At 45.0% G+C, this 288,358-nt stretch overlaps 2 protein-coding genes and 2 long non-coding RNA genes across 4 annotated transcripts; all 4 read left to right on the forward strand.

The window, feature by feature from the left end:
• Positions 1-7,012: 7,012 nt before the first annotated feature.
• On the forward strand, positions 7,013-12,209 carry LOC138643896 (uncharacterized). The gene is made up of 2 exons (XR_011314410.1): positions 7,013-7,100; positions 10,590-12,209. It is a non-coding gene; the product is annotated as an uncharacterized lncRNA (long non-coding RNA).
• Positions 7,112-9,360, forward strand: ZNF770 (zinc finger protein 770). Its single transcript, XM_069732512.1, has one exon. The coding sequence runs from the start codon at positions 7,252-7,254 to the stop codon at positions 9,223-9,225; it is 1,974 nt and encodes a 657-aa protein (XP_069588613.1). The 5' UTR covers positions 7,112-7,251; the 3' UTR covers positions 9,226-9,360.
• Positions 12,210-36,300: 24,091 nt separating the features above from the next.
• Positions 36,301-188,206, forward strand: AQR (aquarius intron-binding spliceosomal factor). The gene is made up of 35 exons (XM_069732514.1): positions 36,301-36,483; positions 43,035-43,091; positions 46,696-46,736; positions 48,495-48,530; positions 51,875-51,995; positions 53,411-53,554; positions 54,506-54,574; positions 54,681-54,781; positions 61,513-61,589; positions 61,932-61,996; positions 63,052-63,168; positions 63,254-63,367; positions 64,854-64,957; positions 70,621-70,723; positions 97,326-97,446; positions 98,005-98,146; positions 118,250-118,428; positions 131,135-131,302; positions 131,484-131,653; positions 154,046-154,287; positions 154,386-154,532; positions 154,736-154,805; positions 160,546-160,656; positions 164,103-164,212; positions 165,224-165,359; positions 165,805-166,014; positions 166,394-166,531; positions 167,995-168,066; positions 169,420-169,607; positions 169,695-169,866; positions 170,176-170,346; positions 172,990-173,075; positions 179,794-179,968; positions 183,370-183,489; positions 187,338-188,206. The coding sequence occupies exons 1-35, from the start codon at positions 36,394-36,396 to the stop codon at positions 187,779-187,781; spliced, it is 4,611 nt and encodes a 1,536-aa protein (XP_069588615.1). The 5' UTR covers positions 36,301-36,393; the 3' UTR covers positions 187,782-188,206.
• A 61,675-nt stretch (positions 188,207-249,881) lies between these two features.
• On the forward strand, positions 249,882-279,747 carry LOC138643923 (uncharacterized). The gene is made up of 2 exons (XR_011314436.1): positions 249,882-250,252; positions 279,268-279,747. It is a non-coding gene; the product is annotated as an uncharacterized lncRNA (long non-coding RNA).
• The last annotated feature ends 8,611 nt before the right edge of the window (positions 279,748-288,358 follow it).

Consider the following 288,358-nt stretch of genomic DNA (forward strand, 5'->3'; position numbering starts at 1 on the left):
ATCATGGCATGTCTGGGATCACAGCGGGGCTAGGATCACAGAGGGGCCAAAATTACGGTATGTCTGGGATCACAACAGGGCTAGGATCACAGAGGAGCCAAGATTAAGGCATGTCTGGGATCACAGCGGTGCCAAGATTACGGCTCGTCTGGGATCACAGCGGGCCTAGGATCACAGAGGGGCCAAGATCAAGGCATGTCTGGGATCACAGCGGGGCTAGGATCACAGAGGGGCCAAGATTACGGCATATCTCGTATCACAGTGGGGCTATGATCACAAAGGGGCCAAGATTACGGCATATCTCGTATCACAGTGGGGCTAGGATCACAAAGGGGTCAAGATGACGGCATGTCTGGGATCACAGCGGGGCTAGGATCACAGAGGGGCCAAGATTACGGCATATCTCGTATCACAGTGGGGCTAGGATCACAAAGGGGCCAAGATTACGGCATATCTCGTATCACAGTGGGGCTAGGATCACAAAGGGGTCAAGATGACGGCATGTCTGGGATCACAGCGGGGCTAGGATCACAGAGGGGCCAAGATTACGGCATATCTCGTATCACAGTGGGGCTAGGATCACAGAGGGGTCAAAATGACAGCATGTCTGGGATCACAGCGGAGTTGAGATCACAGTGAGGCTGGACTCGAGGAATAAATGTGGTATCGCTCCCGCCCTACATGGGCAGGTGTAGTTGTCAGAGGGAATATTTTTCTTGTTCTCTGTCTTCCGGATTCAGGGCTCTATTCACTGACAGCAAGCAAAGAAATGCTGACCCTGGCAATACAGCGACTATGTAAACAATGTACAGTAATGCAATAAACTTTATTAGACACAAATTGTTAGCACTAAAGGGGCAGTATATATTTATATAAGGTAAACATATCTTAAAAGAAACACTTATGAAGACCCCAGTGGAAACAAAGAAGAGAAGTGGAAACCACTTGACAGCAGTAAAGCACCAACCACCAGAGCTAGGGAACGATGCTGAAGTTGGTTTCTTATTCGTTCAGTTTCTTATTCGGGCTGAAGTTGGTTTCTTATTCAGCAGTTTCTTATTCGGCTATTTTTTATTTTCTGTTTTTTTTCAGGTTTTGGTATAAAAATAAACCATTCTGAGTATATAATAATATGCGGTCATGTGTCCTTTTGTGAATACACTTAAAAACAGATACAAAATTTAGAAGGCTGGCACAAAAATGGGCATCAAAGTGGGCACTGAGGTATGGTATTGAAGGGGTTAAATGCCTTTGTGCCACTGATTTAACACCTGATTTACATATTTACTGATGCCCCACATGAAATCCATGTCACTCCAGCCTGGCACAAATGGGTTCTGAGCATCAAAACTGGCATCAAAGTGGGCAGAGAACCAATTTTCACACATGCGAATAAGTAACAGCTATTTTTAAGGGGTTAAATGCCTTTGTGCCACTAATCTAACACCTGATTTACATACCTACTGATGCCCCACATGAAATCCATGTCACTCCAGCCTGGCACAAATGGGTTCTGGGCATCAAAACTGGCATCAAAGTACTCAAATCACCAATTTTCATAGATTTGAATAAGTAACAGCTATTTTTGAGGGGTTAAATGCCTTTGTGCCACTGATATAACACCTGATTTACATACCTACTGATGCTCCACATGAAATCCATGTCACTGCAGCCTGGCACAAATGGGTTCTGGGCATCAAAACTGGCATCAAAGGGGGCAAATCGCCCATTTTCACAGATTTGAATAAGTAACAGCTATTTTTAAGGGGTTAAATAGCTTTGTGCCACTGATCTAACACCTGATTTACATACCTACTGATGCCCCACATGAAATCCATGTCACTCCAGCCTGGCACAAATGGGTTCTGGGCATCAGAACTGGCATCAAAGTGGGCAAATCACCCATTTTCACAGATTTGAATAAGTAACAGCTATTTTTAAGGGGTTAAATAGCTTTGTGCCACTGATCTAACACCTGATTTACATACCTACTGATGCCCCACATCAAACCCAGGTCCCTTCAGCCTGGCCCAAATGGGTTCTGGGCACCAGAACTGGCATCAAAGTGGGCAAACAGCCCATTGTCACAGATTTGAATAAGTAACTGATGTTTTTATGGGGTTAAATGCCTTTGGGCCACTGATATGACACTTACAATACACAGAAAGTGATGCCCTGCATCAAACCCAGATCCCTTTAGCCTGGCCCAAATGGGTTCTGGGCACCAGAACTGGCATCAAAGTGGGCAAACAGCCAATTTTCACAGATTTGAATAAGTAACTGATGTTTTTAAGGGGTTAAATGCCTTTGGGCCACTGATACGACACTTAAAATACACAGATAGTGATGCCCTGCATCAAACCCAGGTCCTTTCAGCCTGGCCCAAATGAGTTCTGGGCACCAGGACTGTCATCAAAGTGGGCAAACAGCCCATTTTCACAGATTTGAATAAGTAACTGATATTTTTAAGGGGGTTAAATGCCTTTGAGCCACTGATACCACAGTGCATATGTCAGGAAACAGGAAGAAGTCCTGATTACTTCAATTACACATACAGCGCTCTGAGCTGCAATTTCCTCTGCCTGCCCACACAAGGCTGGAATTCTAAGCCACTCTTTCTCCCTCCCCCCGCTATACAGCCGTAATGTACGACGAGCCTGCCAGCGTCATTGAAGAATTTATATGGCCCTGTGCTGCTGTCACGATGATGCCAAAAAATGTCTTATTGTGAGTGTAGTTTCAGAAGGACATGGCTAACTACACACACACACTCACAATGCAGCTGCGACCCCTTTCTCTTCCCCCCACCCCTCAGCTTCACTCCTACCCGAAACAAAGCCTATGATAGAGACTGGGCAACCTGATACTAATGGTGGGCAGGGTGTGGCTTTAAACTGCAGGTGACCAATCCGGCAAAGCCACCCGTTGTACCTCCCCTCTCACCCCTTTGCAGGGGATAAAAATTCGTCTTATACACCGGAAAATACGGTACATTACAGATTACAAAATAAAAAAGGATTAACGTTGAAAAGAGAACTTACAGGTTATGTCATGGTATCATCTTGGCTGGCCTGTGGCTTAGGCTACTTTCACATTAGCGTCGGGCTCGGCCCGTCGCAGAGCGTCGGGCCCAGGTACCGACACATGCTGTGGAAGCGCCGCACAACGGGGGCGATCCGCCACAACACGGCACAACCGTCGCACGACGGTTGCGACGTGTGGCAATACGTCGGTAATGTTAGTTTATGGGGAAAAAACGCATCCTGCAGACAACTTTGCAGAATGCGTTTTTTCTCCAAAACGACGCTAGTGTGAAAGGAGCCTTAGGAGGATAAATACATCCAGATGCATGGAACAGCTTTGCCAAGCTGTGTTAGATCGCTTCCCGACCAAGACTGAAGGCTGGTCTAAGAGTATAGTGACTTATACTTCTGAGCTTGTGACATCACTAAAGGGCTGGTTAATGATATGCACTGATCGGATAGTTCTTTACCTTATTCCAAGGTCTCAGACAAAGGCATTCCTGAGTGAGAGGGGAGGGACAACGGGTGGCTTTGCCGGATTGGTCACCTGCAGTTTAAAGCCACACCCTGCCCACCATTAGTATCAGGTTGCCCAGTCTCTATCATAGGCTTTGTTTCGGGTAGGAGTGAAGCTGAGGGGTGGGGGGAAGAGAAAGGGGTCGCAGCTGCATTGTGAGTGTGTGTGTGTAGTTAGCCATGTCCTTCTGAAACTACACTCACAATAAGACATTTTTTGGCATCATCGTGACAGCAGCACAGGGCCATATAAATTCTTCAATGACGCTGGCAGGCTCGTCGTACATTACGGCTGTATAGCGGGGGAGGGAGAAAGAGTGGCTTAGAATTCCAGCCTTGTGTGGGCAGGCAGAAGAAATTGCAGCTCAGAGCGCTGTATGTGTAATTGAAGTAATCAGGACTTCTTCCTGTTTCCTGACATATGCACTGTGGTATCAGTGGCTCAAAGGCATTTAACCCCCTTAAAAATATCAGTTACGTATTCAAATCTGTGAAAATGGGCTGTTTGCCCACTTTGATGCCAGTTCTGGTGCCCAGAACCCATTTGGGCCAGGCTGAAGGGACCTGGGTTTGATGCAGGGCATCACTGTCTATGTATTTTAAGTGTCGTATCAGTGGCCCAAAGGCATTTAACCCCTTAAAAACATCAGTTACTTATTCAAATCTGTGAAAATGGGCTGTTTGCCCACTTTGATGCCAGTTCTGGTGCCCAGAACCCATTTCTGCCAGGCTGGAGTGACATGGATTTCATGTGGGGCATCAGTAGGTATGTAAATCAGGTGTTAGATCAGTGGCACAAAGCTATTTAACCGCTTAAAAATAGCTGTTACTTATTCAAATCTGTGAAAATGGGCGATTTGCCCCCTTTGATGCCAGTTTTGATGCCCAGAACCCATTTGTGCCAGGCTGCAGTGACATGGATTTCATGTGGGGAATCAGTAGGTATGTAAATCAGGTGTTATATCAGTGGCACAAAGGCATTTAACCCCTCAAAAATAGCTGTTACTTATTCAAATCTATGAAAATTGGTGATTTGAGTACTTTGATGCCAGTTTTGATGCCCAGAACCCATTTGTGCCAGGCTGAAGTGATTTGACTTTGATGTGGGGCATCACTAGGTATGTAAATCAGGTGTTAGATTAGTGGCACAAAGGCATTTAACCCCTTAAAAATTGCTGTTACTTATTCAAATCTGTGAAAATGTACGATTTGCCCACTTTGATGCCAGTTCTGATGCCCAGAACCCATTTGTGCCAGGCTGGAGTGACATGGATTTCATGTGGGGCATCAGTAGGTATGTAAATCAGGTGTTAGATCAGTGGCACAAAGGCATTTAACCCCTTAAAAATAGCTGTTACTTATTCAAATCTGTGAAAATGTACGATTTGCCCACTTTGATGCCAGTTCTGATGCCCAGAACCCATTTGTGCCAGGCTGCAGTGACATGGATTTCATGTGGGGCATCAGTAGGTATGTAAATCAGGTGTTAGATCAGTGGCACAAAGGCATTTAACCCCTCAAAAATAGCTGTTACTTATTCAAATCTGTGAAAATGGGTGATTTGCCCACTTTGATGCCAGTTCTGATGCCCAGAAACCATTTGTGCCAGGCTGGAGTGACATGGATTTCATGTGGGGCATCAGTAGGTATGTAAATCAGGTGTTAGATCAGTGGCACAAAGGCATTTAACCCCTTAAAAATAGCTGTTACTTATTCAAATCTGTGAAAATGTACGATTTGCCCACTTTGATGCCAGTTCTGATGCCCAGAACCCATTTGTGCCAGGCTGCAGTGACATGGATTTCATGTGGGGCATCAGTAGGTATGTAAATCAGGTGTTAGATCAGTGGCACAAAGGCATTTAACCCCTCAAAAATAGCTGTTACTTATTCAAATCTGTGAAAATGGGCGATTTGACCATTTTGATGCCAGTTCTGATGCCCAGAACCCATTTGTGCCAGGCTGGAGTGACATGGATTTCATGTGGGGCATCAGTAGGTATGTAAATCAGGTGTTAGATCAGTGGCACAAAGCTATTTAACCCCTTAAAAATAGCTGTTACTTATTCAAATCTGTGAAAATGGGTGATTTGCCCACTTTGATGCCAGTTCTGATGCCCAGAAACCATTTGTGCCAGGCTGGAGTGACATGGATTTCATGTGGGGCATCAGTAGGTATGTAAATCAGGTGTTAGATTAGTGGCACAAAGGCATTTAACCCCTTAAAAATAGCTGTTACTTATTCGCATGTGTGAAAATTGTTTCTCTGACCACTTTGATGCCAGTTTTGATGCCCAGAACCCATTTGTGCCAGGCTGGAGTGACATGCATTTCATGTGGGGCATCAGTAAATATGTAAATCAGGTGTTAAATCAGTGGCACAAAGGCATTTAACCCCTTCAATACCATACCTCAGTGCCCACTTTGATGCCCATTTTGTAAATTTTGTATCTGTTTTTAAGTGTATTCACAAAAGGACACATGACCGCATATTATATACTCAGAATGGTTTATTTTTATACCAAAACCTGAAAAAAACAGAAAATAAAAAATAGCCGAATAAGAAACTGAACGAATAAGAGACCAACTTCAGCATCGTAGCTAGGGACCCAATTCCAAAATAAGAGACGTGGCAAGGGTATATATATAATAACAATATTTCTTTATTAAGTAATGGTAATAATATATATATATATATATATATATATATATATATATATATATATATATATATATATATGCACATATGGAAGGATATAAAAATACAATCACAACAATAAAATCACAAAAATATGGATAAAAATATATAGGTAGATATAAGGTATGCCAAAAAAAGGGGGAAGTTAGTATAAGGACTCTCGTAAAAAGCGGATAAAAATATATAAAAAAAATGTGTACCACTAGTGCTAAAAAAAGATAAAGATAAATAAATACAAATATCACACATAAGTGTCTATGGGGTTTATAAAAAATTAATAACCCATAATGTAATATACTCTGGCCACAAGGCCAAACCACAAAAAAAGGTGCAATAGTGCAACTAAACAGTGTGGAGAGTAACCAGGAAGCACCACTGTGCAAAGATCGCAATATGTAAACAAAAAGGGTGATAAGGGAAAATAATTTAGGAGAGTGCCTGTACCTTTAAATGGCAACACAAGATCCAACCAAAGCGCACCCCTTTATTAGTAAAGATGCAATTCCAAATTAACAGTTTCTTAAAGGGGAGCAGTAGGATCCCACTGATCTGGTCTTACATCCTTTCCGATGGCAGTGACGTGCTATCACCAGAGAGTCTGGGAGTTGTAGTTCCGGAGCAGCTGACGTTGTTGCACAGATGTTGATACTCCCTGGCGACCTCCATTCTCCGTGGTGCCAGTCCAGCCAAACAGAAGCAGCAGAGAAGTCTAAGTACAGGCGGCTGCCACATCCAATATGGCCGCGCGGGATGCGGACGCCCTCTGATGACGTCATGTATAGAAGACGTTCTGACACGATCTGCAGGGACAGGACTTCCGGATGGAGAAGCTGATGGCTGCTGCTGTCCTCAGGTTACCCCCAGGTGAGGATCTACACGGATGATGCCGCCCACCACCTGCTGTCTGTAGAGATCCGGCATAGTGGTCCTGCAGGCGGTGTGTGGAGGTGGCAGGACCCCCTCATAGGGACACATAGGCAGGCATGTAAGTGCAGCTAGGTTCCTGCTTGCAAACATGCATTCTGTACCTGCAAAGATGCTTAGCAGCCGTCAGTCCAGGAATCTTAAGGAGACCCCAAGACCGCGGCCGTACTTCTGCGATGCCTGCACCAAGCAGTTCGAAACGCCTTCCAAGCTGGCTAGACATTACCTGAGCCACACCGGCCTGAAGCCCTTCCCGTGCCCGGACTGCAGCCAGACGTTCCGCCAGCTGGCGCACCTGGAGAGGCACATGATGACGCACATGCTCCCACTCCGGTGCGATACCTGTCACCGCCACTTTAAGACATTTAAGACGTTTTCCAAACACCAGCAGCTGCCTTGTGCGGGCCCCGTAGAGGAGGTGAGGGCCCCCAAGGGATCTCCAGCCCTTGCTCCTAGGAGTGTCCGCTCTACGCCTCAATACTGTTTCGGTTGCCAGAGGACATTCGCCAGTGAGGAGAAGCGTTTACTTCATCAGTGTGAGTTCTTGAACCTGGCCGCCATCCATAAAGTCCAAACGCGGTGCTGTGAGTTCTGCGACAAAGTGTTTCCTACCCGCTCGAAGCTGGAGAGGCACCTAATGATCCACACGGGCCAGAAACCCTTCTCCTGTTCACTTTGTGACCGAACGTTCAGGCAGAAGACGCACCTGAAGATCCACGAGCTGACTCACTCTGAGGAGAAGCCCTTCCAGTGCCTCCAATGTCCCAAGGCCTTCAAGATGGCAGCAAAGCTTCTCAGACACCAAGCCGTGCACAAAATCTCCTCTACTATACCCAGGAGGGAGAGGTCTCCCAGCGGTGAACCTGTGGAGGTGAAGCAGGAGGCCGAGGAAGCCTTCTCCAGCTTTGTCATTCCTTTCCAGTGTTCTTCATGTGGACAATGTTTCGAGAAGCAGGAAAATCTGGACAACCATGAATGTATAACAGAAGCAGATGTCTCTCAAGCTGCCACCTCCTCCAGGGGAACATATAAAGGAGGATCTAAAATACCGGAATATCTCCTGGATAATGAGATCCTCCCAGATGGGAGAGTGATGAAAGCAGAGACATTGGAGGAACCCAATCATATGCATGTCGGCAGAGTGGAAACACAACATCACAGTGTCCCCAAGAATTTTCTTCATATCAGGAAACCGCAGGAGAGAAATATTCAGCAGCCTGGGACAGACTTGGAAAGATATTTTCAACCACAAGAACTTGAGATGAATTTTCATGGACTGTTGGAAAACGGTAGAGGTGAAACCATTTGCAGCACCTTCCATGCCTATGATCAAGACCAGCATGGCCAGCAGAGTCATTCTCTTCACCAGTTTCTTCAAGGAGCACAAGGCGTTTTGGTGCGGAAGCACAGAGTGGTAAAATGTGACCAGTGCAGCAAAACGTTCCCGTCAATGTCCAAGTTACGTAGACATTACCTCATCCACACTGGGCAGAAGCCTTTCATGTGCACTGAATGCGGGAATACATTTCGACAAACTGCACATCTAAAACGCCACCTATTAATTCATGACCTAAAGGCTCCTGTGCTGGGGTCAGAGGGTACGCTGGGAGATTATTATTCTACACTCTGCCAACAGACCATAAGTTTTTCCCAATCCCAACATTATGACCCCACGGTAAACACTGATGAGCTCGATCAAGTAAAAACTATTGACGTTCCCGACATGAAAGTAGAAAGTGAATCAATGGACTTGTCTTCTGGGAGCCAAAAACCAGGGCCATGTAAGAAGGCAAGGACGAGTGTCTGTAAGGAACGCAGTGCAAAATCAAATCCAGAGCAGAAAGTGAGGACTCGAGCTGTAAACAAAAGTTACAAGTGCAGTGTGTGCTCAAAAAACTTCCATTCCCCCTCCAAACTCGAGCGCCACTATCTCATGCACGCCGGGCAGAAGCCCTTCCATTGTACAGAGTGTGGGCAATCTTTTCGTCAGGATCCTCACTTGAAGCGACACATGGTGACACACTTTCGAATGAAGAAGAAAATTGAGGATGTCGGTGTCTCTTAAAAGGCCATGACTTTGTCTCGAATTTTTATGGGATGATCACAAAACCTTTATTAAAGGGAAGCTATCATCAGAAAATGATCTATTATATTAGGGATTGTCCACTACTTGAATAACCCCTTGTAAAATAACACTTGTACTCACCTCCTGCGCCTTTCCAGTGGTGTCAACACTGGCTCTCCCAGGGATCGCATCACATTATGTCACACGATCCCTGTGGCCAAACGGTCCTGGGTTCACTCTCCCCTCCTTCAAACAAATCACATACAGCCAGAGGAAGTGAGGGAGCAACCGCAGCTCTGACAACACTGGCCACAGGGATCACTGGGAGAGCCATTGCTGTTACCGCTGGAATGGCGTCTGCATGGGAGGTGAGTATAGATCATTGTTTCCCAAACTCCAATCCTCACGGACCCCACGGTCGTGTTTTCAGGATTTCCATAATCTTGCACAGGTGAGACAATTCCTGATGCCTTGATGATACTTCCACTACTTGAGTAATACTAAGGAAATCCTGAAAACAAGACCTGTGGGGTCCGTGAGGACTGGTGTTTGGGAAACACTGGTATAGATGCTATTATTTTACAAGGAGAAAACATAAGGATTCATGACGGATAGTAGTGGACAACCCCTTAGTCAGGTTTTTGAGTTAAATGTATTTTTTTTTACATTTGAGCAATAGTTTTTTTTTATAAAAGAATCTGTATTAAAACAATAGAAATCTTTCACACTTATCACTGAGGTTTTTTAGACTAACTTCCTTTTGTTTCAGGAAACAACACGTGTACATAGCCATAATGGTCAGATCCTGACCATGTCTTTTGTACTAAAGCATCTAATGATCCTATGATTGTGAAGTGAGGGGAATTGGGGGTCAGATGTGACATAGCATTGTGATTGATTGAATCCTGTCTATAGAGGTGTTACCTGTCATTGTCACCCTCCCTCTGCTGATAAGGAAAACTCCTGTAAACTCTTCCTATAAAGACAGGAATTTGAGTCTAAAAAGATTGTGTGATAAATTGCAAGATTATTAAAATACATATGACCCTATTCCCCTTTTCTTAGTATTGACATGCTCATTAGGTCCTTCAGTACAAAATACAGGGTCAGGGTCTGACTATTGTGGCTCTGTACATGTGTTGTTTCCTGAAACATATATTAGAAAAAAAGAATGTAAACATTCCCCCAAAATGTTTAAAAATACATGTATCACAAAAACCTGATGTAAACAAAAGATCATTTTCAGAGCGCTTCTCTTGATTGTGTCCTCCATGGCAATCTATTCTTTATTCTCTCAATGCATTTATAATAAGCACTTTTACCATACGTATTAATTAGTAATTCATCACGTTTTGTCTCTACAGCTTCTATGCAGACCGTGCATCTCCAAAGTAACAGACTACGAATAAGTTCTGTGTAGTTGGGCCCTGCAGTTCTTTCTTTCCTTTCAATTGGTTTTCTACTTGGGACTTGCCTACCACATTTATGTTACAAGCAGTGAGACCACAGGGCGGCAGAAGAATTACACTGCACAGAACTTTTGTTTACTGTCGGTTGCCATGGATACACATCATCTGCATGGGGGCTGGAGAAACAAAATAAAAGGAGTTTATACCATGTTCCTTTTTTTTTACGTATATTGGGTCAATAGCAAAAAAAAAATTGGTTGCAAACGTTAACATAGCATTTTATTTGTAAAATATTAATTTTACAGGCGGATTTCCAAAAGTTGTGCAACAAAACGACCTGGCCTCATGCTAAGCAGCCGATCACAGCTTAACCTTTGTATTTCGAGAAGAGTTTAAGAAATGAATTGTGGTTGGTTGTTAAATGTCCATTAGCAACATTTCAACCAGATGACTTGCTGAAAGACAGAAAGCCGTGCGCTGTCCTTGTCTATGCTCGGTGGTCCCGTCGACAGTGAATGGATGCGCAGCTATAGCTCCATTCCAACCGGGCATTTTATAGCCCCTTTATTGGGGGGGTCCCAGTGCTCGGACCCTCACTATCCCTTATTTAGCAGATTGGTAAGAACTTGCAAAGTTGGAAATGTCAAGGCTGGATTGTGTGTCAGACAGCTTCACATTGTGTTTGTAGGTTTACTCGGCTGGTTATATAGCAATAACATAAAAATTAAAGGGGTTTTCCACTTTCAGAAAATCTTGGTCCCTAGGTGTAGTTTGTTTAAAAAAAAAACAACAAACTGCACTGTACTCACTGTCTGCAGGTCCAGTGCGGAGCCTCCGGTGTCAACTGCGGCGCTAACCTTGGCCGACAGCCAATCAGTGGCTCTAAGTGGGGTGCTCTGTCTTTGCCTGCCGCGCTCTTGTTGTGACATTAATGCCGCAGCCAATATTGGAAACGGGAAGCAGCAGCGGGGATTTGTTCCTGGACCTGGGGACGGGGAGTACAGCTGTAGTGATAGTATAACAAACTGCCCGAAGACCAAGATTTTATAAAAGTGGATAACCCCTTTAAGCAACTGAAAATGCAAAAATATCTAGATGACTAAAATAACTATTTATTTCTTTGGTGTGTTACGTTGTGTATTAGATTCTTTTGATGTTTAATTCACCTGGTCTTTATCGTGGACGTATTTTTCACATGATTCTTGAAGAATGAGAAAATGTTGACATGTCTGCATGTTCTTATATATATTGCCAAAATATGGAGCAGATCCCATGATCGGAAATCCTTTAGTTTGGGGAAGGTGGGCTCTGTTCATAGCACGGATATGATGGCACAAATAGGGCTTCTTGTCTTGTACAATGCCAGAATCCCTATAGTGTGAACAGCCCCTTAGTTGACGTCATCTGCTCATGATTTTGGCATGTAATAAATGGACTTACCGCCATACAATTTTTTTTTTTGTATCAAATGGCTCTATTTTGTTAATATAACTTCTGGACAAAATTTGAATATTTATATGTAACCTCTGCCATTCTTCTATAAAATATCTTCTAAAGTTCTAAAAAAAAAAGAAATCCGAGTGCCTCATTTGTGAGATTGACCTTGAGCATGGATCATTGGCAATGCGCATATCACACAGAGAATGTACTCAGTACTATGTACGTAGTGCCTTCACACACCCCTGTTCAAATGGCACGTTTTTGTCATTAAAAAAAAATACCAAGAAGAATAATTTTCTGAACTTTTTCCACCTTTTAATGTTCCCCATAATCAATACAAGTCCATTGTGAAACTAACTGAAATCTTTTCGGGTGGAAAATGAAAAAGAACTAAAATAATATGGTTGCATAAATATGCACACCCTTAACGAACTTTGTGGAAGTAGTTTGACATCATTCATTCTTTTTGTATCGGACTCTACCAGTATGGCACATCTAGAATTGGCAATCTTCCTTGCAGCAGCTCCAAATCTGTCAGATTGCAAAGCAATCTCCTGTATACAGCGCCCTCTTCAGGTCACCCACAGATTTTCATTTGGATTCAGGTTCGGGCACTGGCTGGGCTATTCCAATTTTTGATCCTTTTCTCATGAAACCATTTTTTTTAAACTTTTTTAGGTATGCTTAGGGTCACTGATGTGCTGAAAGGTGATTTTTTTTTTAAGCAGAGAAATGAAGGTTTTGTTGAAAAATGTATTTATATTTGGAAGTATTGATAATTTCACCCAACTTGACTAAGGGTATGTTTCCATGGTCAGTATTGGCAGGGCTTTGGACGCAGCTTCGTCCAAAGCGCTGCCGGCTTTTGTACACGCGGTGATTCCGCATGTGTTCACTGAACCATGCAGAATCACTGCATCCTATACATTGGACTGCATATTTATCTTGTGGAGACTGAGCGTCTCCGCAAGATAAATTGACATGCTGCGGTCTAGAAAGATGCGTTGCATGTGCGTATGCGCAGGGTTGCCGGGGGCGTTCCTGCATGTATAGTGGAGATGGGATTTCATAAAATCCCCTCCACTATGCTGTAACATCTGGCCGCTGCGGATTGGTTGCTGAGGCTGTACACAGCGTCCAATCCACAGCGTTTCCTGTACGTGGAAACATACCCTAAAGCTCTAGTTCCAGCTTCTGAATTAACGCTCCAAAGCATCGTGCTGCCTCCAACATCTCCGGTCACTGGCGTCAGCTAATGGGACTACTACTCCCGTCAGCCAACGCCTGTTGCCGCTAATCGGGAGAGCAGGCGCCAGCTAATGGGAGTATTCATCAGCCTGCACTGTAAATAAATAAATTTAAAAAAAGCGTTGGTTCCCCTGTAAACCTTCAGCTGTCAGCTTCAGCAAGACTGGTTATCCAGAGTAGAGGTGTCCCCATTCTGTTTTTTTTAATTATTTAAATAAAGGTATATTTAAAAAAAACCTTGTGGAGTGCCCCCCCTCCGTTTTTGACAACCAGCCTTGTTAAAGCATACAGCTGGGGACTGGTATTCTCAAATTTGTAAGGGGCCATGGGTATTGCCTCGCTGCCTAAAAATAGCAGCACACAGCCACCCAGAAAACTCACATCTATTAGATGCGCCAATTCTGATGCTTTACGCTGCTCTTCCCACTTGCCCTGTAGCGGTGGCAAGTGGGGTTCATATTTGTGGGGTTGATGTCCCCTTTGTATTGTCTAGTGACATCAAGCCCACAAATTAGTAATGGAAAGACGTCTATAAGACACCTATCCATTACTAATCCTATAGTTATATTCTAAATAAAAACACCACCAGAATAAAGTCCTTTATTTGAAATAAAAAACAAAACACATTTTTCCTTTTTTATTTAAAAATAACAAACGCAGTTTTTATCACTTAATGCCCAATCCACTGAATCCCCTTGTCTCCTGTAATAAAACAAAAATAAAAAACATTATCCCTCACCTGTCCGATGTTCTGTCACACAATGTAATACATGTCTGGGGATTAATAGTTTTCAACCTGGACGGTGCCAAGATGCGACCGTCCAGGCTGAGAACCACTGGTGAATAAGTTGCTGCAAGTGCAGCCTCAGTGACTAGCGGTGACGTCATCAAGGTTACTGCCGGTCAGTGAGGTTACGTTCTCAGCCGGGCAAATGAGCTACGGTGACCTCAGACTTTTTCTCACGGTGCAGAGGTAACCGCAGTTCATTGGCGTGGCTGGGAGCACGACCTCAATGACAGGTGGTAACCTCAATGATATCACCCCTAGTCACTGATGCTGCGCTCGCAGCAGCTCATTCATCAGTGGTTCTCAGCCTGGACCCCATCTTGGCACCGTCCAGGCTGAAAACTATTAATCCCCACCCATGGATTACAACATGGAACAAAACATCGGAAAGGTGAGGGATATTGTTGTTGTTTATTTTAGTTTTATTACAGGAGGCAAGGGATTCAGTGGAATGTGCGTTAGGTGAGTTAGTATAACTGTGTTTGTTATTTTTAAATAAAAAAATAAAAAATGTGTTTTGTTTTATTTCAAATACTTTATTCTGGCTGTGTGTTTATTTGCCATCCAATTATAGGATTAGTAATGGATGGGCGTCTTATAGACGCCTCTCTATTACTAAGCAGGGGGCTTGATGTCACCAGACAATACAAAGGTGACATCTTCCCCACAAATATTACCCCAGTTTGCCACCGCTACAGGGCAAGTGGGAAGAGTCGGGCAAAGCGCCAGAATTGGCTCATCTAATAGATGTGTCTTTTCTGAGTGGCTGTGAGCTGCTATTGGTCAATTTTTTATTTTTTTTATTTAAATAGTTAAAAAAACAGCATGGGGACCCTTCTATTCTTGATCACAATGCCTTGCTAACGCTGATAGCTGAGGGTTACAGCCCCCAGCTGTCAGTTTTGCCTGGCTGGTTATCTAAAATACAAGGAAACCCATCCAGTTTTTTTATTTATTTATAGTGCAGGCTCCGGCTGATAAATACTCCCATCAGCTGTTGCCTGCTCTCGCTGTTATTAGAGGCAGCAGGCGTCGGCTGCCGTCCCATCAGCCGACGCCAGAAGTAAACTTTTTGACATTTTTTCATTGACAGCATGGGAACTGCAGCTGTCTGACCAAAAGCAGTGTTGGCTTTGTTGTCATTCACATGACAGCGTTGCAAACACTGAATGTTTGGGCCCCCACGGTCCGGATACTGTTCTGGTACCAAAACTATTTTTTAAACTGTTTGGCCGAACTTGAACATCCAGGGGTCTGCTCAACTCTACAAAGGATACTCTGGTGGGAGAAGAGAAACAACCTACGCATACACAAAGATGTGTCATGGCGCACTGCAGGATTAATGTCTGTCTAGCTCTTAAAGGGTTTCGCTAAGTGTCCGGCACTGAAGAATGAAGGTAGGCAAGTGCAGCACAAGTCTCGTGCTACAGCAATTGCTGCTGATCCTGACCGTTCGTTCCTGCCTGTAACCCTGTGCACTCTGCAATCTGACTGATGAAGGTCATTGTAGGACCAAAACATCATCTTTATTTTTGGATTGCCTGCACACAATAAAATTATTTGCTTCCATTTACCAGTGTGCCAAGTTTTCTACAAGATTTACATGGGATACGATCCTTCTTGGGCATCATCCACAGGAGTGCTGTAATTACCCATTTTGACTGATTTTAACAATCGCCTTGGTTTCAGCTGTGACAAGCAGACCAATCTAACAATTTCCTCAACCTCAAGGAAGCCTGGAGGAAAGAGAGTGGAATATATGTGAAGAATGAAGAAGAGCCATCCTCTATAAGTCACGATTGTATATTATGTTTATCAGATAAATGTAGGCAGGAGAGTCAGGGAATGTCCCCATGGGGCCTTTCTGCTGTGGATCTCTTGGACTGAAAGTGTTGCAGTGGAAAATACTGTAGATAGCATTGTTAAAATGGTCCACACACTTGTACAGAGTGAAATCCAAGGTAACATTGGCAGCAGAAATGGACGCTGTTAATATTTGCCAAATTGTGTGCGTGAGATCCCTAAAATTTGCACAATGCTACTGTTGTAAGATCCACTTGGAAATCTTTACGCCTCGTGGGAACGTTCACTTGACAGTCATCATTTGATGACGTTTTAGGATGACTTGTGATATTTTCCTTTTAATGCGGCAACAATTTGCAAATTGTATGGCTCCTATAGTCATTCATCTCCCAGGCAGTGTGAAAATTTTGGTAGCACATTTCTTGGTTACTCAAAGGGGTGTGCTGCCACCAAAGGCGATTTAAGGCCACACAAGTGACTATCTTATTTGTCGGCTGATTGTTGGCATGTCTACATGGGAATGATATGGAACGAGTATTTCTAAGAATGTTCAATCAAAGGGGCTTGAGGCTGAGGTCACACACAATGCACGTCACTCTTGTAGCACACATTCGAGGTGCGTCTTCTGAGAAGCAGCTTTTGGATAAATCTTTACAGGAGATTTTTTTAATGGCTTGCTTACTGTCATGACCATTACTGCTGATGTCTGGTCAGTCAGATGTTGAGGTCAGAAAATGGCGGTGCCGGGAAGAGCTGAAGACTGGCTGGTAAGTATAAGATTAGGAGCAGGGAACTTGGTTTAATAGCACCACTCCAACATTGAAATAAAAAAAAAGGCTGGAGGCTTGCTTTAAAATACAAGCGAGAAAAATGGAAAGTCTGCAGTCACACAAACACATTTTATTAGTCATATCCCACAAAAATCTGTGATGAACATTAATGAACAAGAATCTCGAGAAAGGGTCATTGTGGAGTGGAAGTGTCGCACACGTGGTAAATAAATCCTTGTGCTCTTACTCATCTCATCTACGACTGTTGTATTCGATACCTTGCATGTAGCGGGCACGAGGCTCCCCTGTAATGTGCGGCTAGCGTATCTGGAACCATATGCAGGCTGTAGTTTGGATGATTGACGCTCTCATGACATCATCCTTAGAATTAATATGTTCCTAAATCATAAAACTTGACTCCTCAGTGGTTTATACCTTTTTAATGGCTAACTAAAAAGATGGTAACAAATTGTAAGCTTTTGAGGCTACTCAGGTCTCTTCATCAGGCATAGACTGAGTAGACTCGAAACCTTGCAATTTATCATTTTAGTTAGCCATTAAGATGTATCGGCCACTGAGGACTCTCAAATCTTAATATTTTTCAATATACTAGGTAACACAGTACAAAGATACTGTATATATTTTTCCTGTATGTTCCTAAAGTGAAAATTTAATCTCACTTTTATATGATGATGTTTAGGCCTTTGTAATGCTTACTACACATCATACTACTACTTCATACATTATAATCCAGACTTGGGCAGATGGCAGCTAAGGAGTTGGGCTACTACTTTTAAGAAGCTTTTTTGGGGGTAGCGCAATATATAATCTAAATATGAACTTAAAAGAGTAATACGTTCACAAATGGGTGAAGTTACAAGGTGCTTGTAAATCAGCTGTGCTATTTACCCATTATTAAAAATCAATTATGGTCTCTAGAGCAAAAGGATTTTTTGTTTTATAGTGTACAGTTAGGTGCCTAGACTACAGCCACCCTGCAGTTCCAGCTTGGCTGATTACCTTGACAAGCTGCCCATGGCACGAGTAGGCTCTATGCTGTACAGCCAGGTAGCATCACTCTGATGCTGGCAGGATCTGACCAATCTCAGTTTCTCTGCACTTATCCCTAAGGCTAGGTTCACATTTGCATTGTGCAGACCGTCTAGCGCATACGCTTACGGACTGCGTTAACGCAATGTCTAAAAAGGCATCGCGTTTAGCGATCGCGCTAGCGCAGATGCCCAATCTGCGCTAGCGAGAACGGACCCAAAAACGCTGCAGACAGCGTTCGAGGTCCATCAGAAAATAACGGAACATCGCTAACGCATGCCAAAAATAGCATGCGTTAGGGATGCGTTACATACATTGCGGTCAATGGGTGCACTAACGGATCCGTTACATTGCGTTAGTGGTGCTATGTAACGGATTCCGTCAGCTGACACCCACTAAAGCAATGTGAACCTAGCCTAACAACCTGGGACACAATTCAGCTCATGCCAGCTACATGACCATGCCACCCGTCTGGGCTGTCATTCTTCTGAAGATACTTGTTGAAAAAACTTTAAGCCCTCTTTGTGTTTTTATTTTTTTTAACAGGTAAGGCTCTGATCACATCTTGTTTTTGGCTATACTGGAGGAATACATGTAGAGTATTCCCTGATTGACATATTATACCTCTACTGTATCTTTCATACACTTCATGTTTGCCAAAAAGTGTTCCTTTGGGACTCTCTGGGCCGCTATGCATGGGCATATCATTTTGTTCACTGCAGAATAGATTGATACAATTATATATTACTGTTTTTGTTTTGTCTATGGGAGTTCTTGGCTGCCATATGCCCCTACAGTGTTATGTCATGGCACGCTCCCAATGTTTACCTTTGATATAGCCAAAAAAATGAGTTGTGAACAATCAAGTTACACCACAGGGAGAAGCTAAAGAGAAAGTGGTCAACCCCTGGTTTCAAGTATGCAGATCACGCATGAGCAGTCACGTGACAAGTGACAAGACTACACAAAGAGCAGAATCCTAATGGTGAATATATTATAGCATTAGCATGTTAAACACACGCTGTAGTTCTAATCATGGCCAAGACAATCCCTTTAAGGTGCTCTTAAAGGGACACTGTCACCTGAATTTGGAGGGAACAATCTTCAGCCAAGGAGGCAGGGTTTTTGGGTGTTTGATTCACCCTTTCCTTACCCGCTGGCTGCATGCTGGCTGCAATATTGGATTGAAGTTCATTCTCTGTCCTCCATAGTACATGCCTGCGCAAGGCAAGATTGCACCTTGTGCAAGCATGTACTACGGAGGACAGAGAATGAACTTCAATCCAATATTGCAGCCAGCATGCAGACAGCGGGTAAGGAAAGGGTGAATCAAACACCCAAAAACCCCGCCTCCATGGCTGAAGATTGTTCCCTCCAAATTCAGGTGACAGTGTCCCTTTAAAGAAACTCTGTCCGCAAGGAATGAAAGTTCAAACCAAGAAGAGGCGCTCGGTGCATCATAGTGGGGCAATTCATTTAAATACACCTAACCTGCTTCTTTTCCCTCTATCTCCTTCGATTCTATGATTCTGTCAATCAAAGAAGACAGTCTGGAGCCAAAGGTCATTGATGAATATTGGGGTTTGCATCAATCTAGTATTTATGGGAGATATATTTTCAGCATTGTGGCAAAGTTACGAACATAATGTATTCACTCACATTGTCATAAGGTCGGCCTAACATCTCCAACTTAAAGGGAACCTGTCACCTGAATTTGGCGGGACTGGTTTTGGGTCATATGGGCGGAGTTTTCGGGTGTTTGATTCACCCTTTCCTTACCCGCTGTCTGCATGCTGGCTGCAATATTGGATTGAAGTTCATTCTCTGTCCTCCGTAGTACATGTCTGCACAAGGCAAGATTGCTTTGCGCAGGCGTGTACTATGGAGGACAGAGAATGAACTTCAATCCAATATTGCAGCCTGCATGCAGCCAGCGGGTAAGGAAAGGGTGAATCAAACACCTGAAAACTCCACCCATATGACCCAAAACCAGTCCCACCAAATTCAGGTGTCCCTTTAATATCTGACGGATGGATGATGCTATCCATGCCATGTTTCATTTCTGTAGAAAAGTAAAATCATAGTAGTAAACATGACAACAATACCTCCAGGGTAGAAACCGAAGAGAAAAAATAGGAGTAGACGTCCGTAATTTAAATATAAAGTTACTTTCCAATTTTTATTACATAAAATAAATATAAAAAAAAAAACCATCACATAACAATACAAGTACTACAAAGTGAGAAAGAGGGAAAAACTAGAACAACACTGAAAAAAACAACACACATCCGGGAGGACGTCCCAAGGAATGTCCGTATAAACAAGTAAAGTGCCACAAGTGCATATCATACAAATGGGCAAGCAAAAGGGTTAGAGGGAGTAAGCATGCTGTACTAAATACTAATACCCGAAACCGGGGTTACCGTTCAAGTGACATACTAAACGCTCACAATCCCTATCAGACTCTTACCCATTTTCCGGACCACCAAGAGAGACCACCGGAGCCCCAACGCACTTTTCGCGTGGGCTTCGTCAGGGGGCAGTGCTGTATTGTGTGTTAGCCCGGTATTTAAGAGATCCAAAACTCCCATCAGGTGCTCCCAATCCTGGCGCATCTATGACGTCAGTGCGTCAGAAATTACAACGCTGCGGCGCACACCATGACACCAAGCCTCGAAATTGGCGCCAAAATGACGTTAATGGAACGCACACGTCGCGACCACGGCGATGTCGCATAGTGAGGATCACATGAAAAGAACGCCCATAGAGGACCACCCAATCCCCGCCCATCAGAGAAGGTGTCACACATAATGGCGCATGTCCAATGTATAGTGCGCCAGGAAACTACAACGCTGCGGCGCACTCATGACGTAAGCTGCACCTAGGCGTCGCAACAACGCCAATGGAGCGCCCACGTTGTCCCGGAATTCGCACCACCAGGGACATGCGCACAGTGAACAACACCCAACCCCACCTAATGACATCACGTCAGAGAGAGAAAATAATAAAGGTATATTGTACCCCACATATCCCACGGCCCACCAAGGCACTATAATACTACAATACATACATAAAACCCATCCATATTACATTGCATAAGTGCGGCATAGACAAAGTATACATCAAAAATGCTAAAGATGAAGCCATAATTTAGAACATACCCCCAAAACGGGGAAATAACATACAAAGTTATAGGTCACAGAGAAAAAATAAAAAAACAAAACACAGACAAAAGTGGAATCCTCCATTGCATTAACATGGATAAATACAGTGATATAAAGGTGAACATAATTAAAAAAGAAGAATAATAAAGTCCATATATATCTATCCAATATGGAAATACAGGGTGCACGGTGCACATGTGAAAACTTCTGATGATCATCTTTAGGGGATCAGACGGAGCCATTGATAGTGAAGTCATTCAACAGCAGCAACCACGATGAGGATAATGGTCTCTCATTAACCGGGATAATAACATTCAACATATGAACAAGGAAATCATCTTACAAAACACTAAAAAATTAATAAAAAAAAAAAAAAATTAGTAAACACTGTTGTGAATTCTGTGGCTGAGTTCACTTCTGTGGTCACAAGTGGTATTGCAGTCTCTGGGCTTCCTCCCTCAGGTGTTTTGGTGAGCTCGTTGGCTGCCTTGCTATTTAGCTCCACCTGAGTCTGTCTTCCTTGCTCCTTGTCAATGTTCCAGTGTTGGATCTGAGCTACTGCATCTTTCCTTGGGCCTGCTGCTCTGCTAGATAAGTGCTTCTAGTTTGTTTTCTGTTTTTTTCTGTCCAGCTTGCTATTAACTTTTGCTGGAAGCTCTGAGAAGCAAAGGGGTGCACCGCCGTGCTGTTAGTTCGGCACGGTGGGTCTTTTTGCCCCTTTGCGTGGTTTTCGTTTTAGGGTTTTTGTAGACTGCATAGTTCTCTTTGCTATCCTCGCTCTGTCTAGAATATCGGGCCTCACTTTGCTGAATCTATTTCATTCCTACGTTTGTCTTTTCATCTTGCTAACAGTCATTATATGTGGGGGGCTGCCTATTCCTTTGGGGTATTTCTCTGAGGTAAGTCAGGCTTGTATTTCTATCTTCAGGCTAGTCAGCTCCTCAGGCAGTGCCGAGTTGCATAGGTAGTGATAGGCGCAATCCACTGCTGCTTATAGTTGTGTGAGGATAGATCAGGTACTGCAGTCTACAGAGATTCCACGTCTCAGAGCTCGTCCTATTGTTTTTGGTTATTGCCAGATCTCTGTATGTGCGCTGATTACTGCACGCTGTGTTGCCTGATTGCCGGCCATAACAGTACAAGGAGCCCACCAATGATTCCCAATAGAGGGAAAAAAGAAATCCTGACATCATTTTTTTTTCTTAGCTCTGTCTTCAGTCTTTTTTTTTCCCCTAGACATTAGAGTGCTTCAGGACACAGCTGTGGACATGGATATTCAGGCTCTGTGCTCCTCAATGGATAATCTCGTTGTAAATGTACAAAAGATTCAAGATACTATTGATCAGAAATCGATGCTAGAACCAAGAATTCCGATTCCTGATTTGTTTTTTGGTGACAGAACTAAGTTCCTGAGCTTCAGAAATAATTGTAAGCTATTTTTGGCCTTGAAACCTCATTCTTCTGGTAATCCTATTCAACAGGTTTTGATTATTATTTCTTTTTTGCGCGGCGACCCACAGGACTGGGCGTTTTCTCTTGCACCAGGAGATTCTGCATTGAGTAATGTTGATGCATTTTTCCAGGCGCTGGGATTGCTTTACGATGAGCCTAATTCAGTGGATCAGGCTGAGAAAAATCTGCTGGCTTTATGCCAGGGTCAGGATGATGTAGAAGTATATTGTCAGAAATTTAGGAAGTGGTCAGTACTCAATCTGTGGAATGAATCTGCACTAGCGGCTTTGTTCAGAAAGGGTCTCTCTGAAGCTCTTAAGGATGTTATGGTGGGATTTCCTATGCCTGCTGGTTTGAATGAGTCTATGTCCTTGGCCATTCAGATCGGTCGTCGCTTGCGCGAGCGTAAATCTGTGCACCATCTGGCGGTATTGTCTGAGAGTAAACCTGAGCCTATGCAGTGCGACAGGACTATGACTAAAGTAGAACGGCAAGAACACAGACGTCTGAACAGGCTGTGTTTCTATTGTGGTGATTCTACTCATGCTATTTCTAATTGTCCTAAACGCACTAGGCGGTTCGATAGCTCTGCCGTTATTGGTACTGTACAGTCCAAATTCCTTTTGTCCATTACCTTAATGTGCTCTTTGTCATCGTATTCTCTCATGGCGTTTGTGGATTCAGGCGCTGCCCTGAATCTGATGGATTTGGATTATGCTAAACGTTGTGGATTTTTCTTGGAGCCTTTGCGGTGTCCTATTCCGTTGAGAGGAATTGATGCTACACCTTTGGCCAAGAATAAGCCTCAGTACTGGGCCCAGCTGACCATGTGCATGGCTCCTGCACATCAGGAAGTTATTCGTTTTCTGGTACTGCATAATTTGCATGATGTGGTCGTGTTGGGGTTGCCATGGCTACAAACCCATAATCCAGTATTGGATTGGAACTCTATGTCGGTAACCAGCTGGGGTTGTCAGGGAGTACATGGTGATGTTCCATTTTTGTCTATTTCGTCATCCATTCCTTCTGACATCCCAGAGTTCTTGTCGGACTTTCAGGATGTATTTGAAGAGTCCAAGTCTGATGCCCTACCTCCGCATAGGAATTGTGATTGTGCTATCGATTTGATTCCTGGTAGTAAATTCCCTAAGGGTCGTTTATTTAATTTGTCCGTACCTGAACACACCGCTATGCGCAGTTATGTGAAGGAGTCCCTGGAGAAGGGACATATTCGCCCATCGTCGTCACCATTGGGAGCAGGGTTCTTTTTTGTAGCCAAGAAGGATGGTTCGCTAAGACCGTGTATTGATTACCGCCTTCTTAATAAGATCACTGTTAAGTTTCAGTATCCCTTGCCATTGATTTCTGACTTGTTTGCTCGGATTAAGGGGGCTAGTTGGTTTACTAAGATTGATCTTCGTGGTGCGTATAATCTGGTGAGAATCAGGCAGGGAGATGAATGGAAAACGGCATTTAATACGCCCGAGGGTCATTTTGAGTATCTGGTGATGCCGTTCGGACTTGCCAATGCTCCATCTGTTTTTCAGTCTTTTATGCATGACATTTTCCGTGAGTATCTGGATAAATTTTTGATTGTTTACTTGGATGACATTTTGATCTTCTCAGATGATTGGGAGTCTCATGTGAAGCAAGTCAGAATGGTTTTCCAGGTACTGCGTGCTAATTCCTTGTTCGTGAAGGGATCAAAGTGTCTCTTCGGTGTGCAGAAAGTTTCATTTTTGGGGTTCATCTTTTCCCCTTCTACTATCGAGATGGATCCGGTTAAGGTTCAGGCCATCCAGGATTGGACTCAGCCGACATCTCTAAAAAGTCTGCAGAAATTCCTGGGCTTTGCTAATTTTTATCTTCGCTTCATATGTAATTTTTCTAGCATTGCCAGACCATTGACCGATTTAACCAAGAAGGGTGCTGATTTGGTTAATTGGTCTTCTGCTGCCGTGGAAGCTTTTCAGGAGTTGAAGCGTCGTTTTTGCTGTGCCCCTGTGTTGTGTCAACCTGATGTTTCTCTTCCGTTCCAGGTCGAGGTTGATGCTTCTGAGATTGGTGCAGGGGCGGTTTTGTCACAGAGAGGTTCTGGTTGCTCAGTGTTCAAACCATGTGCTTTCTTTTCCAGGAAATTTTCTGCTGCTGAGCGTAATTATGATGTGGGCAACCGAGAGTTGCTGGCCATGAAGTGGGCATTCGAGGAGTGGCGTCATTGGCTTGAGGGTGCTAAGCATCGCGTGGTGGTATTGACTGATCATAAGAACCTTACTTATCTTGAGTCTGCCAAGCGCTTGAATCCTAGACAGGCCCGTTGGTCGTTATTTTTTGCTCGTTTTGATTTTGTGATTTCATACCTTCCGGGCTCTAAAAATGTGAAGGCGGATGCTCTGTCTAGGAGTTTTGTGCCCGACTCTCCGGGGTTATCTGAGCCGGCGAGTATCCTCAAGGAAGGAGTCATTGTGTCTGCCATCTCCCCTGATTTGCGGAGAGTGTTGCAGAAATTTCAGGCTAATAAACCTGATCGTTGTCCGGCCGAGAAACTGTTCGTCCCTGATAGGTGGACTAGTAAAGTTATCTCTGAACTTCATTGTTCGGTGCTGGCCGGTCATCCAGGAATCTTTGGTACCAGGGAGTTGGTTGCTAGATCCTTCTGGTGGCCATCTCTGTCACGGGATGTGCGTGCTTTTGTGCAGTCCTGTGGAATTTGTGCTAGGGCTAAGCCCTGCTGTTCACGTGCCAGTGGGTTGCTTTTGCCCTTGCCGGTCCCGAAGAGGCCTTGGACACATATTTCGATGGATTTCTCTTCTGACCTTCCCGTTTCTCAAAAAATGTCGGTCATTTGGGTGGTCTGTGATCGCTTTTCTAAAATGGTCCATCTGGTGCCCTTGGTTAAATTGCCTTCCTCCTCTGATTTGGTGCCTTTGTTCTTCCAGCATGTGGTTCGTTTACATGGCATTCCTGAGAATATTGTTTCTGACAGAGGTTCCCAGTTTGTCTCGAGGTTCTGGCGAGCCTTTTGTGGTAGGATGGGCATTGACCTATCTTTCTCCTCGGCCTTCCATCCTCAGACTAATGGCCAGACCGAACGAACCAATCAGACCTTGGAAACATATCTGAGATGTTTTGTTTCCGCTGACCAGGATGATTGGGTGTCATTTTTGCCGTTGGCTGAGTTCGCCCTTAATAATCGGGCCTGCTCGGCTACCTTGGTCTCTCCATTTTTCTGCAATTCTGGGTTCCATCCTCGTTTCTCTTCAGGACAGGTTGAGTCTTCGGACTGTCCTGGTGTGGATTCTGTGGTGGACAGGTTGCAGCAGATCTGGACTCAGGTAGTGGACAATTTGACCTTGTCCCAGGAGAAGGCTCAGCTTTTCGCTAATCGCAGACGCCGTGTGGGACCCCGACTTCGTCTTGGGGATCTGGTTTGGTTATCTTCTCGTCATATTCCTATGAAGGTTTCCTCTCCTAAATTTAAACCTCGTTTTATTGGTCCGTATAGGATTTCTGAGATTCTCAATCCGGTGTCTTTTCGTCTGACCCTCCCAGACTCCTTTTCCATACATAATGTATTCCATAGGTCGTTGTTGAGGAGATACGTGGCACCTATGGTTCCATCTGTGGAGCCTCCTGCCCCTGTTTTGGTGGAGGGGGAATTGGAGTATATTGTGGAGAAGATTTTGGATTCTCGTGTCTCTAGACGGAAACTCCAGTATCTGGTCAAATGGAAGGGTTATGCTCAGGAAGATAATTCCTGGGTTTTTGCCTCTGATGTCCATGCCCCAGATCTTGTTCGTGCCTTTCATGTGGCTCATCCTGGTCGGCCTGGGGGTTCTGGTGAGGGTTCGGTGACCCCTCCTCAAGGGGGGGGGGGTACTGTTGTGAATTCTGTGGCTGAGTTCACTTCTGTGGTCACAAGTGGTATTGCAGTCTCTGGGCTTCCTCCCTCAGGTGTTTTGGTGAGCTCGTTGGCTGCCTTGCTATTTAGCTCCACCTGAGTCTGTCTTCCTTGCTCCTTGTCAATGTTCCAGTGTTGGATCTGAGCTACTGCATCTTTCCTTGGGCCTGCTGCTCTGCTAGATAAGTGCTTCTAGTTTGTTTTCTGTTTTTTTCTGTCCAGCTTGCTATTAACTTTTGCTGGAAGCTCTGAGAAGCAAAGGGGTGCACCGCCGTGCTGTTAGTTCGGCATGGTGGGTCTTTTTGCCCCTTTGCGTGGTTTTCGTTTTAGGGTTTTTGTAGACTGCATAGTTCTCTTTGCTATCCTCGCTCTGTCTAGAATATCGGGCCTCACTTTGCTGAATCTATTTCATTCCTACGTTTGTCTTTTCATCTTGCTAACAGTCATTATATGTGGGGGGCTGCCTATTCCTTTGGGGTATTTCTCTGAGGTAAGTCAGGCTTGTATTTCTATCTTCAGGCTAGTCAGCTCCTCAGGCAGTGCCGAGTTGCATAGGTAGTGATAGGCGCAATCCACTGCTGCTTATAGTTGTGTGAGGATAGATCAGGTACTGCAGTCTACAGAGATTCCACGTCTCAGAGCTCGTCCTATTGTTTTTGGTTATTGCCAGATCTCTGTATGTGCGCTGATTACTGCACGCTGTGTTGCCTGATTGCCGGCCATAACAAAACACACAACAACAGACACAAATAAAATAACAATAAAATGAAGAACCAGAACTGCCACACTATAAAAAGGAACTAAAGCTCAATTGTTCATTAAGCCCGTGTGGGGACATGGTATTCAACAGGGTTATCTACCTACATTCACATTGTGCCAACTTTCGTTTCAGGTCGCCACCCCTGATGCCTGCACGGACCTTATCAATACCCCAGATTTTCAAAAATTTGGGATTACATTGGTGATGCTGGCAGAAATGTTTTGGTATTGGTTTCAGGTTATCCACATCCTCCACATCCCGGGCTGCCATAATGTCCCTTACGTGCTCACGCACGCGCACACGTAGTTCCCGTGACGTGAGTCCAATATAAATCAGTTTACACGTGCATATAGCATAATATACTACGAATGTTGTACTGCACGTGATATATTCTCTAATTTGGAACTGTTTCTTGTCACCCGAGGATGTAAAGGATGTGGCCCTCAACAGGTTTTTGCACGCCAAGCAACCACCACATGGAAAGAAACCTTTTTTTTGTTGTTGACCCGCGCCAAAGAAATCAGGGGTTTTAGCCACATAGTGGCTATGTACCAACATATCAGATATGTTGCTACTCCGCCGTGCAGTCATCAGGGGTTGGTCAGGCAGATGTTTACCCAGAATCGGGTCTGTCTGTAGTACTGACCAATGACATCTGATGATGTTTCTCATCATATCCCACCTATGATTGTAGGTGGATATAAACCTTGGTTGACCATCCCAAGTATTTTTCTTTCTGTCCTTTTTAGTTGCCACCAGAAGATCATCTCTCTTAGTTTTTTTAGCTCTAACATATCCTTTTTTGATTACACGACCACTGTACCCGCGTTGTTTAAACCTCTCCCCAAGGTCCCTGGCCTGCTCCTCAAATAAGGCATCAGAGGTACAGATCCTTCGAGCCCGAAGAAACTGTCCAATGGGGATGGCTCTTATCGTGGAGGGCGGATGCGAGGATATGGAGTGCAGGAGGGCATTCACTGAGGTATCCTTACGATACATGTCCGTATACATGAGACCATCATCGTTCACTCTCAGTGTGATATCGAGAAAAGAAATCTCTTTGTGGTGGTAGGAGTACGTGAGCCTGATGTTGGAGTCGTTTCTGTTGAGGTCGACCATAAACTGCTGTAACTCCAGGACAGGGCCATGCCAAATAAACAGGATGTCATCGATGTATCGATACCATCCAAGAATCTGTGGGGATGCCTGTGCTCCGCCGTAGAAGATCTCGCGCTCCCAAAATCCCAAAAACAAATTAGCATACGACGGAGCACAGGCCGCCCCCATGGCAGTGCCCTGCCTCTGGAGAAAAAAACGGTCCTTGAAAACAAAAAAGTTATGTGTTAAAATAAAATCCAACAGCTCCAACACCAGTTCACGCACATCCGCCTCCACATTACCAGACTCCACTACTCCAATACTACTTGTATTGTTATGTGATGTTTTTTTTTTTATATATTTATTTTATGTAATAAAAATTGGAAAGTAACTTTATATTTAAATTACGGACGTCTACTCCTATTTTTTCTCTTCGGTTTCTATGATTGTCTCTTGGAGTGTCCTTAGCATTAGCATATATGCAGTCTCTTTTTTCATAGTATGAACACATGGCTACATGCATGTGTATGAGATCGCATATTTTTTGGTCCACTGTGGGCTGTATTTATTATAATACCTCCAGGGTAGAAGATATTGTGAAAGTTTGGGATCTCATAATCTTCTAAAGAACTAGCACATCCCACGACCAGCCCCCCATATGAGCTCACCAAGGGAAGGTATCTGGCTGTAATTTGTCAGTTCTGGCAGACACAGAACTCTGTGATTCTGTCTGTTGCTCTAAGGCAGTGTTCCCCAACTCCGGTCCTCAAGAGCTACCAACAGGTCATGTTTTCAGGATTTCCTTAGTATTACACAGGTGATGGAATTATTGCCTGTGCAGGTGATGCAATTATCACCTGTGCAATACTAAGGAAATCCTGAAAACATAACCTGTCGGTGGCACTTGAGGACCGGAGTTGGGGAACACTGCTCTAAGGAGTGTTTCCCTCTGCTACATTCTGAGCCATTTCCATCACACAGTAGTACTTTCCTTTTGTTATCCCTTTTATGCCATGTGATTGTATATACCATATTGTTTTTTTCTATATTTGTAACATCTTTGCATATTTTTTTTTATAAATACTGCATACTTTTCCGGATTAAATGTATAAAGTGAGAAAGTGTAATAGCTCTGTTTCTCTTGCTCTGTAAACTCTGAAGCAATAGCTTTCTCAATGGGTGTCCAATCGGCCTAGTGGAGGCAGCTAGTTGTTTTTATTATTGAGGAGTGTGCAGTGATCGTATCGGTGTGTATATACCAGGGAAGACGCAGCTAGCCAACAGTCAGGAGGACACAGGAAGTCATCCCCCAGTCTGCAACAACCCAGTTCTGTGTGGACTACAGGAGGCTAAATGCCGTCACAGACACTGATGCGTACCCAAGGTAACGCTGCTGGATCGCTTAGCCACTGCCTGGTATTTGACAATCATGAACTTGAGTCAGGGTTACAAGCAGATTCCTATGTCCAAGGAGGCACAGAGAAATCTGCTGGTAACCCTGACTCAAATCCATGAATGTCGTATGATTGCCATAGTGTGGGCCCTGTGGATGCTGCAGCCCTACCTATATGGGTGCAACTTCACCATAGTGACCAACCACAACCCTCTCATGTCCAAACAGGCACAGGAGAGGTCAGCCTTCATTACACCAGACTGTATGAATTCCCCATCATGCCCTTTGGCATAGGAAATGCTACTGCCACTTTTCACCGATTGGTCAAACGGCTGCCGAGGGACTAGATGGGTTTGAGGTCACTTACCTGGACCACGATCTCACTTCAGTTCCACCTAGACCAGGTGCTCAGGCAGATCCTGGGCACTGATTTGACTGTAAAGCTGGGAAAATGTCAAATAGGCATGACGGAGGTGCAGTACCTTGGTCACCGAGTGGGTGGCAGAACTGTGAAACTAGAGCCTGGGAAGGTTGGTGCTATCCCCAAGACCAAGATGCAGGTGATGTCCATCTTGGATACTTCAGGGTACTATAGGAAGTTTGTCCCTAACTATAGTGCCTTTTCTACGCCTCTGACGGGCCTCACCAAAAGAAGATACTGCAAACAGCCAACCGGCCGATGTCTGTGAGTGGTCCTTCACAGCGCTGAAAGCGGTCCTCGGCAGTTCCCCAGTCCTACAAGCCCCAGATTTCACCTGGTGGTCTGTAGTTCAAATAGATGCCAGTGTGTTTGGCCTTGTCGCTGTGCTCAGCAAGGTAAACTGGGGCAGATGGTGATTTTCCTCAGCCGCATGCTCTTATCCCTGGAAGTAGCACCTATACGCGGACAACTTCAATATAATGACCTAACGGAACCCTCTCAGCCGGCTGCATCAGTAAGCAACTGCAGTGGAGCATGGCTCTCCACCAGTACGATTTTACAATTTAGCACAAGAAGGGTAGCGAACATGGCAACGGTGACAGGCTGTTCCTCCGGGAGAGTTCCGGAGAGATGGACTTGGGAAATGATGTGTAAATCAGTCTCTAATGCCACTTCTAAAAGAGGGAGGTGTGTTGAAGTAAATCCATAAAGCCATCTCCAGAGAGGAGATATAATTACAACTGGGGAAGTGAGAAAAAGCTGACAATTAAACTTCCATTGCAGGTCTTATCTACTGCCATGAACAGTTAAGGTACCTTCACACTGAACAATATCGCTAGCAGCGTCCTGGCTAGCGATATCGTTGAGTTTGACACGCAACAGCGATCTGGCGCAGGGCCGCACTTAGTAACCCGATGTTTACCCTGGTTAGCAGTGTAAATGTTAAAAAAAACAAAACCCTACTTACATTCCGGTGTCTGTCCCCCGACGCTGTGCTTTCCTGCACTGACTGTGAGCGCCAGCTGGCCGTAAAGCAGATTACAGCGGTGACGTCACCGCTGTGCTTTCAGGCTGGCCGACGCTCACAGTCAGTGCAGGAAAGCACAGCGTCGGGGGACAGACACCGGAATGTAAGTATGTAGTGTTTTTTTTTTTTTACATTAGCATTGGTAACCAGGGTAAATATCGGGTTACTAAGCGTGGCGCTGCGCTTAGTAACCCGATGTTTACCCTGGTTACCCGGGGACCGGCATCGTTGGTTGCTGGAGAGCGATCTGTGTGACAGCTCTCCAGCGACCAAACAGCGACGCTGCAGCGATTGACATCGTTGTCAGTATCGCTGCAGCGTCACTAAATGTGACGGTACCTTTAGTTACAACAGGGGATCTGAGAAGTCAGTCACCAAATCTAGGATTTGTATACTCAGAGGCGTAGAAGTACAATTCCCGAGGTAGGGGTTTCCTCTCTTGTAAGGAATTGTCTTAGACACTCAGGATCCAGTTGTGAGTTATGAATAGTGGGGTTTACATCAATCCAATGTTTTTGGGAAATATGTTTGTCACTTCACCAAAACACCGAAAATATAATGCATTCACTTACATCACCATTAGGCCAGCCTAACATCGCCAACTTACTATCAGATGATGCTATCCATGCCATGTTTCATCTATATAGAAAGGTGCAATCGTGGTACGAAACATGACAACAATATCTCCCACCTGAGACCTCCAGGAGTGAAGATATTCTGAAATTTGGGGATCTCAATCTTCTAAAGACCTATCACATCCTACAATTGGACCCCTTTTCTGGCAGGTATGTGGGTGTAACCTTGATCTAATAAAAATTAGAGTTTTTCTTTTTGTAATTTGTCAGTTCTGGAAAACACAGTACTCGTGGTGCTGTTGCTCCTCTCCACTAAGCGCTGAGCCATTTCTGTGACGCAAGTTTAGTACTTTTCTTGTTTTATCCCTTTTATTCAATGTGATTATAAAGTGACTGCAGACTTGTCATTTTACAATGGACAGCCCTTTTAACCCCTTAACGACTGCCGATACGCCTTTTAACGGCGGCAGTTAAGGGTACTTAAACCACAGCGCCGTTAATTAACGGCGCTGTGGAAAAAGTGAATAGCGCCCCCCCAGAGTCGGATTTTCTCTGGGGTCTCAGTTGTCGGGGGTAGCCGAGACCCCAGAGAATATGATTCAGGGTTTTTTTTTACGAACCCCCGGGTTGCGATCGCCGGTAATTAACCGTTTACCGGCGGTCGCAAAAAAAACGCGATTTCCCATTTAATTTCTCTGTCCTCCGATGTGATCGCAGATCAGAGGACAGAGAAATGGGGTCCCCGATACTCTCCCGTCTCCCCCGGTGCTCCTCGTGGCTCCCGATGGGCGCCACCATCTTTTTCCAGCAAAAAAATGGTGGGCGCATGCGCAGTGCGCCTGCCGGACGGCACCCTTGGGGTCTCGGCTGCCAGGGGTAGCCGAGACCCCAAAGAACATGATCGGGGTCTGTTTTTACTGACCCCTGTTTTGCGATCGCCGGTAATTAACTGTTTACCGGCGGTCGCAAAAAAAAAAAAAGCGATCTGTCATTCTCTTTCCTCTGATGTGATCGCACATCAGAGGACAGAGAAATAGGGGGATTCGGGGACTCTGTTATACTTACCGGTCTCCCTGGAACTTCCTGCGTCCCCTCCTGCCTGCCGGCTTCTTCATCGGGAAAGAAAATGGCCGGCCGGCAGCTGGAGGAGTTTGGGCTAAAATTAGGGTTAGGGTTAAATTTAGGGTTTGGGTTGGGGCTAAATTTAAGGTTAGGCTTCTTTCACACTTGCGTCGGTATGGGGCTGTCGCAATGCGTCAGCCCGACGTACCGACGCATGTTGTGAAAATTGTGCACAACGTGGGCAGCGGATGCAGTTTTTCAATGCATTTGCTGCCCAGTCTATGTCCTGGGGAGGAGGGGGCAGAGTTACGGCCACGCATGCGCGGTCGGAAATGGTGGACGCGACGTACAAAAAAAAAAGGTTACATTGAACGTTTTTTTTGTGACGATGGTCCGCCAAAACACAACGGATCCAGTGCACGACGGACGTGACGTGTGGCCATCCGTTGGCAATACAAGTCTATGGGCAAAAAAGGCATCCTGCGGGCACATTTGCAGGATCCGTTTTTTGACCAAAATGACGGATTGCGATGGATGCCACACAACGCAAGTGTGAAAGTAGCCTTAGGCATCCAATCTCAATTCCAGCCAATTCTACATTGAAAAAGTAAAACGGCGCTCCTTCACTTCTAAGTTCTGCGGTGCGCCCAAACAGTGGTTTACCCCCACATATGGGGTATCGGCGTATTCAGGAGAAATTGCACAACAAAACTTATGGTTAAAATTCTGTTTTTACACTTGTGAAAATAAAAAAAAGGTTCTGAATTAAAATGTTTGCAAAAAAAAAGTTAAATGAGAATAACTGTTTAACTCCATATCAGCATGGGTTTATGAGAAATCGCTCCTGTCAAACCAATCTAATCAGTTTTTATGAAGAGGTAAGCTATAGACTGGACCACGGTGAGTCATTGGACGTGGTATATCTCGATTTTTCCAAAGCGTTTGATACCGTGCCGCACAAGAGGTTGGTACACAAAATGAGAATGCTTGGTCTGGGGGAAAATGTGTGTAAATGGGTTAGTAACTGGCTTAGTGATAGAAAGCAGAGGGTGGTTATAAATGGTATAGTCTCTAACTGGGTCGCTGTGACCAGTGGGGTACCGCAGGGGTCAGTATTGGGACCTGTTCTCTTCAACATATTCATTAATGATCTGGTAGAAGGTTTACACAGTAAAATATCGATATTTGCAGATGATACAAAACTATGTAAAGCAGTTAATACAAGAGAAGATAGTATTCTGCTACAGATGGATCTGGATAAGTTGGAAACTTGGGCTGAAAGGTGGCAGATGAGGTTTAACAATGATAAATGTAAGGTTATACACATGGGAAGAGGGAATCAATATCACCATTACACACTGAACAGGAAACCACTGGGTAAATCTGACAGGGAGAAGGACTTGGGGATCCTAGTTAATGATAAACTTACCTGGAGCAGCCAGTGCCAGGCAGCAGCTGCCAAGGCAAACAGGATCATGGGGTGCATTAAAAGAGGTCTGGATACACATGATGAGAGCATTATACTGCCTCTGTACAAATCCCTAGTTAGACCGCACATGGAGTACTGTGTCCAGTTTTGGGCACCGGTGCTCAGGAAGGATATAATGGAACTAGAGAGAGTACAAAGGAGGGCAACAAAATTAATAAAGGGGATGGGAGAACTACAATACCCAGATAGATTAGCAAAATTAGGATTATTTAGTCTAGAAAAAAGACGACTGAGGGGCGATCTAATAACCATGTATAAGTATATAAGGGGACAATACAAATATCTCGCTGAGGATCTGTTTATACCAAGGAAGGTGACGGGCACAAGGGGGCATTCTTTGCGTCTGGAGGAGAGAAGGTTTTTCCACCAACATAGAAGAGGATTCTTTACTGTTAGGGCAGTGAGAATCTGGAATTGCTTGCCTGAGGAGGTGGTGATGGCGAACTCAGTCGAGGGCTTCAAGAGAGGCCTGGATGTCTTCCTGGAGCAGAACAATATTGTATCATACAATTATTAGGTTCTGTAGAAGGACGTAGATCTGGGGATTTATTATGATGGAATATAGGCTGAACTGGATGGACAAATGTCTTTTTTCGGCCTTACTAACTATGTTACTATGTAAATGTTCATTTTTTCCTTCCACATTGTTTCAGTTCCTGTGAAGCACGTAAAGGGTTAATAAACTTTTTGAATGTGGTTTTGAGCACCTTGAGGGGTGTAGTTTTTAGAATGGTGTCACACTTGGGTATTTTTTATCATATAGAACCCTGAGGCTATGTGCACACGTCAGGTTTTTTTCCTGACAAAATCCGGAGAAATCTGCTAGAAAATCGCGTTTTTTTCCGCGCGTTTTTCTCGCGTTTTTCTCGCGTTTGTCTCGCGTTTTTTGCGCGGATTTTTTGCGGATTTTTTGCGTTTTTTTTTTTTTTTTTCCTGAATGCATGAAATCCGCAGAAAATCCGCAAAAAGAATGAGCATGGCCATTCTTTTTGCGGATTGCGTTTTTTTTGCGGAAAAAAACGCATACATCTGCACAAAAAATGCGGAATGCATTCTAAATGATAGGATGCATAATTTGAGCGTTTTTTATGCGGATTTATAGCGTTTTTATCGGGAAAATCCGCAAAAAAACCGCGAAAAATCCGGACGTGTGCACATACCCTCAAAATGACTTCAAATGTGATGTGGTCCCTAAATAAAAATGGTGTTGTAAAAATGAGAAATCGCTGGTCAACTTTTAACCCTTATAACTCCCTAAAAAAATTTTTTTGCCAAAATTGTGCTGATGTAAAGTAGAGATGTGGGAAATGTTATTTATTAACTATTTTTTTGTGACATATCTTTGTGATTTAAGGGCATAAAAATACAAAGTTTGAAAATTGCAAAATTTTAAAAATGTTTGCCATATTTGTTTTTTTCATAAATAATCGCAAGTAATATCGAAGAAATGTTACCACTAACATGAAGTACAATATGTCACGAAAAAACAATCTCAGAATCAGCGGGATCCGTTGAAGTGTTCCAGAGTTATAACCTCATAAAGGGACAGTGGTCAGAATTGTAAAAATTGGCGAAGAGTTAGATGCAAAGGTTCCGCGTCACTTTGTGAGAGCATTCGGGGGCTGACCAGGAGGCATTCTAGGACATGATTTATGCTGCTTATAGATGAGCAGTATGGGGACCAGAAGGTCATATTAGTGCTCTGTCCCCGTCATCGGGCTCAGTCTGTGTATATAGGCCGGTGAACCAGCGCTGAGCGACGGCTGTAGCCAATCGGTGCTTGTCAGAATGCTCTGAAATGTGAAACCCGCCTGCACTACATTTCCCAGTAGTTTCCCCAACCCCTGAAGAAGCCAGTGAAGCAGCGAAACGTGGCAGGATGATTCTATTGGAGCACTGTGATTTGTATCTGTCTGGCAGCTGGATAATAAAAGAAGGGGTTCAGTATCCGGAGATTAAAGCCCCTGACACAATCCATAGGTCCCACAGGGCGGTATACAGGTGCACCCACAATGTCAGGTCACCTGACTGCTGAGTATCTGCAGCTTATACACATGTAACACTCGGAAACAGCGATATCGGCGGAGACTCCCGGTATGATACGTGTCTGCAGAGGATGTGATAAACCCAAATCATGAGGACATCCAGTGGTCTCCAACAACATGGCCGCCAGTGGAGACCGGACGTCTTCTGCAGTCACATGACGGCACTTACACATGACGTCACATCCGGGCAGCCGCACACCTGCAACTTCCGGTGTGAGGGACGTGGGAACGTTCAATTCTGTACCCATGAGGTTCAGTTTTCTACGGTGTTACCATGGAAACCCGGGTGACAGCGACACAGCCCCCTGCCAGAAAAATGGTGACCCCTACAGTGACACAGATGAACGCGGAGTTTGTCTCCCAGGTGAGCGCTCTGCGGCTGGTTACCGGCACCGTGGCTTGCTGTGTGGTCCAGGGCTGCCATCACCTGTGTGGAGCCTCAGGTTTGGACATTCATGTTTGCCAGGATCCTGTTGGTGAATATCTTCCCTTAAGTTTACCATTCAGGCACCTGGTAAAGCTGGGTGACAACTCTGTAGGACTTCTAATTGCATCCATGTTGGTTGTAATCTGAACGGCGCACCTTCTGCTGTTTAGTGAGGTTGTCCAGTGTTGGGGCAATAGTCTGCAGCCACATAAGACTGGCGGATTGTGAGAGCGCGCGGTGCCCAAACCATCACCCTGTATGTCCAGTGTGTCCTAGAGGGACTGCGCCCCCCCATCATCCTGTATGTCCAGGGTGTCCTAGAGGGACTGCGCCCCCCCATCATCCTGTATGTCCAGGGTGTCCTAGAGGGACTGCGCCCCCCATCATCCTGTATGTCCAGGGTGTCCTAGAGGGACTGCGCCCCCCATCATCCTGTATGTCCAGGGTGTCCTAGAGGGACTGCGCCCCCCCATCATCCTGTATGTCCAGGGTGTCCTAGAGGGACTGCGCCCCCCATCATCCTGTATGTCCAGGGTGTCCTAGAGGGACTGCGCCCCCCATCATCCTGTGTGTCCAGGGTGTCCTAGAGGGACTGCGCCCCCCATCATCCTGTATGTCCAGGGTGTCCTAGAGGGACTGCGCCCCCCATCATCCTGTATGTCCAGGGTGTCCTAGAGGGACTGCGCCCCCCCATCATCCTGTATGTCCAGGGTGTCCTAGAGGGACTGCGCCCCCCATCATCCTGTATGTCCAGGGTGTCCTAGAGGGACTGCGCCCCCCATCATCCTGTGTGTCCAGGGTGTCCTAGAGGGACTGCGCCCCCCATCATCCTGTATGTCCAGGGTGTCCTAGAGGGACTGCGCACCCCATCATCCTGTATGTCCAGGGTGTCCTAGAGGGACTGCGCCCCCCATCATCCTGTATGTCCAGTGTGTCCTAGAGGGACTGCGCCCCCCCATCATCCTGTATGTCCAGGGTGTCCTAGAGGGACTGCGCCCCCCATCATCCTGTATGCCTAGTGTGTCCTAGAGGGACTGCGCACCCCATCACCCTGTATGTCCAGTGTGTCCTAGAGGGACTGCGCACCCCATCACCCTGTATGTCCAGGGTGTCCTAGAAGGACTGCACCCCCCATCATCCTGTATGTCCAGGGTGTCCTAGAGGGACTGCGCCCCCCATCATCCTGTATGTCCAGGGTGTCCTAGAGGGACTGCGCCCCCCATCATCCTGTATGTCCAGGGTGTCCTAGAGGGACTGCGCCCCCCATCATCCTGTATGTCCAGGGTGTCCTAGAGGGACTGCGCCCCCCCATCATCCTGTATGTCCAGGGTGTCCTAGAGGGACTGCGCCCCCCCATCATCCTGTATGTCCAGGGTGTCCTAGAGGGACTGCGCCCCCCATCATCCTGTATGTCCAGTGTGTCCTAGAGGGACTGCGCACCCCATCACCCTGTATGTCCAGGGTGTCCTAGAAGGACTGCACCCCCCATCATCCTGTATGTCCAGGGTGTCCTAGAGGGACTGCGCCCCCCATCATCCTGTATGTCCAGGGTGTCCTAGAAGGACTGCACCCCCCATCATCCTGTATGTCCAGGGTGTCCTAGAGGGACTGCGCCCCCCATCATCCTGTATGTCCAGGGTGTCCTAGAGGGACTGCGCCCCCCCATCATCCTGTATGTCCAGGGTGTCCTAGAGGGACTGCGCCCCCCCATCATCCTGTATGTCCAGGGTGTCCTAGAGGGACTGCGCCCCCCATCATCCTGTATGTCCAGTGTGTCCTAGAGGGACTGCGCACCCCATCACCCTGTATGTCCAGGGTGTCCTAGAAGGACTGCACCCCCCATCATCCTGTATGTCCAGGGTGTCCTAGAGGGACTGCGCCCCCCATCATCCTGTATGTCCAGGGTGTCCTAGAAGGACTGCACCCCCCATCATCCTGTATGTCCAGGGTGTCCTAGAGGGACTGCGCCCCCCATCATCCTGTATGTCCAGGGTGTCCTAGAGGGACTGCACCCCCCATCATCCTGTATGTCCAGGGTGTCCTAGAGGGACTGCGCCCCCCATCATCCTGTATGTCCAGTGTGTCCTAGAGGGACTGCGCACCCCATCATCCTGTATGTCCAGGGTGTCCTAGAAGGACTGCACCCCCCATCATCCTGTATGTCCAGGGTGTCCTAGAGGGACTGCGCCCCCCATCATCCTGTATGTCCAGTGTGTCCTAGAGGGACTGCGCACCCCATCACCCTGTATGTCCAGGGTGTCCTAGAAGGACTGCGCACCCCATCACCCTGTATGTCCAGGGTGTCCTAGAAGGACTGCACCCCCCATCATCCTGTATGTCCAGGGTGTCCTAGAGGGACTGCACCCCCCATCATCCTGTATGTCCAGGGTGTCCTAGAAGGACTGCGCCCCCCATCATCCTGTATGTCCAGGGTGTCCTAGAGGGACTGCGCACCCCATCATCCTGTATGTCCAGTGTGTCCTAGAGGGACTGCGCCCCCCATCATCCTGTATGTCCAGGGTGTCCTAGAGGGACTGCGCCCCCCATCATCCTGTATGTCCAGTGTGTCCTAGAGGGACTGCGCCCCCCATCATCCTGTATGTCCAGGGTGTCCTAGAGGGACTGCGCCCCCCATCATCCTGTATGTCCAGTGTGTCCTAGAGGGACTGCGCACCCCATCATCCTGTATGTCCAGGGTGTCCTAGAGGGACTGCGCACCCCATCATCCTGTATGTCCAGGGTGTCCTAGAAGGACTGCACACCCCATCACCCTGTATGTCCAGGGTGTCCTAGAAGGACTGCACACCCCATCATCCTGTATGTCCAGTGTGTCCTAGAGGGACTGCGCCCCCCATCATCCTGTATGTCCAGTGTGTCCTAGAGGGACTGCGCACCCCATCACCCTGTATGTCCAGGGTGTCCTAGAAGGACTGCGCCCCCCATCACCCTGTATGTCCAGGGTGTCCTAGAAGGACTGCGCCCCCCATCACCCTGTATGTCCAGGGTGTCCTAGAAGGACTGCACCCCCCATCATCCTGTATGCCTAGTGTGTCCTAGAGGGACTGCGCACCCCATCACCCTGTATGTCCAGGGTGTCCTAGAAGGACTGCACCCCCCATCATCCTGTATGTCCAGGGTGTCCTAGAAGGACTGCACCCCCCATCATCCTGTATGCCTAGTGTGTCCTAGAGGGACTGCGCACCCCATCACCCTGTATGTCCAGGGTGTCCTAGAAGGACTGCGCCCCCCATCATCCTGTATGTCCAGGGTGTCCTAGAAGGACTGCACCCCCCATCATCCTGTATGCCTAGTGTGTCCTAGAGGGACTGCGCACCCCATCACCCTGTATGTCCAGGGTGTCCTAGAAGGACTGCGCCCCCCATCATCCTGTATGTCCAGGGTGTCCTAGAAGGACTGCACCCCCCATCATCCTGTATGCCTAGTGTGTCCTAGAGGGACTGCGCACCCCATCATCCTGTATGTCCAGGGTGTCCTAGAAGGACTGCACACCCCCTGCACAGGTCCCTGCTCGCAAGCTTACAATCTACATGGAAGCATTCAGTCGTTTTGGGTCGGAGTCTATAAGTATGGCACATCTAAAATTGTCAATCTTTGCCCGCTTGTCCATGCAGTAGCTCCAAATCTGTCAGATTGTGAGGGTATTTCCTGTGTATAGTGTGTATAGCACCCTCTTCAGATAACGCACAGATGCTCAATGAAACTCTGATCCGGGCCACTTTAATCTTCTTCTGGTGAAGCCATTCTCCTGCTGATTTAGAGGAATGCTTAATGTTGTCTAGCTGAAATGTGAAATTCTTTTTCTCCTTTTTAGCAGAGGCCTGAAGATTTTTTTTGAAAAGGCGCATGTCCTTTAGTGAATCTCACGCATTTGAAAAGTGGCAAGCGCCTAGCCAGAAGTCTCACTCCGGTTGGGCATTGGAGTAAGATTTGTGGCGTAAGTAATGCCGCTGCTGATTGTGAATTTGATGAGCGGAGGTGGCCCACTCTCTATCCCACGCCTACCTCTGCCCACTTTATCGGAGCTGGGTGAAAATGGTGTGAGACTGACAAAAGCCGCAAAGTTTTGTGACTTTTTAAATATTTTTTTCTCCAGATTTATGGCCTAAAAGCTTTCATGAAATTGCAACTAAAAAAAATGTTATGAAAATCCTACTAGAACAGCTAAACTTTGGGGGGTTAATCAGAACTCCTGGTTTTCGCTTATAAATACTGGTGTAAAATACTGACCAAATATTGAATGTGTGAATTTTGCCTTATAGTACAGAAGAAACCCCACAATCTGGTGTTATCGCAGTGGAATCTGTAAATCAGTAGCCAAGTTTTCTTCAGTTTTTAAACCTGCAGCGTGGCCTTTCTAGCATTGTGCTGTTGGGCGTGTTATTCATGTAATACGGGAGGTTTTTATTCTAGAGCTGTGGGCCACTACTTTTACATTGATGGCCTATACTTGGGATAGGTCATCAATGTCTGATCAGTTGGCTGCCGATCAGCTGTTATCAGTGTTGGCAGCCATCGTCCAAAAGTACTTCATAGAATTTTAGTTGGAAGAGACCTCAAGGGTCATCGGATCCAACCCCCCGCTCAATGCATTAGTCACTAAACCATCTTAGACAGATGTCTGTCCAGCCTCTGAAGACTTCCATTGAAGGAGAACTCGCCACCTCTCGTGGCAGCCTGTTCCACTTATTGATCACCCTCACTGTCAAAAAGGTTTTTTCTAATATTTAATCTGTATCTTCTCCCTTTCAGTTTCGGTCCATTTCTTCTCGTGTTTCCATGTGCAAATGAGAATAATGATGAACCTTCTACACTGTGACAGCCCTTTTATTTGTAGACAGCTGTTAAGTCTCCCCTTAGTCTTTGTTTTTGAAATCTAAACATTCCCAGATCCTTTAATCGCTACTCATAGGACTTGTAGCTCTTCTCTGACGTTGCTCCACTTTTTCAATGTCTGTTTTAAAAATTGGTGCCAAGAGCTGGACACAGTATTCCAGATGAGGCCTGACCAAGGAGGAGTAGAGGGGGATAATTACTTCATGTAATGAAGACTCTATGGTTCTCTTAATACATCCTAGAACTGTGTTTGCCCTTTTTGCTGCTGCATCACACTGTTGACTCATGTGCAGTATACCCAGGTCTTTTTCACGCGAGCTGCTGCTTAGTTCTATTCCTCCCATTCTGTAAATGTAATTTTTGTTTTTCTTGGCCTGATATAGATACTTGTACTTCTCTTTGGGCAATGACTAATAGAATGGTATTTATCATTGTTCAAGCTTATCTAGATCATTCTGAATCCTTTTTCTCTCTTTAGTGTAAAGGTACCGTCACACTCAGCGATGCTGCAGCGATATAGACAACGAGCCGATCGCTGGAGCGTCGCTGTTTAGGTCGCTAGGAGACGTCAAACACAGCAACTCCAGAACGATGCAGGAGCGATCCAGTGACGTAACGGTGACTCACTTATCGTTCTCGCTGGTTGTTAGCTCCATGTAAAACATTGCTGGCATCGTTGCTTTTGCTGTCAAACATGACGATACACGCCGACCTGACGACCAAATAAAGTTCTGGACTTCTAGCTCCGACCAGCGATGGCACAGCGGGATCCAGATCGCTGCTGCGTGTCAAACACAATGAGATCGCTATCCAGGACGCTGCAACGTCACAGATCGTTGTCGTTCTCGTTGTAAAGTTGCTGAGTGTGACGGTACCTTTAGCTATTCCTCCTAGCTTTGCATTGTCTGCAAATTTAATTAGTTTACATTCCGTTCCTTTATCTAGATCATTTATAAAAATGTTGAACAACTCTTTCTTGCAGAAGTGATTGTAGTGCCCTGTGGTAGGCAGCTACTACAGGCGGATGGCCAGCTCCGCAAGTAAGTACTTCTGGCCACCAACACTGACAACAGCTGATCATCAGGGCTGCTGGGTATTGGACCCCAACCTATCTGGCATTGATGACCTATCCTAAGGGTAGGCAATGGACTTGTGACATTCTCAATAAGTTTGATGTTTCACATGACCCTCTTACCATTGGAAAAAATAAAGTTGGTTCCAAAATGGCCAACTTCAAAATGGCCGCCATATTCACCATCCATCTTGAAAAGTTTCCCCCTCCCATATACTAATGTGCCACAAACAGGAAGTTGATAACATCAACCACTCCCATTTTATTTAGGTGTATCCATATACATGGCCCACCCTGTAGTGTGTGTATAATGTATAAATTATATCTAGGGCAGCATGGCAGCTCTGTGGTTAGCACTGTTGCAGCGCTGGGGTCCTTACTTAGTGCCCAACCAAAGACAACATCTGCAAGGAGTTTGTATGTTCTCTCTTGTTTCCGTGGATTTACTCCTGGTTTTCCATTTTTCTCCCACATTCCAAAGGCATACTGGTAAGGATGAGGTCTGTAAAGCGCTGTGGGACATACATGAGTAAAATAATTGCATATTTCATGTTCATTTCAGCTGGCTAAATCCTATTGGGCCCCTCATTCGAAGAAGAAACTTCCTTTTGACTGTAAGGTAAGAAATCAGCGTAATATCTTTTCGTACCGTTTGATAGACTGAGGACATCTGCTCGGATGTGATGTGTTGGGAAGTAGGTCTCATGCTTAGCATACATACTTAATTCGGAAGTTGCGTCTTATTGAGAACCACTTAAAATGGTTATTCACAATATTTAATGTCATCACCGCTTCACAGTTTAGGGGTCTGAATGCTGGGAATTCCGCTAATCCAGAGAGCGTGGCTTTGAAGTGCCCAGACGGAATTGAGCAGTGACCATGTACAAGCACCACCTCTCCATTCATTCTCTGTGGGGTGCTGGAGATAGTGGAGAATTGACCACGTACAAGCACCATCACTCTATTCATTCTCTGTGGTGTACTAAAGATAGTGGAACAGTGACCACGTACAAGCACCACCACTATTCATTCTCTTTGGTGTACTAAAGATAGTGGAACAGTGACCACGTACAAGCACCACTCCATTCATTCTCTGGGGTGTACTAAAGATAGTGGAACAGTGACCACGTACAAGCACCACCACTCTATTCATTCTTTGTGGTGTACTAAAGATAGTTGAACAGTGACCACGTACAAGCACCACTCCATTCATTCTCTGGGGTGTACTAAAGATAGTGGAACAGTGACCACGTACAAGCACCACTCCATTCATTCTCTGTGGTGTAGTAAAGATAGTGGAACAGTGACCACGTACAAGCACCACTCCATTCATTCTCTGTGGTGTACTAAAGAGAGTGGAACAGTGGCCACATACAAGCACCACTCCATTCATTCTCTGTGGTGTAGTAAAGATAGTGGAACAGTGACCACGTACAAGCACCACCACTCCATTCATTCTCTGTGGTGTACTAAAGATAGTGGAACAGTGACCACGTACAAGCACCACTCCATTCATTCTCTGTGGTGTACTAAAGATAGTGGAACAGTGACCACGTACAAGCACCATTCCATTCATTCTCTGTGGTGTACTAAAGATAGTGGAACAGTGACCACGTACAAGCACCACCACTCCATTCATTCTCTGTGGTGTACTAAAGATAGTGGAACAGTGGCCATGTACAAGCACCACCACTCTCTTCATTCTCTGTGGTGTACTAAAGATAGTGGAACAGTGGCCACGTACAGGCACCACCACTCTATTCATTCTCTGTGGTGTACTAAACATAGTGGAACAGTGGCCACGTACAGGCACCACCACTCTATTCATTCTCTGTGGTGTACTAAACATAGTGGAACAGTGACCACGTACGGGCACCACCACTCTATTCATTCTCTGTGGTGTACTATAGATAGTGGAACAGTGGCCACGTACAGGCACCACCACTATTCATTCTCTGTGGTGTACTAAAGTAGTAGAACAGTGGCCACGTACAGGCACCACCACTATTCATTCTCTGTGGTGTACTAAAGATAGTGGAACAGTGGCCACGTACAAGCACCACCACTATTCATTCTCTGTGGTGTACTAAAGTAGTGGAACAGTGGCCACGTACAGTCACCACGACTATTCATTCTCTGTGGTGTACTAAAGATAGTGGAACAGTGGCCACATACAAGCACCACCACTATTCATTCTCTGTGGTGTACTAAAGTAGTGGAACAGTGGCCACGTACAGGCACCACGACTATTCATTCTCTGTGGTGTACTAAAGATAGTGGAACAGTGGCCACGTACAAGCACCACTCCATTCATTCTCTGTGGTGTACTAAACATAGTGGAACAGTGACCACGTACAGGCACCACCACTCTATTCATTCTCTGTGGTGTACTATAGATAGTGGAACAGTGGCCACGTACAGGCACCACCACTATTCATTCTCTGTGGTGTACTAAAGTAGTAGAACAGTGGCCACGTACAGGCACCACGACTATTCATTCTCTGTGGTGTACTAAAGATAGTGGAACAGTGGCCACGTACAAGCACCACCACTATTCATTCTCTGTGGTGTACTAAAGTAGTGGAACAGTGGCCACGTACAGTCACCACGACTATTCATTCTCTGTGGTGTACTAAAGATAGTGGAACAGTGGCCACGTACAAGCACCACCACTATTCATTCTCTGTGGTGTACTAAAGTAGTGGAACAGTGGCCACGTACAGGCACCACGACTATTCATTCTCTGTGGTGTACTAAAGATAGTGGAACAGTGGCCACGTACAAGCACCACCACTCTATTCATTCTCTGTGGTGTACTAAAGATAGTGGAACAGTGACCACGTACAGGCACCACCACTATTCATTCTCTGTGGTGTACTAAAGATAGTGGAACAGTGGCCACGTACAGGCACCACGACTATTCATTCTCTGTGGTGTACTAAAGTAGTGGAACAGTGGCCACGTACAGGCACCACCACTATTCATTCTCTGTGGTGTACTAAAGTAGTAGAACAGTGGCCACGTACAGGCACCACGACTATTCATTCTCTGTGGTGTACTAAAGATAGTGGAACAGTGGCCACGTACAAGCACCACCACTCTATTCATTCTCTGTGGTGTACTAAAGATAGTGGAACAGTGACCACGTACAGGCACCACCACTATTCATTCTCTGTGGGGTACTAAAGATAGTGGAACAGTGGCCACGTACAGGCACCACCACTATTCATTCTCTGTGGTGTACTAAAGATAGTGGAACAGTGGCCACGTACAGGCACCACCACTATTCATTCTCTGTGGTGTACTAAAGATAGTGGAACAGTGGCCACGTACAGGCACCACCACTATTCATTCTCTGTGGTGTACTAAAGATAGTGGAACAGTGGCCACGTACAGGCACCACTCCATTCATTCTCTGTGGTGTACTAAAGATAGTGGAACAGTGGCCACGTACAGGCACCACCACTATTCATTCTCTGTGGTGTACTAAAGATAGTGGAACAGTGGCCACGTACAGGCACCACCACTATTCATTCTCTGTGGTGTACTAAAGATAGTGGAACAGTGGCCACGTACAGGCACCACCACTATTCATTCTCTGTGGTGTACTAAAGATAGTGGAACAGTGGCCACGTACAGGCACCACCACTATTCATTCTCTGTGGGGTACTGGAGACTTTCTTTGGCATTTTACAGCCCAGTTTTCAGCATTGATGCGGGACCCAGCAGTGAAACCCCCTAATCGATAAATGTAATTTCTTACCATGCCGCAGCTCCAGAAGACTTCGTGGAAGTAATGTATAGAAATTATCTTCAGATTCTGACTGTCAGAGATGAAGTTACTGACTAAGTTCCTCCAGCTCCTGTCTTTTAGAAACAACCCTTCATGTCTTGTGAATCCGAAGCATCTGTCACGTCATTGCACTAGAAGATATGATGGTGGCAGATGTTTGTGCGGTCAAGCATTGGGAGTGGACGGGATGCATGGTTCAGCTCAGCTTTGTTAGGAAGCTGCACTAATACCAGTGTATAGCATGTAACATCCTCCATGGTTATTTACCCCAATCCCTCCCAATATGAGATGAGGATTCACACAAAAGGAAATGACTTCTCTCCTGACATCAAAAACAATCAATGAAAGTTCAGTGATGTCCACTACTAATGATAAGCACATGGCCGTGAGTCCTCCCGTCATCTCTCTGCATTTATGTGTTTTGTTTTAGGTTATAGAAGACATATACGTCAAAGAAATTGTCAAGTCTCGGTATGGATTAATATTTTTTTTATTTTTTCCTCATAAGTCTAAGTCTTTGAATTTGCCTCTTTGGTCAGTTTGTTTACAGTATAAAGCTTTCATTTAGTATCAGCCATTATTATACATTGCTGCCTAATGATGAAATGGGAACTGCATCAAATAGTATTGTTTGGCTGTGGAAAAGGTGTACAATTTTCCAAACTTTCTTGAAAATTTATTTTCATCTTTTTTTAAGATTTCTTCTTGCAGTCGATTTAAAAGGAATTTTCATTGATTCTTTACAAGTGATGAAACTCTTGTCTGCTCATGTGGGCACAATAGCATCCCCGTCACGGCTTTTGATTAGCTGGGGCTGGCATCTGTGTGTCACATCGCACAAGTAACGTTGCTCCAGCCCTGACAAATCAAATGCCACCCCAGTGATGCAGGAAGGTAGGAGATTCGCTAGCCTCCTATCCAGCTGCCTGGTACCACTGACCTGAACTCTGGGCCGGAATCCGACGAATAGATCAGCTCATCTCTGCTCTTTGCTAATCCTGAGCTTTTGTCCATCACCGTAGCAGCACAGATTTTGCTCTCCTACTGGGTGAAGATTCATTTAGACAAGCTGATATCAATTATTATCAAACTATTGGACAATCCCTTTAATAGAGAACTTGGTGCAAGGTGCTGATCCCAATTGCGCCCCATCTGATGCTGCCAGCATCCTCGACAGCATCGCAGGGGCACAATTGCTGTCCGGATCATGCTGTGTGTACAAGCTGTATAGCAAACAGCCTTCAAGCGTGTGCTCCTTTCCTAGGAAACCGGCCACTGTCATAGACCGTATAGTGGCTGATAACCCGGGCAATGAGCAGTTAACTATAGAATGAAGAATCTTTCAGTTTTTGAGAACACAGAAGATTCTTAATAGGAGGTAAATTGCAAATTTGCTTGTTTTTAACTGGCTCTTCGAAGTCTTAGCCATTTATGAACATGAGAGAATCTCTTTTAAAGGAGTTGTCCATTATAGAAAAAATATAAAAAGGCAAGGTGTATGATAAAACAATGTCTGCCCATTCAGGATTTGGTAGCTACAGTTTCTTTTAACTGTTGGACAGTGATGGTTACTCCCTGACATGGATGGGCTGGGCCCACATTGATGGGCTGGGCCCACGTTGATGGGCTGGGCCTGCCTGATTGGGCTGGGTCCGCCTGGATGGGGCTGGGTCCGCCTGGATGGGGCTGGGTCCGCCTGGATGGGGCTGGGTCCGCCTGGATGGGGCTGGGTCCGCCTGGATGGGGCTGGGTCCGCCTGGATGGGGCTGGGTCCGCCTGGATGGGGCTGGGTCCGCCTGGATGGGGCTGGGTCCGCCTGGATGGGGCTGGGTCCGCCTGGATGGGGCTGGGTCCGCCTGGATGGGGCTGGGTCCGCCTGGATGGGGCTGGGTCCGCCTGGATGGGGCTGGGTCCGCCTGGATGGGGCAGGACCTTTCAGTGAGGGGCGGGGCCCCTCAGAGACAGGCAGGGCCTGCAGCGGTGTTTTTGTTGCCCTGCCTATAGGAAATGATTGAAGTACTACACAATCCCTTTACAGCCAGAATGCTCTGGGGTTTATTAGGCTGGGCCTGTAGGTGTTGATTTGTAGGCATGCGGTATGCCCATACAGCTCATCTACCCCACAGATACTGTCCACCTCCGGATATCTGGGGGAGTGAAGCAAAGCCTTGTTTTGTGGTCTCGTTGGTGCGTGAGTTACTTATTTCTCTTCTATACTTTCTGTTACAGATTTGCTATAAGGAAGATAATGCTTCTGGAATTCAGGTGAGGAGGAAATCTTATGTCGTGTGTTGTTTGCCGTTAAGATTTTAACCTTCCCGTCATGGCAATTTTTTTTTTTTTCTCATTCATTTTTTTCCTTCCCTTCATCCAAAAGCCACAAACATGTATGGAGATTGTGGCAGTCACTAGCCCCTTTTTCCTTTTCCACTCTTGACCCCTCACTTGCCAGGGGGAATTCATGGCATGTTCTGAGAAAGAGACTTCTCTGTGTAACAAGACACTCCAAAGTTTCTTATCACCAATTGTGTGTCTTTTTAGTTGCAAGAAAATCAGTGGGGTCTGCACTCTGAGAGTACCACCGATGGCTCAAATCCTGAGATGTGTGCAGCTCCAGACAGGAGCTCACACAGAGCGGAGCATGGATGCAGTAGAAAGCCTCTGCTCAGTATTATATATACATTCTGCTCCGTGTGAACTGTGTACTACTGTCTCCTGAGTAGCACACATCTTATTTTTTTTTTTGAGTGATCGATGGGGGTCTCGGGCCTCAGATCCCCACCGATCTGCTTGCAATTAAAAAAAAAAGTAGAAATGGTTTACTTTTTAAATGACCTGAAAAAAACAGTCTGGAGCAGTTTTTATTAGACTCTGCTTTGTTCTGTCCTTTTTAGTTATTTTTTCTGGAAACGTTTTTAATAAATTGAGACTTTTGTGTTACGATTTTTCTTGATTATTTCCAACCCGCACTTTTTGAGATTTGTATTCCACCTTCTACATATTGGTTAAAATCATTAAAACCCATCAGCGACACTCCATGCTGTGGTCGATGTCGACTGTATCTATCCTGGTAGCACTCGTGGCTGTTGCAGCATACTTGCGGTACTTGTTTTATTTGTTGCCATCTTATAATGCCACGTAAAGTCTCTGCCCTCCTCCGTACACTGTGTGCTCACGTATTAGGCAATTTGTGATGATAAACCTTAATATTGAAGAAGGCTAAAGTGAGTGAGGTTTTGTCTTTCTTAGAATATCTGTACAGAATTATTGGGCCATGCGAATGCGAACATATAACTCTTAAAATATACATATATTGACCCTAAAATCACACCAAAAGAAACCTTAGTGCACAAATAGTTGTATACATACAGATAATTTCAAACTATATTTCATAAATGACTGTGTCAATGAGTCAAGTAGAGTACAGTCACAAGTGCTCCAACAGAGTGCCACTATCCTTGTCTCCCCTTGCGGAATTATTGGGCGACCTAAAGAAAATCGTAAAGTTTTCCATCTCAGTTGTTTATTTTCATCTGTTACAGTGATAACTAAATAACTCAATGTACAAAAATACATTTCTGACATTTCACAAAAAAGCTTCATCCATGGAGTATGTCAGTTTCTTAATCAACTTTTTGGGCTGCACCAACCACATCCTCCAGACACTGATCAAAGAGGTGACTGTTTTACTTCACCATAAATTTCCCATTTAAGAAGGGCTCATAAGTTCTCAATGGGGTTTAGGTCAGGTGAGGATGGGACCGGGTCATATTCTTTCATCTTTAAAGGGAACCTGTCAGGAGGTTTGGCTGATATAACATGTGGCCACTAAGCCCCCGATCCAACCTGAAAGATAAGAAAAATATTTTTTATTATACTCACCCGGGGGGCGGTCCGGTGCAGGGCGGTCGGGTCCGATAGGTGTCGCAGGTCCGCGTCTGGCGCGTCCCTTCTTCTTGTGATGCCGCCCTCCTGTTGCTTCATCGCTCCCCGGCATTGCGCTCCTGCGCAGGCGTACTTAATCTGCCCTGTTGAGGGCAGACCAAAGTACTGCAGTGCGCAGGCGCTGGGAAAGGTCCGAGATGCCCAGCACTTGCGCACTGCAGTACTTTATTCTGCCCTTAACAGGGTAGATAAGTATGCCTGCACAGGAGCTCGGTGTCGGGGAGAGATGAAGCAACAGGAGGGCAGCAATCATAAGAAGATTAAAGGTGCCGGATCCGGACCTGCGACACCCAATGGACCAGACTGCCGCAAACCTCCCCTCCGGGTGAGTATAATAAAACTTATTTTTCTTATCTTTCAGGTTGGATCGGGGGCTTATCTACAGCATTATAGAATGCTGTAGATAAGCCCTGAAAGGCAGTGGCAGCATCTTATATTGGCTAAAACTGCTGACAGGTTCCCTTTAGGGCCATTACCGTCAGCCGAGCTGTAGAGACTTCGATGCTGCGATGGACCATTGTCCTGCATAAAAATCATGGTTTTGTTGAAAGATGCAGACTTTTTCGTTATAACTGCTTGACGAAAGATTCTTTTAAAACTGGCAGTAGGTTTGGGAGTTGATTTTGAGTACATGTTCAACCCAAAAAGGTTCAACTATCTCATCTTTAATATTCCCAGCCCATAACAGTGCCCACCTCCACCCTACTTGCGTCTGTGTAGAAGTGGAGGTGTGTGTCCTTTGCTGGTCCAGCCTTGACCCATCTTGGGTGTCAAGAGTGACTCGCATCTTATCAGTCCATAAAGCCTTTGAACAATCTATCTTCAAATATTTTTTGGCCAAATTTTGACATTTCCCCTTCTGTGTCTTGCTCAGTGGTGGTCGGATTCAGCCTTCCTCACCTCGGCCATGTCTCTGAGCACTGATCACCTTGTTCTTCTGTGTCTTGCTCATTGGTGGTCGGTATCAGCCTTCCTTACCTCGGCCATGTCTCTGAGCACTGAACACCTTGTTCTTCTGTGTCTTGCTCATTGGTGGTCGGTATCAACCTTCCTTACCTCGTCAATGTCTCTGAGCACTGAACACCTTGTACCTCTGTGTCTTGCTCAGTGGTGGTCATGTTCAGCCTTCCTTAACTCCGCCATGTCTCTGAGCACTGATCACCTTGTTCTTCTGTGTCTTGCTCATTGGTGGTCGGTATCAACCTTCCTTACCTCGTCAATGTCTCTGATCACTGAACACCTTGTACTTCTGTATGTTGCTCAGTGGTGGTCGTGTTCAGCCTTCCTTACCTTAGCCATGTCTCTGAGCACTGAACACCTTGTACTTCTGGGCCTCCAGGGAGGTTGCAGTTCTGGAATTTGATAGCCCTTGAGGATAATAGCTTCCTGATCGGTTCTTCTCACATCTTCGGCAGTTAATGAGCGTCTTTTTTTATGAACACATGTTTTGTAACCCTGGTGACTATTTGTAACTAAACTTTTGATGTTTCTGTTAGCATGGCCCAATATCATAGCAATTTCAGGAGTGCTGCATCACTCTGTAAGACTTGTAACAAGGAGGGTCATTAGGAAATGTATGGTGGCCACTTCATTCATCTTGCCCATTTTAATACTTCGCTTAGTTTGTCTGAAGTCCTAAACAATGTAATTTGCATTTACAACAGTCAATACTTGGAAAACTACCTGTGGTTGAATTACTCACCTGACGTATCCAGTAAAGCGTACCTTATGTCCATCTGCTGTATGGTAAATGAGAAATTTCGGGAGAATGTCCCTGCCTGGGAGGTAAGAGCTGTGAAGTCTTGACACTTCCTTTATTTAAAAAGAATTTAACACATGTTTATGTTTTGCCTTGGTAGTAGGGCTTGTAATTATTTTTCATCATGTTAACTAGTGTTTTATTTAAAAAAAACAAAACAGATAAGTGATATATAAATGCCTAAACGACAGCTTATTATATGTGCGACACATGCTATTCTCTGCTACGTGTCATTCAATGTTCGTGACTTTATTTGTACGTGAAAAATGAAAAGCGGATTAGATTTTCATCAGCGTTTGAGCCGTTTCAGTTTTTATCACCGGTGATTTTCTTTTTTTAATCAAATTGTATGTCTTCTCATTTACACTATAGTGCTAGAATTGGACCTCGCGCGAATGACATCCCCGCACTGTCTGTACTTTTCACAGACGCAGACTTGTACTGGTGATTTTGCTCTTGGAGTCAAATAAAAAATGGATGTTTCTCCATGATTCTTTTTCAGGATATGGTGCCCCCCCCCCCCAAAACAAAGAAATGAACAGCTGTGTACTTTGTACTGGGTCATGTTCTATCTGTGAAAATCACAGAAGGAACTTGTACATGTTTCATGGACAGATGAATGAGGCCTTAGGATCTTCTGAGTCTGTGAGGTTGTGCAGTCTGCAGGTTATAGATCAGAAAGAGCTGAGCAGAGTCCTATGTAGTTTTGTTAGAAAAAGTTTTATTATACCCTGTCACTTATTCATTAAAATCCCTGTTCATTCTGAGCTCATCAGTCCAGTGGGCGGTGCTCATCAGTCCTGTGGGCGGTGCTAATCAGTGATCGATAGCCTACCCTGTGGGGGCGTGCCTGGCATAACTGATGAGCATAGGCTTAAAAAAGATTTCAGTACGCACACCTACATGGACTGCTTCAGTTTGTACCTAAACCTCATTTTATGTTAAGAGATTAAAGGGCTTGTCCATTGTAAACTAGTTATGATAGGAGTCAACTTGTTGATTAGTTGGAGTCCAACAGCTGGGATCTGCCGTTATCCCCTTAAAACTGGAGTGGCAGTGCGCTTGTTTGACCGCTGATCCATTCGTTGCCTATAGGCGCTGCGCTCTAGTTTTCCTGGCAGCTCCAAAATGACTAGATTAGCAGTTGGTCATCAGACCTAATAATTTTTTCCTGTAATGGGGATAAATAGTCCCCATTCTTCCAATCTGTCCGAATCCCAGCTGTCAGATCCCCCCCGATCAGTAAGTTATAGCTGTACTGCGTACAGATGACAGCATGTTTTCACCAGGCGACCCCTTTAAAATATAGCACAGATGATATGTTGTATAATGTGTGGTTTACATTTGTACTACTGCATCACTTGGAGTATTACAAAATATCATCTTGTGTTCATAAATGTACTTTGCTTTCTCTGAAAAATGTATTATCTGTAATTTTCAGACTTTCAAAAAGAAACCAGAGTATTTCCCCTCATTCTTCAAGTGTATTCTAGAGGCGTCTGTGGCTGAAGAGTCCGAGAACGACTTCTCATTACACGAGCGCACAATTTTACTTCTGTTCTTAGATCACTGCTTCAACAGTCTGGTAAGTGTCTGAATTTATGTTGGGATGTGCATCTCCTCTCTCTCTTCTGTCTGGTCTGGCATGGTTGGGATGTGCAGCCCCTCTCACTTCTGTCTGGTCTGGCATGGTTGGGATGTGCAGCTCCTCTCTGGTCTGGCATGGTTGGGATGTGCAGCTCCTCTCTCTTCTCTCTGGTCTGGCATGGTTGGGATGTGCAGCTCCTCTCTGGTCTGGCATGGTTGGGATGTGCAGCTCCTCTCTCTTCTCTCTGGTCTGGCATGGTTGGGATGTGCAGCTCCTCTCTCTTCTCTCTGGTCTGGCATGGTTGGGATGTGCAGCTCCTCTCTGGTCTGGCATGGTTGGGATGTGCAGCTCCTCTCTCTTCTCTCTGGTCTGGCATGGTTGGGATGTGCAGCTCCTCTCTCTTCTCTCTGGTCTGGCATGGTTGGGATGTGCATCTCCTCTCTCTCTCTTCTGTCTGGTCTGGCATGGTAGGGATGTGCATCTCCTCTCTCTTCTCTCTGGTCTTGCATGGTTGGGATGTGCAGCTCCTCTCTCTTTTGTCTGTTCTGGCATTGTTGGGATGTGCAGCCCCTCTCTCTTCAGTCTGGTCTGGCATCGTTTGGATGTGCAGCCCCTCTCTCTTCTGTCTTGTCTGGCATCGTTGGGATGTGCAGCTCCTCTCCTCTCTGGTCTGGCATCGTGGGATGTGCAGCTCCCGGACATGATGGCCATATGAATCTTGTGCCATGACTGTCATGTTCCCTAATATGAAGTGAATGTTCATCGCCCCATACTTTACGGTTCACTTGACACTCCTCGCCCGTGGCAGGGTGTGTACAGATTACCATCTGTAGTGAATTATGGTAACTATAGCAGAAGATGCAGTGCCCCCTCCATTTTTGGCAAATCCTATCTGTCGTTGTTGGACACTATATTTTCTGATAACCTGCTCTTTTTTTCTTTTTTCAGGAAGTTGATTTAATCCGTGGCCAGATCCAGCAGCTGATTTCCCTGCCTATGTGGATCTGCCTGCAGCCTGTAAGTATAGGCAGGCTGATTTATACACCATTGTTACATGGGCTCTATGTGTAATGATGCAGTGGTTAATTTCCTAATGTGCACTGATACCTTCTTACATTTATAGGCTCGGCTGGAGCAAGAATTGAAGAAAAGTCCAAAGTTGAAAAAGTTTTGGAACCTTATTAAGAAAACTGATGCTAAAATGGACGATAAGGCTCGTGAAGTGTATGTAAATATATCAGTAGGTCATGGAGACCAGTAATTCACAATGTACTAGTTCAGGCTGGGGATCTTCTTTTTCGTGTGTCAGCGTTTTGGATTAAAATGTAACCTTTATTTTATATCTCTAAAAGTTAAAATACTTAAAACAACAAAGGGAAAAAAAAGGAAAATAGGGGTGCAAGGTGCATACTTCAAACAATACTCAAAAGCTGTGGAGTGCATATAGACATATGGAGTTATACATGTATAAACTCCTATTAGAATATATTGGTCTGTGCCTTATAAGTATTACTGCATTACAGGCAGTCCCCGCAAGTTCCTCTGTGCATGGGTTATATATACAGACTAGACTCACTGGATAAGACCCAATGGGCAATCCTAATAATGCAGTAATACTTATAAGGCACAGACCAATATATTCTAATAGGAGTTTATACACTTATAACTCCATAAATCTATATGCACTCCACAGCTTTTGAGTATTGTTTGACTTGTGCACCTTGCACTTTGAGAAAGTGGGTTTCTCCATCACATTGGGGGACACAGCCCATGGGTGTTTGCTGCTGCCACTAGGAGGCTGACACTAAGTGATACAAAGAAAGTTCGCTCCTCCTCTGCAGTATACACTCTCCTGCTGGCTCTCAGCTAACCAGTTCTTGCTTAGTGTCTGTAGGAGGCACACTGCATCTGTTTTTTTCAGACATTCTTATTTTATATTTATTTTTTTATTCTTTTTTTGCCTTTTGCGCAAAAGGATTATTGGGGCGACGGCCCCTTTTAAGGGGGCCGATCTCCCGCAAAACCTCAACAGGCGAGTTTCAGCTCCCCGTATCCTCTCCTGTGATGTGGGATTCATGGCCGAGATAGCCCTGTGAAATCCTAGGAGAGCGAACCCTTCAGATACACAGAGGCCACCTTTTGATAGTCCGGCCGCCCTCTGCGCCACAACTGAATAACAGCGGTGCTGCATGGAGCTCCTTAGTCCCTCTCCACCTCCTCATCAAGAGGGCGACGGATCGAGGGTTACTGCACCTCCCCTCATACCTCGCCTGAAAAGGACCTCAGCGGTGAGTCTTGAGGGGGGTGGAGGGCTCCCGAGCACACCGCGGGCCTGGCCGCTAATTTAGTCCCCGACTTTGGCCCCAGCTAGGCCACAACTACGTCCACCGCGCGTCACACCTGAGGCCCCACCCACTGGTTTAGCGCTTCTCGCACACTGCGTGAAGCGCTCCACAAACTCTCGGCGGCCATCTTTGGAGCAAATGAGCCTCTGGACGCCGGCTACTGACTGCAGCATAAGGCACAGCGCTGCGACTGGACACCAGGACCTGGGTAGGTGCTCTGCACACTGACACAGGCCCTCCTCCTCCTGCATTTACAAACTGAGTGCCCTGCTATTGTAGCTGCACATAAAGTGCCCCTCAACAGTCCTGCAGTCTCTTTTGGAGGTAGCAGGTACAACATGTCTCTGCCTAAACCCTCCAAAAAATCTGTAAAAACGCATACGATATTTTTCACTTCTTGCACCTCCTGTCAGGCTGCGCTACCAAGCTGGCATACTGCTCCGCTCTGTCATGCTTGTGACCCTAAATGCGCTCAGGAGCCCCCGCCGCGATCGAGCCTGCGGTGACCAGCCCCCCTGAGTGGGCTTTGTCACTTTCGCAATCTATGGCTTCCTTGACTAAAGCAATCGAGTCCCTCCAGGATCCATCCAGGAGCAGGACCACTAATCCGCCTGCTCAGGAAACTTTCCCTACAGCAGGGGAATGTTCGTCCTGCAGGGGCCGCTCTCATTCCAGACACAAGTGGGCATCTAGGATGTGCGTTCGTAGCTCGTCCCCCAGGCCTTCTGATGCCTTGGCGTCCGTTAGCTCTGCTTCCCGCTCTCGCTCCCCAGGCACCTGTGCTGACCAGGACTCTGAAGCTGAGTCTGATGGGCCTCTTGATCTAGAGTTGCCAGGCTATCAGAGCACTATAGATAGTCTCATTGAGGCCGTCAACCAGTCACTTCAGGTTGATGAGGAGCCTGCGACCTCTAATACAGATAATTCGGTGTCCTTCAAAAGGACCAAGCGTCCTCACAGGGTGTTTGCCAATCACCCGGAATTCCAGGGCATAGTTCAGCGACATAGGGAGCGTCCGGACAAACGCTTTGCAGGTCAGAGGTCTCTGCAGTCCAAATATCCTTTTTCTCCTGACCTCCGCAAACAATGGACAGAATCCCCTCCTGTGGATCCTCCTGTTTCACGTTTGTCCTCCAAAACTCGTCTATCCCTGCCAGACGGATCTTCCAACAAAGATCCCACGGATCGCCTAGTTGACAGCCTCGCCCGCTCAGTGTTTGAAGCATCAGGCTCGGCACTCTTTCCCTCTTTCGTTGCTACCTGGGTAGCCAAAGCCGTGACTCTTTGGGCAGACTCTCTGTATAAGGCCTTACAGAACAGTGATCTCCCCTCTGACATAACGGAGCTAGCTAATCAAATTTCCTTGGCTGGCGATTACTTAGTAAACGCTTCCCTGGACGCAGCTAATTGCTCTGCACTTACAGCTTCAAGCGCTGTGGCGATTAAAAGAGCACTATGCCTGAGAAACTGGCTGCATCTAAAGTCCTTAACGACCCTTCCATATCTCAGTGGCCGCTTATTTGGTGAAAAGCTGGACCAACTGATTTCAGACGCTACAGGAGGGAAAAGTACTTCCCTTCCCCAGCAGAGATTCAGACAACCGTTCCGCCAACAGCCAAAGGCTCGCTTTCGGTCCTTTCGTGGCAATTACGCATGGTCCTCATCGGCCAGTTCCCCTGGTTCGGGGCTCCGTACCGTCAGAGACAAAAGCTCACAGGCCTCGCACAGGCCCAACCACTCCTGGAGGGGCCGCTCCACGCAGCCTAGATCTAGGGGATCCAGACCCCAAAGATCTTCTACTAAATGACTCGCAATCTCATCCGGACGACACCAGCAGAGTAGGCAGATGCCTTCTTTTTTTTCGCCATACCTGGCTTGCTGTCGTTCACGACGGGCGGGTCAGGGATATGGTGTCCTCCGGATACAAGATCGAATTTTCCTCTCCCCCTCCAACCCGGTTCTTTGCATCCTGGCCTCCCGAAGCGGGAACTCACGCTCTGGCTTTTTCCCAGGCCATCGAGTCACTCCGTCGAGACGGGGTCATTGTCCCTGTCCCAGAAGACGAAAGGTTCCACAGTTTTTATTTAAATCTGTTCATGGTCCCCAAAAAGGATGGAACAGTCAGGCCCATCCTGGACCTAAAGCTTTTAAACAGATTTGTCAAGGTCCGACATTTCAGGATGGAGTCTCTCCGTTCCATCATTGCCTCGATGGTGCAGGGCCAGTTCTTAGCCTCTATCGACATTCAGGATGCGTATCTTCACATCCCAATCTTCCCGCCTCACCAAAGGCTCCTTCACTTTGCTGTCCGCGAGGAACATTTTCAGTTCACAGCCTTACCTTTCGGCCTTGCCACCGCCCCCAGAGTTTTCACAAACTCATGGTGGCTGTCATGGCCATTCTACTCGGGGTTTAGTCGTGCTCCCCTATCTAGACGACCTGCTAGTCAAAGTTCCATCCTTCCCAGCCTGCGAGGAGTGCGTCCTCATTTCCTTGGATACTCTTTCTCGGCTGGACTGGTTGATCAACTTAAAAAAGTCGTCTCCTGTTCCACCTCAGTGGATCTCCCTCCTGGGCATGACTTTGGACACTTCCCGCGGGTTTTTGCTTCTCCTTCGGAACAAGGTCCTATCTCTTCAACAAGGGGTCCGGAGGCTCCGTCAACCATCCCCCTGTTTCATCTGTTTCGGCATGAGGATTCTCAGGAAGATGGCCGCAATGGAGGCAATTCCGTTTGCGCAACTGCACCTTCGTCCCCTTCAGCACGCACTGCTGGACGCATGGGATGGGAGTCCTTTCTCCCTCGACTGACCGTGTCCTCTAACCCCTCAGGTCAAGCAGACACTCCAATGGTGGTTGCTCCGAACCTCTCTTCTCCAAGGGAGGTCCTTCCTCCCAGTCCATTGGCTGGTAGTCACTACCGATGCCAGCCTACTCAGCTGGGGAGCGGTTTTTCGCATCACACTGCACAAGGGACCTGGACTTATCACAAGTCTCGCCTTCCAATCAATATCCTGGAGATCCGTGCGATTTGGCTGTCCCTGAGGCGGTTCCATCATCTCCTAGCAGGCCACCCTGTCAGTATCCAGTCGGACAATGCCACAGCTCTGGCTTATATAAATCATCAGGGGGGCACCTGCATCAGAACTGCAATGCGCGAGGTTTAGTACATACTTCGCTGTGCCAAAAACAACCACTCGTGCATATCGGCCGTTCACATTCCAGAAGTGGAAAATTGGGCCGCGGACTTTCTCAGCCGTCAAGGTCTTGCCTAAGGAGAGTAGTCTCTCCATCAAGACATTTTCCAACAGATCTGCCTTCGTAGGAGTACTCCGGACGTGGACTTGATGGCTTCCTAGTTCAATGCCAAGGTACCTCAGTTTATAGTCCGGTCTCAGGACCCGAGAGCAATCGGAGTGGATACGCTGGTCCTTCCTTGGAGTCAGTTTCTCCTTCCTTATCTATTTCCGCCCCTGCCCTTGCTTCCGAGAGTAATCAGGGCGGAGGGGGTGCCGATGATTCTCATCGCTCCAGATTGGCCTCGCTGGGCCAGCTCGTCGCAGATGTTCCATGGCGACTTCCAGATCGTCCGGATCTGCTTTCTCAGGGTCCGATCTACAACAGAACTCAGGGGCCCTGTATTTGACGGCTTGACTGTTGAATCCTGGGTTCTGAGTCGAGCAGGTTTTTCTCGCGAAGTAGTTTCCACCTTGATCAATGCCCGAAAGCCGGTGTCATTGCGCTTCTATCATCGGACCTGGAAGACTTTCTTTGAATGGTGCAGAAGTAGAGGTCGCCCTCTGTTGTTTTTCAACGTCCTCTTCCAGCGAAAAAATTGCTTCAAAGCCTCAGGTGAGAACGTTTTTTCAGGGAGTCTCCCACGTGGTGCCTCTCTATAGAGCACCTCTAGAGGCTTCGGACCTTAATCTGATCCTAGGTGTCCTGCAGGAATCTCCCTTTGAGCCGTTGCAGGACATCTCTCTATCTCTCCTTTCATGGAAGGTGGTTTTTCTTGTCGCTATTATGTCAATCAGACGAGTCTCGGATTGGCTGCCCTTTCCTGCCGGACGCCTTTCCTTACATTCCACCGAGACAAGGTGGTCCTCAGACCATCCCCTACCTTTCTTCCCAAGGTGGTGTCTTCCTTCCACCTTAACGAGGATATCGTACTTCCGTCATTTTGTCCTGCTCCGACGCACCGCGTGGTGAAGGCTCCTCACTCCCTAGATCTTGTAAGAGCTCTCAGGAAGTACTTGTCTAGGACGGCACCCTTTCGACAGACGGAAGCTCTGTCCATGCTCGGCGGGACACCGGAAGGGACTGGCCGCTTCTAAGTCGACAATCGCCAGATGGATTCATTCGACTATTCAAGAGGCTTATCGCGTCAGAGGCAAGCCTATCACAGCGGGTATCAGGGCACACGCCACTCGGTCGGTGGGTGCTTCCTGGGCCCTTCGGAATCAAGCGTCTGCAGAGCAAGTTTGCAAAGCTGCGACCTGGTCTAGCCTGCACACTTTCTCAAAGCTTTATAATGTCCATACTCAGGCTTCTGCAGATGCGAGCCTGGGTAGGCGTATTCTGCAGGCAGCGGTAGCGCACCTGTAGACAGCAGGTGCCATGAGTTTTCACTGTTATGTTGTTGTTTCCCACCTAGGGACTCCTTTGGGACGTCCCACGGTCCTGTGTCCCCCAATGTGGTGATGGAGAAATAGGGATTTTTGTGTACTCACCGTATAATCCTTTTCTCAGAGCCACTCATTGGGGACACAGCACCTACCCCTTATAGCCTGTTGCCTATGATGAGCGTTCCTAGTCTTCTGGCATGTTGTACCTACGGTTAATTTTTTGTTAATCTCCTACTGCTTTGTTACCGAACTGGTAATATCCGGAGACAGTGGGCGGTGTATACTGCAGAGGAGGAGCTAACTTTGTTTGTATTTACTTAGTGGCAGCAGCATACACCCACGGTCCTGTGTTCCCCCATGAGTGGCTCGGAGAAAAGGATTTTACGGTGAGTACACAAAATCCCTATTTCCCCCCTATTTTCCTTTTTTTTTTTTCTTTTGTTGTTTTGAGTATTTTACCTTTTAGAGATATAAAATAAAGGTTACATTTTAATCCAAAACGCTGACACATTATATTAGTTGGATTTACCACTGGCTAATTTCATGTTCTTTTTCATGTTGACTGGTGAAGAGCGAGCTTGCTGGGATAAGGCGTTATCATGCTCAGGTGCTAACAGGGGGTCTTCGGCGTGCTCGTAAAATATGTTTAAGTCCCCGTGGCTTCATGTCGACCACCGCTACACATATAGTGATTGCCTAACAAAAAGGCAATCCCTGCATGTGTTGCTACAGCGACATGCAGCCGCAGGGACTTGAACATAGTATTCGAGCACGCCGAAGACCCCCTGTTAGCACCTGAGCATGATAATGCCTTATCCCAGCACGTTCGCTCATCACTACTGTTGACGTCTCTCATGATCTTTGTAGATGGAGTGCCGCTGAGGTCTGTGTGTATAATGGCGGTGCTGCTCATGTACAACGCTATGCATGTATAAACTCACTGCATGTTTTTCTCACAATGTTCCTTTTGCCATCACCCTTATAGAGCCACCCAGGAGAGAAAATTTCTAAGGCACCTCATACAGAAGTTCTTGTCTGTTCTTCAGTCAATCCCAGAGACAGGTACGTCAGCAGCTGTTCTGTGTAGCCCCCATATCTCTCAGAAGACCTGCGGATGTAGCTCACAGAGCATTTCCTAGCCTCTAGCAGGTGTACTCACTTCTCAGCTGAGAGCAGGATTACAACTATAGGTTTGAAGCCTCCTGAATGTTAAAAAGTTTTTTCATCCATGGGTGGCAATAAAACACTCGCAATACAGCTTCTGCTCTTTTTTTCATAAAATAAAGACCCATCTAAGATGCCAATCAGTAAGGATTTATTTCTAGTATTGTATAGAGATTGCAGCAGCTCCTTCAAGGTTTATTCATATGCTACTGCCTGAGACAAGATCTTCTCATTCTTTAGGTCCCGTCTCTGTGGAGAAAATACATTACTGCGAACGTTTCATAGAACTGATCATTGACCTGGAGGTAACGTGGAAAGAGATTGATGAACTATAGTATGTTACGTATGTGTGTCTGTGGTCTTACAACTCCGCGCTATCTCATAGAAGACCTTAGTGAGAAAAGTGCTTCATGATGGTATGGTTAGGATGCCGAACTGATTAAAGGGAACCTGTCATCCAAATAATAGTATTTGCTGGTAGTCCTAGTGCCAATTCCCATCGTTAGCACATGTGGCCAACTAACTGGAAGTTCGGCTGCTGGGAGAAAATGAAGTGATATTTTCCCTATAGCCGATTGCGTTCAGACAAGTGTGTGGCGGCGGAGCTCTGATGTGTGTCGTTGCTGTGTCGTGTGGTCGCGGAGCTATGACGTGTATATAGCCCACTTTAATCCCCCACCCTGCTCCTTGAGTAGCATTTTGCTCAGCACACAGTGTACATATGGAGCAGGATGTCCATGATGGAGCAGACTGGGGGATTGCTCACAGCTCTGCTGACACACACTTGTCTATAACTTCATTTTTTCCCTGCAGCTGCAGCCAAATATCCAGATAGACGGCAACACGTGTTTTTAAGATGTTTATTGGCTATTTAGAAAGTTTCAGTGTTTGGCCCTCCTTCTACAGTATCGCATAAAGACAAGCAGGCGACTGATTTGGTCACTGTATGTTCCTCACCCTTGAGCACTGTCTTCCAGGTCCCATTCCTCCACGCGTTGAGGAGTCTTTACACTACCACATCGGCTATGATAAGATGCTCACTCCCACTGTCTACTGTCCAAGGCTGTCCCTACTTCTTTGTGTCCTTGGTGTTGGACCACTATCTGGCGCTGAATTCCCGCTCTCTATAGACCAGGTTCAGCGCCATCGGTTTGTTTAGTTACTTATTTAGACTTATTTGGAGACTTCTAGAGAGGCCTAGACATATCTCAGGTGCTGTATGAGCTGGTCTGACTGTCATGGCTGCAGCTTTTCCCACCTTCACTGTTCAATTTCATAAAGGAAAGCTGGACTGTACTCACTAGAAGTAGAGAATAGGTATTAAGTGTCAGCCTTAAACTAGTAATTCTATTCCCCCCAGGCTTTACTTCCCACCCGTCGCTGGTTTAATACAGTGCTGGATGACTCCCACCTTGTGGTCCACTGCTACTTATCCAGCCTCTCCAAGAGAGAACAAGAAGGACATTTATTTTCTCAGGTATTTTCTGCTTTAAAAGAAACCCACATGTATGTTTTCATTTTTAAACTTGCTTTAATATTTGTTTTAATACTCGCCTGAACAGCTCCTGGACATGTTGAAGTTTTACACTGGCTTCGAAATCAATGACCAGACAGGAAACGCTCTCACAGAAAACGAGATGACAACAATTCATTATGACCGTATCACCTCACTACAGGTAAGGGTAAATTGTGTAGGTGTTAACTTTCTACCTCGTCTGAGAGCAGCATAATATGGAGCAAGAGAGCCCGATTCCAGTGATGTGTCACTTACTGGGCTGTGTGCTGTAGTGCTGTAGTTTCAATATAATCAGTGTTTTAGCAGCAGGAGATTATCATGGAGTAGAATAATCTCTACAAGTCTATAGGTCTGTTACAATCACAAATAGCACACAGAGGCCATCCATGTGCTAACTGCTGTACATTTTTAACATTGCAAAGGCTAGGAAAAGCTTTGTCATTTTATTTATATTTCACATCATTGATGAAAAACTGCTTGTAAAATCTGACACGACACTGACTAATCATTGCTGAAAATCTGCTCCATACCACTGTTGAAAATTATTCCTTTGTTCCCTACAAACTGTACGTGAAAAAAATGTTTAGAATCTTAAAGGGGAGCTGCCTTCAGAAAACGACCTATTGTTTAAATCAGGTTTTTGTATTACGTGGTTTTTTTTTTTTAAAGAATTTTGGCTCCTTTGAACAGCCTTATTAGACACGTCATTGCAAACAGTAGTATTTGGGAGCTTACCATTGTGACTATGTACATATGTTGTTTCCTGAAACAATATAAAGTTAAGTCTAAAAAAAAAAAAAAAAAAAAAAAAACAGTGGCCGGTGTGAAAATGGCAAGATTTCTATTTTTTTTATATTTAATACAGAGTGTAACATTTAACTTTTATATATATATATACACATATGCATATATATATATATATATATATATATATATATATATATACTAAAGAATACCGTACATTTTAAAGGGGTTGTCCAGTCTTCTAATAAGTCTGCAGTCACTTCTTAATCCTTACAATGTGTGGTACACACTCTTTGAGGATAAATCGTTATTGCTGGTGATGGTGAGCGATTTGTATGCATGCAATAACATGCCAACTAGATGTGTTCGTCCTCTCTCAGTTCACTTGTATTGAGAGAAGCCAGGCACGACTAGTAGGAATGTGACGACACGTACGCATACTTGCTGTCACATGACCCCCCGGTCTCATTGACAATACTGGTGAATCTCGACAGTGTGCATACCACACAGTGTCAGGATTCTGCAGGCGTGCTTCAGTCACAGAGTTGTGGTGGCACACCTTTATTCACCGCTTAGTGCACATTGTAGGCATGTCATGGCACATTGACAGCTCAGTTCTGAGCCGGCTGTGGACATGCTTACAGCCTTTGCTCACCATGTACTGAGCGGTGACTAAAGTTGCTGTGCCAGCACAATGCACTGTATACGGACATGCTGTGTTACCTCTGTACACTGGTCCATGCTGCCACTGTTGGAGATGATGACAGCTGATCACTGGGGCTGCCGGCTGTCCCACTGGTCATCATTATATGAGCACTGGAAAGCTTGTGTACCTTCAGCTGTAATGTGCAGGGATTGTGTGTCTTTCCACGTCACTCATTCTCACACATTTGTCCACACAGAGAGCCGCTTTCGCCCACTTCCCAGAGCTCTACAGTTTTGCTCTCCGCAATGTGGCAGCTGTGGACACTCGGGAATCCCTTGTGAAGTGCTTTGGAGCACTCAGGTACGTGAACACAAGCTGCACATTGGGCTTTTCCTTTTTATCTATCAGCCACTGATTTGACTTTGTGCACCATCTCTTTTTTTTTAACTTCTCTATTACAGTGTGTAATATACAGCTCTGTGTCCCTGCTGCTGCAGCACATCATATTACCCAACTCAGATGCCACAGATCTTACTAAAAAAGCAGGAATATTTTAAGGATTGTTAGGTCATATGTTGTTATGCTATTAATGACCTTCATTAACCCCTTCACCCCAAAGCCTGTTTTCACCTAAGTGACAGGGCCAATTTTTACAATTCTGACCACTGTCACTTTATGAGGTCATAACTCTGAAACGCTTCAACGGATCCTGGTGATTCTGACATTGTTTTCTCGTGACATATTGTACTTCATGATAGTGGTAAAACTTCTTCGATACGACTTGCATTTATTTGTGAAAAAAACAAAAATTTGTCGGAAATTATGAAAATTTAGCAATTTTCAAACTCTTTAGTTTTTATGCCCTTAAATTAGAGAGTTATATCACATAATATAGTTAATAAACAACATTTCCCACATGTCTGCTTTACATCAGCACAATTTTGGAAACATAATTTTTTTTTGTTAGGACGTTATAAGGGTTAAAAGTTGACCAGCGATTTCTCATTTTTGCAACAAAATTTACAAAACCATTTTTTTACGGACCACCTCACACTTGAAGTGACTTTGAGGGGTCTATATGACAGAAAATGCCCAAAAGTGACACCATTCTAAAAACTGCACCCCTCAAGGTACTCAAAACCACATTCAAAAAGTTTATTAACCCTTCAGGTGCTTCACAGGAATTTTTTGAATGTTTAAAAAAATTGAACATTTAACTTTTTTTTCACAAAATTTTTACTTCAGGTCCAATTTGTTTCATTTTACCAAGGGTAACAGGAGAAATTGGACCACAAAAGACGTTGTACAATTTGTCCTGAGTACGCTGATACCCCATATGTGGGGGTAAACCACTGTTTGGGCACATGGCAGAGCTCGGAAGGGAAGGAGCGCCATTTGACTTTTCAATGCGAGATTTGCTGGAATTGAGATCGGAGCCCATGTCACGATGGAGAGCCCCTGATGTGCCTAAACAGTGGAAACCCCCACAAGTGACACCATTTTGGAAAGTAGACCCCCTAAGGAACTAATCTAGATGTGTGGTGAGCACTTTGAACCTCCAAGTGCTTCACAGAAGTTTATAATGTAGAGCCGTAAAAAAAAAATTATATTTAATTTTCACAAAAAATGATCTTTTTGCCCCAAATTTTTTATTTTCCCAAGGGTAAAAGGATAAATTGGACCCCAAAAGTTGTTTTGCAATTTGTCCTGAGTACGTCGATACTTCATATATAGGGATAAACCACTGTTTGAGCGCATGGCAGAGCTCGGAAGGGAAGGAGCGCCATTTGACTTTTCAATGCAAAATTGGCTGGAATTGAGATCGGACGCCATGTCGCATTTGGAGAGCCCCTGACGTGCCTTAACAGTGGAAACCCCCCACAAGTGACCCCATTTTGGAAAGAAGACCCCCTAAGGAACTTATCTAGATGTGTGGTGAGCACTTTTAACCCCCAATTGTTTCACTAAAGTTTAGAATGTAGCATTGTGAAAATTAAAAAATCATTTTTTCTTTCCACAAAATGATGTTTTAGCCCGCAATTTTTTTTTCTCCCAAGGGTAACAGGAGATAGTGGACCACAAATGTTATTGTCCAATTTGTCCTGAGTACGCTGATACCCCACATGTGGGGGGGAACCACCGTTTGAGTGCATGGCAGAGCTCGGAAGGGAAGGAGCACCGTTTGAAATGCAGACTTAGATGGAATGGACTGCAGGTGTCATGTTGCATTTGCAGAGCCCCTGATGTACCTAAACAGTAGAAACTACCCACAAGTGACCCCATATTGGAAACTAGACCCCCCAAGGAACTTATCTAGATGTGTTGTGAGAGCTTTGAACCAACAAGTGTTTCACTACAGTTTATAACGCAGAGCCGTGAAAATAAAAAATATATTTTTTTCCACGAAAATGATATTTTATCCCCTATGCTTTCATTTTCCCAAGGGTAACAGGACAAATTGGACCCCAAAAGCTGTTGTCCAACTTGTCCTGAGAACGCTGATACCCCATATGTTGGGGGGAACCACTGTTTGGGTGCACGGCAGAGCTCGGAAGGGAAGGAGCGCCATTTGAAATGCAGACTTAGATGGATTGGTCTGCAGGCGTCATGTTGCATTTGCAGAGCCCCTGATGTACCTAAACAGTAGAAACCCCCCACAAGTGACCCCATATTGGAAACTAGACCCCCCAAGGAACTTATCTAGATGTGTTGTTAGAGCTTTGAACCAACAAGTGTTTCACTACAGTTTATAACGCAGAGCGGTGAAAATAAAAAAAAAATTTTTTCCACGAAAATGATATTTTATCCCCTATGCTTTTATTTTCCCAAGGGTAACAGGACAAATTGGACCCCAAAAGTTGTTGTCCAACTTGTCCTGAGAACGCTGATACCCCATATGTTGGGGGGAACCACTGTTTGGGCACACAGGAAAACTCGGAAGGGAAGGATCCCTGTTTTACTTTTTCAAAGCAGAATTGGCTGGAATTGAGATCGGACGCCATGTCGCGTTTGGAGAGCCCCTGATGTGCCTAAACAGTGGAAACCCCCAATTATAACTGAAACCCTAACCCCAACCCTAACCCTAACCCTAGCCCTAGCCCTAACCCTAACCCTAGCCCTAACCCTAGCCCTAACCCTAGCCCTAACCCTAATGGGAAAATGGAAATAAATACATTTTTTTACATTTTATTATTTTTCCCTAACTAAGGGGGTGATGAAGGGGGGTTTGATTTACTTTTATAGCGTTTTTTTGGCGGATTTTTATGATTGGCAGCTGTCACACACTAAAAGACGCTTTTTATTGCAAAAAATAGTTTTTGCATCACCACATTTTGAGAGCTATAATTTATCCATATTTTGGCCCACAGAGTCATATGAGGTCTTGTTTTTTGTGGGACGAGTTGATGTTTTTATTGGTAACATTTTCGGGCAGATGACATTTTTTGATCGCTTTTTATTCCGATTTTTGGGAGGCGGAATGAACAAAAACCAGCAATTCCTGAATTTCTTTTAGGGGGGGCGTTTATACCGTTCCACGTGTGGTAAAATGGATAAAGCAGTTTTATTCTTCGGGTCAGTACGATTACAGCGATACCTCATTTATGTAATTTTTTTATGTTTTGGCGCTTTTACACAATAAAAACTATTTTATATAAAAAAATAATTGTTTTTGCATCGCATTATTCTGAGAGCTATAACTTTTTTATTTTTCTGCTGATGATGCTGTATGGCGGCTTTTTTTTTGCGGGACAAGATGACGTTTTCAGCGGTACCATGGTTATTTATATCCGTCGTTTTGATCGCGTGTTATTCTACTTTTTGTTCGCCTGTATGATAATAAAGCGTTGTTTTTTGCCTTGTTTTTTTTTTTTTTTTTTTGCGGTGTTCACTGAAGGGGTTAACTAGTGTGATAGTTTTATAGAGCGGGTCGTTACGGACGCGGCGATACCAAATATGTGTACATTTATTGTTTTTTTTTTTTTTTTACATAAATAAATGTATTTATTGGGAAATGTTTTTTTTTTTTTAATTTGGGGATTTTTTTAAATTTTTTTTTTACACATTCTATTTTTTTTTTTTTACTTTCTAACATTGTCCCAGGGTGGGACATCTCTGTATTAGATCAGATCGTTGATCTGACACTGTGCATAGCACACTGTCAGATCAACGATCTGACAGGCAGCTTAGCTGGCTTTCCAGCGCCTGCTCTTAGCAGGCGCCGGCTAGCCAGGTCACTTCATGACCCGGAAGGAGTCCGGCGGCCATCTTGGATCCGGGGACTCCTTCCGGGTCACCGGAGCAACGCGATCTCATTGCGTTGCTCCGGTGGGAGAGCGCAGGGAGCCCCCGTCCCTGCGCGATCCCCCTCTATGCCGCTGTCACTACTGACAGCGGCATCAGAGGGGTTAAATGCCCGCGATCGGCGATAGCGCCGATCGTGGGCATTGCTGCGGGGTGTCAGCTGTCATATACAGCTGACACCCGCACCCGATCACCGCGGCGCTCAGCGCGAGACCGCGGTGATCGGTGCGCCGTACTAGTACTGCTGCTGGCACTTATGCAGTGCCGGCAGCGCAGTACTAGTACGGCGGCTGGCGCGAAGGGGTTAAAGGCGCAGTCAGACGGCCGTGATAGGAACATATTGCATGGACTGGCCGGCGGTTCTTGTCAGCTGCCACGCTCGGGTCGGGAGAGCCGCCGGCCAGTTGGTACACTGCCAAAGTTATACAGCTGCACCCTTAGGATCGTAAACTTTGAACAGAGCCGCGCTGCACAGACCTGTCACAATCTGATACTGTTGAACAATATCCTATGGCCGGACAATTTCTTTATAATCAATCATTAATGACCTGGAATCTGTCTTGCACTTCAGAAAGCTGTTCTGCAGCATCTAATGTCTGGTGAGATGGAGATTATGATTACACTCGGAGTCCCCTCTGAGTTCCCTAAATTGCATAAATGCCCTCAGCCTGCAGTTTTATGATACAGTAAACCATCAGCACACGTGTGAGTGGGTCCCTCTGCAGATAACTAGGAGCCCCTTATTCCCTGTGCCAGATGCCCATAGACAATTCTAAATGCCACATCCGTTAATGCTGCATTATATGGGCACGAGCTGCAGGACGGATGGTTTGTTACAGCATTTCCCAGTGTAACTCATGCTGCTATAGTGCTGTCGCTTTAACATGGGGTTAATAATTAAAGGGATCTCTGTAGACTCTTCCACGTGCTGCTACTCCATTATATTTTCACATTTTATTGCACCATTTTGTTGCAGAGGACTAAAATAACTAACAGAGCTGTAACTCCACCTCCCCGGGTCTTGCACAGCCTCAGTCTTTATTGATAGGCCATGTAGGTGACGTCATATATACTGCTACAGTCAGTCGCTCAGCTTAGCACCTCTAAGCCAAGTGATGGGCTGCAGTGTTATCACATCTATTGCAATTAGAACCAATGCAGACAATCACTGTGCACAGAGGCTCTGCTGTGGTAGACTTCAGAGCACAGTGACTGTCTGCAGCGGTTACAAGTGCTGAAGATGTGATGTCATCACTGCAGCCTAGAGGCATCACAGGACCTGGGGACGGTAAGTAACAGCTCCGTTTGTTATTTTAGACCTCAGGTACAATAATATTTGAAGAGGGAGTACAGTGAGACTGAATTCAATAGTGTGGCAAGAAAATGTGATAAACACATCAAAAATGGCACTCAGCGAAACATCTGTTCATTGCAATGTTGAAAGGACATTTCAGGTTCACGCTCCATTGTCTGCAAACACAAGCCCTTGTACCAGATTATTGCTATGTCCGGGTCACACAGGTCTGTATGCAAGAGTAGCCCCCGTGCCATCATAGCACTGTCCTGGAAGGAGAAAAGTCAGGTAGAGCTTGTTATTCTTCATACACGCCTTACATATTCTGGGGCGATGTACAAAGGTTTGCTTCCAGTGGGCTGGTAGAGTACAGTGTCTTGTGGATTCTGCCCAGTTTATTTTTTTTATTTATTTTTTTTTCCCCCAGTCCTAACACTCTCCACCAAGTGGCCTCGTACCTGTGTTTATTGCCGGCTTTGGCTGAAGGGGAAGAAACGAAATACAACCGTGAGGTCCTGCTGGAGCTGCTGGTAGGTTCCTATATTTATGGTACATCTTTCTCTTGGTTCCTTACATGGGTTTTATTATTATATTTATTGTGTTTTAGTTTAACTAAAATTTCTACAGTTAACCTTTCCATTAAAATAACACTTGACACTCCATTGGGGCAGCGTGTTGTGGGTGTAGCCTTCTGCGCTGGGTGGGATTTTGTCATTAGTGGATGTACTTGCATTAGATGCATTGCATGTAACTTGATTTTAGAGGTAAAGCATACATTAATTACTAAAGATGTTCTTATAGTGCAAGAAGTAAACAATCACATTGTCTATAGAGAGATAAAGGCATGCAAATTATCTGCCCTCCAGGAGGAAGACCAGTACCTCCCCACTGCCACCAGTTAGTCAAAGTTTGACCCTTTAACTCCTTCACAACAAAAGACGTATATTTATGCCCTATATCATGCCCCCGACTTTGATGCAACTTCGACGCTGAGCCCACATCTTTCCCCATACATAGTAGCTGAGTAAATCAGCCTTTAACAGCGATGGGTGGATCTACCCCTCCCCCTAAGCTGTTAACCAGCTAAATCCCACTGTCACTCTCTGAAAGCGGGACTTAACGCACCAGCCAGAAGCTTGACACAAATCCCGCCCATCGGCGCCCTGTCACGTGATCGGGGGGGCACTGATGGGTTGTCATGACCGCCTGGGGTCTGCAGGAGACCTCCCCACGCCTGTCACTGTGAATTTCACCATCTTGGGGCCAACGTTCATAGGAAATCGTGATTTTTGCTACACATAGCAGTTCTGAAGCCCCCGTTATGTATATCTCTGGCGATTGATTGATCGCAGCTTCAAGTTTCCTAAGGAGACTATTAAATATAGTAAAAAGTGGGGGGAAAATGTTTTTAACAATATGAAAAAAAATAAAAAAAAATTACAAGTTCAAAGCACCCCCCTTTTTGCCCCATTGAAACTACAACAAATAAATACATATATTTGCTATCATTGCATTCAGAAATATCCGATCTATCAAGATATAACGTAAATTAATCAGATCGGCAAACGGCGTAATGAGAAAAAAATCGAAACTCCAGAATTACGTTTTTTATTGTAGTTGCAACATTATAATAAAAAGCAGTAAGAGGCGATTAAAACATCGTATGTAACCCAAAATGGTATCAATAAAAACATTACCTCAGGGTGCAAAAAATAAGCCTTCACCGGCCCCAGAACCTGAAAAATGGAGACACTACAGCTCTTGAAAAATGGAGACACAACTTTTTCATGCAAATTTTGGAATTATTTTTCACCACTTAAATATAAATTAACCCCTTGAAGACACAGCCCTTTTTCTTTTTTGCGTTTTCGTTTCTCGCTCCCCTTCTTCCCAGAGCCATAACTTTTTTATTTTTCCGTCAATATGGCCATGTGAGGGCTTATTTTTTGTGGGACGAGTTGTACTTTTGAACGACACCATTGGTTTTACCATGTCTTGTAATAGGAAATGGGGAAAAAATTCCAAATCTGAAATTTCAAAAAAAAAAAAAAAGGCAATCCCTCACTTGTTTTTTGTTTGGCTTTTTTGATAAGTGACTAAATGCTAAAACTGACCTGTGATTTGTGATTCTCCAGGTCATTACGAGTTCATAGACACCTAACATGTCTAGGTTATTTTTTATCTAAGTGGTGAAAAAAAAATTCAAAACTTTGCAAAAAAAAGAATTGAGCAGTTTTCCGATACCTGTAGCGTCTCCATTTTTTGGGATCTTGTGTCAGATGAGGGCTTATTTTTTGCGTGCCGAGCTGACGTTTTTAATGATACCACGTTTGTGCAGCTACGTCCTTTTGATCGCCTGTTATTGCATTTTAATGAAATGTCGCGGCGACCAAAAAAAGAAATTCTGGCGTTTTGATTTTTTTTCTCGCTACGCTGTTTATCGATCAGGTTAATCCTTTTTTTATTTTATTGATCGGGCGATTCTGAATGCGGCGATACCAAATATGTGTAGGTTTGGTTTTTTTATTATTATTTTGTTTTGAATGGGGCGAAAGGGGGGTGATTTAAACTTTATTTTTTTTTTTCAAAACATTTTTTTTCCTTTTGCCATGTTTCAATAGCCTCCATGGGAGGCTAGAAGCTGGCACAACTCGATCAGCTCAGCTACTTAAGCGCTATGCTCAGATCGATCCTATGTAGCTGAATTCCTGCATTGCTATGAGCGCTGACCACAGGGTGGCGCTCACAGCAATCCGGCATCAACAACCATAGAGGACTCAAGGAGACTTCTGGTTGTCATGCCGACACATTTCTGACCCTCGATCACATGACGGGGGTCAGCGATGCGCGCATTTCCGGTCCGATGGCCGGAAGCAGTAGGAAATGCCGCTGTCAGCGTTTGACAGCGGCATTTAAATAGTTAATAGCGGCGGGTGCATCGCGATTCCACCTGCAGCTATTGCGCGCACATTTCAGCTGTACAAAACAGCTGACATATCCCGGCTTTGATGCGGGCTCAGCACCGGAGCCCACATCAAAGAGGGAGACACGACATGCGCCGTATTGGTAAAGCGCATGTCGTGAAGGGGTTAAACTACACATGTTTGGTATCTGCATACTTGTACTGACCTGAAGAATAATATTTCCTGGTCAGTTTTACCATATATTGAACATGGTAAGTAAAAATTTTAAAAAAACAACAAATAATTGTAGAATTGCACTTTTTTTTGCAATTTCACCGCACTTGGAATTTTTTTCAGTTTTCCAGTACACTATATGGTAAAATCTATGGTGTCATTTAAAAGTACAACTCATGCCACAAAAAGCAAGAGCTCTCTCATATGGCCATATTGACCGGAAAAAAAAAAAGTTGTGGCTCTTGGAAGAAGGAAAGCAAAAAACAAGAACTGAAAATTGAAAATGGCCCGGGGTGAAGGGGTTAATGAGCTATGCCAAAGCAGTCTTCTCAAAAGCAGAAGACCCAGAGGATATTTGTATGCATTCATCAATGAATCCCCACAGTGACTAAAACATTAGATTTGGCAAGAGGAAGGTTGTGGAATTACTCATAGCTTCTAGTCATATTGCTTTTTTTATTTGAGGATTAATGATATTTCGGTATTTAAAAAAAAACAACTTAAATCCATTAAGTGTATGTTTGTTTTTGAGGCTATAAATCATTTTTGCAAATGGGTTTAATTAAGAATGATGCACCCTTCGACTTTTATTTCTCTTCACATTCAACTTCACTGTGATCATAAATCAGCTAAGAGGAGCATCAAGACAGAAAAGAGCTGCAAACTCCCCGTCAGACCAACATAGGGGTTAACTGTACCTTGTTTTCAGGACAGTCATGGCATATTCTAGACCAGAGCTCTCAAACTGCATTCCTCGAGGGCTGCAAACAGGTCATGTTTTCCGGATTTCCTTGTATTGCACAGGTGATAATTTAATCACCTACACAGATGATTCTAGCACCTTGTGCAATGCTAAGGAAATCTTGAAGACACGCACGGTTTGCGGCCCTCCAGGAATACAGTTTGAGACCCCTGTTCTAGACAGTTTTTTTTTTTTTGGCAGGACTTTCTTTTTTCATCATTTACTGTATCTCGGTATTTGTTCTTTACTGTAGCTTTTAAATTGTCCGCTAGCTGTCAATCCATCCTGCATTCACATGTGAGCAGAAGTACAATGCGTTTTGAGAAAGAAGTACTGAGAACTGTGAGTGACTAACAACCACGTCGGAGTAAGAACAGTTAAGGCTACTTTCACATTTCTGTCGGTACGGGCCCCTCGCAATGCGTCGGGCCGACGTACCGACGGACGTTGTGAAATAACTGCAAGATGTGGGCAGCGGATGCAGTCCGGGGAGGAGGGGGCGGAGTTTCGGCCGCACATGCGCGGTCGAAAATGGCGGACACGTCGCACAAAAAAAAGTTACATTGAATATTTTTTGTGCGTTGCGTCCGCCAAAATACGACGGATGCGACGTGTGCCCATCCGTCACGATCCGTCGGTAATACAAGTGTATGGGCAAAAAACGCATCCTGCAAGCACATTTGCAAGATCCGTTTTTTGCCCATAACGACGGATTGTGACGGAGGACAAAAGACAGAAGTGTGAAAGTAGCCTAAGCAAGTTGAACATGAAAAGATCTTTATAAGGCCTAAAGTTAAAGATGACACATTTCCTTGGTATGGTAGGGGAAAAAAAATATAGATAGTCATTTTTTTTAGATATTATCTTTTTTAAAAATTACAAAAAATAAAATAGACCGATGCTAAAGTGTAGGCACCCTTGGAGATTTGTGTGCTCAGATAACTTTGACCTTAATTAGCCTGTGGGGTTATGGCTTGTTCACTATCATCGTTAGGAAAGGACAAGTGATGCAAATTTCCCAGCTTCATAAAAACCCAGCCGCCTCTAACCTTATGCCGAAAAAACAGCAGCAATGGGTTCTACTAAGCAGCTGCCTAGCACTCTGAAAATGAAAATGGTGGAGGCCCACAAAGCAGGAGTAGGCTATAAGAAGAAAGCAAAGTGTTTTCATGTTGCCCTTTCCTCAGTGTAATTAAGAAATGGCAGTTAACAGGAACAGTGGTGCTTCAAGGTAAGGCCTGTAGACCAAGCAAAATTTCTTGGCTGCTTGTTGCATTGCTAGAGAGGCAATTCAGAACCCCCACTTTACTGCAAAAGACATTCAGAAAGATTTAGCAGACTCTGGAGTTGTGATACATTGTTCTACTGTTCAGAGGCACCTGCACAAATATGGCCTTCATGGAAGAGTCATCATAAGAAAACTTCTTCTGCGTCCTCAACATAACATTCAGCATCCGAAGTATGCAAAAGAACATCTAAACAAGCCTGATGCATTTTGGAAACAAGTCCTGTGGACCGATGACGTTAAAATAGAACTCTTTGGCCAGAGTTATCAAAGGTATGTGTGGAGAAAAAAAGGCACAGAATTTCAGGAGAGAGCATCTTGCCCACCATTAGGCCATGTTCACACGTTGCGGTTTTTACCGCGGAACCGCAGCGATTTTGCCGCTGCGGGTCCGCTGCAGTTTCCATTGCGTTTACATTTACATGTAAACCAATGGAAACTGCAAACCGCTGTGCACATGCTGCGGGAAAAACTGAGCAGAAACGCAGCGGTTAAAAACCCGCAGCATGTCACTTCTTTGTGCAGAATCGCAGCGATTCTGCACCCATAGAAATGCATTGATCCGCTTATTTCCCGCATGGGGCTGTGCCCACCATGAGGGAAGTAAGCGGATAATGTGCGGGTTATACCCGGGGTGGAGGAGAGGAGACTCTCCTCCAGGCCCCGGGAACCATATTTGTGGGTAAAAAAAAAGAATTAAAATAAAAAATAATGTTATACTCACCTCTGAAGTCTCAGCGCTGCACGCAGCCGTCCGGTCTGGGTTGCTGTGCGAGCAGGGCCTGCGGTGACGTCGCGGTCACATGACCGTGACGTCACGAAGGTCCTTCTCGCACAGCATCTTTGGAACCGGACCGCCGCCTGCAGCGCCGAGAAGATCGGGACATCAGAGGGTGAGTATATCATGATTTTATTATTTTTAACATTACTATTGATGCTGCATATTGCTGAATATGCAGCATCAATAGTAGGAGTAAAATCCCGCAGCGGAACCCGCAGGACAAAACGTGATAAATCTGCAGGGATAACCGCAGCGGGTTTTCCCTGCAGATTTATTAAATCCGCTGCGGGAAAACCCGCAGGGACAGGACGCAACGTGTGAACATGGCCTTAAGCACGGGGGTGGATCAATCATGCTTTGGGACTGTGTTGCAGCCAGTGGCACGGGAAACATTTCACGGGTAGATGGAAGAATGGATTCAATGAGATTTCAACAAATTCTTGATACAAACATAACACCATCGGTAAAAAAAAATGAGGTTGAAAAAAGGATGGCTTCTACAAATGGATAATGATCCTAAACACAGGTCAAAATCCTCAATAAACAACATAGACAAATTCAAAAAGTGCAAGCTGAAGGTTTTGACAATGGACCTCACAGTACCCTGATCTGAACATCATTGAAAATATGTGGCTAGACCTCAAAATAGCAGAGGATGCAAGACGACCCAGGAGTCACTCAGAACCGGAAGAATTTTCCAAGGAAAAATGGATGAAAATCCCTCAAACAAGAATTGAAAGACTCTTGTCTGTCTACAAAAAAGCGTTTACAAGCTACGGTACTTTCAAAGAGGGGAGATACTAGGTACTAACCATGCAGGGTGCCCAATCTTTTGTATCTGTCCAGTTTTGTAATTTTTAAAATGTATAAGATAGGAGGGAAACGTGGGATTTCTATGTCCTTTATGACATCATCGTCGCTGTGCCCGTTGCTGATTGGTCGAGGCCTAGCGGCCTCGACCAATCAGAGACGCAGGATGTCTACGTCCTTTATGACATCATCGTCGCTGTGCCCGTCGCTGATTGGTCGAGGCCTGGTGGCCTCGACCAATCAGAGACGTGGGATTTCTACGTCGATGCTGTGCCCGTCGCTGATTGGTCGAGGCCTGGCGGCCTCAACCAATCAGAGACGCGAGATTTCCAGGACAGACAGACAGACGGAAAAACCCTTAGGCAATTATAGATATATATATATATATATATATATATATATATATATATATATATATATATATATATATATATATATATATATATATAGATGGTGGCCCGATTCTAACGCATCGGGTATTCTAGAATATGCACGTCCCCGTAGTATATGGACAATGATGATTCCAGAATTCGCGGCAGACTGTGCCCGTCGCTGATTGGTCGAGGCAACCATTTTGACATCTACGTCGATACTGTGCCCATCGCTGAATCAGAAACGTGGGATTTCTACGTCCTTTATGACATCATCATCGCTGTTCCCGTTGCTGATTGGTCGAGGCCTGGCGACCTCGACCAATCAGACGCGGGATGTCTACGTCCTTTATGACATTATCGTCGCTGATTGGTCGAGGCCTGGCGGCCTCGACCAATCAGAGACGCGGGATTTCCAGGACAGACAGACAGACAGACAGACAGACAGACGGAAAAACCCTTAGGCAATTATATATATAGATATACATATGTGACGCCCAAGAGACCGGGGTACCCAGCACCGGACCAATGGGGTCTGTCTCTTGAGGGGGGTGTCACGGGTGGCTTGACCCGGTGCTGTGGCCTCAGGCAATGCACAGTGTAAAGGGTATCGTGAGGGAACAGGCACTTACTTGATCAGCAGCAGGTTCTCCCAGCGGTGATGATCCCAATCCTGGATAGATGGCTATTGTCCAAATGAAAGACTGAGGCACTGAAACGTTTAACCAGTTTACTTTAACAAAAAAGGATTTACAACCAGTCCTGTCACCGGAGTCTGTATGGGAACTCTGAGTTACTTTGACCCTGCCGGGGTCTTCGCCTCTTATTGTACGCAATATCTGTGTGGCCCTGCTGCTGTATGTGAACTGGCTGCCGGCCCAATCTGTCCCCTCCGGGTCCTGGTTCGACGGGCAACCCGAGTCCTTTTATCGGCTAACCCCCTCCAGGAGTACCGCTGAACTCTGTGTCTGTTGCTGCGTCCGACCCTAGTGAAGCTGATATCACCTCACGTTTTTCCGGTTGCTGTATTATATGTAATGAATACAGCCACGGATCCGGTATCCGTCTTTGCGCCTGTTCTGGGTAGTGATTAATGCTACCCGGTTCTCACAATGTCCTTTTTCTCTATCCCTCTTCTCCTCAGGCCGGTGATTTAGGCCTGGTAACAGTCACAGGGCTGTTAGAGATTCAACTGTATGACCTCTCACTTTCAGCTCCTTAGCCCAACTGCCAGTTCTTCTCTCAGACCAGAATGGATCAAGGGGAGTCTCTGGAGCTCCCCCTTCTGGCCGGAGGTGGTAGTGCAGTCTTGCTATTTTAGTATTTGCATTTACTGTCAGTAACTATTTTTGTGGCAAATACCCCTAGGGGTGCCACATTCCCCCTTAGTTAAGAACAGTACTCCGGGACTGTGGGACAATAACATTTTGAAATAACAATTAATATGTACAGAGTCTTAAAAATGAAAAGTTACAAAAACCACTCAAGGAAACAAAAATATAGTTCTGTAAAAAGTCACTTCAAATAGCGTCCATTAATACAGTTCTATCCTTGAAGGTATTAGGAAAGGCACTGTACTTAGTGTCCAGAAATTTAGTTCCATTTTTCCAACGGAGTTATCAATATAAAGTCTAAAGAAAGTTCAAAAAGAGCAAAAAGCAAAGTTCAAAAAGCAGTCTTTCGGAAGCTTTGATTTAGTGCCTCCGGGCTGATAAAAAGTTCAAGAATATGCAAGAAGTTCATACAGACAAGTCTCTGTAGGCACTGGGCTTAAACGTTGCAGACTGATAACAATGACTAGACTACATTTTCTGTTTAACTATAGACAGCATAACATATATACAATTCACATTATGAGCTTTATAGTTGGTAATCTGCATACCTGGCCGGTAATTGACCCTGGGTACTACGCTGTGATCTACGTAATAGCGGTGTCTCTTCATGTGGTGTACTACAGTCTACTGCGGAGGTAGTATCTGCCCGCTCTGCTAAAGATAATTCCACGACTATGGAGTTGGCAAGTCCACCGTGAATGGGATTACTCTGACCAGGAATCTGTTCTTCCTGACCTGGAACCTCCTGTAGTACGGGGTCAGCCTCTTCCTGTCTTGGGACTTCTGGTATTGGGTTCGGTGTTGGGTAAAAGGCCACCATGGGAACCACTACTGCACCATGGTATGTTAGTAGGGTTTTGGGAAAGTCTCCTATACAGGTGTGATACACTTCCTCTTCTTTTTCCTTTACTGGTTGAACCTGTATGGGTTGAATAACTTCTGGTTCTGGCTGGACAATGTCTGGCTCTTTCAATGCTTCCGGACATAATTTAAGATTGTCTCTTGACACTAGTACAGATGTTAAGCCTCCGTTTTTGCTAATGAGACACATTTTAGGATTATCCACTCTTGTTGGTAAAACTGTGTAGGGTACGGCTTCCCACTGATTGTCCAGTTTATTGGTTCGACGATTTCTCTTGAGCACTTGGTCACCCGGTCTTAATGGGGTCGCTAGAGCATTCTGGTTGAAAGTTCGCTCTTGTCTTTCTCTAGTTTGCTGAAGGCTTCTTTCCACACTCTCTTGCACTTGGCGATACTGCTTTTGCCGTATGATATCCCAATTGGAGTCTTGGACTTCTGCGTCTGGTTTCAGAATTCCCATTTCTAGATCGATTGGTAATTGGCCGGGTCTTGCACGCATAAGGTAAGCTGGGGTGCAATTGGTGGAACTCACCGGGACATGATTATACAGATCCACCAAGTCAGGCAATTTCTCTGGCCATTGATTCCTTTCTGCCTCAGGTAAAGTCTTTAGTAGTTCTATTACAATATGGTTCATCTTCTCGCATAAGCCGTTTGTTTGTGGATGATAGGCCGTCGTACGGATCTTTTTGCAACCATACATATTGCAGAATTCTCTGAAGATCTCTGATTCAAAGGCTGTACCTTGGTCGGTGAGAACCTGTTCCGGATATCCATGGGGTCTACAAAAGTACGTTTGGAATGCTTTGGCTGCTGTTTTTGCTGTCAGATCTTTTACGGGTACTACTACCAAGAAGCGTGAATAATGGTCCACGATGGTCAAGGCATAGACATAGCCAGACCGGCTTGGTGTCAACTTCACGTGGTCCATGGCTACAAATTCAAGTGGTTGTTTGGTGATTATGGGCTGCAGTGGGGCTCTTTGGTTCTTTTGATCGTTTCTTCTGAGGTTGCACGGGCCACAATTTCTGCACCACTGTTCGATTGATTTTCTCATCCCGACCCAATAAAATCTTTCTCTTAGAAGTACTTCTAACTTTTTCCAACCGAAGTGACCAGCACCATTATGGTAAGCTTCGAGGACCATCTTGACATCTTGTTTAGGCACGATAATCTGCCAAACCAATTCATGTGTTTTCGGATTGGTGTACCTTCTACAGAGCTTCCCTTGATACAGGAACATTTTGCCTCTCTCTTTCCAGAGTTGATGCGTCTCTTCTGGGGCATCCTCATCGGGATATGCACTTTGCTCAGTTAACAGTTCCTTCACCAACTTCACAGCCGGATTGCTGTCTTGGGTGTCAGCCCATCTATGGTGTGCTAACGGATTTAAATTCACCTCTTGTTGTTTCTGATAGGTACTTGACTGATGATGTTTTGCCTTGGGATGATGGAAGGCTGGTAGTTCAATTTCTTCAAGCTCCCCCGTTTCTTCTTCTACATCTCTCAAGTGTGGCATCCGGGATAGGGCATCGGCATTTCCATTCTTGCGACCTGCTCGATACTTGATCTTGAAGTTGTAATTAGATAACCGGGCTATCCATCGCTGTTCTAACGCACCTAATTTGGCTGTGTCCAGGTGGGTCAACGGATTGTTGTCAGTATAGACAATAAATTCTGCAGCGGCCAGATAGTGTTTGAAACGTTCAGTCACAGCCCAAACTACTGCCAGTAGTTCCAATTTGAAGGAGCTGTAATTTTCTGAATTTCTTTCAGTAGGCCGGAGCTTTCTACTTGCAAAGGCGATGACTTTCTCCCGACCTTCTTGCTTTTGTGACAGCACCGCTCCTAGTCCCACATTACTGGCATCGGTGTAGAGGATGAAAGGTTGATGGTAATCTGGGTATGCCAGAACCTCTTCTCCGGTTAGTGCCTTCTTTAGTTGTTCAAAGGAATCTTCCCTTTCGTCGTTCCACTGAAAAGGAGGGTTTCAATTTGAAGGTTTCTTCGTCTGCCCTACCAAGGTGTCTTGCAAGGGTGCTGCCAACTTGGTAAATCCTTTTATAAATCTGCGATAGTAACCCACCAATCCCAGGAATTGTCTCACTTCTTTTGCGCTGGTAGGTCTTGGCCAATCCCTTATGGCGCTTATTTTCTCGGGATCTGGTGCTACTCCCTCCGAACTCACGATGTGTCCCAGGTACTGTACCTTTGGCTTGAGAAGGTGACATTTGGATGGCTTGACTTTCATGCCATACCTGGATAAGGCTTCGAACACTTCTGCCAGGTCTATTAAGTGTTGTTCGTAAGTCTTTGAGTCTTTGATCACATCATCTAGGTACAGGAGGACGGTCTCGAAGTTCTTGTGTCCGAGGCAGCATTCCATCAGCCGCTGGAAGGTACCGGATGCGTTGCAGAGTCCGAACGGCATGCGATTAAATTCACATAGACCCATTGGTGTGGTGAATGCCGTCTTTTCCTTATCTCGCTCAGCCACAGGGACTTGCCAATACCCGCTTGTTAAGTCTAAGGTGGAAAAATAATTAGCAGATTTCAAAGCAGTTAAGGACTCTTCTATCCTAGGCAAGGGGTAGGCGTCTTTATTGGTGATGTTATTAATCTTCCGGTAGTCTACGCACATTCTCATGGTTCCGTCCTTTTTTTTGACAATCACTAGAGGGGCCGCCCAGGGGCTACAGCTGTCTATTACCCCGGCCTGTTTCATCTCCCTCAGCATATCTTTTGCACATTGATAGTGAGCGGGCGGTATGGGTCTATATCTTTCTTTTATTGGGGGATGGTCACTGGTGGGGATTGTGTGTTCTACCCCTTCTATCCGTCCGAAGTCCAATGGGTGTTTACTGAAGACTTGTTCATATTCCGTCACTAGCCTATACACCCCTTGTTTTTGATGGGTAGGTGTTGAATTTATGCCCACGTGTAGCTGTTGGCACCAATCCTCCATTTCTCCATCTGAGCCATTGCCTTCCACCTGACAGGTTGGTTCTAAGGGCTCAATGGTTGTGATGGCATTGTTGTCAACAGTATATAGCTTTGCCATTGTAGCATACCTTGGCAAAGTGACCTCTTCCTCTCCACAGTTCAAAAGTCGTACCGGCACTCGTCCCCGGTGTACCTCGACTATCCCTCGTGCTGTGAGTATAGTGGGCCTGCTGTCGGTGTACACTGGTTCTATTAAGGCTTGATAATCTCGTCCCTTAGTACCAATGGCTGCTCTACACCATACCAGCATTTCTGTTTTTGGTGGGATTACAATAGACGTTGAATCGCTTACCCTCACACTGCCGATTTCTCCACCTGCAACTTCTACCTGTTGCCTTAACATCAATACTTTTATTTCCCTCTGGAGAACTCTCTGCTGGCAGGATTGGGCAGTTTCAGCAATTTGCTGTAAGACAGAAATGACTTCGGAAAAGCAGTTCTCTAACACATTCATTCCTATCAATACAGTTGGTTCACAGTTCCGCCGGTCAACATCAACAACAATTATACCCTGTTTCTTCAATTCTACTTTACCAATCTTTATGGTCATCTCCCTGAATCCTAGTTTCGGTACCAACTTACCATTACTGGCCCATATATCTAGTTCAACATCAGAGGGCCCTTTATCAATATCTGCATCAGCCCAGTACCTCTTATAAAGGATATACGGTATAGATGAAATCTGGGAACCTGTGTCCAGCAAAGCGTTGAGGGGCATTCCGTCCAGCACGATAGGGATAATGGGTCGTCCTCCGATGTACCTGTCGTGCCAGGGTGTTGGGCCTTGAAAGTTCATTCCTGCGAAGCGGCCCGCATTCCCAGGGGATTCCCGTTTAAATCACAATCTCGTGCAAAGTGGCCTGGCTGCTGGCAACGGCGGCAAATGGGCTGTCCATCCGGTTGGTAGCGGTCGCGGGGTCGTCCTCTCCATGTCGGGTATCTCCGGGGTCTCATCCATGGAACACCTTCTCTACGGTTTGACAACTCCATCTTGGGTCCTCTCATCTCCTGCATGGTTTTAGCCATTGAAGCAACAACATCAGTTAAAGAGTCAAGCTTTAGTTGAAGAGCCTCATTAGTACTGGGCCCCAGGGGCTTAGCAATGGCCCCGGACATAGCTGATGTCACTGGTACTCCATGTTGTTGAGGAGCCTCTGCCATGAGTTGCGCAGGATCCTGATCCCGAGGTGCCTCTGCCAGCTGGAGACGTATAACGCTCTCCTTTAATTGGGCAAATGTCAATTCAGGGTTCTTAAAAACAAGCATGCTCACATGCCCCCGGTGAGAAGGGGTGTAGAGTCCCTCAATAAATTGATCTCTTAGCAGTTTATCCGCTCCGGTGTTAAAAATGGGTTCAGCCAGTGTAAGTGATTTAAGGGCTTCCTGCAGGTTTAAGGCAAAGTCTCTCACGCCCTCATTAACTTTTTGTTTGCAATTAAAGAATCGTACTTTAGCTTTGCTGCTGGCAGTGGTTTTCAAATGTAGCTTTTAATCCAGCAAATATGCGTTCAACAGTGCCTTTTAGATCAGCTGCCCATGCTGTGACTTCTCGCTTAGCATGGCCACTTAACTGCATCATCAGGAGACTAACACGCTGAACTTCACCCACAGGGAACATGTCAAAATGGGCCAGCATCTTTTCTCTGAAATCGTCAAGGGTATTAGGCTCACCTTCATACATTGGAAGCCATGGGCCACCCGGGGTCAGCACCGGCATGATGGGCGCCACTCCTTGCACCGCTGCGCTACCGGACTCTCTATTGACACTCTGTCTTTCAGCTGCATTAGCGTCGCCGGGTGCTGCGGCGTCTCCGTGATGCGGCGTCTCCGTGCTGCGACATACTGTGCCCCCTTAGTTAATCCGGACCCTTCCGGTCCTCCGCTTCCGTCGGGATAGTGTAGATTCGTTCCGCTGTGCAGCAGGATTGGTTTTCCCCTTGCTCTGACGTCAGAGCGCTCAGCTTGGTGCCGCCCACAATGACACGCCCCCTGCTGCTCCCACCCACCGCGCTCTGTAATGGTGGATTCTGAAGTTTTTCAGTTAGACTGGGGCTCAGGTGATGGCGTAGCTCAATTAACAGTCTCGTGCCTAACGGTTATGAAGTGATTACCTCAGGGGATGGCGGCCATCTTTACTCCATTATAACCAATGGGGAAAAGTCACTTTTAATAGTTTTCAATGGGGAATGGATTTTTCTTTAATAAAGTCAATTTTCAAGATTTTTCATCCAAGTTTTCACAGTTTTGGGCTCCAATCACGGCACACAATACCCGGTATATGGGCTGGCTCTATCCTGTTCGTGACGCCAATTGTGACGCCCGAGAGACCGGGGTACCCAGCACCGGACCAATGGGGTCTGTCTATTGAGGGGGGTGTCACGGGTGGCTTGACCCGGTGCTGTGGCCTCAGGCAATGCACAGTGTAAAGGGTATCGTGAGGGAACAGGCACTTACTTGATCAGCAGCAGGTTCTCCCAGCGGTGATGATCCCAATCCTGGATAGATGGCTATTGTCCAAATGAAAGACTGAGGCACTGAAACGTTTAACCAGTTTACTTTAACAAAAAAGGATTTACAACCAGTCCTGTCACCGGAGTCTGTATGGGAACTCTGAGTTACTTTGACCCTGCCGGGGTCTTCGCCTCTTATTGTACGCAATATCTGTGTGGCCCTGCTGCTGTATGTGAACTGGCTGCCGGCCCAATCTGTCCCCTCCGGGTCCTGGTTCGACGGGCAACCCGAGTCCTTTTATCGGCTAACCCCCTCCAGGAGTACCGCTGAACTCTGTGTCTGTTGCTGCGTCCGACCCTAGTGAAGCTGATATCACCTCACGTTTTTCCGGTTGCTGTATTATATGTAATGAATACAGCCACGGATCCGGTATCCGTCTTTGCGCCTGTTCTGGGTAGTGATTAATGCTACCCGGTTCTCACAATGTCCTTTTTCTCTATCCCTCTTCTCCTCAGGCCGGTGATTTAGGCCTGGTAACAGTCACAGGGCTGTTAGAGATCAACTGTATGACCTCTCACTTTCAGCTCCTTAGCCCAACTGCCAGTTCTTCTCTCAGACCAGAATGGATCAAGGGGAGTCTCTGGAGCTCCCCCTTCTGGCCGGAGGTGGTAGTGCAGTCTTGCTATTTTAGTATTTGCATTTACTGTCAGTAACTATTTTTGTGGCAAATACCCCTAGGGGTGCCACACATACATACATACATACTAGATGGTGGCCCGATTTTAACGCATTGGGTATTCTAGAATATGCATGTACACGTAGTATATTGCACAGCCCACGTAGTATATTGCCCAGTCACGTAGTATATTGCCCAGTCACGTAGTATATTGCCCAGTCACGTAGTATATTGCCCAGTCACGTAGTATATTGCCCAGTCACGTAGTATATTGCCCAGCCACGTAGTATACGGCACAGAGCCATGTAGTATACAGCACAGACACGTAGTATATTGCCCAGTCACGTAGTATATTGCCCAGACACGTATATAACAGATTAAAAAAGACTTAATAAAAAATAAACATATACTCACCTTCTGAGGGGCCCCTTGTAGTCCTGGCGGCTGTGTGCGGTGCACGCGGCAGCTTCCGGTCACAGGGTTGGAATGAGCGCAGGACCTGTGATGACGTCGCGGTCACATGACCATGACGTCATGGAAGGTCCTTCTCGCATAGCATACTTGGCACCGGAGCCTGCCGCTTGCACTGCCGAGGACACCGCCCACGTCGGAGGGTGAGAATAACGTTTTTTTATTATTATTATTATTATTTGTAACATTAGATCTTTTTACTATTGATGCTGCATACGCATCATCAATAGTAAAAAGTTGGTCACACGGGGTTAATAGCTGCGTTAATGGAGTGCGTTACACCGCGGCATAACGCGGTCCATTAACGTTGCCATTAACCCTGTGTGAGGGCTGACTGGAGTGCAGTATGGAGCGGGCACTGACTGCGGGGGGGGGGAAGAGCGGCCATGTTGCCGGCGGACTGTGCCCGTCGCTGATTGGTCGTGGCAATGGTCGTGGGCGTTTTGCCACGACCAATCAGCGACTTGGATTTCCATGACAGACAGAGGCCGCGACCAATGAACATCCGTGACAGACAGAAAGACAGACAGACGGAAGTGACCCTTTGACAATTATATAGTAGACATATATATACAGTACAGACCAAAAGTTTGAACACACCTTCTCATTTAAAGATTTTTCTGTATGTTCATGACTATGAAAATTGTACATTCACGCTGAAGGCATCAAAATTATGAATTAACACATGTGGAATTATATAATTTAACAAAAAAGTGTGAAACAACTGAAATTATGTCTTATATTCTAGGTTCTTCAAAGTAGTCGCCTTTTGCTTAAATGACTGCTTGCACTCTCTTGGCATTCTCTTGATAAGCTTCAAGAGGTTGTCACCAGGAATGGTTTTCACGTAACAGGTGTGCCCTGTCAGGTTTAATACGTGGGATTTCTTGCCTTATAAATGGGGTTGGGACCATCAGTTGTGTTTTGCAGAAGTCTGGTGGATACACAGCTGATAGTCCTACTGAATAGACTGTTAGTTGCTTTTTTTCTTGCCATAGTACAAATTCTAAGTAAAGAATAACAAGTGGCCATCATTACTTTGAGAAATGAAAGTCAGTCAGTCTGAAAAATTGGGAAAATTTTGAAAGTGTCCCTAAGTGCAGTGGCAAAAACCATCAAGCGCTACAAAGAAACTGGCTCACATGAGGACCACCCCAGGAAAGGAAGACGAAGAGTCACCTCTGCTTCTGAGGATAGGTTTGTCCAAATCACCAGCCTCAGAAATCGCAGGTTAACAGCAGCTCAGATTAAAGACCAGGTCAATGCCACACAGAGTTCTAGCAGCAGGCACATCTCTACAACAACTGTTAAGAGGAGACTTTGTGCAGCAGGCCTTCATGGTAAAATAGCTGTGTTCAGCGGTCACGTGTTACCGCTCATTAAAGTAATGAATATGCGCTCCACGCCTATGGGAGTGGAGTCGCGTCCATATTCACTATTTTAATGCGCGGTACCACGTGACCGCTGAACACAGGAAGAGCTGCGGGCACCGGAGACCATCGGAGAAGCAGGGAAGTGCAGAGGCCATGCCGGGAGCAGGTGAGTACGATGTGACAGCCACCACTCCTGCTGCTCCCCCTTTCCGCCAACCCTCTGGGACAATGACTCGAGTATAAGCCGAGAGGCTAACTTTTAGCCTAGAAAAAGGGCTGAAAATCTCGGCTTATACACGGTGTGTGTGTGTGTGTGTGTGTGTGTGTTTGGGGTCATTGTCCTGTTGAAAAATAAATGATGGTCCAACTAAACGCAAATCGGAAGGAATAGCATGCCGCTGCAAGATGCTGTGGTAGCCATGCTGGTTCAGTATGCCTTCAATTTTAAATAAATCCCCAACAGTGTCACCAGCAAAGCACCCCCACACCTCCTCCTCCATGCTTCACGGAGGGAACCATGCATGTAGAGTCCATCCATTCACCTTTTCTGCGTCGCACACAGACACGGTGGTTGGAACCAAAGATCTCAAATTTGGACTCATCAGACCAAAGCACAGATTTCCACTGGTCTAATGTCCATTCCTTGTGTTCTTTAGCCCAAACAAGTTTCTTCTGCTTGTTAGCAGTGGTTTCCTAGCAGCTATTTTACCATGAAGGCCTGCTGCACAAAGTCTCCTCTTAAGGCTGGAGTCACACTACAGCGAGATACGGCCGAGTCTCGCAGGTTAAAAACAAGCTCTGGCACCGGCACTCTGGAGCGGAGCGTGCAGCTCCATATATTGGTGTGCGGCCGCACGCTCCGCTCTGGAGTGCCGGTGCCAGAGCTTGTTTTTAACCTGCAAGACTCGGCCGTATCTCGCTGTGTGTGATCCCAGCCTAACAGTTGTTGTAGAAATCTGTCTGCTCCTAGAACTCTGTGTGGCATTGACCTGGTCTCTAATCTGAGCTGCTGTTAACCTGCGATTTCTGATGCTGGTGACTCAGATAAACTTATCCGAAGAGAGTTGCAGTACTGCCACCTGATGAAGACGGAGCTGTTCCGTCGAAACGCGTTGTGGATTTCAATAAACAAAGAAACTTTTAATCCTTTCATCTGTGTCTTGTGCGCTTCCATGTGACTGGAGTATTTTGCAACTCACTGTTTATTCCTCTCCTGAGGCACCCGGCAGGAGCTGCATTGGACCTTTCTCAATCAACATCTCCCCTGACCGCCAGCTTGGCGCTCCGTTAGCCTGTCCTTTCTGTATCTATTTAAACTTATCCGAAGAAGCAGAGGTGACTCTTGGTCTTCCTTTCCTGGGGCGGTCCTCATGTGAGCCAGTTTCTTTGTAGCCCAGAAAAATACAAAAAAATAAAAATGCACACACAGACCTGTTTCAAACCCGACCAAATATAAAAGTTTATATCACTCCATTTACAAAATAAAAATGTTATCAGTGAACAGAATAGGTTTTCTTTCTCGCTTCATTGGGGGATACGGGTAACCATGGGTGTATGCTGCTGTCGCTAGGAGGCTGACAGGACTTTGTTTCATGTCTCCCTGGGGTGTTCATGTTGACTTTCGTTGGCCAGTCCTTGCCTTTTTCCCCCCCTCATCCCTCTCATCGGAGTGGGCTGAGAGGAAGACGGTGGTCGCCTGCGGTGACCTCCCCCCTTTTAAGGGGTTGACGCCATTTTCTGCGCCAGTTGATATAGCGCGGGAAGGAGGACCACATTTCCCAGGACTCTTTCTGCCATCAAGGGATCCTGATGCGTTCCTCATCTTCAGGTAGATCTTCAAGCAACAGCAGCCCCTATCCCCGCATTGTCGCAATCTCCATGCAGGGGCAATTAACCTTATTATCCAACAGCACTCGCTGCTGCACGGACGTTCCGTCACCGGGTTAGGGGGTTCGGGGGCCATCGGGCGCTCTTTTATTTAAATCTCGCGCTTATTTCCTCACGCGCTTTTTCCACCATATTCCTTTCCGGCAAGTCTCTGCCCCGGGAGGCCGCTCCCCTTCTTCGTCCTCGTCCCCAGCTCTGGACAACCTCGCTTGCAGCCCATCACTGGTATTGACCGCGCTCCGGCGGGCCACACCCCCTTTTCCCTGCTGGCCAATCGGGCGATTGGTTTCTCTTCAGCGGCCACGCCCCACTGTTTGGCGCGTTCTCTGCACGGGCAGACGCTCGCAGCCTGCGCTTTCCCGGCCAGCTGCCTCCTGTGCATCGCGACAGTTCCTCCATCATGTCCGTCTCTCAGGATGCCCCTAATGCTCGGGATGAGTGCACTCCCCCGGAGTGAGATGTTGCAATGTCTCAGTCGGTCTCCGACCTGACTAAAGTGTCTCAGTCCCTGCTTCAGGTACTAGAACGTATTCCACTGCTAACTACTGCCACCAGTGCCACGAACGCTTCTCACAGCGATTCGTTCGCACATGTCCAAGACCCTCACAATGGCAGACTTGAGAAAAGAACCAGAAAGCGTTTTCTATCTAGTTCTTCACCCACTTCTCCGGATCCAACTGCGTCAGCCGGAAAACCGTTCTCTACCCGTTCCCCCTCTTCGCAGGCGGACGTCTGGTCAGATGTATCCTCTCAGTCGGATTCGGACTCAGATGCAGATCAGGCTTCCGCAACGCAGGATATGGTTGACAGCCTTATCTCAACCATTATTCAAACGCTTGAGCTTAAGGAGGAGGAGGCAGCGTCTCAGGACATCTCCGTTTCTTTCAAACGGATGAAGCGTCCTTCTAGAGTTTTTCCCAATCATAAGGAATTTGATAACACTACGTCTAGACACTGCGAACACCCTGGTAAACGTTTTCCAGGGAGGAAACGTTTACACATTTTATACCCGTTTGCTGCTGACCTTGTTAGCATATGGTCCGAATCTCCTAAGGTAGATCCACCTGTGTCTAGATTATCCTCCCAGACAGCACTGTCCATTCCTGACGCGGTGTCTCTAAAGGACCCCACGGACAGACAAATTGTGGCTCTAACTAAATCAGCTTTTGAAGCTTCTGGTGTCACGATTCACACCGTGACCGTCACCCCTACGTCACGGATCAGGGTGATTTTAGGCCAACAGACGGCTATCACATGTGCAGTGGGGCTTATCTTCGTTATCCCTCCACTGCTACAATGTGATGAAAACACACACAAGGCTATTGACCTCTTAGTTTACAGCAGGGGCTTATTTTAGTTATCCCACTGCTCTTCAATATACCACGAACTGCTGGGATTTATGTATATCCCGATTTACAGTTCCGCTTGAATTTGCAGCTCTCTGGCGCCCCCTTACCCTCAGGTCAGATTAGGTACTGCACGTAGGGTAATTGGTCGCCAGAAAGGCTCCCTGCTATGTACTGGCTATTGGGCACGCTGCAGCGAGGCGATATAACTACTCCCACTCAGGCAGGAACAATAATTATCAACGCAGCCGTCGCTACAACGACTCCCAAAGGCACAGAACAAGGTATACTGCCACAGCTTCGATTATACGGGTCCGAAGCTAACCCAAAACAGTAGCGTAATTCCCTTCAGAATACTTAGGGTACGTTTTAGAGCAGGAAGAACGAAACTAGTAATTTAGATATTTTACTCCGAAAGATAAGGCAGTGTTTATAAAAAATATTACAAGGATGTTACAAAAGAGACAATTGAAAATATGTACAAGGTAATTATAAAAATAACGGGTTAAATGAGAAATTAACACTTACATGTGTTCAGGACATTGCAGGCAACCTGGCTAGTCGGCGGAGTTCCCAAATATCCCAGTTCATCAGGGCTAGCAGTAAGGGCTCCTCAGGTAAGACTGCCCGCTGGGTGCCTTGCATAAAACTTATAGCTCAGCCTGGTGACATCACTAAAAGGGTTGGTTTCCTCAGACCCTCCCCTCTCCTCAAACTTACCAAATTTAACACAAAGTTTTATAATGCTTGTATCTCCGCTCCAGAACGTGTCAGAATCACAGCACACCCCTCATTCATCTAATTCGGGCTAGTTGGGACACTCAGTTCAGGAGAAATCCATACTCTGTACCTGTTGGAATCAGAGGCTCGCGCTTACAGTGGCTGACAGATCCGCCGATGGAGATTCGCAACATGGACTTATTATTTTCCTAGCCTAAACCGGTGACCCAATATCTTACAATATTAGAACAAAGAACTTCCTGTCTTTAGAGAAATTGTATACCAGTTCTAGCTGGAGGGAGATTTGAGCCTGCATCAGCACAATTGCCCGGACCCTGGAATTTACAGCTAGAGCAATAAAACCTCTTCTACACACACATTCCAGAAAGCAAAACACAGAGGGAAGGGGGGTCAACGCCCGCCCTATATGTGCTGGCAAGAGAAACTAAAACTTATATTATACATTATCCTCACATCTGGTACTTCTCTCTGCCCCAATTTCACCTCTACCTGGGTGGCGAAAGCGGTATCAGCCTGGGCCAAAACCCCACGCAGAAGCATTGTAGCTTCGGCTCCCGCACAGGAGCTAGCGGATTTAGCAGATCAGATTTCACTGGCTGGAAAGTACCTTCTGAATGCTTCTCTGGATGCGGCTGCTTGCTCTGCAAGGGCAAGCAGCATTATTGTCTACATTCGCCATGTCCTCTGGCTGAAGGCATGGAACGCAGATCCGCTTCCAAAAAATCCCTCACAGGTTTGCCTTTCCAAGGATCCAGGCTCTTTGGAGCGCAGCTAGACCAAATGATCTCGGACGCCACGGGCGGTAAGAGCACTTTCCTTCCGCAATCTAGGCCTAGGCGTCCCTTCAATAGAAGGGACCCCATTCCTTTCATCCCTTTCACTCCTTCGCCTCCTCAGGTGGTGCCTCAGCATGACCGGTCTTCCACTCAAAGCGACCGAAGGAAGCTTTCTTTCAGGCCTACCCCTCACTGGAGAGCTAAAGGCCGCTCCTCCAACTCTTCCTGTTCTCGCAACCACAGATTTTCTTCCAAATGACAGGTCACCCCCACCTGGAAATCTTTCCAGGGTGAGAGGCAGGCTTCTGGTCGACGACACCTGGGTTAGGGAGATTATCACATCAGGTTAGAAAATAGAATTTTCGGCGCCCCCAGGAAGACGTTTTTTCCTCTCCCGCCCACCCAAACAGCCCTCCCAGGTCCCAGGGCTTTTTCAGGCGGTCGATTCCCTTCTGGCCTTAGGGGTAATCGTCCCAGTACCTTCCAACCAGCGGTTTTCCGGTTTTTACTCTACTACTATTTGTAGTTCCGAAAAAAGACGGCTCTCTTCGCCCAATTTTGGACCTCAAAGGGTTGAACTGCCAACTCCGGATTCGGCACTTCAAGATGGAGTCCTTGCTCTCGGTGATCGCCTCCATGGAACCGGGAGAATTTCTGTGCTCTGTACACATTCGGGCTGCGTATCTGCACATTCCAATTTGTGTTCAGCATCAGAGGTTCCTTCATGTCGCGATCCAGGACCAACATTTCTAATTCACGGCTCTTCCTTTCAGCTTGGCGTCCGCCCTCAGAGTCTTTCCGAAGGTAATGGCGGCGGTCATGGCCATCCTTCGGTCGAAGGGGATTACAAGAATCTCCTATCTCGATGATATCCCTGTAAAGGGTCCGTCTCGCCGCGACTGCGGTCACAGTCTCCAGATCACTCTGGACACGTTAACCCGCCTCGGTTGGATAATCATCGAACAAGGGTCCACCTTGATTCCGACCCAGTGTCTAGCATTACTGGCCAATGGAGTTCGACACTATTCAAGCTCAGGTCTTCCTCCCAAAGAAGAAATACCTCTCTCTTCGGAGGGGCATCAAAGCCCTAAGGCGTCCTACCCCTCTACCTCTATGGCTCGGCATGAGGGTTGTGGGCAAGATGGTCGCTTCCATGGAAGCGGTCCCTTATGCTCTGTTCCATTCTTGCCCTCTCCAGCTGGCCCTTCTGTCAGTTTGGCACAGGAATCCACTCTCCTTAGACCGCCCAGTTCGCCTCCCTCTCGATGTGAGACAGTCTCTCACTTGGTGGACTTCCATTCTGCGTGGGACATTATTTCTCCCCCTCCACTGGCAGGTCATCTCCATCGATGCCAGTCTCCAGGGGTGGGGTGCGGTCTTTCTCCACCTCTCAGCCCACGGGCGCTGGACTGCTCAGGATGCTCGCCTCCCAATCAATCTCTTGGAAATCAGGGCTATTTTTCTAGCCCTCCTCCACTGGCAGCCCTCTCAGGAAAACCAGTCCGCATTCAGTCGGACAACGCCACAGCTGTGGCTTACATAAACCATCAGGGAGGGACTCGCAACAAGCAGGTCATACAGAGGTGACAAAAAATTCTGCGGTGGGCAGAGAACCACATTCCCTTCATATCATCTGTCCACATCCCTGGGTGGACAATCGGGAAGCCGATTTTCTCTGCCGTCAGGGGCTCATGTCAGTTGTGTGCTCTTCTCTGCGCTGTCATCAACCACATTCGCCAAAGGTGGGGCGTGCCGGACGTCGACCTAATGGCCTCCCGAGCAAACCACAAGGTTCCCCAGTACTTACCCAGATCCCGGGATCCGAGGGCCGTCGGCTGCGACGCTCTCGTGATCTCGTGGGCCCAGTTTCAGATGCCTTACCTGTTCCCGCCTCTCCCCTTACTTTCAAGGGTCGTAAAGAAGATAAAATCAGAGGGGGTTCCTGTTCTCTTAGTAGCTCCAGATTGGCCCCTGGTACACGGAGCTAGTGATCATGTGATCGAACGTACTTTGGAGGCTCCTAGACCATCCGGATCTTCTATCGCAGGGTCCCCTCTTCCACCCGAAGATCTCGGTCTCTGAATTTAATTGTATGGCCATTGAGGCCGCGATCCTGAAGGACGCAGGTTTTTCTCAACGTGTCATACAAACCACATGATAAGAGCACGTTAAAAGGTCAGGTTTCTGCCTTGTCGATTCTCTTTCAAAGAGACATTGCTTCTCTCCCCCAGGTGAGAACCTTCCTTCAGGGGGTTGCTCATGTTGCACCTCCTTCCCACCATCCGGTAGCTCCTTGGGACCTCAACCTTGTGCTCGGCACCCTCCAGTGTATGCCTTTTGAACCGATTCGAGACATCTTTTTCGCTTCTTTCCTGGAAAGTAGCTTTTTTGGTCGCCATCACCTCGATCAAGAGACTTTCTGAGTTAGCGGAGTTGTCCTGTCGTTCTCTCTTTCTGGTCCTTCATCAGGACAAAGTTGTCCTTCGGCCTTTCCCACCTTTTTTGCCAAAGGTGGTTTCGGCTTTTCACATCAATGAAGACCTCGTCCTTCCTTGTTTGTGCCCTTCCCCAGTTCATCCTTTGGAGAAGCCTCTCCACAATTTGGATGTGGTCAGGGCTATCCGAGTCTACCTTGTCAGAACTGCTCCTTTTCGTCTGTCCGACCCTCTGTTTGTCTCGGAAGGTCGTCAGAAGGGGCTCCCCGCCTCCAAGTCCACAATTGCTCGGTGGATCCGTTTGGCGGTCCTAGAGGCATAATGTGTTCAAGACAAACAGCCCTGGGGGTGAGGGCTCACTCTACCCAGGCTGTGGGAGCTTCTTGGGCAGTTCGTCACCAAGCTACGGCCTCGCAGGTTTGCAAGGCCGCAACTTGGTCGTCCATCCACACCTTTGTGAAATTCTACAAGGTACACTCTCAGGCTTCTGCGGATGCAGGCCTGGGTAGGAAGATCAACAAGGTGCACACTCAGACTTCTGCGGATGCAGGCCTGGGTAGGAAGATCCTGCAGGCGGCGGTTTCGCACTGGCTGACCTAGTTCTCTATTCTTATTATCCCGCCCTGGGGACTGCTTTTGGACGTCCCATGGTTACCTGTGTCCCCCAATGAAGCGAGAAAGAAAGAGGGATTTTTGATTCTTACCGTAAAATCTTTTTCTTGGAGCCTTCAGTGGGGGACACAGCACCCTCCCTTTAAGTTGTACCGTATTGGCCAATGTGCCGTTGTTGTGGGTTGGTACATAGGTTGAGTTGTTTATACTTGTTCCTATTACTGCTTTTGCACCAACTGAGTTGCCTGGTGCCTGTCGGAGGGTGTATACTGCCAGGGAGGAGTTACTTTTCTTTATTTGTATAGTGTCAGCCTCCTAGCAACAGCAGCATACACCCATGATTACCTGTGTCCCCAAATGAAGGCTCCAAGAAAGAGATTTTACGGTAAGAACCAAAAATCTCTCTTTGTCACTTCGATATGCAACTAGTAAAATATCATATAACTAGATGGTGGCCCGATTCTAACGCATCGGGTAGTCTAGAATATGCATATCTACGTAGTATATTGCCCAGCCACGTAGTATATTGCCCAGCCACGTAGTATATTGCCCAGTGACGTATTGCCCAGCCACATAGTATATAGCACAGCCCACGTAGTACGGTATATTGCCCAGTCACGTAGTATATAGCAGAGCCACGTATTATATTGCCCAGCTACATAGTATATTGCCCAGCCACGTAGTATATTGTCCAGCCACATAGTATATTGGCCAGTCACACAGTATATAGCAGAGCCAAGTAGTATATTGCCCACCACGTAGTATATTGCCCAGTCACGTAGTATATTGGCCAGCACAGAGCCACGTAGTATAGAGACTTAAGAAAAAAAATAAACATATACTCACCTTCCGAAGGCCCGTTGGAAGTCCTGCTATACTTACCATCCGCTGCCTTTCTCGCTCCTCGCCACGCTCCCGGGACCGCGCCATTGCAAGCGGCAGCTTGCAGTCCCAGGGCTGGTGTGCGCAGGACCTATGATGATGTCGCGGACACATGACCGTGACGTCACGACAGGTCCTTGTCGCACACCAGCGCTGGGACGGGAGCGGAAGCTGCCGCTTGCAATGGAGCGGTCCGGGGAGCGTGGCAAGGAGCGGGAAAGGCGGCAGATGGTGAGTATAGCAGTTTTTTTTTATATATATATCATTATTTTTTACATAACATATTTTTACTATTGATGCTGCATAGGCAGTATCAATAGTAAATAGTTGGGGACACACAGGGTTAATAGCAGCGGTAACGGAGCGCGTTACACCGCGGGCCGTTACCGCTGCCATTAACCCTGTGTGAGCAGTGAGTGGAGGGGATTATGGAGCGTGCGCCGGGCAGTGAGTGCAGGGGAGTAGGGGAGGGACTAATCGGATTGTGGCCGTCGCTAATTGGTCACGGCAGCCATGACAGGCAGCTGCCGAGACCAATCAGCGAACGAATAACCGTGACAGAAGGACAGACAGACGGAAGTGACCCTTAGACAATTATGTATATAGATGTATCCTCCACTGTGAAGACCTTGAAGACAATCTGTCAGCAGTTTTTTCCTCTGTAATCTGAGAGGAGCTTGATGTAGTGGCAGAGACCCTGATACCAGTGATGCCACTTAGTGGGCTGCTTGCTGTAGCTTTGATAAAAATCACTTTTATATCAGCAGGAGATTCACCAGAGTCTCTGGTTAATGCAGCTTTCACACAAGGTAGCAAAAAATCTGGTGACAGACTTCCTTTAAAAATATATATTTTTAAATCATAGCATTTCTCAATTTTTTTTCCACTTGCAAGGCGGTGATGAAAGACGAATATGAAAGTGGCTGATGTGCTGAAAGGTTGTTTCCCCATACCAGTCAACACACAGGACAACTTCACTAAATTTTATTTGAAAAAAGACCCTTAGGACCCAGTGAAAGTAAAAGATAGCCAGTAAGAAAGATTTTGACCATACAACTTCAATCCATAGGTCTTTAAGAATGGTGAATGGTGCTGTCCTGCAGACAATACCATGTACCGAGCTCTGGCATAACCCTGTTCTGTCTTCCCATTGTCCAGGTATCCCGTCACGAGCGACGGATCTCCCAAATCCAGCAGCTGAACCAGATGCCCTTGTATCCCACAGAGAAGATCATATGGGATGAGAACATTGTGCCCACGGAGTACTATTCTGGGGAAGGTGAGGCCGTAAACTGATATTCAAGCCTCATTTTCGTTGCTGTAATAAGCTCTAATAGCACAAAATCCACCAATATATCTCCAGCTTTGAAATGTAATCTGTGTGTTAGCCATGCTGCTCGGAGCAGCTTACACGGATGTGACTTCTAGCACTTCCAGCACTTAACACTTTAACACTTCAGCTACCAAGTTCATGCATTACATACAACCGCTTACTGCAGCTGATATTGGTTAGGACAATTGCCGTGTTACATTTTTTCTAAGCAACAGACGAGAGAGTGAAGAACTCCCTAAATCCACCTTGTCGCTGCAGCTCTCCCAGTGCCACCACCAAAGTCGGTGCACTCTCTACGATTTCCAGATGGACTCCCATGTGTACCAAGCGTGAGCTCAATAACTAGAAGAGAACTGCTCACAATGTAATTCCCAAATAGAAATAGTACATAAAAGGGGCTCTAAATTTGGAGCTGTACTTTAAACCTTTAACGTTGTCCTCCCACTGAGATGGTCACAATTTTTGTCTCCTGTATGCAATGTTAAACTATGCTTTTCTCTTTAGGTTGTTTGGCATTGCCGAAGTTGAATCTGCAGTTTCTTACTCTACATGACTACCTTCTTCGAAATTTCAACCTTTTCCGCTTGGAGTCTACTTATGAGATTCGTCAGGATATTGAAGATATTGTTTGCCGGCTGAAGCCCTGGTAAGCAATAGTTGTGCCATCTTTTGTTGTACCTTACTAAAGGTGGCCATACACTTTAGATACAGCAGCAGTGTGCCAAATGCTCATTTGGCTGGCATCTATTTTTCCTGACCCCTTCATACACCTACACACTCATCTCGAAAGAGTATGCATGCATTCTTTTTTTTTTTTTTGTTCAAATAAATTTTTCTTAAGAATAACAAGACAATTAACATGTTACATTCACATTTTCAATACAGAGTATTTCCCCCCCCCCCATGCATGCATTCTTATTTGGGACTGGGTACAAGCCTCTTCCAGCAGAGTAAAAGGGTCAGACATGTTGAAATCCTACGTGTCTGGCTGTTTTTCTCCTACTCCTCATTGGGGGACACAGGACCATGGATGTTATGCTGCTGCCACTAGGAGGACACTCAGTAATACAGGAAGAATAGCTCCTCCCCTGCAGTATACACCCTTCTGCTGGCTCCAAGTGAACTAGTTCTTGCTTAGTGTCTGTAAGAGGCACTTTGGTCTGCTTCCAGACCCCACCGTTTTTGTTTTTATTCTATTTTTCCCTTAACGAGCGAATGGGGGCGACAGACCCTTTTGTACGTTCCGATCTCCCCCGAACCATCAACAAGCAAGAACGTGGAGCGTCCCTCCCCGTACTCTTCCCTGCACCGTTGGATGCCAGCCCTGAGCTCACTTTACGGGCGACAGTTCCTTCGCGTTCCGATCTCCTCCCCCCCTCTCCATAGCAGGCGACCACATGGAGTAGCCCTCCATTTACCTCTCCTGGAGCCAGGTGCATAGCCAGACATGTTTATGGCATCCATGCAGCCCCCCGCTGCGTCACCACTGTTATAGCGGATAATGGAAGGCGGCAGAAGCTCTCCGCCCCCTCCCTGACTATGGCGACGGTGGATTGAGCACCGGCCCATCGCATCTGCCGTGTGTACACCTGCGTGGCCGAGGCGCTGGGGGTTCTGGTCCCTGGGATAAGGGAGGTCCGCAGATACCTTAAAGCCCGGGTCCGTGGGTCATATCGCACAAATAGCGGTAGCGGCGCTACAGGCCGCAACCGCAGGCTTAAAATTTAGCCCCCAGCTTTTCCCTCTTCCAGGCCGGAATGTTGACTCCGCCCACCGGCAGTTACCGCCGCCCACTCTCTTTGGCGCTTCTCGTTCTTCGAGAAGCGCCTTCTCTTCCTGATCTCAGCGGCGATCTTTGGGATTTCTGTGGACATTGCAGACCTTCCCCGGGGACTCAAGACACAGGACCTGGGTAAGCTGCAGAAACAAAGCTTAACCCTTCCCCTGCTAGTAAGCGATCTCCTCAAGGCTACACTATGTCTCAATCAAAGCCTAACAAAAAGTCTAGGAAAACCCACACTGTGTTTTTTTGCTGCTTGTACCTCTTGTAAGGTATCTCTACCCCGGGGTCACAATACTGCATTATGCTTAGCTTGTGAACCGGTGACTGCTCAGGAACCACCTGTTACTGATACCGAACCCAGTGAGCCTAGTCCCCCCGAGTGGGCTACCTCCCTTACCCGGTCTATGGATTCCCTGGCCAAAGCGTTAGACTCGTTCCAAGACCCTTCCTCTAACCAGGGCACTCTTATGGACAACTTCAATGATCAGAACCCCTAGTATACTAGGTGTTGTACCTTAGCAAGGAGCTCTCGCTCTTCCAGGAAAAGGACTCATGCCTTGTCCCCAGACCATCACCGGGTATCGGGTTCTGAGATTTCCATTTCTCTCTCCTAGTAGAGACCCTGTCTCGGAGGACGATTCTGACACCTTCCTAGAGAATTTCAACACTATCAGGAGACTCTCGACTCTCTTATTGAGTCAGTACACAAGGCCCTGAAGCTAGATGAGGAACCTTTATCTAAAACGGATCATGCTGTGTCCTTTAAGAGGACCAAGCGGGCTCACAGAGTGTTCACCAATCATCCTGAATTTAAGGAAATCGTTGAATCTCATAGGATCCGTCCAGATAAACGCTTCACAGGGCAAAAGCCCATGGAGTCAAAATATCCCTTTGCTCCTGATCTAAGAAAAGATTGGTCACAGTCTCCTCCGATAGATCCTCCAGTATCGCGCCTAGCTACTAAATCTATTTTTTTTTTTGTTTAAATAGTTTTTTTATTGAAAGCAAACATGCACAATACAATTTATGCACTGTCCAGTATTTTACAAAAATTTTAACATTTTCCAAACCCCCAACAATCCCAACCATACCCAAACCTCCCCCTCCCCTGACAGCTCCTTCCCAGTTATACTTTTGTTACCAGTATTGATGGTTCCTTGAGCCATTTGACTCACTTATGTTCGCTTGTTCCTCTAGCACTCTCTTCCTTTCAGAGGCTCTCACTCTCCCATTTCCCATAACTACTCATCCCAGCTCGAGCCACGGAGACCACATTTTGTCAAACGTTTCTATTTTCCCACGTCTTTTATAGACCCCCTTTTCCAGATTGAGACCATGTTTAACATAATTCAGGAATTCACCCCTTGTAGGCGGTTCCTCCTTGATCCAGTTCCTTGCTATTACCTTCCTTGCCATGTATAATAGCCTAGCTATTGCTATCTTCCAGATGTTATCCACTCTAATTTCCTCTACATATCCTAGTATACACACTATCGGATCTCTCGGCACTCTGCATTTATACGCCCCTTCCACACGGCTCATTACCACCAACCAGAAAGCAACCAGTCTTGGACATGTCCACATCATGTGGTATATTCCTGCATTCTCAGTCCCACATCTCGGGCATTCGGAGTCAGCACGCAACCCCGCTCTGCACAACACTTCCGGTGATTTATAGACTCTGTGCAAGATGTACAGCTGCGATAGTCTATACGGCTCGCTCAGCGACACTCGTGGAACCGACTCCAACACCGACTCTCAGGTTTCATCCTCCATTGGGCCTAAATCTCTTTCCCATTTCGCTCTCGCTTTTAAAGGGAAGTCTAACAAATATGCATGTAGAAGGTCCTTATAAAGGGTGGTAATGACTCCCCTTGTGGACCCTTCCCCACACACGTATTCCAGAACTATGTCCTCTTGGATCTCAACACCACCGCCCCTGTTTTGAGCTTTAAAAGCATGTTTCATCTGAGCATATTGATACTCCCCAGTCGGTCTCAGTCCAAACTCCCCTTGCAGCTGCGAAAAGGACTTTAATCCTCGTTGTTGAACTATCTGAGCCACCAAGTGGATTCCTTTGGCCCTCCACTCCGCCAGCACTCCAAGGGCCGCAAACTCAACCAAATTATTATTAAACCATATCGGTGTAAATTTAGTCAGCCCCGTAACCCCCCGAATCTGTCGCAGTCTGGTCCATAATTTATATATCAAAAACATAGTTGGGTATAATTTCCCCAATACTCCCAAGGAACCATCCTCCAGACACTGCGCTACCGGTCGTCGGTCTGTCACCCTCTCCATCAAGTGCTGTACCGCACTGGAGGACACCTCCCGTGCCCAGCCCTTCAAATGTTGGCTCTGGGCTGCAAGAAAATATAACTCAGGATTGGGTAAAGCCAATCCTCCATCTTCCTTGGGTCGCTGAAGCGTCTCCAGGCGAATACGTGGGTACCGCCTCCCCCATATCAGACTTCTAAATAGAGCATTAATCTGCCGGAATTTCCCACGTGGAATCCAAACTGGCGCGTTATGTAGGACGTAGAGTAATTTGGGCATCAGAACCATTTTAATTAGATTAACCCTCCCCACCACCGATAAGTGCAATTTATTCCATGCATCCACTTTTGCTTTAAGGGCGCCCACGAGAGGTGTCAAATTCCTATACAGAAACTCTGTAACTGGCATCGAGATCCATATTCCCAGGTATCTGAAAAGGGATACTACCCTAAGCCGCCCCTCTCCCAATGGCTCACTTCTGCTCTCCTCCACCCCATCCACCTCAAAGAGGACCGATTTATCCCAGTTTATCCTCAATCCCGATAAGTCTCCAAATTTCCCAACGATCTCGATAGCCCCATTCAAGGCTTCATCCGGGTCCGCTAGGAACAGTAGGATGTCGTCTGCATATAACGCAATCTTCTCCTCAACACTCCCATAACTGAACCCAGGGACTTCATCCGACTGTCGGATCTTGGCGGCCAATGGCTCCACAGCTAAGGCAAACAGAAGGGGCGACAGTGGGCAACCCTGCCTCGTACCTCTGGCCAGCTTTATAGGCTGAGAAAGTTCCCCATTCACTCTAATTCTAGCTGTTGGTAGTGAATATAACAGTTGAGTCCACGCCACAAATTGCGGGCCAATACCCATACATTTCAACACCCGCCAGAGATATCCCCACTCCACACTGTCAAACGCCTTATGGGCGTCCAAGGATGCAATAACCTTTCGGCCACAATTGTCAGACTTCAGCTGCAGGTTCATATGCAGCCTCCGCAGATTAACCGCTGTAGATCTGTCAGGCATAAAACCAGACTGATCCGGATGCACAAGGTTAGTAATGACACTAGACAGACGGGTAGCTAACACCTTGGCCAAGAGTTTGACATCAATGGTTAACAGAGAGATTGGCCGATATGACTCAGGCTTCCCCAGATCCTTATCCTCCTTCGGAATAACCACTATAATAGCCTCCCTCATAGATGCTGGGAGATACCCTTTACATCCAGCCTCCTCCAGTACTAACTTTAATCTGGGAATCAGCACTTCCTCCAAACTTTTATAGATTTCGGCTGGTAACCCATCAACCCCAGGTGCCTTCCCATTGGCCATAGACTTCAGCGCCCGACTCAGTTCCTCCTCGGTGATAGGGGCATCGAGGCTCACCCTATCCTCCTCACTCAATTTCGGAAGACCCAGACTCTCAAGGAAAGTCTCCGTATCTCCGGCTGACTCATTGACCCTGGAGGAATATAAGTCCGCGTAAAAGTCCGCAAAGACCTTTATAATATCAGGTGTTTCAGATACCCTGCTCCCCCCATCCGAAACCAACGAGTGTACATATGAGGTACTACGCTGAGCCGCGGCTACCACCGATAGCATGTGTCCCACTGTTTCTCCCTCCTGAAAATAAGCCACCCTCTGAAACTCCCGCTTCCTTTCAGCTTTTCCCAGCAGAATCTTTTCCATACAATTTTGCGCTGTTCTCAACCTTTTCTCTGCCTCGGAGGTCCCCAGTACTACCATCTCGTCCTCCGCGGCTTTCAACTCTTCCAATGCCACTCTCTCCGCTTCCCTTGTCCTCCTCTTACACCTACTAATGTCTCTAAAAAGTAGCCCTCTCAGGTACGCTTTCATTGCATCCCAAACAGTCAGAGCATCAGTACTCCCATCATTTAACGCAAAGAATTCCGTCACCTCCTTCCCTATACCGTCCAAGTCAATACTCTGTAACCAGTTAGGATGGATCTTCCATTCTCTCCCGCTTGTAGTCCGTGTCCCCAACAACCTAACCTCCACCTCAATTGGACTATGATCCGAAAGGGCCCTCGGCAGATAACGCACCTCCCCCACCATTGTGTCCAACAGGCGGTTACCCAGTGCCATATCAATTCTGGATAGCGTAGCATGAGCCGGCGAATAGCACGAGTATCCTCTCTCCCCAACATGTCTGACTCTCCATAGATCAATCATGCCTAATTCACGCACATAGGTTCCAAATGTTGTAGTGTGCCCCTCCGACCTATTCTGGGCGTTCTTATTTTTATCCCAAAAGTCATCGCATATATTGTTCAAATCCCCAATAATTAAGAGTGGCAGTGGTTCCCATCGTTCCACCCTCTCCAATACCTCCCTGATCTTCTTACTTGAATATGGAGGTGGAATATACATTGCCGCAACACACAATCTCACTCCATACAATATACATTGTATCACCACATACTGACCCTCAGCATCCACGCATACTTTCACCTCTTCATACTGCACTCCCACCGGCACCAACACTGACACACCTCTTGAGTACGTCGAGAAGGTAGAGTGATACCCTTTCTGTATCCAACGTCTATTTAGTACGTCCACTTTCTCCTGTATCAAGTGCGTCTCTAGCAAGCATATCATAGAAGCCCGTTGATCCTTCGCATACTGCAAGCTCGCAGCTCTCCTAGACTTATCCGCCAGGCCTCTCACATTCCAGCTCAATATCTTAAAGCGGTCCCCTATTATGTGACTCATCATCCTTAGTTATGTCAATACTCCCGGTTCTGAGCTGTCTAACTTCCCTCCCCACCCTCACCCCTCCCCCCCCCTCCCCCACACCCCCCAATATTATACATTCTGCCTCTTATCAAGAGTGGGGCACCATCACCCGTTGCGAACACTCTTGCTAAACCTTCTCTTTCCGCCTCCCGCTACCGTTTATAACAGAATTCGGCGCAATTCTTAGAAGAACAGTATAATTAAACCTGTATTATATTACAACTGCAAGAAACTAAATAAACTTTTTAGTACGCTGCACACCCTTCCTCCCTCATATTTCACCGCCGCACCAGCTCTCCCAGTGCGTTCCCTGAGTAATACCCAACTCCACCCTTCAACCTTCACATTTCAATTACCAGTGTACTGTCAGTCAATCTCTTTTTTTCCCTTTTTGAAAGAATTAAGATACCTCCCGACCAACCCGCCCCACATTTTCAATCTCCTTTCCCTTTAAGTTTTTTAGCGTTAAGATCTATCCACTGGGTAGCGTCCTCCGGCGTCTGGAAAAAGTGAATCTTATCCATCGCTACCACTCTCAGTCGTGCCGGAAACATCATGGAGTATTGCACTCCCAGTTCTCTCAGCCGTCTCTTGATACCCGTGAACATCATCCGTTGTTTCTGTACCAGGGCGGAATAGTCAGGGTAAATAGCAATTCTTTGACCTCCAATTGTCAGATCCGTCATGTCTCTAGCCTTCCTCAGGATAATGTCTCTGTCTCTGTAGTTTAGGATTTTGGCAAGCATGGTACGGGGACTTGCTCCAGGGACAGGTGGTTTCGGTGGGACCCTGTGGGCTCTCTCTACCGCAAATACTTTTGTCAGTGCTGCATCACCAAAAGTCTCAAGGAGCCAGCTTTCAATATACTCCGTGGGATTCCTCCCCTCAGTTTTTTCAGGGACACCCACTATGCGAATGTTATTTCTTCTGGACCTATTCTCCAGATCCTCATTTTTTGCAGCTAGCTCCGATATTGTTTGAGCAAACTTCCTCTCCGCTTTCTGCAGCTGCACTATATGGTCTTCTGCCGTGCTCACTCTTTCCTCCACAGCCCCCACACGTTTGTCAATCTTCTGCAGGGCTGCATTTATCTGGGCTGTATCCCCTTTAACCTCCTGTATCTGCTGGGTCAGGGATTGTTTGCAGGATGATACCAGTGCAAAGACATCTCTAAGGGTGGGCTCTGCTCCTGACTCCTTATCTTCAGGTCCCCCTACTACCACCGCCATGTCACCATCCCTGCTCCCCTGTTGTACCTCCTGCTCCTCTGCTGGGCTTTCCTCCTCTCCTTCTGTGTCTGTGTCCACTCCGTCGTCCTCCTCTGCTTTTCCTGTGTTCCCTGCGGCTTCCACTCTAGCAAACTGCTGGAGCTTTGCCGCCGCCGACATTCTCTTCTGGCATGCCGCGTTGTCCTTCTCCGCCTTCTCCCTGGCGTCGGCGCCATCTTGGCCGGTCCCTGCCTCGCCTCTTTGTCTCCTCCTGGTCATGTTCACCGACCTCGGGGCCGCCGCTATTCACCGCCGCACTCCCGGGACTCTCCTGCAGCCGGTAAGCGCTGTGAATCGCCGCTCAGCTGCGGCTTATAAGGATAATATTAACTTTGGCAGCGGGAGCGCTCTGTCACGCGTCCGCTCACATGAACGTTCAGGCCACGCCCCCTACTAAATCTATTTTATCCTCTTCAGAGGGTGCCTCGATTAAAAACCCCATCGATCGTCAGATCGACAATATGGCTCGTTCAGCCTTTGAAGCCTCAGCAGCTGCATTCTTTCCATCTTTTGCCGCTACGTGGGTGGCTAAGGCTATGACCCATTGGGCTGAGGTGTTGTCGTCAGCTGTTCTGGATACCAATCTTCCCCCGAGGTAGCAGACCTTGCTACTCAGCCAGAGCTGGGGATTTTCTAGTGACCGCGTCTCTGGATGCTGCTGACTGCGCTTCTCAAGCAGCAGCAAACGCCATCACCATTCGGAGGTCCTTATGGCTCAGGGACTGGCGTGCGGATTCTGCTTCCAAAAAGTCATTGACTTCTTTACCATATCAGAGCGGCCGCCTTTTTGGCGAAAAACGCGATCAATTCATTTCCGACGCCACTGGAGGGAAGAGTAAATTTCTCCCACAACAGAGACCCTTTCGGCCCTTTCGCAACCAGCAACAGCAGGCTCGGTCCCGATTTTTTGTTCCAACTCAAATTGGTCCTCTACTTCCACATCTTCCGGACACTGCCAGGCAGGGATAGAGGTCCTCAGACCTCTTACAAACCTTCCCCTTCATGGAGAGGCAGGCCTATGCAGTCAGGATCCAGGGGGTCCAGACTGGGCAGATCTCCCACACAATGACTCCCTGTGGTATCCGGGGAACACCCTCAAAGTAGGCGGCTGCCTGCTTTCCTTCAGCGACGCGTGGCTCTCGGTCGTTCACGACGAATGGGTCTGCGACCTAGTGTCCTCTGGATACAAGATAGAATTCTCCTCTCTCCCAACAAATCGTTTTTTCCTGTCTTCTCCTCCCAGGGCAAAGGCATCAGAGTTCTTCCAAGCCATAAGCTCTCTAAAAGAAGGCGGGGTTATTATCCCGGTCCCTCAGAGCCAAAGGTTTCAAGGTTTTTGTTCAAACCTGTTCATTGTTCCAAAGAAGGACGGTACAGTACGGCCCATACTGGACCTAAAACTGCTGAACAAGTTCATCAGGGTACGACGGTTCTGAATGGAATAGCTTCGTTCTGTCATCGCCTCCATGGAAAAAGGCGAGTTCCTGGCGTCTATAGACATCCAGGATGCGTACCTCCACATTCCAATTTTCCCCTCTCACCAGAGATTTCTTCGCTTCACAGTTCAGGAACAACACTTCCAATTCGTTGCTTTGCCCTTCGGCCTCCCCACTGCTCCCGGGGCATTCACCAAGGTCATGGCGGCTGCCGTGGCCATCCTTCACACCCGAGGCATGGTGGTGCTACCGTATCTAGAAGATATCCTCATCAAAGGCCCCTCTTTCTGCGCCTGCAAGGAGGCCGTGAACATCACAATGGATTCTCTTTCTCGCCTGGGTTGGAAGATAAACTTCAAAAAATCTTCCCCAGTACCAGCTCAGCGAATTTCCTTTCTAGGAATGATACTGGACTCGTCCCAGGGGTTGGTGCTTCTTCCCCCGAAAAAGATCTCAGCCTTACAGCGGGAAGCTGAGAAGCTCTCTCAACCTCCCACTCACTCTGTGCGCTCTCAGTCTGAGATTCCTCGGCAGGATGGTAGCAGCTATGGAGGCGGTTCCATTTGCCCAATTACACCTCCGTCCCTTACAGCATGCCCTCCTGGCTGTTTGGGACAGGAACCCGTCCTCCCTCGACCGTCAGTTCTTTCTTCCCCAGCGAGTCAGACAGTCTCTCAGGTGGTGGACATTGAAGTTCTCTCTAAATCAAGGGAAGTCTTTTCTTCCAGTACATTGGCTAGTTGTGACAACAGATGCCAGTCTTCTAGGCTGGGGAGCGGTGTTCCTACATCACACTGCTCAGGGCCGCTGGTCACTTCAGGAATCACGCCTTCCGATCAACATCTTAAAAATTCGGGCAATCAGGTTAGCTCTTCTCCAGTTCCATCCCTCCCTGGCGGGTTGTCCCATCAGGATTCAGTCCGACAATGCCACTGCCGTGGCATACATCAACCGACAGGGGAGAACCTGCAGCATGGCAGCCATGAGCGAGGTAGGCTACATTCTCCGTTGGGCCGAGGAAAACCGCTCAATGATTTTGGCGCTTCACATCCCGGGAGTGGACAATTGGGAGGCATATTTCCTCAGTCGTTAAAGCCTCGACTCTGGGGAGTGGTCTCTCCATCCGTGGATGTAATGGCCTCACGGCTAAATTCCAAAGTTCCCGACTTCATAGCTCGGTCCCACGATCCAACAGCCATCGGAGCATATGCACTCGTACTCCCATAGCATCATTTTCGGCTTCGTACATACTTCCCCCGCTCCCCTTACTGCCGAGGGTCATCAAGACGATCAGAGCAGAGGCAGTACCAGTAATCCTGATTGCGCCAGATTGGCCGCGCCGGCGTGGTACGTGGAACTAGATCAACTAGTCGCCGATGTTCCCTGGCGATTACCGAATCGCGCAGACCTGCTATCACAGGGCCCCATTTACCACCAGAACTCCAAGGCCCTGTATTTGACGGCATGGCCGTTGAGTCCTGGGTTCTAACCCAAGCAGGTTTCTCTCCAGAAGTCATCTCTACCATGATCAGAGCTAGAAAGCCTACGTCTATGCGTATTTATCATCACACTTGGAAAGCCTTCTTTTCCTGGAGCAACGACCAGGGACTTTCTCCTCTTGAATTTTCCATTCCTTCCATCCTCGAATATTTACAAACCAGTTTGGACTTAGGTCTCGCCCTTAGTTCTCTCAGGGGCAGATTTCAGCCCTGTCTGTTCTTTTCCAACGCAGGATTGCCAACAGATTACAAGTGAAGACGTTCATTCAGGGAGTCTCCCATAAGGTGCCGCCCTATAAGATGTCGTTGGAACCATGGGACCTTAATCTGGTCCTAGGAGTCTTGCAAGAAGCTCCTTTCGAACCTCTACAGGAGGTTTCCCTGTCCTTTCTTTCATGGAAGGTTTCCTTCCTGGTTGCGGTCACGTCATTAGATGAGTCTCAGAGCTGGCGACTTTGTCTTGTCAAGTTCCGTTCCTGAATTTTCATCAGGATAAGGTGGTTTTGAGAACATCCCCGTCCTTTTTGCCAAATGTTGTCTCATCCTTCCATCTCAATCAGGAGATTGTCTTACCGTCACTCTGTCCGGCACCAGTACATCGCTTCGAGAAGGCCCTCCACACACTGGATTTAGTGAGAGCTATCAAGAGGTACGTCTCGCGAGCGGCGTCCTTCTGCAGGTCAGATGCCCTGTTTGTGCTCCCGAAAAGGGCCAAGGATGGGGTTTCCCGCTTCCAAGGTGACAATAGCCAAATGGATTCGTTCAGCTATTCAGGAGTCCTACCGAGTCAGACGTCATCCTGTCCCAGCAGGGATTAAGGCTCATTCCACTCGGTCACTGGGTGCGTCTTGGGCCATCCGGCACTAAGCTTCGGCAGCACAAGTTTGCAGAGCTGCGACCTGGTCAAGTCTGCATACGTTTACAAAACATAACCATATTCATTCTCAGGCCTCGGCAGATGTGACCGTCGGCAGATGAATTTTGCAGGCGGCTGTGCCGCATCTGTAACCTGTGGGTTCAAGGAGCAATTACAGTTCATTGTTCCCCACCCAGGGACTGCTTTAGGACGTCCCATGGTCCTGTGTCACCCAATGAGGCGTAGGAGAAACAGGGATTTTTGTGTACTCACCATAAAATCCTTTTCTCCAAGCCAACCATAGGGGGACACAGCACCCACCCTGTTGGCCTAATGGCTTTGGTTTTCTGTGTTGGCTTGGTTTTGACATAGTTCATCCTGGTTAAATGTTAGGCTCCTACTGCTTTGTTACTGAACTAGTTCACTTGGTGCCAGCAGGAGGGTGTATACTGCAGGGGAGGAGCTATTTTTTCTGTATTACTTAGTGTCCTCCTAGTGGCAGCAGCATAACACCCATGGTCCTGTGTCCCCCAATGATTGGCCCGGAGAAAAGGATTCTACGGTGAGTACACAAAAATTCCTGTATTTTCCATCCATGAGCTGTCAGCTTTCAGTCATAGACGCATGGCTACAGTCAGCAATGATAGCACTGCTAAGTATACTGTGAGCTATGGCTGTACGCATATACTGGCACTTTTGATTGGCAGCTCACTCTACACAGATGTGCTGCAGAGTGAGCTGTGTATCGAAGTGCCAGCGCATGTGTTCAGCCGTCGCTCAGTGTGCACTAAGCTGTGTGAAGCTGCTTTGGGCACGCCTCTATAACTGAAAGTTAGCAACTCCCGGGAGGAATAAAGTTAATTTCCTCCCAGTAGCCACACTTTCAGCAAGTCGGCCAGGAAGCAGTGTAACACTATTTACCTGTGGACTTTATTATTCCAGTCAGCTGAGTCCTGCTATTAATAGCTTACACTGATGTGCCAGCACATGGAGGCAGGAGAATGGTGGGGGATCTGGCACAGATTCGGGACCTGGTGTCTATTGTGTTGTTATTTCCAGGAAAAAACTAGATGGCTGTGAGCAGCTCCTCAAGAATCAGGAGAGAGCTGGTCACATACTGAAGTGTGGTATATAGGCAACAGTGCAGAGTGCTGACAAGGAGTAGATTACAAACTGTCAGCATTCTGCAGCCTAGGTACACAAACAGAATAGGAAAAGATCTTGGACAACCCCTTTAAATCTTTGGCCGCAATTTATCATTTGCGGTATATTTGCATTCATGTTTTTCTTTTTTTAAACTGTCACTTGTCTCACTTTTTGTACTGTCAGATTTTTCTCCAAATTCCTAAAAAATGGAGGCACAGGGTTTGATGAACTGGCCGTAAGTTCAGTGATTTTTTTTTTTTCTGTTCGCCTTTTTAGAGTAAAAATGTCACACCTTGGTCCACAACACAGCCAAGTAAAAAAAAAAAATTGGATAGATTGCGTACTCCATTAGGCTATGTACACAAGTTGCAGATTTCCTTCGGATCCGCAGCTTTTTTTTCCGTGCCGAAACGGTGCAGCTCCGCAAGTGATTTACAGTACAATGTAAATCAAAGTAAAAAAAATATGCTGTGCTAATGGTGCGGAAAAATCTGCAGGGAAAGGCAGCGGATTAAAAGAAGGAGCATGTCAATTCTTTGTGCGGATCTGCAGCGTTTCTGCACCCATTCCATTATAGAAATCCGCAGGGGTAAAAGCACATGAAATCCGCACAGAATCCGCAGTAAGTTAGCAACAAAAACGCACAAAATCTACATTAAAAAACGCGCAAATTTTGACCTGCATTTTCTGCCAAGAGATGCAGAATCAGCACAGAAAAGTCCACAGGCAAATCCCGAAACCTGTGTACGTACCTTTAGGGTATGTGCACACGTTGCAGATTTAGTGCAGAACTGCAGCAGATTTTTCTGCAGCAGAAACGCTGCAGAACTGCACTGTGATCACAGTACAATGTAAATCAATGTGAAAAAAAAAAGCTGTGCACATGGTGCAGAAAAATCTGCGCAGAAACGCTGCAGATTTCAAAGAAGTGCATGTCACTTCTTTTGTGCAGTTCTGCAGCGTTTCTGCACCCCTCCATAATAGAAAACTGCAGGTGCGTTTTTGGTGCGTTTTTGATGCGTTTTTGGTGCGTTTTTGATGCGTTTTTTGTGCAGATTTGTGCTCAAAAAACGCATCAAAAACGCACCAAAAACGCACCTGCAGATTCTGCCAGGAGATGCAGATTTAGTGCAGAACTGCAGCAGATTTTTCTGCACCAAATCTGCATCGTGTGCACACAGCCTAAGGGTACTGAAGTACAATTATGCACAGATGTTGCGGCGTGTTGAAAATGATGAATTGGGTTAAAGCACAGCCATGACCATAATGCATCAGATCTACTATATAATTGTCTAAGGGTCACTTCCGTCTGTGTTTCTGTCTGGCTCAGATATTCATTGGTTGCGCCCTCTGTCTGTTGTGGAAATACAAGTCGCTGATTGGTCTCGCCAGCTGCCTGTCATGCTGCCGCGACCAATCAGCGACGGCCACAGTCCGATTAGTCCCTCCCTACTCCCCTGCAGTCAGTGCCCGGCGCCCGTTCCATACTCCCCGCAGTCAGCGCCCGCTCCATACTCCCCTCCAGTCACCGCTCACACAGGGTTAATGCCAGCGGTAACGGACCGTGTTATGCCGTGGGTAACTCACTCAGTTACCGCCGCTATTAACCCTGTGTGACCAAGTTTTTACTATTGATGCTGCTTATGCAGCATCAATAGTAAAAAGATCTAATGTTAAAAATAATAAGAAAAAAAAAAAAAACAACCTGCTATTCCCACCTTCTGTAGTCCGACGATGCGCTCGTGCCTGCCGCCAGCTTCCGGTCCCAGAGATGCATTGCGAAATTACCCAGAAGACTTAGCGGTCTCGCGAGACCTCTTAGTGATCTGGGTAATTTCGCAATGCATCCTGGGAACACAAGATGGCGGCAGCCGCGCTTGCATCGCCAGAGATTTGCTGGATCTACGCTGGATCCCGCCGGCGGGTGAGTATATAACTATTTTTTATTTTAATTATTTTTTTTAACAGGGATATGGTGCCCATACTGCTAAATACTACTTGGGCTGTGTTAGATACCGCGTGGCTGCTATATACTACCTGGCTAGTGTCAGATACTATGTGGGCTGTGTTCTATACTGCGTGGGCTGCGTCGTTATATACTACATGGCTGCTATATACTACGTGAGCAGTGTTATATACTACGTGGCTGTGTTCTATACTGCGTGCTATATACTACGTGGCCACTGTTAGATACTATGTGGGCTGTGCTATATATTATGTGGCCAGTGTTACATACTACATGGGCTGTGCTATATATTACGTGGCCAGTGTTACATACTACGTGGGCTCTGTTATATACTGCGTGGCTGCTATATACTGCTTGGCTGCTATATACTGTGTGGGCTGTGTTATATACTACGTGGGCTGTGTTATTTACTGCGTGGCCTCTATTAACGCATCGGGTATTCTGCAATATGTATGCATGTATACAGCAGCCACATGGTATATACCACAGGCCACGTAGTACTCCTATATACTACGTGGCCTGTGCTATATACTATGTGGCTGCTATATACATACATACATATTCTAGAATACCCGATGCGTTAGAATCGGGCCACCATCTAGTAATGAATAAGATGCTAATAAAACCATTTTTACATAAGAAAAAAGGCACAAAAACAATGACTAATCACTTCTTGTCTCTGCCATCCTTGTCTGTAAAAGGGGAGGTGGGTTTAGCCATTCAAACCTAATTTGTTTAAACCTAATACCCTTGTACAAGAGTAAAGGTACCGTCACACTTAGCGACGCTGCAGCGATACCGACAACGATCCCGATCGCTGCAGCGTCGCTGTTTGGTCGCTGGAGAGCTGTCACACAGACCGCTCTCCAGCGACCAACGATGCCGGTAACCAGGGTAAACATCGGGTAACTAAGCGCAGGGCCGCGCTTAGTAACCCGATGTTTACCCTGGTTACCATCCTAAAAGTAAAAAAAACAAACAGTACATACTTACCTAATGCTGTCTGTCCTCCAGCGCTGTGCTCTGCACTCCTCCTGTACTGTCTGTGTGAGCACAGCGGCCGGAAAGCAGAGCGGTGACGTCACCGCTCTGCTTTCCGGCTGACCGACGCTCACAGTCAGAGCAGGAGGAGTGCAGAGCACAGCGCTGGAGGACAGACGGCTGTAGGTAAGTATGTAGTGTTTGTTTTTTTTACTTTTAGGATGGTAACCAGGGTAAACATCGGGTTACTAAGCACGGCCCTGCGCTTAGTTACCCGATGTTTACCCTGGTTACCAGTGAGGACATCGCTGAATCGGTGTCACACACGCCGATTCAGCGATGTCTGCGGGGAGTCCAGCGACCAAATAAAGTTCTGGACTTTCTTCCCCGACCAGCGACAGCACAGCAGGGGCCTGATCGCTGCTGCCTGTCACACTGGACGATATCGCTAGCGAGGACGCTGCAACGTCACGGATCGCTAGCGATATCGTCTAGTGTGACGGTACCTTAAGGAAACTCTAGGCCCCCAGTAAGATCGATGTCCAAAATGTGTGAAGATCCAACACTTGAGCTGAATCCATCTTTCTTTATGTATAATCCAATAAAACTCATTAGAATTGATTCATCCACACAAAATGGTTAGCGAAATGGAGTTACCCTTTAAGTACAGGATGATGAATAGTTTTGGCTTTGTACCTATTGAAAAATTCTAGTACAAGATGTGTCCATTGCGGAGATTATAAAGGATTACATGATTACATCTACCAAGTGAGCGCTGCTCTGACAGGTTAGCCAGTCATACATAGACCACTGCTCATACTTGTAAAGGGAAGGGTTAAGCCAGTCACCGACAGGCACAGGCAGCAGCTGATCGAAGGATTTTAGAGGGGCATGTGAGGTCACGGCTCATTTTACTGTGCAGTTTGGGGGGAAATTGAGAACCCATACTTATAGCAGCCTCCGACAATGATGAATGTCACAGGATGAAGCCTTCAGCCTCCAGATCTTGAACAATAAATGGTTAATGCTATGTTCTAGGCACGGATTAGTATAATTCCCCTTGGTAGCCCTGGCTAATGTGGGGGAATGACTCCTGGAACCTGAGCCACGGCTGCTGTGTCATATTACACGGCTATTTCAGTGTGCTGAGCTTGCTTGTCTTTTGATCTGTTACACTTTCACAGCTCGAATCTGCTATTCTAAGCAAGAAGGCATACTTGTGCACCTCCACGCCTGACGTTGCTCCAAGCCTGAGATATTCCGTGGGTGCATATCTAAATATTGCTTTTCTCTTCTTTTATTAATAACCAGCCACTTACTATAAGGATTTTTGTTTTTATTCTATCGTTAATTTTATTAGTGGTTTTTAAACCTTTTAATCCCCAGCGGTGCTGGTCCTCTGCGTGCAGCGGCATCTTTTGGCATTGCCGCTTGAAAGCAGTGAGGGGGGTTGTTTCAGTGACACTCTGTCATTAACAGCTCCTGTTTTTAGAGCCGCCTCCTGCTCCAAGTGCTGGATGAGAGAAACTTCTGATCCCTGCCTTTTAACCCAGCGATGGCTAGGTTTCACACTGACAGTCAGCCCTGGGGACCTAAAAAGGACATCTGGGCTGCATGTACAAGAGTCCTACACTGCCCACAGAAGTATGGTAATGGGTAATGCTTTGTAAACATAAAATAAAGATGTTGGCTAGAAATCCCTCACTGGATTAAAAAAAGCATGGAATACAGACAAAAATGGAATAAAAATTGGCACAAAAAGAATCCAAAAATATACTTAGTATAAAATATTTTTTTGTACATTTATGACATAAAAATATGAATCCTATTCTTCTGTGTAGATGACTGTAAAAGATAACTTTATCATGTAACACTTGAATTGTATAAAAATTAATAATCAGTCCTTTTTATATTTACCCAGATGTACCCTATACCTTGCAGTGGGTACGGAAAGTATTCAGACCCCTTTAAATTTTTCACTCTTTGTTTGATTGCAGGCATTTGGTTAATTCAAAAAAGTTCGTTTTTTCACATTAATGTACACTCTGCACCCCATCTTGACTGGAAAAAGCAGAAATATAGAATTTTTTGCAAATTAATTAAAAAAGGAAAACTGAAATCACATGGTCATAAGTATTCATACCCTTTGTTCAGTATTGAGTAGAAGCACCCTTTTGAGATAGTACAGCCATGAGTCTTCTTGGGAATGATGCAACAAGTTTTTGACACCTGGATTTGGGGATCCTCTGCCATTCTTCCTTGCAGATCCTCTCTAGTTCTATCAGGTTGGATGGTGAACGTTGGTCGACAGCCATTTTCAGGTCTCTCCAGAGATGCTCAATTGGGTTTAGGTCAGGGCTCTGGCTGGGCCAGTCAAGAGTTGTTCTGAAGCCAGTCCTTTGTTATTTTACCTGTATGCTTAGGGTCATTGTCTTGTTGGAAGGTGAACCTACTGCCAAGTCTGAGGTCCAGAGCACTCTGGAAGAGGTTTTCATCCAAGATATCAATGTACTTGACCGCATTCATGTTTCCTTGAATGACAACCAGTTGTCCTGTCCCTGCACCAGAAAAACACCCCCATAGCATGATGCTGCCACCATCATGTTTCACTGTTGGGATTGTTTATTGGGCAGATGATGAGCAGTGCCTGATTTTCTCCACACATACCGCTTAGAATTATCACCAAATAGGTCTATCTTCGTCTCATCAGACCAGAGAATCTTATTTCTCATTGTTTAGTAGGAGTCCTTCATGTGTTTTTTTTAGCAAACTCTATGTGGGCTTTCATATGTCTTGCACTGAGGAGAGGCTTCCGTCGAGCAACTCTACCATAAAGGCCTGACTGGTGGGGGGCTGCAGTGATAATTGACTTTATGGAACTTTTTCCCATCTCCCTACTACCTCTCTGGTGCTCAACCGCAGTCATCTTGGGGTTCTTCTTTACCTCTCTCACAAAGGCTCTTTTCCCACGATTGCTCAGTTTGGCTGGACGGCCAGGTATTGTAAGACCTCTGGTTTTCCCAAACTTCTTCCATTTAAGGATTATGGAGGCCACTGTGCTCTTAGGAAAAACCTGCTCAGATGGTGCGGAAAAATCAGCGCGGAAACGCTGCAGATTTAAAAGTAGTGCATGTCACTTCTTTTGTGCGGATCTGCATCTTTTCTGCACCCTTCCATTAATAGAAATCCGCAGTGGTAAAAACTGCACAAAATCTGCATCAATTCCTCCTAAAAACCGCACAAAATCCGCATAAAATCCGCAGCAAATCTGCACCTGTGGTTTCTGACAGGAGATGCGGATTTTGTGCAGAAAATTCTGCACCTCTTTTCCTACGTGTGCACATAGCCTTTCAGCTGCTCCTATAGAAAACCGCAGTTGTAAAACTGCAGTGAAATCCGCAGAAAAACCAAGGTAAATCCGCGATAAATCTGCAACAAAAACGGAGCGTTTTTGCCCTGCAGATTTATCAAATCCGCTGCGGAAGAATCCGCAGTGGAGCATTATACGTGTGCACATACCCCAAGAGCTCAAACGTTCTTCTTTAAAGATGGTTCTTAATGACATTGGTTGTATGTTTGGGGTTATTGTCCTGCTGATGAATAAATTTGGAGCTAGTCGGACACTTCCCTGATGGAATTTTATGATGAAAAAGTATCTACCTGTAATTCTCAGCATTGAGGACTCAACAAAATATGCAACGTTAAAGACTGTAGAAGCAGTGGTCGACTAAGGAAACAGCAGATGAAAGAGAAATCATGTGTACTTTTTCTTCTAAATCGGAAGATTTCCATCAGTTCAGAACTGGCAGCTACTGGTGGGACCCAGGGTTACACCCTTTTAATGGCCAGAAGTGGAAGTATTGTGGCCAAAAAGCCATTCTTTTGTCATGAAAAAAGGCCAAGTGACTCAATTGTGCACAAGAGCAAAGGAGCTTGGATGCAGAAAAATAGCAAGCAAGTGTCTTGACTGTTGAGTCAAAATGTGAAATATTTGGCTGTAACAGAAGGCAGTTTATTTGCCGAAGGTCTGGAGAACAATACAATAATGTGTCTGCAATCAACAGTGACCCATGATGGAGGGTTGTTGCAAGTTTGGGGCTGCATTTAAGAAAATGGAATTAGGGGTTTCTTCAAGGTTTATGATGTCTTCAAAGCTGAGACATACAGGCAGATACTTACCCATCATGCAGTACCATTAGGAAGGTATCTGGCTCCAAATTTATTCTCCAGAGGAACAATGATCCCAAAAATCCAGCCAATGTCACTAAGAACTATCTTCCGTGTAAAGAAGAACAAAGAGTCCTGGAAGTGGTAATATTGCCTCCACAGAGCTGTGATCCCAACATCATCTAGTCTGCCTGGGATTATATAAAGAAACAAGGATTTGGACAAGCGACATCCACACATCTGTGGTTGGATCTCCAAGATGTTTGGAACAACCTCCTTGCTGAGTTCCTTGAAAAACTGTGTGCAAGTTCAAGTATGCCTAGAAGAATTGGTGCTGGTTTGAAGATTTAGGACCGTCACACCAAATATTGATTTGGTTTAGATTTCTTTTTTGTTTAATTTTGCTTTTTTGAATTGATAAAAATAAATTATTTTTAAAAGAAACTTCTGTTTTTGAAAGAATTATTACTTTACAGCTTTTTTTCCCCATATCTGCCTAAACGTTTGCACAGCACTATAGGAAAAAAAGCTTAACTGCTCATACTGATTTTGTATGCATCAGGTTGTTATTATTTAAGCTGACAGATATTTCCTTGCTTGTTTGTCCTCACAGGCAGTCTGAATATGGTGGTGTGGTTTTTGGTGGATGGGCTCGCATGGCCCAACCCATTGTTGCTTTCTCCGTGGTCGAAGTGGCAAAGCCAAATATTGGAGAAGATTGTCCGACTCGAGTACGGGCAGACTTTACAATCAACTTGAATGTCAGAGACCAGATAAAAGATGAATGGGAAGGTATGGATAAAGTCCAACTAACAGGAGCTTGTCTGAGCTTTGATATGAGCGAACGTGAGTGTCTTCGGCATGTTTGAAAAATATGTTTAGAGTTCCCCCCCCCCGCTGTTTGTCTCTTGGCTGTTCGACAGTCACAACACATGTACGGATTGCCTAACAAACAGGCAGTCTCTGCATTGTGTTGCGGTTGTCAAATAGCCACGAGACATGCCACCACGGGGTCTAAAAACATACTATACGAGCACAACGAAGACACTTGGTTATCAAACGAGCATGCTGAGATAACACCTCATCCGAGCACGTTCGCTCATCACTACTAATCAACTTTATCTTGTTGATATATATTTTTACATATTATCGATCTACAATGACAGATTTTATTTATAGCATAATCTGAATTAATGAGATCTTTCTTGAGCTTTTTTTAGTACATTTTTTTGGGGGGTATGTGCACATGAATTGTCAGCAGCAAAATTCAAAGTGCTGTTTCCTGCCTTTCCTCTGAGAATATCAACCTAACGTGTTGAATGCTGGTGGTGAGATATTCTCAGGAGCTCGGTCCTATCACCTGTTTACTTTTGTACTTTAGTATCGCTCCTGATTACACTATTCTACGTAGTTTCAAAAGTTGTCAGCTTTAGTTATCAAATGAGTCATTTCTTAATGATTTTGACTTCCTGAATTCAAATCTGACAATGAATTTTTTTTTTTGGCTCTTGTTTCTATGATATCAAAGAGATGTACTTTTACTGCTAAATATGATTAATGAGAAAGCACCAAAAAACAGGCAAAGATGCTTACCTGTCTAGGCCTCAAATCAAATGTACTATCATGGTGCAGCGGGCCCAAATAAAGATGGCGACTACACAGGTGCGGTAATACTGATGAGACAGCCAGCCTACAATCAGGGATTGGCCGCTTGGCACACCAGTGCAAATAATCTGCTGCAGTGTTCACACAGAGTATGCACAGCATCTGGATCCTAGCCTATTAGCAACGCCCTGTGGCAGGCTGCCCAGTGCTAACTGTAATGCGTCCTGTGTGTACAGAGGCCACCACTTACAAAGCCATCAGGGCCCACCTGCACCTCAAAAAGTTAAAATAAATAAAGTGCACAAGAACATATCAATATATGTAAGGTATTAGTTCATATTATGGCCATTATAATAATAATAATTTTTATTTATATAGCTCCAACATATTCCGCAGCACTTTACAATTAAGCGGGGACATGTACAGACAATAAATTCAGTACAAGTTCAGACAATTTAAACAGTGACATTAGGAGTGAGGTCCCTGCTCGCAAGCTTACAATCTACAAGTAAATGGGGGGGACACAATAGGTGAAAAGTGATTGTTATTTCAGGTCTGGCAATTATAATAAATAGGGATTTTCATATAAAGCTGCATGATCCGGTCATCAGCCCGTGTGTTTAAGTGCAATAGTCAAGTATCAAGTGCAGTTATCATGTGCATGGAGGGTGTGGAGACAGAAGAATAGTAGGGTGCAGATTCACATGCAGATAATATTTTGAAGGAGGGAACAGGACAAAGTTAGTTTACTGAGTAGTTGATGTGGTAGGCTTGTTTGAAGAGATGGGTTTTTAAAGCGCGCTTGAATAGGTCGGGGCTAGGTATCAGTCTGATCGTCTGGGGAAGTGCATTCCAGTGAGCTGGCGCAGCACGAGAGAAGTCTTGGAGACTGAGGTGCGAGGTTCAGATTACGGGGGAAGTTAGTCTTAGGTCATTTGTAGAACGGAGGGCACATGTAGGGCGATAGACAGATGAGAGAGGAGATATAAGGCGGTGCAGAACTGTAGAGAGCTTTGTGGGTGAGAGAGATGAGTTAATACTGGACCCTGTAGCGAATGGGTAGCCAGTGTAATGACTGGCACAAGATGGAGGCATCGGTGAAGCGGCTGGACAGAAATATGACCCTGGCTGCAGCATCCAAGATGGATTGCAGAGGAGAAAGTTTGGTGAGAGGGAGACCGATCAGAAGAGAGTTGCAGTAGTTCAGACGAGAATGAATAACAGCAATACAATACGTAAGCTGTAAATATGATTAATGCACAACATTTTCAGTACTTTGAAACCTCATTATTTTTGCAAATGTGAAGAAGCAGAATATTTTGTTACTCAAATTTTCTCATATTTATTTAAAGGAAACTTGGCAACAATTCAAATAACTAAAACATGTCAACATTATTGCACACTATAAACAGTTACAGAAATTGCGCTGCAAAATTTGGTCCTGATTAAGTGACAACTCTTCTTTTGCTTGTCTCTTGTACTCCTTCATCAGATCATCTCTCTGCATTGTCCAGCAATAATCTGCAAGCATTGCTGGATTTCATTTTCCTTGATATTTTTTTTCCATAGCCACAATATTTTGGTGAAATTTCTCATCGTGTTCGTTGCTCATTGCTCTGCAGTTTTGCGGAAAAAAGTCCAGGTGCAAATGTAAGAAGTGAATCTTTAAGGACATGTTACAGCCAAGATCTTTATATGTTTTGAAGAGATTTTCCACCAACTCTTATAGTTATCTGCTCTTGAGTTTCCCCAAAAATTTGTTACCACTAATATGAGCGCTACCCGTGCAGCCTCTTCCTGAGTAACTCCTCATCTTGATGAAGCTTACGAATCTGAGGTCCAATAAAGACTCCTTCCTTTATCTCTGCTACACTCAGCCTTGGAAATTTATCATCGAGATACTTGAGTTCTTTTCCATTTTTATCCATTGCCTTAACAAAGTTCTTCATTACCCCCAACTTGATATGCAATGGTGGTGTCAAAATCATATGTGGGTCAAAAAGTGCTGGATGCAGGACATTTTTACTAGAATTGAGCGAATATGTTCAGGTTCCCTCTTATTCGGTAAGCTATAGCGCTTGCCAAATAAGCTGCAGAGGGAACCCGGATACATGGAGCGCGCCGGCCGGTCAGCTGATCGGTGCCGCAGCTGCATGTTTCACGGTTGTGTCCGTCACGACACATGCATGGAGATCCCAACACACAGGCTGTCCATGCATGTGCTGACTGTCACACAGCCGGGACTCATGCAGCTCATCGGCCGGCGCGATCCAGATAGCCGGGTTCCCTCTGCAGCTTATTCGGAAAGTGCTATAGCTTGCCAAATAAGTGGCAACCCGAACATATTCGCTCATCTATAATTTTTACTCCCTGGCTGATGCGAATGTCAGAGAGGCCAGTCTCATTTCTTGTAGTGATAGTCTCTTGCACGACTATCCCACTCACACAGAAAACAGCAGTACTTTCTATATCTACCCTGGAGACTACCGTATATACTCGAGTATAAGCCGACCCGAGTATAAGCCGACCCCCCTAATTTTGCCACAAAAAACTGGGAAAACTTATTGACTCGAGTATAAGCCTAGGGTGGAAATGCAGCATTTACCGGTGAATTTCAAAAATAAAAATAGATCATTATTTCCCCATAGCTGTGCCATATAGTGCTCTGCACCGTTCATTATTTCCCCATAGCTGTGCCATATAGTGCTCATCATGTTCATTATTTCCCCATAGCTGTGCCCCATATAATGCTCTGCACTGTTCATTATTGTCCCATAGCTGTGTCATATAGTGCTCTGCACCATTCATTATTGTCCCATAGCTGTGCCATATAGTGCTCTGCACCGTTCATTATTGCCCCATAGCTCTGCCCCATATAGTGCTCTGCACTGTTCATTATTGCCCCATAGCTGTGCCATATAGTGCTCTGCACCGTTCATTATTGCCCCATAGCTGTGCCATATAGTGCTCTGCACCGTTCATTCTTGCCCCATAGCTGTGCCATATAGTGCTCTGCACCGTTCATTATTGTCCCATAGCTGTGCCATATAGTGCTCTGCACCGTTCATTATTGTCCCATAGCTGTGCCATATAGTGCTCTGCACGGTTCATATTGCCCCATAGCTGTGCCATATAGTGCTCTGCGCCATTCATATTTCCCCATAGCTGTGCCATATAGTGCTCTGCACCATTCATATTTCCCCATAGCTGTGCCATATAGTGCTCTGCACCGTTCATATTTCTCCATAGCTGTGCCATATAGTGCTCTGCACCGTTCATATTTCCCCATAGCTGCCATATAGTGCTCTGCACCGTTCATATTTCCCCATAGAAGCTGTGCCCCATATAGTGCTCTGCACCGTTCATATTTCCCCATAGCTGTGCCCCATATAGTGCTCTGCACGTTCATATTTCCCCATAGATGCTCCACATAAATCTGTGCCGCTGCTGCAGTAAAAAAAAAAAAAAAAATGCCATACTCACCTCTCTTGCTTGCAGCTCCCGGCGTCTCGTTCCGGCGTCCGGTCCCGGCGTCTCTCTGCTCTGACTGATCAGGCAGAGGGCGCCGCGCACACTATATGCGTCATCGCGCCCTCTGACCTGCACAGTCAGAGCGGATAGACGCCGGGAAGATGGAGCGGCGCCCGGCGGCTGGAACGGGGACAGGTGAGTATGTGATACTTACCTGGTCCCGGCGTCCGGCTCCTTCTCCCGCACAGCTGTCTTCGGTGCCGCAGCTTCTTCCTCTATCAGCGGTCACCGTTACCGCTGATTAGATAAATGACTATGTGGCTCCACCACTATGGGAGGTGGAGCCGCATATTCATTTCTCTAATCAGCGGTCCCACGTGACCGCTGAACAGTGGAAGAACTGCAGCACCGAACACCGTGGGACAGGCGGGGAGCGTCAGGATCGCTGGAAGCAGGTAAGTATGCCTCAGCACCCTCACCCCCCCACCCTGCCACCCACCTTGACTCGAGTATAAGCCGAGAGGGGCACTTCAGCCCAAAAATTTGGGCTGAAAATCTCGGCTCATACTCGAGTATATACGGTAAGTAAGAAGGCAACCACCTTTGAGTCACCACAGAGGTGCCACAAATGTTGATCATTGTTCAGGTGCCCCAACAGTTATTTCATGTTGTCATAGGTTTTTTTCATGTGGGCGGCATAACTGGAATTGAAAGTCGCTCATTGCCATTTTGCAGCAAAGCAGCTTTTAGGCTTGTTTTTGGGTGAATCGATAAAGAGCCTCCATTCCTCTGGATTATGAGTTGTCTTCAGAGCTTCCAGTAAACTGTTGGTGATGTTGCATGCCGCCAGATCGCGCTCCATGATGAAGTATTGGTCAAGATCTGTATCACGGTTATGAAACAAGAAATCTGAACATCAATAGCAATTGGTATTGTGATTGGTTGGCTCTCTCCAGGTCATTGGGACTGCAAAAGGCAATAGATTGCCTCTTCCCATGCAACCACTGAGGAAAATGTGATGCGCATCTACTGTATTGCAGCATATGTGTGGAGCAAAACTCTTGTCCCGATATCCTATTCTGCAGCCAAAATACAGGTTGTGGGCTTTCCCTATCATGATAGTCAAGTTTCACCTTTATAATGCAAAAGTGACTTCTCCGCAAATACAGCAAAAACTATCTTCTTTGTTAACGCAAGAATGAGGAAAATCTGAAAAAAAGAGAGAAACATGAAAATTTGCTAAGAAATCCTAAAACTGTATACCTTACACTGAGAGCATTTCTAAAAGTAAGTGATGGAACTGTAATTAGGATTACGGCATTGGAGCAGAGTTGCTGTTTTTTGATTGGTCGCCCTAAGATGATAGAAGACTGAAATTGGTAATTACAGCACTTCTGTGGATGGTGCCCAAGTAGGATCCTATCCCATGTAAATCTTGTAGAAAATTGTCACTCAGGTAAATGTTGTAAGCAGATCATTTTATTTTGTGCAGGCAATCCAAAAATAAAGAAACGTATCAGTCGTACAATGACCTTCATCAGTCAGACAGACTGCAGTGTGCACAGGGTTACAGGCAAAAACGAGCGCTCGGAATCAGCAGCGCATGCTGCAGCAGTGTGTGGAATAATAGAGGAATAATGTTTTTTCAACTAAAAACGCTATTTTACTGTTAAGAGTAGCGGTAAACAAAAAACACCTAATTGGTATCATATCGCCGCTTCCAGAGCAACCTAAAATATAAAACTCTAATTATTTAACCCGAATGGTGAACACCCTAAAAAATGAATAATTATATGCATTAAAATATAATTTCCTCATCATTGTGAGACTCCAAGAAATGGAATAAAGAGATTAATAAATCATAATTTTTTTTAATAAATGTCATCCTGCAAAATCAATCCTATATACGGCTCGGTCCATGAAAAAATAAGTCACATCAGAATTCAACGATGCAAAAACAAATTCATTTTTGGAAATTGGTGCATTTAATGTTATGTCCCCCCAAATGGCACCAATAAAACCTTCAACTCATGTCACAGAACACAACTCTGTCATCTGTCAGTGGAAAGATGGAGGTTTTCGATGAAACATGTTGATCTAAATTCACTTATTATTGTGTCAAATGTAAAATTTCCATTTTCACATAGCCCGATGACAAAATAAATTGGTGAAACACCTGTAGGGTCAGAATGCTGATCACACCTTTTACATGAATTCCATGAGGGGTATTGTTTCCAAAATGGTGTCACTTTGGGGGGGTTTCTGCTGTTCTGGCACCTTGGGGGCTCTGCAAGTGGCTTCCATAGTTTCACATGAAATAAGTCGTTTTCTCAACCAATAATACAGTTTTCCGCTGGCGTGTTTTTAGAGGGGCTAGGTAAATGTTTAAGTAGTATTCTGAGAAAATGTATTGAAGGACACCAGGAGGTGCCAGAGCAAGCGCAGTTTAGGCCTCATTCAAATGACCATGATATTTCACTTGTGCCAAAAAAAAAAAATCAAAGTTTCCTCAGTGTTTTGGTGTCAGTGGTTTGGGTTCGACTTTTGTCAGCGGCTACTTAAGTCACGTGAGCCAGGGATAGTCCCATTTTCTTAAAACAAATTCTTTAATTGTCAACGATTAAAACATGTTGATAGTCATAATCCCCAGTGGATACATAAGCACAGGCCAAACACTGACAGTCCAGCTACGTGTTTCGATCCTATGGCGGATCTTTGTCACAGCTAAACTACGGGTCACAGCAAGGATATTTTATACATATGGCAGACCAATCAGATGAATTATACACATCATGTGATTTAACTCTTCATTGTCCTTAGAATCTCTTATGTGCAAGCTGATACATTGCACCAAAAAGGCAGTGTACAAAATATACAAATAAAACAAAAAAAAAATAACATTAAAAACAACAGCAGTAGTGAAACATAATTTCATTCTTTTTGTTTAAACCAATAGGATATCTTGTGCCCAAATTATAAATCCAGATCGCTTCTCGTGTCAAAAGGTGTCTTTTTATGTGTAATGTAATGTGTAATGTAATGTAATGTAATGATAATGTGTGCAAAACTGTAAAGCGCTGCGGAATATGTTAGCGCTATTTAAAAATAAAGATTATTATTATTTATGTTTCCTCCTCATTTGGAGTTTGTCAACTGCTCTATACCTGATACTATTAGGGATGAAACCTCTCTATTATGGTGTTAAATAAAATGCTTAGCAGCCATCCCTTCTCCCTCTTACAGGCATAAGTTCGCTACACAATGCGGATTCTGCTGCCACTTTGTATAACACCACAATAGCTGTAGCTCTGGATTCGGTTGCCCCTCTCACACATACCAAAGCTCGCAAAATCAACAGAGCCCTGGCACACCAGCCTGACTAAAGAAGTGAGGTGGGCTTCCAGGGCTGCTGAGCGGAGATGGAAAAGATCCCACTCCAATGAGCACTTCATCAAATTCAAACAGTCCCTCACTACTTTCAAGGCCTCACTCGCTGCAGCAAAACAAGCCTACTTCTCATCTCTCATATCCTCCCTTTCTCACAACCCTAAACAGTTATTCAACACTTTCAATTCTCTCCTCTGTCCCCCAGCACCCATCCCTATCCACTCATCTCAGCCGAAGACTTTGCCTCAGTTTTCAGGCAGAAGATTGAGAACATCAGAGACAGTTTTAGTCGACACCCCCCAGAGCCCTTTCTCCTAACTGCCCAGCCCTCCTCCTCCAAAACCAACTTCTCCACCATTACAGAAGATCGACTCTCCACTCTACTCTCAAGATCCCATCTCACCACCTGTGCACTTGACCCGACCCGATCCCATCCCACTTCATCCCAAACCTCACCACAGTCTTCATTCCAACCCTAACCCATCTCTTCAACCTATCACTAACAACTGGTGTCTTCCCCTCAAGCTATTAACATACCTCAATCACACCTATCCTCAAAAAGCCCTCTCTTGACCATCCTCTGTATCTAGCTATCGCCCCATATCACTTCTCCCCTATGCCTCCAAACTACTGGAGCAACACGTCCATCTTGAACTGTCCTCCCACCTCTCTTCTTGCTCCCTCTTCGACCGCTTACGATCTTGCTTCCGGTCACACCACTCCACTGAAACTGCCCTTACTAAGGTCACCAATGACCTATTAACCACCAAGGCCAAGCGACACTACACTGTCCCGCTCCTCCTGGACCTGTCCTCTGCCTTTGACACAGTGGACCATTCCCTATTATTACAGACCCTCTCATCCCTTGGCATCACAGACTTGGCCCTATCCTGGATCTCGTCATACCTAACAGACCAGACATTCAGCGTCTCCCACTCGCACACCACCTCCTCACCTCGTCCCCATCTGTCGGAGTCCCGCATGTTTCAGTCCTAGGGCCCCTGCTCTTCTCCATTTACACCTTCGGCCTGGGACAGCTCATAGAATCTCACAGCTTTCAGTATCATCTCTACGCTGACGACACACAGATCTACATCTCTGGACCAGATATCGCCAGCCTACTAACCAGAATTCCTCAATGTCTGTCTGCTATTTCATCCTTCTTCTCTGCTAGATTTCTAAAACTTAATATGGACAAAACCGAATTCATCATCTTTCCCCAGTCTCACTTGACTCCCCCAACAGACCTATCCATTAAAGTAAATGGCAGCGCTCTCTCCCCAGTCCCACAATCTCGCTGCCTTGGTGTAATCCTTGACACTGATATCTCCTTCAAACCACATATCCAAGCCCTTTCCACTTTCTGCAGACTTCAACTCAAAAATATTTCCCGGATCCGTACATTCCTCAACCAAGAATCTGCAAAAACTCTAGTCCATGCCCTCATCATCTCCTGCCTCGACTACTGTAACCTCCTGCTCTGTGGCCTCCCCTCGAACACACTCGCACCCCTCCAATCTATTCTAAACTCTGCTGCCCGACTAATCCACCTGTCCCCCTGCTATTCCCCGGCCTCTCCCTTCTGTCAATCCCTGCACTGGCTCCTCATTACCCAGAGACTCCAGTTCAAAACCCTAACCATGACATACAAAGCCATCCACAACCTGTCTCCTCCATACATCTGTGACCTCGTCTCCCGGTGCTTATCTGCACGCAACCTCCGATCCTCACAAGATCTCCTTCTCTACTCCCCTCTTATTTCCTCTTCCCACAATCGCATACAAGATTTCCCCCGCGCATCCCCCCTACTCTGGAACTCTCTACCACAACATATCAGACTCTCACCTACCTTGGAAACCTTCAAAAAGAACCTGAAGACCTACCTCTTTCGACAAGCCTACAACCTGCAGTAACCACCGATCCACCAAACCGCTGCACGACCAGCTCTACCCTCGCCTACTGTATTCTCACCCATCCCTTGTAGATTGTGAGCCATCGCTAGCAGGGTCCTCTCTCCTCATGTCCCAGTCGTGACTTGTAGTATTGTGTAAGATTACTGTACTTTTTTTTTTTAATTATTATGTATACCCCTTCTCACATGTAAAGTGCTATGGAATAAATGGCACCATAATAATAAATAATAATATATTGCGAGTGGCATTATTTAAATTCATTATATCCCTAATGTTTTCTGAGAAGTGAGTTTTTACCTTTCTAGTCGTACATCCCACATATGCTAAATGGCGCATTGTACACTATTTTGTAAACTACATTCATAGAATTACAGTTTATGAATTGATTTATATTGTAAGATTGTGTTTCATTATGATTACAGAAGAGTTTCGTTTTTTCAGCGTATTTGCATGTTTTACACTTATTTATACCACGTTTTAAAAAAAACCTTAAGATTTAGCCAATTCTGTACAACTGGTTTTGATGAAAAAAGTCCTGGTGAGACCGTAAGAACAACATTCAGCTGATCTTCAATCGGCTGCATTAACCTATCAATTCATGCATTTTCCTCCTTCACATGAAGCTTGGGAGTAGATGTATTTCAGCCCATGCCACATATGACAGGTAATGTTTTGCTGTATTCTGCCCGTGGTAAGGCAGCTTGACCTCGCCAGTCAGTGTTCTGTCATGTCCTATTAAAGGGAACCTGTTGTCCAATTCATACTGCCCAAACCACAGGCGTTTCAGAGAAAACAAAGTCTAATGGTCTCTGACCTACTCCAGGTCTCCCAATGTGTGTACATACAGATCCGCCTGTCATCGCCCCAGGCGGTGTTACATGTCTGCCTTGTCAGTTCCATACTCGGTCATTTTTTTTTTTTTAAATAAGTATAGTATGAGATACTTTATCAAATGTTTTGCTGAAATCGAGATATACTATATGTTCCACATTTCGTTGATGCACCCAGTCAGTGATTCTATCATAGAAGGACAACTGTCCGTGACCTTTTGTGGTACATCATTTTTTTTTAACGTCCGGTGATCTGTAGTGGTACGTCGTTTTTTTAACGTTCGGTGTTCCTGCCATACTAGACCTTTGTTAACCTTAGGAAGTGTCCATACTCTCCTGTTATCTGTGATGCTGCCACTAGGACTTAATTGCTACCCACATTTCTTAGTTATATATAACAAGCACTGTGTGCAGGGTGCTGCAGGTTTTAAAGCTCCTTCTCAAAAGCTAACATGAACCATCCCTGTAAAAATAGAATATTGCATATTGGCTTTCTAATGCACACCACAAACAGGGGTTACAATCCTAGTGTGAGCAAAGCAGAATATCAGAGCTTCTTTACTCCATTCTTCTTTCACAAATTGTGTTAATGTACATCGGAGGACCTCTTAAATACTTCAGAACCATGCATACAGAGGTCCTATGTCTCTATTGTGCCTTCGTACTGCATAGTTTTAATGTATTTGGTCAGTATTTTACATCAGTATTTGTAAGCTAAAACCAGGAGTGGGTGACGCGTTTCTAATATACATTTCCTCTGATTGTTCCACTCCTGGTTTTGGCTTACACATACTAATGTAAAATACTGACCAAATACTGAATGTGGCCTTAAGGTTGAAAGAAGACACAAGTCAATTGTGATCGACCTATATCCTAACATGTTGATTCAGAGGAAGGCAAAAACACTACTGGCGTGAGGCATGGGCCAATGTGGGCCATGGGCTGGTATGAGTTCTGTTGATTTCCTCTCATTAATGTCATTAGCGCCCGCAGAGCTCTGCTGTACTGAACTGGTCACTTTGTTTCTGCACTGATGGTTTTATAATAGCGGTGTTAAGGGAATTGTGTATCTGTTTCAAGAGGTCTTGCCCTGGTACTCCACTCTATAAATAAGCATGTTTTAGGTTATGGGATGTCAGCACTGCTGATACGGCGAAATGTAATTTATATGTTAAGGGTCCGGTTAGTAGCGTGCTGAATAGTGCCAGCTGGCACCGAGCAGCATAACATACTCCCGTAGGTCCTCTGGCCAAAGCATCGCATTTAAGGTGACCTCTGCTGGCAAGTAACATCAGTATGTTTGACCATTACGGAGTGAGCCACGCCAACAGCTGGGCAGTATGTGTGCCCCTCTTCATCCTAACATGCCTGGCAGTGGTACAAAGCAAGATTGTGTTGATGGCCATCTAAAGTGTTTAATCGAATAGATCTGTCTAGGATTCGCTTTCAGTCTGTGACGCTCGTAATGAGTATTTTATTTTAACCCTAGTCCAATCATAGTACTTGTTTTGTGAGGAAAATGATCTACAGGATACAAGTAACGCACATGATGCTAGTTGGGCTCTGGTTACTTTGCGTTTTTGCCCAGTATTCAACTGGATCTGTCCAAAGAAGGGACCAACTCCTTTTGTCCATTAAAGGGACCCTGTCAGCGCAAAATGACTATTCAAAGTCCCGCCACTCGGTGCTTCACGGCAGGGCCAATCATTTATATACACCGACCCACCTGCTTATTTTCCCTCAATCTCACTTCCATCTTCTTAGATTGACAGCTCTGGCTTCATAGAGCAAGGAAGGGTGAAGATGGATAGAAACCAATCCAGGTGGGAAGGTGTGTATAAATGATTGGCCCCGCCGTGGAGCACCGAGCGCCTGTACTTGGTTTGAACAGTCATTCTGTGCTGAAAGTCTCTTTAAACCAATATTTGTACCCAGTGGGTCTCCTTGGTCAGCCCTGTCATGTGCTACCTCCTTGATGGTGATTGACACTGCTCTAGGTTTTCGGCGCTCTCTTCAACACTAAAGTCTCTGATATGAGCAGTATAGTCTTGCTGTTCCCTTCCTTAAAGTTTAAGTTCCGGGCAATATAAATTTTACTGTGATTTACATGGTCTTTGATACTGATCCTTTTCTGACTACATATCTACAGGTGCTTTTAGCGCATAGCTTGAAACGACTATTACTGTTGGTAACTGACAGTTGTGCATTGAACTATTGGAAAACATGAATAATTTGCTCGGATTTATTAGATGGCAGGTATAAGCAATACTTAAGAAGTCTTTTCTATTCTAGGTCTCCGGAAACATGACGTTTGCTTCCTGGTCACCCTACGGCCCATGTTACTGTATGGCACAAAGATTGATAGGAGACAGTCTATTGTGGAGCAGACGGGTCTGATGTATGTGCGGGGTTGTGAGATTCAAGGCATGCTGGATGAGAAGGGACGCGTCATCGAGGAAGGTAAATTACTCTAAAGACTACCTTCACTGAGCTGTATGGAGAGCATTAGCAGTAAAGTTATCGTACTGGTCTCTGATGTAAACCATAAGGGCATGCCTAAGGAAGAAATAGCAGAGACGTAGTCTTGGAAAAACCAGAAAAACCTTATTTGCTGATCCAGTTTTTATTTTATTATTTTTAGGACCTGAGCCAAAACCTAAACTTAAAGGCGATTCAAGGACATTCCGGGTCTTTCTTGACCCCAATCAGTATCAGCAGGACATGACAAACACCATCCAGAATGGGGCCGAGGATGTGTATGAAACCTTCAATGTGATCATGAGGAGGAAACCAAAAGAGAATAACTTTAAGGTAGGTCCGGAAACCTTTGTACATATGGTCGCTTACTGGTTTTTCTACTTTTGTCTTCCAATTCTGCCACGTTTTCCCTAAAGGTACCGTCACACTATGCGACGCTGCAGCGATACCGACAACGATCCGGATCGCTGCAGCGTCGCTGTTTGGTCGCTGGAGAGCTGTCACACCGACAGCTCTCCAGCGACCAACGATGCCGGTAACCAGGGTAAACATCGGGTTACTAAGCGCAGGGCCGCGCTTAGTAACCCGATGTTTACCCTGGTTACCATCGTTAAAGTAAAAAAGCAAACGCTACATACTTACCTACCGCTGTCTGTCCTCGGCGCTCTGCTTCTCTGGTCTGGCTGTGAGCACAGCGGCTGGAAAGCAGAGCGGTGACGTCACCGCTCTGCTTTCCGGCTGCCCGGCGCTCACAGCCAGACCAGACAAGCAGAGCGCCGAGGACAGACAGCGGTAGGTAAGTATGTAGTGTTTGTTTTTTTTACTTTAACGATGGTAACCAGGGTAAACATCGGGTTACTAAGCGCGGCCCTGCGCTTAGTAACCCAATGTTTACCCTGGTTACCAGCGAAGACATCGCTGAATCGGTGTCACACACACCGATTCAGCGATGTCAGCGGGAGAGCCAGCGACGAAATAAAGTTCTGGCCTTTCTTCCCTGACCAGCGACATCACAGCAGGGGCCTGATCGCTGCTGCGTGTCACACTGGACGATATCGCTAGCCAGGACGCTGCAACGTCACGGATCGCTAGCGATATCGTCTAGTGTGACGGTACCTTTAGAATCGGACGCCTAAATTGATTCAGCCCTCAGTGCACACTTCTAAATTAGTTTAGAATTTAGATATCATTGGCTGCTTCCTACTGTGTGTTATGTGTTTATATACAGTGCCTACAAGTAGTATTCAACCCCCTGCAGATTTAGCAGGTTTAATAAGATGCAAATAAGTTAGAGCCTTCAAACTTGAGCAGGATTTATTAACAGATGCATAAATCTTACAAACCAAAAAGTTTTGTTGCTCAGTTAAATTTTTATAAATTTTAAACATAAAAGTGTGGGTCAATTATTATTCAACCCCTAGGTTTAATGTTTTGTGGAATAACCTTTGTTTGCAATTACAGCTAATAATCGTCTTTTATAAGACCTGATCAGGCCGGCACAGGTCTCTGGAGTTATCTTGGCCCACTCCTCCATGCAGATCTTCTCCAAGTTATCTAGGTTCTTTGGGTGTCTCATGTGGACTTTAATCTTGAGCTCCTTCCACAAGTTTTCAATTGGGTTAAGGTCAGGAGACTGACTAGGCCACTGCAACACCTTGATTTTTTGCCTCTTGAACCAGGCCTTGGTTTTCTTGGCTGTGTGCTTTGGGTCATTGTCTTGTTGGAAGATGAAATGACGACCCATCTTAAGATCCTTGATGGAGGAGCGGAGGTTCTTGGCCAAAATCTCCAGGTAGGCCGTGCTATCCATCTTCCCATGGATGCGGACCAGATGGCCAGGCCCCTTGGCTGAGAAACAGCCCAACAACATGATGCTGCCACCACCATGCTTGACTGTAGGGATGGTATTCTTGGGGTCGTATGCAGTGCCATCCAGTCTCCAAACGTCACGTGTGTGGTTGGCACCAAAGATCTCGATCTTGGTCTCATCAGACCAGAGAACCTTGAACCAGTCAGTCTCAGAGTCCTCCAAGTGATCATGAGCAAACTGTAGACGAGCCTTGACATGACGCTTTGAAAGTAAAGGTACCTTACGGGCTCGTCTGGAACGGAGACCATTGCGGTGGAGTACGTTACTTATGGTATTGACTGAAACCAATGTCCCCACTGCCATGAGATCTTCCCAGAGCTCCTTCCTTGTTGTCCTTGGGTTAGCCTTGACTCTTCGGACAAGCCTGGCCTCGGCACGGGAGGAAACTTTCAAAGGCTGTCCAGGCCGTGGAAGGCTAACAGTAGTTCCATAAGCCTTCCACTTCCGGATGATGCTCCCAACAGTGGAGACAGGTAGGCCCAACTCCTTGGAAAGGGTTTGGTACCCCTTGCCAGCCTTGTGACCCTCCACAATCTTGTCTCTGATGGCCTTGGAATGCTCCTTTGTCTTTCCCATGTTGACCATGTATGAGTGCTGTTCACAAGTTTGGGGAGGGTCTTAAATAGTCAGAAAAGGCTGGAAAAGAGATAATTAATCCAAACATGTGAAGCTCATTGTTCTTTGTGCCTGAACTACTTCTTAATACTTTAGGGGAACCAAACAGAATTCTGGTGGGTTGAGGGGTTGAATAATAAATGACCCTCTGAAAAGACTTTTCACAACTTAAAAAAAAAAAATAAACAAAGAAATAACATTCTTTTTTGCTGCAGTGCATTTCACACTTCCAGGCTAATCTACAGTCCAAATGTCACAATGCCAAGTTAATTCCAAATGTGTAAACCTGCTAAATCTGCAGGGGGTTGAATACTACTTGTAGGCACTGTATATACAGTGGGGCAAAAAAGTATTTAGTCAGTCAGCAATAGTGCAAGTTCCACCACTTAAAAAGATGAGAGGCGTCTGTAATTTACATCATAGGTAGACCTCAACTATGGGAGACAAACTGAGAAAAAAAAATCCAGAAAATCACATTGTCTGTTTTTTTAACATTTTATTTGCATATTATGGTGGAAAATAAGTATTTGGTCAGAAACAAAATTTCATCTCAATACTTTGTAATATATCCTTTGTTGGCAATGACAGAGGTCAAACGTTTTCTGTAAGTCTTCACAAGGTTGCCACACTCTGTTGTTGGTATGTTGGCCCATTCCTCCATGCAGATCTCCTCTAGAGCAGTGATGTTTTTGGCTTTTCGCTTGGCAACACAGACTTTCAACTCCCTCCAAAGGTTTTCTATAGGGTTGAGATCTGGAGACTGGCTAGGCCACTCCAGGACCTTGAAATGCTTCTTACGAAGCCACTCCTTCGTTGCCCTGGCGGTGTGCTTTGGATCATTGTCATGTTGAAAGACCCAGCCACGTTTCATCTTCAATGCCCTTGCTGATGGAAGGAGGGTTGCACTCAAAATCTCACGATACATGGCCCCATTCATTCTTTCATGTACCCGGATCAGTTGTCCTGGCCCCTTTGCAGAGAAACAGCCCCAAAGCATGATGTTTCCACCACCATGCTTTACAGTAGGTATGGTGTTTGATGGATGCAACTCAGTATTTTTTTTCCTCCAAACACGACAAGTTGTGTTTCTACCAAACAGTTCCAGTTTGGTTTCATCAGACCATAGGACATTCTCCCAAAACTCCTCTGGATCATCCAAATGCTCTCTAGCAAACTTCAGACGGGCCCGGACATGTTCTGGCTTAAGCATTGGGACACGTCTGGCACTGCAGTCCATGGTGGCGTAGTGTGTTACTTATGGTAGGCCTTGTTACATTGGTCCCAGCTCTCTGCAGTTCATTCACTAGGTCCCCCCGCGTGGTTCTGGGATTTTTGCTCACCGTTCTTGTGATCATTCTGACCCCACGGGGTGGGATTTTGCGTGGAGCCCCAGATCGAGGGAGATTATCAGTGGTCTTGTATGTCTTCCATTTTCTAATTATTGCTCCCACTGTTGATTTCTTCACTCCAAGCTGGTTGGCTATTGCAGATTCAGTCTTCCCAGCCTGGTGCAGGGCTACAATTTTGTTTCTGGTGTCCTTTGACAGCTCTTTGGTCTTCACCATAGTGGAGTTTGGAGTCAGACTGTTTGAGGGTGTGCACAGGTGTCTTTTTATACTGATAACAAGTTTAAACAGGTGCCATTACTACAGGTAATGAGTGGAGGAAAGAGGAGACTCTTAAAGAAGAAGTTACAGGTCTGTGAGAGCCAGAAATCTTGATTGTTTGTTTCTGACCAAATACTTATTTTCCACCATAATATGCAAATAAATTGTTAAAAAAACAGACAATGTGATTTTCTGGATTTTTATTTCTCAGTTTGTTTCCCATAGTTGAGGTCTACCTATGATGTAAATTACAGACGCCTCTCATCTTTTTAAGTGGTGGAACTTGCACTATTGCTGACTGACTAAATACTTTTTTGCCCCACTGTATATATATATATATATATATGTAGATATATATATAGATATAGATATATAGAGAGAGAAGGGAAAAAACAGCAGCACTATGCATAAGTTTAGGTCATGTGAAAACTCTGAAAAACATTCAATATAGATTTTACTACTCAAAAAGATGTACTTACAAAAATGAATGAAAATAAAGGTTCTTAGCGCACAAATTGGTCAATTCATGTATGCCCATCAACCACGGCAAGGTGACCACCCTCTGATGGGTCCCTGTTGTACTGTATATGACACTCTTGGGCTATCAACCTACAGTTAAATGAACTCTCCTGGGTTTAACCTACAATTTATAGGCAGGTAGAACTGATTACGGCCCCCTGCAGGTCAATGGGAGGAGTGCAGAATTAGGCTGGATCTCGCAGCTTGCACATGTTCGTACTTGGTGCTGGTCATTTTTTTTTCTGTATATTTAACTATTGGATGTTGGCTGCCTCCAGCCTGATTCTGCACTCCTCCCATTGACCTGCAGGTGGCCATAATCAGTTCCACCTGCCCATAAATTGTAAGCTATATCCAGGAGAGACCTGAGCGTTTATTTAACTGTAAGTTGATAGCCCAAGAGTGGCATATACAGTAGAACAGGGACCCATCAGAGGGAGGCAACCTTGCCGTGGTGGTTGGGCATACATGAATTGGCCAATTCATGTATGCACTTTTCTATGGGAGACTTATAAGTGTATTTTTTAGTTGGATGTACTTTTATATGGGTGTACTTTTATATGGATTATATGTATAGATACACTACAGTTCAAAAGTTTAGGGTCACTTAGAAATTTCCTTATTTTTGAAAGAAATGCAGTTTTTTTCAATGAAGCTAACATGAATGATTCAGAAATACATTCTGTATATTGTTAATGTGGTAAATGGCAAGTCTAACTGCAAAGGTCTGGTTTGTAATGCAATATCTTCATAGATGTATAGAGGCCCATTTACAACAACCATCACTCCAGTGTTCTTATGGTACCTTGTGTTTGCTAACTCTGTAGGAAGGGTAATGGATGGTTAGAATACCCTTGAAAACCCTTCTGCAAGTATGTTAGCACAGCTGAAAACAGTTTGGCTGATTAGAGAACCTATAAACCTGACTTTCCTTTGAGCTAGTTGACAATCTGGAGCATTACATTTGTTGGTTCCATTAAACCTCAAAATGGCCAGAAGAAAAGAACTTTCATGTGAAACTCGACAGTCTATTCTTGTTCTTAGAAAGAAGTCTATTCCATGCAAGAAATTGCCAAGAAACTGAAGATTTCCTACAACGGTGTGTACTACTCCCTTCAGAGGAGAGCACAATCAGGCTCTAACCAGAGTAGAAAGAGAAGTGGGAGGCCCTGCTGCACAACTGAGCAACAAGACAAGTACATTAGAGTGTGTAGTTTGAGAAATCGACGCCTCACAGGTCCTCAACTGGCAGCTTCATTAAATAGTACACACAAAACGCCAGTGTCAACGTCTACAGTGAAGAGGCGACTCCGGGATGCTGGCCTTCAGGGTAGAGTGGCAAAGAAAAAGCCGTATCTGAGACTGGCTAATAAAAGGAAAAGATTAATATGGGCAAAAGAACACAGACATTGGACATAGGGAGATTGGAAAACAGTGTTATGGACAGACGAATCCAAGTTTGAGGTGTTTGGATCAGACAGAAGAACATTTGTGAGATGCAGAACAACTGAAAAGATCCTGGAAGAGTGCCTGACGCCATCTGTCAAGCATGGTGGGGGTAATGTGATGGTCTGGGGTTGCTTTGGTGCTGGTAAAGTGGGAGATTTGTACAAGGTAAAAGGGATTTTTAATAAGGAAGGCCATCACTCCGTTTTGCACCGCCATGCCATACCCTGTGGACAGCGCTTGATTGGAGCCAATTTCATCCTACAACAGGACAATGACCCAAAGCACATCTCCACATTATGCAAGAACTATTTAGGGAAGAAGCAGACAGCTGGTATTCTGTCTGTAATGGAGTGGCCAGCGCAGTCACCAGATCTCAACCCATAGAGCTGTTGTGGGAGCAGCTTGACCGTATGGTACGCAAAAAGTGCCCATCAAGCCAGACCAACATGTGGGAGGGGCTTCTGGAAGCATGGGGTGAAATTTCCCCAGATTACCTCAGCAAATTAACTGCTAGAATGTCAAAGGTCTGCAATGCTGTAATTGCTGATATATATATATATATATATATATATATATATATATATATATATATATATATATATATATATATATATTCGTAGTTTTGATGCCTTCAGTGTGAATGTACAATTTTCATAATCATGAAAATACAGAAAAATCTTTAAATGAGAAGGTGTGTCCAAACTTTTGGTCTGTACTATATATATTATGTACTTTTAATTGGATGTAAGTAGTTTTATTTGGGTGTACTTTTATTTGGGTGTACTTTTATATAGGTGTGCTTTTATTTGGGTGTATTTTATATAAGTGTACTCTTATTTGGGTATACTTTTATATAAGTGTCCATTTATTTGGATGCACTTTTATATAAGTGTCCTTTTATTTGGGTGTACTTTTATATAAATGTACTTTTATTTGGGTGGACTGTTATATAAGTGTACTTTTAGTTGAATGTACTTTTATATAAGTACTTTTAGTTGGATGTATAAGGCTATATGCACTCGTTCAGGAATGTCTGCAGAATTTTTTTAACAAAATCGGGGTTCTTCTGCAGGAAATCCGCTCGCAGTTTTTTTTTTTGTTTGTTTTTTTTTGTGGCTTTTTCAAGGTTTTTTTCCAAAGCTTTCCAATGCAATAATATAGTGGCAAAGAGGTGAAAAATCTGCAAAATTAATAAACATGCTGCGTTTTTGACCGCGATGCATTTTTTTTGTGGAAAAAAACGCAGTATGTGCACAAAAATTGCGCAATAAATTAAAATGATGGGATGCTTAATGTAAGCTTTTGTTAGCGTTTTTCCACAGAAAACTGCCGAAAAAACGCAAAAAATCATGAACGTGTGCACTTAGCCTAAGAGTACCTTCACACTGAACAACATTACAACGATAACGATAGCGATCCGTGACGTTGCAGCATCCTGGATAGCAATATCGTTGTGTTTGACACGCAGCAGCGATCAGGATCCTGCTGTGACATCGCTGGTCGGAGCTAGAAGGCCAGCACCTTATTTCGTCGCTGGATCACCCGTTGACATCGCTGAATCGGCGTGTGTGATGCCGATCCAGCGATCTCTTCACTTGTAACCAGGGTAAATATCTGGTTACTAAGCGCAGGGCCGCGCTTAGTAACCCGATGTTTACCCTGGTTACCATTGTAAATGTAAGAAAAAAAAAAAAACACTACATACTCACACTCCTCCTGCATCCTGTGTCAGCGTCGGCCGGCCGTAAAGCAGAGCACAGCGGTGACGTCACCGCTCTGCTTTACGGCCGGCGCTTACACAGGATGCAGGAGGAGTGCAGGGAAGCGGGCGCCGGGGACGTGACAGGCCCTCGGAATATAAGTATGTAGTGTTTTTTTTTTTTACATTTACAATGGTAACCAGGGTAAACATCGGGTTACTAAGCGCTGCCCTGCACTTAGTAACCCGATGTTTACCCTGGTTACCCGGGGACTTCGGCATCGTTGGTCGCTGGAGAGCTGTCTCCAGCGACCACACAAGGACTTTCCAACGATCAAGGCCAGGTCGTATCGCTGGTCGTGATCGTTGGAAAGTTGCTGAGTGTGACGGTACCTTAAGTGTACTTTTATATAAGTGTACTTTTATTTGGGTGTACTTTTATATAAGTGTTCTTTTATTTGGATATACTTTTATATGTGTACTTTTATGTGGGTGTACTTTAAGTTGGGTGTACTTTTATATAAGTGTACTTTTATTTGGGTGTACTTTTATATAAGTGTTCTTTTATTTGGATACACTTTTATATGTGTACTTTTATGTGGGTGTACTTTAAGTTGGGTGTACTTTTATATAAGTGTACTTTTATTTGGGTGTACTTTTATATAAGTGTACATTTATTTGGGTGTACTTTTATATAAGTCCACTTTTATGTAAGTGTAGTTTTATTTGGGTGTTCTTTTATATAAGTGTACTTTTATACAAGTGTACTTTTATTTGGGGGTACTTTTATTTGGGGGTACTTTTATTTGGGGGTACTTTTATTTGGGGGTACTTTTATATATAAATACTTTTATTTGGGTATACTTTTATATATGTGTCCTTTTTTTGGATGCACTTTTATATACGTGTACTTTTATGTGTGTGTACTTTTATATAAGTGTACTTTCATTTGGATATACTTATATAAGTGTACTTTTATTTGGGTGTACTTTTATATAAATGTACTTTAAGCTGGATGTACTTTTATTTGGGTGTACTTCTATTTGGGTTTACCTTTATATAGGTGTACTTATATTTGGATGCACTTTTATTTGGATGCACTTGTATCTAATTGTACTTTTATGTGGGTGTACTTTTATTTGGATGTTCTTTTATATAAGTGTACTTTTATTTGGATGCACTTTTATATGTGTACTTTTATGTGGGTGAACTTTTATTTGGATGCACTTGTATCTAATTGTACTTTTATGTGGGTGTACTTTTATTTGGATGTTCTTTTATATAAGTGTACTTTTATTTGGATGCACTTTTATATGTGTACTTTTATGTGGGTGAACTTTTATTTGGGTGTACTTTTACATAAGTGTACTTTTAACTTTTATTTGGATGTACTTTTATTTGGGTGTACTTTTATATAAGTGTACATTTTTGTGGGTGTACTTTCATTTGTGTGTACATTTATACAAGTACTTTTAGTTGGATGTAGAAGTGTACTTTTATATTGGTTTACTTTCATATAAGTATACTTTAGTTTTGGTGTATTTTTATATCAGTGTATTGTTGTATAACGTAGATGTACTTTTATATAGGTATGCTCCTATATCTGTACTTTTGTTTAGGTGTACAGTTATATTATTATTTATATGGTACCATTGATTCCATGGTGCTGTAGATGAGGAGGGGTTGCATACAAAACACAAGTAGAAAAATGGCAATGAACAACCTAGCAATGACAGTCTGGTACAGAGGGGAGAAGACCCTGCTCTTGCGGCCTTGCCTTCTTCAGGATAAAGGGGTCTCAGCAGATCCGGTGGTGGTGAGGTGGCTGCGGGGTCATTGCAGGCTGTAAGCTGTTCTGGAGAGATGAGTTTTCAAATGTCATACGGTCATCGCAATATCATGCTGAATAACCAGTTAAATGTCCCACCTCTCATCAAACTCTCTCCTTGACAACCTCCAATCTGGCTTCCGCCCCCACCACTCCACCGAAACTGACCTGACAAAAATTACTAATGACTTACTCACAGCCAAAGCTAACAGACAGTTCTCCATCCTCCTCCTTCTTGACCTGTCCTTTGCTTTCGACACAGTCGATCACTGCCTACTGCTACAGATTCTTTCTTCCCTTGGCATCAAAGACCTTGCCCTGTCCTGGATTGCCTCATACCTTTCCGACCGCACATTTAGCATTTCCCACTCCCACACCACCTCCTCATCCCGCCCTCTCTCTGTTGGAGTCCCTCAGGGCTCCGTCCTAGGGCCCCTACTTTTTTCCATCTATACTCTTGGCCTAGGACAACTCATAAAATCCCACGGCTTCCAGTACCACCTGTATGCGGACAACACTCAGATCTACCTCTCTGGCCCAGATGCCACCTCTCTGCTGTCCAGAATCCCAAAGTGTCTGTCAGCCATATCCTCCTTCTTCTCCTCTCGATTCGTAAAACTCAATGTAGACAAAACCGAACTCATCATCTTTCCCCCATCTCACGTATCCCCCTTACCTGACCTATCTATTATGGTAAACGGCATCATGCTCTCTCCCGCACCTGAAATCCGCTGCCTCGGGGTAACTCTCGACTCTGCCCTGTCCTTCAAACCGCACGTCCAAACTCTTGCCACCTCCTGTCGCCTCCAACTCAAAAATATTGCCAGAATCCGTTCCTTCCTCAGCCCACAATCTACCAAAACTCTTGTGCATGCCCTCATCATCTCCTGCCTCGTCTATTGCAACACCCTCCTCTGTGGCCTCCCCGCTAACTCTCTTGCACCACTCCAGTCTGTCCTCAACTCTGCTGCCTGGCTAATCCACCTCTCTCCTCGCTACTTCCCTGCTTCTCCCCTCTGCAAATCCCTCCACTGGCTCCCAATTCCCCAACGAATCCAGTTCAAACTACTAACACTGATCTACAAAGCCATCCACAACCTGTCCCCTCCTTATATCTCTGAACTAATCTCCCAATATCTTCCCTCACGTAATCTCCGATCCTCCCAAGACCTCCTACTCTCCTCCACACTTATTCGTTCCTCACACAACCGCCTCCTAGATTTCTCCCGAATATCCCCCATCCTCTGGAATTCCATGCCTCAACACGTCCGACTATCCACCACCCTCGGCTCCTTCAGACGGAACCTGAAAACCCATCTCTTCAAGAAAGCCTAAAGCTTGCAATAACCATTCTGCCGCCTCGCCATCGCCAGAGCCGCCGCCTCGCCCCTACCTTCTGTCTCTTCCCCACTATCCCATAGAATGTAAGTCCGCAAGGACAGGGTCCTCTCCCCTCTGTACCAGTCTGTCACTGTAAATTTCTTTACTGTAAACGATATCTATAACTCTGTATGTAACCCCTTTCTCATGTACAGCACCATGGAATTAATGGTGCTATATAAATAACTAATAATAATAATGTGCTCCACAAAGTAATCAGACCAAAAACCACCATCACACTGACAGAAGGATCAAATGGTATATCAAATAGTGATGAGTGAATATACTCGTTACTCGAGATTTCTCAAGCACACTCTGGTGCTCGGAGTTTTAGTTTTTAGCACCGCAGCTGAATGATTTACATCTGTTAGCCAGCATGAGTACATGTGGGGGTTGCCTGGCTGCTAGGGAATCCCCACATGTACTTATGCTGGCTAACAGATAAATAATAATAAATAATAATCTTTTATTTATATAGCGCCAACATATTCCGCAGCGCTTTACAATTTAACAGTTTCAAACACAAAACTCATAAGTAACAACGTTAACAATACAATAATTAAAGCAAAATAAGACGACCCTGCTCGTGAGAGCTTACAATCTACAATGAGGTGGGGGAGATGCAAAGTACAGGTGTGTATTTACAATGATGTATTTACAATCATGGTCCAGCCATCTTCAGGGGTTGGGGAATAGATGGGGATAGTGAATGGGCTACACACACACATACATAACATAACTTTGATTAGTGAACGTGATAGGCCGCTCTGAACAAATGTGTTTTGAGCGAGCGCCTAAAACTATGCAAATTATGGATGGTCCTAATATCTTGGGGTAGAGCATTCCAGAGGATTGGCGCAGCACGGGAGAAGTCTTGGAGTCAGGAGTGGGAGGTACGGATTAGTGCAGAGGTTAATCGAAAGTCATTTGCAGAGCGCAGTGGTCTGTTAGGCTGATAGACAGAAATGAGGGAGGAGATGTAAGGGGGTGCCGCACTGTGGAGAGCTTTTTGGGTGAGAACAAGTACTTTGAATTGTATCCTGTAATGAATGGGTAGCCAGTGTAACGACTGGCGAAGAGCGGACGCGTCCGAGTAACGATTAGCCAGATGGACGACCCTGGCTGCTGCATTAAGGATGGACTGGAGAGGGGAAAGTCGAGTGAGGGGGAGGCCAATTAGTAGAGCATTACAGTAGTCCAGGCGGGAGTGGATCAGGGCGACAGTGAGGGTTTTAGCTGTCTCCATGGTGAGAAAAGGGCGGATTCTAGAGATGTTCTTTAGGTGTAAGCGGCACGAGCGGGCAAGAGATTGTATATGGGATGTGAAGGAGAGATCGGAGTCAAACATAACACCCAGACAGCGCGCCTGCTGCCAGGGTGTTATTATGGTGCCACCCACGGAGAGGGAAATGTCAGATTTAGGGAGGTTAGTAGATGGTGGGAGCAGAAGAAGTTCAGTTTTGGAGAGGTTGAGTTTCAGATAGAGAGCGGACATGATGTTGGAGACTGCGGACAGACAGTCAGTGGCGTTCTGTAGGACAGCGGGGGTAAGGTCAGGGGATGACGTATATAGTTGTGTGTCGTCGGCATAAAGATGGTACTGAAAGTCAAATCTGCTGATGGTCTGTCCAATTGGGGCAGTGTAGAGAGAGAACAGAAGGGGGCCAAGGACTGAGCCCTGAGGTACCCCAACAGTGAGAGGAAGAGGAGATGAAGTGGAGCCAGAGAACAAAACACTGAAGGAGCGGTCAGAAAGGTAGGAGGAGAACCAGGAGAGAGCAGTGTCCTTAATGCCTAGTGACTGGAGCCTAGAGAGAAGGAGAGGGTGGTCAACAGTGTCAAAAGCTGCAGAAAGGTCGAGAAGAATGAGCAGAGAGTGGTCGCCATTACGTTTTGCTGTCAGAAGGTCATTGGTCACTTTGATGAGTGCAGTTTCTGTTGAATGTAGGGGGCGGAAACCGGACTGTGAAGGGTCTAGGAGGGAGTGAGTGGAGAGGTAATGGGTAAGGCGGGAGTATATCAGGCGCTCCAAGAGTTTAGAGATGAAGGGGAGATTGGAGACCGGTCTGTAGTTGTTTGTGCAGGATGGGTCGAGGGTGGGTTTCTTTAGTAATGGAGTAATGATAGATTGTTTGAAGGAGGAGGGGAAAATGCCAGAGGAGAGGGAGAGATTAAAGATTGTAGTTAGGTGACTTGTGACAACTGGAGAGAGAGACTGGAGGAGATGTGAGGGAATGGGGTCGGTAGTGCATGTAGTCGGACGAGGAGAGGAGCTTGGAGACTTCTACTTCTGTGATGGGATCGAATGTGGAGAGTGAGCCAGGGGCAATGAGGGGAGGGATGGGAGTCACTGAACTTAGTTGTTGGGAGCGGATTTCCTGACGGATATTGTCTATTTTCTCTATAAAGTGGGAGGCCAGGTCACCAGCACAAATATCTGTGATAGGGGCTTGTGCTTTTGGCCTGAGGAGGGAGTGAAAGGTGTCAAAAAGTTTCTTGGGGTTGTTGGATAGTGAGGAGATCAGAGTGGTAAAGTAGGTCTGTTTAGCGAAGTGAAGGGCAAAGTTATAGGTCCTTAACATAAATTTGAAGTGTATGAAGTCTTCTGGTGTGCGTGTTTTTCCTCCATAAGCGTTCAGCACACCTAGAGCATCGCTGGAGAACAGATTAACAGATGTAAATCATTCAGCTGCAGCGCTGACAACTAAATCTCCGAGCACTAAAAAATACTCAGAGGACCCCCGAGCATGCTCGGGAAACCTCGAGTAACGAGTATATTCGCTCATCACTAATTTCAAATCAATAGTATGTCAGATAAGCCTGAATAATAGAATCTAGTCACCCCAATGTCAAATAGAATACATTAGCCCCTAGTAATCATGACCGTTTCAATGAAGTGCTTTCCCGTATTGTTTTGAATTGCACAGAACCCGACAAGATCCCTGACATGCGTTTCGCGGTAGCTTTTTCAAATGGAGCCAGGGGCCTGTTCACACTAGCGCCAGGAGCCTATGTGGAGGGTCACTATTTTCTATGATAAGAGTGCTGCTTTCTGCAGAACTATTTTAGCTGCCCAAAGTACAGGGTCCTCAAGGGGGTCCTTGTAATTCATTAGAGGTTCTGGGTCGGTTTGAATTCCACTGAAGACAAATCGGTGGCTTTTTAATAGTAGAAATCGGAGAGATGGCTGGTGTGAAGACTGTGCTCTCTATGGGTGTTAGGACCCAAATGGGCTCAGGCTGTGTTCCTGGGTCATCTGTGATATCCCTTCTGACTTGTGAATCTGGGGGTCAGAGGCAAATGAGGCAAATAGAGACTGGTAAAAGTCTGATAATGTAACACAATTCATTTTTGATGTGGTTCTCTTTTACACAAAGCAATGTATAGTGACTTTAAGAGGTAGTCTAAACTATACACTGTGTGCAGAATTATTAGGCAAGTTGTATTTTGATCACATGATACTTTTTATACAAGTTGTCCTACTCCAAGCTGTTCAGGCTTGAGAGCCAACTACCAATTAAGTAAATCAGGTGATGTGCATCTCTGTAATGAGGAGGGGTGTTGTCTAATGACATCAAAACCCTATATAAGGTGTGCTTAATTATTAGGCAACTTCCTTTCCTTTGGCAAAATGGGTCAGAAGAGAGATTTGATGGGCTCTGAAAAGTCCAAAATTGTGAGATGTCTTGCAGAGGGAGCAGCAGTCTTGAAATTGCCAAGCTTTTGAAGCGTGATCACCGAACAATCAAGCGTTTCATGGCAAATAGCCAACAAGGTCGCAAGAAGCGTTTTGGGCAAAAACGGCGCAAAATAACTGTCCATGAATTGAGGAAAATCAAGCGTGAAGCTGCAAAGATGCCATTTGCCACCAGTTTTGCCATATTTCAGAGCTGCAACGTTACTGGAGTAACAAAAAGCACAAGGTGTGCGATACTCGGGGACATGGCCAAGGTAAGGAAGGCTGAAAAACGACCACCTTTGAACAAGAAACATAAGATAAAATATCAAGACTGGGCCAAGAAATATCTTAAGACTGACTTTTCAAAGGTTTTATGGACTGATGAAATAAGTGACTCTTGATGGGCCAGATGGACGGGCCAGAGGCTGGATCAGTAAAGGGCAGAGAGCTCCACTCCGACTCAGACGCCAACAAGGTGGAGGTGGGGTACTGGTATGGGCTGGTATCATCAAAGATTAACTTGTGAGACCTTTTCGGGTTGAGGATGGAGTGAAGCTCAACTCCCAGACCTACTGCCAGTTTCTGGAAGACAACTTCTTCAAGCAGTGGTACAGGAAGAAGTCGGTATCGTTCAAGAAAAACATGATTTTCATGCAGGACAATGCTCCATCACAAGCCTCCAACTACTCCACAGCGTGGCTGGCCAGTAAAGGTCTCAAAGAAGAAAAAATAATGACATGGCCCCTATGTTAACCTGCTCTGAACCTCATAGAAAACCTGTGGTCCCTCATAAAATGTGAGATCTATAGGGAGGGAAAACCGTACACCTCTCGGAACAGCGTCTGGGAGGCTGTGCTGGCCGCTGCACGCAATGTTGATCGTAAACAGATCAAGCAACTGACAGAATCTATGGATGGAGGCTGCTGAGTGTCATCAAAAAGAAAGGTGGCTATATTGGTCACTAATTTGGGGGGGGGGGTTGTTTTTGCATGTCAGAAATGTATTATTATTTTTTTTATTTATTTTTTTTATATAGCGCTAACATAATTCGCAGCGCTTTACAGGTTGCACACATCATCGCTGTCCCCATTGGGGCTCACAATCTAAATTCCCTATCAGTATGTCTTTAGAATGTGGGAGGAAACCGGAGAACCCGGAGGAAACCCACGCAAACACGGAGAGAACATACAAACTCTTTGCAGATGTTGTCCTTGGTGGGATTTGAACCCAGGACTCCAGCGCTGCAAGGCTGCAGTGCTAACCACTGCGCCACCGTGCTGCCCTCATAAAATGTGAGATCTACAGGGAGGGAAAACGGTACACCTCTCGGAACAGTGTCTGGGAGGCTGTGCTGGCCGCTGCACGCAATGTTGATCGTAAACAGATCAAGCAACTGACAGAATCTATGGATGGAGGCTGCTGAGTGTCATCAAAAAGAAAGGTGGCTATATTGGTCACTAATTTGGGGGGGGGTTGTTTTTGCATGTCAGAAATGTTTAGTTCTAAATTTTGTGCAGTTATATTGGTTTCCCTGGTGAAAATAAACAAGTGAGATGGGAATATATTTGTTTTTTATTAAGTTGCCTAATAATCCTGCACAGTAATAGTTACCTGCACAAACAGATATCCTCCTGAGATAGCCAAATCTAAAAAAAATAAACCACTCCAAATTCCAAAAATATTAAGCTTTGATATTTGAGTCTTTTGGGTTGATTGAGAACATAGTTGTTGGTCAATAATAAAAATAATCCTCTAAAATACAACTTGCCTAATAATTCTGCACACAGTGTATATCCATCTATTGTATAACCTGTAGCTTTGGCTGCTGCTCTCTGCCCTCCTCATGCAGTTCTGCTTTATACTCCGATAAGTCGCTAGCTATAAGGATTACTTCACACGCAGGATGTTGGTCCCTAATGGGGTATGGACTGCACAAATCACAACAAGTTTGAAGAAACATAGCAAACCCTTTGCACTCTGGGATGATTGGACCTTTTCTCTTCGGATGAGGCTAACCATTTCCCCCGAAGTTGGTGCATTCCTTAGGCTGTGTGCACACGTTTCTGTTTTTTCGCGTTTTTTTCCCTATAAAACCGGAAAAAAAACGCATACAATAAGCATCCCATCATTTAGAACGAATTCCGCATGTTTTGTGCACATGATGCGTTTTTTTCCGCGAAAAAAACGCATCGCGGTAAAGAACGCAGCATGTTCATTAATTTTGCAGGTTTTTTTGCGGATTTCCCACTACAAAACACATTGGGAAATGTCCGGAAAAAAACGCACCAAAAACGCGGCAAAAACTCATGCGGATTTCTTGCAGAAAATTTCAGGTTTTTCTCAGGAATTTTCTGCGAGAAATCCTGAACGTGTGCACATAACTGTAATAAGGCTATGTTGTATGTCATGCCCACACATCCGACAGTCACATGGTTAAAAGAATAAAAAGACCCTATACTTGCCTCACTGTTCTCCTGTCTCTCTCATCCCATCTCTATCGTGTGGCCCTATCCTATAGAAGAAATGTCAGCAGGATATAGGGACAGAGACTTTGATTCCAGCGATCTGTCACTACCAGCACTACTTGCTGCCGTTTTGATACAAACCTGGATTTCTCTGCTGTTGCAGTTCTCTGAATGCTGAGCTGTGTATAACCCCACCCACACCACTGAGTGGCTGATAAATGTGTACACTGTGCATAGGCAGAAAGCTGGCAATCAGTGGTTGGGGGCCAAGTTATACAGAGCTCATGAATATATAGGATTACCTGGTAGTAGATTTACTAGCCTTCTAGTGATAATCCGCTGATAAAATGGCTTTTTATCAACACCACACAAAGCAGCCCAGTAAGTGACTCATCACTGGAATCAGGCTCTCTGTCTTTAGATTCTGCTGATCTCAGACTAGGTAAAGAAAACTTGCTGACAGATTCTTTTTAAGATCAGGAGATGTTTGTTGTCTCCATCTCCCCCCAGCACAGACGCACATGCATGGGTGCCTGCTCCACTTAGCAGGACTTTGATCCGTTAATGGCATGTGTCCTGTAATGTTCTTTTCATGTGCGGCGTTGGCTCCTTTATTGATCTGATGACTGTGCAATACACGGCGCTGAGCAGTTTCTGCCAATATCCATGCAGCTAAAGAAGAGAACACGTGCTTCACAATAAAATAGATGTCTATTTTATTTTACTGCACAACCAAAAAGAGAGAGGTGAGGTTTACCAGGCTGACAAGACCGGGAGGCGGCACATTGAGGATATTCCGGACCTTGTGTCTGATGTACACGGTAGCTTTTTTAGTAGCTCAAATGCACTCGGAAATAAGGCACAATCAATTAACTTATTTTGGAACATGTTATCCTTATGGAGTTTGCTACGTTAGTGATTAATGGTCCTACTCTCAGAAGAGAATAAAGTAGTATAAAGTAGGGGTTAGAGTTTAGGCTTCTTATTATTGGTATACGGGTTACACTCGGGTCTATAGTCTAGCCTAATTTGTGCTCACTTTACCATGAATTGGTAGATGAGTGGTAGGTTTTTTTTTATAAAGTGTTCTCAAAAAAATAATCAGGTTAATGTAGAGTGATCTGGAGGAAGACGGCTGCTCCGGCTTTGCCACGATCGCTGCCCTGTGGGGATTTAGAACTTAAAGAAGCATCTTTCTTGTATGAGAATATGATGTGACAGCCAGATGAAGCTGATGCGCAGTAATTCGAGGGGCAAGAAAGATGCGTTATGTATGTTATGTACCTAGGTTTCCATCATATAAGAAGTTTTATGGCTGATTTTAGATTCAGTACACTCCTCAACATTGAAATTGCATCACTAAAAAGGAAAAGTCCCAGATTTATAGAAATCTTTGTATCGAAGGACATGTTGGTAATATGCATATGATGAAAACATGGAAACAACATTGGAATTTATTCGGTATCGATATATGAGCGCCACACACAGAAATAAACATAACGGTACAGCACCCTCTGTAAGCGCTAAGATGTCTGCAAACATGGAATATATGACTTTAGGGCGGTATTACTGCTATAGAATACACTTCTAAGATGAAGTCACTTGGTGTATAAGTTGGCCAAGTCATGAGAGCCCCCCCAGCCATGTCATGACTTAACCTTTCTTTGATGTGACCCTAAACCTAATACTTATCAAACATGCCTTTCCGGGGCTAAAGGGCTACAACTTCAAAGTGAGGATGGCTTTAATTAAAAACTGCCTTAGGGTTCATTGACATGTCAGTTTTTTCCATGTATTACCAGAGCTTCACCACTGATTTCTCTCAGCGTTTGGCCCAAGTTCTATCATTTTTTTTCTTGTACATGAAAAAAAAAATCTACATCTTTTCATATCTGAGTACATGAAAATCGGACCGTACTAGGAGGTGTGTGCTTCTTAATGAATTTAGTGCATCTTATGCCTGCAGCCTCCTCATTAAGGCTAATATTTAAAATTCCATCTTTAATGAAATGTGGTTATGATGTTTCCTGCAACTTGAGTTAGTCCAGCTTGCTTTGCACATACTTCAGATTTCCAGGGCTAAAGGAAGCAAAACGGCCCCAAAGCATCACCGAGACCCCAACATGCTTGACTGTAGGCAGGGTGTTCTTTTCGTCATATGCTTTATTCTTTCTCCTCCAGACATACCACTAATATGTAGACCCAAAAAGTTCCAGTTTTCTTTAATCACTACACAGAACAGAAGCTCCAAAGTTCTGTGACTTATTTGGTTTTAAGCCCTTTTAGTGCCTCTTTTCCCTGGTCAGTAGAGGTGTATCCCTTTGAGTTTGGGCATGTATTCCTTGAGCTTTCAGCTCATACTAAAAAGTTAGTCCGAGTTTCATCAGTAATTTTTTTTTTTTTTATCAGTGTCTGTTTTTACCATTAGTTTTTCTTGGATGAGAAAAGAAAAAAAATGTTTCTACATCTTCTATAAGTCTTCTACTTACCCATAAACTTGCATTGCCCATTTGGTCCAACACTCGGATCAGTATCGGACATGTACCCTTGATTTTGTGTGGAACATTCAGTCCCTGAAGAATCATGGACATGCGGATAGTGCCATTCATTATCTTAGGTTCAAGGACTACCCGTGAAAATCACGAATAGCACTCATATGCAAAAAATGGATGATCTAACTAAAACCAAAAACCTCAGTACCTGCTGCCACCAGATTTTGCTACAGGTATTTTGCGGTCACTTAGGGTTTTTGATCACCTGCCTCCTCAGTAATTTGGTGGCAGTCAGTGATGGTTTTTTTTTCCGCTATGACCTGTTAATGTAGCTGGTATCCCTTGAACTTGCAAACTCTGCTTCCAGTAGTATCTCCTAGGATCATTCGATGACTTTGCTGTTTGAATCCATCTCCTTGATTGTGCAAGGCAATCATCTCATCCATTCTTTGACAACCCCAAGAATCTTGGTGAACAGGAGGCCATTGCCACAGCAGGATTGCTGCCAGAAGCAGATGACTGAAGGGGCTGAATAATCCTGAGACTGCAGTAGTCATTATAAGTGGCTTTTTGTTTTGAATGTGGAGACTCCACATCTTACATTAGTTGTGTTGAGCTACTTATATTATTCTTGTTTGATTATTTAATTGCAAACCATAAAACGTTTGTAACTTTTGCTAATAAACCTATTTTGAAAAGGGGGTTGGATCATTTTGATTGCAATTGTAGATATTGCGGGACTGGCAGCAGGTAGAACTAAATAGTAAAAAATAATCGCTGGACTACTACTTTAACTAAACTTTTTGCACCTTGTCATTGTAGGTCTTGATTATTGATGATCGAACGTACTCTGGTAAGGTGTTATCCGAGCATGTTCGGGTGCTAACTGAGTGTCTTCGGCCTGCTCGAAAAATATATTTGAGTCCCCACGGCTGCATGTCTCGCCGCTGTTTTGACAGCCGCAACAGATGCAACGATTGCCTAACAAGCAGGCAACCCCTCAATGTGTTGTAGGTTTTGAACAGCCACGAGACATGCAGCCGCGGGGACTCAAATATATTTTTCGAGCATGCCGAAGACACTTGATTAGCACCTCATCCCAGCACGCTCGCTCATCACTAATCTTGATCTTAATATCTCCTTGCTACTAATCTAAGTTCCCTGCCCCTAGTTTTATACTTATCAGCTGCTGTCTTCATCTGTTCCCAACGCTGCTCTGATAGGTCCCAGTTTGTCACCTGCCGGATCGCTCCAGTGTTTGCTGGGTGAGCCGGAGGTGACTATTCAGTGTAATTTAGCAGAGCCAGAACGAAGGTCTTGTAGGCTTACACTGAGAGCTTCGGACTGTTCCTTCTGATTTCCAGTCAGTCAGAAGTTGTTGGAACGGCGGTGGGAAGAGCTGAAGACCGTGGCTGGTTAAGTATAAGGCTAGATTCAGGGAACTTAGATTTGTAGCACCACTTCCTAGTGAAATCAAAAAATTTCTGGAGTGGCACTTTAAATAAAATATCCTTATAACCTTTGGATTCCAAAATTCATCTGTATAATACCTAATGCAAACCTGTAATTTCAAAATGCTGTATAATTTATGAGCAGCAAATTATACAACAGGTTGCTGAATAGTTTTGTGAAAAATGATAATTCGTATTTAATTATTTGTAATCCTTGCTCTGTTACTAATGAATCAGCGTTTGCTTTGATATGCAAATGAGGCTGAAGAGCTATGGTAGATCTTAACCCTCTGTCACTCCAGCTCTATTCCCCTCCCCAGCGTCGCCGCCTCCTGCTTGTCTGATATCCTCTATGCTGTGTGTCTTCAACCTAAAAAGCCATGGGTCAAGCAGGAGGCGATGGCGCTGAGCGGGAATAGAGTTGGTGCGAGAGAGGCTTCAGATCTACGATAGCTCTTCAGCCTCACTTGCAGCATCAAATTGAAGCACTGACTTCTCATCATCGAGTGAGATTATATCTATATATATATAATTGCCTATCAGCGACGGGCACAGTATCGACGTAGAAATTCTGCCTCTCTGATTGGTCGAGGCCGCCAGGCCTTGACCAATCAGCAACGGGCACAGCGAAGATGATGTCATAAAGGACGTGGACATCCCGCATCTCTGATTCAGCGACGGGCACAATATCGACATAGATGTCATAATGGTTGCCATGGTGACGATGATGTCATAAAGGTTGCCTCGACCAATCTGCCGCGAATTCTGGAATCATCATTGTCCATATACTACGGGGACATGCATATTCTAGAATACCCGATGCATTAGAATCGGGCCACAATCTAGTATCTATATATATAATTGTCTAAGGGTTTTTCCGTCTGTCTGTCTGTCCTGGAAATCCCGGCTCTCTGATTGGTCGAGGCCCCCAGGCCTCGACCAATCAGAGACCGGCACAGCATCGACGTAGAAATCCCGCGTCTCTGATTGGTCGAGGCCGCCAGGCCTCGACCAATCAGCAACGGGCACAGCGACGATGATGTCATAAAGGACGTAGACATCTCACGTTTCTGATTCAGCGACGGGCACAGTATCGACGTAGATGTCATAATGGTTGCCATGGCAACGATGATGTCATAAAGGTTGCCTCGACCAATCAGCGACAGGCACAGTCTGCCGCGAATTCTGGAATCATCATTGTCCATATACTACGGGGACATGCATATTCTAGAATACCCGATGCGTTAGAATCGGGCCACAATCTAGTATATATATAATTGTCTAAGGGTTTTTCCGTCTGTCTTTCTGTCTGTCCTGGAAATCCCACGTCCCTGATTGGTCGATGCCGCCAGGGCTCGACCAATCAGCGACGGGCACGGTATCGATGTAGAAATCCCGCATCTCTGATTGGTCGAGGCCTGCTGACAGGTTCCATTTAATGTCTTATTATGGCAAGTAATGTGCATTCTTCAGAGCTACTCTTGCTGTCAAAAATATCATGATAGTAAGGTCCTATTCTAAGTCGATGGTATCCAGTGCAGATAATAAATGCTTCCTGCATAGCTGTCAAGACTCTTTTATTAACACTGGCTATAGATAAGTCTTAATATACAGGGAATTTTACTTTAATGTGTTGCCTTTTCCGAGTTTAATCTGAATGTACTTTTGCAGGCAGTCTTGGAAACCATCAGGAAACTGATGAATACTGATTGTGTGGTGCCTGACTGGCTTCATGATATTATATTGGGGTATGGCGATCCAGGAAGCGCCCACTACACGAAAATGCCAAATCAGATCCCAACATTGGATTTCAATGATACTTTTCTGAGCCTGGACCACCTGAAGGCTTGTTTTCCAGGGCATCAGGTGAAGGTCACTGTGGAAGACCCATCCTTGCACCAGGCCCCTTTTAGGTAACATTTCCCTACAAGGGACGGAATAATGCTTGGCGCTGTATGGTTGGAGCCTTGCATGTCCCAATATTTCATGGTAATCTCCTGTTTATTCTCAGGATTACTTTTCCTGTCCATGGTGGAAAAGGGAAAAAGCGAAAAGAAGGCAATGAAGACGGAACCATACAAGATGAGCCACCTACATTAATTGTGGAGCCTCACGTTATTCCCAATCGAGGTCCTTACCCCTACAACCAGCCTAAGCGGTAACAGCTCGCTTATCTGTTGGGTCTTTGTTTTGATTGCGTACTGATACATGAGCCCCCTGGACACCATGGCACACATCAGGGCAGGGTACTTGGTTGATGTTGTCTCTGTTAAACTTAATTAGCTTTGTGGTTTTGTAACTTTGTTTTGTGCCTTTGCATTGATACTGACCTGTAAAATCTTCAATGTGTCTTTTGTCCAGGAATACCATCCAGTTCACTGCTACACAGACGGAAGCCATTCGTGCAGGAATGCAACCTGGACTCACCATGGTAAGAAGCTGCATTTGCCATTGAAAGCAATAAAAGCATTTACCGTTGCCATATTGTCAAAAGTTGCAATTTTCACTAACCAGATCACTTGCATGAGCTTCATATAGATGACATCCAATGATTTTATGTCTGATTTTTATGTGCAGTAGAAAATAAAACCACCTGTACGTGCATATAACATTAAGGTGTATTACACCCCACTCACACCCCATGGAGGACTCGAACAACAAACAGCAATCTCAAAAAGGAAAAGTCGTTATAGAAATCACAGGATGGATAGACATGTTAGTGATCTGCAAATGATGGAAAAACGGAAACTACATTTTCAAAGCATCCTAGATTTATTCAATGTAGAGCATGCGCTCCACATGCAGAAATCCCTGCACCCAAAGGTCTTAGCTGCTATCAGTCAGGTTCTTAATGGATGTCTGAGAAATGTTCTGCCATACTGAATGCACTTGGGAGAACAAATCATCAATATCCATTGCTGGCAGCTCCCTTTGCTATTGCGAACCAATGATGTCCCAGATGTGCTTGATGATAAATAAGTCCGGAGACGCTGCAGTCCATAGTATCATATTTAGGCCACAAAGGCTTCTCACAGTAGCATAAGGAACATCTGGTCTTAGGATGAGAAATGACCATTTGGACACTTCGGAGAAAATGACCGTACACCTGGTTCCAGATCAAAATAATGTAACACTGAGCTACAACGTCTCCGGTCTTGTCTCTTATTGAGCACACCTGGGACATCATTGGCTGGGAACTGCATAGGGAGCTGCCAGCAGTGGATCTTGATTATTTTCCCAAGTGCAGTTACTGTGGCAGAACTGTGACCTTAGACATACTATCCCGTCGAGGTGACCTGGGCCTATCTGACCCTCGATGGGATAGTACGTCACATGCGATCAGCCGCACTCACGGGGGGAGTGCGGCCGATCGCGGCCAGGTGTCAGCTGATTATCACAGCTAACATCCGGCACATTAACCCCCCGAACACTGCGATCAAACAAGATTGCAGCGTTCCGGCGGCATAGGGAAGCATTGCGCAGGGAGGGGGCTCCCTGCGTGCTTCTCTGAGACCCTCAGAACAATGCAATGTGATCGCGTTGTTCCGAGCATCTCCTCCATCCTCCTCCCTGCAGGCCCCGGATCCAAAATGGCCGCTGGGGTCCTTCCAGGTCCTGCAGGGAAGTGGCTTGTCAGCACCTGCTGAGAGCAGGCGCCGGCAAGCCTCCTGCACTGCATGTCAGATCACTGATCTGACACAGTGCTGTGCAAAGTGTCAGATCAGCGATCTGACAATATATAGTGACGTCCCACCCTGGGACAAAGGAAAAAAAAAAAATAACGTTTAAAAATATTTTTGAAAAAAATCCTAAATAAAGAAAAAAAAATATTGTTCCAATAAATACATTTCTTTATGTAAATAAAAAAAACAATAAGTACACATATTTAGTATCACCGCATCCGTAATGACCCGACCTATAAAACTGTCCCACTGTATAACCCCTTCAGTGAACACCGTAAAAAAGCGAAGCAAAAAACAATGCTTTATCATTATCCCGCCTAACAAAAAGTGGAATAATACGCGATCAAAAAGACAGATATAAATAAACATGGTACCGCTGAAAACGTCATCTTGTCCCACAAGAAATGAGCCGGCATACCACGCCATCAGTGAAAAAGTATAAGTTTTAGCTCTCATAATAAAGCGATGCAAAAACAATTATTTTCTATATAAAATAGTTTTTATTGTATAAAAGCGCCAAAACATAAAAAAAGATATAAATGAGGTATCGCTGTCATCGTACTGACTCAAAGAATAAAACTGCTTTATCAATTTTACCAAACGTGGAACAGTATAATTGCCCCACCCAAAAGAAATTCATGAATTACTGGTTTTTGTTCATTCTGCCTCACGAAAATCGTAATAAAAAGCAATAAAAAAATGTTGTGTCTGAAAATAATACCAATAAAAACGTCAACTCGTCCCGCAAAAAAACAACACCTCACATTTCTCTGTGGGCCAAAATATGGAAAAATTATAGCTCTCAAAATGTGGTGATGCAGAAACTATTTTTGCAATAAAATTGTCTTTTAGCGTGTGACAGCTGCCAAACATAGAAACCCGCTATAAATAGTAAATCAAACCCCCCTTTCTCACCACCTTAGTTAGGGAAAAATAATAAAATAAAGAAAAATGTATTTATTTACGTTTTCCCGTTAGGGTTTTGGCTAAAGTTAGGGTTGGGGCTAAAATTAGGGTTGGGGCTTGAGTTGGGGTTAGGGTTTGGATTAGGGTTGGGATTAGGGTTAGGGGTGTGTCAGGGTTAGGGGTGTGTTGGGGTTAGGGTTTTGTTGGGGTTAGGGTTGTGGTTAAGGTTGGGATTAGGGTTCAGGCTAAAGTTAGGGTTAGGGTTGGGGCTAAAGTTAGGGTTGGGGCTAAAATTAGGGTTGGGGCTAGAGTTGGGGTTAGGGTTTGGATTACGTTTACTGCTGGGATTAGCGTTGGGATTAGGGTTAGGGGTGTGTCGGGGTTAGGGGTGTGTCGGGGTTAGGGGTGTGTCGGGGTTAGGGGTGTGTCGGGGTTAGGGATGTGTTGGGGTTAGGGTTGTAGTTAGAATTGGGGGGTTTCCACTGTTTAGGCACATCAGGGGTGCCCGATCTCAATTCCAGCCAATTCTGTGTTGAAAAAGTAAAACTGTGCTCCTTCCCTTCTGAGCTCTGTCGTGCGCCCAAACAGTGGTTTACCCCCACATATGGGGTATCAGCGTACTCAGGACAAATTGGACAACCACTTTTGTGGTCCAATTTCTCCTGTTACCTTTGGGAAAATAAAAATTTGTCGGCTAAATAATCATTTTTGTGGGAAAAATAATGATTTTTTTATTTTTACGGCTCTGCTTTATAAACTTTAGTGAAACACTTGGAGGTTCAAAGTTCTCACAACACATCTAGATAAGTTCCTTGGGGGGTCTAGTTTCCAATATGGGGTCACTTGTGGGGGTTTTCTACTGTTTAGGTACATCAGGGGCTCTGAAAATGCAACGTGACGCCTGCAGACCAATCCATCTAAGTCTGCATTCCAAACGGCGCTCCTTTCCTTCCGAGCTCTGCCATGCACCCAAACAGTGGTTCCCTCCCACATATGGGGTATCAGCGTACTCAGGACAAATTGGACAACAACACAACAACTTTTGGGGTCCAATGTCGCAGGTTACCCTCGGAAAAATACAAATTTGGGGGCTAAAAATTCATTTTTGTGGGAAAAAATGATTTTTTATTTTCACGGCTCTGCGTTATAAACTTTAGTGAAACACTTGGGGTTCAAAGTTCTTACAACACATCTAGATAAGTTCTTTGGGGGGGTCTAGTTTCCAATATGGGGTCACTTGTGGGGGGTTTCTACTGTTTAGGTACATCAGGGCCTCTACAAACGCAACGTGAAGCCCAGACTATTCCATCAAGTCTGCATTCCAAAACGGCGCTCCTTCCCTTCCGAGCTCTGCCATGGTGGTTCCCCCCACATATTGGGTATCAGCGTACTCAGGACAAATTGGACAACAACGTTTGGGGTCCAATATTGCCTGTTACCCTTGGGAAAATACATAATTGGGGGCTAAAAAAATCATTTTTGTGGAAAAAAAATGATTTTTTATTTTCACTGCTCTGCTTTATAAACTTTAGTGAAACACTTGGGGTTCAAAGTTCTCACAACACATCTAGATAAGTTCCTTAGGGGGTCTACTTTCCAAAATTGTGTCACTTGTGGGGGGTTTCCACTGTTTAGGCACATTAGGGGCTCTCCAAACGTGTCATGGCGTCCGATCTCAATTGCAGCCAATTTAGCATTGAAAAGTCAAACGGCGCTCCTTCCCTTCCGAGCTCTGACATGCGCCCAAACAGTGGTTTACCCCCACATATGGGGTATCCGCATACTCAGGACAAATTGCACAACAACTTTTGGGGTCCAATTTCTCCTGTTACCCTTGGGAAAATAAAAAATTGGGGGTGAAAAGATCATTTTTGTGAAAAAAAAAAATTATTTTTTATTTTTACTGCTCTACATTATAAACTTCTGTGAAGCACTTGGGGGCTCAAAGTGCTCACCACACATCTAGATAAGTTTCTTAGGGGGTCTACTCTCCAAAATCGTGTCACTTGTGGGGGTTTCCACTGTTTAGGCACATCAGGGGCTCTCCAAGCGCAACAGGGCATCTGATCTTAATTCCAGCCAATTTTGCATTGGAAAAAAACTGCTCTCTTTCCCTTCCGAGCTCTGCCATGCGCCCAAACAGTGGTTTACCCCCACATATGGGATATCAGCGTACTCAGGACAAGTTGGACAACAACTTTTGGGGTTCAGTTTCTCCTGTTACCCATGGTAAAATAAAACAAATTGGATCTGAAGTAAATTTTTTGTGAAAAAAGTTAAATATTCATTTTTTTTTTAAACATTCCAAAAATTCCTGTGAAGGACCTGAAGGGTTAATAAACTTCTTGAATATGGCTTTGAGCACCTTGAGGGGTGCAGTTTTTAGAATGGTGTCACTTTTTGGTATTTCCTATCATATACACCCCTCAAAGTGTCTTCAAATGTAATGTGGTCCCAAGAAAAAAAAAATGGTGGTGTAAAAATGAAAAATCGCTGGTCAACTTTTAACCCTTATAATTCCCTAACAAAAAAAAATTTGGTTCCAAAATTGTGCTGATGTAAAGTAGACATGTGGGAAATGTTACTTATTATGTATTTTGTGTGACATATCTCTGTGATTTAAGGGCATGAAAATTAAAAGTTGGAAAATTGCAAAACTTTCGTCAAATTTCCATTTTTTTCACAAATAAACGCAAGTAATATCAAAGAAATTTTACCACTATCATGAAGTACAATATGTCGCTAGAAAACATTGTCAGAATCACCAGGATCCGTGCATCTAGAGTTATAACCTCATAAAGGGACAGTGGTCAGAATTGTAAAAATTGGCCCGGTCATTAACGTGCAAACCACCCTTGGAGGTAAAAGGGTTAATAACCTCAGTGACTGCAGCCAAGGCTGTAAGTGCGGAGATTTCTGGATGTGGCACTCATACTTGATGCTGACTAAATTGAAATGTTTTGAAAATGCTATCTCCAGGTTGTTCATCATTTGCATATCACTAACATGTCTATCCATCCTGTGACTTCCACAAGTGCACAACTTTTCCGTTATGGTGTCACAATGGCTCTGCATTGTATTGCCACGCTCTGACCCCCCCGATGATCACACATGCTCCTGCGCTTTGATGGTGCAGTGTTTAGTCGCAGTACACCAGCAGCGAGCCGTGCCCTCGCTCTGTTCAGTGTCCGCTCCAGCTGTGTGCTCTGTTCCCTGTTACTATGAATTATAACCACGTTGGCATCCACGGCTCTGGCTCATCCCATCGTAGAGAGGGCTCGGCCGGGACCTTACTGAGACTGCAGTTCATATAGTGCCACTAGGGGGTGCAATAGGACTACTCCAGATACACAGTGACATGGTAGTTGGAACTGAAAATAAGGTATATTAATGGAGTCAATCTGCAGGAATCCACAGTCCTCTATGTATTATTGTGTGGCAGTATGTGGTGTATTCAGCATGTCCTTTGTAAGAATATCCCCATAGCCCTGCTCACTAGGGGTCTCGCTCACAGGACTACATATTCAATGTCTTTAGAGAAAAGTTGAATTTACATGAGATGTTTTTCCCGCTGTACAACAGGTTGTCGGACCTCCCGGGACTGGAAAAACAGATGTAGCCGTTCAGATAATTTCTAATCTTTACCACAATTTCCCCGAGCAGCGGACTCTTATTGTCACTCACTCTAACCAGGTAAAGGTTGTTTTTTTATGCAAATAAGAAAAAATCCACTTCTTGCTTTCTAGTAGATGCCATCAGACAGGGAGGTCAGGGAAAGGGTCTGTGTCAGTGAGGAGGGGGCCGTGTAGAGACTGCGCCCCCTGCTCTCTGCCATCACCTCCCAGGCTTCATTGTACCACTATGTTTGGAAACCAACTTGCATTTGCCTTCAAGTAAAGTGCTTTCTATAGTGAAGGACGTGCCTGCCCCCTTAGGTTATCTGATCTCCGCGGGTTACTGGCCCCCCTCCCCGCATGTGTCCATCCTCGCTTTCTATGGCATGTTGATTGCTATTGGTTAATGTAATCTTGTTGTTGCCCAGTCCCGACCCACAAAGCCGTCCTCCGACTGTCCCCAATAATAGACATACGGAGTTTTATCTCCTCTCTGCCCATAAGAGGAATTAATAACTGTACAAGACCCCACTACTTACCATCATGGTCTCTTAGAACCCTGCTTAATGCTTTTCTTACATTTTTATAACCCTTACACTACCAGTTTTTATTTTTTTACATTTATTATTTTTGGTAGGCAGCACAATTTTTTACACTTTTGACTTGTACAAGTAAAGCATAAATGCAAAAAATAATAAAAAAAATATATTAAAGGAGCACTCAAGCATTTATTTATTGCTCTGAATGTTAACAATCGTGTGTGTACAAAACGTATAAAAATACTTACCCGTAACCGTATCTTGCTGTTTCCCACACAATCCAAGTCCTCTCCTGCAAAGAGCATCATCTGTGTACACCGGTGGTCACTTTCTCAGTGTAAGTCTGCGAGAGGCAGAATAAGACTCGTAATCTTGTAAAAAAGGAGCAATCGGCTCACCTGTCCAGCAATAGCAACAGTCCAAACCATAGCCGAAACTCACGTCTTCTTAAAAAAAAATGTCTTTATTGATCCAGTAGTATAAACGGCACAACAAATGGTTGAACAAAAATTAAAAAGCCAGAAAAGAAATGTCCGCTGCGCTCCCAGGGAACACGTTTCACACCTGCATTGGCTTGGCAAAGGACATTGCAGGTCTGAAACATGTTCCCTGGGAGCGCAGCGGATGTTTCTTTTCTGTCTTTTTAATTTTGTGCTGTTGTGTTCAACTATTTTTTGTGCCTTTTTTTTACTTCTAGATCAATAAAGTTATCTGTTTAGGAAGATGTGAGGGTCGGTTATCGTTTGGACTGTGGCTCCTATAGTCTTCTTAAATGTTTTAGACTCGGGCCTCATTCAGACATCGGTATTTTCCATGTACAGAAAAAAGGACCGTATCCGAATCTTAGATCATATTCGGACATGTCTCAGTTGGATGGAAAAATTGGGCATGTGAACAGACCCATAGACTACTGGTACGAGTGCTCTCCGTGAAAAACGTAGATGGCACTCAAAAAGAAAAACTGACGTATGAATGTGGCCTAAAGACGCTGTGTGAGCAATGTGTAAGTGTATTTTAATATCCTCTCTATACACACATAATGATTTTGTAACCGTTTAATTGATTAATGGTTTTGTGGTACAACCTCACCCCCACCACTGATTGGCCGTTTAGTACATAGTATACTGATGCTGCCAATCAATGGTGTGGGCTGAGTTATACAGGGCTCATCATTCTGAGCTCTGCTAGTTCTGCAGCAGAGAAAATCGGGATTCTATGACACCTAGTAAACTAAGTGACACATTGCAGGAATCAGGGTCTCTGCCCCTGCATTATGCTACTGTCTATTACATAGCAAATGCCTGCCAATAGATTCCCTTCAGCTTGTGCAGAGTCCACACACACCACCTTGGCCAGTGCTGGCAATCTCCCATATATACTTAGTGATGGCATCATTTCTTTAACACCCATTACAAATTTAGCAGCAACTTTTTAAAATTTCAAGAAACTTTTTGACACCTAATTTATAGGGACGTATTTATTCAATTCTAAAGGTCCCATTTAATAAGGCGCATCCTTAATGTTATTCATTATACTGTTTTGCAAGTTTAACCCTTCAGGCGCTTCACGTAATGTAAAGTGGAGTAAATAAATTAAAAATGCTAATTTAATTTTCATTAAAATGTAACTTTAGCTTCCAATTTTTCATTTTCAGAAAGAATAATGGGAAAAATTGTCTAAAAAAATATAATAATAATAATTCAGTGGTGTTTGGTCTTCAGAGTCTGGAAATAATCATTACATGGCCATGCACGGCTCAGAAGAGAAGGAGCACTCTTTGTAGCTCAAGTTCTGCTGGAGTGGCTTCTTGTCGCCATATTGCAGTTCGGAGCCATCTGTACTGTATCTGTAGACCTTTCGCTCTCATGCGAACACGTCTGTCCACCAAATGTTGTGTGATTTAGTGCTGGAACAATTGTCTGTGCGAACTAGGTGTAGTAGCCAGTTCCAAAAGTTATTTGCCCCTAACAACTTGTGAGGGCCTGCTTTCCCCAGTGTACCGAGTAAGAGTGGAGCTCCTCCTAGTAGTCACAGCAGGGCCTTCAGCCACTGTCTTGTCCACTCCGTGATCCCGGGGCATTCAAACAGTACAGGAAGGGTGTCCCATTATTTAACCAGTATAAAACCTACAATACTTGTGTGGTTTTGCTGTGGCGCAGAAATGCTGCACTGCAATCGGCCTGTGCACGCGGCTTTCCTTCCCAGTAGTCACATCAGGTCCCCAACACCCCCCATTGGCACGACCCATGACCTCATTTGACACAGCCGCAATCCACTCAGTCATCAAGACCAATTAAGACATATGTGTGCGCAATCCCCGCCCCACCCCCCTACCCCCATTCAGCAGCCACCAATAGATAATGGATCATAGAGATTATAGGAGGCAAATAGTGCACAATTTTTAAAGGGACCCAATTGTAAAAAAATGATTTTTAGCACGTTACATGCATTCATGTAACATAAAAAATATATATTTATTTATATAATTATCCCAAAAGGTGGACAACCCCCTACTCAGTGTACAGTGGAACAATTCCTACGAGAGTTGGTTACCATTAAAATACATATCTTTTTAGACTTACTAAGCAATTAATATTTTACTTTGGCGTTATCACCCTTAAAGAGTAGGCTCCAAGTTAGTTCTCATTCCTTAGTTTATTAATATGGTGAAATTGCAGATTCCCTTCTACTTTCACTTAATATCAAAGCAGTGCAGAAGGAAGGAAAGTTTGTTTTCAGTTTGGCTTATTAGATAATCTGAAGAGACTGGTTGTTTCTACATCTGGAGTCGGGTCTTGCTCTCTTCTCTCCTGTAGCCTGGATGTGTGACCGGTGCCATCTGTCTAATGCCACCTAGCTGATCACTTCCAGACCTGTTCACCTTGGCATTTCCATGCTTGCCCACGCCGCCCCCTCCCCGGTTTTCCTAGAACACCCACATGCGGTCTGTAAATGCCTCTCCCCTCCTGTCCCCATCAATCTGCAGGCGCTCAACCAGCTGTTTGAGAAGATTATGGCCCTGGATATTGACGAGAGGCATCTCCTGCGTCTTGGGCACGGAGAGGAGGAGCTGGAGACGGAGAAGGATTTCAGCAGGTGAGCCGCAGGGAGCAACCGGGATGAACTCATTCAGCGCTGGAGTCCTCCAACACCGAGACCATAATAAAGGATGATGTGTTAATGTTGTGACCACGGAAAGAAGTATGGTGTCAATAATTACAGTCACAGTATCCAACATCTCACGATGGTTTAGCTGTGCTGTCCGAACGGTTCCACCCAGTTCTCTTTAGAGCAAGTTTTGGTCATGGGTAGAGATGAGCGAATATTTTAGTACTCGGTTTGATTTGGATTACGATCGCCGTATTTGCAGTAGTTGCCAAACATAGCCGAATGCCATTGGAGTCGGTGGGAGTACAGATGAGCAAAAATGTTCGGAAACATAATAAAATCAGCACGAATATGGTACAAATATGGCATGAATATGGCAAATTTGTATTCAGCGATCGTTTTCCGAACTTATTGGCTCTAGTCATGGGTCATCGGGGTGAAGGCAATGGTCTGAACATAGACCGTTGCCAATGGCAAATATTTTGTGGGGTTATATTTGTTTTACTCACTTATATAGCACCATCATATTCCACAGTGCTTTACAGATATCATCACTGTCCCCATCGGGGCTCACAATCTAGATTCCCTATCAATATGTCTTTGGGGTGTGGGAGGAAACCCACGCAAACACGGGGAAAACATACAAACTCCTTGCAGATGTTGTCCTTGGTGGGATATGTACCCAGGATCCCAGTGGAGCAAAGGAACAGTGCTAACCACTGAGCCACCGTGCTTTACCTACTTTCTCCTGATAAGATGTGATCTCTGGTTGGTCAGCAAATATATATGGCTTTGTACTGAGCCCCAACGGTGATCTGAGCTAAGACAGCCATGACCTTACATACTTGTGTACTTTATATTCAGCCACATGCCTGTTTAGTTTAGATCTGCCTCGTGCATTTTCTTCTGGCATTTGTCATGTCGTGGATTATTTTATACCATTGTAAATGCCGTATGATCCCAGGTATCATATATGTAAATATCTTCTAATCTTTCCAGGTACGGACGAGTGAACTATGTGCTGGCCCGCAGGCTGGAGTTACTGCATGAAGTGGGACGTCTACAGGAGAGTCTGGGGGTCCCTGGAGATGTGTCTTATACTTGTGAGACAGCTGGCCACTTCTTTTTGTACCAGGTAAAAATCTAACTTTTATTATTTTGTACTCTTATATAGCACCATTAATTCCACAGCGCTTTACAGACATCATCATCGCTGTCCCCATTGGGACTCACAATCTATGTTCCCTATCAGTATGTCTTTGGAGTGTGGGAGGTAATCGGAGAACACTCACAATAACAAACTTCTTGCAGACGTTGTCCATGGTGGGATTTGAACCCAGGACCCCAGCGTTGCATTGCTGCCCACTACTAGGAGCTAGCCCTGGTGATATTTCCTAATGGGGTGAGGGGGTTGCCCGCTCATGATCGAGAAAAGAGATGCGATTTGTAAAAGCGTCCACACTATGGTGGACATAGACCATAGACAAGTTTTTTTACTTGAAACAACGCCTTTAATGCCCAATTGTTATTGGTCTCATGACTTCTAAACTTTTCAGTCGTATTTTCTGGCATCCCTGCAGATAATGTCACGATGGGAGGCTTACCAGAGCAAGGTGAAAACCAAGTTGTCTCCAGCTCCTGAGGTCGGCGACATTGCCAAGTTCTTCCCTTTCCACCAGTATTTCTCCAATGCACCCCAACCTATATTCAAAGGATGCTCATATCAGGAAGACATGGAGATTGCTGAAGGATGTTTCCGACATATTAAGAAAATCTTTACTCAGCTGGAGGTGAGTATTGTCCTGGATGGAGCACAGTTCTGTAAGGTGATCTCTCCCGCGGTCAGCTCCGCAGCATGACTGAAAGCAAACTCTGCACCGAGCAGGAAATGTTTACCGCCGGCATTGTTAGGTGATTGTGTCTGTACTGTAGGTTGAGGAGATAAATCACAGCCTCAATGCTGAGGTTCAGGTAAAGGACAGTAACTGGTTAGCATCAGTGGCTGGAGTGAGGGTGAGCTATAATCAGCAGACACTACTCACGTCAATGCTTTTTACATCTGGCATAGAGTTCTTTAGCAGTTAGGTCATTCAGGTAGATGACAAACACTGTAATAACGAGCAGGTAGGTTACTATAGTCTGAGCTCCTTTTTTTTTCTACCTGCGCAGGAATTTCGAGCTTTCGAATTGCTACGCAGCGGACTGGATCGTTCCAAGTATCTCCTTGTGAAGGAGGCCAAGATCATCGCCATGACCTGTACGCATGCAGCTCTAAAACGTCATGACCTTGTGGATCTAGGTTTCAAGGTACATCTAACATATTGGCAGGAATAATTGAAATACATAAAACTCTGAAAACATTGTGAAAGAGAACCGAAAAGTGACCAGTAAGGCCGGTTTTGCACTAGCGTTTGTGTCCGCAGCGTAGGGCTGCGTACCTCTTTCCTTCAGCTCTGCATAGATCCGCATCCATCCTGGGTACCTATATTTAACATTGGGTACGCAGGGACATGCTTTGTATGCGGATGCGTCCCCGTGCGTCGTTTTGATGTCCCCGCCAATTGCAACATGTTGCGTTCAGCACTCACATCAAAACGATGCACGGGGACGCATCCGCATACAAAGCATGTCCCTGCATACCCAATGTTAAAGATAGGTACGAAGGACGGATGCGGATCTGAAGGAAAGAGGTACGCAGCCCTACGCTGCGGGCACAAACGCTAGTGCGAAACCGGCCTTAGCGATTAAAGAGGGACTCTTGTTCACAATTGACATCTTTTAGAACGTCTCTTGCTCTAAAAGGCCTGAAGGACTTCCACTGACCTCCCAAGGATTTTAGTAGTACCCCATGTTCTGCTTAGGTTAGGGCAAACATACCATTGGTGGAACCAGGTGGTCAGGGGGCCACTTCTACCTCCAAAGTAGATGTAGTTGGGCATTATGATGAGTTGTTGGACTGCAATGAAACCATATTTAGTTGGTGCACAGGGGCTTCCTCTGTGTGTGTCCGTTCTTGGCTCGGGTATTCCCTTTCCAGCATTTATGGCCGATGCATACTGATGAAGGTCCAACCATTTTGTCCGTCATTTCTCGGCCATACAGATGTCCTGTGATGCCAATTCATGTTGACCTTTCACAAAGACAATGGAGACATGGTGTTGCCTCTTCTTTCACAGCTAAGGGGACCATGATATAAGCCATAGACCACTTTGCTCCAGTACTTGGAACTAAGCAATAAAATGTATGGATACACCATGAACGTGCATGGTAAAAATCCACTTTACCTTTGCCCCGCGACTGTTTTCAAGGAGGGATTGAGCGGTTTCCAGTGGATTTCTCCCATTACAGGTCTCAGCAGGACTTCTGTGATGGGATCATTTTTGATGTATCGTCCTCCAAAGAGAACATCTCCTTTAGTGTATTAAAAAGGATGGCATGTTTATATATTATGCATATATGTCATTTCTGCTTACTGCTAATGCTCGCAACTTGCCGTGAGGCTGCAGTAATTGATTAGCCTAAAAATGGACGATGACAGCCTCTCCGTGGATACAATGATACAGCAGCCAGCGATCGTGCGAGGTATTTTAAGGTAACCTCATCCAGACTCCTTTGGCATTGTTACCTGCTTTAGCAACAAAATATGCTTTATTTTGTTATTGGTCCAGATGTTTTTGCAGCTTCAGACTGTTCTGTAAATCGTCTGCAGACGGTCACCTTGAAGTTCTCTCCTATCTTGCTGACTCTTGGTTCCTGTCTTTTCTCTGCAGTATGATAACATCCTGATGGAAGAAGCTGCTCAGATTCTGGAGATTGAGACCTTCATCCCCCTCCTCCTGCAGGTACAATATATGAGCCTCTGACCCCCTGAACCATGTTCTAACAGTTGACCAGAAAGCCTGTACCCAGGCACTTGAACATCGCTAAATATGCTGGGCTAGATATCCTGAGGTGAACCTGACGTGTTCATAGACAGAGCGGAATGCCGGTGTCTTCTTACTGATCTTTCATCATCTCTCAAGGTTGGGGTACTGAGAGTTTCATGGCATATCGTATGCACACAGGTGATTTATTGGCCTCGTGACCTTATTCGCAAGATATATCAGGACCAAGTCACTGTTGGAAATCTAATGGGAAATATTAATTCAGCGTAAGCCCACCTTTTTATCTTTTCGGAAGTATTCACCAAATCTTTTTACCCATTCCAACCATTATCCAAATTTTTATTCCTCCCCAAATTGCTATAAAGCAATACATTAAAAATGTCTTCTCCTCCCTCAAAAGTGAAGGCTTTGATGTAAAAATAATAATAAGGAAAACCAAAAAGTGTAAATGGTCTTTTTTTTTATTAAAGGGAATCTGTCAGCAGGTTTTTGCTATGGAATCTGAAAGCTCCATGGTGTAGGGGCAGAGACCCGGATTCCAGTAGTGTATCACTTAGTGGAGTGCTTAGTGCCGTTTGGATAAAATCCCCGGTTTCTCTGTTGTAGATGTATCAGAGCTAAGAATGCTGAGCTGTGTATAACCCCGCCCCCACCACTGATTGGCAGCTTCCTATGTACTTTGTCAGCAAACTGCCAATTAGTAGTGAGGGCGGGGATACCCAGATTAGCTGGACTACCTGAGTCATTCAGTGATAATCTTCTGCTGATAAAACAATCATTGTATTGAGGCTACAGCAAACTGCTGAGCAAGTGACACATCCCTAAAATCAGGCACTCTGCCCTTACATTCTGCTGCTCTCAGGTTAAATTGCAAAAAACTGCTGACAGAATCCCTTTAAGTGTGATACGGCCGTTCGCACCCGTCCTGAGAGGTTCAATTTATAAATCTGTTCAAAGACATATGGCACAACGCCTGTTATCACCGCCAAGAATTTTCACATTTGGCACGGACTTGTCGTGCGGATCACATATCCACAGCAAATTACAATACAAGTAAATGGGCTGTTCAAAACCTCATAGATACCTAACAGAAAAAATGACATAACCATTAGAGTGTTATTTGGCTTTTCAAATCTCAATGTTCATTTTTGGGCAGAAAAGCCGAGGATTTTATCTCGTGCAGTGTGTATGGTGAAATCCAAGCCACGATCCTCATGTAACATGCAGGTTCTTTGTGGATTTGTGGACGTTTTCCGCCACCTGTAAACATAGCTAGGCGAGTCTGTATGTGACTGTACGATTCCCCTGTAGAATCCAGAAGATGGCTTCAGCCGGTTGAAGCGATGGATCATGATTGGAGACCATCACCAGTTGCCGCCTGTGATCAAGAACATGGCCTTCCAGAAATACTCAAACATGGAGCAGTCACTCTTCACACGATTTGTCAGGCTCGGTGTGCCGACTGTGGACCTCGATGCCCAAGGGCGAGCCAGAGCAAGGTAGAATTGTGTATTTTCAGCTTTCATTTTAATCTGTTTCTTGGGAAAACTCTAAATATGTCAAATACACTTATCCTTCAATTCTAGTCTGTGCAACCTGTACAACTGGCGTTACAAGAGTTTGGGGAACCTCCCTCATGTGCAGCTGCTGCCCGAGTTCCGAGCCGCTAACGCCGGATTTCTGTACGACTTCCAACTCATAAACGTAGAAGACTTCAATGGAGTAGGGGAGTCTGAGCCCAACCCCTATTTTTACCAGGTATAGGTCATAGGCTTATATACAGTAAAGTAACTTTCATCTCGCACCAATACAACCTAAAAATACACCAGTTTTTCAGGTATTCTGGATAAGTGGATGGGTACAGAAAAGTCATTTACAATCCCTTATGGAGCGAGCCATACACCTACATGTATTAAAAAGGCTTCTGCTGAGTTCACAATTATTTAGTACAAGTAAATGGCACATTATTGACTGAACTGTGATATTTTTCATTATTTTTACGCTTTTCTGATTGAAGATAGTTACTGCCCTCTACAGAAAACACTAATTCCTATTATTCCCATGCAGAATCTTGCTGAGGCCGAGTATGCGGTCGCCTTGTTTATGTACATGCGCCTGCTGGGGTATCCTGCCAATCGTATCAGCATCCTGACCACATACAACGGACAGAAGCATCTCATCCGAGACATCATCAACCAGCGCTGTAGGAAGAACCCTGTGATAGGACAGCCTAGTAAGGCGAGTAGTAACGTGCTGGACCATGACATTCATCTATGCATACTAATAGTCTAAAATCTAGACATGAAATATAGAGGGCCCCATGAATTATTTTTATTAAATCTGTGTATATGTGCATGTAGTGTAGTGTCAGTGTGTTAATATAGTCACATACCGCCACCATCTCCAGTGTTCAACGCCACTCTGCTCCTCTTCTCAGTGACATCACCGTTCTTCAGACTCTCCAGATCACTCTTTTGCAATGTAAGCTTATGGAGCTTTGGTCTACGCTCCATGGACTTACATTGTAAAAGCCACTTTCGGATCACGCAGAGAACAGAGTGATCCGGAGAATCTGAGGAGCGGTGATGTCACTGAGAAGAGGAGCAGAGCGGCGCTGGAGATGGTCGCGGTGAACACACTACACTACATATACACAGGCTTAATGAAAAAAAAATATTCAAGGGCTTCTTTAACAGGGTTGTCTACTAGTGGATAGCCCCTGCTTAATCAACTCGGGGAACCCCAGAGAATAAAAACTATGTATACTCAACTCCAGCAGCAGCGTTGTACCAGTGATGTCAAAGCTGTTATTCCCATGGGGTGACCTGACATTGTTGTGTCATGTGACCACTGCAGCTAATCATCAACCGCTGACCAGCTGCAGCCTTTACTAGTTTGTCAGAGTGGATGTCCAATCGGATGGAACATTGATGTGCTGCTGGCGCTAATTAGCGGCAGTGGTCACATGACAGGGAATGGGAATAACAGGTTTGACATACCTGGAACAGCACCACCGCGATAAGTGAGTATATACTGTATTTTCTATGATACCCTGAAAAGGATCAGCAAGGGTTAACCCCTGTAATTTTTGTTCAGTCGAAATTGTATTGATTATTTTTATTGATCTAAAAGAGAAATGTACGCATGGACAAATGGTAGCCTTTGTGTTAGTGTGCAAGGGCAATATTCAATTGGGTTGCAAAAGATGGCAGCGTGCATTATTCTGGTCCTTTTTACAGCTGACAGTAGTGAACGCAATGGCAGATTGCTCCAAAGTCAACAAGCGCACAGAGGTGCACATAGGCCCAGTCACGTCATATTCCAGCAGCCGTCTGAGCCCATCCTCACTCTGACCATGAAGGACTCTCTGCAGGAAGCTCTGGGCTTCTCAGTCAGAGGCATAGTACTAATCAGTGATTGACAGGCTTCCCAGTATACTGTACATGTGCACACAGACCTAGCCAGGGAGTAGGACCACCACTTGACTTCTAATCCCAGAATTAACAGGGTTTTTTAGAATAGAAGTTGTTCTGATTCTTTCCCCACTGATCTACATATCAGTCTGTTGTGCTCTTCTGGATTTATCAGATGTCACCCACAGATTGCACTCTATTGTCAAATTGACAGATTCTCTTTAAAAGATGCTTTCACAGGGTTATTTTTTTACTATTCTTTTGCAGTCATGGCTGGCAAAAAGTGTTGGCACCTTTGAAATTGTTTCAAAAAATAAAATACCGTATTTCTCCCAGAAAATTATTGCAACTACACATGTATTGTTACATACACTGATTTATTCTCCCTGTCCCTTTACTGAACGTAAGTTGTAAAACCCCAAAAATGGGCCTGACAAACTTGTTGGCATCTTTCCCAAAATGTGGGTAGACAACCTTGCTTCAAGCATGTGATGCTTGTTCAAACTCACCTGTGGCAAGTAACTGGTATGGGCAATATGAAAATAATGCCCGAAACCAGGTAAAAAGGGGAGAAGTTGACGCAATCTTTGGATTGTGAGTCTGTGCCGCATTAAGCATGAAGAACAGAATGAGGAAAAGAGAACTGTCTGAGGACTTGATATTTTTCAACAATTTTGGTTCTCAACAGTCTCAAGGTTGCAAGGCCATCTTCAGAGATCTTGATGTTCCTTTGTGTATAACAAAACGTGTAATTGCAATAATTTTTTTTTTTTTTAGAAATGCTACGTTTTCTGGAACATTTTCAAGGGTGCCAACACTTTCAGCCATGACTGTATCTGTAGTGTAGGGAGTATATGTTGTTAAAACACTCAACAATCGCTGTTTTCTCTGGTTTCCAGCACCGCTCCCATCCTCGTCTGGACCACGTGATCGCTATTCACATGACTAGCCGGCTTACACGGGGCGGCCATGTGTGTTGCTTTCTCAGTGTAAGACTAGAGGCGACTTAGAGCGGGTAAGAAAATCCCGCTACATACAGCAGACGTGTGTGATCTGGCGAAGCTGCAGAGCGGTCACATGCCCCAGAAGAGGTTGGAGCGGTGCTGGCAACCAGAGAAGACGGCGATCATTAAGTATTTTAACACTGATACACTACACTGCAGACATAATAACAAGGGATTAGGCAATTAAACATTAGCTGGGAAGCGGCTTCAGTTATTTTCGGGTGTGATTTGAAGTGTGGTCTTGCTGCAGTATTCGCTATAGCGTGGAGCTGGCATTAATTAATGGCAAGCACCAGCTTTAAATTTCTGCTGGGTTATTAAATTATTGTAGCTTTTTTTTTTCTGCCCTGAACATGCTGTCATTGCATTATCAGACATTATCTTCTAGACTCGAAGATGTTCTTTTCTTCCAAGATTCAGCATTACCCTCTAAAACAAGGATAATCGTGTTTCTGTTCTTGTAGGTCACCACTGTGGACCGATTCCAGGGACAACAAAATGACTATATTATCTTGTCACTTGTCAGAACCAAGGCGGTGGGTCACCTGAGGTAAGGCGAGCAGAGCAAGAACAATTGTTTGTCTCCAACATAACAGTGTGTATATTTCTGTATAGGGAATATATCATTACAGCGTTAACTAGAAGATTAACGCATTATATACCATGATGCAGCAATCCTTAAAGAGAACATGTCACCTCGGAAAACGCTATTTGCCTGCAGACATAGGGTTAATAGCAGGTAAATAGCGTTACAATGTTGTCCAGTAGTCTTATTAAATGTCCAACTACTGAGAGAAAATGACACTATTTCCTCTCGGGAGCCACCGGCTTTCAGTCATGGGGCGTGCCCAGAGCTGCTACATTCACCATTTACCATGCTGTGAGCACCAACTGTATGCACGCCCCGACAATTTGACATCGCATCTGTGCAGAACGAGCTGGCAATCAAAGTACAAGGACGTGTTACAGCCATCGCTCACAGTATAATGTTATTGTACCCTCTTTATACCCGCCCCAGTAACTAAAAGCCGACGGCTCCCAGGCGGGACTAAGTTAATTTTCTCTAGGTAGCCGCAACGTAACGCTATTTACTTGAAGATTGATCCTATGTATGCAGGTAAGTAGCATTTTCCGAGGGGGCAGTTTCCCTTTTAGTTTTCCAGTTAGCACAGTACAAGCTATTGAAAATGTCACAGCAAGATTTGCTACATTGTGGTATCAGTGTGTCGAGGGTCATCTGACCATCTGTATGCACATACGACAGGTAAAGTGAATAGCATTCTTGCTGAAGATGACACCTGTCAAAGAGTAAACTGTTCTTTTTTGAAGATATTGAACATCAGGACTGATGTTTAGTTCGCCAGTATACCTTTTGGAGTATTCTACGCCAAATTATAGTTACAATGTCTCCTGCCTTAACATTATAGTAAATCTGTGCACCCTGATGGACCATGCCCCCACATGTTTGTATCTTCTATCTGTTGCTGCATTCCGAGATATGCATAATTTTAGTTTTTATGGAAATAATATGTGAAGTGCTCTGAGTGTGACATAACACATAGCCAGTCTCTGACCCCTCAGCTTGTTTGTGGGAAACAAGCTCTAGATGTGGAGGCTCATTAAGTGCCCAAAGCACTTAACACCTCATTTGCATATCAACACTATTTTTTTCAAGAATGCAGCAACAGATAGAAAATATAAAAGTGTCAGTGAATTTACATTTTAAAGACCTGCATACCCATATTTATGGGGGGGTTTATGGGGGGGTTATAACTTACTGACAATCTCTAAGTCATTTTTGGTGTTTGTCTTTTTAGTAGTTTGCATGACAACAAATACCATAATCTGTAAGGTGGGCACGTCTTTTATTGTGCAGATTTCTACTGGTATGTAGTTGTTTTTTTGTGCTGATGCCACTCTCCCATTTGTGTACTTAGCAATACCCATTAGTTTATTGGGGGGGGGTTGCTGGCTGAAAGCACCTACATTGGGTTAATGAGCAGCAGAAGTGGCCATGGAGCAGTGGGAAAAGGCAGCCTGGTCTGAGGAATCCCGTTTTCTTACTATTATGAGGATGTCTGAGTTTGTGAAGAAGTGGTGCTAGAATAGATGATGGGTACAATGTTAGCAGACAGGCAGTATCGTCCATCCTAGCACCACTCCTTCACCAACTCTGACATTCTCATAACAATAAGAAAATGTCATTCCTCAGACCATGCCACCTTTTCCCACTGCTCCATGGCCGCAGTATTGTGGAATGTGTTGGAAAACAATTCTGATCCATGGAGGCCCCACAGAATTTGGGGTATATTCAGATGCTGCTTCTTGCTGCATGCAGTTTTCCTGTCCATTCAAGCACATTTTGCAGATTTTCCTCCTGGGCTTCCCAGCATCCTAAATCTTTTCCCATTAGTGGACTATGAGATTAGGTTTGCAGTGGTCAGTCCCGGTAATGCGAACCGTATGGTGACTTGTGAGCGCCCGGACAGGACTGAACCTGTGAGGATGAACCAGTGGCTCATATATGGCCCCGCAGGGTGATAGGCTGAGTTCATAAACTTTCTTGTTTTGTGCATCTGTAAGAAATAAAATGATACATTTTTTTGTTGGCACTGCTTAGATAGAAATATGTTTTGTAACAATAGATTCCGTTTTGCTCTAGAAGCAGAAATCTATGTTCACATTTTTGACTGCTTTGATGGTCGAGCAGAGAGGGCGACCATCGCTGCCCCATGTCAATACGCCCTTGATTGTCGATGCTGTATGATTAGCAGTATGTAGGCGATCTGCCGTCATGTCCCCGTACGTGCTCCCCAGCCTCCCACATCTGGCCATGTGCCCAGCACCTCACATCTGATTGTCATACATGACGTATTTCCACAGACAGGCTTTATTATCTCTCTGCATATTCCTAAAGAGAGGAACTGGAAGAACAAAAAGAATTAGGCCGCCATTGTCCTGAGCCTGAACCGCTCTGCACTTACTGTAATAGTGCTGCAGTACGGATAATTGTATCCTGACAGCTCCCGTCTTCTCGGATTGAATGTCTTAGAATGTAATGGAAATACTTATTACCGATGTGATATTCTTCATGTGCAATGACTTCGGCTCGGGGTACAGCCAGCTGTGTGATTGTGGACTGAACCACCCCACTGCAGACACAGATGTGCAGTCTCTGCCATACATGTGCGCCATTACAGCACGGGCTGCAATGTATGTCTGCAAGAACAGGGGTGACAGATTATGGCATACATTACTCTTGTATATACAGGGTTTTTCTAGATTGAAAAATAAGGGAATCAATTTCTGACATCATGTCCAGCTATGTGGCCAGTAACTTCAGGGAAGAGTGTTTTTAAAGGGGGTTTCCACTTTCAGGAATATGTACTCCAAAGCCTGTAAAAAAACACAGAGCTGGTATTAACTCCTCTCCTGGTCCAGCACCGACTCCCCAGAGTTGCTTGGGTCTTGGTGTTCTGTCTGCAGCGGTGACGTCCTGTCCACAATGCGCATCACCCAACTGTAGGCAATCATTGAGGTCAGCAGCTGTGTGGAGGTACATGGTGAAGTGAATACCTGCTGTATACATTATGTACAGAGCATTTGGGGTACACTTTCCTGAAAATGGAAAACCCTTTTAAAGACGCACTCCTATCAAAGTTTTTATCCTGTTAATATATTGCAGTCATCATATTATATAGCACTGTGTACTTAGAATTGCTCCTTTTGCCTTTCTACCCAGCTAATTGTTCTATTTTCTGTGCTCTATGTAGAAACAGGAAGTCTCTTTTCTCTGCATGTATCATCCCCCTCTTCACCTCCTTTCCCCCTCCTTAGACTTTTGTAGTGACTTACGGCTACAGTAGGAAAAATTGAACTCCTATTTCTACTTAGAGCTTAGAATGATTCAGCTCGTCCGTTTTTAATCACGTGATATCATAGATCTAATGGAAAAGAGAAGAATTATCTGGGTAGAAAGGCAAAATGAGCAATTGTAAGTACACAGTGCTGTATAATATGATGACTGCAATATACTTTGATGGAAGGAGGAGTAGAAGAGGGGGCAGGCCACAGATATCCTTTGCTGACACTGTTCTCTCTCCACTTATGGATGTGTACCATAACGTTATATTATTCCTTTGCTATTGCAAGTCAGATATGATGCTTGGGGGAGAAATGAGAAGAGTATGCGATGCTTCCCTCTAGGATCTGGAGACAAAGCAAGATGACCTTTGGCCTTTTTACGTAAAGCACACTTGTCCTTTTTAACACAACCTGTTGAAATGCTTACTGCCCAGTTTTGGTGCACAAATCAGTTTGTTTCCAGGAACTGTTCTTATTCTAATTTTCTGACAGAAGATCATCTTTTTTTTTTCTTTTGGGGAGATGGTTCCTCGTCATCAGTAGTGTGACAGCCCTATAGGAGCTGGAACTTCCTTTCCATCATGCCCCAGCCTGCTTTGCTCCTGCTATTGTTTTGTAGCTTTCATGTCCTGAAATGAAGAACAGGAGCAAAGAGAAAAAGACCCTTTCCACTTCCTGCAATTTCTCTGCTGTTAAGAAAAACAAAAGTCAGACACTTGGTTGCCACTTGTCCGCTTCCCCTGATCACTAAGAAGGACCAGGAGAAGATGTGTTTTTTGTTGTTTTTTTTTTTAAACGTCAATTCCGGGAGCTTGTAGGAAGCTGTGCGTTCCGAACAAAACGATGAAGCCGGTATTGCTTTTATTCCTTTTAGGATCACCATCCCTTTAATGTGAGAAGCGCTCAGACACATTACACACAGCCAGAGTCGGAGGAAGACATTTAACCATTAGCATCAATTACAATAAGTAATAAAATAGTTATTGTGACTACCTGGCTCCTGGCTAATCTCCCGTCCTGACATTTATTACCATCAGGAGGTGGTGTTTATAACATGCGGGATCTTACAGGGAGCGCTGCGATGTTCCCAGCTGTGTCATTCCATGCCAGAAGGAGACAGAACACAACCCCGGCCCAGGAGGTTGTAATATAGGAAAAGCTGCAGGGAGACGTGAGCAAGCTAGCAAATGTTCATGAAGGAGGACGTCTGATCTCCCAGGGAAAACTTCCTCAACTGCATTGTTGGCCAAATCTCCTGAGCCTAAGAAATCCCTGGCGATAAGTGTAGGAATCCTGCCTGCGTCTTTCACAAGTGTCCCGGGATGATCACTAGTGTCTGTAAGACGCTGCTTATACAGTCATGGCTGAAAGTGTGGAAATTGTTCCAGAAAATGAAGTATTTCTCCCAGGACATTATTGCAGTTACACGTGTTTATTTCCTTTGTGCATATTGGAACAAAACCAAAAAAACCAGAGGAGAAAAAGGCAAATTGGACATAATTTCACACAGAGTCCCAAGCATGACCGGGGCAAAATTGTTAGCACGTTTCCAAAAATGTGGGTAAAGAATTTTGTTTCTAGCATGTGAGGCTCATTCAAAGTCACTTGTGGCAAGGAACAGGTGTGAGCAATATGAAAATCCCACCTGAAACCAGATAAAAAGGGGAGAAGTTGACTCAGTCTTTGCATTTTGTGTCTGTGTGTGCCACACTAAGCATGGAGACCAGAAATAGGAGAAGAGAACTGTCTGAGGGCTTGTAACCTTGAGATTGTTGATATTTTTCAACAATTTTGGTTCTCAAGTCCATCTCCAGAGATCTTAATGTTCCTTTGTCCACGGTGCCCAACATAATCAAGAAGTTTACAACCCATGGAGCTATAGCTAATCTCCCTTGACGGCAGAGAACCAATTGATGAAAGATTGCAGCGCAGGATAGTCCAGATGTTGGAGAAGCAGCTCCAATCAAGTTCCAAAGAAATTCAAGCTGTCCTGCAGGCTCAGGGTGCATCAGTGTCAGCGTGAACTGTCTGTCAACATTAGAATGAAATGGAACGCTATGGCCGGAGACCTAGGAGGAACCCACTGCTGACATGGGCATAAAAAGCTAGACTGCAGTGTGCCAAAATGTGCGTGAGTAAGCCAAAATCCGTCAGATATGTCTTGGAGTTGCCTTCCTGCCTCTGGCACTGGGTGCCTTGACTGGGTGAAAGGCATCTTGAAATCCAAAGATTACCAAAGGATTTTGGGTCACAATGTAGTGCCCAGTGTCAGAAAGCTTGGGTTGCATCCACGGTCATAGGTTTTCCAGTAGAACAATGACCCCAAACATACTTCAAGAAGCACCCAGAAATGGATGGAAACAAAGAGCTGGAGAGTTCTGAAGTGGCCAGAAATGAGTCCAGATCTAAATCCTATTGAACACGTGGAGCGATCTTAAAATTGCTGATAGGAGAAGGCGTCTTCAAATATGAGAGTGGTTTGAAATTCCCGAGGTGTAAGAAGCTCGCTGTTTGTTAGCACACTTAACATTATACTCAACTGCTTCCTGCAACACTTTTGTCCAGCTCGTTTTGGGGGTTGTGTGAGAAATTGTCCAATTTGCCCTTTTCTCTGTTTTTTTTGTGTTCTAATTACACACAAAGTAAATAAACATGTATATATCAAAGCATGTGTGAAAGCAAACATTTTCTGAGAGAAATACTTCCTTTTCTAGAACACTCTCAGCCATGACTGTATTGTGCCATTATATGTACCTTTTACCCAATAGGTATGTTAACACCTGGCATTTTAGTTGCGTATTTTATGGAGCGCGTTAAATACGCAGCGTTTTACAGTACCAGTCTTAACCAGGAAATTTCTGAAACCTCATGCAGACGCTGCTTTATTTTCTGTGCCTACTTGTATGCATTTTTTGGCCTAGATGTAGCATGTCAATTCTTTCAGCAGTTTGCAGCGCTTTTCATCCATTAACATTAATAAGTGAAAAATACGCATAAAAACGCACGTATTTGGTGCAATGTGTGAACATAACCAATTTGTCTTATCCGTGCCAGATGTGATTGCGGACTCGCTGGCAGCATATCATTACATGAAACATGTCTCCGTTGGTACATTCAGAGGATCGGGGATCATGTGTGAATTGGGATGCTGAAATACTCTGCGCGCTCATGGTTGATTATTCATTGAAGCTCCATTTTTGCCTGCAGTTAATATGAGCATTTTGTAATGAGAATATATGTGCTAGTATATTGTGGAACTTCCCATTAGCGTGAAGTGGTCACATGTGCCAGAGTCGCCATATTCCTGATACAAAGCGACTGGTGAAAGGCGTCATTGGGGTAACAGCAGCTTTTCATGTTTCCGGGTAATGCCATATGTGACTATTGGACTCCTCGCCTTGCAGGGATGTGAGACGGTTAGTCGTTGCGATGTCCAGAGCTCGACTTGGCCTCTACATATTCGCTCGAGTTTCCCTCTTCCAGAACTGTTTTGAGCTGACCCCTGCATTCAGACAGCTGACGGCGCGACCTCTGCGGCTCCACATGCTGCCCGGAGAATCCTTCCCAACACAGAGGAGGGTAAGTAGCGAATGAATTAAAAAAAATAGTAATAAATAACAAGAAGTCACTAGATTTCAAATCTTTATTATATTGCTATTTTCTAGTTTTCTTTTAATATAAACATTTCTCCTTTTTTTTTTTTTTTTTTTTTTTTAAACAACAGCAACAAAAATGTGAAAGTGAGTACTGAGGCACTGAATTGATTTTCCCTTGGATCATCTGAAAATGAGAACTCATCTGAACGTTATTTTTCACATATAAAAAAGTCAAAAAAAATTTTAATTTATGAAATAAACAATTTGCAGTAAAAAAATACAATTAGCTGTCAGGCACTGTTATTCCCTGAAAGCGTCTTTTATTTTGCATTCTCGTCATTTTGAACATCTTAGCTATTTTTTTGGTATACAGTGGTCTCTTCCAAGTGAAAGCCAAAAGAAGAATCAAGCGGTCAGTAGTGATGAATGAACGTGCTCGGATTGTTATCCGTGCATGCTCGGGTGCTAACAGAGTGTCTTCCCCGTGCTCCAAAAATATGATCCCGCAGCTGCATGTCTTGCAGCTTTTTGACAGACATAACACATGCAGGGATTTCCTGTTTGTTAGACAATCCATTCATGTGTTGCGGCTGTTGAACAGACGCAAGACATGCAGCCGCGGGCACTTGAACATATTATTCAATCATGCCGAAAAAACTGGGTTAGAACACAAGCATGCTCAGATAACACCTTATCTCAGCACGCTAGCTCATCACTTCCGGTCAGCTCTTTTAGCTGCTTCACAGTTTTTGAAGCCTGAAACGGTTATAAGAAGTGACAAAATACGGAGCATATGAACAGCAAGTCATTTTGACATTACTGTGCACATATTCTTCTTTTCAGCGCTTTTGCAGGCACGTCCTTTAATCCCTACTGGCACAGTGATTGACAGCCTGCTGCGTACACATGCTGCAAAGCAGGCTGACAATCACTGTGCTGGGGAGTGATTGAAATGCTCTCAGTTTATAGTGATTGGTGACTGTTTGAGATGGGCGGACCTGGTTTTTCGTGTCCGGCCGAACAGTTAAAAAAAAAAAAAAAAAAAAAGTTTGGGTAACAGAACAGTACCCGAACCTGGACCCCATTCACTGGAATGGGGGGCCTGAACATCCAGTATTTGCCACAGTGTCATGTACATGACAGTGCAGCAAACATTACTTCTGAACGGCGGTATAATCTCTACCTGCGATCAGAGAGCCACGGATCCCACGCTGTCAAATGACAACATGAGCCCGCAGCTGTGATCAGAGTTATAAAGTTTACCTCCGGTCACTGGCGTCGGCTGTTGGGACTACTGCTCCCATCATCCGACACCTGCTGCTGCTAATAACAGTGAGAGCAGGAGGGGCTGATGGGGAACCGTGGCTGTCCGGCAGTGATGATTTCACCGCTGTTCAGAAACCATGTTTGCTGCGCTGTCAAGCACAAGACAGCACGACAAACGCCCGGCGTTCTTGGGGCTGAACCTGAACAGTAAGGCTATGTGCACACGTTGCAGATTTGGGTGCAGAATTTTCTGCACAAAATCTGCATCTCCTGGCAGAAAACGCAGGTGCAGATTTGATGCGTTTTTCTTGCGGATTTTGTGCGTTTTTGCTGGGGATTTTATGCGTTTTTTACCCCTGCAGATTTCTACAATGGAATGAGTGCAGAAACGCTGCAGAACTGCACAAAAGAAGTGACATGCTCCTTTTTTGAATCTGCTGCGTTTTCCATGCAGATTTTTCCGCACCATTAGCACAGCATTTTTTTTTGCCATTGATTTACATTGTAGAGTCACATTACTGCATGTAATACTGAACACTTCACACCCACAAAACATCCTAACATCATGGTTATTTTGTCTGATCATGTTCTTGTTTCTCTGCTGTTTATTATTTATTTCAGTTCTCAGGTTATGAATGGGGGCATTAGCATAATAGGGAAGAGCAGTAATGGGAACTTTAAAAGGAACCTGTCAGCAGGACTGTGCAGAGTAACCTACAGACAGGGTCCGGTCAGCACCGTTATACTGATTACAATGATACCTTGGTTGATGAAATCCGTCTTGTGGTTGTTGTTTAATCTGTTCATGTAGTTTTCAGTTAATGAGATTCTCGTGATTCAGGCGGCCTGCGCGGGGTCTTCATGTGGTGCTCTGCTTACATATTCATCTGTATGGGCTTATGACAGGTCACTGACTTGTGCAGGAGCGCCACTGATTCACACTGCAAACAAGGTCCACAGCCACAATAGGCACCCTATACCACAACTGATTTTCTGGGATTAATAGCCCCTGGATACTACAGGGTCATCCCTTCCCTCTTCTTAAGTTCTGCTCCCATACTACACCTGGATTCAGTGACCTATAAGCAAGACCTGTGAGGGGTCGAAACGTCCGTAATCGGAGCACAGCCATATCATTAACTGAAAACTTCTCTCACTGATTACACAAGAACCACAAGACTCAAGATTTCGTAACCTTAGATATCATTTTAATCAGTATATCAGTGGCAACCTGACACTGTCTGTAGTTTTACTGAGCACAATCCTGCTGACATGTTTGCTTTAAATATCTATGGCGTGTCAGTCACCCCTGAGTAGGCACAGGCTGTCACAATAGGGACTGATTCATTTAAGCTTTTACACCAGAATTTTGACCTAAAAAGCTTAGAAAAGTTACAAAGTTTTGGCACAACTCAAAGCTCTAGTAAAACTAAACTTTGCACTTTTGGTGTCCTCCCACCTTTTTTTTGCCCAGCTCTGCAAAGTAGGCGCAGCGAAGGGTGGGGGGGGGGGTCGATCAATAAATTAATGACGAGAAGTAATGCTTGCTACTTCACAAATCTTACTCCAGCGGGAAGGCACACACCTCTTACTGAACTACAAGCCTCTCACTACACCCTGCCCATTCATCAAGACTGGTGTGAAGATGTCCGGTTTTGATGAATTGGGACCTTTAAATAGTTGCAAAAATATTTCCATAAATTGGAGTTGCATAAAAAAAATGTTGCGACTTTTGTTTTTTCATACTACTTTCAAAATGGGTGGGGACAGAACAGAAGGTGACTATGCCCGCCGGCCAAATTCATCAATAGTGGGGCGATTCTTACTCCAGATATGTCTCTCAAGTCCCTGAGTGGTGTGACATTTCTGGTAAGGCAAGCACCACTGATCAGTTGTGCGGAGTTGATGAAGTGATGTGCGTTTTATTCCTTCACACCCCTCATTAAGGCTGGAGTATGAAACGGGGCCATAGTGTATATACCTATATCATAATATATACTATTGAACCAATGTGATGAGCGTGCATGTGTCCTGCTATGTTAGTCTTGTTAGGCCTTCACATATTCATACCATAATTCTAGAAGAAGAGCTTTCATGAATATGTCTGTTTCTTTTCAGAACGGAGATGTACCCCCCTACCCAGCACAAGTTATCAAAAATATGCCAGAGATGGCCGCTTATGTGTACAACATGTATTTGCATATGATGCAAAGCAGTCAGCAATACCAGTACCACCAGGTAACAATGCTGTGATTGTGTCTTCATTCTCCACAATGTCCGATCAGTGATACAACATAGTGTAACCATATTTGGAGAGGGCCGGCTCACACCATCACAGTAGCTGAGGTAATACATAAAATCGTGTTACACTAGATCACAGAAGGGCAGATTTGGGTGAGAGAGCCAATCACCCATGGGCAGCTTGCTGGTGAGCCGACCTGTTGAAAAGGGAGACAGATTATTACTATGATAGTTGAGGGACAGCTGCATGGATGATGGATTGAGCTCTTAAGTTTTTTTTATTTTGGAGCTACGTGGCCAAAAATCCAACTTTGTTACTGTTAAATCACAGTTTAATACAGGTACATGGGGCTGCATTATGACCCACAAGGTACTGAGGCAAACAAGTCATTGTTATTGTACTAGGGTTGTCTATTGATTCGTCACTCTCTGCTATGCATGACAGGGGCGACCGAGTCGATAGCCGATGCAAAAAATGGTAATGTAGAAACTAGTGGCAGTGTTGTGGAGTGAAGATATGGAGGACAGCGGTAGAATAGCGTCAGAGCGTGTGCAAAAGTCCAGATGTGCGAGGTTTCTACGCAGTGCGCTAGTTTTTGGACATGGGTGACAGGTGAGGAGGACAGGGATGAGAATGTGAGTAGATGGTGGTCAGATAGAGGGGAGAGGAGAGGTTGTGAAGTTAGATAAGGGAGCAGAGACGGGTGAAGAGCAGGACTAATGTATGTCTGTGTGGGTGGCTGAGGAGGACCACTGAGTGAGGCCAAAATATGAAGTGAGCACCAGGAGTTGAGACTGGTGGGTGTCAATGGGGATGTTGAAGTTACCCATGATGATGGTGGGAAAGTCAGCAGAGAGAAATTGAAGAAGCCAGGTGAAGAACTGGTCAATAACGGGAGTGTTCGGGCCTGGAGGTTGGTATATGACAGCCACTTGGAGGTTGCAAGGAGAGTACTGTAGATGTGGACTTCAGAAGAAGGGAGGATGAGGGTAGGAAGAGGTGGAATTGTGTTAAAGATACAGTTGGTAGAAAGGAGAAGGCCCACTTCTCCACCATGTCTGTTGGCAGGGCAAGGGGTGTATGTGAAGTGGAGGCCGCTGTAACATAGCAGGGGAGGCTGTGTCAAAGGGTGTCAGCCATGTTTTGGTGAGGCCCAGGGAGGAAAAATTCAGTGATGTAAAGAGGTTGTGAATCACATGGTTTTATTGCAGACAGAGCGGGCATTCCAGAGTGATCCAGAGAGAGGGAGGGAGCAGGGTGGTGGGCGTCAAGGGCACGGGTTTGACGTAGGTGAGATTTTGGATGTTTATATTAGGTTGGGAGCTATAAGAGAGGTAATTAATGGGAGGTATTAGGTGTGGGGGTCCAGGATTAGGAGATATATCGCCATCAGTGAGGAGAGGGAGAGCAGGTGGGAGAATGAGAGTGGTCGGCTTGTTTTATGTTTTAGCAAGAAAGATGTGATGTTGAGGAGCAGGTCAGCAGAGGAGGTCAGAGGGAAGGAGGAATTATTATTTGGTTAGAGGGTGCTGGGGTTTGTGGATATTGAAGGAGAGTGAGGAGTAATGGTGCCAAAACTGTTAGGGCATGTCAGCATGATGACAGTAAGTGTGGGGAAAGAGAAAAATTTAGTACATTTAATAATAGTGCTTAGTTGTACCTTCCGTTCACTTTTGGTCCATTTCTGGCATATTTCTGCTGCATACTTACGGGGTCATAGTTATGGAGCCAGACCACGGTCAGTCAGACCTGGGACTCTGAATTTAGTACAATTTAAGTGCACATGAAATAGGCCAGGTGTGATTGGGAGGCAGGGAGACTGGTCACAGACACAGGAGGGAAAAATAGGAGTCAGAAGTGAAATTGCAATCAGGAAATAGTCAGACCCAAATAGACAGATAAAGGCAAGTACTTTTTAGCATCAAGGAATTAAAGTGATAAACATGCATGAAAAAAAAACACATACCAGTAATGACAGAGACAAGTGCAGGGTGAAAGGGGGTCCGGAAATATGAATATATAAAGGGGTTCACCTGATGACTGCTCAATCTGTCAGAACAGAGCAGAATCCCAACAGAGGGTATAGTACACATTGTTGGGATTCAGAAAGATACTAGTCTGGCCCCAGATTATCACTTTACGTTAGAGATTGATAGGGTTGTGACTTTTGGGAGGCATTCCAAATCCCTCTGAGATGGCTTCATTTAACAATTACTGACATCACTTAACTACAACAACTTTGAGGACATTTTTAAGCTTTTCAATGCCTTTCTATGGATTTAGTCCCCAGAAAGTAGTAATTGCTTTCCTGAAAATGACTTTACACCACATCACCATGTAATGTTAGAGGTGCTGTGCCGGCAACAGCCAGAAGATCAGTAATGTATGTGTAAGTGCTGGATTCACGGGAACATCCCCCATGTGAACGGGGCAGTCAGCTTGTATCATCACCTCTCCATTCACTGTCTGTAGGATTGCTGGTAACACAGGGAAAACAGGGTAACTGTTGTAGTGATTGGCAGGGTCCCAGCCATTTATTACCCAAATGCATTATTTCAGAAATCCGTGAGTGCCAGACTGCGGCTTATAAGGCTGCGGTCCATACATGGACTATGAAACTCAGATCAGGGTAACATCCAGGTTTGGGCTTCATTCACACACACACAGCATGGATGTTGTTTTCTCAATTTCCACATACATTAGACTCCCTCTTCCGTTATGTACATGTGATTTGTCGGGGCTCCGTGCATTTGTTCTCATTGGCACATGATATTCTGGGAGCAGACGGTGACCTCCCCGATACGACTGCAGCAGCTCATCCGGGAATGCAGCACACATGAAGTGTGTATTAGGAGCACAGACAGAAAGCAGCGGGAGTTTCCCCCTTGTTCTTGGCGTTTCCCCAACAGTTCAGCACTAAATCTTTCCGCAGAATCTTGGAAGTCGTTACACAGCAGTCTGAATGTGCTGCCGGTGCACTAATCCTAATGATTGTGTGCAGCTGAGAATGGAAAATGCTGGTGTCTTCCCAGGGAAATCCAACCTTACTGATTCAGAACAGCTTGTCTACTGCAAGGATCTCTTCTCGAATTAACCCTTTCCTTTACAATCTTCTAAGACACTTCTAACGAAAGTCTTCTACCGTCAACACACGGACAAGTGAATGTAGCCAGTCTTCTCTAAACATTGTATGGGGTCACATTTCCCACTTGTAGACATACTTTGTCCATTTTAATGAATGGGTAAAATAAAAAAAGCATGGATGGCATCTGCATGCTGTCTATTTGGGGTGAATTTACATTTAATTTTGTGGCATACTTTTGTCATGGCAAATATATATTACACCTTCAAAATATAGTGCACAGATATATCGGAAAAATATAATCAGTGGGGGTCTGTTACCGACCACCAATTAATACGAGATCAGAACACTTCCTTAAAGGACCGATAGGTGCCACTAATGTAAATTCCCTGCCACTAGTAATATACTCCACACCACCATCTTGTGACCGCAACTTCTGACTGTCCAGAAGTAATGGTCACAGGTTCTCAATGCAAGTCTGTGACCATCGTTCTGGCTCTCATAGACATACATTGAGTTGTGACTTCTGTATCTCCCAACAAACACTGGAGCAATCCAGCAGGTCACACCGTGCAGGAGACCGACCGGAGTGGTGCCGATAAAAGATGGAGACGGCTGGTAACTAGAAGACTAGAGGCAGGGAACTTAGATTAGTAGCACCACTCCAGTGGTAAAATCAAAAAAAAAATGCCCAATAGTAGTGCCTAGCATTTGTGTGATTGACCACCATAATCACTAATATATATATCTGTCATTCTGTAGGGCCTCTTGCCTCCACCTGCGGCCAGAAAAGGAAGCGACATCACTCCCCTTCAAGATGAGGAGATGGAAGTGGAAGACAGCATATCACAAAACATCGAAGCTGAGTCCAAAAATCGAGATCCAAAGGCAAATGCAACAGAGGATCCTGCAGGGGGACAAGACAAAGGAGACGAGCAGGAAACAAAGGGTACGGAACAGACCTGTCAGGTGTCAGCAGAGCAGTCTGAACCTCACAGGCCGGACACACCAGATAAAATATCAGAGACGGGTCTAGACATGAGCGAGCCACAGATGGACATGGAGGCCACAGAAGTAAAAGTTGTAACAGAAAATGTGGAGCATGGAACCAGTCAGCCAGGGGAGGAGGAACATCCAAAAATGCCCGCTCATCCAGGAAGGGATAGCGACAGTGAATACAGCGAGGACGAAGGGACCGAGGACTAGAGGACCACAGCACCTGGTGGGAGACACAGTACCATTGTCAGCTTTAGCTGCCTGCCATGTACATGGAGGAGTCTGATTCTTTATATACCCAATTATAGTCAGCAATATGCAGAAGCTTTTTTATAGAGCGAGACAATGCTTAATTGTCTGGAAGGGCTGGAATGGTATGTGCTGGAGCAAGAGCCTCCTGGAGGAAGAGCCATCCTTACAGTGAACAATCTCATGACGTTTCATCTGCAAGAGAAAAGCATGCTATCGGTGTGCTGCTAAGAAAAGGTTAATGTATGTATTGTTCATGCACCGTGCTGCCAGGCAGAATGAGGCGGACAGGCATGATTCACAGTGAATTTCTTGAGGTCCACCCAAAACCACAGGTATATTGTTTTGATTTACAAACTTGGCAGTAAAGATTATTTTGTACAAAACTGTCTTCTTGACTTTCTTTTTCCTTAGCAAACTGAAAAAAATAGTAAATGTAAGAATGTAGCTGATGCTTACCCATGTACCAGACCTGATATCTGCATGTGAGTGATGCACTGGAGCGCCGGCCTACAGGGACTGTGATTGCTCTGGGCACACCTCCATTACTGAAAGCTGCCATCTCCTGGGAGGAATAAAGTTCATTTTCTCCTGGGTGCCGCACTTTCAGTGCAGCCAGCAAGCACCTTCACATCACTATTACTTTTCAGATTAACCTTAATCTGCAGGTTAATAGTGTTATCAGACGTGACAAGTTCCCTTTAACCAGAAGGTATGAGTGTTCTAACTCGCAAAAGAGTACTACTTTATGGTGCAGATTTTACTATGTAAAATGTCCCATAATCGTGGTATACATACTATGTCCCTTTGTCAAAATCAAAAATGTGTATAAAAGGATTGGTTTCACATAAAGAGGCATGACTTAAGAGATGCAGTCCCTAGCAAGAAAATCCAAGTCAAAAGGAGAAGAACTTCCCCATCACCGAGAGAACTACTGTCTCCTCCTGCCTGTCTCTGATCTGTCTGATCAGCGCAGGGGTGTAAACCTGTATGAATTGCTTGGTTGTGTGTTGATCACCTTCTATAAAATAAGGCCTGGATGCCACCCTAAAATTACGATCTCCAGATGTTTCAGGTTGGCCATTTTTAAGTGTTATCAGCTCACAGAGAGGCACCCACTATATCTAATGAATACTCATCCTCCTTTTGGTGATTAGATCAGGGCAAAAAAAAGTTTAAAGTCTGCCATGTAGGAGTATTATTGCCTCTAAGGCTACGTTCACGTAAGCTTATTTTCAGTCCGAATTCTGTCCATTGGCTGTTCAAATGAGCATCATTTTTTTTTATTGCAGGGACCGAACCTGCGCATGAAAAAAAAAATGGCAGCATGCAATAGTCTCTTCTATATTTTATATGAGACTCACGTATTCAGGTCTATAATTGCCCAAAGACAAAAACAAATCGGAGCCCATAAGGAGCAACTGTATATCATCTGTTTCTTATGGATACATTGCAGTTAGTAGGAAATGGTTATTGATCTTGTAAGTGTTAATTGCTAATGTATATAAACAGACTAGATGGTGGCCCGATTCTAACGCATCGGGTATTCTAGAATATGCATGTCCACGTAGTATATTGCCCAGCCACGTAGTATATTGCCCAACCACGTAGTATATTGCCTAGTGACGTAGTATATTGTGCAGCCACATAGTATATTGCCCAGTCACGTAGTATATTGCCCAGTCACGTAGTATATTGCCCAGTCATGTAGGATATTGCCCAGCTACGTAGTATATTGCCCAGACACGTAGTATATTGCCCAGTCACGTAGTATATTGCCCAGCCACGTAGTATATTGCCCAGACACGTAGTATATTGCCCAGACACGTAGTATATTGCCCAACCACGTAGTATATTGCCTAGTGACGTAGTATATTGTGCAGCCACATAGTATATTGCCCAGTCACGTAGTATATTGCCCAGTCACGTAGTATATTGCCCAGTCATGTAGGATATTGCCCAGCTACGTAGTATATTGCCCAGACACGTAGTATATTGCCCAGTCACGTAGTATATTGCCCAGCCACGTAGTATATTGCCCAGACACGTAGTATATTGCCCAACCACGTAGTATATTGCCTAGTGACGTAGCATATTGTGCAGCCACATAGTATATTGCCCAACCACGTAGTATATTGCCCAGTCACGTAGTATATTGCCCAGTCACGTAGTATATTGCCCAGCCTCGTAGTATATTGCCCAGACACGTAGTATATTGCCCTGACACGTAGTATACGTGTAGACACGAGCCACGTAGACACGAGCGACTACGGAGGGTGAGTATAGCAGGTTTTTTTTTTTACTATTATTGTTAACATTACATTTTTTACTATTGATGCCGCATAGGCAGCGTCAATAGTAAAAAGTTGGGGACACACAGGGTTAATAGCGGCGGTAACGGAGTGCGTTACCCGCGGCATAACGAGGTCCGTTACCGCCGGCATTAACCCTGTGTGAGCGGTGAGTGGAGGGGAGTATGCAGGCGACAGGCACTGACTGCGGGGAGTAAGGAGCGGCATTTTCTTCCAGACTAATCAGCAAATGAATAACTGTGACAGACAGACAGGCGGAAGTGACCCTTAGACAATTATATAGTAGATGCCATACAAACAACAATACGGATGACGTAATTTTAAAGTATGTTTATTTTATGATATATGGTTGCAGCATTTGAGTAAAGCATATATTTCTGCAATAACTGAATTAGTTTATGATTCATGCTGCTGATGTAGGGGCAGAGACCCTTATTCCAACAATGTATCACTTTGCTGGGCTGCTTGTTGTATTTTTTTTTTTTTTTTTAGTAAAAACACTTTATCTGCTGTAGATCTAACAGTTCTCTAAACGTTGAGCTGTGTATAATCCTGCCCACACCACTGATTGGCAGCTTTCTGCCAATGCACAGTGTACACATATAGCAGCCAATCGGTTGTGAGGGGGGGTTACACATCTCATAAATGTGGATGACTGCAGCAGGTTTACTAGTCCTCTAAGGATAAAATCACAGTTTTATCAGCAGGAGATTATTAAAGCTATAGCAAGCAGCCCAGTAAGAGAGACAAATCTGGAATTAGGGTCTCTGTGCCTACATTATGCTGCTGTCAGACAAAATGGCAAAAACCTTTACGCGCTAACCACATAACATTGCTGCAGACATCAATCATGTTGAGCAGAGTCTGATTTTAATTTAGCTTCCTCACTCTGGGGAAAAAAAAAAGTTTTGACATTACATCAATATAAAATGCTGACGTTGTGTATTATCCACGACAATGACGTGATCATGATTAACGACTTTTTGCTAATGTGTGTATGCCAACCGAAGTTGTAGTTTTCTTGCAAGTGTTTTCCTGAAGCGTCCATTGCTTCAAAAACGACGGCAGGTACATCTATATCTAAAAGACGTGATGTGCAACCTTATATTTTTAGGAGTTTTGCCAAGATTTTGCCACAATTTAGAAAAAAAAAGTTTGCCAAATACTGCAACTTAGCCACGACGTGTAAATAATCCCATAAACTGGCCTTGGAAGAAGGATGAGCGATTCCAAATCCAATTTGAGGTTTGTCCCAATGAAGAAGTTATATACTTCGACGAATAAACCGCCTCAAATTGTCTATGGCATCTCACATCCTTCTTCCACTGCAGCACAGAATAACCCATTTTTTTTTCCATTTTATACATTCATTTTTTCGTGGGTCTGCAGCAGCCTTAAGTTGTGCACCCGACCAGATCAGGTGAGCGCAATGGTGCATATCCCCTAACACTGTTACCCAGATATGACCCTATTTGCGCCTTGTCTTCTCTCCCTGCAGAAACTGGCCAAACGCATTAGATGGCTGTGTGCCTACAGCCATCTAAGCTGGCTCTCCTATGTTAATTATGAGAAAGCAGCCGACTGATTTGCCAGCTGAAGGCTTATCTCGGGGAGAACAATGCGATCAGCAGTCCAAAATTTGACAAATCCAACCGACACCTCCCAGCTAGGGCGGCACTCTACATCTCGCAATTTTGGTAAATGCCAGATGGGATGGTCTAGCCGTGGGCGTCATCAATTGTGGCTGTAAAGGTACCGTCACACTTAGCGACGCTGCAGCGATACCGACAACGATCCGGATCGCTGCAGCGTCGCTGTTTGGTCGCTGGAGAGCTGTCACACAGACCGCTCTCCAGCGACCAACGATGCCGGTAACCAGGGTAAACATCGGGTAACTAAGCGCAGGGCCACGCTTAGTAACCCGATGTTTACCCTGGTTACCATCCTAAAAGTAAAAAAAACAAACACTACATACTTACCTACCGCTGTCTGTCCTCCAGCGCTGTGCTCTGCACTCCTCCTGTACTGTCTGTGAGCACAGCGGCCGGAAAGCAGAGCGGTGACGTCACCGCTCTGCTTTCCGGCTGACCGACGCTCACAGCCAGTACAGGAGGAGTGCAGAGCACAGCGCCGGGGACAGACAGCGGTAGGTAAGTATGTAGTGTTGTTTTTTTTTACTTTTAGGATGGTAACCAGGGTAAACATCGGGTTACTAAGCGCGGCCCTGCGCTTAGTTACCCGATGTTTACCCTGGTTACCAGTGAAGACATCGCTGAATCGGTGTCACACACGCCGATTCAGCGATGTCTGCGGGGAGTCCAGCGACCAAATAAAGTTCTGGACTTTCTTCCCCGACCAGCGACAGCACAGCAGGGGCCTGATCGCTGCTGCCTGTCACACTGGACGATATCGCTAGCCCGGACGCTGCAACGTCACGGATCGCTAGCGATATCGTCTAGTGTGACGGTACCTTTAACAGTACCAGTTTTCTGAAGACGCCAATACTGTAAAGAGTTATGGGGCTGCACAGAGAGGCGGCTTCATGCTCCGTCACCAGTTCCGTCAGGCAACAGGATACTTCCGGTCTATGGTCTGCTGGAGGCCAGCGCCACGCAGGTGATGTTGTGGAAAGCGGTGTCATCACTGTATCACGCTACCCTGCACTGGAAGACCGGATTGTAGAAGATACAGTGGGCACGAAGGCTGGATTAGGTATTGTTTTTTTTCTGGGCTGTGGTGCCGGTAATACTGTGCGGCGTGGCCATCATATTATATAGGGGCCTGTGAGGAACCATTCTACTATGTGGGGGTACTGTCCTACTGTATTGGGTTTCTGGGGGTACCATCATTTTTTTGGACGATCATTCTTTATAGGGGCCGATGTGGAGGATTATCATACTATATGGGAGCCTGTGGATGACCATTATTCTTTATGGAAAGCTGAGGGGACGCCCTCATACTAAATAATGGCCTGTGGGGGGATCACCATACTTTATGGGAAGCTTTGGGGGAATATATGGAAAGCTGTTGGGACCCCATCATACTATATAGAGGCCCGTGGGGGGAACAATGAAACTTGAGGGATGTGGGGGGGAGCAACATACTAAATAGGGGTCTGTGGGGGCACTGCCATATTATATGGGGGGCATTAAACTGTATAATGGCACCAACATGTTGGAGGCTGGGGAGGGACCACCATGTTATATACAGTGCCTACAAGTAGTATTCAACCCCCTGCAGATTTAGCAGGTTTAATAAGATGCAAATAAGTTAGAGCCTTCAAACTTCAAACAAGAGCAGGATTTATTAACAGATGCATAAATCTTACAAACCAAAAAGTTTTGTTGCTCAGTTAAATTTTTATAAATTTTAAACATAAAAGTGTGGGTCAATTATTATTCAACCCCTAGGTTTAATATTTTGTGGAATAACCTTTGTTTGCAATTACAGCTAATAATCGTCTTTTATAAGACTTGATCAGGCCGGCACAGGTCTCTGGAGTTATCTTGGCCCACTCCTCCATGCAGATCTTCTCCAAGTTATCCAGGTTCTTTGGGTGTCTCATGTGGACTTTAATCTTGAGCTCCTTCCACAAGTTTTCAATTGGGTTAAGGTCAGGAGACTGACTAGGCCACTGCAACACCTTGATTTTTTGCCTCTTGAACCAGGCCTTGGTTTTCTTGGCTGTGTGCTTTGGGTCGTTGTCTTGTTGGAAGATGAAATGACGACCCATCTTAAGATCCTTGATGGAGGAGCGGAGGTTCTTGGCCAAAATCTCCAGGTAGGCCGTGCTATCCATCTTCCCATGGATGCGGAACAGATGGCCAGGCCCCTTGGCTGAGAAACAGCCCCACAGCATGATGCTGCCACCACCATGCTTGACTGTAGGGATAGTATTCTTGGGGTCGTATGCAGTGCCATCCAGTCTCCAAACGTCACTTGTGTGGTTGGCACCAAAGATCTCGATCTTGGTCTCATCAGACCAGAGAACCTTGAACCAGTCAGTCTCAGAGTCCTCCAAGTGATCATGAGCAAACTGTAGACGAGCCTTGACATGACGCTTTGAAAGTAAAGGTAACTTACGGGACCATTGCGGTGGAGTACGTTACTTATGGTATTGACTGAAACCAATGTCCCCACTGCCATGAGATCTTCCCGGAGCTCCTTCCTTGTTGTCCTTGGGTTAGCCTTGACTCTTCGGACAAGCCTGGCCTCGGCACGGGAGGAAACTTTCAAAGGCTGTCCAGGCCGTGGAAGGCTAACAGTAGTTCCATAAGCCTTCCACTTCTGGATGATGCTCCCAACAGTGGAGACAGGTAGGCCCAACTCCTTGGAAAGGGTTTTGTACCCCTTGCCAGCCTTGTGACCCTCCACGATCTTGTCTCTGATGGCCTTGGAATGCTCCTTTGTCTTTCCCATGTTGACCATGTATGAGTGCTGTTCACAAGTTTGGGGAGGGTCTTAAATAGTCAGAAAAGGCAGGAAAAAGAGATAATTAATCCAAACATGTGAAGCTCATTGTTCTTTGTGCCTGAACTACTTCTTAATACTTTAGGGGAACCAAACAGAATTCTGGTGGGTTGAGGGGTTGAATAATAAATGACCCTCTGAAAAGACTTGTCACAATTTAAAAAAAAAATAAACAAAGAAATAACATTCTTTTTTGCTGCAGTGCCTTACACACTTCCAGGCTGATCTACAGTCCAAATGTCACAATGCCAAGTTAATTCCAAATGTGTAAACCTGCTAAATCTGCAGGGGGTTGAATACTACTTGTAGGCACTGTAGGAGCCTGTGAAAGGAAAATCCTACAATAGGCTGTGGTGAACCATGATAGTATATAGAAGGCTATGAATCTATATGGAAAGTAGTGGCAGACCATGCTATATTGATGTCTGTGGGGGGGACCATCATTCTACACTACCGTTCAAAAGTTTAGGGCCACCCAGACAATTTTGTGTTTTCCATGAAAACTCATACTTTTATTAATCAAATGAGTTGCCAAATGAATTGAAAATCTAGTCCAGACATTGACAAGGTTCGAAAAATAGATTTTTATTTGAAATAATAATTTTCTCCTTCAAACTTTGCTTTCATCAAAGAATGCTCCCTTTGCAGCAATTACAGCATTGCAGACCTTTGGCATTCTAGCAGTTAATTTGCTGAGGTAATCTGGAGAAATTTCACCCCATGCTTCCACAAGCCCCTCCCACATGTTGATCTGGCTTGATGGGCACTTTTGCATACCATACAGTCAAGCTGCTCCCACAACAGCTCAATGGGGTTGAGATCTGGTGACTGCGCTGGCCACTCCATTACAGATAGAATACCAGCTGCCTGCTTCTTCCCTAAATACTTCTTGCATAATTTGGAGCTGTGCTTTGAGTCATTGTCCTGTCGTAGGATGAAATTAGCTCCAATCCAGTGCTGTCCACAGTGTATGGCATGGTGTTGCAAAATGGAGTGATGGCCTTCCTTATTCAAAATCCCTTTTACCTTGTACAAATCTCCCACTTTACCAGCACCAAAGCAACCCCAGACCATCACATTACCTCCACCATGCTTAACAGATGTGTCAGGCACTCTTCCAGCATCTTTTCAGTTGTTCTGCATCTCACAAATGTTCTTCTGTGTGATCCAAACACCTCAAACTTGGATTCGTCTGTCCATAACACTTTTTTTCAATCTTCCTCTGTCCAATGTCTGTGCTCTTTTGCCCATATTAATCTTTTCCTTTTATTAGCCAGTCTCAGATAGGCCTTTTTCTTTGCCACTCTGCCCTGAAGGCCAGCATCCCAGAGTTCCCTCTTCACTGTAGACGTTGACACTGGCGTTTTGCGTTTACTATTTAATGAAGCTGCCAGTTGAGGACCTGTGAGGCGTCGATTTCTCAAACTACAGACTCTAATGTACTTGTCTTGATGCTCAGTTGTGTAGCGGGGCCTCCCACTTCTCTTTCTGCTCTGGTTAGAGCCTGTTTGTGCTCTCCTCTGAAGGGAGTAGTACACACCGTTGTAGGAAATCTTCAGTTTCTTGGCAATTTCTCGCATGGAATAGCCTTCATTTCTAAGAACAAGAATACTGTTGAGTTTCACATGAAAGGTCTTTTTCTCCTTCGCCACATTGGGGGACACAGAACCATGGGTGTTATGCTGCTGTCACTACGAGGCTGACACTAAGTTGAGACAAAAAAAATTAGCTCCTCCCTTGCAGTATACACCCTCATGCTGGCTTCCAGAGACCTAGTTCAACCAGAGACCTAGTTCAAGCTTAGTGTCCATAGGAGGCACACTGGGTCTGCTATTCAGACCAGAGCTTTTCGGATTTTTTCCCACAATTTATCCATTTACCTGAACGAAGGGGCGATGGAAACTTTCAAGGCTCCAATCTCCCCAAACCAACAACAGGCGAGCACGGAAGTATTATCTCTCCGTATCCTCTCCTGCGACGTGGGATGCCACTGCCTGGGCTGATTTTAGGGGTGACAGGCCCCTTCAAGGCCACCGATCTCTCCACCTCTCTTCAGACGAACACTGGAGTGGTACCTCCAGTATCCTCTTCTGCAGCCAGGCCATATTGCCGGACATTTCACCCTGCCCACCAGGTTTTACCCTCGGCTGTTCAGAGGCACTCTCCATTGTGGCGACCGTGCAGCCCCCACTGCATCACCACTGAAAGTGGATGATGGAAGGAGGTGGACGGTTCCTCTCCACCCCCCTTTCAGGGGATGGTGGATGGAGGCTCCCCCAACCCGGCACCGTCCATACTGCTTTATAGGGGTAAGTGCACCAGTTGGGGTCGTTTCTTCGGCGGTACGATGGCTCCATAGCGGCGGGGTCCCCACAGAGCTCCGCGGCACTTTTCCCGGTGGTCCGTGGGTGCGCGCTGGCCAAAGCTATAAATTTAGTCCCCGGCTCGGCCTTGTGTAGGCCGCATCCCAGTAAGCTCCACCCTCCGCTCGCATCACTCCAGCGGCTCCACCCCCAGTACTGGAACTTCTCACTCCTTGCAAGACTACCTCCCAGCTCTCGGCAGCCATCTTTGTTTTTTCCCACTGCAAGCAGCTCTGCCGCCCTTTGCACGTGTCGCCCTGGATGCCGGTTTACTCAGCGCCATCATCTTTGTATTGCGGGACACAGGACCTGGGTAAGCAGACGGCTCTAGGTACTTCCCTGCAGCTTTACCCCTCATCGCTTTCACTAGCAGTGTTTTTTCACTTATATTGGGGTACATCATGTCACAGTCAAAGTCTAAGAAGACTACAAAGGTACATACTACCTTTTTCACTGCGTGTACCACCTGCCAGGCTCCTCTCCCTCGGCCTCAAAGCTCTCCTCGCTGCCTAGCCTGTGATGCCCAATGAGCCACAGGAGCCCTCTGCCGCTACCGACCCCAGTGTATCTAGCCCCCCTGAGTGGGCCGCGTCACTGTCACAATCTATGGCTTCGCTGGCCAAAGCGATTGAATCCCTCCATGACCCCTCTGGGGCGATGGGAACTTGTCTAACTGGGTTAAGAGACCCCTTCATTACAGGGGAATCATCGGCCAGCAGGGGCCGCTCTCACCCTAAGGAGGTACGGACATCCAAAAAACGGATCTGCACTACCTCTCCTGAGCATTCACCACGCCATTCAGCCTCTGGTAGCTACACTTCTCGCTCACCCTCTCCAGGGGTTCGCAGCGATCATGACTCTGAATATGAGTCTGTGGCATCCTTGGACCCAAATTCTCCGGAGTTTCAAGCTACTGTGGATTCTCTCATTGAAGCTGTCAATCATGCGCTAAAAGTCAGTGATGACCCTAATTCAGCTCCGGATCATGCGGTTTCTTTTACAAGAACCAAGCGTTCTCATAGGGTGTTCACCTCTCATCCCGAATTTTTGGAGATAGTCAGGCGACACAGGGAGCGACCGGATAAGCATTTTATGGGTAAAAAGACCCTGGGAACGAAGTATCCCTTTTCCGCATATCTTGTCAAAGATTGGACGGAACCTTCACTAGAAGATCCTCCGGTATCACGTTTGGCTACCAAAACACTTTTGTCTGTACCTGATGCTGCTTCAATCAAAAATCCCACAGAACGCCAAATAGAGTCCATGGCTCGCTCAGTGTATGAGGCATCAGGTTCCTCGCTATTCCCTTCCTTCGCTGCGGCATGGGTCGCAAAAGCAGTGGTTTTCTGGGCAGAAGCCCTTGCAAAATCCATTCAGGACCAGGCTCTTCGGTCTGAGGCGGCGGATCTCACCAAACAAATCGCTATGGCTGGAGACTGTGATGTACGCGTCTTTAGACACAGCCGACTGTGCGGCAATTGCTGCCTCAAAGGCCGTCACCATTAGGAGAGCACTATGGCTTAGAGAGTGGCGTGCGGATTCATCTTCTAAAAAGTCTCTGATTTCTCTGCCTTTTCAGAGCGGATGTCTGTGTGGAGAAAAACTAGACCAGCTTATTTCCGATGCTACAGGAGGGAAAAGCAAATTCCTCCCGCAGCACAGGCCTAAAACTGCTTTTCATCGTCCGCAACATTTTCGTTTTTGGCCCTTTCGCAGTAGCCCCTTCTGGTCCTCCTCCACAGCCTCGTCTAGATCAGAACGATCTCCACGTACAGACAGAGACTCTCGGCCCTCATACAGGCCAAATCAGTCCTGGCGAGGTAAGCCTAGGCAACCCAGAACTAGGGGATCCAGGACCTCCAGATTTCCTTCACAATGACTCGGGAAGTCTTCCGGTCGACACTACCAAAGTAGGCGGACGCCTGCTTCTCTTTCAACATGTCTGGCTTTCCGTCATTCACGACGAATGAGTCAGAGACCTGGTGTCTTCCGGCTACAAAATAGAATTCATCGCCTCCCATCCAGCTCTGTTTTTCCCTCTCGTCTTCCAAGTTCAGGAGCTCAGTCTCACGTGCTTCACCGCGCCATCGAGTCTCTCCGCCAAAACGGGGTCATTGTTCCGGTTCCAGAACACGAGAAGTACAGAGGTTTTTACTCAAACCTCTTCGTCGTTCCAAAAAAGGACGGGATGGTGTGCCCTATTTTGGATCTAAAGCTCCTAAACAAATACGTAAAGGTCCGGCATTTCAGGATGGAATCCCTATGGTCAGTCATCTCGTCAATGGAGAGAGGAGAATTTTTAGCATCAATAGACATCAAAGATGCTTATCTCCATATCCCAATCTTCCCGCCACATCAAAGGTTCCCGCTTTTTCCCATCCAAGAGGACCATTTTCAATTCACGGCCTTGCCACCGCGCCCAGGGAATTCACAAAGGTCATGGCGGCGGTCATGGCCATTCTCCATTCCCGAGGAGTGGTCGTGTTGCCATACTTAGGACGGACCTTTGATCAGGAGGTCGTCTATCAGGCCTGCAAAGCAAGCATCCGCATTACCTTGGATACCCTTTCACGCCTTGGCTGGCTAATCAACTTAGACAAGTTCTCCCCCGTTCCATCCCGACGGATCTCCTTCCTAGGCATGATCCTGGACACGTCCAAGGGGCTGGTTCTACTTCCTCGGTCCAAGGCCCAAGCGCTTCAACAGGGAACCAGGACACTTTGTCATCCCTTCCCTCATTCCATTCGTTTTGCCATGCGGATCCTGTGGAAAATGGTGGCCACAATGGAAGCGATTCCCTTCGCCCAACTGCATCTCCATCCCTTACAACAGGCTCTACTGGACAATTAGATTTCAAAAACCTGACCTGCACATCCAAACATAGACTGAGTGTGAACAGGTGCTGAACCCAGAGTCGCCAACTCGTATATAGTTAAATAAATAGGGCAGCACACTGCAGCGCCAAAATATGTAAACTTGAAAAAACGAAATTTGAACTGCATTACTGCACTAGAAACATGAAAAATGAGAGCTTTTAGCGCACAAAAATGGCCAATTTTATGTGTACCTCGTAGCCACGTTAAGGCATCTCTCTTATACGAGGTCCTAAGTTTGACCTACCTCACTGAGAATAAACGTCTCCATCTGAATGGGTACTATTTATTTAACTACTGGACAATTAGGACAGGAGTCCCTTATCTCTCGATCGGCCCTGTCCCCGCAGATCAGGCAAGCGCTCAAATGGTGGACTTTGGAGTCATCTCTCAGCCAGGGAAGGTCTTTTCTCCCAATTCACAGGCTGGTAACTACCGATGCCAGACTACTTGGTTGGGGAGCGGTATTTTGCCACCACACTGCCCAGGGATGTTGGACGATACGAGAATCGAGACTTCCGATTAACATCTTGGAGATTGCTGGTCACCCAATTCGAATTCAATCAGACAACGTCACAGCTGTGGCGTACATAAACCCTCAGGGGGGTACCCGCAGCAGGGCAGCGATGCGGGAAGTCTCTCACATTCTCCGCTGGGCCGAGCACAACCGCTCCACCATTTCTGCAGTGCACATTCCGGGCATCGAAAAATGGGCGGCGGACTTTCTCAGCCGTCAGGGTCTCGCCTCGGGGGAGTGGGAACTCCATCCGGAGATCTTCCAGCAGATTTGTCTTCGCTGGGGGACTCCGGACGTGGATCTGATGGCGTCCAGACTGATGGAAAGGTTCCCAACTTCATAGCGCGTTCTCGGGACCCTCAAGCCATCGGGGTAGACGCACTGATATTCCCATGGCATCAGTTCCATCTCCCGTACGTGTTTCCTCCACTTCCTTTACTTCCGAAGGTAATCCGGAAAATCAAGACAGAGGGGGTTCCTTTGATCCTAGTCGCCCCGGATTGGCCACGTCGTGCGTGGTAAGCAGAGCTTGTGCAACTCGTATCAGACGTTCCCTGGTGGCTACCAGATCGCCCAGATCTGCTTCGCCAAGGGCCGATCTACCACCAGAACTCAGGGGCCCTATGTTTAACGGCGTGGCTGTTGAAACCTGGATCCTAACTCAAGCTGGTTTCTCCCAGCAAGTCATTGCCACCATGATTAGCACTCGCAAGACGTCTTCTGCTCGCTTTTATCACCGCACCTGGAAAGTCTTCTCATGGTGCAGGCTCCGTGGACGTCCTCCTCTCGCCTTTTCTATTCCCTCCATTCTGGAATTTCTCCAGTCCGGTTTGGATTCCGGTCTGGCGCTCAGTTCTCTCAAGGGTCAGATCTCGGCGTTATCCGTGTTGTTCCAACAAAGGATTGCTGCTAACCTGCAGCTCAGGACTTTCGTTCAGGGGGTCTCTCACATGGTACCCCCCTACAGAATGCCGTTGGAGTCTTGGGATCTCAATTTGGTTCTGAGTGTTCTTCAAGAGTCCCCTTTTGAACCTCTACAGGATGTCCCGCTGATTGCCCTCTCCTGGAAGGTCGCCTTCCTTGTGGCAGTAACCTCTATCAGGCGAGTCTCAGAGCTGGCTGCCCTCTCTTGCCGGGCGCCCATCCTTTCCTTCCACCAGGACAAAGTGGTCCTGCGTCCATCTCCGTCTTTTCTTCCCAAGGTGGTTTCATCCTTCCACCTTAATGAAGATATCGTTCTTCCCTCCTCCTGCCCGCAGCCAAGACATAGGGTTGAAAAGGCCCTTCACACCTTGGACGTGGTAAGGGACCCCCTCAGGAGGTACGTTTCTAGAACTGCCCCCTTCCACAAGTCTGACTCCCTCTTTGTGCTCCCAGAGGGTCACAGAAAGGGTTTAGCCGCTTCTAAAGCCACGACAGCTATTCAAGAATGTTATCGGGTCAGGGGCAGTCCTATCCCGGCGGGGATTAGGGCACACTCAATTCGCTCGGTGGGTGCTTCCTGGGCCATTCGGCACCAGGCGTCAGCAGAGCAGGTTTGCAAGGCCACAACATGGTCCAGCCTGCATACCTTCACGAAGCACTACAATGTCCACACTCAATCTTCTGCGGATGTGGCCCTTGGCAGACGTGTTCTGCAAGCGGCTGTTGCACATTTATAGTCAGTTGGTACACAGAGTTATTGGGTTATATTGTTCCCCACCCAGGGACTGCTTTGGGACGTCCCATGGTTCTGTGCCCCCCAATGTGGCGAAGGAGAAATAGGGATTTTTGTGTACTCACTGTAAAATCCTTTTCTCCGAGCCACTAATTGGGGGACACCGCTCCCACCCTGTTAGCCTTGTTTTCTTTTTGGCTCTTTGCTTACTCTGTCATGTTGTACCCTAATGTTGTCATGTTATATCTTATTAATAATCTCCTACTGCTTTTACACTGAACTGGGTCTCTGGAAGCCAGCATGAGGGTGTATACTGCAGGGGAGGAGCTAACTTTTTTTGTCTCAACTTAGTGTCAGCCTCCTAGTGACAGCAGCATAACACTCATGGTCCTGTGTCCCCCAATTAGTGGCTCGGAGAAAAGGATTTTACGGAGAGTACACAAAAATCCCTATTTTTCTTGCCATTTTGAGAGTTTAATGGAACCAACAAATGTAATGCTCCAGATTCTCAAATAGCTCAAAGGAAGGTCAGGGTTTATAGGTTCTCTAATCAGCCAAACTGTTTTCAGCTGTGCTAACATACTTGCACAAGGGTTTTCATGGGTATTCTAACCATCCATTAGCCTTCTTACACAGTTAGCAAACACAAAGTACCATAAGAACACTGTGGAGTGATGGTTGTTGCAATTGGTCCTCTATACACCTATGAAGATAATGCATTACAAACCATACGTTTACAGCTAGAATAGTTATTTACCACATTAACAATATATAGAGATAATTTCTGAATCATTTAATGTTAGCTTCATTAGAAAAAACTATGCTTTTATTTAAAAAAATAAGACTTTTTCTAAGTGACCCTAAACTTTTGAACGGTAGTGTATAATTCGGGAGGGTGGGCATCATACTATATGGAAAGATGTGGGGGGAACCATCAACATCAATTTATATACGTACCTGTGTGTGGAAGGGGCATCATACTATCAAGGAGCCTGTGGAGGAACCATTATACTTTAATGTGTTGGTCTCAACACAGGCACTCATAAACAGGGGCCTTGAGGATAGGAGGGGGTGGAGGGACTGTAAAACTGCATGTGGGGATAAACATACTGTGTGGGGGGACTATCATACTTAATGGAAAGCTGTGGGTGACCATCATTCTATATAGGTGCCTGTCGGAGGACCAATATACTCTATGGGGTGCTTTGGTGGGGACTAATGAACTGTATTGGGGCTTTGGAGGACCATAATACATTTTGTTTTCTGTTATCTAATATATAAAGCTGAATGTGTGTGTATGTGTGTATGTCTGGGATTGGCATCTGCACCATCACAGCTACAGCCACAAAATTTTGCACAGTCGCACGTCTGGACCCTGAGAGCGTCATACGCTATGTTGTGAGGTTAAATTTTAACCCCCCGCTTTCCAATTCACCAAAAAAATTTTGCCCCTATCTACATAATGGGGAAAAAATGAAAGGAAAAGTGTTGGATGCAAAATGACAGCTGCCAGATGTGAACAAGGGGAACTTAAATAATGAGAGCGATGGCGCCAAAGAGTATATACCGTACAGTTGCCAAGGTGGGGCCCCGACATAGGATACTCACCACACACGGGGATATGAACACACACAAAATGCGCCACAGACTATCAAGGGCTTGAACACATATACCACCCTCCGCACACATTTCACCACACATACACCAACCTTGCCACATAAAAGTCGAAACACAAAAGTCTCAAAACTCGCCACGCGCAAAATTCGCCACATGCAAGACTCGCCACATGCAAAACTAGGCTCATGCAAAACTAGCCACACGTGCAAAACTCACCTCATGGAAAACTCGCCACATGCAAAACTAGACTCACGCAAAATTAGCCACATGTGCAAAACTCACCTCATGGAAAACTAGCCACATGCAAAACTTGCATACGCGGAAAAATTGCCACATGCACAAAAGTTGCAACACATGCAAAAGTTGCCTCACACAAAACTTGCACATAGTCAAAACGCACCACACTTAAACACGCCACGTGCAAAACTCGCTATGCGCAAAACTTGCTGCATGCAACTTGCTACACTAACCTGTCACATGCAACTCAACACACAAAAAGTTGCTACACGCATGTCGCCACACAAAACTCATCTCACAAAAGTTGCCACATGCATGTCGCCACACGCAACTCAACACACACAACTTGACACATGAAACTCGCCCTAAAACACACACAAGCCTGGTATCCTTCAAAAATAAAAATCTTATTAATATGCAAACAAACTACAAGAGCAACAAATGTACCGTATAGGAAATACAGCAGCTGTCAGTCACATGACCTGTCTATTATATGTGTGAGCTAATATATACTGCCAGGAGGGCTTCCTGTTGGCTGGGGATTTATCAGGCTGCCAATTTAGCTTACAAATACTGAGGTAAAAATACTGACCAAATAACTTGTGAACAAGGTCTAATACAGGAGGAGATGACATACAGGTACATACTATATACAGGGGAGATGACACACAGGTATATACTATATACAGGAGCACATGACACACAGGTATATACTATATACAGGAGGAGATGACTTACAGATATATACTATATACAGGAGGAGATGACATACAGGTATATACTATATATAGGAGGAGATGACATGCAGGTATATACTATATACAGGAGGAGATGACACACATATATACTATATACAGGAGGAGATGACATACAGGTATATACTATATATAGGAGGAGATGACGTACAGGTATATACAGAAGAGATGACATACAGGTATATTCTATATACAGGAGGAGATGACATACAGGTATATACTATATACAGGAGATGACATACAGGTATATACTATATATATATATATAGGAGGAGATGACATACAGGTATATACTATATACTGGGGAGATGACATACAGGTATATACTATATACAGGAGATGACATACAGAAGTATACTATATATAAGGGAGATGACAAACATGTACAGTCATGGCCAAAAGTATTGACACCCCTGCAATTCTGTCAGATAATACTCAGTTTCTTCCTGAAAATGATTGCAAACACAAATTATTTGGTATTATCTTCATTTAATTTGTCTTAAATGAAAAAACACAAAAATAATTGTCCTAAAGCCAAATTGGATATAATTCCACACCAAACATAAAAAGGGTGTGGACAAAAGTATTGGCACTGTTCGAAAAATCATGTGATGCTTCTCTAATTTGTGTAATTAACAGCACCTGTAACTTACCTGTGGCACCTAACAGGTGCTGGCAATAACTAAATCACACTTGCAGCCAATTGACATGGATTAAAGTTGACTCAACCTCTATCCTGTGTCTTGTGTGTACCACATTGAGCATGGAGAAAAGAAAGAAGACCAAAGAACTGTCTGAGGACTTGAGAAACCAAATTGTGAGGAAGCATGAGCAATCTCAAGGCTATACAAGTCCATCTCCAAAGACCTGAATGTTCCTGTGTCTACCGTGCGCAGTGTCATCAAGAAGTTTAAAGCCCGTGGCACTGTAGCTAACCTCCCTAGATGTGGACGGAAGAGAAAAATTGACAAGAGATTTCAACGCAAGATTGTGCATATGTTGGATAAAGAACCTCAACTAACATCCAAACAAGTTCAAGCTGCCCTGCAGTCCGAGGGTACAACAGTGTCAACCCATACTATCCGTCGGCATCTGAATGAAAAGGGACTGTATGGTAGGAGACCCAGGAAGATCCCACTTCTTACCCTGAGACATAAAAAAGCCAGGCTGGAGTTTGCCAAAACTTACCTGAAAAAGCCTAAAACGTTTTGGAAGAATGTTCTCTGGTCAGATGAGACAAAAGTAGAGCTTTTGGGGCAAAGGCGTCATCATAGAGTTTGCAGGAGAAAAAAGAGGCATTCAAAGAAAAGAAGACGGTCCCTACAGTCAAACATGGTGGAGGTTCCCTGATGTTTTGGGGTTGCTTTGCTGCCTCTGGCACTGGACTGCTTGACCGTGTGCATGGCATTATGAAGTCTGAAGACTAACAACAAATTTTGCAGCATAATGTAGGGCCCAGTGTGAGAAAGCTGGGTCTCCCTCAGAGGTCATGGGTCTTCCAGCAGGACAATGACCCAAAACACACTTCAAAAAGCACTAGAAAATGGTTTGAGAGAAAGCACTGGAGACTTCTAAGGTGGCCAGCAATGAGTCCAGACCTGAATCCCATAGAAAACCCGTGGAGAGATCTAAAAATATCAGGGACCTGGAGCAGTTTGCCAAAGAAGAATGGTCTAAAATTCCAGCAGAGCATTGTAAGAAACTCATTGATGGTTACCGGAAGCGGTTGGTCGCAGTTACTTTGGCTAAAGGTTGTGCAACCAAGTAAGCTTTTTGCTTCAGTCTCTTTTGTTTTTTCATTTAAGACAAATTAAATGAAGATAATAATACCAAATGATTTGTGTTTGCAATCATATTCAGGAAATGAGTATTATCTGACAGAATTGCAGGGGTGTCAATACTTTTGGCCATGACTGTATATACTGAGGGGAAAATGAGAGGTGTGAGGTGAAAATGAGCGGTGTAAGGGGAAAATGAAAAAGTGTGAGTGCAAAATGAGAGGAGTGAGGGAAAATAGTGGAGTGATAGGAAAATGACAGATGTGAGGTCGAAATGACAAGTGTTAGGTGGGAATGAGAGGAGTGAGGGGGAAAATGAGAGGTGTGAGGGGGAAAATGAGAGGTGTGATGGGAAAATAAGAGAAGTGAGGTGCTATAACTAACCACAGATATTTACTATGCCCAGGCAACGCTGGGCTCTTCAGCTAGTAAACTATATAGTGGTCTGTGAGAAGACCAACATACTAAATACGGGTCTCTGGGGAGACTTTTGCAAGCCACTGTAGGTGCCTGTGGGGAACTATCCTACTATCAAGGAGCCTGTGAGGGGGACCATTATGCTTTGTGATGCTGTGGGGGTTCCACTATATTGTATTGGGGCTGTGGGGGATCATCATATGGAAAGCTTTGGGGAGACCATCATACTATATAAGAGCTTGAGGGGGATCTTCAAACTATACAGAAAGCAGTGGGAGACCATAATACTGTATAGGTTCCTGTGCTATAAGGAGCTTGTGGGGGAAGACCATCATGCTATACGAAAAGCTGTGGAGGACCGTCGCTCTATAGAGGGGCCCATGGGGAGAACATCATACTATATGGAAAGCTATGAGACTACCGTCATACTGTACAAGGGCTTGTGTACTATATTGGGGCCCATGGGTGGACCATTATACACTGAGGGCTGTGTGGGGGACCAACATACTACATAGGCGACTTTGGGGGGGAGGGGACTAACATAATGTATGTGTGGGATAATCAAAGTATTGGGGCTCTGGGAGACTTACATTGTGTGTAGTCACCATCACACTATATGGGAAGCTTCATTGGACCATCATATTTTGTGGTGGACTGTCATACTGTGTCGGGTACCATCATACTGTATTCAGTCTGATGGGGACCATCATACTGTATAAGAGCACCAGCATATGACGGGGGTGGCTGTGGAGAGACTATCATACTATATGGAAAGCTGTGGGGGACCCATCATACTATATAGGTGCCTGTGGGGAGACCATAAAACTATGCGGAAAGCAGTGAGGGCCAATCATATTATAATGATGCCTGTGGGTGACCAACATTCTAAATAGTGGTCGGTGGCAGAAATCTCATACTAAATGGAAAGCTTTGGCCGTACTGTCATACTATATAGGGCACTGTATGAGGGGTTAATCATACTATATAGGGGCCTGTGGGAAGATTAGCATATATGGTAAGCTGTGGGAACCATCATTGTATATAGGTTCCTGTGGAGGGTACAATCATACTATTAATCATACTATTAATGAGCCTGTGGGGAACCAATATACTTTATAGGGGCCTTAAGGGGGCTGGCATACTATATGGTATCTGTATTGCATCTGTGGGGAACCATCATACTTTGTGCGGGTCTGTCATAGTGTGTGGGGGTACCATCTTAATGTATTAGGGCTGTGAGACCATCATACTATGTGAAGGGCTGTGGGAGGATCATTATATTGTGAGGATGAACGATCATACTGTATTATGGTTGGGAGAGAACCCAATATATGAAGAGCTGTGGCAGTACCATCACACTATGTGGTGGGCTGTGGGTTAGCTAATGTGTGTTGGACTGTGTGGAGGTCAGTGGTGACCATCATAATGCGTTAAGGGCAAGCGAACTAGGCATCTGCCTAGGGTCCCCGCTCCCCCAGTAGCCTGCAGCCAGTGGCATGCCTCTAATAGCAGCACACCACACGGGCCGCTATGGGACCTGTGAGTCATTCAACTGTATCAGCATCGTAGATGCTAATACAGTTGAAAGCAATGATGAAGGAGAGAGTGTCAGAAGATGCTCCCTCCCCCATCATTCCCCTCTACCTCTGACGCAGCGGGTGCGTAATGACGTCACTTCATCACGCAACATGCTATGCCGGCAGTGGAGCTGTGTTTTACCTGTGGATTTCCTGCGGATTTCCTGCGTTTTTTGTGAGGATTTCGCCTGCGTTTTTACACCTGTGGATTCCTATACAGGAGCAGGTGTAAAACGCCGCACAAAGAATTGACATGCTGTGGAAAATACAACGCAGCGTTTCCATGCGGTATTTTCTACACCATGTGCACTGCAGATTTGGTTTTCCATAGGTTTACATGGTACTGTACACCGAGACAAAAACAGATGAAAACGCCAGAAGAGGAGTATCAGACTGGGGGCAGCGAACTTGGATTTTCAGCACCGCTCCAGCAGTGAAATTAAAAAAAATGCTGGAGTGGTGCTGTAAATGTGATTCAGCTCTTGGTTACTGTATGGGGGCTTCGTACACTAATACTCATAAAAGAACCAGGTGGTACGTATCAAAAGCCCCCTACCCTCCCCCCCATATCTCCAGCCAGCAAATATTACGTGATGGAGCACATATAATATCATAACAAAACATTATAATATTCAGCCCCCAGTGCCCTGTCCCCCCTCCCCCACTTCAGCCCCAATGCCTCCATCAACTCACATCCACTCCCTCAGTGCCCTGTCCCACCTCACCCAACTTCAGCCCCCACAATACCCCATGGTCTCACATTTACCCCCCAGTGCCCTGTCTCCCCTCCCCCACTTCAGTACCCAATACCCCCATCATCTCACATCCACCCCCTCAGTACCCTGTCCCCCTTCACCCACTTTCAGCCCCCACAATACCCCAATAGTATCACATTCACATCACAGTGACATACCTGAATTTAATAAATCTAAAATGTTCCATCCCCACTTACTGATAAAGTTTGCAGGCAGGACCAGGAAGTGTCTAGGTGAAATGCAAGGTGTGGACACTAGGACCCAGCGTGCCTGAGCCAATTCTAGCATGCACAGACTAGTGAAGAAAACTGCAACCAGGGAAAAGCTTCATGCTCAGGTCAGACAGGAGAAACCATTCACTGCAGGAGGGAGACTGCAGCCGACCACTGTGCTAATAACCAGCTTGCAGAGTCTCTGTCAGATAGGAGCAGACATTATACTGCTCTGCTCCTATGCTGTGTTCTGCCTCGTCACAGAACTGGCCCTGGCTCCCGGTGGGCCCCTTTATGTGACAGGGCCCGGGGCGACGGCCCCCTCTGCCCCCCAAGTAGCTATGCAACTGACTCCCGCCCATCAGTTAACCAGTGCCCCCATACATATCAGACCATTGGCCAAACCGATCAATATCGGCAGGTTTGGCAGACATTAGTCTAATGTATAGGGGCAGTGGCGTATCCAGGGGGGGCAGCCAGGGCATGTGCCCCGAGCGCAGCCGACAGGGGGGCGCCAGTGGGCCGCCTGATGTGGTGGTCCAAGGAGGCTCCTCGTCGGCGGCATTCTGCCGCCCCCACACTGAGATAGTCCCGTTCTCTGAGCCGGCTGTCAAATTGACAGCCAGCTCAGAGAAAGTGCTGCACTTCAAATCCCAGCGGCGTAACTACCCCACAGCAGAGCCCCTCCACCGCAGAGAGCCGCACACCACAGCTGTTGCTGCCGCTGCTCTGTGCGCACAGGACCTGTGATGAGGTCACAGGCGGGGAGCCATGTGTGTACGAGGTGTACGGAGCGGAGCCGTGTGTGCAAGGTGTACGGAGCCCAGCTGCGTGTGTAGGAGTAACTAGGTGTGGCCATTATACTGTATGCAATGTGTGTGTGTTTGTGCGTGCATGCGTAGCGCTGCGGGTGAATGTGCAGAGATGTAAATGGTTTTGTGTGTGTGTGCGTATGGGGAGGAGAGGCGAGGGCAATGATGGGACTGACAGGAAGAGTGCAATAATTGGGATGGAGGGGGAGGAGGAAATGATGGATGAGGTGGAATGGGCAATGATGGGGGTGGGGGGGAGGAAATGATGGAGGTGGTGGAATGGGCAATGATGGGGTGGAAATTAGAATGGGCAATGATGGTGGTGGGGGGAGAATGCAATGATGGTGGCAAGGAGGAAATCATGGAGGTGGTGGAAAGGGCAATAATGAAGGGGGAAGAAATGATGGAGGTGGTGGAATGGGCAAGTATGGTGATGGCGGCGGAAAGGACAATGATGATGGTGGTGGAAAGGGCAATGATGGGGATGGTGGGGGAAGATAAAATGATGGATATGGTGGAAAAGGCAAAGGAGGAAATGATGGAGGTGGTGGAATGGGAAATTATGGGGTGGTGGGGAAGAAAGCAATGATGGTGGTGGAGAAGGCAAAGATGGAGGTGGTGAAGAGAGCAATGATGGGGTGGGGTAGAGGAAAATAATGGGTATATATGAGGAAACAGTACAGGAGACTGGGGGGCATATCTGAGGAAACAGAATGGGGGTTGGGTGCAGACAGTATGAGGAGCGAACGGGAGAATGTATGTGGACACAGTATGAGTAGCGATAAAAAATGTATGTGGACAGAGTACGGGGAGTGAGGGTGATGGGATGTGTGCAGACAGTATGGGGAGTCAGGTGAGCAGGCAGTATAGAAAGTTAGGGGGTAAATATATGACGAGACAGTATGGTGAACAGGAGGGATGTGAGGGTAGACAGTATGAGGAGGGAGGGGAATAGTGTGAGGAGACAGTATGGGGGAGAAAAGTGAGTGGGCACAGAATAGAAACTGAGTAGTGGGGGCGTAGCATGGGGGACAGTGTAAAGGCACAGCCAGGAGTGGACAGTATACCAAGGAGGGGGAGTGTGATGAGAGAGTTCAGTATAAATACTGGGCCCTATAGAGGTGACACAGTATGAGAGGACAGTGTGAAGAGGGGGGCCGGTATGGAAAGGAGAGGTCAGTGTGAAGAGCATGTACCATAAGAGGGACAATGTGGGGGTCATATTTTGTGCAGACAATATAGTGAGGGGCAATTTTTTATTCAGGAGCATTATAATGACACTTCTATCTTTAAGGGCATCATGTGGAGACTTTCTGCAAAAGAGCGGAGAAGATGGAAGTCTGCAGAGACGGCTGTGTATGAGATAACTCATCATGGGGTCTGGACAAGATGAAGAAAAGGAGAATGACTCGAGAGGCGACGTCATCTATAAGGTACCTGGATGTAAATGTTATTTGTGATACTGACTAACTCATGTTTTTATTTATGTTAGGAGCATTAAAGGGATTGTCCAGGTTTGTAATGAGTCTGCAGTCATTCTTTGTGACTGCAGACTTCTGAATTCTCACAGTGCGCACTGCACACTGTCAGGATTCTCTCGTGCTGGCGATTTACAGTAATGCAGTCACGTGCTGACTAGACATGTGTGGCCTCAGCCAATGAAAATGAACTGAGTGAGGTCAGGCACATCTAGTCGGAATGTGGCCAGAGGTATACAAATCACATGCTTGTGCTGACATGACTGTCCACCGGCAAGGGAGAATCCTAAAAGTGTGCAGTGCATTAGTTGTGAGAATTCAGAAGCTGCGATGTCAGGATTCAGCTCTGCAGGGTCCAGTAGTCATCACATGGACACTTCATTCATATGTGATTTTCATACTTGTGGTCCTGTGACAATGAGCTTCTCTTCTGCTTCTCTCAGTTTTTCACTGAATATTGAGAGCATTAGGGAGAGGAGCTCGTGGGTACACAACTAAGTGCAAATCGCATATGTCCCGGGGGTGCCAAAATGTATTCTTGCCCCGGGTGCCAGAAACCCTAGATACGCCTCTGTATAGGGGGGCCTTAACTTCTGAAAAACTATTCTTTTATTGGGGTAGGTCTAGCTGTTGATAAATATGCAGCACATTGACATTACAGAACAGAGAGCCTCAACAGATCATTTATACAAGATATATACACGCGCCACTGGACATGTGATAGGAAATCTTTAGGAACCCGGGATGAGAACGTTAGAATATAGATAGAAAAGTTAAATCAGAGTGCGAGGCAAATGAGGCTGAACTTATGAAAATGGATAAAATTGTATCCATATAAAATCGGGGCTGATGGGTAGAGCAGGCGGGGAAGGAGTACAGCGATGTGGGACCACTGCACTCTCCAGCTTGTCCTCGATTGATGCTTTTACCTTTATAAGCTATTAAATGGTCTTATTAGATTATATATAAACTACCGTGCAAAAAAGCTGAGTACGTGTAATTCTGCCAGTTCTTCCCATATATCATATATCATACATTACGGCGCTAATCAGTCCCTGACTGTTCCATAAATGCAGGATGAAATGAATGGTTGCAAATGTATAGAGTTCATTAAGCAAAATGACGATTTTAATAACAAGGTACAAACAAATTGGATTTGTTTGCATTGAAATTGCTTCATCGCAGAGTTCAGGAGTATATATGCAAATATATTCATGATTGCCCATGCAAGGTAGTCTTCGGGGAACTTGTTAGCATAAGGACAATGCAGCTGAAAGACATTAGCGGAAAAACTACTTCCACCTTAGGTCTCGGCGTTTGTAAATTCAACAAAGAACATTCTCACCTTATCAAAATGGTCTTCATCTAAATATTTACGTAAAGGCAAAGTTCACACATGGCATAATGGTTTGGGAAAATAGAAAAGGAGGCAAGTAAATGGTGGTTGTAAAAATAAGCAGATTTTTATGACTTAAAAAACCACTTGTAACAATGCATGATCCTCTGTAGATTTAATCTACGGTAATTTATCATACAAAACGTGCTTGTAACTCCAAAGAGGCTTTAAGCCATTTCAGACTATTGCGATAACTTGGAGATAATTCATCAGACCAGAAACTTTGGGCCAGTTTTCCTTAGATAAAAATGCAAATTTTGGAAAATACCATAATTGCCCATAAAAAATCGCCACTTCTTTTTCTTCTCTATTTAAAAAGTTATGGGGAAAAGTGTTGAATGGGAGGCGGTGTGATTCTATTTGATCCATTTATCAGGACATTTCCCAAGACAGACAATGAGGCAAAATAAGTTTTGGAATAGCCATCCATTTGGTTAGCGTAGAACTATATACAACTGTGAAGTGTCAGAGCTTTATGGAAACATTTTTGTGGAAGAGGCTGATTTACCAAATTATGCTAAACAAAAGTCCATGATTTAGGGCTCATTCAGAAAAGCTCATTTTACAATCCATACTGTCTGTGTCCCAACTAGTGTTGAGCCACCTCCCTAGTGTTTGGGTTAGGTTCGTCGAACTGGGACGTGTTTGACGAATGTTCGTCGAACGTTCGACGAACCCCATTGAAACCAATGGCAGGCAAATACATGCAAAACGCATACAAAACGCATACAAAACGCATACAAAACACATACAAAACACCATAAAAGGTGTCCAAAAACTGACAAACTGCTCAGAAGACACAACAAACACATGGAAAAGTCCCAACTACATATAGTCATGCGAAAAGAACAGCGGTGGAGGAGTAAAAGGAGGAGACACAGATATAGGCATGTCATGCCCTTCTAAAATCAAGAAAGGCTGGAGTAAAAATCTAAAATCACTCTACCAACACCCAGACGTATTGACAAAAAAAATAAAAAAATAAATATCTTTAGGTAGAATGGCGGCGGGTCCATTCAGAACACTTTCCTTAGAAGACGTAGTGGTACCCCCGTTGGGAGTTGTGCCAAAAAATGAACCCAATACATTCAGACTAATCCACCATTTGTCATATCCAAGGGGCAGGTCAGTAAACGACAACATCGACGCGGAACCAAGTACAGTACTATGTACTGTACCTCCTTTGACGAGGCAATCAGGCGGGTCAAGAAGTTGGTAAGGGGCACCCTAATGGCCAAAATAGACATTGAGGGGGCGTTACCGTTACTACCTGTGCCTCCGAATAGTGTCCTCCCATTGGGCTGCTTCTGTGAAGGAGCATACTACATAGATCGCTGTTTGCCCATGGGGTGCTCCATATCCTGCTCACTATTTGAGGCGTTTAGTTGCTTCCTCGAATGTGTCGTCATGGACGTTTGTAAGGCAGCACATATTATCCATTACCTTGACGACTTCTTATGCCTGGGCCCAAAAGATTCGCCACAGTGTGAAAACACCCGGTAGTCCACCTGTGAGAAGGAGATCGCTGGAGGGAGAGTGGACACCCCAGAGCCGAGGGGAAAGAAGGTGGTGTAGCTTGCTTCATGGGTGGGGTACTCTGCTGAGTAGCAGAAATTGCTACTAGGCCCAAAAGGATTTCCTGGGCCAGATGCCGTTAAAAAATAGTACTTAGGTAAACAGGCGGTGTAGCTTGCTTCACGGGTGAAGTACGCTGCTGAGTAGCACCAAATTCTACTAGGCCCAAAAGGATTTCCTGTGCTAGATGCCGTTACAAAATGGTACTTAGATAAACAGGTGGTGTAGTTTGCTTCATGGGTGGGGTACGCTGCTGAGTAGCACTAAATTCTACTAGGCCCAAAAGGATTTCCTGGGCTAGATGCCGATGCAAAATAGTAGTTAGGTAAACAGGCGGTGTAGCTTGCTTCATGGGTTGGGTACGCTGCTGTGTAGCACTAAATTCTACTAGGCCCAAAAGGATTTCCTGGGCTAGATGTAGTTACAAAATAGTAGTTAGGTAAAGAGGCAGTGTAGCTTCATGTGTGAGGTACGCTGCCGAGTAGCACTAAATTCTACTAGGCCCAAAAGGATTTCCCTGGGCTAGATGCCGTTACAAAATAGTAGTTAGGTAAACAGGCGGTGGGTGGCAGGGCTACTCTGCTGACTAGCACTTAAGCTTTGGAGCAGACCTCTGAATCCCAGGCCATAGTAGGAATAAACAACTCCTCAGACGACCCCACCCACCTGGAATTGACGATGGCAACGTCATGTAAAACTCAGCAAGGGGACTAAAAAAGTCTAAATTTTTTCCAAAAATTTGGCCACAGACACCACTTAAGTGGCTTCAATTTCGCCAGAGTTTTTTAAAATGGTTGGTAAGGTGATTTTCAAAAATCATCAAGCTTTTAGTCTCCCCAAGATGACACCGGGGTAGAAAAGTCCTTGCAGATCCAGGTTTTGTTCATCTTTATGAACGTTAGTCTGTCTACATTGTCACTGGACAGCTGCGTGCGCTTATTTGTCAGCAGACCACCAGCAGCGCTGAACACACGTTCAGAGAGAACGCTGGCTGCGGGGCACGACAAGATCTCCAAGGCGTGAGTGGCGAGCTCAGGCCATTTTTCAAGATTGGAAGCCCAAAATGAGCAAGGGTCCAGTTCCATGGTCATGGCATCGATGTTAACTTGGAGATACTCTTGTGCCATCCTCTCTAGGCATTGGCTGTGCATCAGACTTCTTGTCTCCTGTGGCCTTGCAAAGGATGGTCTAAAAAAATCTTGAAACGATTGGAAAAAATTGCTGTTACCACCAGATACGATGTTACTGTTACGGTTTGAGTGATGACTCAATAGTCCCATGGTTGGCAAGTTAGAACTCATAGATTCACTACGTGCAGATGTTAGATTCTGTAACAGTCTCTGCTGATACTCCTGCATGCGTGAATCCCTTTCTATGGCAGGAATTATTTCGCCAAATTTACTTTTGTACCGGGGATCTAAGAGTGTGGCAACCCAGTAGTCGGCATTACTTCAGATTCTGACAATCCGAGGGTCATGTTGCAGGTAGTGCAGCAAGAAGGCACTCATGTGTCTTGCGCATCCAGGAGGACCAAGTCCTTGTTGTCTTGGTGGTGGCGAGGTGAGAATCATGCTTCCTTCATCTGCCCTCTCCCCCCAACCTTGCACAACAGAAATTTGATCAAGGTCTCCCTCATCTGATGAGTCTTCCATGCCCAGCGCCAGTTCGTCCTCCACTTCTTCCTCACCTCCTGCACCTTCCTCAACAGTTTGGCTGCTACCATGCGCCCTCGGTAATCCCTCTCCCCCAGCCTCCAATGCCAGCCGCCTTGGTGCTGCCATCCTTGACCTTGGAGATATTATCCCTTCCGCATACGACTCCTCCTGTTCCTCCTCATCCTCCTCTTGTTCCATCACCTGACTCTGAACACTGTTTAAGGTGTGCTCCAGCATGTAAATCACCGGAATGGTCATGCTGATGGTGGCATCGTCAGCACTAAACATCTTCGTTGCTATTTCAAAACTGTGCAGAAGGGTGCATAGGTCCCTGATCTGAGACCATTCCTGCAGCGTGATTTACCCCACCTCTTGATCTTGTTGGCCCAGGCTATACGTCATAACGTATTGCACCAGGGCTCGTCGTTGCTGCCACAGTCGCTGTAACATGTGCAGAGTTGAATTCCACTTTGAACTCTGTATCTGTAGTTGTTGGCACAACAACCGATGGATGAAAACCGAGCAGAACTGAGTGGCCAAACTGTGGTACTAGGCCCAAAACTATTACCTGGGTTAGATGCAGTAAAAATTTAGATACACAGGCGGTGTAGTTAGTTTCACAGGCAGGCTACTCTGTTGACGTGCAGTCACTGCTCCTAGGCCCAAAACTATTAACTGGATCAGATGCAGTAAAAATAGAGATACACAGGCGGTATAGTTAGTTTCACAGGTGGGCTACTCTGCTGACGTGCAGACAATGCTCCTAGGCCCAAAAATATTAACTGGATTAGATGCAGTAAAAATTGTGATACACAGGCGGTGTAGCTAGCTTCACAGGCGGGTTACTCAGATGACTATGAAACAATGCTATCAAAAAGCTTGGCACTCAATAATGCTTGTAGAAAATAGTCATTTATTTTGCATCAGGACAAACAGATCAGCTGTAGCCTGTATCTTGCTAAACGTTTTCGGTCCTTTGTGGACCTTCCTCAGAGCAAGTTTATCTGGAGCGTAGGATCTGGACATATACCCAGATGCATGAGTATGCTGACACTATATGTAGAGGCAAATTTCAGAGGCACTAATGGAGACCGTGACTGAGCAGATAAAGCTGCTTGGGCATACGATGTGCCCACACTGTGCACGTTCTGTTGCCTGGAGTGCTGGTGGCGTGCTGAGACGCTGAGGGAGTGTGACTCCCTCAGCGTCTCAGCACCAGTCACGGTCTCCATTAGTGCCTCTGAAATTTGCCTCTACATATAGTGTCAGCATACTCATGCATCTGGGTATATGTCCAGATCCTACGCTCCAGATAAACTTGCTCTGAGGAAGGTCCACAAAGGACCGAAAACGTTTAGCAAGATACAGGCTACAGCTGATCTGTTTGTCCTGATGCAAAATAAATGACTTTATTTTCTACAAGCATTATTGAGTGCCAAGCTTTTTGATACAGTTGATTTAAGGGGCTGGAAACCCTACTTGAGCACCTCTACTCACAAAACTATAGAGTGCCGTGTATCTTGTTCTTGTTATGAAACAATGCTACTAGCCCAAAAGGATTGGCTGAGCTAGATTACACCAAATGCTGTGACAAACACTTGCACAGCACTGGCACAAACCTGCCTGGCAAACAGTGCTACGAACTGCTGTAACCTACCCTGAAAAGGGCTGATATTACAACTAGTCCCGACTCCTCCTGACTCCCTAAACCTATCTCTCTGAAAATTCGCTCCAAAAAACACTCTTAGACTGTATAGCACCCACAGCAGCAGCGGTGCTGTCTAACAATAAGCTGCAGAAGTGAGGAAATGGTGGTGACGGAGCAAATGGCTGGTTCTTATAGGGCAAGGACATGTCACATACACAGCCAATGACAGATGCCCTTGCTTGTGTGCATCACATGCACATTGCTGTGTGTGTGCACTGCTGATAGGCTGAGAGACTGCACCGCCCCACTGTAAATGCGGGAAAGAAAAAAAATGGAGATCGGCATTATTTCAGCACAGATCTATCCCCCGCCCCCCCGCCCTCTATACACTGAAACAGTCTATTAACAATGATAAACAGTTTTAATGTGCAAATCAAGTTAGGCTTTTGGTGAACAAACATTTATCGAACAGAAACTCGAACAGCCGAATTTTAAGCAAATTGTTCGAGTTCGTCGAACGACTCGAACACCGCCCAAAACAGCTTGAATTTGAAATTGGCGAACAGTTCGACTCGAACACCGCTCATCTCTAGTGCCAACCTGATTACTCACGGACCTACGCAAGTGACCTCCCCCTGGGTTGCTTGGGAGGCAAGTGCTCCTCCTTGTCGACAGTTCTGGTCAGGAGCTTTGTCTTGCTTCCATACATTAAAGGAAGTCTGTCTGCACAGAATAACTGTTCGAACCAAGTACAGGCGCTCGGTGCACCTTTGGTGTGGCCCAAAATTTCAGTGAGACCTTTCTACCTACCTGTTTTCTCATTAATTTCCATCAGCCTTCTTTAATTGACAGCTCTGACTTTACAAAGCCAGAAAAGGACGGAAAACCAGTAGGTATGAAGGTAAACGTAAATGTTTGGCCACGCTACGGTACACCGAACATCTATGCTTTGTCAGCACAGAATGGCTGTTCAAACAGAGGGCCTTTATGGTATGTCAGTGTTTGTTCTCAGTCTACACTATTATCACTATAGCATGTGGAAAAATTTGCACAAAACAACCTGAGTAGAAAAATAAAAATAATATTTATTGAATCCAATATATTAAAAATGTACAAAGTTCTCTAGACTTCTAGATTAGCGTCTTTCATTTCCATTATCCATACCAGAAAAGCACGGATGGCACACTAATTGAAAACACTGGTGACATCGATATCGGTGTAACACGTACGTTTTTTTTTATGGACATGGGGGCCCCACTTTGAATTTTGCCTAGGGCCCGAATTTGTCTAAAACCGGCCCAGAGTACCTTAATCATGTAATGTGCGTTTTGGCTGGCGTGCCTTTTTCTGGGGGAGTCACTATATTTACATATAGAGATAACAGTGCACTTTAACAAGCACACAGCTCAGGAAAGTGAGAGTTGTGATTAGTAGAACTGCTCTGGAAACCGTTGGTAGCTGTTGATTATGTAGGAGTGATACGTAGGGGGAGGAGGTGAGCAGATATTTGCTGCTTTGAAATCAGTGGCCTGCAGAGAGCTGGAATGTTAGGAGTTAACTCTTCTCCTGGAGCTTAACTATTGAGCATCCTTGACCAGGCTCTGGTGGTCTCCAGGTAAACCAGTACACTATGAAATGTAAAATCTTTCATTGCAGTAAAGTGACAGCTGATAGATAAAGCAAGTCAATTGCAAACTTGCTTATTTTGATGCTCTCCAAATAAATTTAATAGCATGAGATTACCCCTTTAAAAGGTTGTTTAACCTCTTCAAGACATGCGCTGTACATGTATGGCACTACGGGAGCTGCGTTCCCGCAAAGCTAAGTACATGTACAGCGCAGCGATCGCAGGGGCTCACGCTGAGTGCTGCCATGATCAGGTACGAGTGTCAGCTCTGTATGAGAGCTGACACTGCAGCAACGCCCTCGATTGGTGCTAGCACCGATTGTGAGCGTTTAATCTCCTTGATGCCACTGTCACTATTGACAGCGGCATCTGAGGAGTTACACACAAGGAGGGGGCTCCTGAGTGCTCCCATAAGAACAAGCAATGCAATTGCGTTGCTCTGATAGTCTCTATGGAGACCCCTGGCCCCAAGATGGCCACGGAGTCCTTCAGGGACGGTGGCTTCTCAGTGCCTGCTCAGAGTAGGAGCTGACACGCCTCCTTCCCTGCCTGTCAGATGCTTCAATGCTCTGCAGTACAGAAAAAAAAAACATTTTTGTGGGAAAAATTTGATTTTTTTTTTTTCATTTCTCAACATAAATTTCTGTGGGGTCAAGGTGCTCACCACATAAGTTCCCTGAGGGGTCTAGTTTTCAAAATGGGGTCACTGGTGGGGGGTTTCCACTGTTTAGGCACATCAGGGGCTCTCCAAACTAGACATGGTTACTTATGCCAGCAAATTTTACATTCAAAAAGTGAAATGGCCCTCCTTCCTTTCCGAGCCCTGCCGTGCGCCCAAACAGTAGATTTCCCCCACATATGGAGTATCTGCATGCTCAGGAAAAATTGAATAACAAATTGGTCCATTGTCTCCTGTTACCCTTGCAAAAGTTAAAAAAAAAAAAAAATAGGTCTAAAGGAAAATTTTTGCGAAAGAAAGTTAAATGTTTCTTTTTTTTTTTTTGCCTCCACATTCCATTCATTCCTGTGAAGCACCTGAAGGGTTAATAAACTTCTTGAATGTGGATTTGAGCACCTTGAGGGGTGCAGTTTTTAGAATGGTGTCACTTTTGGGTATTTTCTGTCATACAGGCCTCTCAAAGTCACTTCAAATGTGAGGCGGTGCCTAAAAAAAATAATTTTGCAAATTTTGTTGTAAAAATGTCAGCTTTTAACCCTTATAACATCCTAGCAAACAAAAATTATATCTAAAATTGTGCTGATGTAAAGTAGACATGTGGAAATGTTATTTATTAACTATTTTGCGTGATATGAATCTCTGATTTAACCCCTTCGTGACACGCGCCGTACTAGTACTGCGCTGCCGGCACTGCATTAGTGCCAGCAGCAGTACAAGTACGGCGCACCGATCACCGCGGTCTCGCGCTGAGCGCCGCGGTGATCGGGTGCGGGTGTCAGCTGTATATGACAGCTGACACCCCGCAGCAATGCCCACGATCGGCGCTATCGCCGATCGCGGGCATTTAACCCCTCTGATGCCGCTGTCAGTAGTGACAGCGGCATAGAGGGGGATCGCGCAGGGACGGGGGTTCCCTGCGCTCTCCCACCGGAGCAACGCAATGAGATCGCGTTGCTCCGGTGACCTGGAAGGAGTCCCCGGATCCAAGATGGCCGCCGGACTCCTTCCGGGTCATGAAGTGACCTGGCTAGCCGGCGCCTGCTGAGAGCAGGCGCTGGAGAGCCAGCTAAGCTGCCTGTCAGATCGTTGATCTGACACTGTGCTATGCACAGTGTCAGATCAACGATCTGATCTAATACAGTGATGTCCCACCCTGGGACAATGTTAGAAAGTAAAAAAAAAAAAAAAATAGAATGTGTAAAAAAAAAATTAAAAAAAATCCCCAAATAAAAAAAAAAAAACATTTCCCAATAAATCCATTTATTTATGTAAAAAAAAAAAAAACAATAAATGTACACATATTTGGTATCGCCGCGTCCGTAACGACCCGCTCTATAAAACTATCCCACTAGTTAACCCCTTCAGTGAACACCGCAAAAAAAAAAAAAAAAAAAGGCAAAAAACAACGCTTTATTATCATACAGGCGAACAAAAAGTGGAATAACACGCGATCAAAATGACGGATATAAATAACCATGGTACCGCTGAAAACGTCATCTTGTCCCGCAAAAAAAAAGCCGCCATACAGCATCATCAGCAGAAAAATAAAAAAGTTATAGCTCTCAGAATAATGCGATGCAAAAACAATTATTTTTTTATATAAAATAGTTTTTATTGTGTAAAAGCGCCAAAACATAAAAAAAATTACATAAATGAGGTATCGCTGTAATCGTACTGACCCGAAGAATAAAACTGCTTTATCCATTTTACCACACGTGGAACGGTATAAACGCCCCCCCTAAAAGAAATTCAGGAATTGCTGGTTTTTGTTCATTCCACCTCCCAAAAATCGGAATAAAAAGCGATCAAAAAATGTCATCTGCCCGAAAATGTTACCAATAAAAACGTCAACTCGTCCCGCAAAAAAAAAGATCTCACATGACTCTGTGGGCCAAAATATGGATAAATTATAGCTCTCAAAATGTGGTGATGCAAAAACTATTTTTTGCAATAAAAAGTGTCTTTTAGTGTGTGACGGCTGCCAATCATAAAAATCCGCCAAAAAAACGCTATAAAAGTAAATCAAACTCCCCTTCATCACCCCCTTAGTTAGGGAAAAATAATAAAATGTAAAAAAATGTATTTATTTCCATTTTCCCATTAGTGCTAGGGCTAGGGTTAGGGTTGGGGTTAGGGTTTCAGTTATAATTGGGGGTTTCCACTGTTTAGGCACATCAGGGGCTCTCCAAACGCGACATGGCGTCCAATCTCAATTCCAGCCAATTCTGCTTTGAAAAAGTAAAACAGGGCTCCTTCCCTTCCGAGTTCTCCTGTGTGCCCAAACAGTGGTTCCCCCCAACATATGGGGTATCAGCATTCTCAGGACAAGTTGGACAACAACTTTTGGGGTCCAATTTGTCCTGTTACCCTTGGGAAAATAAAAACATAGGGGATAAAATATCATTTTCGTGGAAAAAAAAAATATTTTTTATTTTCACGACTCTGCGTTATAAACTGTAGTGAAACACTTGTTGGTTCAAAGCTCTCACAACACATCTAGATAAGTTCCTTTGGGGGTCTAGTTTCCAATATGGGGTCACTTGTGGGGGGTTTCTACTGTTTAGGTACATCAGGGGCTCTGCAAATGCAACATGACGCCTGCAGACCAATCCATCTAAGTCTGCATTTCAAATGGCGCTCCTTCCCTTCCGAGCTCTGCCGTGCACCCAAACAGTGGTTCCCCCCAACATATGGGGTATCAGCGTTCTCAGGACAAGTTGGACAACAACTTTTGGGGTCCAATTTGTCCTGTTACCCTTGGGAAAATAAAAACATAGGGGATAAAATATCATTTTCGTGGAAAAAAAAATATTTTTTATTTTCACGGCTCTGCGTTATAAACTGTAGTGAAACACTTGTTGGTTCAAAGCTCTCACAACACATCTAGATAAGTTCCTTTGGGGGTCTAGTTTCCAATATGGGGTCACTTGTGGGGGGTTTCTACTGTTTAGGTACATCAGGGGCTCTGCAAATGCAACATGACGCCTGCAGACCAATCCATCTAAGTCTGCATTTCAAATGGCGCTCCTTCCCTTTCGAGCTCTGCCGTGCACCCAAACAGTGATTCCCCCCAACATATGGGGTATCAGCGTTCTCAGGACAAGTTGGACAACAACTTTTGGGGTCCAATTTGTCCTGTTACCCTTGGGAAAATAAAAACATAGGGGATAAAATATCATTTTCGTGGAAAAAAAAATATTTTTTATTTTCACGGCTCTGCGTTATAAACTGTAGTGAAACACTTGTTGGTTCAAAGCTCTCACAACACATCTAGATAAGTTCCTTGGGGGGTCTAGTTTCCAATATGGGGTCACTTGTGGTGGGTTTCTACTGTTTAGGTACATCAGGGGCTCTGCAAATGCAACATGACACCTGCAGTCCATTCCATCTAAGTCTGCATTTCAAACGGTGCTCCTTCCCTTCCGAGCTCTGCCATGCACTCAAACGGTGGTTCCCCCCCACATGTGGGGTATCAGCGTACTCAGGACAAATTGGACAATAACATTTGTGGTCCAATTTCTCCTGTTACCCTTGGGAAAAAAAAAATTGCGGGCTAAAACATCATTTTGTGGAAAGAAAAAATGATTTTTTAATTTTCACAATGCTACATTCTAAACTTTAGTGAAACAATTGGGGGTTAAAAGTGCTCACCACACATCTAGATAAGTTCCTTAGGGGGTCTTCTTTCCAAAATGGGGTCACTTGTGGGGGGTTTCCACTGTTAAGGCACGTCAGGGGCTCTCCAAATGCGACATGGCGTCCGATCTCAATTCCAGCCAATTTTGCATTGAAAAGTCAAATGGCACTCCTTCCCTTCCGAGCTCTGCCATGCGCTCAAACAGTGGTTTATCCCCATATATGAAGTATCGACGTACTCAGGACAAATTGCACAACAACTTTTGGGGTACAATTTATCCTTTTACTCTTGGGAAAATAAAAAATTTGGGGCAAAAAGATCATTTTTTGTGAAAATTAATAAAAAAAATTTTTTTACGGCTCTACATTATAAACTTCTGTGAAGCACTTGGAGGTTCAAAGTGCTCACCACACATCTAGATTAGTTCCTTAGGGGGTCTACTTTCCAAAATGGTGTCACCTGTGGGGGTTTCCACTGTTTAGGCACATCAGGGGCTCTCCAATCGTGACATGGGCTCCGATCTCAATTCCAGCAAATCTTGCATTGAAAAGTCAAATAGCGCTCCTTCCCTTCCGAGCTCTGCCATGTGCCCAAACAGTGGTTTACCCCCACATATGGGGTATCGGCTAATATGCTAAATTTTAAAAATTTGACAAATTTCCAATTTTTTCACAAATAAACGCAAGTCATATCAAAAGAATTTTACCACTAACATGAAGTATAGTAAATGATGATAAAACATTCTCAGATCAGTGGGATCCATTGAAGCGTTCCAGAGTTATAACCACATAAACTGACACTGGTAAGAATTGAAAAAATTGGCTTGGTCAGGAAGGTGAAAACAGGCTTTGGGGTGGAGGGGTTAAACAAAGAAATACATGCCATATAGACATTGCTAGAAAGTCCCAACTACTTTACATTTCAGAGTCAGGAGTTTCCCCGGACACGTTCGTCTTTTCATTAGTGATACGTCTTTAGGAGAGAACGTTCCCTTTAAAACAAGATTTTTTTTCTCAGTCTACATAATGAGGGGAAGGAGAAGTGCCAAGTGCTTTGCTGCAACAAGAAGATAACTTATTATCCCAGAAGCTAAATATTACTCAGACCATGGGCTGCTCCTGCCAGCCCAGAGGTAATGCAAGGTAAATGTTCTCTGTGAAATAAGGCAGCAGTAATAGGACTGCAGAGCTCCGCAGCTCTCTCTGGTGCCATAAGGACACTGTATTTATCACCAATGCAGACAACACACAGATGTTGCTTTATTGATACCGCCATGCTGTGTCACTGTGCAGATCTGGATGGTGCCCAATATGCAATAGGTGCAATGCCGTGTGCCTGTATCTGCTGCAGAAAGTAACTGGATTCACCCCCAGATCTATGATTTGCCACACATAGTGACAGAGGGTTCTGCATACCATGTTAACGGACATTTTTCACTGTTAAAAAGTCTAATTTAATACAGGGGATCCAGCTAAATATAAAAAAGGGACAGCACACAGTTTAAATATGGCACATTGTAGCAACACATCAGTATGTGCCAATAAGGTATATATATGGGATGATATTTTTCTGGCACATACAACAAACTTTGAACATTGATTTAAAATCATAAAGAACAGTAGAAACCTGCTGTCAGTTGTGGCGGGCATTAAATATCACATTGTACAAGAAGATCTTTAACTAATATGTTTCCCTATGAGAGGGTCTCTCGTCTACATGGCCCAACAGCACACACAATACATCCACCCTACTAGATCAGTTTTATGGGACAGGAAACCTAAGACAGCCTCAATGATATATGGATGTAATACATGGGAGCATCTGTGCTTAACGCCACCTCCATTCCCTACGAGGGGCATTTTGTATCTGCATATCAATGCTCTCGTTCACTGTGGATTTTATATGCCATGTAAAAAGCTCTATACATTAAGGGTATGTTCACAGATTCTTTCTGGAGGTCACAAAATGTCAATTTTTCAAGCAGAAAATGCCTTCGGAATCATTTTTCTCTGGCGTTTTGTAATCTTTGGCTTTAGCATGTTTGGGTCACGTAGCATTTGTTCACCTTTTTTTCTGCTTTTTTTTTTTTTTTACCTTTTCCGATCTTTTTTTTTAAATCAACTCAACCAATGAAGAAAACACTAGTGTTTTTGCAGTGGAAGTTATTACAAAACATTTAATGAAAAAAAGCAATGGGGTGTCTTCCAGGCATTTTTTGTAGCCTTTTCCTTGACTTGTATTTCTTTTGCAAAACTATTATGAAAAATCTCGAAGTTTTTGTGCAGCGCAAAGTTCTAACGCCAATTCCGGGCCAGCTGGACAAAGCATTGACAGGGTATGGCAGTGCAGTATTCATCAAACGTTACGCTACTTAAGTGGCCTATTGAGATGAACCAGCACCTCGCCTGATTGCACTACTTGATCCTTCTGACGTAATAGTGACATTTCCCCACATGCACTAATGTGACATTCTGTATCCTCTGGTGACACGTAAGCTCAGCTTGGTACAGTTTTACAAAGACACCTGCTGTCCACACGGGCCCAGGGAAACACGAAGAGATGATGTGGCACCATACTCGCCCACAACCCTGACAAGCTGGGAGGCCCCATTCACTAACACCAGTGAAACAGAATGCTGCAAGCCTGGTAGGACTGCCATAAGTTCCTCGTTAGATATAAGCTCAGACCATTAACAGGATTATATCAGGCCAGAAATCAGCCCCGGTAGCATGGAAAGTTAAGCCGAGAAGCGGACATGGATCTTAATAAATCTTCCCCTAGCGGAAAAAGCCTGAAGAAATGTAAGACACGTCTTTTAGCCCCTTGGTGCTTTTCAGAAGCCTGAAGCATTTAAAAAAAGCTAAAAAATATGAACATATGAACATCAAGATATTTCTTCATAGAAATTATATTCATTTTTTTAAAGCATTTTGGGAACATTTTCCACGCAAAAATAATGACATGAAAAGATGCAGTTTGAACATATTCTAACACCAATTCCACAAAACAGAAAAATATGGATGGATGGATGATGAATACAGTCCATAAATAAAAATCCCATAAAATTAAATAAGCTGTGACGACTATGAAACCCCTGCCCCACCAGCATGGAAAGATCCCTCCAGTACCAGAAGTGATAATGCCCGGTAATGGCTTTTGGGGTAATGTTTGCTATTATTGCAGGTCACAGTTGAGGCCAGTGATTGACTGCAGCATTCAGACGACTGATGTATAGGATGTCGTCACTCCTGGCACCAATAGGGACAACCGGAGCATTGGTAGATTTAAGGAGTAAGTAAAGCTTATTTCTTTATTTTTCAACATTTCCTATTAGTCTGTATATTTTAAGTCCGCCTAACATGTCACCCCCAATACATTTTTCTCCTCGTTTTTAGATTGGCATATGGTAGATTAAATGGTCCCACGAAAAAAAAAAACAAATGTCAATGGAAAATTATGAAAGATTTGGCTCTTATAAAATGGGGACGTAAAAATTAATCTGAAAAATTTTGGTGACTGTAAAACCACTTCAAACAAGGAAATTTACAGAAACAAATGCAGACAACACATTCCATACTTCATGGCAGCGTTTTACAGTGTTAGTGTGCCCATGCTTGTGTGAACGAGGCTCCGCACTAGCGGATGTATCTTCTGAAAATATATAAAACTTTATTACAGGGCGTGACTCAATAAAATCAATGTCAAGTGGTGAACCCATAATCATTAGCTGGAATTCTCGACTTAATTGCTGTCAGAATACGTATTTACAGTAATATATAGTTGTAGCTTGGGAATGTGACAGACATTTCAAAATTTTACCTATGACCACTGAGGTATCGCAATCTGACGAACCCGTGTATGTTGGCGTTTGGCATCCATTTACTAGACAGGCACATATGAAGGGCATGTTCTCGTTATATAAATGGCCATTGCCATGAACAAGATGTTGGGAGATAATTCATACTGTCGGTGTCCAGAATCCCACAAAATTTCCTGAATGATTTACCTATAAATTAATATTTTAAGGCATCATACGGACTTGTCTTCAGTTCTTGTTTTATTCTAGAATTCACAAAAATAGAAAAAATTTCCTTCATGAACCTCTTCAGGTCCACCATCATAGCATTACTGCCATTACTGGTGTATGGGGACAAGTGAGCAGAAGCAAAGAGGGGGGGTCCTGGATTGGGTGAGATACGCTGCGACTTGGATTCCATGACAGACGGAGGCCGCGACCAATGAATATCCATGACAGAAAGACAGACAGAAGGAAAGAAGGAAGTGACCCTTAGACAATTATATAGTAGATTGAGAATCCTCAGTAGTTGATACCTTTTAATGGCTAACTGAAAAGATGGTAACAAATTGCAAGCTTTTGAGACTACACAGGTCTCTTCCTCAGACATAGACTAAAAGAAATTCTGGAGAATCACATATTTATGCACAAAACGTCACAGAAAAAAAAAATGGATAAGACAGGTGACATGAAGCAGAATTACTTAATTAATTAGAGTGATAAACCGTTATGTCGCTAAATATTGGACTAGTTCTTAGATAAGGAGTGTTTTATTGTCCTCTGGGGTCTGGTTCTGTTGTGATTACCCCACATGGTCTGAGGGGCAAATTCCTTAGTTCCTTAGTTGATGTAAAAAGACATAACTCCATGCGACACATTCATTCCTGAACTAAGACTGTCAAATGTCATCATCAGTTTATATTCCCATATTCTTCTATCTCTCTGAGATTTGAAGCTACCTTTTAGTAATTTCATGTCCATAATGTTATGACCTGGGAGACAGAAATGTATTGCCACAGGTAGATCCATTCTTTTTTCTCTTATTGTATGGTGGTGAGAGTTCATTCTTGTTCTCAGTTTCTGCCCTGTCTCCCCTACATACAGACCCCCAGTTGGACATTTAGTACAAATGATTAGGTACAACTGACCTATTGAATAAACTATCAGCAATAGGTCCTCTACCAGAAGGAACCATCCTGGCCACCATGGATGTGGAATCTTTGTACTCCAATATCCCACACCAGGATGGATTAAATGCATGCATATTCTTCCTGGAAAACACAGGGACTGATGCTGATTCTATGCTGAAACTAATAAAATGCATTCTCACCCGCAATTACTTTGAATTTGACAACAAGATATATCTACAGAAGACTGGCACAGCAACGGGAAGTAAAATGGCCCCACAGTATGCAAATCATTTCATGGCTAGGCTTGAAAGCGACTTTTTGTCCTCATGTCCCATCAGGCCTCTGGCCTACTACCGCTACATTAATGATATTTAATCATCTGGACGGAGTCTGAGCCACAGCTAAAGACATTCCATGAACAGTTTCATCAACTTGAAACTCAACTACTCCTGTGCTGAAATTAACTTTTTGGACACCATCATTAAGCTGCAGAACAATGAAATTGAAACATCTCTGTATCAGAAGCCAATCGACCGTCCAATATACTTTAAATTGGACAATTTCCATCCAAAACACATAAAAAAACTCTATTGCCTACAGCCAAGTCTTCAGATACAATCATCTGTTCCAACTCCATGGATAGGGATGAACACTTTGGTCGCCTCAGAAAGACCTTTTTGAATCAGGGCTACCATCCAAGAACGATTGAAAACCAGATTGCAAGAGCCACCAGAATATCAAGGAATCACCTGCTACATTGCAAAGCTAAAGAAGAAAATAACCGGGTACCTCTAGTCGTTACCTACAATCCAAATCTGAAGGTGCTAAGGGGAGCTGCACGGAAATTACAACCTTTACTGCAAAAAGATGCCCGCTTACAATCCATTTTTCCAGACCCCCACTACTGTGATTTAGGCAGCCCCCAAATCTAAGAAGCAACATTGTCAAAAGCTCCCTGTCCTCTCCAACAGCTGCAGGTACCTTTCCTTGAAATCAGAAAAAAATGTAAAACCTGTCCATTTATAATGACCACGAACAAGATAAAGATCCTCAATTCACATCAGGACTACAAGTTACAAGGTACTTTCAGCTGTGCCACTTCTAATGTGGTGTACCTAATCATTTGTACTTAATCTCCAACTGGGGGTCTGTATGTGGGGGAGACAGAGCTTATCACGCATTACCACAGGTGCTAGTAATTGTCCGGAGCAGTCACAAATTCATTTGACTGAAAGAGATCATAGAGAGATTTGCAAACATATGAGAGGAATCCTGACGGTCTGCACATTGCACGACATCGCAATTTGGCATTAGATATAGAACAAGTGCAGAAATTTCTTTTAAACCCAGAAAACCCATTTAGGAAAACATAGAAGTGTTTGTGGTGCTCCATAGTGTGTCTAGTTGTATCTATCAAGTACAGTTATGTTCCTATGGGCGAGTCTGTGAATGAATGTTGGTTACATAGAGTGAGAAGTAAAGTTACGTGGACAAGGTAATATAAAAAAGGCAATAAAGAAGCCCAACCAATGAGAAGGTGTAGAAGAGTAGTAAGGAATTTACAGTGTTTGATGAATACACATGCACCGTAAAACTCTATGTATGTCAATAACCCAGTGTGCAGGACAAAGTTTTGTAGCAAGCTCCATGCTTTTCGCTTCGAATGGACGTCTGGGGATCTGAATGCTGTTTTGAGATCTGGATCAATTTGGGAGTCTTGTCTTGACTGACTCCTCCCATGGATTTTCGACTTATATGGTGAATTGTGACCATTGTTTGTGAAATTACAACCCTTAGCGAGCTCTAATCATGTTGTAGTCATGTAGTCATAGGGCAGCACGGTGGCTCAGTAGTCGGCACTGCAGCCTTGTTCAAATCCCACCAAGGACAACATCTGTAAGGAGTTTGTATGTTCTCCCCGTGTTTGCGTAGTTTTCCTCCGGGTACTCGGGTTTCCTCCCACACTCTAAAAAAACAAACAAACAACAAAAAAAAAACACAAAAACATACTGAAAAGGAATTTAGATTGTGAGTCCCATCGGGGACAGCGATGATAATGTATTCAAACTGTAAAGTGCTGCGGAATATATTAGCGCTGTATAAAAAAAAAGAATAAAGAAGATAAAGATTGTCTGATAACATGGCGATATTAAGGGCGTTACGCCACACTTGAAGCCAATTAACTTACGAGAATAGTCCCTTGTAGAAAGAAACGCTAATTTGACTGCATATTGGAGCACTTCCGAATATCCTCATCTGGCAGGTCTGAGCGCCCACCTATTGGCTATAGGTAATTGAAAAATGTGCACTGGCATGACAAACTGAGCTTTTGTGGCAGGTCACGTCAAACTAAGATCATAAACCTTCACTGGCTTCCTATTGCCCAGAGGCTACAGTTCAAAACACTAACAATGACATACAAAGCCATTCACAACCTGACTCCATACATCTGTGACATGGTCTCCCGGTACCTACCTACAAGCAACCTTCGATCATCTCATGATCTCCTCCTCTCTCATCTCTTCCTCCCACAACCGCATCCAAGACTTCTCCCGTGCTTCCTCTATACTCTAGAACTTTCTACCCCAACACATCAGGCTCTCACCTACCACGGAAACCTTCAAAAGGAACCTGAAGACCCACCTCTTCCAACAAGCCTACAACCTGCAGTGATCCCCAGTCTACTGAACCACCGCATGACCAGCTCTACCCTCTCCTAGCCTCATCCATTCCCTGCAGACTCTGAGCCCTCGCAGGCAGGGTCCTCTCTCCTCCTGTACTTGTGTGTGCCTTGTTTTACTTATGTTTATTGTACTTGTCTATATTTGTCCCATTTGCATGTAAAGCGCCATGGAATAAATGACGCTATAAAAATGTGTAATAATATTAATAAACCAAAATACATTAAAACTTGAATCTTCTAATAAAAATTCAATTTATTGAAAATCACCTAAAAAACTGTTTCAATATATTAGAGAAAACATCCAGTGTGCGGAATCCCATTTCCTACCCCCGTTTTAATCGTACACATAACAACTGACTCAGTCCACTTGTTGTCAATGACCCCACAGCAATGATAGAATTAGACAGCGACACCTTAGTAACTGAATAGTATAGAATGAATCTGAGGTATCCAAACACCTGCAATGCAAACTAAATGTAAATCCCAGAGTGTAGACTCACTTAAATAGAGGTAGAAGATTGTGTACCCCTTATGTACCCCAATGCCCGTTTAGCACAAGCTTCAGGGGTTTCTTTTTCTTTTTTTTGGGGGGAGGTGATTTCTAAAACAACCATAAAATAATAAACCCTGCAGGAAGTTAGACTTCTACTATACTAAATCATGTTCGGTCTGTTGCCAGCCTAATTATTGCTTAATACACCATGCTGTATTTTCTTGAGGTAGATCCTATCCAGTCTTGTAAGACAAATATGTGTTAGTAGTTTCCAACTAACATACTTGCCTTGAATGGTGTTTGTTCTGAGGTCTTTTTAAGTCCAACGGCTAGGCCCGAGTCACCCCCACCGCTGTACACACCCAACCAGGGTTTTGGGTCCCTCGGTAACATGTCACCATACACTCAGGGTACCCCCGGCCTCAAGTCCCGCTGCAACCCCTGTGCCAGACGACACTCTGGTGGGCCCCTTTCTGACCCCGCCAACTCTAAGGCCCGGAGGAACAGGTCGTCGACTACACTGGGATCAGGGGGACGGCAGCCTGGACCAGATGACAGCTCCGCTAGTTCCAACCAGTGGGCCCCAGGTTAACTATACCGAACCCGTGGTGTTTGAAGGGGCAGACATGATAGCGCTCCAAGGAGAAATCCCCATTATAACCTGGCGGGGGCACCGTAGATGATGGAAGGAGCAGGAGAGGCAGCAATCCCTGGCCCATCAGGCAGCATAACAAGAATTAGAGGGTTAACTAATTGTTGCTGAGAGTTTAAAATGACTGCTAAAGTTTAAGGCCATGTGCACACGTTCAGGATTTTTCGCTATAAAAACGTGATAAAAACGCAAAAAAAAAACGCTAACATATGCCTCCTATTATTTGCAGGGTATTCCGCATTTTTTGTGCAAATGTTGCATTTTTTTCCGCGAAAAAATCGCATCGCGGAAAAAAAAGCAACATGTTCATTAAATATGCGGAATTGCGGGGATTCCGCACACCTAGGAGTGCATTGATCTGCATACTTTCCGCATGGGGCTATGCACACCATGCGGGAAGTAAGCAGATTATGTGCGGTTGGTACCCAGGGTGGAGGAGAGGAGACTCTCCTCCACGGACTGGGCACCATATAATTGGTAAAAAAAAAAAGAATTAAAATAAAAAATAGTGATATACTCACCCTCTGATGGCCCCGGAGTGTTCCCGCCTCTATGGTGCATGCTGCCGGTTCCGTTCCTTTAGATGGTCTGTGTGAAGGACCTGCGATGACGTCGCGGTCTTGTGATTGGTCGCGTGACCGCTCATGTGACCGCTCACGCGACCAATCACAAGCCACGATGTCATCGAAGGTCCTTCACACACAAACCATCTATAGGAACGGACGCCGCCGAGGAGATCGGCTGTCTGCAGGTAAGTATAACCAATTTTTTTATTTTTTTTATTATTTTTAAACATTCTATCCTTTACTATTGATGCTGCATAGGCAGCATCTATAGTAAAAAGTTGGTCACACTTGTCAAACACTATGTTTGACAAGTGTGACCAAACCTGTCAGTCAGTTTTCCAAGCGATGCTACAGATCGCTTGGAAAACTTTAGCATTCTGCAAGCTAATTACGCTTGCAGAATGCTAAAAAAAACACGAAAAAAAACTGCAAAAAAAATGCGGATTTCTTGCAGAAAATTTCCGGTTTTCTTCAAGAAATTTCTGCAAGAAATCCGGACGTGTGCACATACCCTAAGGCTATATTCACACTTTGCGGATTTTGCTGCGGATCCGCAGCGGATTTGACCGCTGCGGATCCGCAGCAGTTTCCCATGAGTTTACATTTCAATGTAAACCTATGGGAAACAAAAAACGCTGTGCACATGCTGCAGAAAAATCCGCGCGGAAACGCTGCGGATTACATTCCGCAGCATGTCACTTCTTTTCTGCGGATTTTCAGCTGCTCCAATAGAAAACTGCAGTTGAAAATCCGCAGAAGAAAACGCAGTAAAAACCGCGATAAATCCGCAGTGAAAACGCGCTGCGGTTTTCACTGCGGATTTTGGAATTCTGCTGCGGAAAAATCCGCAGTGGAATCTGCAAAGTGTGAACATAGCCTATGAGTTAATTTATTTAAAAAGATACTGAGGCCATGGACAGTGAATGGTCCATAAACTTTCCATTGTAAATAGTTGGCACCTCTTACTGGCATTACATATAACCTATGAAGATACTGTTTGCATTAAAAAAGTTTATTTGTCTCAAAGTGACCAAGAAGAAAAACACGTTTGGCGTAGCCAAAGGAGCGGTCCAGAAAGGAGACCACTTAAGCCTTGCAGCACGCCCAAGCATAAGTTGGGAGTTTAGAACGGGTCCACCGCATCATTGCTATTGTTGAATGAAACTGTTACTAATGTGATGTTGAAGTACTTGAATGTTTGCACCTTTAGGGTTTGTGCATATGTTGCGAATTTGGCTGCACAGAATCCACATCTCTTGGCAGAAAATACAGTCCAAAATCGTTGCGGATTTAATGCGGAATTGATGCGGATTTCTTGCAGATTTCCTGTGGATTTGTTGCCGATTGTCTTGCATTTTTTGATGTGCGGATTTGCCTTACTCAATGTATAGTCAATGGGTGCAGAAACGCTGCGTTTCCGCACAAAGAATTGACATGCTGCGGAAAATAAACTGCTGCGTTTCTGTTTGAAATTTTCCGCAGCATGTGCACAGCGTTTTTGTTTTCCATAGGTTTACATGGTACTGTACACCGCATGGAAAATTGCTGTGGATCCGCAGGGTCAAATCCGCTGCGGATCCGCAGCCAAATCCGCAACGTGTGCTAATACCCTTAAATTTGGCCCTACTTCGGTTTAGAAGGTGTTGACTTTGTTGCACTTTATTAAAAGTGATAGAATTTGATATTGTTAAAGAAGTTTACCCATAAGGGAATTGAATCGCATTTTCTAGTTAATATATAATATTTTTTTGGGCAAAGTTAATGTTTTGCACTTTATATACAGTTATGTAGCGTTTAAAGCAAAATAACTTCCCATAAAGGGAAGCAAAAGTTAAATAACCTGTTGTAATGCATATTTCAAAAATGTTTTGCAATGTATCTAGCCTGTTATTGTTATTTTTGTTTTCCAAGTCTGGGAGTACTGGATTTAACGGGGGGAGTGTAACACCCCAGGTAACCGATTGTTTCAGTTGTACTGCTTTCCTCAAGGGGCAAGTGATGCCATGCTTATAAGCGAGGAAGGATCTCTTTAACAGGTAACCAGTACATGCAACACTGTTCTGACTCCAGGACAGAAGGGGGAGCTCGAGACCCAGATTCGGGGGAACTTCCCTATATATTCTGGGTGGATGAAGAGTTAGTGAGTTTGTGAGAGGAGTCAGACAGAGAGAGTCTGAGAGAGGAAAGCTGGGGCCATGCAGATGAGTGGTTCTGCAGCTCCTGGAAGGAGAAAGAACAGAGCAGTCTGTAGGAGACTGAAAGGGGAAGAGAAGGACAGGAGAAGTAAAGAGCTGGAGGGAAGCTGCGGCTGCGTTTTCTCCAAGCTGAAGCGCAGAATTCCAGTAGCCAGAAGACCAAGCTTGTGGGGGGTAACACTATGCCACACGGCAGAAACCGGCGGACAGGAGATTGCAGGTCGCCTGTCCACCATCAACACCCGAAGGCACAGTAACACATAGAACCCGAAGTCATCTGAGAGACACCTGTAAAAAGGCTTGAGTTACCTGCCGTGCGAGTCGTGTCCTACCAATAAAGGGGACAGAGAGAAAGTGAGGGCCTTGTGTGAGGCAAGCAAGGGACTACAAAACGGCGCAGAGAGGAAGGCTTCCAACCCCACCTGGCTAGGAGGATTCCTGAATCGCTTCCAAGCCGGCCGGACCACACCAGCACCTGTGCTCCGTACCCTGGACTGTGGCTGCCTTACACAAGTAAAAAGGTAAAGAGACTGCAACCTTGTGTCCTCTAGTTCTTTCTGGCATTACACCATCTTTATCCACTACATCGGGTGCCCTGGGGGACCCAGCTTCACCTGTGGAAAGCTCTACCATCCCTGCTACTAAAACATCACCCCAATGGACCCCTTTAAGCAGCGTCGGTCATCCCTGACCGAATACCACAGGTGGCATCACAAACAAACTTTATTATTTATTCAATAACCCCGTTTTACTTGGACGCCCAGGGCCACAGACCAGGTCGCTGCCACCATGAGCACCCCTTTAATGACGACCGGACCCGGTACCGAGTACCCCTAGGCCCTGGCGGGCGCACCAAACACATCTGAGAGCAGCATAATATAGGGGCAGGAACAAGATCTGTCAATTACGTGACTGCTTGTTGCAGTGTTTTTTCTGCTGCAGATCTATCAGTTCTCTGAATGCTGAGCTCTGTATAACCCCACCCACACCACTGATTGGTAGTTTTCTGTGTACCCTATGTATAATCAGAAAGTTGCCAATCAGTGGTGGGGGTGATATTACACAGAGCTCATTAGTATGGAGGGCTAAATGGTAGCAGGTTTATTAGTCCTGTAGTGATAATCTCTAGTGATGAGCGAGTGTACTCGTTGCTCTGGTTTTCCGGAGCACGCTCGGGTGGTCTCCGACTATTTGTGACTGCTCGGAGATTACGTTTTCATCGCCTCAGCAGCATGATTTACAGCTATTAGCCAGCTTGATTACATGTGGGGATTCCCTAGCAACCAGGCAACCCCCACATGTACTCAGCCTGGCTAATAGCTGTAAATCATTCAGCTGCCGTGATGAAAACTTAATCTCCGAACACTAACAAATACTCGGAGGTCACCCGAGCAACGAGTACACTCGCTCATCACTATATAATCTCCTTCTGATAAAACTTTGATTTATTTTCCAAACTACAGCAAGCAGCCCAGTAATTGACACATTACTGGAATTAGGGTATTTGCCACTAGATTATGCTGCTCTCAGTTTAGATGGCATAGACATGGCAACAGATTCCCTTTTAGTCAGCTGTCTCATGTATACAAAATTGCTCAGTTTTTTTGAATATCTAAGAATATATCAATGCCTGGTCCTTTAAAACTAAAACATTAGCAATGTATTAGTGGTGCTGGTGGCCACAGCAATAAGTGTGTGAATATGTGTGTACTGACTGATATGCCACCTAGACAATGAATGCATTCAGGGCCTTCCTGATCCATGTTCACCATCACACCTGTTAGTCTTCCACCTTCCCTATGTAATAAAGTGCAGGGTTGAGTATGTCATCACGGAACAGACAGACCAACTGTTGAAGGGGATTTATTAAAGGGGAAAATTCTCCTCGCAGGGAGGAAGCAGGGGGTTAGCAAAGATAAAGCAAACAGTATACCAGTACACAACAAGTTAACTGAAGCTATGAAACAGTTAAGCAGAATAGAAATGGAAAAAAACGAGTGTTCTTGTAACCTATCAGTCCAGGGAAATCCTGACTGGAGGGTCCTTATTCCAATGTGGGTACAGTCACCAGCAGCACTTGAAGATTCTGAAGTCTTTCCTGTCTTCTGAGAACTGGAGACTCCGGGGTTAAACCTTTTGCAGTCTGTTCTTCTCAAAGTGAAACTTGAACCAGGAAGTAGCACAGTCTTGGTCACTGCTGCAGGAGTCTCTGTATGTAACAATGTCACATACACACTGGGCAGAAATCACACTCAGGGATCTTTAGGCTATGTTCACACGTTCCTGATTTCCCTCCTTTTCCTTTTTTTCAGGACTAAAAACCGCAGCTCTTGGCAGAAAACGCAGGTCCTTTTTTTGATGCGTTTTTGGTGCGTTTTTTGATGCGTTTTTAGTGCGTTTTTTAATGCAGTTTTCTATGCAGAGTCTGTGTGTTTTCTAGGAAGTTTTTAGGGTTAAAATGGCTGAAAATACCCTAACCGTACCCCTACCCCTAATCCTACCCCTAACCCTACCCCTATTCTAACCTTAGTGGAAAAAAAAAATTCTTTATTTTTTTATTGTCCCTACCTATGGGGGTGCACTTTGGAACGAATCTGCTGGCCGGCAGATTCGGCGGGCGCACTGCGCATGCGCCCGCCATTTTGGAAGATGGCGGCGCCCAGGGAGAAGACGGACGGACACCGGGAGGCCGGGTAAGTATAAGGGGGGGAGATGAGGGCACGGGGGGGGGCGTCGGAGCACGGTGGGTGGCATCGGAGCATGGGGGGGTGGGATTGGAGCACGGGGGGGCAGCCACACTGCAGCGGTTCTGCACCACAAACCGCAGAAAACCCGCAGATATTTTTTTCATCTGCGGGTTTTACTGCGGGTTTGACCTCATAATGGAGGTCTATGGGTGCAGAACCGCTGCAGTTCCGCAAAAAGAAGTGACATGGTACTTCTTTTTTACCGCAGCTATTCAGCGCGGCTTTTTTCGGGATTTTCCGCAATGTGGGCACAGCAGTTCCTGTTTTCCATAGGGTACATTCCTGCATGGAAAACAGCTGCGGGAAAATCGCGGCGATTCCGCATTAAAAAAAGGATGGTGTGAACATGGCCTTACTTGTCATAGCGGTCACTGGTCACTGTCTCTGCGCTGTCAGGTGAAGAGTCTTCTCTGATTCAGGAGGCTTCCAAGTCTACACCCTCACATCCAGCCTTCACTATGGTGGGTATCTCAGCCTCAGTGCCCTCACGGGGAGCACTACTTTTAGGGGAGCACGGCGCTGCAGCCTGCCCTCTCTTTGGCGCGCTGCACTCTCTCTGCTCTCCCGCACTTTTTCTGACCACACCCCTCTCTCTTCCCAGCAGTCACCTCGTCCCCTCTGTCCCCTCTGTCCAGGGCAGAAAGTCTTCCCCTCCAACAACCCAGCTGTCTGACTAAGTGGTTCCAGGCAAGGAGCAGGGAAAGCAACCTCCTTACACCTACATTGGCTTTCCACTGAGGCCAATATTCGTATATAACGAGGGACAGTCCGCACCTCCCACTATACATAACAGTGAGTAGGCTACCTTCACATTGCATTTAGCAGTGTGTCAGCTTACCCACAGGTCTTTGCCTTTTAGCCTCTGACAGGTCGGTATAAGTCGGGGTATAACATTTCATTGCTGAATAGAATAGATGCATCCAGCCAAAAATTTCTACTATGCAGTATGCTTCTTTTTAAAACGTAAACCTATGGATGACTGAAGCCGCAGTCTGCTGTTGAGATTTAATCTTGATGGACATGGCAAAAAAAAATGGATTCCAGTTAGTGATCAGCGAGTATACTCGTTGCTCGGGTTTTTCTGTGCACGCTCGAGTGATCTCCGAGTATTTGTAACTGCTCAGAGATTTATTTATTGTTGACGCAGCAGCATGATTTACGGCTGCTAGCCAGCCTGAGTACATGTGGGGGTTGCCTGGTTGCTAGTGGTTAGCACTGCAGCCTTGCAGCGCTGGGGTCCTGGGTTCTAATCCCACCTAGGACAACATCTGCAAAGAGTTTGTATGTTCTCTCCGTGTTTGCGTGGGTTTCCTCCGGGCACTCCGGTTTCCTCCCACATTCCAAAGACATACTGATAGGGATTCTAGATTGTGAGCCCCCATCGGGGACAGTGATGATAATGTGTGCAAAACTGTAAAGCGCTGCGGAATATGTTAGCGCTATATAAAAAAATAAAGATTATTAAGCTGTCTATCAGCTGTAAATCATGCAGCTGAGCCAAGGAAAACGAAATCTCCGAGCAGTTACAAATGCTCGGAGACCACCCGAGTGTGCTCGGGAAAACCTGAAGAACGAGTATACTCGCTCATCACTAATTCCAGTTTACCACATCCAACCTTCACAATCCGAGTAAGGGCCATGGTATCCAAATTGGTCGCTGGTCTCCTCCTTGAATTCGATAACCATATAAGTGACGGTTGAGTTCAAGCGAGGAGACAGGGTATTGGGCCCTCATGCTTTGCACTCAGACCGTGGAGGTGAAATGTGCTAATCCTGCCTAAGGGCTCATTCAGACATCCATTTTTTGCATAAGAGTGCCATCCATAATTTTCACAAATAGCACTCGTACCTGTGTAGTCTATGGGACCATTCACATGTTCATTATTTTTAGCAGGGACATGTCCAATTTTTATCTGAGAGTGGATCAAGAATCGACAATCTTAAGTCAATTGGTTTGTGAAAAAAAAATCTGACTGCATTTGGATGACATCCGAGTGTGGTCCAATCTTCATGGACTGTAAGAATGGAGAAGGTGAGAATTTTTTAAATTACTTTATGTGCCAGAAAGTCGTGTGATCAAACTCTGATCAGAGTAATAGATCTGCATTTTTTCTCGTTCGTGGAAATAATGGATGTCTGAATGAGGCCTTAAGCAGTATGGTGCTACCTAGTTAAACCCCAAATCACTAATCACATTACTGTACACCGTCCTGATCGGGTGCGGAGAAGGACTTTGAATAGGCAGGATATAGTGATGAGAACACAGAACTAGCAGAGAACACAGGTGAAAGGATCATTGGGGAATTCACCTAAAATGCGCTGCGGGCACCGGGTCAGCAACTTCTATTAGTAGAGAGCGGTGCAGAACGTTGGGGCAAAGTATGCATATATCATTGTCATTCTTAACCCATTCTGCAGGATTTGGATGATCAGCGAGTCCTCCTGTATTTGTATGTAAGGTAATGTATATATGCTTACTTGGCTGTTCCGCAGACTGCAGGGATCGGATTAGCTTGATTTCCTTCCCAGTACAGGCTATGTTATTATTGGGGCTATTTTGAGATTTTTTTCTATATTTTTTTTTTTACAGCAACGTCTACTTCATTTCTGTCGATTGATAGATTGATCATTTGTGCTTTCAGGAAGCTATTCCCAGACCCATATTGATTGTCACCAAACTTTCCCCTGTTTATTATAAATGACACATCTACAATCCTATTCATTTTATATTCTACAACTCATTTAGGAACCAGGGGGATGTGGATGGACAGGAATAAGGCATAGCGCAATATACATTCACTTCTACCATTGATCGATGCAGAGCTTGTTGAAATAACAGTGACAATTTAAAGGGAACCTGACACTTTGGAAAACGCTATTTACTTGTCGACATAGGTAAATAGTATTGCAATGCTGCTTGCCCATCTTACTGAAAATGTAGCTAACAAGAAAAAAATTAACTAGTACTCTCCCATGAGCCTCCGACACTGTAGCCACCCTGTGCACACTCCCATAACTGAAAGCCGGCATCTTGGAGGAGGAAAGAAGTTTATTTTCTCCATGTAGCCACACTTTTAGTAAGAGGTCCTTTCAGCATTGGAACACTACAGGTGCATCTCACAAAATTCGAATATCATCAAAAAAGTTAATTTATTTCAGTTCTTCAATAGAAAAAGTGAAACTCATATATTAGATAGTCATTACAAACAGAGTGGTTTATTTCTGTTAATGTTGATGATTATGGCTTACAGCCAATGAAAACCCAAAAGTAATTATCTCAGTAAATTAGAATACTTTATAATACACCAGCTTGAAAAAATTATTTTAACATCCGAAATATTCGCCTACTGAAATGTATGCTCAGTAAATGCACTCAATACTTGGTCGGGGCTCCTTTTGCATCAATTACTGCATCAATGTGGCATAGCATGGAGGCAATCAGTCTGCAGCACTGCTGAGGTGTTATGGAAGCCCAGGTTGCTTTGATAGCAGCTTTCAGCCCTTCTGCATTGTAAGGTCTGGTGTCTCTCATCTTCCTCTTGACAATACCTCATAGATTCTCTATGGGGTTACAGTCATGCGAGTTTGCTGGCCAATCAAGCACAGTGATACTGTTGTTTTTAAACCAGTTATTGGTAGTTTTGGCAGTGTGGACAGGTGCCAAATCCTGCTGGAGAATGAAATTTCCATCTCCAATAAGCTTGTCAAAAGAGGGAAGCATAAAGTACTCTAAAAATTTCCTGGAAGATGGCTGTACTGACTTTGGACTTGATAAAACACAGTGGACCTACACCAGCAGATGACATGGCTCCCAAAACCATCATTGATTGTGGATACTTTACACTAGACCTTGGAAATCAAGGTCCCGGAGTCTGGAGGAAGAGTGGAGAGACAGACAATCCAAGCTGCTTGAGGTCTAGTGTGAAGTTTCTCCACTTGTTCTCCCTCTCCAGACTTTGGTAGCGAACTCGATTCTGAGTTTGAATTAGACGTCTCCTTAGATCCGGATTCGCCAGACTTTCAGAGGAGGCTTGATTCTCTGATTGAAGCCATCAACCAAACTCTGAAGGTTGATGAAGACTCCGGCTCTGTTCTGGATCACACTATGTATTTAAAAAAAGCTAAGCATCCTCATAGAACGTTCGCCATTCACCTGGAGTTTCGGGACATAGTTAATCGGCACAGGGAACAACCGAATAAGCGCTTTACAGGACAAAAACCGCTTGAGGCGAAGTACCCTTTCTCAGCCGATCTGAAAAGATTGGGCCGAGTCCCCTGTAGTAGACCTGCCAGTCTCTCGCCTGGCATCCAAATCCTTTTTATCCCTGCTGGACAGATCAACTATTAAAAATCCCACAGACCGCCAGATATAAAATTTGGCTCCATCTATTTTTCGAGGTCTCAGGTGCGGCTCTATGTCCTTCCTTCGCTGCAGCGTGGGTAGCTAAAGCAATGGTTTCCTGGTCAGACACCTTGGCTAATTCCATTCAGAGCAGTAATCTTCTGGAGGCAGCGCAGCAGGCTAGCCAAATTTTTCAGGCAGATTACCTGGTACACGCTTCTTTGGATGCGGCCAACTGTGCGGCTCTATCGCCGGCAAATGCCATCATGATCAGAAGATCTTTATGGCTCAGAGAATGGAAGGTGAATTCTGTGTTAAAAAAGTCTCTGACAGCTCTTCCTTACCAGAGTGGGCGTTTGTTTGGAGAGAAGCTAGATCAGCTTATTTTGGATGCTACGGAAGGAAAGAGCAAATTTCTTCCCCAGCAGAGGCTTTGCGTCCTTTTCAGCGTCAACAACAAATCCGTTTCCGATCCTTCCACACCAATCCGGTTTGGTCCACTACCTCTTCAGCATCAGGACGCTCTCCACGCAGGAACAGAGATCTCCAGACATCCTATAGGTCCAATCACCAATGGAAGGGTCGGCCCAAACAGTCTGGATCTAAGGGATCTAGGTCCCAGAGATTTTCACCCAATGACTGGGGTTATCCGGTCAACACCAGCAGGGTAGGCGGTCGTCTACTTCTGTTTCACCCGGTCTGGCGCTCAGTCGTTCTCGATGAATGGGTCAGAGCCCTGGTGTCTTCTGGATACAAAATCCATTTTTCTTGGCGTCCCCCAGCTCATTTCTTTCCTTCCCGACTCCCAGCATCAAGCGCAAGGGCAAAGGCTCTTTCCCGAGCCATAGACTCTTTGCGCCGCAATGGAGTCTCTGCATTTGGTCATTACCTCAATGGAAAAGGGGAGTTTCTAGCATCCATCGATATTCGAGATGCTTACCTGCACATCCCGATTTTTCCCTCCCACCAGAGGTTCCTGTGTTTCGCCATTCGTGAACAGCACTTTCAATTCACGGCTTTGAGCAGCAGATATCCTTTCTAGGCATGACCCTGGACTCCTCCCGAGGGTCGGAGATTCTCCCTCAAGACAAGGTCCTAGCCCTTCAGCAAGGAGCCCCCGCACTTTCTCAGTCATCCCCTCATTCCATGCACATTGTGATGAGAGTACTGGGGAAAATGGTGACAGCAATGGAAGTGGTTTCTTTCGCACAGATGTACCTCCAACCCCTACAGCATGCTTTACTAGCGGCTTGGGACAGGAACCCTTTCTCATCTACTGCCGGTGCCACCTATCCCCGCGGGTCAGGCAGACTCTCAGATGGTGGACATCGAGTTCTTCCCTCAACCAGGGGAAGTCCTTTCTCCCGGTCCAATGGCTAGCGAGGACTACCAATGCCAGTCTTCTGGGCTGGAGAGCAGTTTTTCGTCGCCACACCGCTCAGGGCCACTGGTCTTCTCAGGAATCGAAACTTCCAATCAATATCTTGGAAATCCAAGCTATATGGCTAATGCTACTGCAGTTTCATTATCTCTAAGGCTATGTTCACATTAGCGTTTTGCGTGTTTGCATCGGGCGACGCAGCGGCGACGCATGCGTCATGCGCCCCTATATTTAACATGGGGGGCGCATGGACATGCGTTGTGCTGCGTTGTGCGACGCATGCGTTTTTTTTGCCGCAAGCGTCGGGCGCAGAAAACGCAACAAGTTGCATTTTTCTGGCGTCCAAATTTCGGCAAAACAGGACGCATGCGTCGCAAAACGCAGCATTTTTGCGTGCGTTTTGGTGCGTTTTTATTTGCGCTGTGCGTTGCGGCGCCGACGCAGAGGCGCACAACGCAAATGTGAACGTAGCCTTAGCTGGTCACCCCATCGGAATTCAATCGGACAACACCACGGCTGTGGCATACATCAACCATCAAGGGGGTACCCACAGCAGGGCGGCCATGTACGAAGTAACTCGCATTCTTCGATTGGCAGAGAGGAACCACTCGGTGCTCTCAGCAGTGCACATACCAGGTATGGAAAACTGGGCGGCAAACTTCCTCAGCTGTCAGGGTCTTCCCTCGGGGGAGTGAGAACTTCATCCAGAAGTTTTCCAACATCTGTCTTCGTTGGGGGACCACAGATGTAGATCTGATGGCATCCAGACTAACCACCAAAGTTTCCAGGTTAATAGCTCAGTCTCGAGATCCAAGAGTCATAGGATTGGATGCTCTGGTTCTTCCGTGGCACCAGTTCTGTCTTCTGTACATTTTTCCCCCGCTGCCGCTTCTTCTGAGAGTCATCAGGAAGATCAAGGCGGAAGGGGTTCCAGTGATCCTGGACACTCTGGATTGGCCACACCCGGCGTGGTTCGGAGAGTTGGTGCGCCTTGTCTCCGACATACCCTGGTGACTGCCAGATCATTCAGATCTTCTCTTCCAGGAACCGATTTACCACCAGAACACAGCGGCCCAGTGTTTAACGGCTTGGCCATTGAATACTGGATTCTGACCCAGGCTGGTTTTTCACAACAGGTCGCATCCACAATGATCAGTGCTCGTAAGCCTGCATCGGTATGCATTTATAACCGTATTTTGCTTGGTGCAAGGCTCGTGGACATCTTCCCCTCACCTTCTCTATTCCCACCATTTTAGATTTCCTACAGACCGGTCTTGACTCAGGCCTGGCGCTCGGCTCGCTCAAGGAACAGATATCAGTCTTATCGGTCTTATTCCAACGTAGTATTACGACAAATCCTCAGGTGAAGACGTTCATTCAGGGGGTTACACATGTGCCTTATGCAACAAGGGATGCACACAACAGCACAGGAAGGAAGGCTTTCAACCCCACTTGCAAAGTGGGATTCCGAATTGCTTCCAGGCTGGCCGGACCTCACCATCACCTGTGATCCTTACCCTGGACTGTGGCAGACTACCAACAGCAAAAGGCAAAGAGACTTCAACCCTGTGTCCTATGATCCTTTCTGGCACTACACCATCTACCATCTTTACTCACTATACCGGGAACCCTGGGGATCCAGCTTCACCTGTGGGAAGCCATACCATCCCTGCTGCAGTACCATTATTCCCAGTCATTCCCAGTGGACCCCTTTAAGCATAGTCGGTCAACCCTGACCGAATACCACAGGTGGCGTCACGAACATTCTTTATTCCACAACCCCCTTAAAACCCTTCCCTTTAATTTGGATGCCCAGGGCCATGGACAGGGTCACTGCCACTGTGACTACCCCTTTAATGGCCACCGAACTGGGCCCGAGTGCCCCATGGTCCTAGCGGGCGCTCCATAACATCTACCATTATCCCGGCGAGTCAGCGGAAGGGTGAGACCCTGTAATGTGCACCATCTTGGGGGTTATTGCTGGGATTGTTCTGTTTGCTATTGCGTGTTGTGGTTCAATAATGTTTTGCCACACTGTCTTACCCTAACCCTGTATTGTCTATGTAGTGTATTGCCCACGGGGAGAGAGCATGGGCGTTCAGTGGTATGAGCCATGATCCATGGAGTCTTGCTAAAGACAGCCGGGCTAGCGGACGAGAGCACCCACTGACCCCGTTTCTCCACAGTCACTAAGAACAATCTTCAGAGTAGAGAAGAACAAGGAGTCCTGGAAGTGAAAATCTGGCCCCCACAGAGCCCTGATCCCAACATCATTAAAGGCCCCTTCACATTAAGCGACGCTGCAGCGATACCGACAACGATCCGGATCGCTGCAGCGTCGCTGTTTGGTCGCTGGAGAGCTGTCACACAGACCGCTCTCCAGCGACCAACGATGCCGGTAACCAGGGTAAACATCGGGTAACTAAGCGCAGGGCCGCGCTTAGTAACCCGATGTTTACCCTGGTTACCATCCTAAAAGTAAAAAAAAACAAACACTACATACTTACCTACAGCCGTCTGTCCTCCAGCGCTGTGCTCTGCACTCCTCCTGTACTGTCTGTGTGAGCACAGCGGCCGGAAAGCAGAGCGGTGACGTCACCGCTCTGCTTTCCGGCTGACCGACGCTCACAGCCAGTACAGGAGGAGAGCAGAGCACAGCGCTGGAGGACAGACAGCGGTAGGTAAGTATGTAGTGTTTGGTTTTTTTACTTTTAGGATGGTAACCAGGGTAAACATCGAGTTACTAAGCGCGGCCCTGCGCTTAGTTACCCGATGTTTACCCTGGTTACCAGTGAAGACATCGCTGGATCGGTGTCACACACGCCGATCCAGCGATGTCTCCAGGGAGTCCAGCGACGAAATAAAGTTCTGGACTTTATTCAGCGACCAACGATCTCCCAGCAGGGGCCTGATCGTTGGTCGCTGTCACACATAACGATTTCATAAACGATATCGTTGCTACGTCACAAAAAGCAACGATATCGTTAACAATATCGTTATGTGTGAAGGTGCCTTAAGTCTGTCTAGGATTACATTAAAGGACAGGAGTATTAAGATCTGTAATTAGTTCTCCAAGATGTTTGGAAACGACCTCCCTTCTGAATTCCTTAAAAACCCTGTACAAGTTTGCCTAGAAGAATTGATGATAATTTGAATGCAAAGGAAGATCACACCAAATATTGATATCATTTAGGTTTTGTTGGTTCATTCACTTTGCATTTTCTAATTGATAAAATAAAATATTAGTACTTTTATTTTTGAAAATATTTTTACTTTGCAGAATTTTGTCCACACCTGTCTAAAAGGTGTGCACTGTACTGTATGCTAGCATGTGTATTATTTTTGTGTGTGTGTGTATATATATATATATATATATATATATATATATATATATATATATATACATACATACATACAGTGGGGCAAAAAAGTATTTAGTCAGTCAGCAATAGTGCAAGTTCCACCACTTAAAAAGATGAGAGGCGTCTGTAATTTACATCATAGGTAGACCTCAACTATGGGAGACAAACTGAGAAAAAAAAATCCAGAAAATCACATTGTCTGTTTTTTTAACATTTTATTTGCATATTATGGTGGAAAATAAGTATTTGGTCAGAAACAAAATTTCATCTCAATACTTTGTAATATATCCTTTGTTGGCAATGACAGAGGTCAAACGTTTTCTGTAAGTCTTCACAAGGTTGCCACACACTGTTGTTGGTATGTTGGCCCATTCCTCCATGCAGATCTCCTCTAGAGCAGTGATGTTTTTGGCTTTTCGCTTGGCAACACGGACTTTCAACTCCCTCCAAAGGTTTTCTATAGGGTTGAGATCTGGAGACTGGCTAGGCCACTCCAGGACCTTGAAATGCTTCTTACGAAGCCACTCCTTCGTTGCCCTGGCGCTGTGCTTTGGATCATTGTCATGTTGAAAGACCCAGCCACGTTTCATCTTCAATGCCCTTGCTGATGGAAGGAGGTTTGCACTCAAAATCTCACGATACATGGCCCCATTCATTCTTTCATGTACCCGGATCAGTCGTCCTGGCCCCTTTGCAGAGAAACAGCCCCAAAGCATGATGTTTCCACCACCATGCTTTACAGTAGGTATGGTGTTTGATGGATGCAACTCAGTATTCTTTTTCCTCCAAACACGACAAGTTGTGTTTCTACCAAACAGTTCCAGTTTGGTTTCATCAGACCATAGGACATTCTCCCAAAACTCCTCTGGATCATCCAAATGCTCTCTAGCAAACTTCAGACGGGCCCGGACATGTACTGGCTTAAGCAGTGGGACACGTCTGGCACTGCAGGATCTGAGTCCATGGTGGCGTAGTGTGTTACTTATGGTAGGCCTTGTTACATTGGTCCCAGCTCTCTGCAGTTCATTCACTAGGTCCCCCTGCATGGTTCTGGGATTTTTGCTCACCGTTCTTGTGATCATTCTGACCCCACGGGGTGGGATTTTGCGTGGAGCCCCAGATCGAGGGAGATTATCAGTGGTCTTGTATGTCTTCCATTTTCTAATTATTGCTCCCACTGTTGATTTCTTCACTCCAAGCTGGTTGGCTATTGCAGATTCAGTCTTCCCAGCCTGGTGCAGGGCTACAATTTTGTTTCTGGTGTCCTTTGACAGCTCTTTGGTCTTCACCATAGTGGAGTTTGGAGTCAGACTGTTTGAGGGTGTGCACAGGTGTCTTTTTATACTGATAACAAGTGTAAACAGGTGCCATTACTACAGGTAATGAGTGGAGGAAAGAGGAGACTCTTAAAGAAGAAGTTACAGGTCTGTGAGAGCCAGAAATCTCGATTGTTTGTTTCTGACCAAATACTTATTTTCCACCATAACATGCAAATAAAATGATAAAAAAACAGACAATGTGATTTTCTGGTTGTTTTTTTCTCAGTTTGTCTCCCATAGTTGAGGTCTACCTATGATGTAAATTACAGACGCCTCTCATCTTTTTAAGTGGTGGAACTTGCACTATTGCTGACTGACTAAATACTTTTTTGCCCCACTGTATACAGTATATATATATATATATATATATCTAATATATAATTGCCTAGAATACTACTTCCTGCAATTTGTGCCAACTTCCTGTCCGGAGCTAATGTCCGGAGCTAATGTCTGGAGATAAGTGACGTCAACAGTGTCCAGTGTCTGATTGGTTGCCGCCTGCTGTGAGCGACCAATCAGAAACGTGCCGTACTGTGACACACTCCGCCCGCCATTTTGGTGTGATTTTTGAATTTTTACCTCACAGCAAGTTTCTACTGCGTGGAGGCGGGCCCAGTGACGTTGCTCTTCAAGCTCCTGCCGAATTTCGTCAAAAAAATGATAATACCATTTACCAAAACTATATATATTTAGTTGTGAAGTGGTTCAGTGACATTTTCACACCAATTTTGAACTTTTGTTTGGTGTTTTCTCCATATACTGCCTATTATTCACTGACTGTTATATTGAGAGACTGCCGTTTATTAACCTCTTCTTTGCCACATTGGGTATATTGCTCTATTATTTGCCACATAAGGACATTGTCCATTATTGCCCAGCAATTTCTCTGCAATGTAAACTGCCTATTTATTAATATCTGCATTCCTGCAAAGAACTATTGCCTATTATTAACTGGCTATTTTCCTACTACCTGACACTGCCTCTTATTAACCTGCTGTTTGCCACCACCACGCTTAAAGCTGTTTAGCTTAGCCAACATGAGCTCTAATAGTAAGGATACTAATGACACAGAGCCCAAAGCTGCTGATGGCGCACGTAAGATTAGGTCTGATAGAAAGTATACTAATAATGCAGAGCTGGTGAGTGCAGCCATTTTTTGTTCTTTCTTACTATTATTTATTAATTGTATTATTCTTACATTTGAATAAATAAAGTATATATGGATTCTAGACTCCCGATTCTTTAGAATCGGGCTGCCATCTAGTATATATATAAAGTAGACCCCCCCCCTTCTTCAGAAAGTCAGGATCTGTATGAGATTTCTGCTGTACAACGTGGCACTGTGCACACCCATAACACATAAAATTCTATGGCTGCCGGATGCGATGCCTCCAGATGTGCACACCACAGTGGTCATGCAGGGTTCCTTCCTAATGACAAACATACATGCTCCCAGAAAGGCACCAGGGAAACAATCAGTCATCTGATAAGCAGATCTGATTGTCAGCCCTTGGTTCAGCAGTGGGACGCGTTACACCCAGGGTTGGTCACACTCGCTGCTGTGGGACTCAGCCAAAGAAAGAAAACATTCTGAGAGAGGAAATATTACAGCAAGTCGAGGGACGGAAGTAGAGAGCAGCGAGTCCTGGGCTGGAGCTACCATACACTGGCTCACTGTCTTAACTTGGGGGATAAGTCATCTGGAAGAAGAATAAACTAGTAAGTAACTTATTGGGCCATCTGTGGCCCCGGCTCCTCTCTTCTCTGTGGCCCCAGCTCCTCTGTGTCCCCCCATTTCCCTCTGTCTCTGGATTCCTTTGGATGAGCACTATCAGATTGTGCTACTTTCTGTAATCTCACCCATTCATCTGCTCATATTACCTGCACTCTCCGCTCGGGGCCAGATACCTAATTCAATACTTCGCACACCGGAGAAGAATTTGGATACACCCCACGTACCTAGGGAACCTTTATGTGCGATACTCCCCTACATACTAGAGAGGAGAACATTCAGGTTTGCTAACCCCCTACAGCTGTAAATATAGACCTCACAATTCACACGGTAGAAGAAAAACGTTTGGCGTTTTGGATACAACTCAACCACCACAAATTGGACGCACCTTCAGATTAGATACACCTCAGATACATAGTTACAGAGTTATATAGGTTGAAAAAAAGACTTTGGTCCATATATTGGAGAAGAGTTTCCAGATTAGATACACTCCATATACAGAAGAGGAGCTTTCAGATAACAGTTGTTAGATTAGATTAGATAGATCACACATATTGGAGGAGTGTTTCCAGATTAGATACACTGCACATATCTAAGAGGAGATTTCACAAAAGTTTTTAGATTAGATACACCATACATTTTGGAGAAATGTTTCCAGATTAGATACACTCCAAATACTGGAGTTGTTAGCTTTGATACACTACACATACTGGGGGTGAAGTTTTCAGATGAGATACACTGCACATAACTGAGAAGAGATTTCAGATAACAGTTGTAAAATTGGAAACACTAAACATACTGGGAGTGAGTTTCTAGATTAGATACACTGCACATGTCTAAGAGGAGAGGAGATTTCACAAATGTTTTTAGATTAGATACTCCACACATATTGGAGGAGTGTTTCCGGATTAGATACACTCCAAATATCTATGAGGAGCTTTCGGATAACAGTTGTTAGATTAGATACTTCACACATACTGGGGGAAGAGTTTCCAGAATAGTTACACTCCATATATCTAAGAGGAGCGTTTGGATAACAGTTGTTAGATTAGATACACCACTCGTAGTAGGGGAAGAGTTTCCAGATTAGATACACTCAATATATATAAGAGCAGCTTTCGGATAACAGTTGTTAGATTAGATACACCACACATAGTGGGGGAAGAGTTTCCAGATTAGATACACTCAATATATATAAGAGCAGCTTTCGGATAACAGTTGTTAGATTAGATACACCACATGTAGTGGGGGAAGAGTTTCCAGATTAGATACACTCCATATATATAAGAGCAGCCTTCGGATAACAGTTGTTAGATTAGATACACCACATGTAGTGGGGGAAGAGTTTCCAGATTAGATACACTCCATATATATAAGAGCAGCCTTCGGATAACAGTTGTTAGATTAGATACACCACATGTAGTGGGGGAAGAGTTTCCAGATTAGATACACTCCATATATATAAGAGCAGCCTTCGGATAACAGTTTTTAGATTAGATACACCACATGTAGTGGGGGAAGAGTTTCCAGATTAGGTACACTCCATAAATCCAAACAGACTACAGTTTTTAGATTAGATATAGTCCACTTTTTAGATACAAATGTTCAAAATGGACTTGAACATTCAGAAGACTTTTCAGATTAGATACCCTCTTATAATTATAAGCTATTAATTAACAATGTTGGGAGTAATTAGTTCTTTCACTAGTTCACCAAGTCGTGCCCACGTGATCAGTGCATGGCCTCCACTGTACAGTCTAGGTTACGGTCTGTTTTCGGGGGACGCTCATCATTATCATTTATGTACCTTTTTATTGCACTTTTATGTGCAATCTGCAGCAATTACCAATGCCTTGCACAACACTATCCAATGATTTATTCATCTTTGCTCATCTTCTTGAAGGCAATAAAATAAAATCATTGTCACCACGTCACCATAGATCCAGGCCACGCGTGAAGAGGATCAATATTTAGGCAACTTTGCCAAGCTGCAATTATAGGAAAATGATGGCACTGAAATGCATCAGAATGGCTGTGATTCGGGACGGATCCGGTCACACCCTGGTCGATGACAGATCGGTTGTCCTCGTGATGACTTCATGCGTCCCATACACACACTCACATATTCGCATTTCTCGTTTTGTCCTTTTCAAGCACATTCCTGGACTCTCCCACCATGGCTCGGCACACCCTGACAGCTCCACACTCCACGCTGCTATTTAAACAGCAGACGTGCTGATCTTCTTACCGCATTTTATATAGAAGTTAACATTCCCTTGCTCCTCTGCCCTGGGTGTCCGTTGTGAAATATCTTATTTCCTTCCAAGTTTTAAAAAAACATTATTGAGTTCATTTTGACAATTGGTGCAAATAATGTGGTTTTAACCTTAGAGAAAATTTGAAAATAGACTTTATATAACGGCAAAACACAATAAAAAATTGACATTTACAAAATCGTAAAATGCTAAGGTCTTTTCTGATTGGATTGATACAATGATTCTTTTAAAAGAAATCTATAAGTAAGACAGACCAAAATCCCCCCCATAACTGCAACTAGGTCTTTGAAATGGAAATCAATAGACACCTTTATATCTTTTATCTGTTGCTGCATTTCTGAGAAATGATTATTTTAATTCATAGGTAAATTAGATGGTAAGTGCTTTGTCACCCTCAGAGTGCCTAACAACCAATGCCTTTTGAGCTTGTTTCTCCAACCAGCGTCTTAAAGGGATGGTCTGAAGGCAAAGTAATTTTCATTTTAAATCCTGACCTATTTAATGGCATAATCTAAACTATTTTTTAATATACTTGCATTAAAAAAATCACCTATTCTTCCCAAACTACACACAATCAAACTGCTTTTCTATCTATCTTTTCTGACTTCCTTTTTTATGTTGCTTCGTTTGAGAGTCCCAGTGCATGCTGGGATACTCAAATGAAGTGTCCTCAGGGGGCAAGGCTGCAGTGACTGTTGCAACCTCTGCACCCTCCCTGAAACGAACGTCACAAGTGATTTCACTGATCTCTGCATGCCGGTTGCACATAGACTGTACTCTGATGCCATCGGTGTGCGGTCTGTAATTTTCACAGACCCATAGATCTGCATATAAGCCAAAATTGCAATCAAAAACAAACATGTGTCCGTGATTTTCTTTTGTGGACACATGGTTCGTGTAAAAACCACAGACATGTGGACAGTTCCATAGATTATAAAGGGCACAAGTTCTATCTGAGAAAACCACAGATCGAACACGTACATGAAAAATAACATGTGAATGAGGCCATAGATTGATTAATAGCAATATTAAGATATCAGTCAAACTTAGGGTACCGTCACACAGTGGCACTTTAGTCGCTAGGACGGCACGATCCGTGACATTCCAGCGATATCCTTACGATCTCGCTGTGTCTGACACGCTACTGCGATCAGGGACCCCGCTGAGAATCGTACGTCGTAGCAGATCGTTTGAAACTTTATTTCGTCGCTGGATCTCCCGCTGACATCGCTGAATCGGCATGTGTGACGCCGATTCAGCGATGTCTTCACTGGTAACCAGGGTAAACATCGGGTTACTAAGCACAGGGCCGCACTTAGTAACCCGATATTTACCCTGGTTACCAGTGTAAATGTAAAAAAAAACACTACATACTTACATTCCCGGTGTCTGGTCATGTCCCTCGCCTTCAGCTTCCCGCACTGACTGGTGAGCGCCGGCCAGCCGTAAAGTACAGCGGTCACGTCACCACTCTGCTTTCCGGCTGTCCGGCGCTCACTGTCAGTGCAGAGAAGCACAGCGCAAAGGGACGCGACAGGAATGTAAGTATGTAGTGTTTGTTTTTTTTACGTTTACGCTGGTAACCCGGATAAACATCGGGTTACTAAGCGCGGCCCTGCACTTAGTAACCCGATGTTTACCCTGGTTACCGGGGACTTCGGGATCGTTGGTCGCTGGAGAGCTGTCTGTGTGACAGCTCTCCAGCGACCAAACAGCGACGCTGCAGCGATCGACATCGTTGTCGTATCGCTGCAGCGTCGTTTTAGTGTGACGATACCCTTAGGCTAGGGTCAGAAGGCCATAGATTCTCTCATCCGACAGAATCAGACCGATTATGCAGATTACATTCTGATCAGAGTGTCAACAAATTGTGATATGATTCTCACGAATTAGAGAATCGGAGCACGCTGTGGTGGAGAAGATGGAGAGAAAAATGTCTCCATCTTCTTCATTGTGTCAGTGCTCGGAAATCAGACTGCACTCAGATATCAGAGTGCGGTCCGATGATGACAGGAGACAATGGCTCCTGCGGTGCATCACTGAGGTTACCTGAGTTCAGGCTCTCACTTTACAACAATGCTGTGTGAGAATTAGGATTAGGGCTATGGGACCTCTTTCCCGGCGGCGGAGGGATGCACAGCGGATGATTACCTCCGCCTGTCATTTCATCGCTGGAGCCCCTGGAGAGCACTGACATCACCCGATGTCAAGGTTCTACATAGTAGATTGTTGTGGGACCCTCGTTATCAATTGGACTGCGGCTGAAAGGTATGTATAGGTTGGTTTATTATGTTATTTTTATTAAAGGAGATGAAGGCTTCAAGGACTTAGGTGATTGGTAAGTATGTAATCCATGTTATGTGTTGTATGTTATATGTATTTGTGGAGGAATGGGGTCAGTGGGTGCTCTCGTCCGCTGGCTCGGCTGTCTCTAGCAAGACTGCATGGACCAGGGTTCATACCACTGAACGCCCGCTCTATCTCCCGGTGGGCAATACACTGCACAGACAACACAGGGTTAAGGTAAAACAGTTTGGCAGTACTTTATTGAACCACAACACACAATAGCAAACAGAACAATCCCAGCAATTACCCCAAGATGGCGCACATTACAGGGCCTCACGCTTCCACTGACTCACCGAGATAATGGTAGATGTTATGTCAGAGCTCCCAGGGTCACTACTCCATCTGTGGTATGCACACAGAGAGGAGGTAACTACAAGTGTAGGGAGATATCGGAGAGCAGTCCGGTGATCTTCAGCCGGGTCCGACAGACCCTCGGCTAAGATCCTGAAGAGTCCCCTACCAGAAGAAAAGAAGTCTCTTTTATACCCGAGGTCTGTAAGCTATTTTTAGAATTACCCAGGGTCCTTCAGACCAACATCAAGATAAGGTAAACAATAGTGATGAGATCCACTCAATCTATTTGTACAGTCTTTCCCTCTCTGCTTTCCAAGTTACCAAGCTGGTTCCAGAGTATAATGCACTATTAGCATATCAGCACACATCAATAAACAAAGCTTAATACACCCTATGTACAGTCACTATTACAGACTAAAGGTACTTTCACACTTAACGATTTTGTTAACGATATCGTTGCTTTTTGTGACTTAGCAACGATATCGTTAACAAAATCGTTATGTGTGACAGCGACCAACGATCAGGCCCCTGCTGAGAGATCGTTTGTCGCTGGGAGTGATCAGGACCTTTTTTTGGTCGCTGATCACCCGATGTCATCGCTGGATCGGCGTCTGTGTCGCCGATCCAGCGATGTGTTCACTGGTAACCAGGGTAAATATCGGGTTACTAAGCGCCAGCCGGCCGTAAAGCAGAGCACAACGGTGACGTCATGACGTCACCGCTGTGCTCTGCTTTACGGCCGGCGCTCACACAGTGGACGCCGGGGGACGTGACAAACATTGGAATGTGAGTATGTACTGTTTTTGTTTTTTTTTATCTTTTACAATGGTAACCAGGGTAAATATCGGGTTACTAAGTGCGGCCCTGCGCTTAGTAACCCGATATTTACCCTGGCTACCCGGGGACTTCGGCATTGTTGAAGACAGTTTCAACGATGCTGAAGTCTTTCCCCTGATCGTTGGTTGCTGGAGAGAGCTGTCTGTGTGACAGCTCCCCAGCGACCACACAACGACTTACCAACGATCACGGCCAGGTCGTATCGCTGGTCGTGATCGTTGGTAAATCGTTCAGTGTAACGGTACCTTTACACAGTATGTTAGATAGTATATCATTTGGCATGTCTGTCTTCTTGACCCACCAGACATAAACACTTAAATTCACAAGCCAATATACAGATAAAAAAAATCAGTTCTTTTTGGTTTACAAAAGCATGGTTGTCTGGGAAATTAAAATACAATCTGGTTTCTTCACAGTATGTTCTGTATGTTTTTTTTTTTTTTGCATTCAACACATTATCCGGATGATGGGACTACGACTGTTCCATCATTGGCTAATATGTCACTCACTGACGGTGTAGTCCCATCAGACGATACCTACACACACACACACACACACACACACACACACACACACACACACACACACACACACACACACACTGACACAGCCCCCGGACAGCCCGCAGATCCCCCAGACAGGCCTGGACAGGCCCGCACAGCCCCCGCACAGCCCCCGGACAGGCCCACACAGCCCCCGGACAGCCCTGCACACCCCCCAGATGGGTCTGCACAGCCCCGGACTGCCCCCAGACTCCTGGACAGGTCCGCACAGCCCGCAGACCCCCGGACAGCCCCACACAGTCTGCAGACCCTAGCACCGCCCACAGGCCAGTCAATCTTGAAGAGTCTAGTCTGTGAAGGCTGGGTCACACCTGCTGATGATGTCATATCAATTTCCAGTGTCAGGAAATTGACGTGACGTCGGCGGATATTAGCGACGGCTGCAGCCTGGGGGTCACGTGACTTGGACTCAGCTGCCGGCATAGCGCCGCTCACAGGCTAAAATGGCAACAGAAGGTATTTACAAAATCCATTAAGGGCCCCGTGGGGATACATTGGGGGGCTAATTGAAAGTAGTGAATAACCCCTTTAGAGCTGTGAGCACACTGTGCCTATAGCCTGTAGAGATGAGGAATAAATATTTCTACTCAATAGGAAAATTGTCAGGGTGGCTTCATCTTCCCTAGGATCAGCTAGAGTTAGGAACTTTAAGTAGTTGAACTTGATAAACAAGTCAGCCCACTTGTTATGTACATGAGTAATGTATTGTGAGCCAAGGAAAGCAACTTATTTTGCTTTCCAACTGGTGCCAATAGATATCTGGCTTGCGCATGGATGCATACTATGACCATGTGTTTGAACCCTTATACAAAAACCAGTTGTCCATGAGATACGATGTGAGTACATTCCCTGATGTCCACATCGGCCGTATATCTCCTGATCTAGCCTTAACATCCTCATTGGCATATATGAAGCTGTTGAGTTCTGCGAAGGAGACCCCTCGGTGGGTCGGAGGTATTATGTTCTGTACTCAAAACTAGTTTCAAGAGCGTCCAAATTCATACTGCTAATGCTGATCAGGCTAGAATGGGCCACGATTCCATATTTCTGTCAAGAGACTTCATAGTTACTTGTCTTTCATGAGAAACTTTTTTTTTAGCATGCCAAATCATAGAAATGAGCTAGTCTCATAAAAGTGTGTTACAGCACATTTCTAGAGTATGCTATAACTTACTTGTAAGCGACTGTATTGCCATGAACCCTAGATCGTAAGTAGACCCGTTACCTTTTCTCTGTGCAGAGAGGCTGATAACACTGGGGAACAATTTGAAAAAAAATTTCTGTTGAGTTAGGTTTTTGAGCTAATTTATACTAAAATTGGCATGCTGATTCCAAAAATGTAGTCAGTTTTTTTCTAGCACGTCAAGTTTTTCCTCCACAACTTACCTGCCAGAGAAGCACAATTGCACTGATATCTGTAATAAGACTTGTTATCTGATTACAATTCGACTCATATAGAGCTACGTGGCAACTTGTAAGAGTAGTCACAACTGAGACAGTGTGGTGAGAGGTGTGTGCAGCTCCCAATACGTCATAATTATCAATATCTTTACACAAAAAAAATTTTCATAGTAGGAATAAATAGGATTTGTGATAGCTTTTCTCTTTACATTGGGCGCTTAGTTGTAATTTATATATCTTTTATGATTTTTTTCTTTGTTCGTTTTCAAAGCTTGTAACTTTCCATCTCGGTGTTTTATTTACATATGTACATATTTCCTTTGTTTCAGATCATGTCTGCTCCTTCTTCTCGTCGTGAATGCCTATTTGTACTATTTAAAAAAAAAACACTTTTTAGGTACAGTAGTTTACATATTTTTGAGAAGACAAAAATCCTATAGTTCAAAAACTTGACGTGATAGAGAAAAACTGAAATCATTTCTGGATTCAGCATCCAAAATTTAGTTAAGAACAGTTGTCTGACCTAACTCCTAAAAAATTGTGTTCCCCAGTGTAATCAGTTGAATACAGTCGTGTTATATTACAAGGCATGGTGGGAGTGGTCGGAAAATAACATTGGGCTATGTTCACACGTTACTCTTTTGGTGCGTTTTTTTCTTCAGCCAAAACCTGCTCTCTTGGCAGTAAAAAAAAAAAGGTGAATAAAGGTAGAAAAAAGTTATCGCTCTGGCAAGAAGGGGAGCATAAACGAAAACACAAAAACGGAAAATGGCCTGGGGGATAAGGGGTTAATTTGCATAAAAAATGCATAAAGAACCGCTGCAAAAAGGCAATATGTGAACGTCCCCTTATGAGCTTGTGAGCAGCTTGAGGTCATAGAAATTATCGCTGCATTTTGTAAAAAAATTAAAAAGATTTTCATCAACTGCTAAATCAAGCATGTACTCCCACCCGAAGGTCAGAAAATAGTTGGTATATTTTCACACACATATTAAAATATTGTTACTTATTTATGAATTTCAAAACACAGAGATTACATTAAGTTAATTGAAGCTAGGAGGTGTCTAAACTAGAAAATATATTATCAAGTAGTCTATAAAAAAATCAAGAGATAGATGGGGGGTCCTGAAGAGGGGAGCAACTCTCGCTTTGGGGGACCTGTACTTGTGTGCAAGATGAGAAATTGTAATACTTCATCTTTCCTCCGGAGGCAGTGCATGCAAACTGAATATTTGCTGCCAGGTTTTCCTGCTCAGAGTTTCAGCGATGGGAGAACAAAATCATAAGACATGGCCAAAAAAAGGAAAAAACAGGACAATCCCATTTTCTGTTTCAGGTTTCTGTATTTTTTTTTTTTTTATAGAAAAGAATAGCTCAGCTGTCTACATTATTCTTGGCATTGGAGCAGCAGAAATCGTGAAGAACAGAGCCCTAATGCCAGCCTACACCAGATACACTGACTAGAGGCATTTATTGTTAAAGAACTGGTTAATCCCGTCGCTGACACTATCCAATATGCACCCCATCACGGTGCCGTCATCATAACATTCACTTATCTCCATGTATCTTTCCCTTACATTAGCCAATGCAGCATGTGTGTATCTATTAATGAGAATTTTCCTGGACTGTCAGGATGGGATAAAACTTGGCGTAATTTTCAGAGCAGAAAAATCAGATGCAGAAATTTCCACATAAGTATTTTACGTTTTGCAGGGCGGTGGATTTTTCAATTTTTTTGCGTGGATGCACCCTTGAAGTACTCTGTTCTGTGTCATGGGAGAAGTGGCTTTTTTTCAACTGGCAGAGAACTTCCTTTCCGGTTCCCTGGTAACCTTATCATGTGTTTGCTCCCCAAGGTCACAAAGACCTTAAAACAGCAATCCTACATGCACAGCCATTGTACATACAGGAGTAGACAGAAGCTCGGCATTCTCTCATATCAGTTACAGCACACCGAGCAAGTAAAGAACGAAAATTACACCCTTGTAACATGAACTTTGGCCATTACCTGTCATTAGATGTCTAACCAAAAATTTCAGCATATGAAAGTGTGTAATTTCGTACATCATGAGATTCAGTTACAGAAAATGAATGTAGCAGAAACTAAAACTTATAGCGAAGTAGCGATTACACTGCATCCTACCGATTACAGCCGCAGATCTGAGTGCTGACACATGGAATGTAATAGGGTTAAAACGTTGTAGGCCCATCAGCTTCTTATCCAAATTTAAGGATTGATGCCACACAAACTCTATGACCTTAATTAAAATATCCTTGTTGGTTACTCTGGAATACCGCTAATTCCTATTGTTGAGAAGATGCGATTTGCTAGCCTAATTTTCTAATAAAATAACACATGCTATGTGCGCATGTTGAGTATTTGCTTGCAGAAATTTCTGCAAGGTTTCTGCATTTCTTGACAGGAAAAACGCTGCGGGAAAAAATGCTAGTTTTTGCCAAATTTTTGTATGTGTTTTTTATACAGCAATGAATGTTTTTTTTTTTTAGGTAAATAAAGATATTTTAAAAAAAGTTTTGCTTCCTAATTTCTTGGTTCAACACCACCTTTTTCATGCTGATGCAGAAGCATCAGGGCAATGGGATTAGGGCTTGGAGCAACTTTATAATGAGAACGACAACGATCCGTGACATTGCAGCGTCCTGGATAGCGATCTCGTTGTGTTTGACACGCAGCAGCGATCAGGATCCCGCTGTGACATCGCTGGTCGTAGATGAAAGTCCAGAACTTTATTTGGTCGTCAGGTCGGCGTGTATCGTCATGTTTGACAGCAAAAGCAACGATTCCTGCAATGTTTTTTCACAGAGCTAACAACCAGTGAGAACGATAAGTACGTCACTGGATCGCTCCTGCATCGTTCTGGAATTGCTGTGTTTGACATCTCTACAGCGACCTAACAGCGACGCTGCAGCGATCTAGCTTCGGTCGGATCGTTGTCTATATCGCTGGAGCGTCGCTAAATGTGACGGTACCTTTAGCAGCTGTCATTGACACCTAGCTCTAGGCTTAAGGTACCGTCACACTAAAGGCCCCTTCACATTAAGCGACGCTGCAGCGATACCGACAATGATCCGGATCGCTGCAGCGTCGCTGTTTGGTCGCTGGAGAGCTGTCACACAGACCGCTCTCCAGCGACCAACGATGCCGGTAACCAGGGTAAACATCGGGTAACTAAGCGCAGGGCCGCGCTTAGTAACCCGATGTTTACCCTGGTTACCATCCTAAAAGTAAAAAAAACAAACAGTACATACTTACCTAACGCTGTCTGTCCTCCAGCGCTGTGCTCTGCACTCCTCCTGTACTGTCTGTGTGAGCACAGCGGCCGGAAAGCAGAGCGGTGACGTCACCGCTCTGCTTTCCGGCTGACCGACGCTCACAGCCAGTACAGGAGGAGTGCAGAGCACAGCGCTGGAGGACAGACAGCGGTAGGTAAGTATGTACTGTTTGTTTTTTTTACTTTTAGGATGGTATCCAGGGTAAACATCGGGTTAATAAGCGCGGCCCTGCGCTTAGTTACCCGATGTTTACCCTGGTTACCAGTGAAGACATCGCTGGATCGGTGTCACACACGCCGATCCAGCGATGTCCACGGGAGATCCAGCGACTAAATAAAGTTCTGGACTTTCTTCAGCGACCAACGATCTCCCAGCAGGGGCCTGATCGTTGGTCGCTGTCACACATAACGATTTTATTAACGATATCGTTGCTACGTCACAAAAAGCAACGATATCGTTAACAATATCGTTATGTGTGAAGGTACCTTAAGCGACGCTGCAGCGATACCGACAACGATGTCGATCGCTGCAGCGTCGCTGTTTGGTCGCTGGAGAGCTGTCATACAGACAGCTCTCCAGCGACCAACGATGCCGGTAACCAGGGTAAACATCGGGTTACTAAGCGCAGGGCCGCGCTTAGTAACCCGATGTTTACCCTGGTTACCATCGTAAAAGTAAAAAAAAAAACACTTCATACTTACCTTTCGCTGTCTGTCCCCGGCGCTGTGGTTCTCTGCACTGACTGTGAGCACAGCGGCCGGAAAGCAGAGCGGTGACGTCACCGCTGTGCTTTCCGGCTGGCCGGCCCTCACAGTCAGTGCAGAGAAGCACAGCGCCGGGGACAGACAGCGGAAGGTAAGTATGTAGTGTTTGTTTTTTTAAAATTTTACGCTGATAACCAGGGTAAACATCGGGTTACTAAGCGCGGCCCTGCGCTTAGTAACCCGATGTTTACCCTGGTTACCAGTGAAGACATTGCTGAATCGGCGTCACACACGCCGATTCAGCGATGTCTGCAGGGAGTCCAGCGACGAAATAAAGTGCTGGACTTTCTGCAGCGACCAACGACATCACAGCAGGATCCTGATCGCTGCTGCCTGTCAAACTGAACAATATCACTAGCCAGGATGCTGCAACGTCACGGATCGCTAGCGATATCGTTCAGTGTGACGGTACCTTTAGCAGCGGTCATTGACACCTAGCTCTAGGCTTAGTAATGAAAAGGTGTCAACCTGACACCCTCATTTCTACGCCGATAAGTAAACACAAACACACACATTGCCACCAGCCTATGTACAGGTACTTCTCACAAAATTAGAATATCACCAAAAAGTTAATTAATTTCAGTTCTTCAATACAAGAAGTGAAACTCATATATTATATAGAGTCATTACAGAGGGATCTATTTCAAGTGTTTATTTCTGTTAATGTTGATGATTATGGCTTGCAGCCAATGAAAACCCAAAAGTGATTATCTCAGTAAATTAGAATACTTTATAACACCAGCTTGAAAAATTATTTTAACCCCTTCAAGACCCAGCCTATTTTGACCTTAAAGACCTTGCCGTTTTTTGCAATTCTGACCAGTGTCCCTTTATGAGGTAATAACTCAGGAACGCTTCAACGGATCCTAGCGGTTCTGAGATTGTTTTTTCGTGACATATTGGGCTTCATGTTAGTGGTAAATTTAGGTCAATAAATTCTGCATTTATTTGTGATAAACACGGAAATTTGGCGAAAATTTTGAAAATTTCGCAATTTTCACATTTTGAATTTTTATTCTGTTAAACCAGAGAGATATGTGACACAAAATAGTTAATAAATAACATTTCCCACATGTTTACTTTACATCAGCACAATTTTGGAAACAAAATTTTTTTTTGTTAGGAAGTTATAAGGGTTAAAATTCGACCAGCGATTTGTCATTTTTACAACGAAATTTACAAAACCATTTTTTTTAGGGACCACCTCACATTTGAAGTCAGTTTGAGGGGTCTATATGGCTGAAAATACCCAAAAGTGACACCATTCTAAAAACTGCACCCCTCAAGGTACTCAAAACCACATTCAAGAAGTTTATTAACCCTTCAGGTGCTTCACAGCAGCAGAAGCAACATGGAAGGAAAAAATGAACATTTAACTTTTTAGTCACAAAAATTATCTTTTAGCAACAATTTTTTTATTTTCCCAATGGTAAAAGGAGAAACTGAACCACGAAAGTTGTTGTCCAATTTGTCCTGAGTACGCTGATACCTCATATGTGGGGGTAAACCACTGTTTTGGCGCACGGCAGGGCTTGGAAGGGAAGGAGCGCCATTTGACTTTTTGAATCAAAAATTGGCTCCACTCTTTAGCGGACACCATGTCACGTTTGGAGAGCCCCTGTGTGCCTAAACATTGGAGCTCCCGCACAAGTGACCCCATTTTGGAAACTAGACCCCCCAAGGAACTTATCTAGATGCATATTGAGCACTTTAAACCCCCAGGTGCTTCACAGAAGTTTATAACGCAGAGCCATGAAAATAAAAAATAATTTTTCTTTCCTCAAAAATGATTTTTTAGCCTGGAATTTCCTATTTTGCCAAGGATAATAGGAGAAATTGGACCCCAAATATTGTTGTCCAGTTTGTCCTGAGTACGCTGATACCCCATATGTGGGGGTAAACCACTGTTTGGGCGCACGGCAGGGCTCGGAAGGGATGGCACGCCATTTGGCTTTTTAAATGGAAAATTAGCTCCAATCATTAGCGGACACCATGTCACGTTTGGAGAGCCCCTGTGTGCCTAAACATTGGAGATCCCCCAGAAATGACACCATTTTAGAAACTAGACCCCCAAAGGAACTAATCTAGATGTGTGGTGAGGACTTTGAACCCCCAAGTGCTTCACAGAAGTTTATAACGCAGAGCCATGAAAATAAAAAAAAAAATTATTTTCTCAAAAATGATCTTTTAGCCTGCAATTTTTTATTTTCCCAAGGGTAACAGGAGAAATTTGACCCCAAAAGTTGTTGTCCAGTTTCTCCTGAGTACGCTGACACCCCATATGTGGGGGTAAATCACTGTTTGGGCACATGCCGGGGCTCGGAAGTGAAGTAGTGACGTTTTGAAATGCAGACTTTGATGGAATGCTCTGTGGGCGTCACGTTGCGTTTGCAGAGCCCCTGATGTGGCTTAACAGTAGAAACCCCCCACAAGTGACCCCATTTTGGAAACTAGACCCCCAAAGGAACTTATCTAGATGTGTGGTGAGCACTTTGAACCCCCAAGTGCTTCATAGAAGTTTATAATGCAGAGCCGTGAAAATAATAAATACGTTTTCTTTCCTCAAAAATAATTATTTAGCCCAGAATTTTTTAATTTTCCCAAGGGTAACAGGAGAAATTTGACCCCAATATTTGTTGTCCAGTTTCTCCTGAGTACGGTGATACCCCATATGTGGGGGTAAACTACTGTTTGGGCACATGCCGGGGCTTGGAATTGAAGTAGTGACGTTTTGAAATGCAGACTTTGATGGAATGCTCTGCGGGCGTCACGTTGCGTTTGCAGAGCCCCTGATGTGCCTAAACAGTAGAAACCCCCCACAAGTGACCCCATTTTGGAAACTAGACCCTGAAAGGAACTTATCTAGATGTGTGGTGAGCACTTTGAACCCCCAAGTGCTTCATAGAAGTTTATAATGCAGAGCCGTGAAAATAATAAATACGTTTTCTTTCCTCAAAAATAATTATTTAGCCCAGAATTTTTTATTTTCCCAAGGGTTACAGGAGAAATTGGACCCCAATAGTTGTTGTCCAGTTTCTCATGAGTACGCTGATACCCCATATGTGGGGGTAAACCACTGTTTGGGCACACGTCGGGGCTCAGAAGGGAAGTAGTGACTTTTGAAATGCAGACTTTGATGGAATGGTCTGCGGGTGTCACGTTGCGTTTGCAGAGCCCCTGGTGTGCCTAAACAGTAGAAACCCCCCACAAGTGACCCCATTTTAGAAACTAGACCCCCCAAGGAACTTATCTAGATATGTGGTGAGCACTTTGAACCCCCAAGTGCTTCACAGACGTTTACAACGCAGAACCGTGAAAATAAAAAATCATTTTTCTTTCCTCAAAAATTATGTTTTAGCAAGCATTTTTTTAGATTCACAAGGGTAACAGGAGAAATTGGACCCCAGTAATTGTTGCGCAGTTTGTCCTGAGTATGCTGGTACCCCATATGTGGGGGTAAACCACTGTTTGGGCACACGTCAGGGCTCGGAAGTGAGGGAGCACCATTTGACTTTTTGAATACGAGATTGGCTGGAATCAATGGTGGCGCCATGTTGCGTTTGGAGACCCCTGATGTGCCTAAACAGTGGTAACCCCTCAATTCTAACTCCAACACTAACCCCAACACACCCCTAACCCTAATCCCAACTGTAGCCATAATCCTAATCACAACCCTAACCCCAACACACCCCTAACCACAACACTAACCCCAACACACCCCTAACCCTAACCACAACCCTAATTCCAACCCTAACCCTAAGGCTATGTGCCCACGTTGCGGATTCGTGTGAGATATTTCCGCACCATTTTTGAAAAATCTGCGGGTAAAAGGCACTGTGTTTTACCTGCGGATTTTCCGCGGATTTCCAGTGTTTTTTGTGCGGATTTCACCTGCGGATTCCTATTGAGGAACAGGTGTAAAACGCTGCGGAATCCGCACAAAGAATTGACATGCTGCGGAAAATACAACGCAGCGTTCCCGCGCGGTATTTTCCGCACCACGGGCACAGCGGATTTGGTTTTTCATATGTTTACATGGTACTGTAAACCTGATGGAACACTGCTGCGAATCCGCAGCCAAATCCGCACCGTGTGCACATAGCCTAATTCTAAAGGTATGTGCACACGCTGCGGAAAACGCTGCGGATCCGCAGCAGTTTCCCATGAGTGTACAGTTCAATGTAAACCTATGGGAAACAAAAATCGCTGTACACATGCTGCGGAAAAACTGCACGGAAACGCAGCGGTTTACATTCCGCAGCATGTCACTTCTTTGTGCGGATTCCGCAGCGGTTTTACAACTGCTCCAATAGAAAATCGCAATTGTAAAACCGCAGTGAAATGCGCAGAAAAAAACGCGGTAAATCCGCCATAAATCCGCAGCGGTTTAGCACTGCGGATTTATCAAATCCGCAGCGGAAAAATCCGCAGAGGACCAGAATACGTGTGCACATTCCTAACCCTAACCCTAGCCCTAACCCTAACCCTAACCCTACCCCTAACCCTACCCCTAACCCTACCCCTAGCCCTACCCCTAACCCTACCCCTAACCCTACCCCTAACCCTAACCCTATTCTAACATTAGTGGAAAAAAAAAAATTTCTTTATTTTTTTATTGTCCCTACCTATGGGGGTGACAAAGGGGGGGGGGGTCATTTATTATTTTTTTTATTTTGATCACTGAGATAGATTATATCTCAGTGATCAAAATGCACTTTGGAACGAATCTGCCGGCCGGCAGATTCGGCGGGCGCACTGCGCATGCGCCCACCATTTTGGAAGATGGCGGCGACCGGGAGAAGACGGACGGGACCACGGCTGGATCGGTAAGTATGATAGGGTGGGGGGGGACCACGGGGGGGGGATCGGAGCACGGGGGGGGGGGGAATCGGAGCGCGGGAGGGGTGGAACGGAGCGCGGGGGGCGTGGAACGGAGCACGGGGGGGCTGGAACGGAGCACGGGGGGGTGGAACGGAGCACGGGGGGGGGTGGATCGGAGTGCAGGGGGGGTGATTGGAGCACGGGGGGGTGATTGGAGCACGGGGGGAGCGGACACGAGCACGGGGGGGAGCGGAGCACAGGGCGGAGGGGAGCCGGAGCAGTGTACCGGCCAGATCGGGCGGGTGGGGGGGCGATCGGAGGGGTGGGGTGGGGGCACACTAGTATTTCCAGCCATGGCCGATGATATTTCAGCATCGGCCATGGCTGGATTGTAATATTTCACCCGTTATAATGGGTGAAATATTACAAATCGCTCTGATTGGCAGTTTCACTTTCAACAGCCAATCAGAGCGATCGTAGCCACGAGGGGGTGAAGCCACCCCCCCTGGGCTAAACTACCACTCCCCCTGTTCCTGCAGATCGGGTGAAATGGGAGTTAACCCTTTCACCCGATCTGCAGGGACGCGATCTTTCCATGACGCCGCATAGGCGTCATGGGTCGGATTGGCACCGACTTTCATGACGCCTACGTGGCGTCAAAGGTCGGGAAGGGGTTAAAATCCGAAATGTTAGCCTCCTGAAATGTATGTTTAGTAAATGCACTCAATAGTTGGTCGGGGCTCCTTTTGCATCAATTACTGCATCAATGTGGCGTATTATGGAGGCGATCAGCCTGTGGCACTGCTGAGGTGTTATGGAAGCACAGGTTGCTTTGACAACAACCTTCGGCTCGTCTGCATTGTTGGGTCTGGTGTCTCTCATCTTCCTCTTGACAATAACCCATAGATTGTCTATGGGGATAAGGTCAAGCGAGTTTGCTGGCCAATCAAGCACAGTGATACTGTTGTTTTTAAACCAGGTATTGGTACTTTTGGCAGTGTGGACAGGTGCCAAGTCCTGCTGGAGAATTAAATTTCCATCTCCATAAGGGTATGTGTCCACGTTCAGGATTGCATCAGGATTTGGTCAGGATTTTTCATCAGTATTTGTAAGCCAAAACCAGGAGTGGGTGATAAATGCAGAAGTGGTGCATATGTTTCTATTATACTTTTCCTCTAATTGTTCCACTCCTGGTTTTGGCTACAAATACTTAAGTAAAATCCTGACCAAATCCTGATGCAAGCCTGAACGTGGACACATACCCTTAAGCTTGTCGGCAGAGGGAAGCATGAAGTGCACTAAAATTTCCTGGTAGATGGCTGCGCTGACTTTGGTCTTGATAAGCAAATAGATCAATGGCTGCACTCAACTGTACTAAAGCAAGGAAATGTGCGATACATGAAATGTGAATAGCATAATGGCTTGTGAAATCTATGAAAAAACACATGAGATGCTTAGCACATGATTTGGCCAAAAAATGTCATTATCTCAGTAAATTAGAATACTTTATAATACACCAGCTTGAAAAAATTATTTTAACATCCGAAATGTTCGCCTACTGAAATGGATGTTCAGTAAATGCACTCAATACTTGGTCGGGGCTCCTTTTGCATCAATTACTGCACCAATGCGGCATAGCATGGAGGCGATCAATCTGCAGCACTGCTAAGGTGTTATGGAAACCCAGGTTGCTTTGATAGCAGCTTTCAGCTCTTCTGCATTGTTGGGTCTGGTGTCTCTCATCTTCCTCTTGACAATACCTCATAGATTCTCTATGGGGTTACAGTCATGCGAGTTTGCTGGCCAATCAAGCACAGTGATACTGTTGTTTTTAAACCAGGTATTGGTAGTTTTGGCAGTGTGGACAGGTGCCAAGTCCTGCTGGAGAATGACATTTCCATCTCCAATAAGCTTGTCAGAAGAGGGAAGCATAAAGTACTCTAAAATTTCCTAGAAGATGGCTGCACTGACTTTGGTCTTGATAAAACACAGTGAACCTACACCAGCAGATGACATGGCTCCCCAAACCATCACTGATTGTGGAAACTTCACACTAGACCTCAAGCAGCTTGGACTGTGTGCCTCTCCACTCTTCCTCCAGACTCTGGGACCTTGATTTCCAAATGAAATGCAATATTTACTTTCATCTGAAAACAACACCTTGGATCACTGAGCAACAGTCCAGTTCTTTTTCTCCTTGGCCCAGATAAGATGCTTCTGGCTTTGTCTATTGGTCATGAGTTGCTTGACACAAGGAATGCGACACTTGTAGCCCATGTCCTGGATACGTCTGTGTGTGGTGGCTCTTGAAGCAATTTCTCCAACAGCAGTCCACTCCTTGTGAATCTCCCCCAAATTTTTGAATATCTTTTTCTTAACAATCCTTTCAAGGCTGCGGTTATCCCTGTTGCTTGTACACCTTTTTTTTCTACCCCCCTTTTTCGTTCCACTCAACTTTCCATTAATATGGAAACAGCACTGTATGAACAGCCAGCTTCTTTAGCAATGACCTTTTGTGGCTTACCCTCCTTGTGGAGTGTGTCAGTGACTGCCTTCTGGACATCTGTTAAGTCAGCAGTCTTGCCCATGATTGTGGAGCCTACTGATATAGACTAAGGGATCTTTTTAAACACTTATGAAGCCTTTGCAGGTGTTTTTTGTTAATTATTCTAATTTACTGAGTTAATGGCTTTGGGATTTTCATTTGCTGTAAGCCATAATCATTAACATTAATAGAAATAAACACTTGAAATAGATAACTTTGTTTGTAATGACTCTGATATTAAATAGAGTTTCACTTTTGTATTGAAGAACTGAAAAAATTAACTTTTTGATGATATTCTAATTTAGTGAGAAGCACTTGCAGGAGGGTTAACAGAACGAACACATATAGGCTGTAACCAAACAGCAACTGTTAATTTTAAAGAGAAAAAAAAATTGCATGGGTTTCCACGTAATTTCAATAACCAGCAGAGGGAAAGCTGACAGCTGAGGGGTGATGTTAATATTCTGGGAAGGAGCCAATAGCCATAAATGTTCCCAGGCTATTAATATCAGCTCACAGCTGTGTGCTTAGACTTTACAGGCTAGTTTACAGGGGACCCCAGAAAAAAATTGACATAGGGCCCCCCTATAAAATCTACCCAGCAAAGGCTAGGCAGACAACTGCTGGCTGATTTTAATAGCCTAGGAAGGAGACTAAAAATATCAGCTCTCAGCTGATGAAAAAGCCACAGAAAAGGCGCATCCATAAGAGGAGTTAAATCTGGCGCTTAGCCTCGCTCTTCCCACTTGCCCTGTACCCCGTGACAAGAGGGGATCATATTTGTGGGGTTGATGTCACCTTTGTATTGCCAGGTGACATCAAGCCCACAGGTTTGTAATGGAGAGGCATCTATAAGACACCTATCCATTAGTAACCCCACAGTGATATTGTATAAAAACACAGACACCCAGAATAAAATCCTTTATTTTAAATAATGACACAGACTCCTTTAGTAATCTTAATTACCCTGTGCAGACTAACCGTGAGAGACTTGAGGTGGTGTGCCTATCCACCCTGACTACGGGACCTCTGCCCCGACCGCTCCACTACTGGCCTTGAGTGTGTGGCCTGGAGCTTACCAGGCAGATCGTCGAGAACCTGGGACCTACATCCCCGACACCAGCGCTGTTCAGCAGCATCTTCCAGCGGAGGCAAAGACTGCAACACTTAGTGGATTTTGCCCCGGCAACTCGCTACCTCGTCTGAGAAAGCCAGGATACGCCATTTCTGTTGGGAGACAGTGCTTCACCTTCCTCCAGGAACAGGCCAGAGACTTTGTGCGTTGCCTACGGTGCCACCGTGGGATTTCAAGCTCCCAGCGCCGGGAAATCATTGGATTGATAAGTTTACCAGTTTCCTAACCGTTTGTTCCTACCCAGATACCAAACCCAAGTTTATTTCCCCCTTAACCCTTACTTTGCCTGCATGGCGTAATCCTTGTAATAAACCCGTTAACTCTTGTTCTGCCTCCGGCTTCTCACTGCATCCCGCGTTCCTCCTGTATCTCATAGTAGCACGTATTTTAAGGCCCTGACGCATATTAGACTAATGTTGGATGGACCTGCCAAAATTGGATGTATGGGGGCCTCTTTCCTCCCAAACATCATCTGTCGGGGAAGCGAAGGATCTAACATGTCTGATTTTGAACTACGGATACTTTTTGTTCTCCTGGAGATAAGTCACCACCAGAGGAGTCTGGCATCGGCTCTCTCATAGAAAGCTTAAGAGCGCTTGGCTGTGCTGAATGCTCCTATGTATGAGGAAATCAGGAGACATACAGAAGCTGTTGGATTAAAAAAATATATGGGGGGCTTTAAGGTATGTGCACACGTTGCGGATTTGGCTACAGATCCTCAGCGGATTTGACGCTGTGGATCTGCAGCTGTTTTCCATGCGCTTTACAGTAGCATGTAAAGCTATGTAAAACCAAATCTGCTGTGCACATGCTGCAGAAAATTCGATGCAGATTTGCTGCGGTTTATTTTCTGCAGCATGTCAATTCTTTGTACGGATTCTGCAGCGTTTTACACCTATTCTTTAATAGGAATCCGCAGGTGTAAAAACGCAGGTGAAATCCGCACAAAAACCACGGTAAATGTGGGTAAAATACAGGGTGTTTTACCTGCGGATTTTTCTGAATCTGTGTGGAAAAATCTGCACACAAATCCGCAAAATGTGCACATACCCTTACAGTTGGACTTCTTTAGTCAAAATCTGTGATCTATAGCCCTAAAGATGACCATACACATTAGACCAAAATTGACCGACCACAACAGTAAATCATTTTAGCTGACCGGAGGCTGACCATCATTGCCCGGAACAAAGTTGATTATGTTGAAATTTCTCATGGTTTACGTACAAAAGATTTTTATATATTTATCTGGAAAAATGTTCACAGAAGGATTGTTCATCCTTGACCTAGTATTATTGGAGACTTAAGCTAAATATGAAACAAGGGTAAGGACAAGTTTACAAAATAAAAAAAAAAACCTTAAAATATGTACTTTATTAAATAACAAGAAAAACGTACCCTCAGCCTAAATAGTAGGTAGGACAGTGGACTCCAGGGTAATGGCGCCAGATAGTCCTACATGGGCGCCGTGGGCAGACAATTTATAGCGGCAGTTTAGTGTCCGCTAAACAGGAAGTAGTTTTACATGCACCTGTTAAAGTATTTAAGGAGGATTCATAGGTATGTAGTTGCAGCCTTTTTATGGACAACTTCATACTACCACGGTATCACCTCTCCTGATGAACCCATGTCTGGGGGAAATGCGTCGAGAGTTATGTGTTGATCTATGCGAGGAGTCACTTTATCTGGACCCACAACTGCCTATATCTAACAGATGAGTGCAAAATTGCACACTGAGGATATATTTTTTCTGCAGGAACAAACGTTATATAATTTGGCCTTGTGCTTGTAGTTGGGGGGTTTAGTGACGCAATATAAAATGTGGATTGTGGTATCTATCTTTATATTTGTTGGTTACAAACATGTTTCCTTGGAGTAGTACCAGTTGTAATGAGTTTTTCTCTGGTACCATATTGAAGTCATTATGATGCTGCAGAGTACCTAAACTATTTCCCTGTGTATATACATCTGTGTGCATAGTTTTTTAGTATCTGTCTCTTTACTCACATCACATTGTGGGTGGGCCTTATGTTCGCTTTAACACACGATATGCCATTACAAGATATTACAAGCCATCTGGCCTTCTATTTCTGACTGTCTCCTTATAGATTGTAGTTAGGAGAATAGGGACAGCCATCGCATGAGCGGGGGCGACATTCTCGAATTTCTTAGGGTGCCAACCTCCGCATCTAGGTAGGCATATATATACAGGTGTTGTATAGCGTCTAGGGAAATTGCACTTACATCTGCACATCTATATAACTAAGTGAATGTTAACACTGGTATATCACTGGTACTACTATTACATGTGGGTGGGTATTCCTCTATTTGTCTATTGAGGTTTTTTGACAAAGATTTTTATTGATCTAGTATTATTGGACAACTAATGGACAGTCTGAATGGCTGTATGGCCTAAAATGCGTATGACTGCATCACCGAAACAGAAGTCCACCAGTTACCGTAATCAATAGTTCAACAATTGCTCAACCATCAACCTACTTCTACATAATATATGTGGCTCCCTTTAAGGGTTAAGGCGCATAATGCATTTTTAGTTCATTTAAAAAATGCACAAAAGCAATTAAATTCCACATCAGCTTTTTTTATCTTCTTGCAGTTTCAAGCTGTCTTTTTCATGTCCTTCCAGCTGCTGTGACATCACATCCCTTTCCTGGAATAAACCACACTTGTGCTTTCTGTTGTTGTGGAAATGCATGTAGGACATATAACTAAGCAGCAACACTTGCACGTGTTTTTTTTAATGCAAAAAATAAAATCTCTATTAAAGTCCATAGAATTTTTGTTTTTTAAAAAGGCAAAATAATTTAAAAATCCGAACCGCGTGTCAATTTATGTGAATGACAGGTACGTGAGATTTCAAAATTCTCATTTACTTTTACTAGTTTCCTCTTTTGGTGCAAAACTAAAATGCCAGAAGGATGCACCCCTAGTGCCCCTCGCTGACAGTACAGCATACATTGTGTCTTACATGATGATACTATATGAGGACAATAGTGTCCCAGGCACCATTATGTAAAATGCCATAAGACAAGAGATTCTTTTCTTTATTGAGTTGGTGATGACTGACATCATCCGGCACTTTGCATTGTCGTAGTCTTCCCTGTGCAGGATGATTATCAGCGGGGTGTAAACACTTTATGTTACTGCAGTTATAAATGTCAGTTACCAGGGACTTCTGCTTTCCAGGCATTGCAGGTGTGCGGCTCAGTGATGATGGTAAAGCAGCTCGCTCCTATTAACTGTGTCTACCACGCTTGGCTGCAGTTTCTGGTGGCTGTTCTCTAGTTCTAGTTCTCTTAGGCTATGTTCACACCTTGCGTCGGGTCCCTGCGGGTTCTCCCGCAGCGGATTTGATAAATCTGCAGGGCAAAACAACTGCGGTTCTCCCTGCAGATTTATCGCGGTTTGTTCCGCGGTTTCCGCTGCGGGTTTCCGCCTATACTATTGATGCTGCATATGCAGCAATATGCAGCATCAATAGTAATGTTAAAAATAATAAAAATTGGTTATACTCACCCTCTGACGTCCCGATCCCTCGGCGCTGCACCCGGCGGTCCGGTTCCAGAGATGCTGTGCGAGAAGGACCCTTCGTGACGTCACGGTCATGTGACCGCGACGTCACCGCAGGTCCTGGTCGCACAGCAACTCTGACCGGACAGCCGCGTGCAGCGCCCAGGAGCTCCGGACATCAGAGGGTGAGTATAACCAGATTTTTTATTTTTTAACCCCAAATATGGTTCCCAGGGCCTGGAGGAGAGTCTCCTCTCCTCCACCCCGGGTACCACCCGCACATTATCCGCTTACTTCCCGCAACGTGGGCACAGCCCCATGCGGGAAGTAAGCGGTTCAATGTATTCCTATGGGTGCAGAATCGCAGCGATTCTGCACAAAGAAGTGACATGCTGCGGGTTGTAAACCGCTGCGTTCCCGCGCGGTTTTTCCCGCAGCATGTGCACAGCGGTTTGCGGTTTCCATAGGGTTTACATGTTACTGTAAACGCTATGGAAACTGCTGCGGACCCGCAGCATCAAAATCGCGGCGGTTCCGCGGTAAAAACCGCTAAGTGTGAATATAGCCTATTGTCTTCACTATTACCTATTTTTTTTACATGTTGTTTTTTCTTTCTTTCCTTATTTATTTTGAAGTGTAGTTTGGTACAGCACAGCTTAGATTTGGCTCTCTATGCTATATTATATGTGGCTATAATGCAAATCAATTGTTTCTCCAAACTAAAATATAGCTAAAACCCCCCCAACATACTCAAAATGTCCCTCTATTGGAACGTCTCCGATCAAGAGCAGGAATAATTATCTCCATTTTGCCCTTCTGCCAGCTTTATTATAATCTATAAAGGCAGATTGTGTGATCTGACTGTGGAAGGACAGATTCTGACTGTGTGAGAGCGGGTGCAGGCCCTACCGCTTATTAAAGGGAATCCGTCAGCAGTATGATGCCCCAATTGTGATCCCTACACAGCCCTCCATAGAGTATTATGGCCCTCCATTTATTCCTGCAAACCGCATAATGGACCCCCAAAAGCCCTGCAAACTGTATAATGGACCCTACATAGCCCTCTATAAAGTTTAAAGGCTCCCACATAGCTCTCCATATAGTATAATGGCCCACACAGCGCCCTCCAAACAGCCTTCCATATAGTATAAATGGCCCTAATAGTCTTCTATATAGTATAATGGACCCCACATAGGCTTCCATGCAGTATAATGTACCCCATATTTCCTTCTACATAGTATAATGCACCACACATTCTTTTCCATATATTGTAGTGCACCGCACATTGCCATCCATGTAGTATAATACTCCCCACATTGCTTTCCATATAATGCAAAGAGCCCCGTATTGCCTTCCATGTAGTATAATATGCCCCACCCACATTGCCTGCCTGCCATACAATATAAAGTGCCCCCACATTGCCTCCAACATAATATAATACTCTCAACATTGCCTTCCATATAATATAATGCATCCCACATTGCCTTCCACATAATATAATACACCACACATTGCCTTCCACATTGTATAATGCACCACACATTGCCTTCCACATTGTATAATGCACCCCACATTGCCTTCCACATTGTATAATGCGCTTCACATTGCCTTCCACATTGTATAATGCACCCACATTGCATAATGCGCCCCACATTGCCTTCCATATAATATAATGCACCCCATGTTGCCTTCCACGTAGTATAATGTGCCCCACATAGCCTTTCATATAGTATAACATATACTATATTGACAAACACCCTGGTTCCAGTGATGTGACACTTACTGGGCTGCTTGCTGTAGTGATAAAATCACTGTTTTGTCTGCTGGAGATCTCCCAGTTCTCTGCATGTTGATCTCCTTATGACTCCATCCACACCCCTGATTGGCAGCTTTCTGCCAATGCACAGCATACATAGAAAACTTCCAATTACTGTTGGGGTCGGGGTATAAGAAAACAACAACTCAGCATTCAGCCGATTAGTATATGAAAAGGAACAATTATAAAGGACATATTCTTAGGTATGCGGGAGCTGAGCTCTTAAGAAAGAGGAGTGCTTCTAAAGACTGAAAAGTGGAGGTTACAGTTTAAATAGGAAAAACCTGGTGACAGGTTCCCTTTAAATCCATGGCATGCCAGTTTAAAAAAAAAAAATCATCATGCTGCTTTTGCTGCAGATTCGGTGCTTACAGTGGGGAAAAAAAAGTATTTAGTCAGCCACCAATTGTGCAAGTTCTCCCACTTAAAAAGATGAGAGAGGCCTGTAATTGACATCATAGGTAGACCACAACTATGTGAGTCAAGATGAGAAAACAAATCCAGAAAATCACCTTGTCTGATTTGGCAAGATTTATTTTGCAAATTATGGTGGAAAATAAGCATTTGGTCATTCACAAAAGTTCATCTCAATATTTTGATATATATCCTTTGTTGGCAATGACAGAGGTCAAACTTTTTCTGTAAGTCTTCACATGGTTGCCACACACTGTTGTTGGTATGTTGGCCCATTCCTCCATGCAGATCTCCTCTAGAGCAGTGATGTTTTGGGCCTGTCACTGGGCAACATGGACTTTCAACTCCCTCCAAAGTTTTTCTATGTGGTTGAGATGTGGAGACTGGCTAGGCCACTCCAGGACCTTCATATGCTTCTTATGAAACCACTCCTTCGTAGCCCTGGCGGTGTGCTTGGGATCATTATCATGCTGAAAGACCCATCCACGTTTCATCTTCAATGTCCTTGCTGATGGAAGGAGGTTTGCACTCAAAATCTCACGATACATGGTCTCATTCATTCTTTCATGTACACGGATCAGTCGTCCCCAAAGCCTGATGTTGCCACCCCCATGCTTCACAGTAGGTATGGTGTTTTTTGGATGCAACTCAGTCTCCTCCAAACACGACGAGTTTTGTTTCTACCAAACAGTTCTACTTTGGTTCCATCAGACCATATGACATTCTCCCAATATTCTTCTGGATAATCCAAATGCTCTCTAGCAAAATTCAGACAGACTCGGACATGTACTGGCCTAAGCTGGGGGACACATCTGGTACTGCAGGATTTGAGTTCCTGGCGGCGTGGTGTGCTACTGATAGTAGTCTTTGTTACGGTGGTCCCAGCTCTATGCAGGTTATTCACTAGGTCCCCCATGTGCTTCTGGGATTTTTGCTCACCGTTCTTGTGATCATTTTGAGCCCACGGGATAAGATCTTGCGTTGAGCCCCAGATTGATTATCAGTGGTCTTGTATGTCTTCCATTTTCTTATTATTGCTCCCACAGTTGATTTCATCACACCAAGCTGCTTGCCTATTGCAGATTCAGTCTTTACAGCCTGGTGCAGGGCTACAATTTTGTTTCTGGTGACCTTCGACAGCTTTTTGGTCTTCACCATAGTGGAGTTTGGAGTGTGACTATTTGACGTTGTGGACAGGTGTCTTTTATACTGATAACAAGTTCAAACAGGTGCCATTACTACAGGTAATGAGTGGAGGACAGGGGAGCCTCTTAAAGAAGAAGTTACAGGTCTGTGAGAGCCAGAAATCTTGCATGTTTTTAGGTGATCAAATACTTATTTTCCACCATAATTTGCAAAATAAATCTTGCCAATCAGACAAGGCGATTTTCTGGATTTGCTTTCTCATTTTGACTCTCATAGTTGGGGTCTACCTATGATGCCAATTACAGGCCTCTCTCATCTTTTTAAGAGGGAGAACATGCGCAATTGGTGGCTGACTAAATACTTTTCTCCCTACTGTACCTCACCCCCCCACATTGAAGTAGATGAATTTTGCAATGCATACCTGTCGCGAAAATTAACATTTTAAAATCCGCACTGCACGTTACTGTCAACTAGGTGTAAAACATTTCCACTATGAGTAGATGAGGGTTTTTTTTTTAGATTTTACTTATTTTGGTAGTTTATTATACTGCAGATTTACCACATACAACCCTGCAGCAAATCTGCTTCCTGTGCCTCAATTCTGCCAATACTTTATGCGTACACAGAGGAATATATACAGTGGCATGTAAAAGTTTTATTGACCAGGACACCCCTGGTCAATATTACTGTTGCTGTGAACAGTAAGGCTATGTGCACACTTTGCAGATTCCACTGCGGATTTTTCCGCAGCGGAATTGCAAAATCCGCAGTGAAAACCCATCGCGGTTTTTACTGCGGATTTATCGCGGTTTTTACTGCGTTTTCTTCTGCGGATTTTCAACTGCAGTTTTCTATTGGAGCAGCTGAAAATCCGCAGAAAAGAAGTGACATGCTGCGGAATGTAATCCGCAGCGTTTCCGCGCGGATTTTTCTGCAGCATGTGCACAGCGTTTTTTGTTTCCCATAGGTTTACATTGAAATGTAAACTCATGGGAAACTGCTGCGGATCCGCAGCGGTCAAATCCGCTGCGGATCCGCAGCAAAATCCGCAAAGTGTGAATAAACCTTTAAGCAAGCTGAAGATGAAATGATCTCTAAAAGGTCTAAAGTTACAGATGACACATTTACATTGTATTTTAGGCACACAAAAAAATGCCATTTTTTACATTTTAAAAATTACATAGAGGAAAATGGGCCGATGCTAAAGTTTTGCACCCTGCATGGTTAGTACCTATTATTTATTGTTTGAGGGATTTTCATCCATTCTTCCTTGTAAAATTCTTCCAGTTCTGTGAGATTCCTTGGTCGTCTTGCATGCACTGCTATTTTGAGGTCTAGCCGCAGATTTTCTATGATGTTCAGATCAGGGGACTGTGAGGGCCATTATAAAACCTTCAGCTTGCACCTTTTGAGGGAGTCTATTGTGGATTATGATTTGTGTTTAGAATTATTATACATTTGTAGAAGCCATCTTCTTTCCAACTTCAACTTATTTACAGATGATGTTATGTTTGCATCAAGAATTTGTTTACATTTAATTGAATCCATTCTTCCCTCTATCCGTGAAATTTTCCCTGTGCCATTAGCTGCAATACAACCCCAAAGCATGATTGATCCACCCCCTTGCCTAATGGTTGGTGAGATGTTCTTTTCCTGAAGTTCTGTGCCCTTTTTTCTCCACACATACCATTTTATGATCAGTCACTTCTTACATTTCGGTGTTTCATCTTTAGTCTCTGTTAATTTTACTTGAGTTATTCTGTATAATATGTTATTAAATAGATTATTGTGTTTTTCACCCTCTATATCCTTTTGTCCACAGATCCACAATGGCCAGTTGTTCTTGCATTCTATGGTGCATTTTTTGGATTATAGTCCTAATTTTCGTGGCCTGGCCGCTCAGTATCTTTTTTGGAGCTCTGTATGGCTTTCTGGCACCCCTCACCACCTGTGTGGGACTGGACAAGGTGACGGACTTGCTGCTCCAGGGGGTTAACTTGGGCAGGACCTGTGCAGAATATGCACGTGCAGGCAAATCACTTTGTTGAGCTAAAGATATGGACCCTCACCAACTTGGACAAAGCTTCATATTAAGTACCAATACCACCTCACCGGTCTAAACAGAGATGTTCATTTTCCTGATGAACGCCAGCAGTCGTATCTGGAGAGTGTATTGCTTTGTGGGATGTCTCCTGGTGGGGGTTATATGTACTGTTGTATTACCTGTCATATCTTTGTATTAACTGTATTACCAATTTTTGCTTGTATGACTTCATTATAAATAATAAGAATATTCCCATCAGTCTTGTTTTTTTTTAGTAATTTCTCAATGTAAATCACACTTATCAGATGGCAGTAAATTTGGGGGTTTGATACTAGAATATTAACCAGGTCAAGACCATAGACAATCCAAGGAAAACTATTTACAGTGGAAACCCGATAGCTTCAAAAACTTAAGGAGACTTTCAATATTCAATGGCTGACATTCTGACGCCTGTTGTCCACGGCGGGTGTCCAGCTGAACAAACTGCCCTCTGGGCCCCCAGTTGCAGACATGTGCAGCGAACAGGTGCTGGAACAACTGCATGCATCCATGCCTGGGTATACACACACACACACACATGGATACAGGACAGGGTCAGCATATTAACTCTTTGTCACCCAGTGATTAAACACACAGTCTTTGACTATTATTATTTGGCAGTTCTTTTCCACCATAATGTAGCAAGAAGCCTGGTAATAACAACATACATTGCCTGCTATGTAGTAATCAAATATTTGGCAATTGATATATAAGACCTTAACAGGGATTTTTTAAATAAAATTTTAGAAATGTTATAACTAGTGATGAGCGAATATACTCGTTACTCGAGATTTCCCGAGCACGCTCAGGTGTCCTCCGAGTATTTGTATGCGCTCGGAGATTTAGTTTTCATCACCGCAGCTGAATGATTTACAGCTACTAGACTGCTAGATTACATGTGGGGATTCCCTAGCAACCAGGCAAACCCCACATGTACTTATGCTGGCTAACAGATGTAAATCATTCAGCTGCGGCGAAGAAAACTAAATCACCAAGCACTAAAAAATACTTGGGGGACACCAGAGCGTGGTCGGGAAATCTCGAGTAACGAGTATATTCGCTCATCACTAGTTATAACCTATAACCTGATATGTAATGTCAGGACAATGTGCAATAAGAATGTACGCGGCAGTCACCACGTCAATAGTTCCCAAAATGGCAGCTGTCAAGTGATTTACTGTGACTGTAAGCAGTTTGCGTGCGGAATGCAGTGACAGACAGAAGGCAGAGCAAGGGTTAACAGATTTTAACAGTTTTAATTTTAACAAGGGGTTAACTTCTCGCAGGGAGATGAAGGGTTAAACAGGGTAATAGCAGTCCATTTGTGGGAAATATGCAGGGTAAATAAACAAAGGGACAGTAGTTTGGTGATGCACTTATCATGTCAGATGTTCTTCAGAATGCAGGTATCACTTGGAGGGTGGACAGCGCCGTCAACAGCTGGTGCGGTGTTGATCCAAGAAGATCCAGCTGATAATGGCGGTCTGTCTTCTGGTGGCAACGGTCTGTTTCCGGTACCTTTCGTTGAGCCCCTAGTCCATGAACATATGTGGCCGGAGCAAACAAGGTCTCAGCATGATCAAGGCCCTCTGCAGGCGGGAAGGCATCTGATGTTAAGGTGGGCTGCAAATGTCTGTCCAATAGCTGGTTCTCTCTTTGTGGCATGGGCGGTGTACTCACGGTCACGAAGCGCACGATACCTCGCTCTTTGTCAGTTACCGGGGGTGCTGCACTTCTCTCTCTGCAGTCCTCACTGGTCACGGCGGGAGTACACAAACGCGGGCCAGCGCAGACTCAGCGCTCAAGGGCTGGAGCTCTTCTCTCTCTGTCCTGCGCACTGCCTGTTCCCGCCAAGACTGACTGACGTGCGCTGCGGCGGTTGCCACTTAGCCACACTCCCTATTTCCAAGTGCAAAGGTCTGTCCAGTCTCTGACTCTATCCCCCGGACAACAAAGTAGACAGTCCCGACAGTTCCGGACCCGGCATAGAACAGGTACCCGCCGCCTGGTTCTTCTTCTTTATGTTACTGCCTTCTTAGCTGTGATATCTTCTTGTGCAGGCAACCACAGTCATCACTACATGAGCAGGTCTAGGAGATTCTGAAGTCTCAAGGCAGTCAAGTGCTGTGACTGTCATCCAGGGGTGGATTAAAGGTAGCCAGGGCCTGGGCTGTTCAGACACTGTGGGCCCCCTGGTCATGTGACGGGGTCATGCGACGGGGTCATCATATACCTGAACCAGATTATTCCAGAAAAATAGTTGCTGTGTGAAACTATAGCCTGTCAAACATCCATTGATCTAGTCAATTTACCCTTCAGTTAGGAAGAAAAGAAAAACAAAAAAAAAACACAATACTATCACCATAAGTGGCAGTATTCACAGGAGATCTGTACTAAGTATGCAGTGTCTGTGTAGAGGTAATACAGTGATCACCGGTGACATTATAGACAGGACCTCTGTATATAGTATACAGTGTATAGTGTCAGTGTATAGGTAACACACTGACTCACCAGTGACGTCTCTAGGTGAAGTCCTTCATCTTTCATCCAGCACAGACCGCCATCACTTCATCCAGCCAGGACTCCTCTCTACAGGAAATAACACAGTTATCTCGAGCTCCGCTTGCAGAACACATTACTTAATTTTTCCCAACTTCTACATTACACCACATGAAGAAAAAGAGGCAACATAGTGTCACTCTACATAGTAACAGGACCGCCCCCCCATTTAAAACAGTGTCCTCAAAAATAAAATAAATACATCACTGCAGTAATATCCCTTAATTAGCCCCTATGGTAATAATATCCCCCATCCTGGCCCCATGTATCTCATTCCTGGCTCCAGCCATAAGTTCTCCCATCCTGCCCTCATGAGTATCCATTCTGCCCCATATGATCCCCCCATCCTGCCCCATCAGTCTCCATCGTATCCATCCTGCCCCGTGATCCTGCATGATCTGTCTCCAATCCTGCCCCATGTCTTTCATTCTGCCCCGTGTCTTCAATCATGCCCCGTATCTACATTCTGCCCATGTCTCCAATCCTGCCCCATCTGTCTCCAGTCCTGCCCCCAGAGTGTCCAGCATCTCTGCCCCCAATATCCAGCATCTCTGCCCCCAGCATCTATGCCCCCAGCGTCCAGCATCTCTGCCCCCAGCGTCCAGCATCTCTGTCCCAGCGTCCAGCATCTCTGCCCCCAGCATCCAGCATCTCTGCCCCCAGCGTCCAGCATCTCTGCCCCCAGTGTTCAGCATCTCTGCCCCCAATGTCCAGCATCTCTGCCCCCAATGTGTCCAGCATCCTGCCCCCCAGTGTGCCTAGCATCCTGCCCCCAATGCCCAGCATCTCTGCCCCCAATGTCCAGCATCTCTGCCCCCAATGTGTCCAGTATCCTGCCCCCAGTGTGTCCAGCATCCTGCCCCAGTGTCTCCAGCATATTGCACTCAGTGTGTCCAGCAGTCTGCCCCAGTGTCTCCAGCATATTGCCCCCAGTGTATCCAGTGTGCCCAGCATATTGCCCCCAGTGTCTCCAGCATTCTGGCCCGGGCCCCCTGGATTGCCGTTTGCAATAAAAAAAATAAAAAAAAGTTCTCCTCACCTGTCTGCGCTCTTTCGGTGAAGCTCTCTCCTCGCAGCTGAAGCGCGCACTCGCCGTCGACTGACAATGACATCAGACGCTGGCGACGTGCGCACTGCGGCTAATGTCAGCTGCCAGCCTCCGATTGGTTGGCGGCTGTTAACTATTGACGTGCGGGCACGCGCCCGCTCGTCAATAGCGTTAAACTGCCACAGCGCCGGTAGGGGCCCGGTGAGCAGATGAGATGGGGCCTGATGCGGGCCCTCTCTGCCCACCGGGCCCATACGCCAGTTAGGGCAGTAATGCCCTGATGGCGGCGGGCAATCTGAACGGTAGCCCAGGGCCCCCCCACACCACTGGGCCCTGGACTACCGCCCAGATTGACCCTATTATAATCCGCCCCTGCTGTCATCACAAAACCCTGCCTAACACTTCCCTGTTTGTTCTGATTGACAGCACTAGCGCTGTCTGTTGCCATCATGTCCAGCTTGCGCTGTAGTTCAATGAGACTGATGCCCTCAACTGGGAGTCTATGTGCTTACACCTCCATGAAATAACTGCAAAGAATTTCAGTCAGAAGCACGTTAGGGAGGGTTTCGTGATCACTGGTCAATTTTGTCTGTTGTGGGAACGGCCACTAGACTCTTGCAACCATATTTGCATTCAGACTAAAATTGTATTTTTTTCAGCATAAAAACAAGAAAGGAATGTTTGTTTTCACCCTTTTTTACCTATCCAGTGCTGTTATTTGTGTAACAGAAATTGGACACACTCCCTTTAATTTGACAGATTCTCCTTCATTACAAAGATGCTGCATCCAAGGATGAACTGGCCCTGTAGAGTGACAAGAAATCCTCTGTTGGGCTCAAGCTATGATACAATGATGAGCGGCGAACACGGCAGTTTAATTTGAAGGTGACTTTGGAGGAAATCCCTTGCCGCTACTATACATTTCTTATAATCTGTTCCATGAATCATCTATTAATAATCTCTATTTATTTATGGCATGAACATATTCTGCAGCACTGTACAATCTAGACAGTAAAATGATAAGAGACAAAAGCAGAAAGGAAGGACTTACAATGTAAATGAGATAATCACATGGTGTGTCATGATTCCACCACTCAAAATGTCCTAAGGACGCTGTGAGCGACAGCTCAGCCACCCTATAGGACCAGGGGCGTGCTGCCCTATCAGTATGGTGAGTGACAGCCCAGTCATGGAATCTGAGGCAGGGACGTGCTGGACTGTCACTATTGTGAATGATATCCCAGATGTCCAACCTGGCTGGGCCTGCAGGGTTTACTCCAGGTGTCACTCGTTATCTGGCTATTTACCTGGCTGGCAATGATCAGAACACTGCCAATTGTACCTTGCTCTGTGTTCTGATATTTGTTGCCGGAGCTTGGATTTGCCTTTTGACTACTTGTTTGTATAACTCCTTTTGCCTTTGATGCACTCTGGCCTTAGTTACCTGACTCTGGACTTTGATGTTTGTCTTATCCCTTTGTCTTTTATGTACCATCATGGCTTTTGACCTCAGACTCCTTGACTTCCCCACCTGACGGATTGTCTATGAGAAGTGACTCAGCGTCACATTGTGCTAGATTGGTTACAGGAACCTTATGTTGTCAATAGGAATGGAAATATAACTGTATGAACCTGTTCTCCAGACAGTGCTGGACTGACACTGGTAAAAAGTGCAGTGACACAACAGGGGTAGCTAGTTAGGGACATGGTGGCGTAAAAATATATGAAAATATATAGACTATGGGTGTAACATACAGTAGTCAGCTTTGAAGAAAGAAGATGGTCCAGATTGGGCTATATTTGGCGTTCGTGCTGCTCTAAGAGTTGTTACGACCCCTACTAGTATGTCAGACTAACAGCACCCATATCCGTTCGCTAGTAGTTAATGCCCCCATACACATTAGACTAACGGTGGCTAAACCTGCCAAAATCTATGGATTCGGCAGAGAGCCTAATATAAAAGAGATATTGAAGAGAGAGAAATACATATCTGGCACATCTGATTTCTGACTGCAGATGCCTTTGCTCTCTCAGAGATAGGTCACTGTCAGAAATGTCTGGCAGCAGCTCCCAGAGAACACTAAGAGTGCTTGGCGGAGTGAGCGCCTCTGTGTATGTGGCTGTATACCCCGACAGGCACACACAACGCAATATGGAAGCAACATACCGTAACTATTAAATTCTGGGAAAGTTACCGAGACCGTGTAGATCAGCCACTCTCTGATATTTCCATAGAACCTTCTCCAGTGGTCAGAGCTTGGTAGGACGTATTCCCGTTTCATCTATAACAGGCTGAGATTGGTAAAACTTTTGAAAATTAGCAGGTTTTAATTTTGTTTTATATTAATACACAGTTCCTTATTTTCATGTGCAGTCTTGATTTCTGAAATAAAAATTTAAATGAAGTGTACTTTATACATTTACCTAAAGGCCCCGTCACACATAGCGAGATCGCTAGCGAGATCGCTGCTGAGTCACAAGTTTTGTGACGCAACAGCGATCTCAGTAGCGATCTCGCTATGTGTGACACGTAGCAGCGATCAGGCCCCTGCTGTGAGATCGCTGGTCGTGTCGGAATGGCCTGGGCCATTTTTTGATCGTTGAGGTCCCGCTGACATCGCTGAATCGGCGTGTGTGACGCCGATTCAGCGATGTCTTCGCTGGTAACCAGGGTAAACATCGGGTTACTAAGCGCAGGGCCGCGGTTAGTAACCCGATGTTTACCCTGGTTACCATCGTTAAAGTAAAAAAAACAAACGCTACATACTTACCTACTGCTGTCTGTCCCCGGCGCTGGGCTTCTCTGCTCTGGCTGTGAGCGGCGGGCAGCCGGAAAGCAGAGCACAGCGGTGACGTCACCGCTCTGCTTTCCGGCCGCTGTGCTCACAGCCAGAGCAGAGAAGCCCAGCGCCGGGGACAGACAGCGGTAGGTAAGTATGTAGCGTTTGTTTTTTTTACTTTAACGATGGTAATCAGGGTAAACATCGGGTTACTAAGCGCAGGGCCGCGCTTAGTAACCCGATGTTTACCCTGGTTACCAGTGAAGACATCGCTGAATCGGCATCACACACGCCGATTCAGCGATGTCAGCGGGAGATCAGCGACGAAAGAAAGTTTCAAACGATCTGCTACTACGTACAATTCTCAGCGGGGTCCCTGATCGCAGTAGCGTGTCAGACACAGCGAGATCGTAAGGATATCGCTGGAACGTCACGGATCGTGCCGTCCTAGCGATCAAAGTGCCACTGTGTGACGGTACCCTTACTAAAAGGGAGGTTAGATTGTGAGCCCAAATGGGAACAGTGATGATAATGTATGTAAAGCACTGCGGAATATGATGGCGCTACATAAGCAAAGCATAATAAATAATAATAAAGCGATATGGTAAATGATGCAGTCTTAACAGTTTGGACATATGAAATATTCACTCATACCAGACAGTGTACTGGAGACTGGAGTGATTCCCAATACCACTCCAGAGATCGGAATATGGATTGTTCCTCCACCCTGCAGCAACTGGAGATTGTATTGTCTTTCATTACAGCTACAATGTTACAATAAAACGCAATCTGCATATTAACTAGCAAGACTTCACATTTAATTAATTATATATTGAATGAAGTAAGGAACAATTTGATCTGACAGAACAGTTTGTCCAGACATTGACTTTTTCCTATATTGTATAAAAAATGCATATTTGAATTCCCAAACTCCAGAAGAAGATCTGTGCAGTACCTCTAACATGTATCCTGGGAAACTACCGGCGTACACGTGAATGGTATTATTAACCAGACAGTGGCCAAAAGAGTGTGCTTTTAACCTTCGTCTGACCAGTATGTGACAGTTCACCTTTAATTCAACTGTATAGAAAACCATAGTAGGCTCCTCTAGAGAAAGTTGGGCACCATGAAAATATGACTAACTTTGAAATTGGAAATTCAGGAAGGAAAAAGTGTGGAGTTATGGAAATCACAGGATGGATGCAGGGCCGGCGTTGAGGCGGGTGGCATACTGGGCAGTTGTCACACCCTTGGGGGCCCCCAGCATTTACAGCTGGAGCTACACTACATTATCAGTGTAGCTTCCGATGTGGAGACTGCTTCAGGACATTTGGCGACATCACATCCATGTACCCTTGTGGTGTGGGAGTCGAAAGTACTGAACAGTAGATGGACTGGTGGTAAGTCCTTTATGGTCTTTATGTGTGTGTCTCTGTGTTTTTATCTGTGTGTATCTGCATGTGTGGTATATATTAGCAAAGACATCAGACTGTATGGGCTCATGGTAGTATATATTAGCAACGACATCACAATGTATGGGCTCCTGGTGGAATATACTAGTGAGGCCTAGAGAATGTACAGACTGCTGGTGGTATATATTTGTGAGGACTACAAAATGTATGGGCTCCTGGTGGTATATATTAGTGAAGATATCAGAATGTATGGGCTCCTGGTGGGTATATATTAGTAAAGATTTGGGGGAGATTCACAAGGAGTGGACTGCTGCTGGAGTCATTGCTTCAAGAGCCTCCACACACAGACGTATCCAGGACATGGGCTACAAGTGTCACATTCCTTGTGTCAAGCCACTCATGACCAATAGACAAAGCCAGAAGCGTCTTACATGGGCCAAGGAGAAAAAGAACTGGACTGTTGCTCAGTGGTCCAAGGTGTTGTTTTCAGATGAAAGTAAATTTTGTATTGCATTTGGAAATCAAGGTCCCAGAGTCTGGAGGAAGAGTGGAGAGGCCACAATCCAAGCTGCTTGAGGTCTAGTGTGAAGCTTCCACAATCAGTGATGGTTTGTGGAGCTATGTCATCTACTTTTGTAGGTCCACTGTGTCTTATCAAGACCAAAGTCAGCGCAGCCGTCTACCAGAAAATATTAGAGCACTTCATGCTTCCCTCTGCCGACAAGCTTTATGGAGATGAAATTTCATTCTCCAGCAGAACTTGGTACCTGTCCACACTGCCAAAAGTACCATTACCTGGTTTACAAACAACAGTATCACTGTGCTTGATTGGCCAGCAAACTCGCCTGACCTTAACCTCATAGAGAATCTATTAGGTATTGCTAAGAAGATGAGAGACACCAACCCCAATTCAGACAAGCTGAAGGCTGCTATCAAAGAAACCTGGGCTTCCATAACACCTCAGCAGTGCCACAGGCTGACAGCCTCCATGCCACGCCGCATTGATGGAGTAACTGATGCAACAGGAGCCC

This window comes from Ranitomeya imitator, chromosome 1 (genome assembly GCF_032444005.1).
Source record: "Ranitomeya imitator isolate aRanImi1 chromosome 1, aRanImi1.pri, whole genome shotgun sequence".
NCBI lineage: Eukaryota > Metazoa > Chordata > Amphibia > Anura > Dendrobatidae > Ranitomeya > Ranitomeya imitator.

Bases quoted from the DNA above. Each gene is read 5' to 3' on its own strand.
- AQR (XM_069732514.1), top strand. From the start codon at position 36,394: ATGGAAACCCGGGTGACAGCGACACAGCCCCCTGCCAGAAAAATGGTG. The intron at 154,288-154,385 runs GTAACATTTCCC...GTTTATTCTCAG, and splicing joins TTGCACCAGGCCCCTTTTAG to GATTACTTTTCCTGTCCATG. The intron at 164,213-165,223 runs GTGAGCCGCAGG...TAATCTTTCCAG, and splicing joins ACGGAGAAGGATTTCAGCAG to GTACGGACGAGTGAACTATG.
- ZNF770 (XM_069732512.1), top strand. From the start codon at position 7,252: ATGCATTCTGTACCTGCAAAGATGCTTAGCAGCCGTCAGTCCAGGAAT.